Here is a 267,162-nt window from a genome sequence, read left to right on the forward strand (position 1 = left end):
GGAGAGTGAGTGGGCTGGTGGGTGAGTGAGCAGGAGAGTGAGCGGGCTGGTGAGTGAGTGAGCTTGAGAGTGAGCGGGCTGGCGAGCGTTAAAAGTGAGGGGGCTGGCGGACGAGTGGGAGCGTGAGTGGGCTGGTGAGCGGGAGAGTCAGTTGGTTCGCGGGCAAGCGAACGGGCGAGCGTGCGGGCGAGCGTGCGGGCGAGCGTGTGGGCGAGCGGGCGAGCGAATGTACCTGCGGCGCAGGTGGTCAGCGAGGTCTCCTCGCGGCAGCGCCGATCTGCCGCACTCAGCCGCGAAGGGGCACGCGACGGGCAGCTTGTCCAGCAGGCGCCGCACGAGCAGGCTGGCGGCACGGCACGCCTCCGGGCGGAGCGGGCGACGGTCGAGCGGGCAGAACGCGCCCAGGCCGCCCTTGCCGCTGCCATTGCCGCCGCCCGCTCCGGAGCTGCCACATCCACCGCTGTGCAGGAAAGAATTAAACGTGATTGATACATGAACGACGCACGAGTGCTTTCGTGATGATTGTTCTGCTTGTTTGCGCAGGGAAGCCTCGCCGGGTCTCAAACAAAAATGCTGTACTCTTTGGTTCAATTCGGTAAAGTCACGTAGGTAAAAAATAAAACAACAAAAATCACGACGTTTCGGCCACAACACAAGTGGCCTTCATCAGGTGAAGGGGACCGTGCTGTCACGAAGACAGCATTGTAATAAAGAAAGTCAAGCCAGGTCGCGTCCTTTAAGCTGTGTGGGAGGAAACCAAACGCTTTGACAAAGGAATTAGCCTAAAGTGCTGATGGAACACTTAAAGTGCTGATAGAACACTTAACACGGGGGAGGGGGGAGGGGAATTTGACAATGCAAACGTTGTCTTGAAGGAAAACAAGCTGCTGTGAAAGTTTGGTATATCACTACTTGGATAATATACTGTACCATTGAAATTAGTTTAATGTTTGGTATGATTTAAAACATCTTTCCAATGATTGCTTAATTTGAAACCATCTTCTCGGTTGAAATTGTGTCTGTGTTTGTAAATCTGAATTGCCTCGTGTACAAATCTCTGATGATAACCCGTGGGTTTGCAAAGGACCTGGGTATCGGAGAATACTATATCGTGATCACCCACAGCGTTGTAACAGTGGTCAGCCACGGCAGAAGAATTCGTTCTGCCGTGTTTCAAATCTGATTTGTGCTCGCGAATTCGGTCAGAGACATGTCGCTTCGTCTCCCCGATATAGCAATCACCACAAGTGCAGCTCAATTTGTAAACCCCGGGGTACTGTAAGTCCGGAATGACATCCTTCACGGATGGGATCAGGTCACGGATTTTGTGTACTGTATTGAACCGGACCAGGATCTTGTGTTTGTTTAGAATTTTGGAGATCGTTTTAGTAACGCCTGCTATATATGGTAGTGTGATGGTCTTGACCGGGGTATCAAGTGGTTGTTTCTGTATGGAGGGAGAAACAGCTTGGCGGATGGTACGGTCAGAGTATCCATTCCTCTTGAGGGCCAGATGTACATGTTTTAATTCACTGGTCAGGTGGTGGTGGTCCGAAATGCAATGAGCCCTGTGGTATAACGTTTTGATGAGATAATTATATTGAGCTGGGTGGTGGTGGGAATCCACATATCTCTTCCACAGGGAACGTCTGAGGGTGGAAGTCTGGATGGCGTCTGATTCAAATTTCTCCATGAAAACATTGGCTATCACTGGTGATAAGGGAGAACCCATGGGGGTACCATCATTTTGTTTGTAGAAGGTGCCATTCCAAGTAAAGTATGTATTGGTGAGGCAGTGTCTAAACAGCGCAGGTATCGGGGTCTAGTCCATGTAGTACCAAATTTTCAATTATTTCAATGGTATCAGGTACCGGGACCTTGGTGAACAGGGAGACCACATTGAAGCTGACAAGGATATCGTCAGGGGACAGTACAACGTCTTTGACCATGGAAACCGATTGGGCGGAGTTAAGTACTGCTGAGGAGGTCTTACCAGTGAAAGGTAGCAAGGTATCTGACAGAAAACGTGCTAGCTTATAGGTAGGGGAGTTGATCGTGGATACGATGGGTCATAGTGGAGTGCCTTCTTTATGAATCTTGGGGAGACCATAGAATCTAGGGGGTCTTGCAGCAGAAGGTTTTAGGGAGGGACGTTTAGTTGGTTCAATTAGGGAGGTCGAACTTGTGATGATCTTGTTGGTTTTTATAGTTAGGCTATTAGTAGGGTCATTTTTAATTTTTTAGTAACTTCCATCGTTGAGTAGGTTCTGGATTTTGTTGTTGTACGAATCTTTATCCATAATTACAGTAGCGTTGCCTTTGTCGGCTGAGAGGATGACTATATAACTTCTGTTTTTTTAAATTCACGAGTTCAGAGCGTTCATTTTTGCTTATGTTGCTAATGGGTTTCTTAGCATTCTTAAGAACAGTGGCTATTTCAGCTCTCGCAACGTCTGCTTGGATGTGTCCTATGCCTTTGAGGGCTACATCTACCTGAGAGATGATATCATCTACCGGAATATGTTTCGGGGTGACAGCAAAATTTAGCCCTCTGTGTTAACGAGTATCCTCCCAATTGAGTCATTTCCGTTGAATCTTTCAGCATATTTGCAGGTAATTTGGGGTGTTTCCCCAATATCGGTTAATGTTTGTTTAGTTATGGGAGGAAGCTAGAGAACCCGGAGAAAACCTACGTAGATGATGTTGAGAACTGAGCGGCGATGCTGCCGTGTACTGGTCAGCGCACTGGACTTGTCATCCAAGTGGTCGTCGGCTCGATTCGATCTTCAAGCAGGGCAGTGTAAAAACCATTGGACAAGTTTTTTAAATCTCCCATGCCCCCCCCCCCTCCTCCCCACCACTATCATACACTCTGTCAATCAAAAAGCACATTAATCAATATAACAATGTGGCACTGCAAGGAAAAGTAGATCATAGGTGACGTTTCCGGCAATGGTCCTTCTTCACGGCACATGATCAATCATATCACTCAGATTCTGGAAAAGGCTAATGGCATATCAAATACCATTAGGCCCTAGCCTCTGTAGACTATGAAAGGCGTTTGACTCAGCGTGAATGGGTGCACACATCCAGACGCTCAAAAGAACGGAGACCTCGATGAACGTATTCGGAAGGAAAGCATTTCTTTGAAAATGCATCCGCTACACTCGAGTACACAAAACGGAACTTCGACGGGGACACAGCCACATGAGGAGACTTTGCCTCGCCAGGGTTATTCCCAACGATGCCAGATGAACGTTTCCCAAAAGATTATATTGGGAGGCGTGAACACCGTACATGGGGACAATACGAACCATCTCAGATTTGCTGATGACATAGTCGTTGTTAGGAAGGAACAAAAATGGGGAATGAAGTGCTGGAGATTGTTGAAGACCTGGGTGAACAACGTCTTGTAAGTGACGAGAGAAACCCATCATCAGAGAAGTCGGCAAAGAAGGCTGCAGAGGTGGGCTAGAGGTAAATATGAGGAAAACAAAAGTAACGTACAACAAGTTCTCACGTGGTAGTAGCCTTTCACGACCAATATTACCCATAATAGTAGTTTTTTGGGTGAGATCGTGTAAATATAAATGTGTCGTTAAACTCTCCAACAATCTCAGATTGTAAACGTTGTGGGTTTACTCTCCAACACACCGCTGTGCTGTACCAGTAACGAATTGGCACGTTCTGTTTCCGTGACAAACCTTACTAATTGGCTGTGTCGGATGGTGGCGGCTTTAACGACACATTTATATTTTTACGCGATCTAACTCCCCCCAAAAAAACCTCTATGATGGAACGTACAACAAGTTGACAGGCGGAGTTTTACTTCTCATTACGGAATAGTGCATATAACACTTTTTAAAATCTTAATTGTAAATTATTGTAAATAAATTAATAATGGTGCCCAGTTTGGGGGGGGGCATGCGCCCCCCCCCCCCTGAAACTCCGCCCACGAGCAAGTTTACGAGTCGGCTGGTGATACCTGCCGGAGCGATGCAAGCGGATCGTCTGTGTGTCTGTACTGTGCTATAAATACACAGGAGTGCTCCCTTGAAGTAAACCAGTGAAGCAAAACTTTACCTATGATGATGATGATGACGATGATGATGTACAATGGACGAGGCTTTGCTTACGGACATAATGGTGGATATACTGAACATTCTGTCATTCAGGACCATTTTGCTAGATTGGCATTTAAAAATCAAACTACAACTATCCTTATGAGACAAGCAAATGAAATACGGCAGAGATAACCCAAAAACCCTGAATAAACTTAGTTAACTTAACACGTAGGTTTTCTCAGACAATATTGCATTTCATAATTGAGTTTTTAGGCCATTATGTGGCCTAAGACAAAGACACAATAATGAATAAAGCAAGTTGTTGCGAGTCTATTTCGGTTTCGATGTTTTCAACCTCCCCTTGTGTGTGCTGCGTGTGCGTCCTTGTGTTGGGAAACGCAACATCAGGATGACAATTTCCGTTCAGCCTGTGTAAGCGTCAAGCCTCTCCAGCAACATGACAAAAGTGGCATATGTGGGTCAAATTGTCGACGTTCGTTTCTTTTTCTCTCCCCATGTCCTCATTTAGCCAATTGAGGCCACTTTTTGGAAAACCCTTCCACGCGGCACATTATCACTGTCCCACCAAACAGCAGTGTGTTTGGCACAAACCTATGAAAGGATTTGGCTTTCAATTGAGCAAAAAAAAAAAGCTTGCCTTGACAGCCATTCAAGGAACAATTGATCCACACGTTTCGGATTTCATATTATTTTGGGTCGCAGATTTCGAATTGAAAGACATCGACGGAACGTTTTCTCTCCTCTGAATGAGAGCGTTGGAATGACAGCGAGAGCATCCATTGAAATTAAGCTGGACACTTTTAACGGTTAACCTTCCAATGAGTGATCGTGTTAGGCTTCCGAGCTCGAAGGGTGGCTCGCGATGCGAAGTAATGTACACATTCAGCTCCTTGTCATTCCATCCATTTGCCTCGCTGCCACCAAATGCCTCCGAGGTGCCGCTTATTCCTTCAGTCGTGCACGAACTCATGCTGCTGTGTGGACAGAGGTGGGGGAGGGGGGTGACTGCGTGAACTTGCCCCCATTGTCTTGACTGCAGCTCCCGGAGCCGGGTTCGAATCGCCAACCCGCAGATTGCAAGTGCGCTGACCATTTATGCGCCAACAGCTCCCGCATGCGTATTTGACCGTGCGCAGTTGAAATCGCTCTCCCCCCCCCACGTTTGCTTTCTGCTCCAGGAGCCGAGAGTTGGCTTAACCCTGTTTGACCACGAGATATTTTTGTTTGCACGCATTGATTGGTGCACAAATAATAATAATCAGAAGACAAACAAGCAACTGAAGGAGCATTCACACGCCGAAATGTCTGGGCGCGCGGAGGCAGGTGGGGGGTGTTTTAGTTTGAGAGGCTCCTGCACATAAACCGCAGGACACGTGCGCGAACAAATTGCAAGCAAATTCTCCGCTACAGGCCTCATTAAAATAACACTGAGCGGACACGAACGTTTCCGACGAGCGTGGTCGGAGATCGCGCGAGTCAAGCCTCGCTGACGGACCTGCGACGCTGGTGTTAATCACTCACCACGAACCCGCACGGGCCGTTATGTCCACCCCCTGCTGAATGAGGGCACTCCGACGCATTGCGGGACAGGAGGGATATTTTGTCCATACTTCACCACACTGCTGAGTGCGACTTGGTGGTGGAGGGTGTGGGGGTGGTGGCTACGGAAGATTAACATTTCCTGCACCGCTCTCTACCACCCACAGCACCTGTAGCACCTGTAGCACCTGTCGCTTGCGCGTGGCCGTCACCCACGCAGCGGCTCGACGCTGCTCATCTCGGCGATCTGACGCGATGTGGCGCAGCCCCGCGCTCCATAAACACAGAGTGTGCTTCGACATCGGGGGACGAATGAGCGTGTGAGCATCGACAGGAGCAATATTCCTCGTTTACAGCGCCATGTGAATCTGCTGCCGGAGGAACGCCCCTCCATGCCGTGCCGGTCATCGTCTGCTCTGGCCGCCTCTGAAATGCGTCCACGCTGTGCGTACGTCTGCCAAAAGACTGTTGTGATTCACCATCGCCATGGAAGTTCATAATAAGGCTCATACAGTAATTAGATATCTAAAAGAAAACGGTGCACACGTGACCCATGTCGCATCTTCAAACAGAAGAGTTTCAACAAATGTCTTCACTTTAATTACAATGGGGGGGGGGGGGGGTATAAAACAAAACAAGAAACACCAACCAAGGGGACGCGGACTCGCGAACGCTTCAGCCGACACGTCGGGCTACTAATGAAACGGCCCGAAACAATTTCTCCGTGAGAGTTTCACGCTGTCAGAAGATGCCTGCCGAGCAAACCCCCCCCCACCCCCACCCCGCCCCAGCATACCCATTAACTGCAATCATTTTGTGTGACATTTGCACCAGTAATTAGTTTATTTTCCCTCCGAGGCATGTTTTCCAAATGACGAAGATCGCTCCGGACCGTGGCGATGCGGCAATGCTTAATGTTGTTAGCACTCATTGCGCGCAAATTAATTGCGGGCAAGAAAAAATACAAGTGGGGGATTTTCTTTTCGTGCAAAAAGTGGCTCAAGTGGAGATTTTTTTTGATTGTTTATTATCGCATGCTTATTATTACTAATAATAACAAGCGAACGTAGGGAAAGAGAGCAAACGAGCGGCAGGCTCCGCGAGAGCCTTGGCTTTTTCCCCAGCAGCGTTGCGAGCAAAAGCGAGCGCGCGAATTTCCACGACAAAATAGGAAGCTGCGATATTTTGAGCCATTAACGATGAAAGCTGCTCATTTTAATTACCGCTCCACTTCGACAAGCAACGCATTCGGTGCGCATAACTCATTAATAATCAGCCGCTGCTTGCTCTTTTTTTTTACTACTTCACCAGTTTTCTCATCGTTTAGCCAGATGGTGGGACCCTCTTCTTGTTGCAGAATAAGCACCCAGCATTTTACCCCCAATTCACCGGCACTCGCATTCCTAGCGGCGAACAGCTGATGCGCAACAGACACGCGAGCACGCACGCAACGTTCAGAAGCAGAAAAAAAACTAATTTACGAAAAGTAAATTGGACGGCGGTGATTATTGTTGGTGGCGTTAACCTAAGGGAAACTTAAGTGAGATATGAAATTTTCTCACGCGAAGAAGAAATATGATTAGAGGGCTGAGTTATTATTATTATTTGTATGCTTATTATTTTTAAAAGAATGAATATGTCTAAGCATATTGGAGGTTTAGTGTTTTTTTTGCCTCCTGTGGCCAAAACACAATTGCTGCTCCAGTGATTTTCTGAACGAGCCTTAGCAGTTGAGTCTTTTTTTTTGTTATCACTCTTCTGCTTTGACTGCATAAAGGACATTCTTCTATGCCGGCCAATTTTCACCGGCTGTGTCAGTTAATGAATTACCTTAAGGCTAATCTGAGTGCGAGCACTGAACATAACGTCAACCTTGTACAATTTATTGGCTTGGAGAGGTGATCTAAAATGATTTGCGAAACGTTAGCGGAATGGAGTGGAGCTAGTGCAGCGGTAAGTGCGCTGCACTACGAACCCGCCCACCTAAGTTATAATCCTGCTCACGACCAATAACAGTGGCATATATTTGAACCGGTCCTGAGCCTTCCATAGGTCGACTTAGCCTCAAATGAGTACCTGGTGCTGTGTGTAAACATCAGCAGTGGGGAGACAAAGGCAGCTGGGCATGGTGCTACCCACCCCCTCGTGTGCCGTGCTGGCCCTTCATAGGTGCCCACGGATCGCACTTGCCCCAGCAATTTGTTAATAGCTATATGGGGCTATATTTGTCTATGTGCACGAGAGAATGCAGTGGTGTGTGATGAAGCACAGTCTCTAAGCAGATGGACACTTTCCCAAGCATTTTACTGAAACCTACGAAACTTCTCAAGAGCAGCATGCAGAAGCAGCAGGCACGTGGGTGCAATATTAAAAGATGAAAATGATAAAGGTGCAACCCTGCAATCGCTTGCTCACGCCACTGCTGGCAGAAGGGCCTCCAACTGGAGTGAAAGAACATTTTGGCCTACTCAACATTGACCAGACGCGTTGAAGGAGGCGGGAGTGCCCACCCTCTGTCCCAACACGTGCGACCCGGGCCGATCGACGAAGCGTACGTGCACGAACTCACGCTGCTGTGCGGACAGAGGTGGGGCAGGGGGGTGACTGCGTGAACCTGCCCCCATTGTCTTGACTGCAGCTCCCAGTAGCCGGGCCCGAATCGCCAACCCGCAGATTGCAAGTGCGCTGACCATTTACGCGCCAACAGCTCCCGGATGCGTATTTGAGCGTGCGCAGTTGCTATCGCTCTCCCCCACGCTTGTTTTCTGCTCCAGGAGCCGAGAGTTGGCTCTCGTAAGAAGCGCCGGCTTCACTCTATATCCATTCTCTCCCAGGGCTCATTAACATTGTGCCGGTGTTTGGTGTGGGCTTCTCATTGGCCACTGCGGCCTCTCGAGTCTCATTCCTGTCTTTGTGTCTCACTCCACTTTCCCCCTCCAGCTTTTGATTCACCACCTTCCGTTGCTGCTCGGCTCGCCTCTCTGCCCTTAAACTCCCACTGCTGCAGAGCCTCCCCCACTCGTAACCCAGTGTCCTCACCCCCCCTCCCCCCCCCCCCGCATGGCCCCCTACACCCCGCTCTTCCACCACTTTGCCCCCTATTCACTGTTAACAGATCAGAGGGGCTTTTCTGAAGGGGTTGAAGGAGAAAATGTGAAGGTGAGAAGATTTATATTAAAAAAAAATTTTTTAAGGCTAAGTCGAGGTTATTATTCCGTTTCCATTCCCTCCGGTTAAAAAAAAAATTCGCTCAGTGATCTTGTAGCCTGGATACTGACGTGGAAGGTCTCGGGGTTTTGTGTCACTCCCGGGGGGAGCCACCAACGGGACCATTTAGCGGCGGAGCTTCGTGGAGTGTCCCTGGGTTGTGAGAAAGGCCTCCGTGCGATTATCCTCCGACCGTTCCGCAGCACTAATGCAGCGGCGGATCTGATCATTGGCCCGCTTAATGGTCTAATTGTGCAGTATTGACAACGTTAATGGGATGGTGGGTTGGGGAGGTTTGAAACAATTGAGAACATTTTTTCTTCATTAGTTTAGAAACTAGGGGTGGAGTCAATTCACGCCCCCGCCCCCCCTCCACAGCAATGTTATAAATCGTCTCGATTACTGGGGAGTATTTTTACGTTGTACATAGCGGCGAATTGTACTGCCTCTCATGGCTGCAGAGGGGTGATGTTCACCTACATCCTCTATTTTTTGGGGGGGTTAGGTCGCGTAAATATAAATGTGTCGTTAAAGCCGCCACCACCCGACACAGCTAATTAGTAAGGTTTGTCACATAAACAGAACATGCCAATTCGTTAAAAGTACAGCACACCGGTGCATTGAAGAGAAAATCCACAACACGTTCTGTTTACGTGACAAACCTTACTAATTGGCTGTGTCGGGTGGTGGCGGGTTTAACGACACATTTATATTTATGCGACCTAACCCAAAACACCTATATTATGGATGATATTGGTCACGAAAGCCTACGTGTTAAACTGATGTCAACCTTCTTTGGTTCTTTCGGTAAAGTCACGTAGAATGAGAATAAAATAAAAAAAAATTGATAAAATAAAATAACACAATAAAATTCTCATGACGTTTCGGCCACAACACAAGCGGCCTTCATCAGGTGAAGGAAGGCCGCTTCATCAGGTGAAGGGAGGCCGCTTGTGTTGTGGCCGAAACGTCGTGAGAATTTTATTGTGTTGTTTTATTTTATAAATTTATTATTTTATTCTCATTCTACGTGACTTTACCAAAAGAACCAAAGAAGATGAATCCTTGCAGTCACGAACGCTTTAAATTGATGTCTACCTCTTACATACAACGTATCATGATCAGCAGTCATAGTCCATCCACTGCTGGATGAAGGCTTCCACCGTGCCTTCACCATCTCTCTCACGGCCTTGCAAAGTCACAATCCATCTCTCATTCTAGAATTAATTATTTGCACGCTTTAGAACATTCTGGAAGGTCGCTCCATGTAAATTGAATTGCATATATTTTTAATGGAAAATTTCCAGCGATCTGCATTTTTATTGCTCCTTAAATAAAATGCATTGTTTACTAATCCATTTATTTGTTGTTGTTTTTTATCCACGGAAATTAAATCTGTAAATGGATTCAATTATAAAACTAAACTAAAGCCATACATTTTTTAACACGTGATACATTTTTGATAATGTATAAACTAGAATAATGTATAAACCTTATGTGAATAACAAAGCATGAAGTATTATGCAATTCGATGCACGTGTTGTGTGCCAGCCGGCTCAGTTGAGGAGAGAACAGTTCGCAATCAGAAGGTTGGGAGTTCAAATCCTGGTTAGGCGTTGATTATCAGCTCATCATCTCTGCAGGGTTGATAAATTGATGACCACTTTGTGGGGAATTCAACAGTGGTTGTCCTGTGGACACACCCTACCCCGGCATAGGAATGTGGAATTTCAGCCACAAGGCTTAAGTCTCTGAATAGGAAATGAGCATCACCTCAATGCTCACCTAAGAATGAAATCACTTTCACTGTTTGATTATCGCGAGCTTAAGAATCGACACTGACGATTCGATGCATAGTTGTTCCACCCCCGAGTGGAGCCGTCCACTGCTTTGGAAGCTTTTCTCACGGTGGGAAATCACCATCATCATTACACCCTGTGAGACAATGCCATCTGCTCTGTGTTTCATATGTATGGGTCACGCAAGACGACATAAGTGGCATTGCTGCTTCGTGTATCAGCTCGGCTGTTGTGCCACGATCCTGGCAGACCAGGTTAGAGCCTTGACTCGCGGCACGCAGCCCTAATGACAACTGGAAACGTAGTTTGACTTTTGTCTGCGTCTCCCTTGGGCTTAAATGCAGCCTCAGTGGTGTAGACTACCTGTTGCGACGTGGTCACCATCGGCCCCGGGGAGGCGCTGCGAAGCTTGAGGTTCTAACGCGAATGGTATTTATTTGGAGATCGTTTTTTTACGTCTTAATTTTGTTCTTTGATTTTCATCAAAGAGGGACATGTTCCACTGATCAGTGCTTTGTGACATGTCCAGTTAAAAGGCTTTTTTTTCTTCAAGCGTTTGTCAATCCGTACGTACAGACATTTTAAGTGTTGGGAGAGCTTTCTCAACGACAACAGCAACAACAACGTAAGAGAGGGCTTTCTCTGGATGCTCACGTTTCCTGCCATGAAATCAAATTAGCGAACGTTCCACAATTTATAACCATCATGAAAAGCAATACCGGCTCTGAGTGAGCTGTTTCCTTCTGTTTGTTGTTGCACCGTCTCTTCCCTCCCATTTCATCCCAACCGCGCTATTGGCATCGCGTCACGAGATTCAGATCCACGTGGAACTCTCGCAGTCCTACTTGCCAATGTTGGCTACGTTCAAGTGCAAAAGAAGTTCAACATACATACATGCAGAAGCGGATACTACCAAACTACTTCTGAGATCCAGTCAAGTGGCCTATTATACACACTAAGAGGCAGCACTCACCCCCCCCCCCCTCTTTCTTAGTGATTAATGTTCATTTAATAACGATACAATATATTTTTTTTGGGGGGGGATTATCAGAGCTGGAAATTACATGAAAAACCAAATTTTAATATGATGTGGGGTGGGGGGGGGTTTGCCAGTCATTGATGCCTACGATAAAATCGAACAGCTCCGTGCTAACAGCTCGGGGCTCTGACCTCTTAGTGAGGTTGTATGGATTAATACATTATATTCTTGGTTCTTTCGGTAAAGTCACGTAGAAGGGAAACAATAAAATAATAAAAATTTAAAACAATAAAAATTCTCACGACGTTTCGACTGCAACACAAGCAATCATCATCAGGTGTGAAAACCACAGCAAAGATGAATACATTGTTTACAGTTTTATCGGTTTTTTTTAAATGGACAAGCTGCACCACTATTGTGCTTCGTGACTCTCAACGGTGTGGTCACCCAAACACTTTATATCACAAAATGAGAGACATTTGAATCGGCTCCACGTTGCATGGGATGAAATTCAGAAAGCAGCTAATGCAATTACAATACAACGTAGATTTGAACAGCATCGAAACGTGACGAGAGTCTGTGAGAGAAACAATGACGAAGATGCGTATTGTACAGTGCCGGCATAAGTATGAGAGGCAGTCATGGACCAAGGTTAAAAGGAAGCAGTGGCAGATCCCAGGAGGGAGATGCGGGGGGGTGATGGGGCAAGCCCCCCCCCCCTCCTCCCACTCTGAGACCCAAAACGTAATTTCATTTACATTTACCATTAACAAAAAATACTGTGAATGGTTTCATTATAAATACTGAGAACGTTCTGGTTCAGTCGAAAAGATTAACAGTTTGAGATCACCGAACCTTGGGAGGTTTATAAATCCGCCTCTGAAAGCGAAGGCTTCAGCCTGGACATGAGCAGTGGTGGGGGCAGGGAACCCGGCGGCACGGACGGCTGCGTGGGTGGGAAGTGAACTCCAAGCGGAATCAGAATATCTATTTACACTGGGGGGAATCCGACGAGCTATAAAGCTCTTTTCTACAGACGTTACGACCGCAGACAAAGCGCGACAGGAGAGGCAAACAAATCACCAAGGGGCCCGACCACTCGCCTGCTGGTGGCGAGCAGGAACCCTCGGAGGCAGCGGGCGCAGTACGTGTGTCCGCACGGCGTGTCGGTGGGCGACACGAGCGGCTGCAGGCAGATGTGGCACGTGAGGTCGTCGTCCACCTCCTGCCGGTAGTCGTACACGTGGCCCTCGGCCGCCGAGTGCAGCTGCCCGCAGTCGGGGCACAGCGCGAGCGGTGGCGGCGGCGGCGGCGGCGGGGGCGGCGTTGGCATGGCCGCGGTCGGCGGAGAGGTCGTGCCGAGCGACACTTCCCCCGCAGAGGGGATCGAACCGGAGGGCAGGATGTCGGCGTGCGATGCCGCGATCATCTTGGCTTTCTTTAGTGTGGCGCGTGTTTGCTCCCTCGCCTTGTTGTTGCTGCTGCCCGTCGTCAGTCGGCGACGTGCTTGTTTACGCGCTTAGTACAACGCACGGAGATGAGATTGTAAACTGGGGCGATGTGCGGGGCTTCTCCAGAACAGTTACGTCTCTAAGAGAGGGATCATTGCACGCGCATCTCCAACGTTGCCACGGTTGTTCGGGGGCCTCATATTGGGAAATCAATGCCGCTAAACCGGGTTCTCAAGAGTCGAGTGATATATGTACATTGGTGATGACAATGTTTTTTTTATATCTCACTGAAGATTATAAATAATGGTAGCTCATCAAAATGCATTTTGACGTCGAGCCCTTGCTGAAAATCCCGTGTTGTTTTGATCATAAATATATGACTTTGGGTCGCTACATAATGCAAACTTTTTGTTCGCATGTGCCGGATGCGTTACATTATTTATAAACTAATAGAGATTTGTGGCGCAGACAAAGCCACGAACGCACACATTCCCATGCTTGTGGGCAATTTTTCACGCACAGCTTCCGGATTAATTTGCCTTTATTCTGAATTATTTAATCACAATCCAGACCTGTGAAACAAAAAGCAGATAGTATGAATTTGTTTAAAATTGCTTTATTCATCTTCCATTATTTTTTCATATATATAAAAAAGACACTTCTATTCCACTTCCACGTGGTTACTATGCAGCGCTTTAATACAACAAGTTTCGTTAATGCACTGCGCGAGCCTTTAATATTTTAGTCGCATTCATTGTTTTGTATTCAGCACCAGTTAAAAAAAAAAAACTGAAAATAGTTACGCCAATGTTTAAACCTTGTCTCTTTCATGAAATTCTACAACGCGAAAATATACGTTTGCACCTTGGTGTTTTTAAACCAGTGGTCCGAATGACGCGTCATGATACAATGCATCGTTGACGTATATAATAATAATAATAACAGTAGGTGTTTCAATACCTAACAACAATATATATTTGCGAGAAAACATGCAATTTGTTTTTTTTTACGTAGCTGAAACGTGTTTCACATTAATTACAAGAAATGGCATGCAAATTGCCCCAAAAAAAAGCAGACGTGTGAATAGATTCAGCAAAACAGAATGCAAAGGGAAACAGAGCGGCGGCAGCGGCAGCAGCAGCAGCAGATGTTCTCGCTTCAAAGCCTCCGCCTGTGTGTGGCTATTAACTCGCCTGCCTGTAATTAAGAAAGATACAAACCGCAGAAAGTGAGCTGACGTTCCATCGCTCCAAAGCAAAACAAAAAAAATCACTCTGACAAATCTTTCAGCCACCCACTCAGCCCCACACAGCAACCTCGGCACGTGTCCCCACCTCCTCAACGTAACCGCTCCCCACTGTGAGTCCACCTCCACCACCACCTCCTCAACGTGACCGCTCCCCCCTGTGAGTCCACCTCCACCACCACCTCCACCACCACCTCCTCAACGTAATCGCTCCCCCCTGTGAGTCCACCTCCACCACCACCACCTCCTCAACGTAACCGCTCCCCCCTGTGAGTCCACCTCCACCACCACCTCCTCAACGTGACCGCTCCCCCCTGTGAGTCCACCTCCACCACCACCTCCTCAACGTGACCGCTCCCCCCTGTGAGTCCATCTCCACCACCACCTCCACCACCAGCTCCTCAACGTAACCGCTCCCCCCTGCGAGTCCACCTCCACCACCACCTCCTCAACGTGACCGCTCCCCCCTGTGAGTCCACCTCCACCACCACCTCCACCACCACCTCCTCAACGTAACCGCTCCCCCCTGCGAGTCCACCTCCACCACCACCTCCTCAACGTGACCGCTCCGCCCTGTGAGTCCACCTTCCACCACCACCTCTGCCACCACCTCCGCCCCCGACTTCGCCGTCCTCCACCGGAGCTCCCCCACTGCCCTGCTCTCTCTCCCTCTGTCCGTTCAGCCGATCCCTCCGTTTCGGCCATCACTCTGTCTTCCCAGCCACATCCCTTCCCCCCAAGCGCCAGCTCCGTTTGTTGAAGGCGCAAGCTCCCGTACGTGCGTCGCGGGAGTTGGATAAAACCGCAGGCTGGCAGATGGATTATAAGTGTGTGCGTGTGTGTGTTTGTGCACGCGTGTGTGTGGTGTGTGTGTCTTTTGTCTGTGTGTCACGCAGGTGCGATTTTTAGGGAACTTTTTCCTTTTTTTACTCACATTTTTTTCGACCAAAACGAGCACGCAAATGAAACGAGGGGTCCAATGGTCGCCGCGTCGGGTGAAGACGAATGGACCTAAAACAAATCCTGGCTGAAATCTAAAGCAGGGAAGAGGAGTGGAGCAAAGAGAGAGAATAGCAGAGAGAAAGAGGAGGGGGGGGGTGAGAGATTGAAGGGGAGAGAGTAGATAACTGGGGTAAGATGATCAAACCAATGCTGGACCCTAACGTTACCAATAGTCGGCAATCCCTGCAAGAGAGACCTAAGATGTTCAAGCACAGACACCTCGTGCATCACGTGCAGCCAATGTCCCAAAGTGAGAAGCTCACGAGCTCTCTAGTGTCTCAGTAATGGGTGTTAAGGGTTCTTAATGACAATGGCTCTAAACAAGTCACATCGTGCATCTGTGGTGCATCAATATCGGCCCCGGCGAATTGAAACATTTGGGTTTGCGGCATGCGATGGTGACGTGCCCAATACCGCTTGCCACGCAACCAATTTTTGCAAGCAAATTTGGCCAGCTCACCCCGAGCTCTCAAAAGCCTGATAGTAGCATTGTCTTTGTGCTGTTCACCTTTTGGCGTCCTCTGGTCTATCACTGTTTGAGACGAGGCTCTAAAGAAAGCTGTCTCTGGTGTAGACCAATCAGTTTCAAAGACAATGCATCATATACTACCAGACCATGTCCTTTTTTGTTTGCATGGTCACCACAAGCATGTGTGGTTAATGCAGACATGATTCCTTGTAAAATGTTTCAGTTTGGTGTTGTAACATCTCAACACCTGTTTTATTTTTTTATATTCTTGGTTATTTCGGTAAAGTCACGTTGAAGGGAAACAATAATAAATTTGGCCATTTCGGCACGGTTGTTTTTGCGCAGATTTCTATTTGCTTCATTGCTGTACATTTGTATTTTTTTGTTGCATGTTGGTGACAAAGGTCACTCCAGCAAAGCGGGCTCATCCTGGTCCCTTGAGTGCTCACCTGGTTACACAAAAACACTTGAACGTTGTTTTGCACTAAAACGTCACCAAGGAATGCAAACATATATCACTCGATGTTTGTACTGCATATGAGTGGGAAGTCAAAAAAAAATTTTCCCCTGACCACAGAGCCATCAGCAAAACTCAGCACAGATGTTTGTCCTTCCTATGTAGTTTCCAGCCAGTGTCACGCATTTCTGACAACAATGGCTTAATTTCCTGATGTCACTGGCTGCAAACCGTAGAGGAAGTCCAGCAAATCGTGGAAAACGTACATCTCCCCATCCTCAGGGATCTCAATAACATCCTTCTCCGCCAACGCTTGCAGCCGTGCAAGCCCTCTTGGACCCATGCGCTTAACTTTCAACAGTGCCACTTCAACACCGATGATGATGATGACGATGTTTGAAAAGCCGAATGGAGTTCCTAAGGAGTCACAGACACTGTAATACATCCCCTTGGATTTCGGCCCTTGGCGAAGCTTCTGGGCCACAACTCCAAACCGCATCCACTGCACAAACCATGGTAGCGGCTTTTGGCTGCTGGCCATCGAACAAAGGCGGTCACAGGATCACGTGCTTTCAGATGCGCTTTTGCGGCCGTCTGGAATTCTCCCCTTCCAATTTTAGGAAACCACTGGAGCTATGCACTTTTACATTTAGATTTAAAAACAACATTTATTTAGGACTGCTTTTTGAGTTGAGTTTGTTGTCCATCGCCCGCACCTCCGATTAGCACGGTTGGCTACGTACGGTGCGAAAGAACTTCAACATGCATGCATACTTACAAAAATCATGGCAGCAGATGCACACATTCAAAGTAAAATAAATGTTCCAGCGTGCGACTGTGGTCACCCAGAACAGACTGTGGAACGTACAACGACTCGATGCCCGATTCCCAAATAGCAAGGAGGCACCATCACAGCCATCCACTACGCTACTTCAGACACAACGATTCGCCTCAATTGCCTTTCTGTAAAATTGTAGATTTGTTTCTCGTAAACCAAAATCGGACAAAATAAGGAGGGAGGGAGGGAGGGAGCGGAGAGAGAGAGAGAGAGACGTGTTTCACCCAGAGCTCCTGGCCTTCGCTCTAAAAACTTAATTTTCCTCACCCTTTTTTCGGGATTTCTTTTCACCAACAGTGTCTCGCTTTATACACAATTTGTAATTACTTTGTTTGTTTATTTTAGACTTCCTTTGTCCTTATTTATTTGTTCTTTTCTATTGTTTTCACTGTTCAGGGCGCGGCTGCGCTATCTGCAGTGCGCAGGTGTCTTTGTTCTCCGCACAATCCTCCACTTTTATTTGATAATTGATTTCATAATCACGCTTTTCTTTGTTGCTATTTCGATTTTGAGTTCCTTTGTTCCGCAAGCAACTTTTGAATTTTGTGATTTTTTTCGTGTGTTTTTTTCTCGTTCCTTTTTCTCGTGTGCTTCCACGTGTTACACACACCACGTGTTGGCACTGAACCACACCGGCCCGTGTGAGTGCAGTGCGAACATCCACTTTCGACTCCTCTTGTTTTGTGCTGGGAGCGTGTTAACAGTATTTTTTATTGGTGGGATTTTTTTTCTACATTTTCGTTTTTTTTCTTCTCCTCTTGTAAAAAAAACCGAGGACTTTAAGTAATTTTACCCTCTCCAGGGGAGATTTGGGTGGACAGCAGTAATAGTAATTAAGAGGTGGTCAAATTTCGATTTAAAGCTTTCGTGACTGCAAGGATTCATCTTCTTTGGTTCTTTCGGTAAAGTCACGTAGAATGAGAATAACATAATAAATTAATAAAATAAAATAACACAATAAAATTTTCACGACGTTTCGGCCACAACACAAGCGGCCTTCTTCAGGTGAAAGGAACAGACCCGTCGGGACGACAGAGCTTTATTCTCATTCTACGTGACTTTACCGAAAGAACCAAAGAAGATAAGAAGGTGGTCATAACACAGTTTTGACCATCTTTATATAAAAAAAAATTCGTTTCTTGCTTTTTTGTTAATTTTTTTCCTGGCTTTAGCAAATAGAGAGGTTTGCTTTAGTAGTTGTGTGTGACATCTCACACGAGTGAAGATGTCCACCCGACCCGCAACGACGTACGCGAAAGCTACCGCGCCTATGCAAGGCCGGTCTCTGGGGCCTGCAAGGGGCCCACAGCAGCAGCAGCAGCAGCAGCTGGAGCCTCCACGCAAGGCCGGTCTCTGGGGCCTGCAAGGGGCCCACAGCAGCAGCAGCTGGAGCCTCCACGCAAGGCCGGTCTCTGGGGCCTGCAAGGGGCCCACAGCAGCAGCAGCAGCAGCTGGAGCCTCCACGCGAGGCTGGGATCCGCTGGCCGGCTTCCACCGATGTCCCACTCGAAGTCTACGTGGAAGCGCTGGGCGCCATCGTGCCTGGAGGCTCGATAAAGTACGCCTCCAAGGTGAGCGGAAGGGTTGGTTTTCTTCATGGAGTCCGAAAGGTGGCAAACGCCGCCATGGAGAAGGGGCTGCTGGTTGACAATTGGCACCTCACCTTGAAGCCACTGTCGTCGCCATCGGTACGTGTGATCGTATCCAATGTCCCCCCCTACATTCCCGATAAAGACATCCAAGATAACCTGGCTAAGTTGGGCACGCTGACTTCCAACCTACAGCGCGTGCCTTTGGGCCTCAAAAATCCCGCCTTGAGGCATGTCTTGTCTTTTAGAAGACAGGTCTACATGCTGGTGCCCAATGGGCAGCTTGAGGAGGGCTCCTTTGTGGTCATGCATGGAGGAAGGGCCCATAGGCTGTTTTACTGCAGGGACGTGCTAAAATGCAACCTATGCAAAGCAGAGGGGCATATTAAGAAACACTGCCCAAAGACAGCAAATACCCAATCCAACAGCGAGGCAACGGTGGAAAAGGGTGCTAAAGAAGCACCCCCAACAAGTGACTCAGGAGAGGGTCCCTCACCACGGAGATCACGCGAGATGGCGGTAGACCCCGCTCCAACACCAGCTACTGCCATGGAGACTGAGGCTCAGCCAGCCACCCGCCATCATTGACAGCCGGACCTCTGAAGAGGAAATTTATGGAGGATTCGACTTCGTTGTCTCCAGAGTCAAGTGGGGATGAGGTCAGTCCCTTTAAAGATCTCCCAGAGTTGGAGTCGGACATCGCACCAACGCCTGGGGGAGACGCAGAGAGCACTGGTGGCAAGGATGGGGTCTTCACCATCCCAGATGCCCCTAGAGGCGGGACACGCACAGGGAAGAAGCCCCGTGCAGGAACCAAGCTCAAGCGCAGGACACCTGAAGAAAATCTGGAGCCTGAAAGAGAAGTGGGGGAAAACGCAACCTGTGCAGTGATGGAGGAAACAAGTGAAGAGGGTCACGCTTCAGACCTCGACGACGAGCCTAGTGAGGCGGCCGAGGGCTCCCAGGAAACACGAGCGGCCAAGAGCACGGAGGAGCCCAAACAGGACCCAACTGACCAAACTACGCGGGGTGACCAGGACGAGGACGATGGAGGGCCATCAGTGGAGGGGCAAGTGGCATCACCCAATAAAGCATCGACGAAGGATACCACGACGACTGAAAAGCCTTAAAGCTTGGGGGCTGAGGGGGGAAGCCAAGAAGAGTAGTTGGAAGAAACCCTCAACACAGGACGTTCAGTGAACCCGACATCTGCTGAGCTGACTGAACGGGCATCAATATTCTCACAGTCAGAGCTGTGGACCTTTTTAGATGAAGTGCATGGCTCAGAAGAACGAGTGACTGCAGCTCTGTCAAGGTGGCGAAATGTGGAGGCAATTATAGCCTCCCTACTCCATGTTGAACAGGACTTCAAGAGACAGGGAAAGTCGTCATCTGGGAATAAAAGGAAGAGGATCAGGTATTTCCTGAGCCAAATAACTATGTGGAAAGAAAACACACCTGGCGACAACTCCACTGACACTTAATGCTGCGGATAGCTACAATTAATATAAATGGGTGTAGAGGTCCACTGAAGAGACACTTTGTGCATTCTCTCGCAAAAGAACACAAAGCCTCGGTGCTCTTTGTGCAGGAGACACATCTTACAACCAGCGAGGAGGATGAATGGGAAACAGAATGGAAAGGTGATTTGTTTTTCAGTCACCTTACTCATTCTTCTTCAGGAGTTGCAACGTTATTTGCACCGGGGTTTACACCCACTATAGTTAACCAGGTTGAGGTGGTACCGGGAAGAGCCCTCGACGTAACGATCAAACTTGATGACATTTCTGTCCACCTCATAAACATCTATACCCCCATCAATGATGCAGAAAATCTGAATTTTTTTCAATGAGTTACAGGACCATCTCAAAAACATCCCAAATGACGAGTGTCTGATTTTGGGAGGAGGTTTCAACTGCACACTCGATGTCCTCGACCGCACTGGCACCGAGCAGTCCAAAAGCGGTGTCCTGAACACCTTGCGGCACGTGCTCCGTACGGGCAGTCTTGTAGATGTGTGGCGAACGCAAAATCCAAAGCAGCAGGGTTTCACCTTTACGAGAACCCGAGCTGACAGAACACTGTCACAGTCAAGGATTGACCGGTTTTACATCTCAGAAGACCTTGAAAATAGTGCAGTGTCGTCCAGTATTCAGGCGGCACCACTGGCCGATCATCGCCTAATACTACTTGAAATGAAAATACAAGGAGTCCCAAGGGGATCGGCATACTGGCATTTCAATAATGCCCTTCTTCAAGACACCACCTTCACTGCTCTTTTTGGGGTCTTCTGGGTGGAGTGGCAGGGAAAGAAAGATTGGTTTAATAGCTTAGCACAATGGTGGAACATAGGGAAAGTACACATAAAAAAACTGTGATAGTTGTACGCCTGGGGAAACACAGCAAATATTGACCGAGAAATTTGTGAGCTGGAGAACAGGGTCCATATTTTAGAGCAAAGGCGGAAGATTGGGGACGATCCAGGCCTACTGCAGGGATATGTGGAGACCCTAGAATGTCTAAAAGGGTTGCAGAAAGAAAAGGCAAAAGGGGCATTTCTACGCTCTCGTGTTAAAGATGCCCTTGATATGGACTCTAACTCGACACTTTTCTTCTCATTATGGAAGCAGAATGGTAGATGCAAGGCCATGGAGCATTTATTTGATGACAAGGGGGTCCTTGTTTCCAACAATAATCAGATAGCTACAACAATAGCACAGTACTATGGAAATCTCTTCTCTCCAGAGCATATATTCACAGTGGCCCAGAATAAAATCTGGAAGGACCTGCCTACTTTGGGTGAAGAGGACAGGGACCTTCTAGAAGAAGAGGTCGTACAAAGCGACCTGGACATGGCAGTGAGTGCCCTGGCCAGGAACAAATCCCCAGGGATTGATGGGCTAACGGGGGAGTTTTATCACCATTTTTGGTACTCCATACGTAAAGACCACAAAGCCGTGCTGGATGAAACAGTGGAGACCAACATCATGCCTCAGTCCTGGAGGAGACCCGTTCTCACACTGATTCTGAAAAAGGGCAATCTCAGACACCTTAAAAATTGGCGTCCAGTCTCAGTGCTGAGCACAGACTATAAGATTCTCGCGAAAGCTGCATCTGCAAGGCTTAAGAGGGTGTTGGCTAAGGTTATTGCCGATGATCAGGCATACACTGTTCCAAGGAGGACCATCCATGATGGGATTTTCCTGGTCAGAGATTTGATCAGTCTGTCGGAGCATTGAACTTTCCACTTGCCTTTCTCTCCCTTGCTCAAGATAAAGCCTTTGACAGGGTTGATCACCGGTATCTTCTTGGCACTCTGAAAGCGTTTGGTTTTGGGACCCGCTTCATAGGATTGATTAGTCTGCTGTACAGCATGGCCCAGTGTCTGGCTAAAGTTAATGGCGGACTAATTGCTCCTATAGATTTCAGAAGAGGTATCAGGCAAGGCTGTCCTATGTCAGGACAGCTCTACACCCTCGTCGTGGAGCCTTTTCTGCATCTACTCCGACGCCGACTCACCGGATTAACTCTAAAAGAGCCCAGTATGAGAGTGACCCTCACACCGTATGCCAATGCCATCCTCCTCTTCTTACTGAATTTTGATGACATCGAGCGGCTGCATGAGTGCCAAGAGGTTTACTCCCCGCGTGCGTCCTCCTCCTCCTCCAGGATGATCTGAGAGAAGTGCACTGGGCTGCTTGTTGGGAGGTGGGACGAAGGCCAGTTCCCTGAGTTGGCCAAAACAATAACGTGGAGCAAAGAGCGTCTGCACCATCTCGGCGTGCTCCTGGGGCCTGGAGAAAATCCATTGCAGAAAAATTGGGATTTCCTGGAAGAGAAGGTGAGGAAACGACTGGAGCCGTGGGGGCACCTGCGCGTGTCTCTCACGTTTAGAGGGAAAACCCTCCCTGGTGGTGAACCAGTTGGTTGCATCCACCTTGTGGGACCGCTTCTTTTCCCTCGCTCCACCCGTATGCCTCATAGCACAACTTCAGAGACTGATAGCTGCCTTCTTCTGGTCGTAGAGGAAGCACCGTGTGGCTGCTGGTATCTTGGCCTTACCACTGCGGGAGGGCAGGCATGGTCTGGTGTGCGTACGGAGCCAGCTCTCTACATTTCGTCTACAAGCCGTACAGAGGTTTCTCTACACGGCCCCATCACCCGTGTGGTGCTCCACAGCATCTTTTTTTCTGAATAACCTCGGGGGCCTTCAGTGCAGCAAGCAGCTCTTCTTTATGGACATTAAAGGTATTCCACTTGCACAGATTCCCCACTTCTACAGGAGTATCCTACATACCTGGGGTTTCCTTGTCACTGCCCGACTGAATACACCCCAGTCAGCATCAGAATTCGCTCACGAGCCGCTGTTACGGAACCCCAAGATGGCACTACCCTCTCTCTTGTGGGCCCTGCCGTGGAGAAACGCGTGGTGGACGCACGTCTCACGAGGGTGGGCGATTTGGTGAAACCAGGCACGGAGGGGCAGTGGCTTCTCTCTGTCGAGATAACTGCGATGACCAAGATGCACTCGGTGAGACTCGCCGCAAAACTCGTGAATGATGTACGAAGGTCCTTCTCAACAGCAGTGGGGAGCGCGCCTGCTGTGAGTGCTGGTGACGAGTCAGCCGGCGGTGGCCCAGTGCCACCAACACTGAATGTCGTCCCAGCACGGGAGCACACTCAACTCTCTTCCTCACAGCAGCACGGGGGGCACACCTCGGGGAATGACCAGGAGGAGGGGTGCTTCTCAGGTGTAGACCTGAAAAAGCTGTACGCCCAAATGGTCGATTTCCACCACCAATAAATAATAACGTCACGTAAGGGCTACGTTTGGAGGGACACGATGCCCTGCAGTGATCGCTTGAGGCCTCATTGGGAGCTGTTTTACTCAAATCCATCGTACAAGCGCCACGGTGATCTGAGCTGGAGCATTGCCCATGGGACTGTGACCACGAACACATTTCTGGCACTTTTCACAGACACAAATCCTGAATGCAGATTCTGTGGTGAGCTCGAAACAGTGGCGCATCAATACGTACGATGCAAAAGCCTAAACTCACTCTATAAGCTGTTACACAATATTCTACTGAAATTCAATCTTCATTTCTCCCCCACAATTCTTATTTTTTAATATAGGGGGAACGAGGGTACCAAGGATATCGAGGGGTTGATTAACTTCATCATGAACAACGCCAAACTGGCCATCTATAGGGCCAGAAAATGCGCAATTGACGGGAGCGGCTTCCCCAGCCACTGCTGCATCTTCTAGGCCCTGGTTTCTGTCAGAATTTGGCTGGAATTTCGGTATGCTCAGTTGACGGGGGGTGTCGCGGCTTTCTCGATGCGTTGGGCTACCGAGGGCGCTTTGTGTAATGTGACGAAAGCAGGGGATCTGGTGATGGGTTTTTAAGGCTGAATTTTTTTGCTGGTGTTTATGAACACAGTAGCACACAATGGGATTTATGTTACATGGGAAAACCGTGTTATGTCTTTGATTTAAAAAGGGGGCACATAAGCAAACAAAAAAGATAAAAAAGACGACATGATGAGCGAAGCAATGTGCCGAAAGACCGAGCATCTTTCTGTTTCTTCTGATTGTTATACAAAGGAGGGAGGGAGACGACAAAGGAGACTGCTAGAGTACAGAAGTCATGTTTTTTTAGCTCTGAACCCAGGACTGGACAACAGTAATAACATCTTTGTAATTTCTAAACCTCTGTCTATGGAGTTGTTCACGTAATAAGGTGAGGGGCTGAGGAGGGGGGGGGGGCAGGGTGGTGATCCTAACCATAAACTGGACCGATTTATTCGTGGAATCTCTGTGGTTTATTGCCCTTCAAGCTCAGGAATTTGAAAATGCCCATATTTCCATCTCCACCTCACTGCACTTAATTACTGCAACTCCCTTGCAATGTATGGATACAGAGTTTTCCTCCCACACGAATATTTCAGAGCAGCTATGCCAGACATGTCATGCGATCATTCCCTCATGGCCGAAGTGAAAAGCTGTTTGACTTCCCCCTTCAATCCTCTGGATCCACCAATTTTTTTTAAATAAAAAAATGGTTAAACCTGCAGCACGCTTTAATTACATGTGTGTTCTTTAGCGCACCGCAGCACATCCAATTAAAGACTGCTTCCTGGATTCCGTCACGTGCGTTAAAACACACAACCGGAGAACAAAATCAATTATGCGGGGGTTACGAAGCCACGTGGCATTGACAAATTGTCCGGTGCAGAACGCGGTGGGCAGGAGTACAGTGTGTGGGCAGCACCGCCGGCTCACGAGCGCTCGCGGGCGCACTCCGCGGAGCGTAACGGGATGAGACGGTTCCCCGGCAACTGCCCCGGCGAGGAGATGCGCCGAAATTTGTCTTGGGCCATGGATAGCGGGCGGAGGCACCCACTCGTAAAATCGCGGTGCCACAAATCCCGCACATCACGGCCTAGGGGGGCTCAACTTATCGCTCGCTCGCTCGCTCCTTCGTTCGTTCGTTCGTTCAAACGAGCCCGTGTCCCATCTCAAATATGCATGGGGTACTTAATGTGGAGAGTGCCCTGGGTATAACGGATGCAGAGCAGCCGCTTTAGCACGGTGCGGTGCGCATATTTGTTGTTGGAGCACGAAGCGGCTCTTTGGAAATGCGTAAATAAAAAAAAATGTTGCATAAATAAATCCAATAGAAAACACAAAGGCTGAATTTATATTTACGGGAATACAACAGCTGTGGGTGTTTTCAGATGCCTCGCATGCGTGTGCAGAATGAGCAAAGGAATACCTTGAAACACATTGTGGATTCAAAGATGAGAGACGTGGGACCAATTGGGGGATAAGGCAGACACAGGACAGTGGATAATCTATGAAGGCCCATTCTCTTTACATTATCTAGTTTCTTACAGAGTAGCTCATAAATCTTGCACTGTTTTATATTTTTTTGGTTTGAGGTTTATTTTCCTATTTATGTATTTTTTGTGATACGTTGTATACATTACTTATATATCCTCATCCTTGCTCACTTGAATATTTTCAAAGATTGTAAAGTTTTCATCTAGCTGTTACGGACACAGCCTGCAGATATACCGCACAAGGGAAAAAACATTCGTAAAGTCACAATGCCTCCATTAATTAAAATATATTTTTATTTGGTCTTTCCCCAGAGATTATTCCAATAGTGCTATCAGCATTATATCACGGGACACACAATCCATTCATAATTCTAACAGATCGGTGCGCCCCATGCGTAAAACCGATTTTTCACAGGGCATCTCCCAAAGCCACCCTTCACGTGTCCAGTTTTACCGTTACACAGCTGGTGGCGCACTTACCCACACACTCTGCCGTGAGCTTGGCTGTGCCGTGACCATCAAACCAACATTTTATCAGAGCTGGAATTTAACCAATTTAGGTTCAATAACTCATTAAACGTAAGTTCGTTTTTTTTTTGCGCAGTCATTGGTGAGTGGACGGCACCATCCACCCGCTGCGTAAGCTGAGAACTTGCTTTCATGGCAGGCTGCCGCCGCCGCCGCTGCTGCTGCTGCCCACATTCGAACACAGGATCTCAGCGGCGCCGGATCAGCGCTCTGACCTCTGTACCACCCGGCCTCCTCACTGCTTCCATGGATTTCAAGGATAATTCCGAGGAGCCTGACGCTCGTTAACGTGTTTCGTCGTGAGTGGGTACGTTTGTTTTACTTTTTGGTGCAGGACCAAATATATGCAACTTACCCCCCCCGCCTCCCCCCCCCCCCCCCATGATGTACTGGTGGGATTTTATATAATTAGAGATTATTTGTGTTGCTGTTAAATAAATGTCGTGCTCAGCTTTGGGTGAACTAATCTTATATTCTGACCAAAATAAAGCAGTGCTCACTCCAAATCAAGTTAAAGGAGTGCTCGTTTAGGAATGTCAATTGCTCTCCTGTGCCTTGTCCCTGTCTGGAAAAGACCTCCGCGTGTAATGCCCAGACGATGAATGTGGATGATTCTATGATAGTGTCATGTCGTATCGATCGTGGTTAATATTGACCGCAGCAGCGTCCAGCCTTTTGACGCCAATCCTCTGCAAAATAGGTGCCTCTTCACGACATGTCCGTAATGGTGGGTTGGCTATACTTCACCGCATTGGGCAGTACGAGGTACAGCAGATCAATTCGGATATCTCTTGCCACTGTGATCTCAACCGTGGCCAGAAATCAAACTCTGGTTGGTGAGTTCACAGCACAGTGCACTAACCACCGTGTCACCACTCCCCCTCTATGGTACTTCCAGCAATAGCACTTAATATCCTGCACAGGAAACATTTCTCAAGATAAAGCTTTGTAGGAGCTTTTGACGAGCCCTTGCCATTTGGTGTAGGGAATATTGCTCAATGCCAGGCGGTTAGATTCGGTCGTCACATACAAACGGAGCTGCACGCAAACGCAACTATATTCTTGGTTCTTTCGGTAAAGTCACCACGTAGAAGGGAAACAATAAAATAATAGAAATATAAAACAATAAAATTCTCACGACGTTTCGACTGCAACACAAGCAATCATCATCAGGTGTGAAAACCACATCAAGAAAATTTCCAGTCTAAACGTCGTGATAATTGTATTGTTTTATATTTTTATTATTTTATTGTTTCCCTTCTACGCGATTTTACCGGAAGAACCAATAATATGAATCCCTGCAGTCACGAAAGCTTTAAATAAAAAATAAAACGCAACTGTGGATATTCTTAACGTGGGCAAAGCAAACGGACTGTGGTGCGTGTGCGTGCTTTTACTATCCTATGTCTGCAGCACATTATCAGCAGGACAGAGATTAGGGGTCAAACTTGTGAACCTTGGACGCGTGAGAGAGAGTGAGTGCGAGCTCCCCCCCCCCCCCAGGCAAGACCATTCCCTCGCCGCGCAAGTCGAATGTACAGCAAATCTTTCCGCAGCAAAATCAAAACAGATTAGCTTCAAGGAAATTAATCAGCGGCCTAAAAAAAAAAACAGAGCAGCGGCTGTGATCACAGAACCATGTCAGTGTTTTATTTTTGTTTGGGGGTTATGTTTTTTTTTATTTCTTTCTCCGCAGCACTTGGCAAAAAAATGAAGCGCTGGCGATTACTATCGCGAGGATAGATTGGTTGTATTTGCATAACGTATGAAACAATAAATATAAAATTTGGCAATTATGCATATTTTGAATTACAAAGGTTTGCAAGAGCAATTGAATGCATTTTAATCTGTAGCAGTAACAATAACGTTAGAACTCGGCTGAAAATAAACATAGTTTTTTTTCGTGATGCTGCATTGGTAAGTGGCGCATAAGTATAAATTACAAAAACACAGCCTTAAATGGGATAAAATAAGATAATAGGTGACATTTTGAGCAATGGATCGTCTTCATAGCACATAGACCAAAAAAAAGTTGTTTGAGGATGAAGATGTGTTAATAATTTGAAAGTTTCACCTGCGAATACATCTAAGTGGGCTATCAATGCCAATGAGAACTTGTCTATTTTTGCAATGTTTTTCTGTTGTCAACGCACTGCTGGTTCAGAGCCTCCCCAACACTTTGCCAGGTCACAACAGGGGCGATGTGGGGGGCGGGGGGTCATTATTGGACCATACTTCACAACCCTGGCGAGTACGGATTGGTGAATGTGGCAAGCAAAGGTGTGTATCCGTCGCCTCAGCCTCCTCCTCCGACCGCTGCCCTATGAACAGGCTTCGATTGACGCCGTCTCGAGATTCGTCGCCGCGCCTTTCAGGAACGCATCCCCGACATAAACCGGCGCATCGTCGCTGTGCGTCGCTCGCTGGCGGCGTTTCGAGAATCGTCGTGGCGCACGGCGATGACTTTGTGGATGCCCTCTCGGTGTGACCCTTGCCCTCAGTCACGCGAATCTCAGCCAGACCACCCGCCTCCTGACTCCTCTCCTCCTCGCTGCCCTTCCCTCCGCTGCCCCGTCCCCTTTGCAAACGTATCTTTGTAATTTGCGAGATAACGGCCTGGCAGGGAATGCGGCGGAGTACGCTCACGCGTCCGCCGATTTCGTGTTACCTGCGCACCCCACCTGCCTCTGTTGTCGTGCTTGAAAAACGTAAGTAAAAGAAAACAAATACATTGCAACCCCGTACATAACAGCGCAACCCTACATAGAAATCCGCAACATCAAGGGACGTGTCCACGTCACGTGACCAGATTTGACATATGACCCTTGACCTACCAAATTCAAGCACCGTGAGGAACGCCGTGCCCCGAGCAGAAATCGTTTTTATTTTTTTGGGCTGCACCCTTGCCTTGTTCTTCTCTCGTACGGACATGGATTGAGTAGTGGCTGTGAATCGTCACCCGAGTCGTGAATCCAGCTGGAGTAGTGATGATGATGATGTTTGGAATAATCATGGTTGCATATACAGGGCACTTAAATGCCTCAGTAACTCAAAGCGCCTTACATCATGGCTCATCCCAAAGTGGCAGCTAGTCCTGTGCGGTACAAGGTGACTCAGCGCTGGCCTGAAAGTGGGCATTTGAATGCCAGTGAGGGGGCGATTATTGCCATTTGTAACGTCATTTTCATAATTCGTGGGTGATGTGTTTTTGTTACCTGGCAGGCCTACTCTGTCGAATGACGTGATGGGATCTTCATCATCCATTGTGAAGTGGACGGCTCACGCATTGCAGTTAATGCAATCGCAGCTATTCAGCGTGCATTTTTAAACTGCCAGTGAGATAACAGAAAATGTGTAGAGCATAGAGATATCATTGTGTCACGGAAGAGATGCAGGCAACAGATAGGTAGTGAGATGATTACAAAGGATAAGAGGTGTAGACAAAGAAATATAGATGCACCGTCCAGATATCCAGGACTGCATAGATGTCAGTTTAACACGTAGGCTTTCGCGACCAATATTATCCATAATACAGGTGTTTTTTTTGGGTTAGATCACGTAAATATGTCGTTAAACCCGCCACCACCCGACACAGCTAATTAGTAAAGTTTGTCACGTAAACAGAACATGCCAATTCGTTACTAGTACAGCACACTGGAGTGTTGGAGAGTAAATCCACAACATGTACAATCTGAGTACGACGTTTCGCTCGTAATTACAAATGATAATTCTGGAATTGGAAGACCAATATCCACACTGCATTCGTACTGTGGTAACGGTTCGAGTACAGAGGGGAGGGGGAGAGGGGAGGGCTGCTTGGACAGGCTGTCACCCAGCAGCGCATTGACAAAAGGTGAGATTTTTTTTCGCTTCGGCTGAAATAAATTAACATGCGTTGGCACCAGTAAAGTTATATTTTTGTTTTGTTTCAACTGAACAATCAAACGATTACACTCCCCTTGATGCACTTTAATGAGTTTTCATTTACTGGCGCTTTTTTAATATATATCCCTAGAACGGCGCGCGAAGGGGCCGCTGTTTTTGTTTTTTTTATTTCAATGTGGTCCAGCGCGCGTACGCGGCGAGTGAAAGCCTCCATTGTGACCCACGCACCAGCAATTAATCTGCGTTCAACTTTGGCTACCGTCAAGAGCTTGGCAGATCCACCCATTCGCGTTATTCATAGATTCAGCCAATATGTGAAGAGGGGGGGGGGGTGTCCCTTTATTTCAATTTGTTTCTTTCTAAATAAAATATAAAAAACGACAACAATACAAATAATAATAATAATAATAAAATGTTAATATACAACTACCAAAATTGCTTGGAATTACGACGATGGCTGAAACTACAAGACGGTGGGATTACGAAATCCGGATTAGCATGAGCTTAGAGACCCCTCTTGTTGATTTTTCTATGTTCGTACATTGATGGGAAAAAAATACGTGCCAAGGACAGTTTTCAAATAGTCCAACCGCCCCCCCCCCCCCCATTACGTAACAACTCGCATTGTGCCTACAGAGCCCCTGCATCACGTGACGCCGTAAGGTGTTGTTTGACGCTGTAACTCGCTGACCCGCCCACACTGGACAACCGTGAAAAAGAGCTTCATAGCTCATCGGATTCCTCCTCCTCCAGTCCAAATACAATATTCTCATTCTGATGCTCTAACCTCTTTGACTCCATTCCATGCTCTATGAATATCTATGGACCTGATGCTCCTGCGGTGGTGGTGGGGAGAGGAAGGGGTACTTGACCCGCTCGCTCGCAGCCTTCGGTGCTTTTCATGAATTGTTTTGATTCAGGGCCATGATTTATTGAATAAATATGGACGATCACGTATTGGTTGGTGTCGTTTATGCCATATCGTTTGTTTTGTTTGTAATGTGTGTTGCATGGATGGATGTTCAACTTTTTTTTGCACCGTACGTAGCCAACCGCGCTAATCTCAGGTGCGGGGGAAGGAGAACAAACTAAACACAAAAAGCAGTTATCAAGAAATGATTCATAATAAAGGTTTTTGGGTTAGATCGCGTTATTTATAAATGTGTCGTAACCCTCCACCACCCGACACGGCCAATCAGCAAAAAAAGTGTCACGTTGACAAAAGACAAATAGTTCACTACTTTAGCTCACCGGTGTATTGAAGAGTGAATCCACAACATTTACAGTTTGAGTACGACGTTTCGCTGGTAAATACATCCAGCATCATCGGGCAATTCGCCAGAACCATTCATCATTGGGCAATTCGCCAGAACCATTCTGGCGAATTGCCCGATGATGCTGGATGTATTTACCAGCGAAACGTCGTATTCAAACTGTAAATGTTGTGGATTCACTCTTCAACACACCGGTGGGTTAAAGTAGTGAATTATTTGTCTTTTGTCAACATGACACTTTTTTTGCTGATTGGCCGTGTCGGGTGGTGGAGGGTTACGACACATTTATAAATAACGCGATCTAACCCAAAAACCTTTATTATGAATAATATTGGTCGCGAAAGCCTACGTGTTAAACTATCAAGAAATGAGTTTCAAAGTGCGTAGCGCCAGTGGCCTCCTAATATTGGAAGGAAGAGCGTTCCAGACGGTCGCAGAAGCGCACCTGAAAGTGCCACACGATGCGGTAACCGCCGTCTTTGTTCAATGGACGCGCCAAAAAGAATGATTCGATGGATCGATGCACCAAGTAATGAGTCCGGCGAAGTTGCTTCGTCTCATAGGGGATGAGAAGGTGCGATTATGCAGGGTGCACATGCTCTGCAGGGGTAGAGAGGGAGAGCCACATGGGGCTGCAGCCATAAATCAATCCGAAATGCAAATGTGAATACAACTTTAGCATTGCAGGTTATTTGGGGGAGTGGTGGCTTGATGGTCAGTGCGCCGGCGCTATGAACTTTCCTACCTGAGTTCGATTCCTGACCACAGGCAAAATCAGCGGCAAATGATTTCTGATCCGGTCCTGTGATCCTCTTCTTTGCCATTATGCACTGCATCGCTTGGTGAATAATTACAAACCCCACGGTTGACATGGCGTGGGGAGTACTTCATCCAGCAGTGGATTGACTAAGGGGCGTACATTATGGTTATTTTTATTAGTAATCCTTCGCGGGATTAGAGAGTTGCTGACGGCGCTGCATTTCAATGCGTAATATTTTTTTCCGGTTTTTCAATTTCATTTTATGTGCGTACGTGGTGGGTGGGTGCGTGGGTGGGTGGGTTCGTGCAATGGGTGGGTGGGTGCGTGGGTGGGTGTGTGGGTGTGTGAGTGTGTGGGTGGGTGCGTGCAATGGGTGGGTGCGTGGGTGGGTGTGTGGGTGGGTGCGTGCAATGGGTGGGTGGGTGCGTGGGTGTGTGGGTGGGTGCGTGCAATGGGTGGGTGGGTGCGTAGGTGGGTGGATGGGTGCGTGGGTGGGTGTGTGTGTGGGTTCGTGCAATGGGTGGGTGCGTGGGTGGGTGTGCGGGTGTGTGAGTGTGTGGCTGGGTGCGTGCAATGGGTGGGTTGGTGCGTGGGTGGGTGTGTGGGTTCGTGCAATGGGTGGGTGGGTGCGTGGGTGGGTGCGTGGGTGTGTGGGTTGGTGCGTGCAATGGGTGGGTGGGTGCGTGGGTGGGTGGGTTGGATGCAGTGGTGTGGTGGCGAATGGCGGTTGTTGTTGTTGTTGTGGTGGCGACAGTTATCAAAGCGGTACACTATAAACCTGGAAACCTGGGTTTGATTGTAGGCCAGGGCTAACATTGGTGGAGAGCGATATTTGAACCGGTGTTGGGCCTCCTTTATATCGACTCGGCCTTAAATTGTCCTGTCACGGTGTGTAATTATCAGCACTGGTGTCGTCTCTACGAATATCACTTTCCCCAACAGTCTGTAAAATAGTCTATGGAGAACCTTTGCCTATTTGCACTGGTTGGTTGTAGCTGATGAATTTAGCTAAACCCATTAAAATGTACACATCTTTTCCTGGTAATGCTTCTATTTATACAGTTTTTCCACATCGGTGATGCTAATAATTTAAAAAACAGATTTTTTTTTTCCCACACGTTCCCGATGGGTAATGAGACAAGGTTTTTAACACGAGGTATAGGAATCTGCTAACTTTCTTGCCCGGCCAGAAGACAGCCGCCCCATGCTGTCTCGACGCAACAAGGTAAACAATATTAAGCCGCGTGTGCTCCCTTCGGACATGCGTGTGGAGAAGTGGAGGTGGGGGGGGGGGGTTACGGCGTGAGTCCTTCTGGTGGCTGGGCTCGCCCTCGATTCACAGCCAGCAGCCAGACACTCGGCACAAGGCAGCCCCTTGCGCTACGAGTGATCGTCAGCATAATTACAGGCCACCGGGTGTGCTCCGTGTGGATTCTAACAGACGGGAGCGCCTCCACACACCGCTTCGTTTTCATGGAACCCACAACGCGACTGTAGCTATTAGGGGATGTAACCATTCACCGCCTCCGATATTTATTGAATTGTAAACAATTCGTGCTCGTGATACAATTCACTACGAATCTATCCTCGGTCTGCCCCTATGGCACAAGGTATAATCTGCAGCTGTACGGCTCGATTGACTCGACGGTGACACGAAACGTATAATAATATTGACACTTTACTTTGGCGTTGTCAGGTCGCTGCTGCACGAGGTCTCCCAATGCCGTGTAGGTCACGGGGGTTGACCCGACTGTACATCACCGTGCCAGCATTTTCAGATATCACTTGCCAATGATGTGAACCAGGGTCGGGAATTGAACTCGGGTCACAAGCATGTGCAGCTGCTGGCAAGGGCTAACGGGGCCTAGCGCATTTAAACCTGTATATCCCCAACGCAGCCAATACAGGAGACGGACTCTGCGAGAGAGCATAAGGCCTCCACTAGCAAAGCACGTGGCAAAGTGACACAATTGGGGAACCCACGCAGTTTAATGTTTTAATGGATTTGTCCGCTTTACGTCCAAACACGCATTCCCATGGCAAGAGCCATTCCCTCCATAGGATAGCGCTGTTCATTTCTCATAGAGTGGCACTCAATTTTAGAGTTCTTTGCCTTTGTATTCCAACATTTTCTCGCTTATTGATCTCTTTTGATAATATCTCTTCTCTTCATAATAATGTATTTTGTGGTTTCAGATATGTTCCTTGTTTTATTTCTCAACTTTCCTCCCCAGCTTCAATGCACTATCCATGACTCTACTATTTTATTGCATTTTTTTTTCGATTCAACACAGGATCACGAGGGTCTGGTGGCGCCGTTAAAAGGCCTTTATCCAGCAGCGGATTGATCATGGCCGATGCTGATGGTAGGAGTACTTTAACCACAACACCAACCGACGGCCCTATTTTACACGTAAAAATCATCTACTATTTAGAGGGAGTGCTCTCAACCACTAAACATCTGCTAAACCAGTAAGTAGTATTTGTTTAGCAAACCTGATCGTGCTGCTGAGATCCAGGTCAAAACCGGTGCACGGTTTGTTGGCTCACACAAATGCGGTTAGTTCATATGAATCTCAAAGGGCGACAGGTTGATAGGCTAAAGAGAATATATTTTTTTTAAAGTGAATGTACGGAGGGCCAATTGATTTATTAGTTTAATTAACCTTCACCGTTGGGCAGGCCTTGTCACAGCGCAATACTGTTTTCTAGATGTTGTTTTTGCCACACCACATCATATGATAATGCAATCCAATCAGAATGTATTATTAAAGATGCCACAGCCAGTGATAAATGAAATTAAATAAAAACAATTCCAGCCATTTTCGATCCATCAATGGATGAGGACCTCACCGTGCCATTCCAACGGTGGAGGTTGTTGTTGTTTTACCATACTTCACCATCGCTATTCGGTGCATAATGCTGAAGAGGAAGAGGCACGGTCATTTGTGGCATCAAATGCCGCCAATGTTAACCGTGCCTCGGAATCGAACTCGGGTATCCGCGGGTGGTGGTGGTGATGGCTCAGAGCGCAGCGCGCTAACCGCTACACCCACGTCTCCAGCACGCCGATTACGCGCTCGTATGATAATGGAGGTTTTTTTTTGCAATAAGCGCAGCAGCTTGGAAAACAGATTGATTTCATCAGCGTTGCACGAGCGTGTAAGCTGGTCAAACAGAGCAGCGATTACGCGGGGCAAACACGTCACAAGACCACGATCACAAAACCACCGCTGTACGGCCCTGGGCAGAGCGGTAATGGTCTCCCCAAGTTAATGGCAAAGCTGCAATGTGTAACTACGGAAAATGAATTGCGTTAAATGGCGTTTCTGTTCAAATTCAATTCAAATAATTCCACGACCGAATGTTCATTACCCCTTAAAACATCGACTGCAATTTGAAAACCCCCTTTGCACGGGGTACGCACACACCACTTGCGACGTTTATCGGCGCAATTAACATTATCGCGTTATTATTTTGGCAATCACCGTTTTCACCCACGCGAATGCAGTGCCCTTAAACACTTGCGGAGCGAAATAGTAATAATAAGAAGAAGAACAACAACAACAACCAAACAACACACATCGAGACGTTTGAGTCACTTAATAAAATGTGGTGTGCCGTTGTTTAATAAAGATTGTTTCTTCACTTTGTTGGGAGCGAATTGGTGACATGGATGGCAGTGAAATGCGCTCCGAACGCGACTGCAATCTCTATGTTAGCTGCCACGGAATAATCGTTCTGGCTGTTGGGGAGATTATGAGTTACAAAACAGATGTGTCTGCTTATCGATTGTGTTTCTTGTATTCTACACAGCAAAACAGGCGAGCAGCAGCCGATGTTTGCGATTTTATTACTCGTACAGCATTCTCCACAACGACTGCTTACGATGATTTTGAGCGATGTATTGCATGCACTCTGTATGTTCGTGTCAAACTAGGACCGCGTGTCGTTTAGAGGCAGGTCCATTGCCTGTTGCATCTGGCAGTTCACCAGCATTCATTCAAACAAGCCTGACTGCTGATGAAACGCAACGTTTGTTGAAACTGGTCCAGAGTTTGCGTGTACTGAATTCGTGCTGCTGAAATTATGCACTCCCTGTAGGCTGCGGGGGCACATGGGTTGTGTAAGGAATACTTTTATTTAATATTTATTTTAAAGTGGAGAGTCATATTCGTGAATGAGACATACTTTAATATTATGGATGATATTGGTCGCGAAAAGCCTACGTGTTAAACCAAAGGAGCCCTACTGTCCGCTTATCTGTTTTGTTACTATACCTGTGTTTGATTCCCAGCCACGGCTTACATCAGTGGCAAGGGGACGTCCATAAATGACGTCACGCGATTTTGGACGATTTTTGCCCCCCCCCCCCATCGTCACACGGCGTCACAAAAAGTCAGACCCCCCCTCAAATATGACGTCACAAAGCTCTGCCCCCCCCCCCAAAAAAAAAAAGCACGCTCCAAATCGCTTTAAGCTATTGTCATTGTAGTGCGTATTTAATGTGCCGCTGCACTCTGATGTTGTAGGAGAAGACATTTATTAAAAAGTCTAAAATTAAGTAGAACGTGTTGTCTATATTTATCTAAGGTTGCGCATTTTTGACGTGACGTCACATTTCTCAACCCCCCCTCCTCCTAGGTGCGTGACGTCATTTATGGACGGCCCCCAAGTGATATCTGTACTGCTCCTGGCCTCCCGCTTCACCACCACCCACACTCACCGGCGTGGTGAAGCATGTATGGTTAAACAACCCCCACGATCGACACGACTTCAACTAGCAGTACAATCACAAAGGATGCATTTTTTGACTATTAAATGAAACGTGTTTTTTTTTTCACTCTTGCTGCAGTATTTCTGTAAACGTCTGGAAAATAATAACTGTTATCCCTATTATACTCTGGACGTGTTTGTTAAAGCGTATTTTTCTATGGTTCGAGCTTTGGCTAAGAATTAGCATTGCCCTAACGTAAATGTCGTAGTGTTGTAGAGTTGGCCAGACCATCACAACTCAACCCAGTTCTTGTCGGGCTCAAATGCATTTACGTTAATAAAAGCACAACCTTTTAAAACTTAAACATCATCCATTCAGTACCAAGATGGAGTAATGTTTTCCTGCTTTTTGATTCCACCAAGAAGCAATCTAAATTTCCAATCATCAGCATCATCATAGATTATTCAGTAACAACCGAGTAAATCATCAACATCGAAGTCATGTTTGTGTGTGGCTGATGATGATTTAAAAGAGGATTTAAATGATGATTATGATAATGATTTGGAGGCAGCCTGTATCCAGCCGTGGGTCGATCATCGCTGATGATACATGCTGATAACACTGCAACGAAGATTTTCGGCATGTACCAATGCAACAACGGTTCATGAAGTTAAAATGTACGATTACGCTCAAGGGACTTGCTTTAAATCACGCATTGAATATTCATTGGGATAGCTACCAATTACGAGCACGTGGCATGCGAATGTCACGAGGCAATACTACAAAGGAGCTGGAAGAGAGGGGGCAAGATAGGCTTCAGTCTAATCACGATGTGCACTCACTGGGGGGTGCATCCTTCCAAGTATGGGTGTAACGATTCACCGATTCGTTGATTAACACATTCCTATTCGAGATTATGCACGGCACGGCGAGAAATAGGTTCAACATACACACATTGACCTTCCTTGGTTCTTTCGGTAAAGTCACTTAGGATGAGAATCCTTGCAGTCACGAAAGCTTTAAACCGAAATACGCACATTCATGAAGGTTACGTTGACTCGAAATCCATCACTCGCTGTAAATGCTCGCATAATCTCATCGTCTCCTTTGGAACAACGCAGGGCATCCGATAGTCAGGTGGGGCGTGGGAGCCACGGCGCACGGTGGCAGGGGGCGAGGGTCGGGCTCTCAACTCGACGGCCTCGATTGCCGGCCACGGCAAATATCTCTGAAATGGTCGCGCGGGCAACGTCTGCCCTCCTACACAAATCCGCGCCGACCAGCACGGTGCAGCACGGTCAAACTACCTCCGACAACCAACGCGGCGTGGGGAGGCCTTCATTCCGCGGTGGATTGGCAGACAACAACAACAACAAAAAAAGACATTCTTGCGTACGGCGATACGTTCGGGAGCTAAATGTCAACGTCAATCAACGTCTGCGAGCCACGAGAGGGCTTCGTGAGCGAGTTCGTGTCGTTGTGCCACTCTTATGTTGAAGGAACGCAGACCACAGCGGCGTCTCAGCCAGTTATGCGTTTTCGCGTTACCTCAAAGGCAACAAATACCGTCACCGAGGCGAAATAGTCGTCATTCACCTTAAAATCTAAACTTTACATTTTTAAAAGTATGTTCGAGGAACTCGCAACGCTTGCTACGTGTAGCACAGCAGGTTTAAGAGAGAGAGAGAATAATGTTCGCTGGCTTCGCCCCCGGTGGTGGCGACCCAAAAAAAAAAGCGTCGCAGAGTCTCGCAAAGGCGCTTCAAGGTCCGCCGTGACGCAGCCGTCGGGTGTTCACCGACGGGCACGAGAAGAGCGCGGAGAATCCTCCCGTCGCTTGCAGGGGGCTCCTCGCACAGTGTCTGATGTAGCGAAAGGCCCTTGCCCCCTTTCCCTGCCCTCCCCCATTCCCCCCCCAACCCCCGACGACGCCACTTTCACAAAAGCCCATTGGCATCGTGCGCGCTGATTTCATGGCCAACAGAATCGGCGACAAACGTTTCGCGCCGCGCACGAGGAAGGAAGCCCTTCAAGTTGAAGTGCGAGGATGCGAGGCGCTTCCCGTCACAGAAAATGTAGCGGTACCCCCGGATAAATAAATAAGCAATGGCCATTTTTCTAGGGGTATTTTATGGGACACGCTCAGTTGTCTGCTGTGAGAAATATAAAATGTCAAACCGGGGTATGTACAGAAATAGCACCGCACGCCCGTATAACTCCACCGCCAAGTCGTCCCGGGCTGTAAACATTTTTCAGCATTTGGTTTACGGCCTGCTTTTATTTGACTTACACAGTACGTGACAAGGCTGCGTTTGACCAACTGCGTGTATCATTTCCCGCCGGTGTCTTCTTACCACTGTGGGTTGCAGCAGTGCCCTCGACTGTTTACATTGGTTGGTACGGCCTTATGGATTTACCAGCAGGCATTGACATTGACACTGCGGTATTTACTGAGCCACGCGGTTGAATTCTCGTGAGATCCGCTAGCCAAACGGCCACGTTGTTCTGGATCAGAGATTGTTACGATTTCATTTTGTCAATATTAGAATGACTCAGTAAGTCAGTCTGCAGAGTCAGGAATATGATGAAGCCCACCGCCACACATACCCCATGGTTGTGCTGCAGAGATTATAAGATTAAACAATTGAGACTTAAGTCACATCAAAAGTGATTTCTTTCCCCCAAATGAGCAATGAGGTATGTGTGCTCATCTCCCGTTTACAGTCCTAAGAAAGCGATAGAAATCCCACATTCCTATGGCAGGGATGAGCTCGTGGACAGGACAACCAACTGTTGAGACTTCCCTACAAAGTGGTACTCACAATTTTCCCTCTGCATTCGCGAAGGGATATGTTCTGGTGATGCTCGTGAATAGCAAATTTCGCAGATAATGATATTTGCCTACGCGAACCTATTGTTTTCATTAATTACCGTTAAAAAAATACGTAAATAAATACGTAAATAAGCTATTAAATACATGAACATGATCTCATTAATGTATCTCATCGTTTTATCTTATCACTTTCTCTCTCATCACTTTCTCTCTCCCAATCTCTCTCGGCGCAGTCCTGTAGAGTTCCAGATGTGGTTCGCGGATGGCCAAAATCGCGGATAGCAAGTTCGTCAATAACGAGGGAATGCTGCACATCATCAACACCGAAGCGACGAATGGGACTGAGGCAACCAACCACACGCAAGGGCTCAACCGGAAACCGTTCCAATTGCGAATCTCGCGTTTTTTTTTCCTACCGCAGAGTAATCCCGCGGACAAACACTCCGGAGGACTTTACAACGATAGCGAGAGGGTTCAGAGAGAGAAAACACTTGGGGGTGCATTACACATTGGAATATGTGCTTATCATGTATCTGGAGAGAGAGAGAAAAAAAATGACATTAGGGCGATGTTAATAATAATTTTGCAATGTGTTTTGCAGTAAACTTTGGATTGGCGTTCACAACACGACGATGCATTTATCTGGTTCATGTGACCTCCATTATGAGCAATTATAGTTGAGGATTCTGCTTGCTAATGGATCATAAAACGCATTTTCAAGAGCGATCATAAACACCAGCATTTATCAAAGGCCGTTAACCCAGTGGTGGTGGTGAGGCTTATTTATAGCACCAACATGCGTGTGAAGTCATCTATCGCACACTTTTGGGAATAATTCCAAATAATTGTCCTTATTTTTGCGGGTGTACCGAACGCACGCAAGTCACCCCGATTCTACTTATTTAAATTGTAGCCTGGGGCTTATTGTCTTAAACACAGCATGGCTCCTTGTTACGCTGTTCATAACAAAAGGTGAACATGAAGGTTAATAATATGTTTGTTTACATTAATTTAAATGCCTTCTGTGAAGGTTTAATGTTCTGCAAGCAATATGTGTGTTCATTATATATTAACTTTGCGTGCCGATCACATTACACGAGGTTAAAAAATAACATTCATGTTTATTTTACCCATAACTATTTATCATTCCAATATTTTGTGTGCTATGCACAGTCATAAATACTGGACCAAAGGCTACGTTGCATGAATACTTTAAATTGGCATTAGATGAAATAAACTGGGACCTATTTCTTAAATAAAAGGAACCTTGTCCATAAACGTTGGGGAGTTCACTAGCATTGGTTCAAGCAAGCCTGGCACTGCTGATGAGACTTTGAATGCCAAAACCGGTCCTAAGTGTTTTGTGTTGAACGCGTGCTGCTTCTAAGAGGCACTCCCAAGAGGCTCTGCAGCTGATGGTTTGTTTACAACAAATATTTTACTTGGAAATACAGATGTGGGAAGTAATAAAGCATTACAATAATTTCAGAATCAACAACATATTCTTTCTGTTTTAGGCAGTCATAAATACTGGATCAGAAGCTGCATCGTTTTGAAAGCCTTACCACCAGCAGTAGATTGAGAATGCTATGTCTGTCACGATACCAGGGATCTACAAATAAACCCTGGCAAAAATACAAGTGCTTGTTGGCTTTGCGTTTGGCATTTGAATAGAGAGTCACGGCAAATATAAAGCAACTCACCGGCAGAAAGACAGAACAGTTAAAAATTAATAGCAGGTCTGTTTCCTCTTTCACTTCACAATGAATAAATAATAGCAGGGGCCAAGATATCTGCAATTGCTAAGCCGCTAGCTTTCGCAGCTCGAAAGGGGCATACTGACCATCTGTTATAAAAAAAAAAAATCTGCAGACACTTCCAAAGAGCGAATACGGCTAATGTGGTACACGCTAAAGTGCAGTCGGCATAACGTGTTTTGAGACATACCATGTTTTAACATTGCACATTAACTATAAAGTGGGAAGGTGGTGCAGAGTGGACTTGGTGACACCTAATTGTCACCGACACTAAATCCTGAAACATTGACTGCCAGCCAATGAATAACCGAGCCACGGATTTCTTTTTTTTCTTAGCGACATCATTTGTGTTGTCAATAAAATGTTTTTACGATGAATATCAAACGGTACGGTGGGAAAACTATGGGGGGGGGGGGGGAGGGGGATTGCACCCAGCCAGCCAAGCAGGAATCTTGACGCTCCCAATGTTGGGAAGACCGACATCTCGTGGGGGCCTCTACGTTTAATGGAGATAATATAATTATGTAATTATACAATCAAGTCAAGAAAGCTGTTGCGGCTTGGCTTCATAAGGATATCGCGACAGGAATTACATCTTCTTCCCCCCCCCTCTTGCTCAAGAGTGTGTGTGGAGAATCTGATTCCTGCCAGCGGGGGTTTCATCGGCAGACAAAACAAGAATTAGTATCGCCTGGCAGATTTCAGACCTCTCTCTCTCTCTCTTTCACAGTCATGCGGAATGAGAGCACATGGGAAGAGAGGTGCTGCCGTAACATTGGGCTCGCCCCTGTCAGCATGCCGACTCGTGAGCAAAATGCTTTGGAGTACTCGACAAAGGGGAAAAAAAATCAATATAATAGCGGGTGCTTAGTGGAATTTCCAAAAATACACCATCCACAACTTGGCATTCTTGCTGACAGTTGTGTGTTGTGGTTTCTGTAGGGGGGGTAAAGAAATGCAAGTCCAGAAGATCGCCACTGAAGATTTATGTTGCGAGAGTATTACGCGATTTATTTATTTTTTTACATGGCAATCTACGTGAAAATCCATCCAAACAGCGGCTTGATCGTAGCCTGCATTATCTCTGCTGCTCACTGTCCTCTCACAGCCGCTTAACTTGCTGCTGAGACTGTTAAGGTTGCACACGCACACACACAACAACAATTAAAGACCATCTCTAAAAGGAACTCACACGGTAGGAAATAGCTCACAGGCTGGGAAGCTAACACAAGTTACGTAACAGCAAAAAGCAACTCGGTACTGCGCTTATTACACTCGAAAGATTATGAATAATTTGTATTCATCACGAGCTTATTAATATCTGAAGCAGTCGGTCCTAGGCACCCTCTTACCAACCTGCACTGACCAGAGAGACGAAATAGTGTATATGGCTCAACTATCCCCAGTATTGCGATGGAGCAGTGACACTGCAGTGTTAGCTTGCTGCCCTGTGAACCCAGGAACCTGAGTTAGATTCCCAGCCAGGGATAACATCGCTGGCCCGGGGCGCATCACACTTAACACAACAGCATCGACCTGCATGGTGAAGTATGGTCAAACTGCCCCTTTCCCCATGACTGGCACAGGATGGGTGGGCCTTCATCCAGCAGTGGATTGACAAAGGACTGTATACTACATTTTGAATTATGAGTAGGTTTAAATGTCACGAGTTGGCATGCTGTCACATTCTTCAGCTAACCAAGCGGCGCTTATGCTCCTACTGTTAGATGTTTGCCATGTGCATGCATAGAGCGAGGCCAGCACACAACCCGAGTGAGTACGCAAATGCTCTTAGTAATGTACACAGCCACATTGGCAAAAGCTGTTCGGTTTACTTAATCGAGCCCAGATGTTCCTGCGTTTGATGGCAGCGCGGGTACATTGCCAAGCTGCACACTGTTCCTGCATGAGCAATATATCATAAAAATGTATTTGCAAAACAACAAAAAACTCAAACAGTTTATACGCTCGGACCGTCGTTTGTATTTGTAGGAATGCCGTTCATGTATTGTGACTCGCAATCATTTACTGGAAATAACTTATGGAAGGGTTAGGAGATATATATATAAATAGATTGCCTGTAAACTATTTTCAAGTAAGGGAAATATACTTGAAATCTGAGTAGGCATTCAAACAGCACTGAACATCAAAACACAGCTCACATTTCCGGCTTGGCTTTAATCTTATTTACAAATGGTATGGCAAGGGAGGGACACACGGGTCTGTAACATAGCAATGACTTTAATGTGGAGAAGGGGCTTTCGCCACCAAAATTATCCATAACAGAGGTTTACAATTCTGGTTGTCCGCCTGATGATGCTAGGTGTAATTACTTGCGAAACGTGGTGCTCCATTTTTAAATGTTGTGGGTTTACTCTCCAACACTCGGGTGTGCTGAAACTAGTAACGAATTTGTTTACGGAACAAACCTTACTAATTGGCTGTGTCGGGTGGTGGTGGGTTTAACGAAACGTTTATATTTGCGCGATATAACCCAAAAACCTCTATTATGGATAACATAGCAATGGTTATGCACAGCAACACGGGTACTGTAGCATATTCCTGAGATGCACGCTTTTCCACTGAACAATCCGCTCATAATCAGATTTCGGCCCCATCATTTTCTCACGGAGCGTATTATTACGCAAGAGTATGCTTCGTATATATTAAAATCCGTGACGTGTAATAAATTCGTGCATATTAAAGCAATGCAAGGAAAACTCACCCAGCGCGTCTTGACAGCAGCTTCATCCACCATGTAGTGATGGCAGCGTAAATAACGTATCCAGGGAGCGTGGTCCTAGTTTGTGTTTTTAAGTCTGTATGCGCGAATCATATTAATGGATGTTATAGACTGTCAAAGACCACAGATCCCCCCCACCCCACCCCATAGAGCCTTTATAGACCGTTGAGTTAAAGCGCTGTTAGCGAACACCTATTACGGCCCTGCAACACCACGCTCGCCCGGCCGCCTTTGTCTCCCCAGCGCTGATGTTCCACACACGCGCGCACCACACAAGACACTCAGTAAGTGACGAGTCGACCTAGACGTTCCGGCACCAGAGCAGGTTCGGATTGTGATCACGGGCTACTACTGTTGTTCATAGCCGCGGCCGGGAATCGAACTCGGGATGCGTGCTGGTTGACGGCGCGGTCCGCTCACCGCTTGCTCCGCAACGCAAAATCATGCGCAGAGATCCCCACGTTACAGCCTTAAATAGACTTGTTGGGGCAAGTGAGGCTAGCGAAGCGCCTGTATCAAGCACCGTTCCCTTCACAAGCAGAGACACAAACCCAGACAGACAGAGACACACGCGCTTGAGGCTGAGACAGCGAGAGAGAGAGAGACAGAGACACGGAGAGAAGAATGATCGCTGGGGAAAAAAGGCGCTTCCGAATCTCAGAGACAAGGCAAAGTGCTTCCTCCATTCAGCAGCAGCAGCACTCGGCTCGCGTCGCTACGGGAACGGATTTCAAGCTGAGCCACCCACCCCCTCCATCCTCATCTCCATCCTCCTCCCACGGTCCCCGCCTCCATCGCACCCCCAACCCCCCTGCGTGTCAGATCCGCCTTCTAGCCGAGGCAACTTAAAGGGCAGGGGCGTGTGGGGCGCACGTGTGTGAGCGTGTGTGAGAGTGTGAGCGAGTGTGTGTGTGAATGTGTGAGTGAGTGTGCGCGCGAGCGTGTGAGTGAGTGTGCGCGTGAGTGTGTGAGTGAGTGTGTGAGAGTGTTAGTGCGTGTGTGAGTGAGTGTGTGAGTGAGTGTGCGCGTGAGCGTGTGAGTGAGTGTGAGTGAGTGTGCGCGTGAGCGTGTGAGTGAGTGTGTGAGTGAGTGTGTGAGAGTGTTAGTGCGTGTGTGAGTGAGTGTGCGAGTGTGTGAGTGAGTGCCGGACTGGCAACTCTGTCGTGGACAGTGCTGTGGGGGGAGGTCCAATTCCGATTGGCTCCTCCCCTCATGGCGTCTGTAACCACCACAGGGGCTAAACGGGGGCTCTGGACGGGTGTGAGGGGCTGGTAACCCCTCCACCTTCAAAAAATTTACCACTAAACCACGTCTAAAATATCTAACTAATAAGCTTGTGCCGGAGGCCCCGGGGGGACAAGCGTCTATGACGTCTCCTGGACAAACCTCAATTGGTAGAGCCAGGAGATTGAATCTCTACCCTCGGGGCTCCTCCAGAAACAACGAAAAGCCACTACGTGTGGCCACGTGGAATGTTCGAACGCTCACTGCGGAGGAGAGGGTGTCACTCCTCTGTCAGGAGCTGGACCGGTACCGCCTGGATCTATGTGGCATTCAGGAGGTCCGGTGGACCGGTTCTGGCTCCTGCCACCATGAGGGGTGGACAGTCCTCTACTCGGGGCAGCAGACTGCCAAACAACAGGGTGTGGCTCTTCTTATGAACAAAAGAATGAAGGGGGCGTGGGAGCGTGGCGGTGAGGTGTGGGAAGCTGTAAGCCCCAGGCTACTTTGGGCTCGCCTTCCCATCAATCGGAGGCGAGGAGTGGTGGTCGTGGTTACTTATGCCCTCACCGAAGACGAACATTCGTGGAGGGATGCAGGCAAAGCCGATGAGTCAGATGCCTTCTATGACCTCCTGTAACAGGTGCTGGCTAAAGTGGCCCCTCGGGATTGAGTCATCATGTTGGGTGACTTCAATGCCTGAGTGTGTCATGATGCTGGCACCTGGTCTGGAGTGATTGGAGGGCATGGGCCAGATCAGCTCAATAACAACGGTAGGAGGCTGCTAGATTTTTGTGCAGCCCATAGGCTTGTAATTACCAACACGCTGTTCCGGCATCGGCGCATCCACAAAACATCATGGATGCATGCCGGGTCCAAGCAATAACATCTGCTGGACTACATAGTGACGGACCAGCGGATGCGAGCCCATGTCCTTGACACCAGGACCTACCGTGGAGCTGATCTGCCCTCTGACCATCGACTTGTCATCTGTAAGATGCGCCTGCCATTTTTCCGCTCCGGTGGTGGGTGTACACCCAGGACCCCATTCCAACCTAAAGTGGCCTGGTCTCAGTTATCTGATGAAAGTTGCAAGCGAGAATTTCATCATCGCCTGCGGCTGGGGTTGGCATCGTCCCCCACTCCTCCTGATGTCGAGGGTAAATGGGCGAGGTTTAGGACTGTCACTCATGCAGCTGCATTGGCTGCTTTGGGTACGCGGTCCAGACCTCCCCAGACACCCTAGCTGAGAGAGGAGGTGTTCAGGATAGTTGAGGAAGAGCGACAGGCCCACTGTCATCGGCTACAGAATCCCACGTCAGAGAATGAGGAAATTTGCTGAGCATTTCTGTGAGGTCCTGGGGGAGGGAAAATCCCTCAGCCAGGAAAACATCGTGGCACAAAGTGAGGATGACCCTGCTGAGGCTGCGGTGCCTCAAATATTGGAAGAAGTCAGTCTCTGTGAGTGGCTGGCTGAAGTGCCATCTGTTGAGGAATACTGAAGGAGATTTGGAGTCTGAGACCAGGAAAGGCAGCGGGCAGAGATGATCTCCCAAGCGAAATGCTGAGGGAGGGTAGCGTTTGTGCACAGACTGCCCTATATGACATCATAACAACAGTCTGGACCACTGGACGGGTTCTGCAGGATTGGAAGGATGCCTTGGTGGTCCCCCTCTTTAAGAAGGGGGACCGCACAGACTGTAACAACTACATGGGACATCTCACTCCTCAGTGTGCCGGGAAAGGTCCTGCCAAGGATTATTCAACATTGCCTTGCCAGGCACGCTGAGGAGAGGCTTGCGGAGCCCCAATGCGGTTTCAGGAAAGGGCGGTCCTGCACAGATGCCATATTTTCTGTCCGTCTGCTTCAGCAGAGGTGTAGGGAATTCCAGCAAGACCTACATCTCTGCTTTATTGACCTGGTCAAGGCCTATGATACTGTAGAGGTGTTAACTACGCGCTGTTGCGTAACCTGCATTGCCACCAGGGCAGTGCAGCATTACCCCTGGGTACAACGGTTGGGGTCAGTCGAGGTGAAACGGATCGTGGTCAGGGTTTGGTACGAACCAATCAGACGGTTCCACGTGGGAATGTATGATTGGTTCTACCTGGCCACGAAGGAGTATAAGACAGGTGACCCAACGGACCTCAGGGAGTTCTCTCCCTGCACGAAGATAGAAGACTGGGCTGAAGCCTAGCTAGTACCCTGGACCAGCCTTTCAGCCCTTCTAAGGGCTAAGGCTCGGCATACCCAGTGGTCAGGACCCACCGGGCCAGCGGTGGGTCAGATAGCCGCCCCTAGGTCCTAGCCGGAGGACTAGGATAGCGGTAGACGTGTGAGTCCCGCCAAGTCCAGAGGTTGTACCTCCTTAGGTATCAAGGAGGTTAGCGGTAGACGTGTGAGTCCCGCCAGGTCCGGAGGCTGTACCTCCCTAGGGTGTCGGGTGAGGGGACCGAATATCCCTCTGTGTGTGTTAAGCGTTGTATAAGGAAATAATACAATAAACAGAGTGTGCCTCCTAAAGAAGTCTGGTCGTCCTTACAACACTACAATACCATCAGTAGGCCTGGGCTCTGGGTTGTTCTTCGTGCTTTTGGAGTACCTGACCCTCTGCTCACGATCATTAAAGACCTTCATGATGGTGAGCGGGCCCAGGTAAAACTACGTGGCCGGGAGTCAGAGCAATTCCCTGTACACCTTGGGGTGCGACAGGGATGTCCTCTGGCTCCCACATTATTTAACATCTATTTTGACCACGTAGTTCGTGAAGCCTTCGATAGCTGTACCAGGGGAATCTCCATATGGTACAGATATAATGTGAGGCTGATCAATGCCCGGGTGCGGTCAAGGGATGGCTCCCTATTGCTCAACCACGTTATGTATGCCAATGATTTGGTAATAGCTGCTCATTCAGAGGAGGAGTTGGAGATGCTGCTGCTGAGACTGGAGCGTGTCACTAAGAGATGGGGCCTTACCATCAGCCCCAACAAAATTAAGCACCTACCTGGGTATTTTGTACCATCGGACACTCCACCCCCACAACTCCCAATCGGTGATGGGGCAGTTGTGGAGAGAGTGGAGAGTTTGCCATACCTGGGCAGTGTGCTTATGACCGGCTCCAGTTTAACAGCAGAGGTCTCACTCCGAATCAGTCGAGTGGCAATATCTTTTCATCGGTTGCATAACGCTGTGTGGAAGCAACCTGGTCTGTCGCTCCGCACTATGCTTCAGGTCTTCTCGGCCACGGTCATTCTCTCCCTTCTCTACACTTGCGAAACGTGGACCCCCCTAATGGAACATCTTCGCCAGTTAGAAACATTTAGGCTAGCCTGCCTACGATCCATCCTGGGTTTAACCAGGCTGGATTGTGTGAGGAGCTCACAAATCCTTGAAAGATCTGGGCAAGGTCCCATCGGTGAGCTCCTCCGGCAGGCAAGGCTGCGTTGGCTGGGTCATGTAGCCCGCATGCCCAGCCACCGCATGCCGAAACAGCTTTTGTTCGGCTGGATCGAGGGGGCTAAACGGGCGCGGCATGGGCTAGAGAAGAGATGGAGTGATGTTGTACAGGAGGATGTGGAGCTGAGTGGACTTGCCGATGACTGGTACCAGCGGTGTCAAGATCGGCCTCTGTGGAGGAGGCTCGTGAAGGACGCTACTGGGCAGTTGGAGGTAGTCGCCCTCCAACAACAACGGAGTGAGTGTGTGTCCGAGTGTGAGTGTGCGATTGAGTGTGTGAGAGTGTGAGTGTGTGAGTGAGTGTGAGTGTGCGAGTGTGCGATTCAGTGTGTGAGAGTGCGTGTGAGTGTGTGAGTGAGTGTGTGAGTGTGCGTGTGAGTGTGTGAGTGAGTGTGTGAGTGTGCGAGTGAGTGTGTGTGTGAGTGAGTGTGCGTGTGAGTATTTGAGTGAGTGTGTGAGTGTGCGAGTGAGTGTGTGAGTGAGTGTTTGAGAGTGTGAGTGTGTGAGTGAGTGTGTGAGTGAGTATGTGAGTGTGCGTGTGTGAGAGTGTGTGTGAGTGTGCGTTTGAGTGTGTGAGTGAGTGTGTGAGTGTGTGAGCGAGTGTGTGAGAGTGTGAGTGAGTGTGTGAGTGTGCGTGTGAGTGTGTGAGTGTGTGTGAGTGTGTGAGTGTACGTGTGAGTGTGTGAGAGTGTGAGTGAGTGTGTGAGAGTGTGAGTGAGTGAGTGTGTGAGTGAGTGTGTGAGAGTGTATGTGAGTGTGCGTCTGAGTGTGTGTGAGTGTTTGAGTGAGTGTGAGTGAGTGTGTGAGTGTGCGTGTGAGTGAGTGCGTGTGAGTGTGTGAGTGTGTGTGAGTGTGTGAGTGTACGTGTGAGTGTGTGAGAGTGTGAGTGTGTGAGAGTGTGAGTGAGTGAGTGTGTGAGAGTGTGAGTGAGTGTGTGAGAGTGTATGTGAGTGTGCGTCTGAGTGTGTGTGAGTGTGTGAGTGAGTGTGTGAGTGTGAGTGAGTGTGAGTGAGTGTGTGTGAGTGTGTGAGTGAGTGTGTGAGTGTACGTGTGTGTGAGTGTGTGAGTGAGTGTGTGAGTGTGTGAGTGAGTGTGTGAGTGTACGTGTGTGTGAGTGAGTGTGTGTGAGTGTGTGAGTGAGTGTGTGAGTGAGTGCGTGTGAGTGTGTGAGTGAGTGTGTGAGTGAGTGTGTGAGTGTACGTGTGTGTGAGTGAGTGCGTGTGAGTGTGTGAGTGAGTGAGTGTGTGAGTGAGTGTGTGAGTGTACGTGTGTGTGTGTGAGTAAGTGTGTGAGTGTGTGAGTGAGTGTGTGAGTGAGTGCGTGTGAGTGTGTGAGTGAGTGTGTGAGTGTGTGAGTGTACGTGTGTGTGAGTGAGTGTGTGAGTGAGTGTGTGTGTGAGTGTGAGTGAGTGTGTGAGTGTGTGAGTGTGTGTGTGAGTGTGAGTGAGTGTGTGAGTGTGTGAGTGAGTGTGTGAGTGAGTGTGTGTGAGTGAGTGAGTGTGTGAGTGAGTGTGTGAGTGTGTGAGTGTACGTGTGTGTGAGTGAGTGTGTGAGTGAGTGTGTGTGTGAGTGTGAGTGAGTGTGTGAGTGTGTGAGTGTGTGTGTGAGTGTGAGTGAGTGTGTGAGTGTGTGAGTGAGTGTGTGAGTGAGTGTGTGTGAGTGAGTGAGTGTGTGAGTGAGTGTGTGAGTGTGTGAGTGAGTGTGTGTGAGTGTGTGAGTGAGTGTGTGAGTGTGTGAGTGTACGTGTGTGTGAGTGAGTGTGTGAGTGAGTGTGTGAGTGAGTGTGTGTGAGTGAGTGTGTGTGAGTGTGTGAGTGAGTGTGTGTGAGTGAGTGTGTGAGTGTGTGAGTGTGTGTGAGTGTGTGAGTGTGTGTGTGAGTGTGAGTGAGTGTGTGAGTGTGTGAGTGAGTGTGTGAGTGAGTGTGTGTGAGTGAGTGAGTGTGTGAGTGAGTGTGTGAGTGTGTGAGTGAGTGTGTGTGAGTGTGTGAGTGAGTGTGTGAGTGTGTGAGTGTACGTGTGTGTGAGTGAGTGTGTGAGTGAGTGTGTGAGTGAGTGTGTGTGAGTGAGTGTGTGTGAGTGTGTGAGTGAGTGTGTGTGAGTGAGTGTGTGAGTGAGTGTGAGTGTGTGTGAGTGTGTGAGTGTGTGTGAGTGTGTGAGTGAGTGTGTGTGTGAGTGAGTGTGTGTGTGTGTGAGTGAGTGAGTGTGTGAGTGAGTGAGTGTGAGTGTGTGAGTGTGTGCGTATGGCGAGCGGTGGCGCAGTAGCCAGCGTTCTGCGCTACGAACCCGGCGAACCGAGTTCGATTCCCGCTCACGGACCAACACCGAGTGACGATTATCTCAACCGGTCCCGGGCCTCCTCTAGATAAACTCAGCCTCAAATGAGTACCTGGTGCGAAGTGTAATCATCGCCACTGGGAAGACAAAGGCGGCCGGACGTGGTGATAGTTACCCACCTCCTTGTGTCCCATGCCAGCTACTCGCTAACAGCACTTGCCCCTCTGTCAAGGCTGCACGGATAATCCTTGTTAATGTTGCTCGTAAAAGTGCATCGAACTCCCGTAGATTGCCGCTCACGGCCAACATCAGTGGCGACGATCTCAACCGGCCCTTGGCTTCTCCTAGGTCCACTCAGCCGTAAATACGTACGGTGCGGTGTGTAAACTTTCACACTGCTCTGCGTTCTACCTTAATGCGAAACTTACCGGCCTCAATAGGTGCACGCTCACAACATTTGTCCCAGCAATCTGCACGGCTATAGATGGGTGTGTGTGGAGGGCATCTTTACCCATACACCGATAGACTGTTGGGGCACGAGTTGTTAGCCAGCACCTTGAAAGGCGGCGACGATGCTCAAAGGATTGGTGTGGCCGGTAACCTTCGTCTCGGTGGTGATTAGCATCGTCTGTGTAGGTATGTGTGGACAATCGTTGTCTTTGTCTGTCCGTGTGTGTTTGTTCAGCGTTGTAGTGCTGATTATAATGCGCAATTACAAACCAACCTGGGTTCGAATCCCGACCACGCACACAATTCAGTGGAAATTTAGCGTCGGAACCTGTCCTGGGCTTCCTCTAAGTCGACTCAGTCTTAAATGAGCATCTGCTACAGCGGAGTATCAAAGCGATTTCCTTCTTCTTTCGTGTGGCATTGTGAAAAGCAACAGCTTTTTTTTTCCTTAACGATCGTCATGAATGAATGCAAATGTTCCTCATCCAGTCCAATGACGCAGTGTGCATTTCAGCAATACCGCCAGGATGTGCGTGGATGGAGCATTCATCGTTGATGTGCATGGATGGTTTAGACTTCTCCACAGTGGCAGTTGGGCGATTCTTTGATCTTCCATTTGTGGAACGTGTACGCGCATGTGCCGTGTTGAGTGATTTCCTGCTCAAAATGAACAGACAATCGAGGCGATAGACCATCTTACGTTTACAGCCCTAAGGCAGTGATGGATATTCCACATTTCTATGGCAAGTGGCAAGGTCTCTGTATAGGACAACCGCGGTTCACGCACCTAAAGCGGTACTCATTGCATATGCCCCCGGAGGCACTACGGGCTGAGACAACCACCAACCAGGATGTGAATTCGGAAAACTTCCAATTGCAAGCCGCTCGCTCTACCGCGAGACACTAAGATTGGTGTGGGGACATTACAACACCCTATCGTGTGACATGCTGACTCTAAAATAGGTGCTTGGTGACAGCATTTGCCCTGACAGTCTATAAAATTACGTGCGATTTGTATTATTTTTATTACTTTTTTTGCACATTTGCATTGCTGGAGGTCGATGATGATGACACGGAGTGAAAGATTGGCCACGAATCACAACGGAGTGATGGACACTTTACTGTTGGGAGGGGCAGTGATCATGATCATAGCACAGTTGTGATGAATAACAATGTTTATGGGCAAATGATTGGCTTCTGTGATTGTCAGCAGCCCGATGAAGATGATAATTCACCACGATGATGAATATGGTTAAAGATGAGGTTCGAGGTAATTATATTTAAAATATAAAATCGACGTGCCATTTAAATCTAGAGATGCTGGCGTGGTCTACACACTTGATTTGCAATCCAAAGGTTGCTGGTTCGATCTCGTGGCAGAGCAGCTGAAACAATGATGCAAGTTTCTTCCATTTTCCTGTCTTTGTCCAGCAGTATAAGTGAATGCATTACAGTCTCATCAGAGGTGCGGGGGAAGGACAACAAACTAAACACAAAAAGCAGTTCTAAAGAAATGAGTTTGTCAATCTAGATGATGATTGAAAAGTGGCTTCCTAACGTCGGAAGGAAGAGCGTTCCAGACGGCCGCGGAGACGCATCTGGAAGATGCCGCGTGATGCGGTGACCGACGGACGTCTTTGTTCGACGGTTCGAGGATGACCGGAGTATTGCGTAATGGTGCGGTGGGCCAAAGCGTGGGTACTCGCACCACTTCCGAGATGTCTGGCCGGCATTGGCAAAGTAAGCGAAGCGACATCTTGGCGGACTCTCCGAAGCTCCTTCGAGTAGAGACTCCAGCAGCAGCAGCGACGGCGGCTGCGGCGTATGAGCGAGCCATCGCGAGGTTGCACTTTCTCCTTCACCCCTTGACGCAAGCACATCGTCCACGGGCAGGTAATAGCGCATGCATAGCGTAGGCCAAAGGTTCACGTCCATATTCGGGGCGCGTCGCCACCCTTTGATTCCCCCACAAAAGGCAGCACTTTGCGCGCATTAGAAATGCCCTCAATATCAAATTGTGGCCATCAAAGCAACGCTGTGACAGGCCAAGCAAATGTCTTTCTCCGCAGCGCGGAGCGCTACTACGCCGCTCTTTGTTCATTAGTTGGACGCGATCAGTGGGGCTCTGTTTTTGACAGCCACTCGATTTCCCGTGGCACAATATCGTTAACTCCCTTGGTAGCGGATGCCACGAATTGACGTAAGTGATAATAAGCCCGGGTCTACTCGCACATACCAAATTACAGCGGTCTGTTTATAGCCTTTAACCCTCCGTTGCTCGTGCCATTGTTTTCGTCAAACTTGCTGCCACCACGCGCGAGAGACGGGGAGAGAAGGAGGGAGGGAGGGATGGAGAGAGAGAGAGAGAAAAGCCCTCTTGGTCAATGTCGCGGCTGTGATTTAGAGCCGGAGTCGTTGCGGCGCCAATATCCTGCGGAGGCCAAGCTTAGCGGCACCACGTCTCCGCGTCAAAGGTTTTCCATATCATCGTGCGGGCAGATGCAATGGGGACAAACGAGCGTTAAACGACCATATGTTGCACGGCTTACGTAAGTCCGCCAAAGAGTGGAGGTCGCGTTGCTCACAGAAGGCGCGGCTCGGCCGGGTTGCAGGCAGCCAAACGACCGCGGCTACGGCGGGCTCGTCGCTCGCTTGTTGACGGTCGCGGGGATAAGTGTCGGGGGAGTCGGACGCGACTTTAAATCGGCAAAACGTACCGCCGTGACACGCGAGCAGACAAAACGACGCATCCTCGCGCTCGATGCATCACCCGACACAGCCACAGCTTACTAATTGGCTGTGTCGGGTGATGGTGGGCTTAACGACACATTTGTATTTACGCGATTTAACGCCAACCCCCCCCCCCCCGTCGCCCCTTTATTATGACATCCTCTTCATTACGCAATTCCCCTCCCCACGTGCGTTCAGGATGTCGTACATGAAGCGGTTAAACGCTGCTGATATTGATCCAATGGTCTGGAAGTGTTTTTTTTTTGCCAAAATGCATTAATTGAGTGGGCTGCCATGGAGCTTAATAGTCAACACACGAGCCACTTGGACCGGATTTGCCCGCTGTTGGTGGACGCATCGCTGCGTGCGTCCACCCGGTGTTGCCGTGGGGCGTCACCAGAGCGGATCGTTTGTTCCAGAGTTGACGTCAAGAAACTTTGCGAAGTTATTTACGCCAGCTGAGCGGTTTTACATTTTTTTTTGTGCCAGGTTCGCTGCCGCGCTCGAAAGAGTTCTCCGCTAATTAGAACGACCACGTGTTTTATTTTTAAGTATTGCGTAAGAATGTGTTTTTTTTAATTTGTATACAACAAAAAACAATGAATGGTACCCTCAACTGATTATTAATAATAATTATTTCATATCTTTATCAATCCACGGCAAGGTTACACACACACACAGTGTGTCAGTCACCGTGGTTTTTTGGTAAAAGATGGTCAGTGCGGGTTCGTAAAGGTGGGTGAACGCAGGACTGGACCACACATCACCCACCACTGATGTGAACCTTGCACAAGAATTGAACCCCATGGAACCGTGTTCGTAGCGCAGCAGCAATAACCAACTCTGTGACCGGTCAAGCAACGGAATGTTACCGGGTTCCAAAAAAAAAACCCCATAAAACTCAATGAATGTGAATGGAATATTTGCTGTAAAATGTGTATACGCAAGTGACATCATGAATGAACAGTTTGTCTAATTACTGTATCGTCACCTTGCTGTGCTTGCACACAGAGCGCTGGTCTTGTCATTGGTTGCATCAGCTCGAACTGACACAAACAAGGATATATTTGAGTATACATTCACAAATGTTGGTCTGTTTGTTTGTTTGTTTTATCGTCTCCTCCAGCGATTGCGTCACAGCATAATCCCAGATTCCCCTGTGACGCAATCAACATCACACTGTCACTGCTTATTTTCTTATCGTCCTCACAATTGCTGTTGAGTTTTTAGTTTTTTGGAGGGATGTGGTATTCCTTAATTGGGGCTCAAAACGAGACTTGGTTAGAATAAGCCGATGTGGAATGAATCGGGGCAACTAAAATGTCCGCCCCCCCCCCCCCCCCCCCGGGTCACTGCCACTTAAAAATAATAATAATGGGCGTTATTATGGACGTTTGAAAAAAATGTGAATTAATATCAGTCATTTAAAACGGCACCGCTGAATTGGAGATTTCCAGCCTGCTCGCATGAGTCATTTCAATTAACAAAGGCGTAGTGAATCTTGTCAAGGATTTTTGTTCCAGAATTCATAATTTACGATGTTCGCCTCTGTCACAGAATGCGCCCGATTAAACGGCTGCCGCTGATACCCGTTTAGTCATCTGCATTAAATGTGTCTGGCTCAGTGGATAATTTGTTCTGCACCAAGGTTGACGGAAATCAAACAATCGTTAGCCCTTTCGCCAGCGCCGTATCTATGAATTATTTAGCCGGGGGTATACAATCAAGAACCACTTAATTGCGGAGGAGCTATCAATTTAACGTGAGCAGTCCTAATGCCATGCGGTGAGTAGCATTATTGTACAGTGCTGTGAACCCGGTCACCTGGGTTTGATGCCAGACAATCGCCTAACGCTGGCGAAGAGCAATACCCGAACCCGTCCTGTCCCCACCACCCACTCGAAGGAGGTTTGAGCCTGGATCGTGCAGAGATGGGTGACCGCCATTGCACAACGAGGTGCGTTATAGGGCTTGCAAAGGCTAATGTGGTGGTCAGCCGAGAGGAGGAGGGGAGGATGCAGCAATAACCATTGTTTGCCAGTGATTCGATGCTCCCACGTCAACGCTCACAGTCTTCACCAGCCCACGTTGACCAGCCGTGACGTATGCTCGGGCAAACCTCGTTGACAGACATGGCCTTTCGTCCAGCGGTGGATTAACAAAGGGCTGTAAATTATTATCGTTGCAGTACATCTAATGTTAAGGTCAAACATTTTTTTGACATCTCCAAAATATGTGCAAAACACACGCACGTGCACGCCAACACGCGCGTGTGTCCTCACAGGACAGGCGGCGTCGGTGTGCTTGTTGCAGGACGACAATTCCAGTGACCCACATTTTGATTTGGAACTGCGCGCACCGGCAGGCAGCACTTGGTGTCTACAACCTTCCTGGAGTGGACATCCCTGAGGTTGCACCGGGCTGCAGACGCAGGCCGCGAGACGAAGCACTGACCCCCCACGTTGTGTAGCACGGACACTCGCCAGTAAAACCAGACGGGCTCCCAACAGTATTATTGCACAACTGCGCCTTACCAAAGCCAGCCCTGAGGATTGAAACTCAAATTATATATGCATGTAGGCTGTTCGAAAATAAAACATCAGAGGCAATCTGTTTCATGTAGATATGGCGCTGATTATGGTATTTGTGCTGACGAATGTCACGCTACCTACGCGCTGGATTATTTCCGCGCGCATGATTTTTTTTGTTTTGCCGGGGCTGAGTGTTTTACAACGATAATTGTTTGCGGCTTCGGGCTCATTTGTCCGGCTTCGTGGCTACAGTGATCCTGCCCCAGCACCTGGTGGCGGCGGGGGTTTTGTTGTTGTTGTTGTTTTTGTTGTTGTTGTTGTTGCGAAGGAGGCGACCACGGCGTCGCCCCGAGGAGGGACTGAAATCCCCGTAAAGGGGGCCCACGGACCGAGGCACGACTCAATCGCGCATTCTGAAAAATCTCAAAATAAAATTGATGCAGTCAATCTCTTTTTTCTCTCTCTCTCTCTCTCGAGCTGAGCCCATTTGAGCAGAGCGGCGGCGGTGGGGGTGGGGGGGCTACATTGTGCCAGGGGTGGAGCGAGCGCCACTACTGCTGCTGCTCACTCTGCCCCGCGCCGGGCCCTGTTACTCACGCGTCCACGCGTGGCGCACGAAATCCAATTTCGTGGCGAAATTGGACGGACGATCGACTGCATGGAGCAGCGCGGTACCTCGGAAACTGCGCTTACATGTGTACACGGCGGGGCTTTTTTATGCTGATATTCTCTCCAAGAAGTAAATAATAGTAATAATGGGCCCTTGGCCAAATACAGACTTTGGATTTGCATCTGTGCCAGACATCTCATCGGGACAAAATGCGTTGCGAATTTCAATTGAAAGCGCGGATAAACTGAGGTGTTTTTTGGAGTTGAAAAAAAATACATTATCTCAGCATGCCAAGAGTGTCAGAGATGCTCATTAATACTGTGTAACGCTTTTTTTTACCAAGTTAAATGTAGTAATTATGTTAATTTAACGTTGATTAGTGCACAGTGTGCATTCATGAGAGTGCTTAATTCAACTAAATAGCTGCTTCTGTCCGAAATTAATTGCGCGTAATTATAGGGCACTTACGTTATTATGTGTGATAAATATGTTATTATGCATGCCATATAAAATCAACGTTGGTAATGTACCAGATGTATCCTGTCAACAGAGTTTAAAAGTCACCACTAATGCATGGTTTTCAAGTAATTTTTAATGGAAATGTAAATCAAGCAGCCGGAAATTATGGGACAATGTTTGTCAGAGTTCCGTGAATTTTGTGAAGTAACTTACCAGAAAAAAAGGACAATTTAATTACTTCAATTTAAAAATAAACTTAGCATTAATTGTAAACAACTCACGAGAACAATAATACACGTAAAACAACAAAGCAGAACGATCGTACAACAACAAAAAATCCCTTCTATTATTCCATCCCGCCAAAACTATTTGGTGGGCAATTGCTGTGCGATGCTGTCACCATCTAGAGGCTGCGGGGGACACGTGCAGCAGAAGCGAATTGCGCCTCCGTTGTAAGCGCCCCAATCCCAACGCGCACATTGACAGGGGGTGGTGGTGGTGGTGGCAGCAGCATCTCGTGACATTGGCTTCCAGCGATCTACAAAAACAATACCAGCCGCGCTCATGCAGAGCAACGTTTCATTTTCGTCTGACACTAAGATCATCACCCAGCTGGGAATGTTGTGACAATGAATTTCTCGACGTGTCGCGGCGTTTTTTCTTCATCGGTGGTAAACAATTTTAACTCAGCTTTCCGCCCACTCGCACTTTGTTCTAGTTTAATCGTCCAGGGAACGTGCTGATGTGAGTGGCCCCCATTTCAGCTTCACGCTGTGACCAATCGACTGTTTCATTGCATTCAGCAGAAAATGCTCGAGCGAGAGGACATTGAAGATGCTGTCATCGGGAGAGCAACGCAATTAAGCAATGTGCAAGTCTCACAGACAGCAAGGCAGTTTCTGCATAACGGCCGTTATGCCAATTTATGTTGCTTTATTTAAATCGCAGTCCTCTGAGCGGTTGTATGTGTGTGTATATGTGTATGTTTAATTTCTTTACCATCGCGTGTGGCCAACCGTGCTATATCGGAGATGCGCGAGAAGGACCACAAATTACATACGAGTTGCAAGTTTATAGATGCAATCGATTGACATCTTCTGGGTCACCATGTCTACGACATATATTATTGTACTTTAAATAATGACAACGATAGTACACATTTATCACAGAAATGGTCCTTTCTTATAAACGTTAGGCAATTTACCAGCACCGAACCGACAGTTGCTGATTGGAATTCCCAGCCATGGCTAACATTGGCAGTCAGTGATATCGTAATCGGTCCTGGGCGTTCCTAGAACCCTACATCTAGCAGTTGATTAACAAAGGCTGTATATTACAGTAGTATCATCATCAATATTAACCCATGATGAAGATTACTTTTATTGAATGTTTTATATTCAACTAAATTTGGTCACGCACATTTGAAAATCAAACGTAAACATTTGGTTAAGACTAATCCCGCCTTATGAACAACCCACGTGCTCCGTTCATCCTCTCTCCAAGTGTAATTGCAAGCGTGCACTTTTTCACGCTTTTTTTGCGCAACGTGTTAATTTTTTTTTTAGTAATTTCCTCTGCAAATGTCGCACATTTCTAACCCATGGCATAGCAGCGAATGCACCAGGCATTTCATAAAATCGCTGTATGGCGTTTCATGACTAAACTCAAGAGGGGAAGAGACTGAAAGGATAAGAAAGAGGAACAAATGGATTAGAGAACTCACAAAGTTTGAGAAATCGTGTTGACGTTTAAAAAATAATAAAGTATGTGGGCTTGGAACAGGACACGATGCTCGAAGGGGCGATGGCTAGCGGTCGAGCTTAACTGCTTAATTCTAGATTTGACGTTTTCGTGACTGCAAGGATCCATACTCTTTGGTTCTTTCGGTTATTTTCATTTTATTATTTTTTTTATTTTTCATCTACGTGACTTAACTGTTGACTTTTTTTTCCAGGTTAGGCACACTGAGCTATATAGATCTTTTTTCAGAAGCGACCTCGCCGTCACAAATGATAGCTCAACGAATTGGCTTATCTTGGGGAAATGTATAGCATCCAAATACTCTAAACGCGTAATGTTGATTCCATATGTGGAGGGAAAAACCGAAGGACCCGGAGAAAAATCCACGCAACCACGGGGAGAGAGAGACATGCAGACTGCAAATATATAACAGGCGTCAGGGTCGCGTTCGAACCCACCGCCTCAATGTATACCAGGCGATGTAGTTAACATCTCCTCACCACCGTAGCGACGCAGTGCCAGCCAGAGGAAAGAACTCGCCCGAGATGACGCGCCCATCCTCACGCAAGATTGTGAGAGATTCATAATAAAGGTTTTTGGGTTAGATCGCGTTATTTATAAATGTGTCGTAACCCTCCACCACCCGACACGGCCAATCAGCAAAAAAAAGTGTCACGTTGACAAAAGACAAATAATTCACTACTTTAGCCCACCGGTGTGTTGAAGAGTGAATCCACAACATTTACAGTTTGAGTACGACGTTTCGCTGGTAAATACATCCAGCATCATCAGGTAATTCGCTTGGGGAGGCCGTGGTCCAGCAATGGATAGGTCATTGCTGCTGCTAAAGAAGATGATGATGATGATGCATTAAAACTATCTCGATTATATTTGCTATATATATAAAAAGAATCGAGACATGTAAAAAAGAAGAATGGTCTTCACCCTTTCTGGGAAATAAAACAGGAGGTGTTAAGACGTTCAAACAACAAATGGATACCAATTGCAAGGCATTGCATCTGCATTAGCCACACATTATTGTGACAAAACATGAAAATAAACACGCTTTCTTCATATATGCATTGTCTTTGAAAATTATTGGCATACACCAGAGACAGCCGTCTTTCTCGTCTTGTCTCACTTAAAACGTCACGTAGATATAAGTGCTCAACCCGAGCTATCAATGTTTTGATACATGCACTCACTTTGTCCTGTTCACCTTTTGACGTTCTCTGGTCCAAGGTTCCATGGAGACGTCTGTAATTTTAAAACAAAGTTAAACATTCGCGTTTGAAAAGCATAAAAAAATGTGAATTGTTACATGTTGTGAATTCTTATGAGTACTCGTATTTTGACATTTAAAAGATGTAATTTCAACACGTGATGATGTATGTAACATACACACATTGCAAGATTATTTGTCAGTGGTTCCGCAGCCCTGTGAGCATATCACCAAAATGCGTTCGATGTTGTCAAATATCAGAAGCTAAGCAGATTCCTGCTTGAATGGGTGGCCACCATGCATAACAGGTGTTATAGGCAGCCATGGGATCAGGGGCTCAGCTACGATTGAGGGTATGCGGCAACATTATGCGGTGCATAGGGACCCAGCGGACCACAACGGGGCCCCGAATCAACGGATAAACAAGTAAAAAAAAAGAAAGGGGGAAAACCCTGTTATTAAAACACATTATTGAAAACATATTCGAACAGTGAACCGTACATTAAAAAAAAACATTGTTACAAACGAGACAAAAATTATATTTCCGAAAAATACACACAGCGTGAAACCGAGTAGCGCTACCGCTTGCGTTTGTTACTGAGCGCCATCAGGATTGTTTGCTAATTTACATGCGCATGAAAGACGCACGATAACTTAATTGTGAGTATTGTTACCTTTAAATCTTTGTATTAATACTGTCACTGGGAAACTGTCTTCCTCTAAACGCAATGCACAGTGAAACTAAAATAGTACGTAAAATACTCATCGGCTACATATTAGTAAAAGTGAGTCGGGAGAAAGGAGAAAGGTCCACAGTTGTATCTAACATACTCATCCCCCCACCCTGTTGAAATGGGTAGTTAAAATAGGTGGCAGTTGAAATGGGTAGTTAAAATAGATGGTAGTTGAAATGGGTAGTTGAAATAGGTGGTAGTTGAAATGGGTAGTTAAAATAGATGGTAGTTGAAATGGGTAGTTAAAATAGATGGTAGTTGAAATAGTTAGTTAAAATAGGTGGCATTTGAAATGGGTAGTTGAAATAGGTGGTAGTTGAAATAGTTAGTTAAAATAGGTGGCATTTGAAATGGGTAGTTAAAATAGATGGTAGTTGAAATGGGTAGTTAAAATAGATGGTAGTTGAATTGGGTAGTTGAAATAGGTGGCACATGAAATAGGTAGTTGAAATAGGTTGTTAGTTGACATAGGTAGTTGAAATAAGTGTTAGTTGAAATATGTAGCTGAAATAGGTTGTTAGTTGAAATATGTAGTTAAATAAGTATTGCGCTCCTACATGGGGCTGTTTCTTAGGCAGCAGAGGGGCAGCGCAACAACATCTATAGTTGTGCTGTACCCTAGGATCTTACTTCTATGCTCCCCACTTTCACCAACCAGAACTGACCAGCACGCTGAAGTATGGTTAAATAATCCCCAAATTAGAACTGCGGCAGTAGCTTGACAAAGGGCTGTACGTACCACGGGTGTGAACTGAATAAACTCAGAGCCTCGTCAAACTCCTGAAAGGGCTCGTTTACACAGACACACAGAGAAATTGGGAATTGACTTAAGTTTACACACGCACTTATAAACCAAGTTTAAACACACCTTTTAGAAATAAGTCGAACGCAGTATACATACAAACCACAACAATTGCCAATAGCACAAGCAATACAGAATCACCACAGGCTCCATTTGGTCTTCATCTGAAGCTGTTGATTATTTTCATGAGAATACATTTCAATTAATAGTTTTCATATGCAACATATATAAAAAGTTGTTAATATATAGTTGAACATAAACACACATTGCTATTATCTGATCTTTTTCAAACATATAATTCTGTTCACGTGTTTTGTAAATGTAATTACTACTTTTCCAGCCCTTTGTCAATGGATCAAACTCCCACCCCATCGGTCATAGGGGTTTGTTTGACCATACTTCACCACGCTGATGCAGGTTGTAGTGTACCCAGGACCCGTTTTGACAAGTATTACATTGCATCTTTCCCGCGTAGAATTTGGTTTGAGCAGTGAATTGGAATTTTCATACATTTGTAATGACTTGACACACTTGTTTTGAGATGGTTTCTTTATTGATGAGACACGTTCACTCGAACAGGCGGATGCCCCTCTGCAACAGCCCACGCATCCCACTTATATACGGACCGAGGCCACGCCCCCCTTCCCGAACCTTCTCGCTGGCTCTGGACTGCTAGTTCCAGCATGCAGACTCTACCGTCCCCTTCCGTCAGCTGACCATGCTCCTATTCTCGATCATTCCCGCAGCCACCAGTCCCTTTGTACTACAGGCTGACTCCCCTGTCATTACCTCCCGTGACCACAAGTCCCTTCGCACTGTAGGTTGACTCCCATGTCTTCCCCTCCCGTGGCAACTAGTCCGCTCACACTGCAGGCTGACTCCCCTGTCATTACCTCCCGTTGCCACTAGTCCACTCACACTGCAGGCTGACTCCCCTGTCATTACCTCCCGTTGCCACTAGTCCATTGGCACTGCAAGCTGACTCCCCTGTCATTACCTCCCGTTGCCACTAGTCTACTCACACTGCAAGCTGACTCCCCTGTCATTACCTCCCGTAGCTACCAGTCCACTCACACCGCAGGTAGACTCGACTGTCATTACACATTTAAATTTGCTCAAATTTAGATTCTAAATAATGCATGGGTTTTCAAACATGTGGTAGTAAACTAAACATCTATTTCGAGAATCATATATCTCTTTTGTTTACGTGAAAAAAAATCAAACGGCAACATTAATGATGCCTTGTACAGCGGGAAGCGAAAAAAACCTGACATCAAAAGTATGTAAGAGCCTATTAGGCAATGCGGCTCCGTATGGGAAGTGACGTGGCGATGCGAGATGGGCTATTTAGCCAGAGGGACAGACATTTACGACGTCCAGATTGACACATTGGCAAGACGAGCTGAGAAGCGACGGATTTACGTGAATGCAAAATGACAGCTGTGCCGGGATATTCCTTTGTGCTGCTGTTGTGCGCAGGCTTGTGTAAGAATGTGTATCCTACGTTATATTTCTGCTTCTTTAATATAATCCGTTGTAATGGGATACAAACTAAATATTTGCTTTTCATCTTGTCCTGCACTGTTAATTTTTATATTTATGTATGCTGCATTCGTTTTTTTTACATCTGTACACATTTTGATGCAGGGGGTTATTTAACATGGCACACTCGAATACGAATCCATTGTAAAGGTTCCACCATCAAGATGGCCAAGTTGAGTTTTTAAGAGAGGGGTCAGCGATGACCACGAGCTATAATAATTATAGTATCGTTAAATTTGTTCATGGTTCCAAATACTGAAATTGGCTACGTGTTGCTGTTGTTGCGACTGCGAAAGCGAGTGTGGTCCAATGAAGTTGAGTGCACGCCGTTCGGTTTCCAAGTGTCAACGTACACGTTTATGTTACTAACTTGAGTCCGCGAGATTTTACATATTTGACTAGAAACAAATAACATTTTGGTAGAGATCGCTTTACCTATTGCCCGTTTTGCTATACGTCGTAACAACAAATATTTTAAAGTTAACTGCAAGACATTGTTGGTGGCTTTGGCCAAGTGCAGCCTGATGAATATTCCCTCTGACATCTCCCGCCGCGTTTACCACTCGCCAATTCAAAGTCAGCCTCGATAGCATGGTGTACTTTCAATACAAAACAAAACCAAAAAACAAAAATTGCGTGTTTTACAGGTTCTGCAAAGTTTATGCATAGAGAAATTACGACGGTGTACGGCAACGAGAGAAAGTCAGTCACCATCCCGTGCATTTCCCCGGACAACGGCATGGAGCAAAGCCATCTGGTGCGGATCTTCTCCGACACGGAGCCAAACAGATCGCCGAACTTTCCTTACTCCATGAACGCCGATGAAGGCGCGAGGATAGAAAACCTCAGCATGGACATGGAAGGCAAGTACATGTGCATCGGATTCCTCGGCAAGAAGAAAGTCGAGTCGCAGATCTTTGAGCTGATTGTTGAGAAAGGTAAGGATTTTCCCTTCAGTTTTTTTGTATTCGCGTACTGAGTGAGCGGATGACACATTATTCTCTGTTCATGATACGCACGTTTTTTCTCTCTCTCTCTCTATGATTTTAAATAAGTGATGTTAAAAAAACACGCTTGTATTAAATGTACTAATAATGGCAGAACTCCACGACTCCAGGAAGTGGCCCCGAAGCTTGCCACGACGTAAGGGGGCCGTGGGCAATTACAGCCAACGTGAGTTGAGCGTGGACAATTAGACCCAAGGCGAAACATAACATATAAAAAATAATGTTTAAAAAATATATATATTTTTTATGATAGAATATAGTATTGTCATCAGTATGACATAAGTATAACCAAGTTTGCAGTCGATACCACATTGGGAAGTGGGTTAAAATTGAGTTACAAGATTTGAGGATAAAACAACGACAACAACAGAGTGAGTTAAAACAAAGCGTGTAATAATAATAGAAGTGGGTGTTGCGTCCTATAATTTGGTAGGTGTGTGTGTGTAGACATGTTTGACTTTATTGACACGATTGGGGTGCGTAATTACTTCACGGTTCATCTTAGAATCTGGCGAACACAGTCATAACAGGACGGATGTTTCTGCACTGAGCCCTGTCACAATGCGCGTGAATTTCAAGATTAAGTTATTTAAATTAGAAGCGTTTGCTTGCATCAACCATGACAGATATATCATTACCAAGCGGCCACATTGCTGATTCAAATGCAAACGTAGCCAGGGGAAGACCTCAGGCCACAGGGTGGTGAGAGACTGTCAGAGGCAGAAATTGGAGGGGCCCGTGTCTACCGCGCAGCAGCTGTGGGACCTGGCAGAAGATAGGACACATTTGGAGAGATGTGCTGACCATGGTGACTTCTTGATTTTTGCATCGTACGTTAAACTTCGGTCGCACCGTACATAGCCAACCGTGCTAATCGGAGGTCATTTACGATATATATTACCAGCTTATATATATAGCGCCGTGAGAACGATTGTTTAAGGGCGCTTTATACATTTACATTATTATCATGATATATTCTATTAGCCTATCAGAGGCTAAGTGTCTTTTTTTCAAGGGAGAGCCGAATTGTTGGAAGAAAATAATTGGCTTAATTTGTCTTTATTTTATTATAGCCACCGCAACAACGCATTCATAAACTGCATTTACGGTCTTATAATTTAATTAAAGAATGCCGATATAGCCATACCGTTTAAATTACACTTTGGACCAGAACCTCAAATTCAGTGGGCTGCCTCACCGTGTAAATAATAGTAATAATATCACACGCTGTTATACATCATATCCTAAGATTTTGGCAATGCCTCAACTGAGACACCACCAGACGGTGATGCAAATGGCAACATCAGCGCCGCGCAAGCTGGTGCAGTGGCGAACGTGACAGACGCTAAGTCAACCAGCTGCTCGTGAATTTTTTTTGTTTAAAGGACTGGCTCTCACCGGCTTACATGTAAACCGGCCAGGCGGCTCAGGCGGGAGAGTAAATCGCTCGAAGTCGAAAGGTCGTGAGGTTCAAATCCTGGTTCAGGCGTCGACTTTTCAAATGTTCAACGGGAAATTAAGTGCCGATGAAGAGTGAGCGAGTGAGCGCTTCTTGGAATTTTCCTTTGTAACAATGGAGCCTCGGAATCAGAATCATTCTTCAGTTATACTGGAGGGAATCCGATGAGCTATAAAAGCTATTTTTTCACAGATGTCCAGTAGGGGCGGGTCAGAATGTAACAACAAACATTTCAAAAACACAATAGGGGTGAAAAGTGTAGGAAAGGTAAGCAAATCAATACAAAATATATACAAATAAAACTTAGCTATTTTATTGTATCAGGTAAAGGCCACTGAGCTATTAGCTTCTTTTTCAGAAGCTACCTGGTCACAAATAATAACGTGTTCTTTGGTTCTTTCGGCAAAGTCACGTAGATAGACGATCCCTTGTGTTGTGATCGAAACGTCGTAGTTTTATTTTATCTACTTTTATTTTTTCTATCTACGTGACTTTACCGAAAGAACCAAAGAATATGAATTCCTGCAGTCACGAAAGTTGTACGTCAAAATTGAATAACAAAGTGGCTTATCGTGTGGAGATTTACAGTAGCCAAATTATCTAAATAATCTTAACCCATGTTTCTTCAAAGTGGAATACAACGTTACAGCGCATGTTGCCGTTGCTCTGGTTCTCTTTCCAGTCGACCACTTTCACAACGTGAAGCTCAATGCCTCCTGGGTGATGCTAAAACGAGGCGATATGTTTTCTGTCCTCTGCGAGGTCAATTCCGTCAGGCCAAGTCGGCCACTGAAGTGGACCGCCAGCTCTACAAATGTGAGGCATTACCCACTCATCAATTGCCTGCTTTTCAGCAAATCGTCATTATCTAGGCGAAGTCATCCCCATGGCCTGATCGCCCTTTGTGGGTTCTTGCAATGCCACGATCCGTCTCGCTGTAGCGCATGAGGCGATCTCCTCATCACTCCATCGCACATTGGTGTCATCCTCGAGGTTGTGTTTGTCACTATAAAGCCAGGCGTCTGTTACAAATGTCCTCATGGGAAAATAGTGCGTTGTTTGTTTTCAGACATGTATTTGAATGTTGTGTTTAGGTGTCGTACGGCATGAAACAATTTAACAGTGTAGATAATGGCTACTATCGGACGGAGTGCCTCTACATCACATCGGTGCACCCGGATGACGCCGGCAGCTATACTTGTTACAGCGTAATAAGAATGGAAGGAAGGAAATACAATTACAAAAATGCAACAGTCGAACTGGTCGTTGTAGGTAAGCTGTGAGAGTGTACATTATTATTGTTGTCAAGCTTTTGCACCGCTCCATCACCAGAGATTATATGAATTACGGATGAAAGACCATCTAAACGTAACACAATAACAATCATTCGCAGCATTGTGGAATATATAAATACAAAAATGTGGCTGAAGGGATGCGTAAAAGTACGTATATTCACAAAACAAATAAGCAGATGATACACCTTACCATGTCCGTCCCTCCACGTAAAAAATAAACCCATTGCTGCCGTAATACCCGTACACGCAACACCTACGCCACCAGCTTGAATGTACACGATATTGCGTTCTGCATGAGTGTTCATTGCGAGTGTTGGTCTGTTGCAGATGACGGCTTCATTAACGTAACAAAGCAAAGCTCCGATACCCACAAAATCTTGAAGGAGGGGGATTCTACAACCCTGGAAGTGGAAATGGTGGCCTATCCACCCATCACCCACTGGGCATGGTACCACGGCGAGGAGCTGGTCAATGAGACCGAGCATACTGAGAAGTCATCCGTCGACGACAGACACAGGTGCGTGCGTGCATGCGTGTGTATTTTCAACGAGAAGGAATTACGTAAAGGACTTGGCCATTGCTAATCCTAATTCGTTTGAGAGGTTTATCATTCCTGCTTGACCCAACACTCCATTCCACGTGCTTTCTAAGCTCGAATGAGCATGGGGTGGCACTAAATTTCCTGTTTGCAGCTCTGAGCCAGATATGAGCATTCCATATTTCTCTGGTGGGACTGAGTCTATCCAGAGGGTACCTGCCGTATCTGTGTTTGACTTACCGCATCATTTCCAGAAGCTTCATACAGAGCTGAGAGACGACACCATAGCAGGAGCTGAACTCACAACCGTTTGGCGGCAAGGACAGACATTCTCAACCGTTGTGCATCACCGCTGAATAACATTGTGGTCCTGTGTAATTATTACTGTGGCCATGTTTCACAATTATAAACATTGCATTGTTTACTCAGGAAAACTTTTTTTTCTAAAGAGGGCCCTACTCCGTTGTAATGTGTGTCCAATTCCGATGTTTATTATTTGGAATTAAGCCAGAGTACCTGGAGAAGACCCATCACACACATACGAGGGAGTGACACTCAGCAAGCACTGCCCTCTCCTCGCCTCATGCCTACAACATCTGCCAAACCCTGGGGGTCACCCATCCAAGCAAGGCGGGATGTGTGTAGGGTGATTTGGTCATATTTTAGCTGGTGCGAATTGCTGTCAAGTATCCAGGCCAAGCAACTGCACCGGGGCCCGTGGGCTGGAGGGACCCAGGCAGTGGGCCACAGAGAGGGAGTGGCTTTAGCCATTGTTAGGGGTAGGGTTTATTTCCTGCACAGTGGCCCATGCCAACATTGCTATGTTGCTCATTTGAGCAGTCGTGGTTGATTAGAGATAAACTTAGGGAGCTGCATTTTTTAGGCTTGCCCAAAGTTGCGCTATCAATCGTGGACATTAAACGCCATATTTAAGCACTTCTTGGACCATGTTCTCTTTTCACTAAACCCCACAGGTACAAGTTCGAGCTGAATCTGTTACGAGTCAAAGCCAATGAGAATGGGGAATACTCCTTCTTCGCTCAGAACGCCGACCGAAATATCTCAGTGCCCTTCTGGATCTCTGTTACAAGTATGCTAACTTCTACGATTTATTCTGAAGTTATTTACCGTTGATAATTTGAACTGCCCTACTACAATTTTCGATTTCTTCAAAGTGTTCATCTCTCTCTCTCTCGCTCTCCTTCTTCGTGCAGGCCAAATAATCCGCCCAAAAACGGTCCATGTGACCGACACATCGTCCATAACTGCTGTCATCGCGGTGACATGTGTGCTGCTTGTCGGATTCATTGTGCTTCTCTACAAATACAAAACTGTGAGTATTGGGGACTGCCACACAACGCAGCACAAGTTAGGATTTTTAACATCAGGCTTTCAAAGTGAACAGCAGGACGACCCTGAATTGCGGTACTTTGAATCCTGACAGCTGCCAACTGTTCCCCTTTCAGCGACCCAGGTACGAAATCCGCTGGAAGATGATTGAAGCAGTAAACAATGGAAACTCGTACATTTACATTGACCCAACGCAGCTACCGTACGACGACAAGTGGGAGTTTCCACGAAATAAGCTTGTCTTTGGTGAGCTTAAACAAATTGTATTGTAATTAAAGTACTTCTACGCCAATGTACAGGGTAGTCCAGGTGTCTTGCGACCACTCATTTAATTATCTAACACTTAAATGTTTTTAAAGAGAGGTTTTATTAAAAACAGAAATGACTTTGAAAATGAAAAAAATGTTAGGAGTCAATTTATTAATTGGAGTCACAAGACATCTGAACCATGCGACATTTTAATTTGTGGACTGCAGAATAAAACGGTTTGATAAATACCATAAAGTTCTGGCCCTGCTTACTCACACCACTACCGGCAGAAGGGCCTCCACTCGGCTGAACTCCAGAGGGTGGTGAGTTCCAGGCCGATGGACCGCTGACCACGAAGCTGCGATATATCCATCTCACTGCACTTGCCAGGAGCTAGTGCCCCAGGCTGCTCCCACTTCCATAGATATAATAATGCTGGTACTGAGTTGAAAAATAATTTTAGTTGTATATGCATCTACTGTCTGTTGAGTCGTAATTGTACTTCGCACCTCCGATTTCCTCGTGCCTCCGATGAGCACGATTGTCAACGTGCGGTGCGAAAGAAGTACAGCGTATACTTAAAATGCCCGGGAGTCGCAATGCTTTCGCGAGCCATGGTGTGGCCACGTCCGCCGTAGCATGTGGTCGCTGGTGGTTGGCACGTGCAATGCAGACGAGGCCTGAGCTCACCGTTTCTCGCAGGGAAACTACTGGGCTCCGGGGCCTTTGGCAAGGTCGTGAAGGCCGCAGCGCACGGCCTTCTCAATGAAGACACTTCCACCAACGTGGCTGTGAAGATGCTTAAACGTACGTAGACTGGCTGAGCCACCACCCTCCCCACGCGTCGCTTTGTCGAAAGGGAAACCTCGCTTCTTGAAGGAGCCACAGCAAGCGCACAATAACCGGTGGCACGTGCCGCGTGCATTTAACGTTCTGCAGAAACCATTTCTCGTAATTCGTGCAAGAAATAACGCGGTCCATCGCTCATTCGGTCACTTGAGTTCTCTACCTAAAGTTCCCTCCATCCTTGTGCCTCCCCATGCATTTCCCCATACGGCCTCACATTTCTTCGCATCACTGATCAATGCGTTCTTGTCTCTACGTCGTGGTAATTCCCCCTCCTACCTCCCCAAGCTTCGTTCAGCAAGTCTCGAACTGCAGTGCGGCCCAGATGTCTCTGTGATCCCCCAATTAATTGAACACTTTTTTCATTTGCATATCCATTCATGTTTTAATTAAACGTTACTTTAAAAATACTTAAGTTTTTAGAAAATTAAATGTGGGGGGGGGGGGGGGTCACAAGCCATTTGGACCACCATGTATATTAACAGTCCAAATCTTTTCCATCTGTGAATTGTTAGAGTTAGAGTTCAACTTCTTTCCTCCTGAACCCACTCTCACATCTGCGCTTTTCCCTTTTTTAATTCCATGCCAATGATGTTCTCCATTTGGTGCCGCATCCACACATCAAAGCTTTCCAGTCTTCTTATCGCATCTTCCTTCCTCAGCGTTCCCATCACCGCCAAATATAGAAAACCACGCTCCATGCTGGAGTCTTTACAAGTCTCTTCTGAGATGCCATGTTCATCCATCTTATTAGCAGTTCTTCTGTTCTTGCTGAATGCTGCTGCCGCTTTGGAAATTGGAGCTCTGGGCTTCTTGTAGCCTCTGCCATCTTCTCTCAAAACGCTTCCGAAGATCCAGCACTTGCACTGTCTCTCTCGCCTGTTCTCGCTGTTGTTTACCTATAATTACAACCTACTTCCACTTATCAAGTGGATTCTGGAGAGAGAGAGAGAAAAAAACGGCCAATATATCCATCCCCTTCAATTATGTTTCAACACCAATTCGCAGCAGTGAACATTCATTGGCTGTCGCTCAGGGAGAATAGTCGAGTTGTTTTGGCTTCTACGGCCTGATGTGGTTCAGGAGCCCAATGTCTGTGGCACACACTTGGCCACACACAGGGCATGTGAGGTCTGGGGTTGCTGCAGTTGGTTGTTGAGGGCAAGGACTTCGGTGTTCAGCTGCACATTCACATTCGGCTGTCCTGAGGTCTTTGCTCCCAATCGTCCATTGATTGAGACTAATTATACACGGGTCCTGGGTTTGACGTTAGACTGCACGCAGTGACGTTGTCACCTGAACGGCACTGGCAAGAAAGGGGATGGGAAAGAGGATCAAACTTTCTCTTATTACTGGCTCCAGAACCCGTGTGTTGAGCTTGGTGTTGCGAGGCAAAGACGGGGGTGTGGGATCAGATAGGATGGAGGAAATATGAGCCAGGGACCTCCTACCCCTGGGCAAGAAACTAAAAAGGAAGGAATAATTAAATATACATTAACTTCGCTTTTTTGGACAGATGGTAGTTTTTTTACTCACCTCAATCAAGAACAAGCCAGATATTTTGCAGTGCTGTTAAATCAGCTGTGGCTTTTGGGTGATCATACATTCGACTTCTATAGGACCTTTTTATCAGTATAAAAATAGTGAGGGGGAAAACAAGAATAGGGTTTACCCTATTTGGCAATAAAACAGGAGGTGTTAAGATGTTCAAACACCAAATGCCTATTGTAAGGCATCAAGTCTGCATTAACCACCAAACGTTTTATTCATAATATAATCAAATACTGAACACAAGTCTTGACCGGTCCATTCTTAAACATTTCTTGAAGAACCGTGTTGAATGGGTGCAACAAATTGACTCCACAGTATATGTACCGTAGTCCTGCGTGTGAGTCCAAATCCTGGTTGGTGGTTGACTCAGCCCATCGTCCCTCAATGGTCTTAGCACTCTGTGGAGAAATCTACAGTGGTTGTCCTAGAGACAGATTCACCCCCCCCACCACCACGGCGCCAAAGGAATGTGGAATTTCCACTCCTGACTCAGGGCTGGTCTGTAAATTGAAGATGAGCTCATTTGGGAAAAAAATCACTTTGACATAAAAAATATATATAGACATGAAGTAGGGTCACACAACCCACATGATGAACAGGGCATGGGAATACCTTCATACAACAAGTGCCGTAAATGTATCAAATTAATTATCTGTGTGTGGTTGGTTTGATTTCACCAGCCGGTGCTCACTCCAGTGAGAAAGAGGCCCTAATGTCGGAGCTGAAGATAATGAGCCACTTGGGTCATCATCTGAACATCGTTAATCTGCTGGGGGCTTGCACCGTTGAAGGTCAGCTCAGACGCCGCCGTTTAACACATTACTGCGGAGGGGGCTGGTAGGAACGTTGAGTGCTCGGTCAGTGGCCAGGGTCAATGGCGGCACGTGGTGTATTCCGCAAAAATGTCCAACTGTGAGGGGGGGCACCACGGGGTGAACAACCCCTCCCGAACCAGCCCCACCCCACCCAGCACAACCCCTCCCACCCCCCACCCAGCCCCACCCTCCCCACCCTCCTCACCCTCCCCTCCCCACCCAGCCCCTCCCTACCCTCCCCTCTCCACCCAGCCCCACCCCTCCCACGTGGACAGACATCCACAGACATACACAATTAATCCCCTGCCTACTGTGAATTAATCCCGGTTGGGCTTCCAGTCCACTACGTTTCCTACCAGTAATACCACGCCTGTAACGATATCCGATCAGGCAACTGATTACAATCTGCTGACGTGGTTGAGGTGGTGCTTCGTCTTCTTCTTAACGTACGGCTGATGTAGATGCAGAGCAATAACAACAGCAACAACAACAGTTTCACATCCAGGTGGTCAAGCCTGATAACTGTGTCAGGAGCAGCAGAGTGTATCCCTGTGATGTCTCCTTCGTGTTTTTGGATCGGGCATTGTGTCGTTATATTTGGTATGGTCTGCGCTGGATTATCAGTCGCACGCTGGAGATTTTTAAATACTGTATTCCATTTGTGCTCCAGGTATCCGCGGTGCAGTAGTTAACATGCTGCACTGTGAACGCGGCGAACCGAGTTCGATTCTTACCCAAGGCGAACATCAGTCAGTGCCCTGGGCAAACTTGGCAGCCCACATTTTGCGTGCTTTTTCGAGAGAACCTATCTCTGGCTTCATTGAGACACTTAACACTACAATATTGGTGTTATCTTCATTGTGTATTGTATCACCTCTCCACAGACGACTCTGTAACTCCCCTCAACAAAACCTGACTTTGTGGATGATGTCCTTTCTTGGGTCATCACATTATTTGTTGGATACCTCTCAAATATGAGCAGTTTGCATATATTCATTTGTTCTTTGATGCCCAATCTTGATGATGTTGTTGTAGGTCCGACTTTGGTCATCACTGAGTACTGCTGCTTTGGAGACCTCCTCAACTTTTTGCAGAAGAAGAAAAGTGACTTCAGCCTCGAGATTGTGAAGAATAAATTGTCTAACTACTCCAATATGCAGTCGATAAAGAACTTCCTAAAGTAAGGCACAGCAAAGCAATGGATCATCTACCACACACAAATGCGAAGAAATTTTAAGATAATTTGACTTTCGTGATTAAACCTGTGACTGGGATAGCGCAGTAATAGTGGTATCAGAACCGGTCCTACCATTTCCCCCCCTTCAGCAACCTATGCTGACGAGCATGGTGAAGTATAGTCAAAAACCCTCCATGACACGTGGCATGTGAAGGCCTTCACTCATTGATGGATTAAGAATTATTAGAATGTTTATTTTATTTTATGTCTGTTATTCGGTTAAACATACGCAGAGGTGCACGGCAATTCTGGGAGGTGCAGTTCTTCAACGCTAACGTAGGATGACTGATTTAATGTTACACGTGTTTGTTTCCAAGTCTGAGAGAGACCAAGGCAGAGAGCAATGACTACTGTCAGATGAATGCAAGTATGGCCCAAGTGGACTTCCCAGAACGTGCTGGTGCAAAGATGGACTATGTGGAATGCAAGAGCCTGGATGGTATGTACCGTGTATCATAACAGCAATAAGCATAGACTTACAAACAAATACCAGCCTAGACTTAAAAATCTGAGATTGCCTGGTGATTACATTTTAAAAAGAAATAATAATCAGTAGTGTGGCTTTTCTAAAAGCAGCACCTTCGATAAATTTATATCCAGCATTAAAAGCTGGCACATTTTTGGGATCAATAGATATTTGGGAGAATACAGCTGTCAACTTAAAATTTGATTCACATATTTCACGTGCTTTGAAAAACATAGCTTTTGGGTGAATTCTGTTTGGACATCTGTGTAACGGTGATTGCTTCCCTGTTTTTGACCTTATTGATTTTCCAACGCATAATGTTTCTCTGTGGTGTTGCGTTATTACAGATGGCAAAAATGCACTGCTGGCAGAGATGGAGGAAGCTGACAACCTCCCTTTGGACCTTCAAGATCTTCTCAGTTTTGCTCTCCATGTTGCCAAGGGAATGGCCTTCCTTTCCTCAAAGAATGTGAGCTAATATTTTGGGCAGAAATATATATATTTTTTCTCTCACAATAAATAGCTCCACTTCGTACATAAATGGAAAATCATTTGTAGTGACGGCTCTTTGGATCTATAGATTTACGCAGTTTTGTTCTATATTCACATTTATTCTCCAGTCCGTCAACACAAAATTGGAAGCAGAGAAAAAATATCAACACCGGTCAATGCTCTTCAATAATTCTTCAAACTCGTAATTTAAACCACCCACCCACATTAATGTTTTAACCCCGACTAATAATATTGTATGAATATATGTGTCTGTATGTATGTTGATTACTTTGCACCGTACATAGTCAACGACGCTAATCTTTGGGGCAGACAGAGGAAGAAGGTCTGAGAGGATAAGCTCTGAAGAAAGTCCTTTGCCCGGAAAGCCAGTCTATCCTCTATTTTCCCTTATAAGGCAGCATTAATAACGAATGTGGTGAGGTTATGTTTTTTCAGCTTTGCCTGCGCAGCAATGTCCGTTCAGTCCCTAATTTCCTTCTTCGTCTCATCACTTCTTTTATTCCTGTTCAGATGAGACATTTTGCAACCGACAATATTTATGTGCAAACGTATTGTGTCGAAGCAAACCGTCGCGATTCATTTGAGCTCACGGAAGTGGGTTTTTCCTTAAAAGTAACAACGTAAAAATGAAAACGTTTGTTTAACTTTGGCAATGTCGTCACACATTGCAACGTTATTCACTGGCACAGCGCTGACAATAAAGGGGAGGTCGTTGATTTGAAGATGCAAGGAAAAGCAGGTGAAGACGGTCTACTGTCGTGCCAACTAATGGGAGGCAGAGAGAGAACGCGGCGTTTGCACGTGGGATTTTGTGGCTGTGCTCCTTAGCTCTCCGATGTTTTTTTGGGTCATGCCGCACGTTGTTTGGCACGATGTCCGACGTTTCGCTCCACTTGCTAGGCGCTTCTATAGGAACTGGAGAGCTTTCTTCTTCAGTTTCTTCTTCAGTTCCTGAAGGAGCTCCCAGCACGCAGAGCGAAACGTTGAACATCATACCGAACAATACGTGGCAGTACAACTCCACGAAAATGCATCGGAGAGCTATTGCATCGCTCGCTGAAGCTAACGGAACGGAAGGCAATGGGCGACACTGATAGAGAGGGAGTAGAGGATTTTTTTTTAAATTACGACCAAGGTTTTTGCGGCCAGGTAAATGGGAACGTAGTCTACGGAATCTCTGTGGTGTTGTTTCGCACAGGTTTGCAGATGAATGTTTCGCCGAATTACAGCACATTGAGAAAACTATCATGTGCACGGAACACACACTTCCTTTTCCGAGAAGTCATTTTGTGATTGCGAAAGAACCAAGCATGTTGCAATTTCCCGTAGAAGGTAATGGTGGAGCGATTGTGGTCTGTCAGTGTTTGCAACTGTTCCAGACAACATATTCCCCATTGCCCAGCTGTAAAGACACTTTAAGAACGGGTTTATCCGATGAAGCCAGCCCTGGCAGAAGTTCTCATTTCCATTTACTGTCATCTAGAAATGTATCGATTCAACCTCCCCAGTCATTCACGTGCAAGATTACATTTTAAAATCAAATCTTTTTTTGTTTTTACCGTCGTATTTGCATTGTTTCTCGTATATTTTTCTCCGTATTATTTTTCAGCCTGTAACTTCCCACTGCTGGTCAAGGCTTCCCCCATCTCCTTCCCTTCCTTCCAAATGTATAACATAACGGGAGCGGTGGCACGGGTGGTTAGTTAGTGAGATGCGCTACGAACCTGACAAACTGAGGTAGATTCCCGGCCATGGCTAACATCAGTGTCGAGTGATATATGAACCGGTCCTGGGAATGCCCTTCACCAACCCGCACTGACCAGAGTGGTGAACTATGGTCAAATAACCCCCGTGACCCACACGAAGCGTTAATTAACAAACGGCTGTAAATTAACATATGACAATTTTATAATCTCTGAGTTTTGTCAACCATTTTAAAGCTGAATATGCCAATAAAATATATAGCCTCTGGCTCTGAAACTGTACAGTACCAATCCAAGCAGCTTTCACATATCGTGTTGTCTTGGACACCAAAATAATTTGACCTTATTGGACTGCATCGTAATTAACATGAGACTGAATATACATAACTGTGTGAGCTACTCTCAGTTCCGTGGCATTCTGCCTAATCTTTTGTTTCAGACGTTTCCTGGCCCCTCTGATGAGGCAAACTAAATGAACTAAATCCACGCATGAGGCATTTTCACACCACGGCAAATAATTATATCCACAGAGAGTGGGGGAAGGAACCGGCGTGAAGCTGTCACATTCTGAACGTGAACGCGCATGAGTTGTGATATTCGAGCACAGAACAATTTAAGAACTTGGGTGGATCAGAGTAACGTCAGGTTCGATCGTTGCCATCTTTCTCCGAGACAGCACAGACAACAACAAGGGGCCTGTCTTCAGCCAATCAGCGACTAAGTGACGCTCGCGTCATCTCCCATGCATGGGTTCTCACATTTCGTCTTGTTTCAGTATCGCGTGTTAGTAATACAGTCAACACATTGAGCCCGGTGTGATTTTTTCCACTTGCAGTAAAAGAGCGTGCCCAGTGAGAAACCTTCATGCCAGGATTGGAGTGACTATGGCAGCCAAGCGTTTTATTTATAGAGTAGGAAGAAAAAAAAGTCCCTGAATAATATACAAAAAATCCTCGAAGTAATTTTAGTAAAATATGCAGACCCCTGCTGCATCACCCACGCAAATGCATGCTGCACAACTCAAATGGAATTGTCGAGAGACATTTCAAAGTTATGTTATATCTTTTACGATCATTCTAAATTACCTTTATTTATCCAAGAATGCCTCGTGGAGCCTCTCGAAAGGGTCCTGCAATGATGGAATTGTGTCAATTATTCCGATGTGTTATGCAGAGTTGACGCATGGGACTGAAATGTCACGCACTCCTGTCTGTTCCAGTGCATCCATCGTGACCTGGCTGCTCGGAACGTCCTGATTACGAGCGGCCGCGTCGCCAAGATCTGCGACTTTGGCCTGGCTCGAGACATCGACAACGACTCCAACTACGTCATCCGTGGGAACGTGAGTCCATGGCTTGAGTCACGGCCTGTCTTTGGTCACAGCCCGTGTCGCACGGCCCACACGATTGTTTGATACTGCACAACCACAAGTGACTTATGAACTGTTAACTGAAGGATATTAATCTGGAAAGATTTTTGTACGAACATAATTTCTGGCAGGAGCTGACTGTGTATAGTCCAGCCTCCAACTATTAATCCTTCTCTCTGCTATGATGAAGAGCCATTGCCCAAAACGTCTATTTTTATATATAGTCCTCTTAATGGCAGTGCTATTGACCAATATGTTGAGTTTGTTTAAATACATTAAAGTCACACCCCTTATCCCTGTACACTTTAAAATAGGTGAGGGTTTTTTTAAAATCAAACTTTAAGGGGATTTTTTTTCATATATATAGAACGTTGTAAGAACCATCACACATTGTTATTATTGGTTCTTTCGGTAAAGTCACGTAGAAGGGAAATAATAAAATAATAAAAATAAAACATAATAAAATTCTCATGACGTTTCGGCCACAACGCAAGCAGCCGTCCTCAGGTGAAGAATCAGACCTGTCGGAAAGACAACGTCCTAATCGAAATTCATCACACATTGCTTCAGATTTTAAAAATATAATTTTACATAGTCAGCACGACATGTATGGAACATGGCACATGGCAATAATGTCACTTCAAATAGACCTATTTCTCCAAACACGAGACAGCGATCGATCGTGCTGTGTAAATAACGGTCTACCACCCGTCAATCATCCGGTGCACTCATAAATGTGAGCCCCTGGAAATAGGAGAGGCTCATTTATATGAAAAACACATTTCATGAGCATATTTTGACCTGCTGTCAGTGAGCGGGCTGAGACCATACAATGGCCACTGCCATTACATTTGAGAACACATTTAATCACGGGTGGCTGCCCAGAATTGAACACAGGATCTCAGCTCGGTACTCTCTCTTTGGTATTAGCCCCCCTGGGTGAGCCAGCTACCACATGTTTAAACGGCAACGCATATCAGACCTTTACCGGTGTCTAAAGGTTCTGAGAATCCTCGTCTCACTATTGTATTGCTTTAAATGAGAAGTAATAGAGTTGTGTTGAGGAGGAGGTAGGTTTACTTGGAACAATCACAGACGGTGAAGGATCTGGTTTGGTAATGTTGTCAGAGACAAATCTGGCTAAATGGAGATCTCGAAGATTGTTGCGGCAATGGACAAGGAGTAGATATAGCCAGGTGCTGCTTGATGAATTGAAAAAACGGGCACTTAAAACCAACAACCTGCCCCTTAGGCAGAGAACTCAAGGAGGAGGTTCTGACTGTCTCTGTGTCTGTGTGTGCTGTGTTCACACGTGGCAGGCTCGTCTTCCCGTCAAGTGGATGTCCCCGGAGAGCATCTTCCACTGCCTGTACACAGGCCAGAGCGACGTTTGGTCCTATGGCATCCTCCTGTGGGAAATCTTCTCTCTCGGTGACAGACAACAATCATTCCCACCTTCACAAGGAAATGATCATCTTAGGGAAAAAATGCCTTGCTGTGTGATGTGCATCAGCCTGACGAGACGGGGGTGCTATGTATGTATGTTGAACTTCTTTTGCAATATTATGTACTGGGGCCCCAAAGTTACCTCAACGCGGCTGGTAGAGCAGCTTGTAGGCTAATGGAAATTCTAAATCTGGAAAATTAAAATTAAAACTTAAAAAAAAAATGTGGCAATAATAGGGAGAGATGTATTTTCGCTTAAAGATGGAATTCATTAGCAAATTGTCAGACATTTTGAAGGACAGTTTCTAACATGCAAAAAGAACACTTAGAGCACTAAATTCTTGCCTGTAACATTTTGGCTGAGAACACATTTTTAAATAAAGCAATTTATCCATTTATAATAGTATGCAATTTGAAGTACATTACCATTTAGTCCATACAATACTACAAAGTATATAGTATTGGTTCTTTCGGTAAAGTCCAATAATATGAATCCCTGCAGTCACGAAAGCTTTAAATCAAAATTTTACAAAGTATATGTTTCGACCAGTGGTTTGTGTGTTGTGCTATGAACCCAGTCACCCGAGTTTGATTCCCAGCCATGACTAACATTAGTGGCAAGTGATCTCTTAACAGGGCCTAGCTCCATAGGTGTGTAAGTTATTACAAGAGAAGTCTTGTTATCTGCGGCCCTATTACCAGTGACTCCTATTATCTGTGGTAGCTGTAAAAATCTGATCAGCGGCCTTATTCATCCCGTTATCTGCGATTAATATTTTCCGATTCTGTATTACAGAATAGCTTCCTATTATTTTCAAGGTTTTCATGGATAAGAGGTGCGTGGAATAATTAATCCGATAACGCGCGAGTTACGAGCGTTTATTTCAAAACTCAGGAGCCGATATCAAAATATTCTACCTCAGTATCACCACAGATAAGAGGAGATCTACTCTGTTCATTATGTATAATTCTTAATGTTATATGTGTACCACTTGTCCAATGCCATGTGTTGGATTCTGATAGGTGAGACACCCTACAGTGGCATCAGAGTGGACTCCAGCTTCTACCAGATGATCCAAGAGGGATACAGATTGCCGCCACCAAGATTCAATACAACTGACATGTATGTCATTCATCAAGCGAACATGTACTTTGCTATTGTACTTTGACTGTGGTGGGGATACGCATCATCATTACTGTTACCAGACATTCTATTGCACTGCTAGATATAGATTTTTGTTTTATTTTCTGGCAGATACAAAATAGCACACGAGAAACACTTTAAAAAAATGATTACAGAAATAAATGTTAAATCCCATTCGCATGTATGCACGTATGCTGCAGTGGTGTAAATACTTAGCAATCCAGAGGTCGCCGGCATGGCACTTGAAGCAATGAGGAAGCTTCCTCAATCCTCCCGCCTCTGTCCACCCAGCAGTATAAATGGGGAGGCCACAGCTATTCGATCAGTAGGTCACATGTGGTGGGGTGAAGTGGGGCAAATTGCGGGTACCTGTACTCCCATCTGACCAGCACGAAAGAGTAACGGTTGCATGAGCAAGTAATTGCACGGCTACATCTCTACTTTTGCCCAAGTATAAACAAATGTATGTATGTACGTCGCCAAACGCACAAAACAGGGGTGCGATTAGCACGCATTAGATATTATTGTCAATCAGCTGGCAGAATTGTGAATGTATTTTGTTTACAAAAAGTGCAAAAATTATCGTGAAATAAAAAATAACTAAATATACTCTATACGTTATTTATCTACAGGTACGAACTGATGCTGGCTTGCTGGAATGCGGAACCGGTGGAGAGACCCACGTTTGATCAGCTGGTCGATTTAATTGAACGACAGTGGTCGTACAGGCACTCGTGCAAGGAAGAAACTCTTCAATAGCATCGTTCTCCGAGGGGCCAGTGGTAGAGCGAGCAGATCGAGATCTGAAGGTGGAGAATAAAAAAACATGGTCGGGGGTTGATGTGGCCCATCACACCTCAGGGGTTGTTAAAATCGGTGCCACTCTATGATCACGTGGCCCAGGGCTGTAAACGGGAGACGAACACCACTTCAATATTCATTTGAGTTAAAATCACTTCAACGTTGGAGTATTGCATCAGCATTACGTGTATTTAAACTTTACTGCACTTGAGCCGTAGTCCGCTGAATTCTAATTAATCTTCACATTCTCCACGGAGCCAGAGTCCAGTTCATTTAGAAAACACACTCATGCATTTTAATTTACTCGGTGAAGATTCATATCGGCAATAAATGGCTACATTCTGACGTCCAAATCCGCAAAAATAACATGTATTTATATTCTCAAGAGAATAGTGAATGTAGCAATTTCATTCATGCACTTCATATTTTCCTCATACGTGAGCTGCCAGATAATGTAATTAGCGTTATGTGCTGCTCTTACCGATGTGGGGGGGGGGGGGGGGCGGACACCAGTTTCAAAGGGGCCTGGGAAATATCGACCACAACAAATGTTGTCGATGAAAAATTATCGTCAGTAAGCCGACTTTGCATTGACCCATCGTGCCATCTGTACCGTTCTTTACAAGCAGCATCGCTCAAGCAGCGTTTACAACCCCGGTTCCTTTCGCACGTTAAGTGAAGCCAAATCGTGTCATTTACCAGACTTATGCACAACACGTCGATTTGTGTTCCCGACTTAACACCTCAACTCCGCTGCCTGGCTCCTCTCCACCCATCCACCCTTTCAATATCGTTCTGCTCTCTCTGCCTTTGGCCCTCTCTCTCTCTCTGAATGCCTACCCTCTATCTTTCTTGCTGTGCTCATTGACTCTCCGATCCTTTATTATCTCCGCACTGATATATCTAACAATACTGGAGTAGTCTAATTCCGCCACACTGCAACTGAATAGGGCATTACCCCTGGCAAATGAAACACATGGAACCGCCAGCGGGATTGGTCGTTTTCCACAGATATGAATTGCGAAAAAATTTAAGTTGCACTGCTTTAACCCAGGAACTCACTGCCTTTAACTGTGGTAATACATTTAATATACAAATAATAATAAAAAACTCATAATCCATCAGCCTTAATGCACGATATTGAGCATCGCAAAGAGACATCCCTCATGGATGGGAGACAGCCTCTGCTGTAGAATGTGCAAAGTATGAATTGCTTCCATATCCCATGTCCACTGTCTGTTTTTGGCTTAATTGCATCAGAACAGAGTGCTCTGTCAAGTTAAGTGGCTGTCTAGGCCAACAGGTGAATCAACACAGTATGGCACGTGACTCTTGTTTCAACTATGTACGGTTTTTTTTCATAACGTTTATGGTATAAATTGTTTCTTCAAACTTTCGTGACTGCAGGAATTCATATTTTTATTATTTTTCTATATACGTGACTTTACCGAAAGAACCAAAGAATGTGTATGGTATACTTTTGTTTTCATAGTAACAATATTAATGCACTTAATATATTTCGAAGATGACATTTGCACTGTGGTGATTTCATACATTAGTTACTAATTTTATTAACATACAATATAATCACTGATAGTTACTGTAATTTACGTGAAATTAAGATAACATAGATTCGTCAAATGGTATTTAAGCTAGTGGAAATACAAATTTGTACTGACATTTTATAGCTTGTCACAAAAGCATTACAGTATTCGCTAATGATGCATTACTGGTACAGTTTATGAGTAATGAATATCGATTTATATGATCACAACAAGCTTTACATGGTAATTTGTAAAGCATACTTTTGTAATGGAACATGATATATCTGAAACTAATGATGACAAACATCATTGGAGTAATACATCTCATGCTGTCGTAACGTGGTTTTAATGCAACTTTTGTCTTTGTTGTACAATGTTGTGTTAGATCCATAATTTGCTTTTCGTCTTCGGCAAAGTATTTCACTGATATATATTTTTTTAAACGTCTATTTTCTAAGCTTGTAACTGTAAGCTTGAATAGTGTCTGAGGTTTGTCAGTTTTTAATTATCACACGTTTTATAATTTCGTGTTTTTTTTACATTCGTGGATTATCAACACACCACCAGGATATTAATCAGATCACTTTGATTTTTAACACCGGGCTGTTGAGGGAATATAAGTGCTGGTCTAAGGTTAGGACGATTTAAAGATGTATCTCAAATGCTATGAATGGAAGTGTTATTTCAAAATAGATTTGTAGCTTAACTGACACCGACAATTAATGGCGAGTCCAGTACTGTAAACCTGTTTGGAGTAGAAATAGGTGTTTTAATACACCGATAACTTGATTTTTTCAAACTTTTAAATGTTTTACTGGACATATTGAACTCTTGTTTTAAAAATGAACTTAAGTCTTTTTTTCACACACTATCTTCGTTTTTCACCAAAAAAAATATAAAATGTATTTTTCAGTATTTTTTTTCTTTTTGTATCGTTAAATATCCAGTATTCATATTTTTACCCAAAAGTTGTACAATATTAAATAAACAGCAAAACATATTGTCAGCTCCGTTTACTTTTTATCTAAATTTCCCTTTCAAAAATAACATGTTCAATTCATGACTTCTTTGGTACCGTTTAGTCTTATTTATATATCCGACCTATTTCACATACAGTAATGTCTTTTATACAATCTCAATGCGATACATTGCTGCTTTGGCAAGGGAGACCTGGATCCAATTTACAGGTGTAATTATTTATCCCCTCGCGACTCAATTAACTGTCGTGACTGCATTATACTTTGATGTTTAAAAATCCATTATTTTTTTAAGTGTGGTAAAGTGGCATTCTGTGGTTGGATCACGCGCGCCCATGACATTTACGAATAAAAAAAAACACTTGAGTTCGGTCATGGCTAACATCAGCGGCGAGTGATATCTAAACCAGTTCTGATTTCTCCCTTCACCAGTCCGCATGGACCAGCGTGAAGTATGGTCAAACAACCTCCACCACTGACAGTTTGTGGAGGCCTTCATCCAACAGTAGATTGACGAAGTTCATATTCTTTGGTTCTTTTGGTAAAGGCACGTAGATAGAAAAATAATAAAAAATAAAGCATTTTTATTATTATAAAAATACAAATATTTTATTGTTTCCCTTCTACGTGACTTTACCGAAAGAACCAAGACTATGAAAGCTTTAAAAAAAATAAAGTAAGTAAAAATGAAAAAAATTCAATAAAAAAAATATAAAAATCATTCATGTAGACTGTAGCCTGGTTCTTAATAGGAGTGTACTGGCAGTCTATAATGTAGACTGTAGCAATTGTTATTACGCTGGGTGAACGTACTAGCGGTCTATAATGTAGACTTATTGTTGGTTCTTTTAGTAATAAAAAAACGACGTTTCGATCACGCCACAAGCGACCGTCTTCGGGAGGAAAGAGGGAGATGGTCACCTCAAGTAATCGTTTATGAAGGTTTCAAAAATGGGCGTGCCACAAGAGCAAAAGCTCCTGCAGTGCAACGAAGTGGGCGGGGCATATGTGCCCTGGGGTCAGAGAGCACCAATGTGAAGAACGGAATATGCAGTGTCACAAAGCGTCTCCGTGTCAGAACGAAGTGGGCGGGGCACATGTGCCCTGGGGCAAGACAACAAGAAAACGACACAAATCAAGTTATGACTTGACCTGTGCTCCCCCGACAAGAAAACACAAATCAAGTCACGACCCAAAGTGGTTGATGACATCTTTCCAATTGATTGCTGAGTTTATAACCATCCTTTCGGTTGAAATTGTGTCTGTCTGTATATATCAATGGCTTCATGAACGAATCTTTGTTGATAGCCAATGGGCTTGCAAAGTACCATCATCTTATAAAAATCGATTTCGTGTGAGCCAGCCGCATTAAAATAATGATCAGCCACGGCAAAAGTATTGGTCCTACCATGTTTCAAATCTTCCTTATGCTCACGAACACGGTCCAAGACATGTTGCTTAGTTTCTCCAATGTAACTGCTGCCACAGATACAGCTAAGTTGTAGACGCCGGGATATTGCATGTCAGGAATCTTATCCTTCACATATGGGATCAGATCACGAATTTTATGTAATGTGTTAAATCGTACCTGGATCTTGTGTTTGTTCATGATTTTAGAAATCTTTTTAGTTACCCCTGCTATGTATGGTAAGGTGATGGTTTTGATTGGATCCTCAGTTGACTCCTTCCTCACGGTTGGGGTGATGGCTTTGCGGATTGTGTAGTCAGAATATCCATTTGCCTTGAGAGCTTGGTGTACGTTTTGAGTTCACTGGTTAGGTGTTCATGGTCAGAGATACATTGCGCTCTATGGTGTAGCGTTTTGACGAGGGAATTCTTCCAGGATGGATGGTGGTGGGAATCAGATTTTAGGTAGGCGTCAGTATGGGTTACTTTCCTGTAGACAGAATGGCTCATTGAGCCATCTGGTCTCTTTTTGATTAGGACATCCAAGAAAGGTAGCAGACCATCCTCTTCTACCTCCATGGTGAAATTGATGGCTGGGTGTATGGAATTGATGTGGTTGAGGAATTGGTTCAGAGCCGGTCGGCCATGTGGCCAGATGGCAAACGTGTCATCCACGTACCTCTTCCACAAGGACGGGCGTAGAGTGGATGCCTGGATGGCGTCCGTCTCAAAATTGTCCATGAAAATATTGGCAACCGGAGATAATGGAGAACCCATTAGGGTACCTTCAGTTTGTTTGTAGAATGTTCCATTCAAGGTGAAGTATGTATTGGTGAGGCAATGTCTCACCAGGGCCAGTACATCAGCATTCAATAATTGTTGGACCAAATCTTCAATGATTGCAATGTTATCGGGCACAGGAACTTTGGTGAACAAATAAACTACATCGAAACTAACGAGCAAATCACCTGGGGACAGTGAGATACCAGGTGAGCCGAGTTAAGTACAGAAGAGGTGGTCTTACCAGCGAATGGCTGCAAGGTCTCAGACAGATATCGGGCCAGTTTGTAGGTGGATGAGCCAATGGTGGAGACGATGGGACGAGGGGTGTACCTTCTTTATAGATTTTTGGTAAGCCACATAATCTGGGTGGTCTAACAGCAGGTTTTAAGGAAAACCGTTTGGTCTGTTCAATTAATGAAGCTGAATCAGTTATAATACTGTTCGTTTTTGTAACGAGGCTGTTGGTGGGATCTCTTTGATTTTTGTGTTGCAACCATCATTAAGTAGGTCCTGAATTTTGTTACTGTATGTGGTTTTGTCCATGATAACCGTGACATTGCCCTTGTTCGCTGAGAGGATGGCGATATCATCCCTCTTTTTCAATTGAGAAAACACAAAACGCTCATTCTTACTGATGTTGCTGGCTGGTATCTTAGCGCTTCTGAGGGTTGCAGCGATTTCAGATCTTGTCACGTCTGCAGCGATGTGTCCCAAAACCTTAAGAGCTACATCGACCTGGGCAACAATGTCATCCACTGGTATGTTTGGGGGCGACTGCGAAGTCCAACCCTTTAGCCAAAACCTACTTTAGACCATCGGTAACTGGGCTATTATTCAGATTAATAACCTTGTCAACATCTAACTTTTTAATGTGTGGATATGGTTTATTCTTGGAAAGGAGGTTGAACTTGGAAATCAGTTTATCTTTACATTTAGCTGCCATTGTAGCGACTGATGAAGCAGTCATGTTATCTACATGTTCCCAATCAGATGTAGACATTTTTTCTGTTAATGTTAAGTGTGATTTCAAGGGTGTCTTGTCTACATGATCTAGTTCAGTACGGAGCAGTGTAATTCTCTCTGAGATCAGGGCCAAGCTAGCCCTGAACAAAATTCGTTTGGCATTGGAAGATGTGAAGCATCAGTGTAAATGCGATCGGTATTACCTTAGAGTGGCAGCATCTCTTCAGAAATGCGAGGAACTCGATCAGATGAGCTTTCGTGCCTCGGAGTTTGTTAAAAGATCTTATGGTTATGTGGAAACCCTCCCCGTGGAGGCGGTTAAATTTTGACTTAAAACTTTCGTGACTGCAGGAATTAATATTCTTTGGTTCTTTTGGTAAGGTCACGTAGATAGAAAAATAAAAAAGTGAATAAAAATAAAATAATAATAAACATTAATGTAGACTGTAGCCTGGTTCTTAATTAGAGTGAGTGTACTGGCAGTCTACAATGTAGACTGTAGCCTGGTCATTAAACACATATTGACGAAGTTATATAAAAGTACCGATGCATTATGGTACATCTGCATAGTTTATCCAATTGATATTGGCCTCTGTCATGGAAATGTGGAATTTCCACAATTAAGTGTTGTATGCATTGAATGGAGAATACACCTTCCTGATTAGATATAAAAAGCCACCCACCAGGCTCTGAAGTGTTACCCATGCTCTTTATGCCACCATAACAATTATTATGTATTCAAGTGCCAGTTTGTAGCAAGTCAGCATAGACTGTTCCATGGATTAACTTGTCTTGTCATAGGAAAGGAATTTCCACCAATCATTACTGCAAGCAGATCTCCACCTCATTAGGCAGGGAGACACTTTCACTGTTTGATCTCAATGCATAAGTGTTATAAAAATGTGTGGAATGTGTTTAATGTGTCATTGCCAGTACCACCCTCAGATATTTAAATAAATAACAATGGTCTATCATGTTTTGATTTAAAGCTTTCGTGACTGCAGGGATTCATATTCTTGGTTCTTTCGGTAAAGTCACGTAGAAGGGAAATAATAAAAATATAAAAAAATAAAATTCTCACGTTTCGACTGCAACACAAGCAATCACCATCAGGTGTGAAAACCACAGCAAGAAATTTAGAAAAAAAGTGGCGTTTTTTTACTGTTAGCACCACGGAGAGCGATTTGGGAGTTATTCAGATGGACGAGTCCATCTATGTTCGGAAAAGAGGGGGGGAGACAAAAATAATGGATGCGGTCTGAAAGCCACCGTAAGCGTGAACAATCAATTAAGACCCGAAATAGTTTATCAAATCCTTCCAATGATTGCTAAGCCAGAATCCATTTTCTCGGTTGAAATTGTCTGTTTGTATGTGGATAGCCTCATGAACGAATCTCTCATGGTAGCCAGATGGCTTGCAGAGAACCTGTCTTGGAGAAGTCAATGTCATGTGAGCCTACTGAATTATAAGTGATCTGCCACGGCTGAAGTTTCCATTGTTACATGTTACGTAATATCGTTTATTGTAAAATTTCAATCACAGTTCCTACGATCACTGTTGTAACATTGGTCCTACCGTGTTTAAGGTCTGCTTGGTGTTCACGAATGCGGTCCGAGACATGTCGTGTGGTTTCTCCAATGTAACTACTACCACTGAGGCAACTTAGTTTGTAGACGCCAGGGTACTGTATGTCCGGAATCACATCTTTTACAGACGGAACCAGATCACGGATTTTATGTAATGTGTTGAATCGGACATGGATCTTGTGTTTATTCAAGATTTGGGAGGTTTTTTGTGATCCCCGCAATGTAGGGTAAAGTGATGGTTTTGAATGGCTCAAGAGGGTCCTTCTTCATGGTTGGAGTGATAGCTTTGCAGATTGTGTAGTCAGAGTAACCATTAGCCTTAAGAGCTTGGTGTACGTGCTTGAGTTCATTGGCAATGTGTTCCTGGTCGGATATGCATTGGGCTCTATGGTGCAGAGTCTTGATGCGGAAATTCTTCTGGGATGGTGGTGGGAATCCGGTTTCAGGGAAGCATCCGTATGGGTAGCTTTCCTGTAGACAGTGGCTCATTGAACCATCAGGTCTCTTTTTATTAGGACATCCAAAAAAGGTAGCTTGCCATCTTTTTCGACTTCCATGGTAAATCTGATGGCTGGGTGTATGGAATTGATGTGGTCGAGGAATTGGTCTAGAGCAGGTCTAATAATTTTTTTTCAAATTTTCTTGCTGTGGTTTTCACACCTGATGATGATTGCTTGTGTTGCAATCGAAACGTCGTGAGAATTTTAATGTTTTATATTTTTATTATTGCCCTTCTACGTGTCTTTACCTAAAGAACCAAAAATATAGGTCTATCATGTGTTTACACATCTTTATTATCACAAAAACAATGATACGTAAAAAAAAAATGTATCGTGAAAAGTTAGCATTAATTGTCCTATAAATTAATGTAGCCCCTGCCACAGTAGAATTCCCATTACTCAGTGCTGAACACAATGAGCAAGAAGGCATTCTCACCTATGCACTTAAAAACAAGATATTACAAATACTGTATTAGAATTATTCCGTCATGCTGTGCCCACTCCTGCTCAGCCGAGCCAAGATACGTGGAATTTCCACCACTGAACTGTGCACACAGACACCCCGTTCCACCCACAGGGGATCCACCCTCACCTCAGCACCTGAAACACAAAAACAAATAATTGCACAATAAATCACAACCCCATTAATTCCGCATCACACCATCCCGCCACCCCCCCCCAACTTTACATTATTTTCCTCCACCACTCGCGTGCCGAAAGCTCAAACGCCCTACCAGCAGTAGCAGACTGCATTACACACGAGACAATGTAATAATAAACCATTATGACCTCACAATACACAAGTTAACTGTGTTATTCGCTCTCAACATTATTTGTCCTCATCAGCCCAATCATTGGAATTTCCACACCCATCTTCATCCAGCAGGACGCCATCCTCACCTCAGCACCTAAACAATATCAAATTGGTTCTTTCGGTAAAGTCACCACGTAGAAGGGAAACAATACAATAATAAAAATATTAAACAATACAATTCTCACGACGTTTCGACTGCAACACAAGCAATCATCGCCTGATGATGACTTTACCGAAAGAACCAAGAATATGAATCCCTACAGTCATGAAAGCTTTAAATAAAAATATCAAATTGTTATAGAAACTCACAACCAGGTCTAATAATTTATCTTCATCAGCCCAGTCATGGGAATGTGAAATTTCCACACCCATCTAAACAACATCAACAGCATTATAATGGAATGATTACACTATGTAACACGATTTTTGTCCCTGGGTAGTGTTATTTTTTTATTGCTTATGCCTAAAAAGTATAGAAAAAGGCTATTCCCCACAAACTTTGCTTTTGTGACCAGGACTTTATGTTAAGGAATGACACAAATGCACACCACGTTTTCTCATTGACAATAGGTAAATTTCAAAATATCACTGTCCTGGTCACAAAAGCAAAGTTTGTGTGGAATAATAGCCATTTTATGTACTTTTGAGGCATAAGAAATTAGGAAATAACACTTACTACCCAGGAAAAAAAATTGTGTTACAGTTGTTATATATAAACTCACAAGAACAACCAGGTTTAATTATCAGCACAGTGATGGGAACGTGGAATTTCCACACCCATCTTTTATCCCAGTGGGCAGCCACCCTCACCGTCAGCACCATCAGCAACAACATCAAATGATTACACCCCCACCCCCCCCCACCAAAAAAAAGAGAAAACTGAGCACAACAACCCAGAGAGTTTAACCGCTGTGTGTTATTGTTGTTGTTGTGTTTGGCTGTGTTGTTGTTGTTGTGTTTGGCTGTGTGGTTGTGCGCGCACCGCTCACAATCCTCACATCCTGCTCCCTCCACTCACAGCTGCCTCAAGCCCCGAGCCACAGCAGCAGCAGCGGCGGCGGCACGCGGGCGCTACCCACAAGGCAGTTCGCGCAAGTTTCCCTCGCAGCAAGCAGCAGCAGCAGCACCACCATCACCCTCACCACCACCACTCATGCGCCTCAACATCGCCTCCCGCTGCCTCCCCGCGACCAATGTGCCGCTGCCATGAGCGGCGGAGGGGGAGGAGGTGGCGCCGTCGCGAAACCACCGCCGCCGACGCCGCAGCAGCAGCAACAACAACAGCCGCCGCAGCCGCCCCAGCAGCAGCAGCTGCTGCCGGCCAAGCCTTGCCGCTACTACGCCAAGGACAGGACGTGCTTCTACGGCGACGACTGCCAATTCGTGCATGACGATCCGGACGCAGGCAAGCCCGCCGAGGCAGCAGCCGTTGTCGTCGCCGCCGCCGCCGCAGCCACAGCCGCCGCGCCCATGGAAGGCGGACACTTCTTGCAGAGTAAGCGACGGAGGGAGGATAGCGACTCCTCGTCGTAATGTCCGCACCCCCCTCCCCTCTCTCTCTCCCTCTCGTCTTCCCCCTCCACCATTGCCCCCCTCCCCCTCACCACTCCCCTCACCCCCCCCTCCCCCTCACCACCCCCGCCCCCCTACACCACAACATGGCGCCGGGCGACCCCCTTTAGATCTCGCAGCGCGGATGCGCGAAGGCGCCCCCCGCGATTGGTCGGACGGCCGCTCGGTGGCCAATGGGAGGGGAGCGCGCGAGGGGGTACGCGCGCCGCCGAGGCCAATGGGAGCGGCGGATCGGTCGCGGGGCTGCGCGTGCGGACAATGGTTTTCGACGCGGGGAGGGGCGGGGGGGGTGCGCGCGTGTTTTCCGCGTGTGTGTGTCTCTTGTTATTGTGTGTGGCTGTCATTTTACAACAAAAAAGCACAACGTCGTGCTCTTATTGAATATTGTTTCGGTGAAAAAATGTTTTTTTTCATGTGTCGCGGTTTAAATTGCACCTCATTGTGGATTGGCGCGCAGATGTGGCCCTCTCCTTCCCCCACCCCTTAATCCTAAGCGATACGATGTAGTGTTGTTGATAATGGTGGTGGTAGTAGTAATGGTGAATGGTTATGGCTGTGGGTTATTGAATATAGCAGGGCCTCGTCTGGGCCTTCTGTTGTCCAGCATGGCCGCACGCATGTAATGCTATCACTTGTTTACATTTTTTATTATCGCTATAAGTGTGAAGCCTTCTTGCACAAACGAGAAACTTGACGAGCCGTTGTAGGAAATAGCTCGTTTTTAGTTGGAAGTGACCATTCCTTGCACGTTGCAGATACTGTTGTTTGTGATTGCAATCGGTTATGCTAGACTGGGATGGAAACTATAATCCAAATATAATCGCAAAAATGTGTTCCCTTGCTGTACAAGCTGTTTTGTTGGCAATCCGGATCCCGTGGTGAAAATTCCACCTTCCTGTCACTCAAAGACTAGTCGGCCCATATGGAAACCATTGTTTTAAGGTGCACTTCCAAAACTGCCGTACTGTGGTAGGAGTTAAAATCTCCCAAATGTGCGTATTAAAAAAGAAACTAGTGTTAACCTTTCCGACAAACATTGTTCGGTGGTCCCGAGGCCTTGGTAAAAAAAAAATACCACTGTCCTTGGGACAGCCTAGTCTGTCTACGTGGGAATCGCTTTTATCATCAACAACCATTGCATATCCACTGCTGGATGAAATCCATTCCGCAGGGTAACACGCAGCCCACAATCCGTCGGCACTTCACACGAAGTGGTGTTTGTTGTCCACCTGAACGTGTTCTCTCTCCCTTGGCCGCATTCCGTGTTTACATCTGGCTCGCTCATCCGGCCATCCACCCATCACCTCTAGCCACCCCAGTGTCTCTCGCTTACGTCCATTTACTTTATTTCAGTAAGACGTTTCTGATTTGTATTTGTTTCACTTCATCCGTGCGTGTTTAATTTCCCTTTGTGTGTGTCTCGAATTCCAAGAATGCATCTCGCTGTGGTTCTTTGTACACTTTTTTGTTTGCAGCTTTTGTCTCATTTCCTTTGCCAGTGGTCCACGTTTCTGATCCAGTTTCGTAGCTGGAAGTGTGTACACACTGAAGCACTTTTAAAAGTTGTTGCTTTGGGCGTTCCTGAGCCATCGGTTTAAGTTGCGCGTTCATTCGGTGGGTCCAAGCTGCCCGGCTGACCGCCACGATTGTTTCTAAACAGTAAGAGTGATAGTGCGGAATATATTTTCATTGTTTTTGGGTGAATGCACTTCATGCCAACCCATTACAGTTCACACGGCACGGTCAGCAGTGTACATATGTGTACAACAGGAACGGAATCGACGTTGTCATCATGATCACTGATAACACACTCGTGACTGACATAAATCGGTCATGAACGTAAGTTTAGAACATTGACTTTCACGACGTACAGCTTGCACTGTATGCTGTGTTATTCAGGTTAACACGTAGGCTTTCACGATCCTATATCCGGAAGGTTTTTTTGAACTCCATAATCGAGGTGTTTAAGACCGAAACAGGAGGATTTCTCCACAACTCTGCTGCTGTCTGCCTGATAATGCTAGTTCTGATTACTGGCGAAATGGTGTGCTGTATTAGTAGAGAACCGGCATGTTTTGTTTACATGACAAACCTTACTTATTGGCGGGTTTAACGACAAATTTAATTTAACGCGATATAACCCGAAAACCTCTTATGTATTATTATTCAGTTACAATGCAGGATATATTAGTTTGGCATGTTTTCATTTACAAGCTATTGTTTAACGACAGCATTCGTAAAATGATGTCTGTGTCCGTGTTGCCAATACAGTCCCATATGTTTTGTGAACTGAGAAAGGAAGGACGTCATAAACATGTCCCCCCCCCCTCCCCTTCTGTAAATAATTTTTATGTTTTTTTTCCTTTACCACCAATTACAAAATAAATAACGCTTCACCATCTCCACTTGCCACGCAAAAATCCAAGAGTTGGCGTTAATATCTTGCTATTGTCACGCATCACACGACACTACGCACCTTTTTTGTCAACCTATTGCTGGTTGATGGCCTCCCCCACCACCATCGTGTCACGCACGGGCACGGCTGTTGTTGTTTCACCATACTTCACGCTGATCATCGTGGCTCGGTGAAGGCAGGTAGCTAGCAGCAGCATAGACGTGCAAGTATATCGATGCATCTTCTTCCACTCTGCGACTCGTGTTGGAGTGGACTGTTACAACCCTGCTGTTCATAGTGGCCACCAATCATGGGTTGCTTCGGATACTAGGCGTAACCATACTATCATATCACAATGTGTTCATTAATGACTACAATACACTGACTGGAAAATACTGGGCTAAATCATGGATGGGGTGCCTCGGTATTTCCATTTTATTGGCAAACACCATTTCTATGATAGAAATATAAAACAAAGGTGATTTTTTTTTTAAACTAAAAATTGGAAGCAAATTCAGGAATGCACAATCCAGTTCTCCATGAGATACTTTACAGAAGCAAGCGGGGACTGACTTGTGCGTGTCACGTTCCTGCGTAGCATTGAGATGCAGCTAACGACAAGTCGGCATTACTTTGCGTGATATTTCATTTTAGAGGTTTAGAGTGAGATTTTAAAATGTTCGCATTTTTTTTGTCGTAACATTGTTTTCCGGAAACCCCGTTGCATCCGGGACGTTGCATATCCGTCCACTATTTTGAGGATACGTTGTGAACATCTTTGCGGATATTGTCAATCATTTGCTTTTGCTTCAATCTGCCGTCATGTGCTTGTAATTTGCATGTTGGCATCACCATTATTGGCTACAATATTTTCAAGATGTGTGAACGTTTAGAAAATTGTGCAGCAAACATGAGAGATTTAATATTGATGCCATTGGAATTATTGTGCTACATTGTTCGTGTAGTAGCATTTGCGTAAATACTTACGTAATTTTCTACATTAAATATCACAGGGCTCTTTTTTATATCCTGCATTTGCTCGTAAATGAAAGTGCGTCAAGATGCTTAAAATGTGTTTACTTGTATATTTACAGATTGGCATATGGTGTTGGAATGCAAATTATTTGAAATATGCATTTTTTTTATTTATGACCAAATCACCCAGAAAAAAAATAAAATCACCCAGAATTTGCATGACCTTGCCAGATCTCAGAGTGAAGCCTGATAGAGCTTTGGATGGGTGAACATCACGCACAAACAGGTTGTCATGGGTGCTGCTGCAGGGCTGACATGGTGGACAGCAAAGAACAGTGCAGCAACATCTATACATCGACTAAATGTCTATGCTCTATGGCTATGCTCCCCACCTTCATCAAACTACACTGACCATCTTGGTGCAGTATGGTGAGCTAAAACCCACAACCCTGACAGGTGTGTCATTCCACTCAACAAATAGCGGAATTACAAAGGGCTACACATGTGTGAGTCGTGTTTGTAAAAGGGGTAATAGTCTAAATGTTTAGAATTAGTGGCAAGCAATGGCTTTATGTGCATTTAACTGACGTGAAGGTGCCAAGTGAAGTTTGTCACATCCATTGTTGGCCTGGCTGTGTGTGTTTTAGTCCCATTGCTGGAAGGTGGAGGAGTACCAGATGGGAATCTTCCCAATTCCTTCTTCAGCAGCAGTTTTATTGGCGTGAATGGTTTTGGCGGAGGAGGCAGCGGAGACGCCAAATTCCCCGTCATGGCGGTATCTGTTCTCTTTCTATTGCATCTCAACAACATCGAACCTCTGCTGATACACATTACAGTCCTTTTCAGCACTTACATTTTGTGAATGCTGTGATTTTTATTGGAACATGTTTTTGTGGCTGCTAGATTAAAGTTTGTTTTTGCAACCCAATGTTTATTTGTTTACCTTTGTATTAATATGTGCTTTTCTGGGTGCCTTTGCTCTATTGTGACTGTGAAACATTCATGTTCTGGCAAGGATATGTGTGTCAATACAAAATATTTTCGATTTCACTGACTTAAATGCAAATGTGCACTTTATACTTGGATAAACTTTAACCTGCAGTTTTGTCATGCTTTTAACTGGTGGAAAAGAAAGCAGAGATTTCTTTGGACTTTTAACGAATGTTTGGCTAATGAGCATTCATCATGACAGTGGGTGTCTGTTATTGTTCCCATGAAGTATAATTGGATAAAAAAAAAACATTGGCCGACTTGTATTCTTATTTCCCATCATGCTTGTACTGTAATTACTCTATACTTGTTAAGTGAAAATAGCTTCATTATAAGAGGTAAAGGAAAAGCTGCAGCCCTGCAATTTTTCGCTCATGCCACCGCTGGTGGAAGAGCCTCTCCGAGAGGGAGATCTATGGTCCCGTTTAGAGGGTATTTGGCAGCCTTTTCCACACTTGCCAGACTTTTCCACACTTTCCAGACTTCTTGGAAGCGATGGGAGTACCCATACTTCATGATAGTGAATACAAATGTACAAATTGAGGATAGCCACTGCTTGGTGTGTGCCTCCCTTGTTATGTTTTTTTTTAAAATAAGAGGCTCCACCAGCTCCTGTGTGCCAAGAAATTAGATTTCATTGTTTCCTCTGCAGAGAATGACAAACAGCAGTAGTTCTCCCAGCCTCACTGGAGACGGTGCCAAACTCTACTCGCCTTCAGGGCAAGGTACTGCACCAGTTTCCCATACCACAACATCAGTCCTTACCAGTGCTTAATTCACACTTTAATGAATTCGTCAAATGTGGGCTGCATGTGTTACATCTACTTGCGCTCAAGCATCGGTTATTTCATGCTATTTTGTGGTCGCAAATGATGGTGCCCTTATATATGTTAACCAGAACCTAACTTGTGTATTTATCGTCAATATTTAACGATGCAATAACATGCATCGATCAGTGCGTGTAAAAATAGCTTATTTTAGGTTTGTGTATGTTGTATGTAATTGGTTTATTTGAACACTGCGGCAACTAATTATTCTGCCTATCTCAGTGGGACAGAACTCATTGATTCTTGAATTCATGTGTGACTCAGAATTGTGATTGTATCAAATTGCGAGGGTTACAAAATTGTAAGTGCCTCATGCACGCATAACAATGTCTGATACATTTTACAGTGTCTTTTTTCATTTTTCTCAACAGATTCCATAAACTCTCCAAATTCATCCCTTTTTAGTGATTTCTCAAATCTCAACCTATCTGCGCAGCGGAGAAAGGTGCTTAGGACTCTTATTGACTGTGTTTTGAAAAATAATCTTCATGTTTTGCATTACTGCAACTGTAATACATTCTCACTAGGAGGAAAGTAATTTTCTTACTTTATTTCCAATTACACAATGTGTTCCATAACCTTTCTATTCCACCTCCCTCAGAAGGCCTCAGAAGGTCTGTTGCCTGAAGTGGCATAAACACTGCATCGCTTTGACCTTTTTTTTAGATTTTATTGACTTTAGAGTTACCAGTTTTTTTTTTATTCTAATTATTTGCTTTGAATGTGCAAAGCACACTTTGAAATGCACAGAAAAGCATGTAATTACAGTGAGGGAAAAAGTATTTGATCCCCTGCTGATTTTGTACTTTGCCCACTGACAAAGAAATGATCAGTCTATAATTTTAATGGTAGGTTTATTTGAATAGTGAGAGACAGAATAACAACAAAAAAATCCAGAAAAACGCATGTCAAAAATGTTATAAATTGATTTGCATTGTAATGAGGGAAATAAGTATTTGACCCCTCTGCAAAACATGACTTAGTACTTGGTGGCAAAACCCTTGTTGGCAATCACAGAAGTCAGACGTTTCTTGTAGTTGGCCACCGGTTTGCACACATCTCAGGAGGGATTTTGTCCCACTCCTCTTTGCAGATCTTCTCCAAGTCATTAAGGTTTCGAGGCTGACGTTTGGCAACTCGAACCATCAGCTCTCTCTACAGATTTTCTATGGGATTAAGGTCTGGAGACTGGCTAGGCCACTCCAGGACCTTAATGTGCTTCTTCTTGAGCCACTCCTTTGTTGCCTTGGCCGTGTGTTTTGGGTCATTGTCATGCTGTCACCCACGACCCATTTTCAATGCCCTGGCTGAGGGAAGGAGGTTCTTACCCAAGATTTGACGGTACCTGACCCTGTCCATCGTCCCTTTGATGCGGTGAAGTTGTCCTGTCCCCTTTGCAGAAAAACACCCCCAAAGCATAATGTTTCCACCTCCATGTTTGACGGTGGGGATGGTGTTCTTGGGGTCATAAGCAGCATTCCTCCTCCTCCAAACACGGCGAGTTGAGTTGATGCCAAAGAGCTCCATTTTGGTCTCATCTGACCACAACACTTTCACCCAGTTGTCCTCTGAATCATTCAGATGTTCATTGGCAAACTTCAGACGGGCATGTATATGTGCTTTCTTGAGCAGGGGGACCTTGCGGGCGCTGCAGGATTTCAGTCCTTCACGGCGTAGTGTGTTACCAATTGTTTTCTTGGTGACCATGGTCCCAGCTGCCTTGAGATCATTGACAAGATCCTCCCGTGTAGTTCTGGGCCGATTCCTCACCGTTCTCATGATCATTGCAACTCCACGAGGTGAGCTCTTGCATAGAGCCCCAGGCCGAGGGAGATTGACAGTTCGTTTGTGTTTCTTCCATTTGCGAATAATCGCACCAACTGTTGTCACCTTCTCACCAAGCTGCTTGGCAATGGTCTTGTAGCCCATTCCAGCCTTGTGTAGGTCTACAATCTTGTCCCTGACATCCTTGGAGAGCTCTTTGGTCTTGGCCATGGTGTAGAGTTTGGAATCTGATTGATTGCTTCTGTGGACAGATGCCTTTTATACAGGTAACAAGCTGAGATTAGGAGCACTCCCTTTAAAAGTGTGCTCCTAATCTCAGCTCGTTACCTGTATAAAATACACCTCGGAGCCAGAAATCTTTCTGATTGAGAGGGGGTCAAATACTTATTTCCCTCAATAAAATGCAAATCAATTTATAAAAAATTTTACACGCGTTTTTCTGGATTTTGTTGTTGTTATTCTGTCTCTCATTGTTCAAATAAACCTACCATTAAAATTATAGACTGATAATTTTTTTGTCAGTGGGCAAACGTACAAAATCAGCGGGGGATCAAATACTTTTTTCCCTCACTGTACATGGTCATGGTGTTCTTTAAAAGACTAAAACGATTCAGTCTGTTGTTTTGTTGATTGTGTAATATTACTGAAATGATTCATGCATGGCACATCCTTTTAGTTTGTATCTAATTAAAAAGTTATGCCTTTGTAAATGTTTACTGATATTTTCTACACTTATTCCACAGACGCCAAACCCAACAGCCTCTGAGTTTATCCCTAAGGCTGGATTGGGCGCAAGTCCAAGAATGAGCAGCGGAGTGGCCCAGTCGCCCATTGCAGGACCATTCTCTCCTGCAATCACCCTGACCCATGCCATGACAAGCCCTTCATCCCTTGCTCCAGGTAGGCGCTTTGTGCTGATTTTCACTGCCTTTGTTGATAGTCCTGAGCCATTTGTCAAAATTACTCTCTCGTTCTTTCGCACAGGTGCTACTATTCTGCTTGTATGACAGATCACATATTATATAAACATAAATAGTAATTTTGTCTGTGCATACTTTATCCAATATTTACGAGCTTAAGAGGCAATATATCTGGCTTTAGTTCAATTGGTTTGCCTGTAAGTGACCTCAAGACATTTTTTAATTGTGTGCTTTCTCTGTGGACACTTGTTTATTTTCTGGCTTGTCTTCCAATGACAGAGCGGAGACTAAGGGACTTGAGCACATCTCACTGTTCAGCCGATCCGGCAAAAGGTAAGCCCCTCGGGTTTTTTTTGTTATGCCGAGCTGTAAAGCATACCTTGTGCCTTTGTGTTTTTTGACACAGGGCTGTCTCTCTCAGCTGGATCCTCCCCGCTGCATTCGCCCAAGGTCACCCCGCACACCTCTCCGGCGGCACGGCGCCGCAGCCACACGCCCAATCACGTCGGCTTCTCCATCGGTGGCGGAGGAGGAGGCGGTCCCCATCACCACCATGGCCACGCCAACCCGCACGCGTTGACCCACGCGCACCAGCACCACGTGCACCAGCACGCTGCCCTCCCGCAGGGTCACGCGGCCCACGCGGCCCACGCTGGCCACGCTGGCCACGCTGGCCACGCGGCCCACGCGGCCCACGCGGCCCACGCTGGCCACGCTGGCCACGCTGGCCACGCGGGTCACGCGGGTCACGCGGCTGCTCACGCGGGCCACGCGGCTGCTCACGCGGCTGCTCACGCGGCTCATGTCCAGGGCCACGGCGGCCACGCTCCGCACGGTCACGCTGGCGCGGCCGCCCCCGTCCCGTCCACCCAGAGCTCGGCCGTGGCCGACCCCCTGGCTCAGGCAGCACTCGTGCAGAAGGAGACTGTTGGGGGCACCACCTACTTCTTCACCGACCCGGGACTCGGTCAGCACCCTGGCATGGTATTCCAATTCACTTTTGTTGTTATTGTTAATATTGCATGTATTGTTACAGTGCATAATAATCAACAACCGGGTGGCGCCTTGGTTTGTGTGTGCAACTTGCAGTTTGAAGGTTGCGGGGTCGACTTGGCTCTTCGTCTTTCCTAGATTTTTAAAATGAGTACTTTGTGTGAATTCAACAGTGAAACTTGTGCAGTAGGAATGTATAATTTCTACTACTGGCTCACGGTAATGAAGAGGGGATGAGCACTACCCCCTGCCCATTTTTAAGGAGAAAGCACTTAGACTGATATTCATCTTTCAAATGATTTAAGCAGTTTGTAAATCTTCTGGCATGATCGTAGCGTGTATGTGTTGGTTAAATTTTGATTTAAAGCTTTCGTGACTGCAGGTATTCATGTTCTTTGTTCTTTCGGTAAAGTCACGTAGAAAGAACCAAGAATATGTAATGGTTGTTCACCGATAATGTTTCTGTGAATTACCCGTAGCAGAGATCACCTCAACAATGTTTTTGTTGCTGTTTATTAGGGTAAACGTGATGTGTAGCGGCCAACACGAGAGTGATAGACAAATGAGATGATGCTATGGGGAACCATTTGGCTTTTTAAACACAATTGCAGCATGCTCGATTTAGAACCTGCAAGACAGTGGCTTGTAATTCACTACTCATTGCCTACCGAGAGCTACACTGTTTACTCTTTTAAGTGGCATTCCCTGGGTGGTTTACTTTTCTGCACAGACATTAATAAAATTAATTAAATTGCTTTATGTGCCACAGTTTTCCTTAGGGGCCAAGATTTACCTTCAACGTGGAAGAGAGTAATAACAAAGATAACGTTGTTGAAATTGGCCTCATAACTAGTCAGAGAGTGATAGTTTAATCTTTTAGTAACTATATTATTTGGTTAATCGCAGCCATGAATGAGATATCATGCAGTTTTGGTTATAACTGCAGGAACTTGATCAAATGTCATTTTGAAAGTGGCCTGACAATTGTGAAACATACTGGAATGTGCAATAGTGATACCACACTGTGTGTGCGTGCACTGTGGGGCCAGGCGTCTGGGTGTACTCCGATACTTCTCCTTGCCTTTGTTTACAAGTCTTAGTTTTTTTCATGTTCTTTAAGGGGCGACAATATAAACACGTAAGACACTGTTCCTGTCTAGACAAAGTTTCGTCACGCATGTGCATTAAACCCAACAAGCGGGGCTTTCTCCCAGGAGCTCACAAGTTGATGGGCACCGTATTTTCTTGTCGGGATTCAATGAGACGGTGCGCTCTACATTGCTGTACCCATATCTAAGGGACAACTTGTTGCACCGTGTTAGATATGTTTTTTTTTTAAGTGGTGGAATTTAACTTGCCAATGACCAAATCACCTGGAATGTACGCAATCTTATCAGATTTCGGAAGCCAAGTAGGATTGAACCGTAAACGACCAAGCACAAACCAGTTGTCATAAGGCTTGCAGGGCTACGTTGGTGGTCAGTTGAGGGCAGTGCAGCAAAGTCCATTGTTGGACTGTACCGAAAGAACCGAAGAAGATGTACTTTTGTGCTTCTGTGTCTATGCTCCCTACCTTCATCCCATACCAAAGAAGCGTAGTGAAATATGTCCAAATAACCCTCAGAACTTACACAAGCTTGACAAGGGAAGGCTCTCATTGAGCAATGGACTGACAAAAGGGCTGTGCATGTGACATGTACATTCAACAAAAATCGATGCTGGAAGCCTGTATTCTTCGTGGCACAGCTGTTTGTTATAATCTATACCTCGTGTATAATAATGTGTACACAGGATTAATATACTGTATACACATATGTGCTCTCTTTTAGTGCTGGTAAAGGTAGTTCTGATATTTACATGGCATTAATCATCATCTATAATGAATATTTAGAATTTCCTTTACCTTAATTTTGCCCACAAAACTCACTGAGTGCCAAGGCTCTTATTCAGGAGGGTCTTGCATTGGGATGTTTTACGATTTCTGTTCATGAGTGTTTTGACTTGTGGAAATAGACTGGATTATCTCTCACAAGCACTAGTACAGCTTGATTGAATGTTCACTCTCATTTAACATATGGATGTATTGGCGGTGCACCGGTGCAGCATAACACACCGGTCCTCATAAACTGTCTAAAATCTAAATTTTAACTTCTTCCGACTGGTAATAGGTTTTTACCCTTTTATCTGGCACCAAAACTGACACCTTTGTACAAGGGATCAGTCTTCCGACTGCTTCGACATCACGAGAACCGATTTTGACGCACCCCACAAGATTTTTTGACCGGGGTTGTGAATCGCAGGAACTTAATTATAGCTAAAATGTTGCTTTTTTTTATACCGTGCACCGGTGTACCGCCAATATGTTCATTTGCGTAACAGTGAATTGTTGTTGGCAGGTTTTCCCTTCCTATCATGTGTATCCTTCTCCCTCGGCACAAGTGGCATACATGCAGCCCAAGGCGAATGCCCCTTCTTTCTTCATGATGGACGAGCTGCGGCAGGTGTGCTTTCACTCTTCTCACACGATGGGACAAACCTCAACGTCGTCATCAGCATACCGCGATGGAAACTTTCAGCCATTTGAAAATATTTATAATACACGCACATTGTTATCATGAGTTTGTAACAAGAAAAAAAATCAGTTTTGCGATTGGATGACTCTCATTCAAGCACCGGTGGTGGTTTGTACTTTTTTTCCCACACGCCATGGATGGTAACTTTGCAGTAGATGATGGTTCTTTTATAAGCAACGGTGCACTATAGAAACTAGTTGCTTTAGCAGTATGTTACGCTGTATTGCTACTAATTTTAACAGTGCCCTTTAGAAACTGTTTGAGAGTTTTTGTGCTTAACTGGCCTCTTCCCTCAGGACATTTATGGAGGTCTAATTTCCCAATAAGTGTTGTTGATATTTAATAACCTTATGAAAACATGCGACATTGCCCTTCATATTCATTGCAAAAGGTGTTGGTTTGGCTTATAAAACTGCCAGCAACAGGCCTCGGGGGTAGTTACTTTAGAGCCATCACAATTTAAACATGAAACCCACTGCCTATAGTATCTCAGGAAGGCTTCTGCACGTCCAAATTTACTATGAGCCACTTTTTGTAATATGGGTGGGTGATTGTGGGTAGCCATGATAACATAGGTAAAACTATGCTCACTTAGTGTTCGCAAAAAAAATCAGTGCTTATGAATTTGCCAAATCATATTTGCACTCGCAGCGCAGTTCTCAAGAGAAAATTGTCCAATAGTTCAAACAGAATGTGTAAAAAAAAATGTAAAATAGGATTTTTATTTTTGGCAGGATCTAATCAACAGACATCTCTTAACCATGGCTCAGATAGACCAAGCTGAAAACCCGGGTAAGTGTTTTTTGTCACACAAATCCTTTGAATGTACTGTAGCACACGTAATATTTTCTTATCTTTATCCTTGCAGCATTCATGTTATTGGTTTTCATTGCTTCATGAGTGTACGTGTGTATGCCGTGAGGATGTCTGATTTTACTTGGTTCGTTGCAGTGTTAGTTGGTTTTCATTGCTTCATGAGTGTACGTGTGTATGCCGTAAGGATGTCTGACTTTTCTTGGTTCGTTGCAGTGTTAGTTGGTTTTCATTGCTTCATGAGTGTACGTGTGTATGCCGTGAGGATGTCTGATTTTACTTGGTTCGTTGCGTTGTTAGTTGGTTTGGAACACTGCACATCCTTTTTTGGCAGATGTGACCTTTTGGGTCAGTGACCGATGCCTGATTTTCATGTCCGCTAATGTGGTTACATTGGGCAAGCCTTCACGCATCAAAGCATAGTTATTGTATATAATTTCAAATTAAAGTGGCCTAGTTCCTAAAAATCAGTCTTGGTGTGGACCGTGATTTGTTTGCAAGAAAGTGTTATGTATATAAAGCAAATGTGTACAAAAAAATCACTTATGTTTTGTGTGCCCTTCTGCACTGTATTTAAGTTGAAGTCATGTTCAGATTGACATTTTAAAAATAAAAATGAACAACACACGATTGCTTAATCAAAGGACAATGCATGCTACTTTTGTGTCCAGTTTTATTACGTGGTGTACTTGCATATAATTCTGGAACCCATGGATATTTTGTATTCAAGAAATAGTACAATCTCTTTTTAAATAGCTTTGAAGTCACAGATTTGATTCTAATTCAAGTTTTAAAAAAATGGTGGTACTTTGTATAAACCGTCACATTTATTGCCCATAGTTGCACTTTAAAAGCTGATTTCACATTACAACATTATCAAGAGTTAGTCCTAACCTTTGAGTTTCAACACATCGTTGCACATATAATATCAGTTGAGCATGCCTCATTGTGTCGCAGCCTCCAGGTGAGAAGTTGCATATCAGACGTTATTGTTAAACAACCACGGGCTCCCACGTTTTCCATTTTCAGACATCCCAGCAGAGGTGGACAACTATCACAGTCTGTTTCCACTGGAGCCACCACAGACGAACCCAATGCAGAAGTCTGGCACCTTTGGCTACACCACCACCTGCTACAAGGCAGTCAGCAGCAAAGATGGCATGGCTTACTGCCTGCGTCGCATTCATGGTGAGACGTTTCAAGAGTTCCGCTGAAATCCATGCTCGGAGACAATTCTTTCGGAGGCAGAGATTTATTTTACCAGCTGTGGTGTAAGATTATGCATTGACAATATGCGTACACTCTAAAATACATGCTCGGATTCTAGTTTCCATCTTAATAAAAAATAGCCTCAAGCACATAAAGACTGTCGAGCTGAGATTGCATCGGTACTTAATTTTTTAGGTTTCCAGTTTTATATTTTATTCTGACAATTAAATATTGTGCATGTTATAATTACCTACAAATGGCCTGTTTTACAAACGTGTTCTTTTCTAAAGTTAGTGTATATTAGTGTATATTTTTGTAATAGCTTTGCTTTCCAATATTTAATTTATATCAGTAGATTATATTTAATATTAAACACTTGTGCTCTTGGATGATAAAGGTAATCCTTTTCACGGATGAACATAATAAGGGCAGAGATTGATGACAAACTTTCCGCACGTAAGACATGAGTCACCGAAAGCTGCGGGATGAGTGCTCTGCACAAATGACTGACACCTCCACATTTGTATGGCACCTGTTCATAACTTCTGCCTTTGGGTTGTGTGTAGGCTACCGTCTGACGAACACCAAGTGCATGATTCTCATCGACATGTGGAAAAAGCAACAGCACTCGAACATCGTGGCCTTGCGAGAGGTTTTCACCACCAAGGCATTCGGCGAGCATTGTAAGAGTCTTGCTGTGCTTTCCAGGAGAGAGAGACAAAAACATATTTGAAAACATATTGCCGAATATTTGCTCCTTTCTTTAAGATGACTCCTATAGTCTCTTGAATTGTGAAAATATGTTTTCACTTCATTGTCATTCATTTCCTAGCATGCATAAGAAGTGTTATTTTTTTTGGTCTGCTTAATCGGATTTTTTTTGTTGCATTGAATCAATAATGATTGTGGTTCAAGCTTCCTTGAATCTGTGTTGAAAAGGATTTCAGGTGGGCCCTAATTGCTGATTTTCAGCGTTAATGTCTCTTGAGGAAAATGGGTAACATCTGGCATTCTGCAATACAATATATGCCTTTACGTTTATGTAAGCGTTACTGTTTAAACAAAACACTAAGGATTTTGAAAAAAATATAAACACCATGTTCATTGTTGGAAGTGTTTACGATGATTTACTGTAGCCCCTAATTACTGGCTTTCAGCATCATTATAGTCCATGTAGAAATATAGGTACATCAGGCAATCTGCAGTAAATGCATTCGCTTTAATATGAACATTTAGTTTTTATTTACGAATACTGTGATTTTTTGCAAAAACAGACATACCACACTGTCGGAAGTGATTATGCTGCATAGTCATTGGTGTAAAAAAACGCAATGTTTTGCAGCCCTTGTGTTTGCGCACGACTTTCACGCGGGAGCTGAAACTCTCATGAGCAAGCACTTCAGTGACCCCAACGCAGACGCCTTCTTCAACAAGAGAAAGTGGGGTGAGAGCACGGAGCACACTTAGCCGATGTGCACATCGCAGAGACGCTTGTGCTAATTTCTCACAAACCATGAAGTTTACATCAGAGCAGTAGAAAAATGGTAGCCATATCTATTGAAAGCAGGGATCTGATTTCTGCTTAAGGTTAGAGTGGGCCAAGATGTCGTTCGATTCCATTCTTACATTTGGCAATATGCTCAGGAGCTAATTGCTTATGTCAAGATCTCCTGGCCACGAGGAGGCTTCAGGAGAGAGTTTGTGTAGTTTTGCTATTCCTCCATTGAAGGCGCATGGACTACGGTGGTTTCCTATATGGTCCATAGTTTGTGTTGTGTGGGCACAGTTGCACTGGCTTGTCTTTAATTTTTCATTGATGCAGGAGATGTAGACATTGGCCAAAACCAGGAGGTGCGATGTTTGGGTTTGAGATCCGCGTTGTTCCACTCTGTTCGCCAGCATTCTTTCGGATCTGGGTGACATTCTATGATGGTGACAGCAGCGCGATCCCAGAAGGGGGATCGGGACTTGAGTTGGTGGCAAGGTACATTGTTGTGGTCTTGGTTAATCAGTCAGCTGGCTTTGGAAAGAAAACGTATAAACTTGTAAATTTACATGTCTGCAGATAATTAATTGGTAGTAGAATATTCGTCCCAACCGGGAGCTAGGGGATTAGTTTTGGTTTCAGTGTTCCGGTTTTGATGCACATTGCATCATGTAATTGTGCATCTGGCAGTTTTATGTACAAGCTCCTGGACTAGGTTGGAGCACAATACTCAGTGGCAATACTCAATTCCACTGAGGAAATCGGTGCCATGGCGGCGGTTCTCAGCACATAAGCTTCAGGTCGTTCCTGCAAGTTTCTTTCGTTTTGCAAGTTTTTGCCTGGTGCAACAAGGGCCATGTCATTTGCATATATGGACTTGTGAGGTTATGTACTTGGGGAGGTCACTTTCATATGTTAAATAGTGATGGTGCTAGGATAGAGCCTTGAGGAAGGCCACTGTTTATCATTCTCTTGCGGTATTGTTGCAGAGCATCTCATCGATTGGGTGTACATTAGAACGGCGTCCGATGATTTAGGTTAACTTCAGCAGAAGGCCACGATGCCAAACAGTGTCATAGGCAGCAGAGAGGTCAGTTTTCTGTTGATTCTGGAAACCAGTTTCAATGAGGGTGGTGAAAGCAACGATCTGTTCACAGCAGCAGCAGCTACGGCCTGTTGGGAATCCGGCTTGTATGGGAGGCAGTTTGGGATCGATAATGGGGGAAAGTGTGGCAAGCGTGGCACGTTCCATCAGCCTGGTGGAGGTGGAGGACAAGAGCCATCATGGCCTGTAGCTGGAGGGCAAGTTGCTGTTTTCTAGGTCACAGTATGGCAATGACTTTGGCTTGCTTCCATTCTTTCGGGATTTTGCCTGTCCTGTGTTTGACAGTGAACGATGTCGTTAACGTCTCTGTTTTGACAACGTATGGCCGAGGTTTTTGTTAGGATGGTCTTGGCCGCACTCTGGGTAGTGTGTGACTTGATGGCGGAAGGGCTGTGGGTGGAAAATATATATCCGTATTGATATTTTTTGAGAATTTAGAAGCCACTGATTTTCTATATTTTTGAGTCTTAATGTAATGTAGGGCTCTGAATGTCACGTATTTGAAGTCTAACTTCCATGTGACTTGTCTTTGTGACTTGCTGCAAACATTTTGTGCATGTTACACACATGATTCGATGCGATACATCAGGGGTCACCAAAATTTTTTCACAGCGGGCCGGATAACTGATAGAATGATGAGCGCGGGCCGCAATAATCATTCTGTTCAATACTTGGGGGTGGGAAAGATGCGTATTTGTGTGTGTTGCCATGGAAACCATGGTAACGTCAGAGCGTAGGCGGAGCTACCACGAGCCGGGGAAGGACTTAGGATGGCGCGAAATAAGCAAACATTACAATAAACAAGAACATCTAGATACAATAATTTAAAATTGAAAATAGTAAATTTAAGGCACATAGCAGTAAGGAGGTCTTCGCACGCGTGAAGATCTCCTAGTATTCTAAACATTTAAATTTAAATTGTATCACAACGCCTCGTGTTCCATACGTTTTATCAACCAAATTCAAGTACCGTCGGCGGGCCTGATGGACTGACGTCGCGGGCCGGATCCGGCCCGCGGGCCGTAGTTTGGTGACCCCTGCGATACATGCATCGAATCATGTGTGTAAGAATCAATCTTTTCCAATAAATGTGCATTGTAATGCGTTCATGTGATCCCCTGGAACCACAGTGGCTGCTATATTCACCGCATGGTAAAAAAAAAAAATGTGTGTGTTGAATCACGACAATTCATCAAAATGTAAGGGTGGTGAACCATACCCCTACCATACAATCTGTGCCTTTTACAACCTTTGTTATTAACTCTAATCACATATTACATAGGAATAGGTTTTACCCTTTTAACTGGCACAAAAACTGACACCTTTATTCAAGGCATCATGTTTGCAATAACCACAACACAAGCAGTCAAAATGCAAACAAAAAAGACAACTCTGATAATAATATGCACTGTCCTTGAATTTGATTGGTCCACACCCGAGACAGCTTTTCTTAGAGCCTAGTCTCCATTGGTGTTGTTTTTTGTGCCAGTTAAAAGGGTAAAACCTATTCCTATATCTTGTTTCTGGCAAAGGAGGTCTCATAATGTAAACACATATTACATGTTTAAGCATTAGATGTGTTCTTCATTTGTGTACCCTGACATAGCTTATTTCTTTTGGCCCATGTTAAATATCAAAATGACATCTTTATTCAGAAGCATCATGCAAACTGCTTTTGTGGTTATTCTATTTTTTATACTTCTAACTAATAGTAATGTTGCCATTTGACAAAGTGGTTTATACTTGATGAAGAGGATGACACAATTCATATGCTGCTGAATGCTCAAATACCATAAGTTAGGAAGCGGTTAATTGTCTTCCTGTGCACTGTGGAAACAGCTTGCTGAAAGTTAGTCAACAGAAAACCTCAATCCTACATCACTTCCATATATTTTTCTTTGCATGAGTGGTTGGGCAACTGTTCCTATGAATATCTTCCCAACTGCATTTCTAAAATGTCCACATTGTTGGTTTAAAAAAATGCATTTCTACAATATTGTTTCAAGAAATCTTGATTTGAAGCTTTCGTGACTGCAGGAATCCATACTCTTTGGTTCTTTCGGTAAAGTCACGTAGGTAGAAAAATAATAAAATATGTTATTATCTTTCACGAAAGATTTATGGTTGATGTTGCCTTTCTGATTTATTTTTGTTCAATTTAACTTTAGGGGATGTGTTGAATCATGTTTTTTTTACAGTCTAGTGTTTAACAAAAAAAAACCTTCCCTGCTTTGTTCCACCTTGGTTCATGCATAGAAATATAGTCGGAACAAAAAAAATTGTTGTGGTTTTTATTTCCCTAAAATTGAACTCAATTCTCCATTCTTGTAATGTCCCCCTGCATGGTGTGGGGGCAGTACCGGGGTTGGGCATGCGACTTGCAGCCAATCAAAAGCGTTCTACAGGTCGATCGCTCACTGAGTCGTGCAATTCTCTCATGCATATATAAGAGCAATTTTGATTAAGCTACCCTTAATACAACTACTATACAATGCAATTTCGTGATGCTTCATTGACAGTGCTGCACAAGTACAGAAAGAACCCGTCAAGACATTCATCAATAGCATTGCATTAACAGAAAAAAAATCTGTAAAGACAATTTTTTTGGGTACATACATTTTTTTATGTGTTATTAAGAAGGGCCATTGCCTAAAGGATCGCTTTTATTTTATTTTAAGGCACTGTTATTGACGAATTTGAATAATGTTATACAGCATTCTCAGTAAGCATTTTACAATGGCAATATTCTCAAATTAGCATTTGCACTGTCCTGCTTTCGGAAATATTTGAGTTTCAGAAGGCCTCATTCTATACATCTTTGTTACTGATGTCTATGAAACTAGTATGCTATGTTCTGACCATATCCACCTTGTAAACAATCTTTAAAAATACATATCCAGCTATCTGAAGATATTAGTGGACTTGGCAGTCAGCGAGATTGTGGCTATAAAATCGCCTGTCATTGTTCACAAGAACAGGTCACTGTGTCCTGTTGCTTCATATTACATGTGGCATGAGAGTATTGTAGAAGTTAACAGTGGCCTTTTAAAAGCTAGAAAGAAGGCATAGAGATTGACTTACCTTTAGTTGGAAATCGCCTTTTACACTTGACTTTTTAACTTTGAATAATGTTGAATATACAAATAGTTTTAAATTGATGAATAATCAGTTTTCTGTTCACAAGTATGAGTATCAAACAATTTTACTAAACATCATTATTAAGACACCGCATTGTTAAGTTGAAATTCCGTCGATGTCCTTCTCTGCCCTCAATGTCAACTCGATGTATGACATACTCGAAAAGCAATGCCTCCTGTGTGTTGTTTTAATCCTTGTTATGTTATTTTCGAATATCACACTCGTACATGTTGAGTTACTTAAGACATTGAAAGGCCATATTGCCTATGCCTGCAGGTCAGGTGAATGGACCCCTCCCTCGGCAGCATGCCGGCTTACTGCCCGAGTCTCTCATCTGGGCATACGTGGTGCAGCTGAGCTCGGCCCTGCGCACCGTGCATTCGGCTGGCCTGGCCTGCCGCGTCATGCACCCCAGCAAGATCCTAGTTGGAGGGAAAACACGGTAGGGACTTTGCCACACTCTTGTCAAAGAATGCGATGCCGTTTATTAGCTGTATTGGTAAACCTGTCGCCCAACAGCTTCTAACCGCTTTCCAGCAGTCTTATCCCAGAATACATTTTGAAATTTTTGCCAAGCTCTTGCCTAAACAGGGTAACATTTACTTCAGACGAACAGCTAAAATAAAATCCAGGACAGTTCGGAAGTCACATCTGAGCAATAAGTCATTTTGGGTGACCCTTAACATGTATACATTTACATAATAGCTGTGTTAATAACCATGGGATATGAAATAAAACCATCACTTTTATTGGTTTTTATTTGATTGTCTTGGACTGATTGGCTCGGTTTGGTCTTTTGCTTAATTTAATGTATTAAAGAGGCACATTGAGCACAGTTTTCATTACTCGGTTGTGGCAATGAACGCACTGCACTGCAACATAATATTAGAGGTTATTCACTTGTGAATACAACGTGTAGTAAAGCTCGCATGCAAACACGACTCCACACTTTTTAAACATGGCATATTTGTTTCTGTGCTCGAGTTATTTAATATCAACATTTACATCTTCTTGCTTGTACACAGTTTTGCATGTTTATTCCAGAAGTAATTAATTTCTGACTTGGACCTGTTCTCAGAAATAAATGTACTCTCAATGGGCTCTTCCCTTTTTATAAATAAACTTTGAAAAATACATTTTCTGAGCACGTTGGCCACTTCTTGGGTTGAATCAGGGGGCATCGCCACACACTTCATTACCAACGTTGATCATCGGCTGTGCTAATTACCCCGCATCATCTCTGCATTCCCGATGGCAAATTAAACAGTTACGCTTGTACTCTCGTTGCATTAACAGGTTACGTGTGAACTGCGTGGGGATTTTCGACGTGCTCACTTTCGACGGCACCCAAGCTTCCCCGCTGGCACTAATCCCACAGTACCAGGTCGGTGCACAGTGTGCGCGTAAGACGTGCCTGTGTGGCGACGGCAGCTTTACGCTGGTGCTCTCTTTACCACTGGGAGCTCCAGTGATGGGCACTAAGCCATCGTGGCAAATGAGACATTTCCAGGATACAAATTCCAGTGGCACAATTCTGAAAGGTGCCGTGGTCGTGTGGCGACACCCAGCGTTTCAGACTTGCATGACTCTTGTCCTCCGCTGCCACACTGCGTCTTGTGGTTTTTATTCATGCCCAACTGAGCTCTCATTTATTCTTCACTGAAGTGACATTTCATTATTTGGACCTTTTTCCAGCTACTGAGCAGTTGGACAATTCATGTTTGCAATTAAACCTGCAGAATGTGTGGCTCACTAGGGCCGGAGGATAGCGCCTTTAGTTTATGACGTTATTATTTAAAGTAATGGGACCGTGTGTAATTTTCCGCAGGGATATTTAGATATGTTATAGTTTATATTCATACAAGTTATCTACTATAAATATAACATAAAGTAGTTTGATGTTATTTGCATGAATCTTATATTATTAGATATAAGCATGTATAAGCATAATAATCGAGTTTTATGCTTTGAATTTGTGCATATGCATACCTGTCAACCCCTTATCAGTGCCTACCTTATTACAGACCAATTCAGACCTTATTGGTCACCCCGTGCCCTTATAAATCTCAACGTTCACCCTACAAAGTCCCATCACAAGGGAGAGACACAAACAAAACCCATTTTTTGCCCGTATTGAAACGGCTGTACGCCGTATGGACCTGAAAGCTCAATTTCCCTGTACAAGAATACGGGTGGGTAAACCGTGTGGGTTGACACGGTATGCATATGCCTAGTCACATTATTATGGTTGCAGGAAGATGAAATTGGCTAAACAGTGTTATTTGTTTCATAAATGTTTCCGTATTCAAATCTAATTAGTCAAGTTACAATGTCCGTACATACACTATTACAATTATCTTTAGTCTACCTAAGTCTCCATGACTGGCTATTATCAACATCAGAATCGCTCTCATGAGCTTCACTGTCGGGCCATTCATCAGCAGATCACCGAGCGCTATCTGCAATTATAAAATGGTATGAGTTTAAGAGAGTACTTGGTTGCGGGGGAGAAGATAATAACAATAATAATGCATGCCCTTTGTTTATCTGTAAAAGCCACCTCCTCTTTTCCTTGGTCCATTATTCCATGTCCTCTTGACCCTTCTCAATAAAATCCTTGCTCTCCGTGCTTGCAGCAAGAGGATCTGACGACACTTGGCAAGATTGTGCTGTCTCTCTCGTGCAACTCCATGGTTGGGGTGCAGCGGGATAACATTTCCAAGGCGATGGAGCTCGTCACCCACAACTACTCCACAGACCTCAAGAACCTCATCATGTGAGAACCAACACTCTCAGACATTCCATCGATTGTATTTTTTTTCTGTTTGCTTTATTCTCCCGTTATGGTTTGGCAGCAGCATTCAGCATGCATGCATGCTGAATGCTGCTGGATAGAAGCACGCGCTTCCCGGTCCTCCTGTATTTACTCCGATGAGAGGTCTATTCGTTGTTTGTGGCTAGTCCTCGAAAGAAAGTAGAAGCAGCACAAGCTTTTTTACCAAAACAATATAAAAATTGTGTATGTTGGTCGTAGTGCTGTTGATTTAAAGTGTTCAAGTCCACGAAACAGAAATGTAAGGAGGAGAGAAAATGTCGCCAAGAAAAGCCGCTTGTCAAAAATAATTGCTAAAGACCGCCGGACCGATAGGGTTCTTGGCCGTCTTTTCCATTGCGCCTATGGCTTGGGCTTTTTGAAAACGTTTGCAAATTATCCAGGAGCCGTGTTGACAGAGAAATTGCTTCAAGGTTCAATGTACACACAGGCAAGTCAAGCTGCCGTTGTGAAGGTTATATAACTGCCGCAGTATAAATGCACACATACCTCCTTTGTGCACATTTATCACAATTCCATGCTGTTCATTTATACAGGGCTAACGGCTGTGCTTAAAACAGTCCAGGCGGAACATGCACACAAAGTCTTAAGGATTGTTTTGATGGACTTTTATACCCCAGGATGATTAGCCACTGAAAGTTTTTTTTTGCGTACGCTGCACGGTGGTTATTTTCACGGTACACCCTGCAGGCACCCGGGATAACGTCACTGTGGGTTTGAACTGCAAGAGCTCACGTTCCGCTCTTTACCTTTCATCCTCTCCGCTACCCCTGCAGTTACCTGCTGTCCAATCAGACGCGCCTCCGTAGCGTGAATGACATCATGCCAATGATCGGAGCGCGGTTTTACACGCAATTGGACGCGGCGCAGATGAGGAGCGACATCATTGAGGAAGAGCTTGCCAAGGTAATGTGTCCCCGGCGTCGTATTCTTGTACACCTCCTTTCTGCCGCTTATTAAGTTCTGGAAATGTGTTTTGTTTCCACCAGGGGGCATTACCAGCCTGCTTTATCCCACCATGCATGCAGCACTGCAGTTAAAAGTTCAAAGTCTGTTTTTAATGAATCGTGAGTTTGGCCAGCAGAGCATGCCAAACATAATCCCACACAATATATATGCAGTGCAATTTTATTTCTAAACGAAGTTATAAATTAACTAATAACGAATATGTATGTAAATAAAGTGTACATCATCTTAATTCATCACTATTATCATCAGCCATGATTAATTCACTGCTGGATGAAGACTTCCCTTGCAATCTCTAATGGTCCTACAATGCAACAATCCACGTAGCACCTACACACGAGCTGATTTCATCGCTCCATCCTTATTCTCACCCACCAGCCTCCATCCCTTCTAGAAACGTGTCCTACCCAAATTCGCTTAAGTTTCTTAACGTTTAAAACAATGTCTTTAACCAACGTATGTTTTCTAATTCATGTATGCCTCTTTCTGTCTCAGTGTAATTGCACCCATGTACCTCTTTGTTGCGTCCCATTTTAAGTTTTTGTTTATTTGATTAACACTGTTGAATGCCGTCGCCTCACTTTACATTTACTCTTGCGTGTATGCAGTACATGTGTTTGTATTTACGCTTTGCGGGAGCATTTGCCGTTATGTTTCGGAGCACAGGATGTGTTCAACAGATTTAGGAAGCAGCCCTTTGGTGGGCAGACAGAATCTTGCGCCGCGTGTCTCCCCGTGGCCAGCGGGTTTCTGAGCCAAGCTTTCCTGTTGTTGGCCATTGCAGGAAGTGCAGAACGGACGACTCTTCAGGCTGCTGTGTAAGCTCGGGACCATCAACGAGCGGCCTGAGTAAGACATGCCCCCTGCACCCATTGGGGACTTGCCCTCTCTCTGCGGTTTTTCCAGCTCGACTTTGTCTGGCAAGGCTCGCTCATAATAAATCTGCCCTCCTCAATGTCCCGTGAAGCGGGACTAAAAGGGCTGCTGTATGTTAGTTTCATGCATTCGCCACGTTAGATATGTGTTTTTTTTTGTTTCCCGCGGTACGGATCGGCATAGCTTGTTGATGCAATCGTGTTAAGCACCGTGTTGGAATCGGCACAAAGCAACCCACCTCTACAACAGTCCCCATTGACTAACGGGCACTAAAGAATAAAAGAGTTTGGCTCGATATAATGCATGTGCTTTGAACAACAAGGCAAGCATGTAGTTCAAGCTTGGGACAAGGTCCAGATACTCGCGTAATGAGCTTTTTATAACGTTAACCTTGAGCGTTGTTTACAATGCTAATCTATCCTCTCATGTACATGCAGTGGTGTGTACAGTATTAAGATTACATGTAGTGGACAAAAACTCACTACCGAAGTTTGTTACTTTTGTTTATGCTAATTAATTGTCCGACTTTGCAATAAAAGACACATTTGGTAGAGAAAAAAAATCCCAAAGCAAATTTACGCACCTTAAAAATAATTAGTCAGTTGCTGCATCCTTTACATTGGGATTTCCCGCATAAATGGAACAGCTTTTCCCCCAGATGTGTGTCGCTTCATGAACCTGAATGTGTGTGTTTTTACTCTGTTCATTGCGTGACATTATTTTTCATGTCCCGTGTGTCCAAGGTTCCAGAAGGACACCACCTGGTCAGAGACGGGCGATCGCTACCTCCTGAAGCTCTTCCGTGACCACTTATTCCACCAGGTGTCCGAGATGGGGGCTCCCTGGGTGGACATCGCTCACATAGTGCAGTGTGTCAACAAGGTGACTTCATCTGCACTCTGCCACGCATCAACATTCACGTCGCTGTTTCTGTGTCGGTCCATTGTTTCATTTTAGAGTATTCGGACAATTGTGTGAGGACATGTAGACTGAGAAGGAAAAATACAATTTTGCTTTCAAAGTTTTGGCTCGATGGCCTTCTTTATGGCTAATTCAGCTTAATATAGATCACCCTTAATTGCTGTAGTGTTTTTTGTAAAGCAGAAAAATATGCACCCTGAGTTTTTTTGTCTTGTGATGCTGGATTATGTTTTCAGACGTATTGAATTTAATCCGGTGAATATCCATTGTCAGCTGCTGAGTACAATTTCCTTGCAAGGTTGAAACAATTACAATTAAAGTTGAAAGCTCAAAGAATGTGAATAATACTAAAACATAAACCGCATTAAACTTTGCAACTTTTTTGGCAATGGAATTATTCGTGGAACAGTTTGGAAATTAGCACCGAGTGTGTGCGTCAGTTTAAGCTCATCCGATAGTTCATAGTGTTTCTTACCATTGTCGTGGCAAAACATAAGGATCCCACGACACTAACTTTTCCAGTCAAGTCAGCTGTTCCAAAAGCTTTCCTTAACTAAAACAGCATGTGTAACATATATTCCTTGGAAAATGGCCCTAGAAAACCCACATTTAAAAAAAAAATAAGACCAATTGTATAACATAGAGATCACTATTGAATTTACTTGGACATTAGACAGCACAACCTTTATTCATGAATGGAGCTTTGAAATTATAATTGTACATACTTTATAACGTGTCTTTCTCTTAAGGTATGTTTACAGTCGAAATTGATATATACAATTTTCTGCATTGGTAAATCAATGCACAAGTGCCTAAATTTAAATCGCTATCAGCGATAATTTGCAATTACGGGAACCACTTTACCGGTATTTTACGCATTGGGCGAGTGAGATACAATGGCTCTTTACTTGGAGCTACATGCCTCAACTGTGGGGGTCCCAGGTTGTCCAACACCACATCGAAGATTCATCAACGATCAACAATACTTTGAAGTTACTTTAAAAGTCATGGGATCACAAGATTGCCATAATGGCATGCCTGAATTCACCTTCAATTTTTTTTATTTTCGTGCATGAAGTTTCCGTGCACAAATGCCAAACTGTGTTTTTAATTAACACCACATATTGTCAGAACGCACCGACACATTCATTTGATGATTTTAATTTTCTATCAACTCAGGAAAGGTGCTCGCAATATATTCACATAAAAAGAAAACAGTTGTGAATTGTAAATGGTGTTGAACGTGCCAAATAGTCAAACCCATTCGTTTTCCCATTTAACAATATAATTTGATAATCTTGGTTCTTTCGGTACAGTCACGTAGAAGGGAAACAATAAAATAGTAAAAATATAAAACAATTTGAATTTGTTGATGCAAATAACAAATGTTAGCGTGGCTTAGATATATTAAGAAACCTCCCTGCTTGTTATTTTTTACAATAAACAGAATTACCCTTAATCTATGTAGCACACTTCACATCAATAAAGGTTATGCAGATTGCTTTAAATGAAGTAAAATGTGCATGGATACACAACACTGGGACGATGCATAATATATATTAGTTTAATAAATTAACAAAACAATGTACCTATCATGAAGACCAGCTACTAATGTCAGGGAATACGATGCCCGGCTCTTATTGTGTATTTGCATGACATTACAGATGCACTGAAGCTATGTTCGTTCTGGATTTGTTGCTGGAACAGCTGCTGGCCAGAAAATGTCGAGCACAAGCCGGCTTGCTCTTAAAATTAGTCATGCTTTGCCTCTCCGGTGAATTTCTGCCAAGGCCTTCAACTTGGCACATCACTGAATCATTACCAGCATTGCGACGTTTAGACAGACCCATTTGTTATAATTTGAATAAAATGTACGTGCTGTTAGTGGAAATCGTTTTGTTGTTTGCTAAGGAACACAGCTTTTTTTTTCGTCCTCTGATGCGTTTTTGGGTTGTGCCGCGCGTATTTTGTGCGGCATGATGTCCAACATTGTGCAGGGAGCTTCTTATTGATAGCAAACGGAAAAACGAAATGTGACCGTCAGCCATCGTTCTGAGCAATACACGACGCAACCTGAAACACATCGGAGATCTTTACGGCACAGCTGCAAACACCACTCCGTAGTACCGCTGTTGTTTCCTTCTCACACAACCCCCTTTTCCTGCGCCTTGTGACTCGAGTGATGCGCTTTAAACGGTGTGCCTAACCGTAATCACTTCAGAGGCGCGGGCACAACTCGGGATGCTGTGTGAAATAAATCGAGCTCAACTCTTGTAATTCCTGCTTGTCTTCTCTCTGGAGAGCTCATCCCAACAATGAGATCAGGCTGAATTCAGACAGCCTGCCAAAATTGGCAATTGCCCTGCTGTGTCTTGCAGAGTATCTGTTTTCCTTCATGCTGCTGTACGGGGGGGGGGGGGGGGGGGGGAAGTTAATTCTGTTTTTGTACCGTAGCGCAGGGAATAGTTTAATTTCTGATTAAAAGCATCAAGTAATCATATATACTTTTTTAGTGTCCATTTCACGTACCATACAAAACACAGAATTAGTAGTTTGGAATATTTCATTTTTTAATTCAACTGACCGTGGCTTTCATAAGATGACATTTGTTTTTAGTCATCCTGTTTCATAACACGCCACTTACAGAAGGAGTATTATTAACTAAGAAAATAATTGGAAAGTGAATAGTAAAATGCAGTGTGTGTACAAAACTCATTCCACTATTTATTCAGGCATGCTACTATTTTTTATCATGGTGATTTGAGATTAATGGCCATAGCTGCTGACATCTCAGTAAAATGCTTGCCATGGACTATTAACTGATTGACGTTACTTTCAATACACATTCATGGAATTACCATGGCATTGCATGGTGAAACGGTAGGCAGGGACTAAAAGCCAGACACAGTTGTGGGTGAGAAATACTTGACATTCTCGGGTTCCATTCTGAGAAGACTCCCACCACTGCTAGTAATGGGATGTTAGTACCTGTGGACATACGATAAACACTTGTCTTGGGGGCTCCTTTGCAATGTCTAAACACATAGTTCAACGCCCACATATTTGTTTGAACTAAACGTCACTAAGATATATCTCATTAATGTTCAGCCTCCTCGCCATGGCTCAGGCTATGAAAAGGAAGAGGCGTGATGTTAAAGTTCTTCGTTTGTTTCAGTGTTCAGCGATAAGTAAAGAGAACAGTTTGCCAAACTATATTATATTGAGATTTTCAATTGCATTTACATTTTGACGTGAAAATGAACACAGTTTGAACTGAACCAACTCAAACATCAACACTTGGCACGAAAAAAATGAATTATCATTGTACTTGCATGAGCACCATTTATCATTTGAGGTTTCGAAGAGAGGTAATGGTCTGATAAGGGGGTATTTATATTGCAGATGCTCGAGGCTAATGGAATGCCTTCTTGTGTGCTTTTTCCTTATCATTGCCCTGCCACTTGCCCCCCCCCCCCCCCCCCCGGTGCCGTCTGGGACATCAGCTCGACGCAGGGACTCCAGAGAAGCTGAGCTTGGTCTCCCGTGACGAGAAGAGTGTTTTGGTCGTCACCTACGCCGACTTGAAGCGCTGCTTTGATAACGCCTTCTCGGAACTGCTGGCTGCCTCTAATGGTCAGTTATAGCAGCAGCCCTGAGTCGGTTCTGGACCGCAAAGTGCGGCCAAGTCAACCGGGAAGAACCCAGATCCCACAAGGCTTTTCACGGCAGAACACTGTATGGCGATTGACGTTGCACTACAGCTTTTATTGGCTCTCGTGGTCTGTTTCTCCTCGCGTGATGAAGCCGACCGAAGCAAACCCGGAATAGACAGAGAAACGTAACTTTTTTTTTTACGTGAACTTTTCCACTTTTTTCCTACGACGGCACCTCTGCCACTGGCTTCACCCTCTTCTTGATGGACATTTTAAATTTTAGGTCGGGTATTTTGCAGCTTGCAGCTGCTTCGCAACAAACGAGTATTAGCTTTCAATTGTGAGACATCATCAAGGACAAGTGCATCATGGCACTACGTTGAATGTAGCCTGAGAACATGCTTTTATAGCAAGTGTCCAATTTCCTTGGGCTAGAAAACAAGACGACGTCTCAAAGTTTGAGTAGCGGCACTGATAATGCTACTTAATGAAGATTTCCAATATCCAGACGTTTTCAAAGTTGCGGTCAAAAATTATGGTCCTTGGTTTATTTTGTGGATTTGTAGGGGGAATGTTTAGAGGCACATGTTTTTGTTCATTGTTTGGGTCATGGGTTGGTTGTTGCGGGGGCGGGGGGTAGAATTTACATGCGGAGCAACTGTTGTAAGTTTCATGTTTTTATTGTCTTAAAAACAAACTTTGTATGAAGTCTTTGATAGCGTACACAGAAAGAAGTATTTTTCATCTTTGTTAAATTGTTTGAGAATTGGTAAAGCCGGCATCACTGTCCAACAAACTATGGCAGCTTTTAATGCAAATTCATTTCTGCGTGGTTGCTTTTGTCGAGTCCATAGGGACGTTTATAGTTTAGGCAATTTGCCATTAAGATTTTGACCATTACTTTTAAATGTTTGGACATGACCAATGGATTTCTGATTTTCATACCAGAATGGGCATTTGGTGACCGCTTGCATCATGCCGTGAAAAAAAGTTGTTTCAGCGCTGTTCATATCGTCTTGTAGCCATTTATGTTCAAGCATGCGGTGCCTTCTTAGCATCAACGATAAATGGAAATGACATCTCATATTTATCAATATTTACAAATCGCCAGTTTAAAAAAAGTAACAACAAAATAGTTGGGCTAAAGGCTGTGATCATGTTCACAGCTTTAAAAGTATTTTTTGAGTCATTTACCACAATTTCAGGTAAATGTGTTTTCAGAGGTGGTGAGGTTATTCCATTCGTTGTAGCGATGTGAAGGCTGAAACTTGCTTTGTGCCCTTGGTGAATACAGGAAAACTGCTATCAATAGTCACGAGAGTTTTTTTTTCCTTCGAAAATGACTGTGTGAGCCTTGGCAACCAAAGCTCACCCGACACAACATTTTCATCAGGTACAAGAAAGTTGCCTAGCGTAAATTAATTTAGCTTTCCCTTTGACTTTTCTGCCGACCCCGTTGCATGTTTTCTGCAAGGATAATGTTGATTTTACTGAAATGACTGGAGACTAAATGATCCACTCGGCTTAGAACTGTGCAAACGGGTTTACTTTATTGAACGAACTTCGAAGGTGAAACTTCGTATGATGCACACGGTGCAGTTTAAATGTGAACGGCAACACCTTGTTGGAGAATGCCCTACTACGGTCTGCAGTATTGTCCACATTTCCCAGAGGATGCCATTCACACATTCACATAACGGGTGAAATTAAGCTGCCATAACGTTGATATGATTCGTGCGTGGAAGTGCGCGAATGCTTCTTTTTAGATTGATTCCCTGGCTCCATTTAAACCATTCACGAGTGGAGAGGAAACGTTGTTTATTTGTTAAGATGGGCAATAATACAGAAGCCTTAAAGCGATGATACTGAAAAGCCCTTAATTTCTTAAAGCTTCTGCTTTGCCTATTATAAAAGCAAAAAAAAAACGAATTACCATGAAAAAAATATTGACAGAAAAGGCCCATTTTTGTACTCTGAAGGCATACAATAAGACGAGAGAATGGTGATCGCGATTAAAAAAAAAACATCTTTGGTGCGAGTTTTAGGCCAGGTGTGTGATGACCACTGGATTGCACCGTATGTTTGTGTTGCAAGTTTTTTTGTTTAAAGTGCCAGAGGGATTGCGATAGATTGGAAGTCAGAGGAATATTACATTTGGGGATATAAAATAAAAATGTTAAGCACTAACAAAAGCAAGATGTAAGAGTACATAAAACAAATATGAACGTCTCTGAAAAAAAGTGTTTTCTTGCGGCCTTAATGATATGCATTTTTATTGTACATTTCCAATGTAGTAGTCTGTTGTGAAACCTTTTGTGCGACGAAAACATGATGCCGTGTGCAGCCAACATTGAACATGTGCACCATCTTGTCAGAAGGAAGGAGCGACGAGCCGGTCTTTTCCGAGGGAGTACTGAAATGTATATTTTTTTGTTGCGTTCAAAATGTGGGGGATAATTGGAGGAGCTGTCCAACGTGTGTGCAACTTATCGCACAGCCGCCTGGCCTGCAATTTTTTGTTTGTCCCCCTCCACCCCGAGAGGGAAACATTTAGGATTTTTGCAGCCTCTTCAAATTTGTTTTGTAAGTTTTCATCTTCGAGAAGGGATAATTGTAAGTATTTTATAGATAAGGCTTAAAAAAAGAGAAAAAAACATTTTGGTATTCTGTGGTAATTGGGTTTTATTTCGTGTTATTTTTTTAAAATTGTGAACCATTTTGACTTGTCAATGGGATTTTTTAAGGGTTTAAAGGTTGGTCTAAGGCAGTGTTGGCTTGGCAGCCAAACATTTGGACATTTGTCAAATTTCTATTCTTTGCTTAAGACACTTGACATTGTCAGCATCCTGTTTGAGCTTGGGATGATTTGCCATTTTTGGGAACTATGCACAAAACATAGCTTTGGAACTTGTTTCACTACTTAACAGATAACTGTATTTTTTTAGTGTTGCCGTTTTTTCTAAACCCCCTATATGAGCCCCGAGATGGCACATTGTCCAATCTGCATTTGCTGGTATAGTCCGATTAACATGATGTTACAATTTAGTCAGGAAATAATAATAATACAAATCTACAAATTACCCTTTTTCTTTTAATCGACGTGGACAGAACGGACATCTCGCATACCTGTTGCAGTACTTCCCAGGGTCTGGTTTTGCCAAGTGCAAATACTGGTACTCTGTAGGTTAATGTAAAGTTTGGGTGTTGAATTTATCCTGGTTAGAGTTATTGGGGATGTTGCATGCATTGTGTTTGCAGTGGCTTGCCACCTACAAATGTTGCTGCTTTCATATTTGCCTCTATCCAGGGACATTGGAAATCTACGAAAGCGCTGCGTTCATGATAGGGTTTTGTTCATGTTTTTTAAGCAGGCTTGTAAATTAAGAAATTGGAAATGGCACAAACTGAACATCAACTAAAGATCCATTCATTGGTTTGTTCGGTAGTTACAGCACCAATGATAACTGCGAATGTTTTTTTCCGTGGATTTCTAATGTCATGTCCAGTCTTGTTTGGTCACCAAAGTCAGGTCTGGAGATAATGATATGCATTGCAATATTTAAATTTGCCATGTGGGATGGCGTGATCAATGAACCTCTCAAAATTTATAACATTTTAACATTTAAAATCCACCTACATGCAAACACAGTGTGCATGTGTTGTCTAAAGACTTGGGACAAATTGGTCAAACCAGTCAGATTCCACCGATATTACAGAAATCGCAGCAAACATGACCATTATGTTTTGTACTGTTGGAAATTATACAATGCGGGCCTCTGTATTTAATGTTATTTAAGGCCTGCTTTGATGGATGTTAATGTTTTCTTTGGGGATAATCAACAATGCATTGCATTTTCTCGATTCCTGCACCAGTCACTGCCTTGCCACTTGCAACCCTGATGTACAGTTTTGAGATGAAAACACTGTATTGCGCATCAGCAATATTTTAATAAAGAATACCTAGTGTGAAAATGTGTTTGCAGTGAGTGAATTTACATTAATACATTTCACTTGGATTATGCCAAAAAACACGAAGTAGTTTGAGATTTTACAAAGTCAGGTCTGGAGATAATATGCATTGGAATATTTTGGTGTCAAAGTACTTGGGACAAACTGGTCAAAGCAGTCCAGAGTTGTGCCGTATAGCGCTGCGATGGGGTTTAGGGTTGTACCGCTTGTTGTGCATGATGTTAGACATTTTGCCCCATGTGTTGTGAGCTTCTTCAGTTCCTGAATCATTTTGGCTTGTGGCTACAACCCAAAAACACATCTAAGAGGAACTTTCGATTTAAAGCTTTCGTGACTGCAAGGATTCATCTTCTTTGGTTCTTTCGGTAAATTCACATAGAATGAGAATAAAATAATAAATTGATAAAATAAAATAACACGATAAAACTCTCACGATGGTTCGGCCACAACACAAGCGGCCTTCATCAGGTGAAGGGACGAGACTGTCTGGAGGACAGCGCTGGAGCGAACACAGCCACGCTCAGATCGCGACCTTTAAGCTGTGTGAGAAGAAACAAAGCGCCTTGACAAAGGGATTAGCATAGAATTTAGCATTGAAACAGCTGAGTGATTAGCTTGTGACTGGTCACAGAAATTGCTATGTTAAAGTTAAAGCATACACTTCCACAGAGGCACCCCTTGACAAAGGAATTAGCATAGAATTTAGCATTGAAATAGCTGAGTGATAAGCTTGTGACTGGTAACAGAAATAGCTATGTTAAAGTCAGAGCATACACATTCACAGAGGCACCTAGTACAAATCAAACAGGAGAATTTAGCATTGAAATAACTAGGAGAATTTAGCATTGAAATAACTGAGTGATTAACTTGTGACTGGTCACAGAAATGTCTATGTTGAAGTCAAAGCCTACACATCTGAGCTATTCACAGTAACTGGGTATACACTACACTATATAATGAATACTATATAGTGAACCAATAAACTAAAATATAAATTACCTCAATGTTATCAATAAACTCTATATATTCTCCAATCAGCTAAGCTACCAACAATAAGTCGTTATATATCACAATGCTATATGGCGAAAAAATGGGTGGATTCTTACCTTCAACTTTAGCACCACGGATAGCTACGGGCCCCGTTTAGGCGGACGAGTTCATCCATGGTCGGAACGGAGGAGGGCGAGAGAGACAGCTGCGAGGCGCTGTTATACTCCATGTTGTAAACCATACCATTAACCGTGGTGTGAGAGGTATTAAGAGTCAATGCCAGCGAAAGAGCTGCGGTCTGAAGGTCATCGTAAAATACAATTAAGAACGGAAATGGTTTAAAACATCTTTCCAATGGTTACTAAGCCAGAATCCATCTTCTCGGTTGAAATTGTCTCTGCTTGTATATGTGAATGGCCTCATGAACGAATCTCTCATGGTAGCCGGTTGGTTTGCAAAGAACCTCCGTCTTGGAGAAGTCAATGTCATGTGAGCCCACTGAATTATAACAGTGATCTGCCACGGCAGAGGAGTTCGTTCTACCGTGCTTCAAGTCTGCTTTATGTTCGCGGATGCGGTCCGAGATATGTCGTTTGGTTTCTCCAATGTAGCTACTACCACAGAGGCACTTTAGTTTGTAAACGCCCGGGTACTGTATGTCTGGAACAGCATCTTTTACAGATGGAACCAGATCACGGATTTTATGTACTGTGTTGAATCGGACCTGGATCTTGTGTTTATTCAGGATTTTGGAGATCTTTTTAGTAACCCCTGCAATGTAGGGTAAGGTGATGGTTTTGAGTAGCTCCACAAGAGAATCCTTCATGACTGGAGTGATGGCTTTGCGGATTGTGTAGTCGGAGTAATCATTAGCCCTGAGAGCCTGGTGTACGTGCTTGAGTTCACTGGTAATGTGTTCCTGGTCGGAAATGCATTGGGCTCTATGGTATAGAGTCTTGATGAGGGAGTTCTTCTGGGATGGATGGTGGTGGTAATTTATATTTTAGTTTTTTATTGGTTCACTATATAGTATTCATTATATAGTGTAGTGTATACCCAGTTACTGTGAATAGCTCAGATGTGTAGGCTTTGACTTCAACATAGCCATTTCTGTGATGGGTCACAAGCTAATCACTCAGTTATTTTAATGCTAAATTCTCCTAGTTATTTCAATGCTAAATTCTCCTGTTTGATTTGTACTAGGTGCCTCTGTGAATGTGTATGCTGTGACTTTAACATAGTTATTTCTGTGACCGGTCACAAGCTTATCACTCAGCTATTTCAATGCTAAATTCTATGCTAATTCCTTTGTCAAGGGGTGCCTCTGTGGAGGTGTATACTTTAACATAGCCATTTCTATGACCAGTCACAAGCTAATCACTTAGCTATTTCAATGCTAAATTATATGTTAATTCCTTTGTCAAGGCGCTTTGTTTCTTCTCACACAGCTTAAAGGTCGCGATCTGAGCGTGGCTTTGTTCGCTCCAGCGCTGTCCTCCAGACAGTCTCGTCCCTTCACCTGATGAAGGCCGCTTGTGTTGTGGCCGAAACGTCGTGAGAATATTATTGTTATTTTATTTTATCAATTTATTATTTTATTCTCATTCTACGTGACTTTACCGAAATAACCAAATAAGATAAGAGGAACTTTACAATTTCGTTTGGCCACACCGCCGAACAGAGCTATCGTTTTTGCTGAACAGTGTGGTCGAATGATCATTTTACAAGATGCTGCAGAAGCGACATGAGAAATTAACCTTTGGAAATGAGCCACGTTCCCATGCTGCTCGCCGATGATTCCCCAGCGTTAACTGGAGCCTCATGGTGGGTCGTCTCCTCTGCACTTCCCTTGCTGACACTTCCAACAACAGGAAAAGCTCTGCGAGGGAAGCTGCCAACCACTGGGAGGCCCAGTTCATGGGTCAACGTGCACAGCACAACACACTTCCTACCTTTGTTTACCTTCATATTCTATTGTTAAGCCGCTCGCGAACGCGCGCGCACGCACGCGCACGCACGCACGTCTTTTTTTTCATTAAACAGTGTGATGACATTTTCCCAGCGTGATATGAGAGTTAAAAAAGAGCATTTAACTTTAAAGCATTAAAAAACCCCTTGAATAATGTTTTCTGCTTCGACGAATGTAGGTTTGGATCAGGGATAGGGCAAAATCTTGGAACATTCATGGAACATAGCCGTTCTTTTAATGTGGCAGTGTCGGGATCATGTCCCGTGGTGTCATGATTAGGAGCAATCTGTGACTTGCAAGCAAGAAGTCGACGGTTCGATCTCCTGATGCAGCAGTTGAACTGATATGGTATCTTACATTCCCCCACTAGTCCACCTCGCCGTATAGATTACTCCAGTTAGCAGGCGGTGTGGTAGGGTAAACTGTGGTTACCCGTACCTCTTCCAAGATATTGTTAGCTCTTTCGGTAAAGTCACGTTGAAGGGAAACAATAAAATAATAAAATATATATAAAACAATAAAAATTCTCACGACGTTTCGACCATAACACAAACGGTCATCATCAGGTGTGAAAAACCAACGGCAAGGATGATGACCGTTTGTGTTATGGTTGAAACGTCGTGAGAATTTTTATTGTTTTATATATATTTTATTATTTTATTATTTCCTTTCAACGTGACTTTCCCGAAAGAGCTAAGAATATGAATTACTGCAGTCACGAAAGCTTTAAATCAAAACTCTTCCAAGATGTTTGGCCAGTGTTGGAAGAGCAGAACAAAACTACCCTCGATGGGGTCTATAGAGCAGTGGTTCTTAACCTTTCCTGCAGCCTTGCACCCCTTTGATTCCCAATCGTTAAACAAATGTTAATACGTAAAGATGTTTGATGAAACAAAGTAGGTGTACTTACGTGCCTGTGCTTAATTCCTTTTCTATGTTTCGATTTAAAGCTTTCGTGACTGCAAGGATTCATCTTCTTTGGTTCTTTCGGTAAGGTCACGTAGAATGAGAATAAAATAATACATTAAAATAACACAATAAAATTCTCACGACGTTTCGGTCACAACACAAGTGGCCTTCATCAGGTGAAGGGACGAGACTGTACCTTCACCGTCGTGAGAATTTTATTGCGTTATTTTAAATTATTAATTTATTATTTTATTCTCATTCTACGTGACTTTACCGAAAGAACCAAAGAAGATTAATCCTTTTCTATGATTTACCTTCTAAACAAATCTGGCCATGTCCCCGCAGCCCAGGTTAAGAACCACTGCTCTCTCGAGCCGACCTGAGTGGAGCGCCTTTCTACCAGCGGTGGCGTGAGCAAGAAATTGCAGATCGATCTTTTAAATAAAAACATTGTGAATGGTAGCACTACGAGTGGCTGCGGGGATCGTGTGAACCGATAACATACAACATGGCTTGAAATGATCAATAATTTTCTTTGGTTATTTCGGTAAAGTCACGTAGAATGAGAATAAAATAATAAAATAATAAAAATAAATTAACACAATTCTCACGACGTTTCGGCGACAACACAAGCGGCCTGTGTTATTTTATTTATTATTTTATTATTTTATTCTCATTCTACGTGACTTTACCGAAAGAACCAAAGAAGATGAATCCTTGCAGTCACGAAAGCTTTGAATCGAAATGAGCAATAATTATTAGGCATGTGGATTCGATGCATTTGGCGTTTGCTAAAGAACCGATACCAAATGATACATCGTGACAAATCGACCATTCAGAAAAAGTTAGTAATTACCCACTAAAATCACCCAGAAATGTCTGTCCGTCCCGCGCGTGACGTCACTCCACATGAGGCCCACCCCCTCATTAATATTCACGAGTGGGTGGATTTTTACACGAACGCAGAGGAAGGTCGAGCTGAATTAAATAATGTATTACGCAAAGTCGCTTCAAATATGACGTTTCTTTACAGCAAGTGACGGTAAAAAAATAAATATACATAGCACAGTGCTACATCCGTGCGTGACGTCACTGCAAAAGAGCCCCACCCCCTTCATTAATATTCATGTCCGCAGTGGAAATTTACACGAACGCACAAGGTCACGCACTCCACATGCCGCACCCCTCCCCTCATGAATATTCATGAGTGGGTGACGTCACTCCACATGTCGCACCCCTCCCCGATAACTATTAGCGGGTGACGTCACTCCACATGGGGCACCCCCCCCCCCTCATTAATAATCATGAGCTGAACAATTCTATTGAATATTTCAGATTTACTGCAATATTTACGCAGGTCCTAGGACGGGCAAAAATAGCTCGTTTTAAAATAACATCGTAGGAAACACCAACTGGGATTTGTCTTGTATGCCTTTTGTGTATTCATCACCAAAGGCAAAACGAGAAAACATTACAGACGTTGCTGAATCTTCAGAAGCCATGCAATGCAAATCTTCGACCCATAAGAATAGGTTTTCCACCTTTTTTTCTGGCAACAAAACTGAAACCTTTTTTTTACTAGGAATGATGTCTGCAATTAACCACAATACTTGTGGTCAGAATGCAAACATAAAACGTATTCTGATAATATATTGGCATTGTCCTTGAAACTGATTGGTCCACACCAGAGACAGCTTTCTTTTTGAGCCTCGTCTCAAACGGTGTTAGCACCGCCGTAGATGCAAATACCAGACTGTTGGGGCATGCACCACATCACAGATGGTCGAGGTTGTGCTGTTTGGCGTGCCGATGTATTTACAGGCTCGACCTCGTGTGCAGTTCAGCAGTTTGGAATTCTGCACGACGTTTCGCTCCATATGCTCGGGAGCTTTTTCAGGAATTGCATTCCTCGGGTATCACCGCACCTCCGATTAGCACGGTTGGCTCCATGCGGTGCGAAAGAAGTTCAACGTACACATCACGCCGAACAACAGCACGCAAATGCTGCCTGAGAGTGCCTATGAAGGCTAGCAACGACACACACGCAACATCGACAATGGGTTTGAGAGAGAGACCAAAGTAAGAATGATACGTTTATTATTTTACAAGTTGTTAGTCCGCTCCGGAACGTACAAGTAAATAAACAGCACGATACTGGTAAGAACCTCCTGGTTACACCAGCCCACAGGGGATGGTTGTGTCCGTCCGTCCGTCGTGCATCCAAAAATGGGAGGGGTGGGGCTGGGTGGAGAGGGGAGGGTGGGGAGGGGCTGGGTGGGGAGGGTGGGGAGGGGCTGGGTGGGGAGGGTGGGGAGGGCCTGGGTGGGGCTGGGTGGGGGGTGGGAGGGGTGGGGCTGGGTGGGGAGGGGCTGGTCACCCCGTGGTGCCCTTATAAAACTCAACGTGTAACCTACTCACGCCGGCTTGTGCCCGCCCTCACAGTCGGGCATATTTGCGGAATACACCACGTGGTGCCGCATGTTGACCCTGGCCATTGACCGAGCAACCCAACGTTCCTACCAGCTCCCTCCGCAGGAATGTGTTAACAATGGCAGATCACATACACGGGTGTGTGTGTGTGATCTTCACTTGCTTGTGGAGGTGGCACATCGTAGTCAGTGCACATGTGGCGATTGTCACGAGACATTCATAAACTTACCATACTATATTCTAGAAACATGAAAAAACACTTCCTGTTTAGATGGAGGTGGTGTCCGACTTGTGCGTTTATACCGTAAATGTAATAGAAATAACTGGGGGAATAACCGCTGGTTGCATGTGTCATACATCTATGATTTAATATGCTCTCCAATGTTAAATTACCAATAAGGTAACTGCAATTGGCCTGACCAGCAAGCAAACAGAAGTCAATATATGGTAATAAAAGAACAGTGATAGCTCTTTAATTTTCTGCTAAATTCAAAGCACTTTCATCATTTCAAACATATCACCGTAGACTGTTTTAATTATATATATAAAACACTTAACATGTACATAACACTGCAGATATGGGCCGTCGAAAACGCTCCGTTTAACAATGTATCACCGTCGGTCATCACCTCTCCACTGGCCGGACAAAGGCCTCCTCCGCACGCTGTCATCACCATTCTCTCCGTGTCTTGCGAAACCACAATCCGTCTCACTCCTTACGGCGTGAGTTGATTTCATAGCTCCATCTCCCTGGTCGTTTATGCCTCGGCGGGACACATTCTCCTTTCCTTTGGCGAGGTTTAGTTGAAACGGCAAATATAAAAAATATATATATAACTCGATACGCGAAGCGCAGTCTAACAAAATGCTGGCAACAAAGCAAAAAGGCCTGACGATATAGGATTGATACAATAAGTTAAAAATGCGGCTTTAATATATCAAAATAGACAAGCAGACAATATGTCTCCTTCATATATTTGACGAATCATTACTTAAGTGGTATTTAAAAATAGCAGGTGTTTTTCACATAAGTGATTTTTTTTTTACATAAAAGAAATACAGTATGGTGTGTAAAACATTGTCATTCATTCACTCGTGGATACTCGCTGCATCCTTTGTAAACCTTTTTTTCATAGCAAGAAATCTTTCCCACCATTTTTTTTCCAGTTGAAAAAGAAATAATACAATCTAAATAAAATACGCTACGCAGATACCTTCGTAACACACACAACACAGTAGTAATAGTTAATGTAGTGTCTGCCTTCTTCCTCTTACCGTGTCTTTGGGGCTGCCCCAGGACATATCACGGGAACACCAGATCTCACAATACAGGAAGACGGGAGATCTACATGTAAATGCAACGTCTTGAGTGGTTTTTATGTGACACAACTGACAAAAATAAACCAGGAACATTAATGTCCCGCTAAGACATACAGATTTCGCGGGACAACCACCTAAAAAAATAGGACGATCCTGGGAAAACCTGCTTAGGTGGCAACACTGCCATCTCCAGACGTTGATTTTAAATCTACTCTTCTCGCGAACGGCAGGTTTTTCGTTTAGGAAGCCAACGCGGCTCTCTGCGGCTGGGTTTCCAGAGTCTTGGTGCCACTACGGCAAGATTCTCTCCTGGCAGAGGCCCCGCGGAGCCCTCGCCACGCATCTCCCGGCGAGGCGTCGGGAGCTCGCCCGCCACCAAGGGGGCCTGCCGCCGTGGCAGGAAGCGAGCGTCGCCGCTCACACGGGCGACACCGTGTAGCGCACGGACGCCCCGTAGGCCGGCGGCGGCGAGGAATTCGCGCGGCGGCCGATCGAGTGCCTCGGCTCGGTGGCCTGCAGCACGCGTCCTAGGTCCTCGTGCGAGAACAGGTTCTCCCCCTGCTGCTCGTCGCCCGGCTCATCCTCGAGGAGCCGCCGGCGGCGGTGGTGGTGGTGGTGGTGGTGGTGTTGTTGGGCCTCCTCCGCAGAGCGCCCCGGCCCCTCGGACAGCAGGGACTCCTTGCTTTTGCTGGAAGCGTTTTTGACGCTGCGTTTGGAAGGAAGGGTCGGGTGGATGGTGTTTGGTTTGGGAAATTTGTGGGGGGGTGGGGGGTGGGGGTGGTGTTTGCAATGAGAACACACGCACACACAAATTCCAATTAAAACAAAACGTGTGGCCTCGTCGGTTGAAGCAACAACAATCTCTTGACCGTTTTTTTATTTTTTGCGATACTCGTCTTAGGTCCATGTCCCCTGGCCAAAAACAATTATTTATCCGTTTTTATTTTTTCCAGGGAAGTACAGTGCCGGACGCTTTGTGCTCGTACCCGAAGGCTGCCGACGACCGCGAGCCAACCTCCAGCCTCTTGAACTCCTCCGAAGCCAGAATCATCCCACTGTCCGTCTGGTTCTCCTGCGAGAGCGGAAGCAAACACAACCGCTGTGAAAAAATCCGGCCGCTGTAAACGCCACGAGCACACGAAGGCCGTGCGCTCGTCACGGCTCTCGTGAACGGACTGCCGTCGATAACGTGGCCCCGGGAGGCAGCGTGTTACCGCTCGTTGCAGAGGTTCGCGGTTGAAGCTACGCGGCGGCCCTGGTGAATACTACGGTTTGTATTCATCGTAAACATTACGTGTCATCTGCCTCACATTGCCCCCCCCCCCCCCGCCCGTTGTGTGTGTGTGTGCTGGCGTCACGCTCCGAAATTTGCCGAATTTGAAAAATTATCTGCAAATTGCTCAATTGGGAAAACATTGTCCTGACTGCAACATTTTTCAAGAACCTCCTGAAAAGGCCTTGCGACTAAGAGAAGCTTCAGCAGATAAACAAAGGGAAATAATATTATTCTAAACCAAATTATGGCGATATAATCGCATTTCAATGGGACAATTCCGGGGAGCCCAGAAATATGACTCCTTGACAAACCATAAAAAAATGTTTTGGCTGAAAACTTTCGTCCGTGGGCTGCACTGCCAAACTCCCTGCTGCAAGGTAATTTCCATGAGAGAGTGAAATGAGCTGCGTGCCTTACATACGGTGTGGTCAATGGCTCGTGAACTAACAAAACATCTCGCTTGAGTTATGCACGATAGTGATGGCGCCCAGTGCGTGCCTATTGCCTTGATAGAGATAAAGTTTCACAATATTCACATTCCCATAACATTGGGAGGGTGGGGGGAGGGGGGGTTGCAGAGGGCTGAGTGCCCCACCCCCCACCCCGCCCCGCCCACGTTAAGCAAGGTAACGGTGCAGGGTTGCATATTTATGTACGGCGCGCGCTTCTGGCTGGGTGTTTGACGCGTGGCCTGGCTCCTACCTCTCTTGAAACCGGAGTCGTTTTCTCCAGCGGCACTTCGTCGAACGTCTTCACGCTCACGGGTCGGGCGCTCTTCCTGCCCGACGAGGAGTACCTGCGGCGAGGGGCGACACGTTCGTGCTCATGGAGCAACAAGCTCGTGTCACGGCGACCACCGGATCTTGAGAGTCGACCTTAGGGGAGGCCAATGACCGGTTGAGACAACCGTCACCGGGTGTTGGCCGTGAGGGAGATTCAAGCTCGGGTCGACGGGTTTCGCAGCGCAGCGCGCTAACCGCCGCGCTACCGCTTTGCCACGTGTACGCGCGTTGAACTTCTTCCGCGCCGTGCGTGGCCAACCGTGTCAATCGGAGGTGTGCGATGAACCCTTCTGAAACTGTCACAGAGCAGCGTGACCCTTCGTGTTCGAAAATGGTCTACGGAAGCAGACAACGCAGAGCTACCTCTGGTTTCTGACCAAGTGACCTGCGGTTAACACAGCAGGGGCAGCGCTGTCGCACCTTCACCGCCCCTGAGAGCAATGTTCGTCACATGACGGACGTAGCAATATGGTTTTTTTCGTTCTCAGAATTGGAATGCACCAAAATTGTGTGCGGAACCAAATTCAGTGTGGGATGGGTTTGTTGAGCGCAGTCATTGATGACCACGTTGAAACCTTCAAATCACGACACTTAAGAACCCGGTTTAACCACAAGCGGTTGTCTGGATTCAAACCCAGGATCTCAGCGGTGTCTGCTTAAGTACTCTAACTGCTGAGCCATACAGCCACCTCCCTGCAACCTGTTTGTATCTGACCTCCTCCCGGTGAACCCGTCCTAAAATCGCACTACGTTGACTGTAGTGCGGTGTAGTTGACATCGGCACTTAAAAGACAAAGGCGGTTGGGCATAACGCTTATTGCCATATCGGCCTGAACGGGTGATCGGCAGCAACACTTGCGCCAATAGCAAAAGTCTACAGAGCGCGTCTTCGCTTGTACACGTGCGTTTGCGCCGTGTGTAAACATCAGCACTGGGGAGACAAAGGCGGCGGGGCACAGTGCTGGCCACCCAATCCCACTCGTTCGCCGTGCCGACCTTCATCGGTGCTCACGAACAGCACTTTCCCCGACGGTCTTTACAAAAGGCTAGAATGGGGGTATCGTTGTCTTCGTCGGCGCAATGCCCAGCGATCGCTCGGCACCTGAAGGTGGCCACGTTGTCGTAGTTGAAGTTCGGGTCGTGTGGGTCGTCCGCCGCACAGGGACCCGGAGTGGTGAGCAAGGAGAATCCCGATTCATCGTCCAAAGCCACCAGGTAGTCCTTCCCTCCCTGCGCCGATGCACACGGGGGAGCCACGTCACATGGGGGTGCGAAGGGGACGCTCGTTATCGCGCCGGTAGCTGCGAGCGTGACTACTGGACATCTGTGAAAAAGAGCTTTATAGCTCATCGGATTCCTCCTAGTATAAATACATATTGTGTATGTACGCACACACGCGCACATCTCTTTCTCCCGATTGTATTCCGATTGCGCAATCAAGAGTGTGGCATGAGATGAATAATTTATCTACGTAAACACAATAACTCTAGCAGCGAGCGTCGAAGCATGGCTCTTCAAGATGAAGTTACAAAAGCTGCTTCTCAAGTCGCTTCAATCGGTCTCTCTTCTTCTTCGGGGGAATATGTTTATTACATCCATGCTCGTCGCACACACAGAGCGTTTGTCACACGTCAAGCTGATCTTTTTAGAAAAAAATTTTAACAGCTGGGAATTTGCCACATCAGGTGAAACGCAACATTTTGCGTGATGGGAGTCTCAACACAATCGCGAGGTCACTGGGCCGAGACCATCAACTCGCTACGTACGTGTGAACCCAGTTTAATCGAGCGTCACTCAACGCTGGCATTCGCAAAGCCAAGGCCCTCAGTGGTGCTGGCTCAGCCCCCCGGGCATGGCATGAGCCCCGAGCCTCCTCTCGGCCACAACTTGTTTGGCAAACATTATCCGTCGCTCGATGAGATGCACGAGGTCAGTGGTGGCGCTAGGCATAAGCAAACTAAGCACATCCTTAGGGTTGCCAAGAAGATCAAAAGGCTGCGGATGCATGAAAAGGAACAGGGGTGCATCGAATATCAATTCGAATTCAAAACCTACTGAACACAACGTAGCTAATTACCATTAAAACGCTCGTCGTTATCACTTGCCCCCGATTTTGTCTGTATCGCTCTTCTCTCATCCAACATACATTTTTGTCTCTTGTATATACATCTCCCTCGCTTTACTACATCGCGATCTCTTGTCTCTATCCGCACCAGTCCATTAAAAGATTGGGAGGGGGTGGCGGCTGCTTTCAATGTGTCAGGACCCCCACTACGTGAAGGCCCTGTGGCCGGTGGGTCTTGCTTGCCTGCTGCACGCTGGCTTGCAACAAGTCCCCCAGTCGCTCCACCAGCTCCGAGAAGGTTGGCCGGTCCAAGGCGTCCCCACACCAGCTGTCCAGCATGATCTGATAGCTGCCGGGAGCACAGACACAGGTAAAGATCCCTCATGTAGCCTCAACAGGCTGCCGGGGCAAGGCAGCTCCTTTGAAGGCCGTCACGATACGTGCAGGTGGCTGGGTGGCCAGCACCACGCTATCGGCACCGCCAGTTAAACTGAGGCAATGCCTACAGTAATGGTGACCAGCACAGTGATGGTGATTTAATGATTATGGAGACCGCATGTTGATCAGCACGATGGCTGCAAATTTCCCTCCATATCCGTCGATCGGCAGGTCACCTGTGGTGGGTTAAAGTGTGGGTACATCTGTGGTGGGTTAAAGTGTGGGTACACCTGTGTTGGGTTAAAGTGTTGGTACACCTGTGGTGGGTTAAAGTGTGGGTACACCTGTGGTGGATTAAAGTGTTGGTACACCTGTGGTGGGTTAAAGTGTGGGTACACCTGTGGTGGGTTAAAGTGTGGGTACACCTGTGGTGGGTTAAAGTGTTGGTACACCTGTGGTGGGTTAAAGTGTGGGTACACCTGTGGTGGGTTAAAGTGTGGGTACACCTGTGGTGGGTTAAAGTGTGGGTACACCTGTGGTGGGTTAAAGTGTGGGTACACCTGTGGTGGGTTAAAGTGTGGGTACATCTGTGGTGGGTTAAAGTGTGGGTACACCTGTGGTGGGTTAAAGTGTTGGTACACCTGTGGTGGGATAAAGTGTGGGTACACCTGTGGTGGGTTAAAGTGTGGGTACACCTGTGGTGGGTTAAAGTGTGGGTACACCTGTGGTGGGTTAAAGTGTGGGTACACCTGTGGTGGGTTAAAGTGTTGGTACACCTGTGGTGGGTTAAAGTGTGGGTACACCTGTGGTGGATTAAAGTGTTGGTACACCTGTGGTGGGTTAAAGTGTGGGTACACCTGTGGTGGGTTAAAGTGTGGGTACACCTGTGGTGGGTTAAAGTGTGGGTACACCTGTGGTGGGTTAAAGTGTGGGTACACCTGTGGTGGGTTAAAGTGTGGGTACACCTGTGGTGGGTTAAAGTGTTGGTACACCTGTGGTGGGTTAAAGTGTGGGTACACCTGTGGTGGATTAAAGTGTTGGTACACCTGTGGTGGGTTAAAGTGTGGGTACACCTGTGGTGGGTTAAAGTGTGGGTACACCTGTGGTGGGTTAAAGTGTGGGTACATCTGTGGTGGGTTAAAGTGTGGGTACACCTGTGGTGGGTTAAAGTGTGGGTACACCTGTGGTGGGTTAAAGTGTGGGTACATCTGTGGTGGGTTAAAGTGTTGGTACACCTGTGGTGGGTTAAAGTGTGGGTACATCTGTGGTGGGTTAAAGTGTGGGTACACCTGTGGTGGGTTAAAGTGTGGGTACACCTGTGGTGGGTTAAAGTGTGGGTACACCTGTGGTGGGTTAAAGTGTTGGTACACCTGTGGTGGGTTAAAGTGTGGGTACACCTGTGGTGGATTAAAGTGTGGGTACACCTGTGGTGGGTTAAAGTGTGGGTACATCTGTGGTGGGTTAAAGTGTTGGTACACCTGTGGTGGGTTAAAGTGTTGGTACACCTGTGGTGGGTTAAAGTGTGGGTACACCTGTGGTGGGTTAAAGTGTGGGTACATCTGTGGTGGGTTAAAGTGTGGGTACACCTGTGGTGGGTTAAAGTGTGGGTACACCTGTGGTGGGTTAAAGTGTGGGTACACCTGTGGTGGGTTAAAGTGTGGGTACATCTGTCGTGGGTTAAAGTGTGGGTACACCTGTGGTGGGTTAAAGTGTGGGTACACCTGTGGTGGGTTAAAGTGTTGGTACACCTGTGGTGGGTTAAAGTGTGGGTACACCTGTGGTGGGTTAAAGTGTGGGTACACCTGTGGTGGGTTAAAGTGTGGGTACACCTGTGGTGGGTTAAAGTGTGGGTACACCTGTGGTGGGTTAAAGTGTGGGTACACCTGTGGTGGGTTAAAGTGTGGGTGCATCTGCCCAGCGTGGAATAGAAGGCCAAATATGCTCGAGAGGGGCTCTCCAGAGCTCCCCCTGGTAAAGACACTTCCACCAGCAATGGTGCGAAACAGACATTGTAGGCCTGTACATGTACAATCCACTCGTCAATGGAGTTGGCTAAACACCCCAAATTATAGGGCCACAGAGCTGAAGGCAATCGTTAGCACGGGTTCTAGCTGTTATCCCGATTGCCTGCGGTTTCCCGCACCTCTGAATCGAAGGAAAATTGTGCACAATAACAAATTTGTGACGTTGACTTCAACAAAAAATCTTCACTCTTTAAAATTTCCATATTACTAACAATGGATAAATGCAAGCTCTGTTGGTCAGACAGAGGCGGTCCAACATTTTTTGTTGTCGACCACTCTCCGATAAAGTTGGACAAAGTCCATGACAAATATCTGCGAAGAGATTGAAATGGAAAGCTGAACAATGTCTCTGGCAGGGAGACCTGGAATTGTCCACTGAAAGTCCAGACGCCGGTCTCCATAATTCCGAGCACAGGCCACTTGAGCCAGGAAACACCTACTTAACTGTGTCAGCGCCTTGACCTCCCATGAGTGGGACGATGTTGAGGGCAACAGAGGACGGCGCAACAACATCCACTGTTGTACTGTACTTTATACGCTCCTGCGTTTTCCTTTCCCCGATGCCTTCACCAACCGTATGGTCAAATAACCCCCCATTTACCCGCATTGCTTGGGAAGAGTCTTGTCCAGCAGTGGTTTGACAAAGGCCTGCCTGTGTATGTACGTGGACAATATTGTTAACTGACTCTTGAGAGTGCACTGAGGGTGACACAGATACCCAGGTGAAAACCACCACAGTTCGTCGGTGAGTGGTGGTGATGTTTGATGCACGTGTGTAGAAAGTTTGAGTGTGTGTAAGGAGCGGTGGCGCAATGGTCAGCACACCGCGTTACGAGCCCGGCGACCCGAGTTCAATTCCCCAGCGTTGACAGCACGAGGCATTTCGGGGGTCATAATTCGATTCAGAAATCAAATTCTTCTTGTATCTCTTTAGGTGATCGGTTCTTACACGCAAGGTACGATGCATGCATTATGAGCACAGGAATCGTTTAATCGATGAGTCAAGCCATGGTTACATTCCAATGGATCTTAAATTGGCGTGGGACTCCCAAGGGCAACTCAACCAAAAATGAGTACCTGATAAGGATTGGGATCTCTCACAGGTCAGCACAACCACCCATGCCAATACCACTGACCGCACCACACCTTAATTTTCCATGCATGCCACAAATGCTATCAAAGGAACCTTTGACTTGTGTGTGTGTGTACTCTAGTGTATGTGTGTATGTATGACTAGGAGAAGCGGTGGCACGGTGGTTAGTGAACTGCGACTACACAAATTAAATTCCTGGCCACGTGCTAACATTCGTTGAGAGTTTTTTTTACCAGTCCTGGGTCTCCCCCCTAGGTCGACTCAGCCACGAACGAAGAGAAAAAGGCAGTGGGGGTGCGGAGTTCTCTTGGCCATGCCGCAACCGACGCACGCCGACCAGGTGGTCGCTAACGGCACTTGCCCCAACCTTTTGAACAGGCTACGTGGGGAGTCTTTGTCTTTGCTTCGTGCGTGTGTGTGTGCGTTGCCTCACGTGTCAGGTGTGCTGTACTCTGGTGGCCGCATGCGGGTTCCGTCCTTCAGTCGCCGGCAGAAGTCTTCATCGATCTGGACTCCGGGGTAAGGCGACGCGCCTGCAAAATTCCACACGGTCAACTTTTGTTTATTAAATTTTGACTTAAAACTTTCGCGACTGCAGGAATTCATATTCTTTGGTTCTTTCGGTAAAGTCACGTAGATAGAAAAAAAGAAAGTTAATAAAAAATCATAATAATAAAAACAACAAGCACTAATGTAGTCTGTAGCCTGGCTCTTAATCAGGGTGAGTGTACTGGCAGTCTATAATGTAGACTGTAGCCTGGTTTTAAGCTGGTGAACATATTGGCAGTCTATAATGCAGACTGTAGCCTGGTTCTTAATCAGGGTGAGTGTACTGGCAGTCTATAATGCAGACTGTAGCCTGGTTCTTAACCTGAGTCAGTGCACTGGCAGTCTATAAATAATGTAGACTTATTCTGGTTCTTTCAGTAATAAAAATCAAATAAGATTAAAAATAAAAAAACAAAAACCACGACGTTTCGATCGTAACACAAGCGGTCGTCATCAGGAAAAAGGGGGTTAGCCTCTATAGGCAAACTGTTTATAAAGGTTTAGAGATGGGCAGGGCAGCTAATGTTAATGTAGGAGAAAACCCCAACACCCTCAGTAGGTCTACACTAATCAAAGCATTGCACCTCGCTCCACACACCCACACTGCTGACAGTGGAGTTTGACAAGAAAACACAAATCAAGTCATGACCCAAAGTGGTTGATGACATATTTCCAATGATTGCTGAGCTTATAACCATCCTCTCGGTTGAAATTGTGTCTGTGTCCGTATATATGGATGGCTTCATGAACGAATCTTTGTTGATAGCCAGTAGGCTTGCAAAGTACCATCGTCTTAGATAAATAAATTTCGTCTGAGACAGCTGCATTAAAATAATAATGATCAGCCACGGCAGAAGTATTGGTCACTTTATTTTCTATTCTTATTTTTCTATATACATGACTTTACCGAAAGAACCAAAGAATTTTGTTTATGAAGAAACTAGAAAGAAAATGCCCGATTGTTACATTTTATAACCAACTACGATGCTGTACAGCTCTCCCATTTGTCTTCGGGTTGTACCGCGTGTCCCTCAGCACGATGTCCGACGTTTCGCTCCACGTGCTGGGAGCTTCTTCAGACGGTGCAACCCGAAAACACAGCAGGGAGCTACACAGTACAACCGTGGAAATCTACGCAGTGCAACTCGGGCACTGTCGTTTTTGGGACACCGTAAATGTTACCCTCCCATCGAGAAGTTTTCGTCTCAAAAAACAAATCTAAACCATCTTGCTTGAATTGTATTATGAGGAGGAAAATACAATAAATGTGCGTGTCAGCAGATCACGCAAATTGAGACGAATCGTCATTTCTGAGAACACTTTCAATGCATACAAAACGCTTGCAGTGAAGGGGTATGCATCATTTCAAACGTTTTAACTTGGAGCATCAAATATCTCGAGACACGAATTCCGTGACCGTAACGAGCCGATCGTAATTGTTGCAATAATTCAGAAGGATCCGTCCGGTGGACTCCGGTCGCGTCTCTCACGGATGCTGGGCAGGGGAAGCCCTGAAGAGGCATTAGCGGCAGGAAACCAGACAGACTGCGTTTCCATTAAGAAGCTCAGGAAATAACTCAGCTCCTCCGATTCGAATTTATATAAGTCGAGTAAGTTACCGTTTTGCACAACTGAATTTGTTTATCTTTAAAATCCACCACTGCTGGCGTTGCGCCATGAGATTAATGCGTCGTTTGTAAGTGAAGCGCCCCCATTATAGATGGTTAAATACATACATATCTGCGTGCTAAATTGAACGGTACCCATTACGTGTTTCTGATTTCAATGAAAAAAAACACTCGTTCACTGCATCCTATATGAATTTATTCGACAAAACCCAAAGCACGCGTCCCTTTTCATCATGTTCGCGAGCAGGATACGTTTTTTTTCTGTCGGACGGATGTAGCCATTTGTATTTGCCGCCCAATTTATTGAATCTATTTTCAATGGAATGAGCGGCACTTATTTGAAGTGAGGAAATGTGTCATTCGGAAACCCAGTCACAGAGGTGGAGGCTCTTGAGATGAAGGCGTCCGGGAACAGACTACCAATATGCTCACCAGCTTAACACCAGGCTACAGTTTACATTATAGACTGCCAGTACACTCATCGAGGTTAAGAACCAGGCTACAGTCTACATTATAGACTGCCAATACGCTCACCAAGCATAAAACCAGGCTACAGTCCACATTATAGATTGCCAATACGTCCGAGAGACGGCGGAGGCGTCCTGAGATTGGGAACGTAGTCAATTAAAAAGTGAGCAGGGAACTCAGATGCGTTGGTTTTTATTGCCACGCAATGTCCCCTGCCACCGATGCACGCTCCCGGTGTTACTGTTAGAACGCAAAGGGCTTCGCAGTAAGTCTAACGTTACGTCAGCGGAGCTATTTGTAAAGTAGTTTAATGTGTCAACAAAACCCATGACTGATGCAGCGTGAGACGAACTTCGCATGGCGGTGAATTGACACAGGACTGTAAATGATTCATATTCATAAATATAATTGCAATCATTCCGATAACATTTCTCCAGGGTTTTGGCATCGCTCCAAAAACAGGGTGAGGCCCTTATTGCGTCACTTTGGAGGCTATCCAGCCAGTAGATTTATTAACTGTGAACTCATGACACCGGCGCGTATGCTCAACACAGCTTGGCTCTTCGGAGTGATAAATGTATCTTTAAAAAAAAAGATATACACGTGAAAGGGAACGAAAAATACTTCACTCGTTACAAAAATGTCTCTACGGCTCGACTTTGGTTGCCACCTCTGAGGACAAATCAGAAGAGGGACGAAATGCATGTGAATACTCTTTGGTTCTTGCGGTAAAGTCACGTAGGTAGAACAATAAAACAAAACAAAAAATAATGTTTCGCGACGTTTCGATCGCAGCACCAGCGGTTGTCCTCGGGCGGAAAAAAAAAATCCAGCAGTGGAACTGCTGAACCAGCGAGAGAGCTGTTGCAACATGTGAATACCATGATAATGAGTGTTATAATATCCAAATATCGTCGTATACTCTTTGGTTCTATTCGGTAAAGTCACGTAGGTAAAAAATAAAATAAAACAACAAAAAATCACGACGTTTCGGCCACAACACAAGTGGCATTCATCAGGTGAAGGGACCGTACTGTCCAGAGGACATCGTTGGAGTGAAGACAGCCAAGCCCAGGTCGCGTCCTTTAAGCTGTGTGGCCAAAACGTCGTGATTTTTTGTTGTTTAATTTTATGTTTTACCTACGTGACTTCACCGAATAGAGCCAGAGAGTATGGATCCTTGCAGTCACGAAAGCTTCAAATCTAGTATCGTCATATACCTTTGACGCAAATGACTAAGAGACAGGACTTTGAATGTACTGGGAAGACTTCACAGAATTCCCAAGGTGGCGACCTAAAAGAAAGGGCGATTCTAGGAAAACCCAGGCCAGGTGGTGACTCTGGTTTGTACCTGCAGAAGTCTGAGCAAGCGGAAAAGATCGCTGGTTATTAGAACATGTCATTCTAAGTCGTGACATTGCTGAGCAGGTATTTTTACGTGCCCAATTAGAGGCTTATTATACAATTCGCTCCTTTTATATATTTTTTATTTTGATGCCTCGGCCCACAGTCACAATTTAATCCGCTTGCGCCGCTGTCACAGAGGGCTTTGCGCTCTCCGCGTATCTCTAAATCACTTAATGGCTTTGCACAAATGGCTCATCCATGAAGCCGTGTGTGCGGCTCATTCAATTATGTTCTGGCCCACGTGACAATTTCAAAGCATGTGATCGATTAGGTCACTGCAGAAGAATGAAAGAGCCTGCTCTGTGCGCCAACGGCATCATGCGGTTTTGTTATCGCGGAAATAAATAAAAACTTACAGTGCATCTCCTCTCTCGTACGTACGAACTAATCTGCGATTTCAGCCCTCATAAGAAACCGTCGGAGCACGTGGTTACGAACTCTGCCTTGGCCTCAATTCCCGCCAAGACAAAGGCAGGTGCAAATTAGCTCCGAATCTTAACATTGCGAAATTGTAAAAGCAGCTCCCACAGCACAGCTAAAAAAAAAACGGATTTCGCAAACCCTCCCGAAAAATCGAGACTTCGTTGAAAATATTTGGCAAACAAGAGAAAGGGTTAAGACATTTATGATAATGTATATCCCTTTTGTATATCAACTGCTGGATGAAGGCCTTTTCAATGCAGTGTTGGCCACGGGGGTTGTATGACCATACTTCACCACGCTGGTCACAGTGAGTTGTTTAAGCCGAAGAGAGAGGGCCCAGAATGGGTACAGATATATTTCGCCACTGATGTTAGCTGTGGATCGGTACATAATGCAGTGCGCTAATCACTATGGCACTACCCCCCCCCCACTTCCCTTACAAAAAAATATGTTATTTCAGTAAAAAAAAATACCCAACTTGTTAATATTCAATTTTGCGAAATTTACATTTGCAATTTTTTGTAGCTGTACTGTTATTTTAGGAAGTAAAACAAAATCCTGCTTATAATTCAACCCTGTTAAATTTTTATTCGCAATTTTCGTGCCAAATGTTCCCATTGCTTGCAACAAAATGATTGCTCAGTTGCCCCGACCTTTTTCCCCGACGTGCAATTACAATTCTACTTTTATATCTACAAAAAAAATCCTCCATATTACTTCAGTGTCATGTCATTAGACAACGTATTGGATTGGGATCTCTCACAGGGCAGCACAACCACCCATGTTAAGGGGTGACCCACTGACGCAGATATCACAGAGCTAGTGTATGAAATCCCTTCTAGCAAACCTCTGGCCCACACAGCAGTGGGAAGCACTTCCCCGCCCGCTCTGTGTACAAGAAGTGGGAAAGTGGTCAGAGCGCTGATCTGACACCACTGAGATCCTGGGTTGGAAAGCGGCTATCTGATTAAAGCAGGTTCTCAAGTGTAGTGAGTTGATGGTCTCACCCAGTTCATTAATGATTGCGCATTAAAAAAAAAACATCATATTAAATTTGGTTCTGCGCTTAATTTGGATAAACTCCAGCTCTAAAAATTAAAAATTTCAGACATTCCTAAAGAGTCAAGACGAGGTTGGGGGGGGGGGTCCTAGTCCCTGGGAATGCGATGGCTTCCCTCAGCACCGCGCTTAATTTCTCATGAAATATCCTTGCAGGTGACTGGTAGACTTGGAGTAGGTGACACGTGACTAGTACCTACAGCCATAGCGCAAGGTATACCCGATGTGGTATGCCAGATGTGGAAACATTGTCTGGGTTACTGTTAGACTGGAGGAGTAGGCACGCGAGTAGTAGCGCGGTTGTGCTGGATGTGCAAATATTTTTCTGGGCCGCTGACCCAGACAGACCCGGCTGACATTAAGGCCTCACTCACCCAGGGAAAATATTTCCCAGAGAAGCACTCCGAAGGACCACACGTCGCTCTGCGTGGTGTACAACTTGTCAAAAATCGACTCCGGGGCCATCCACTTCAGCGGCAGACGAGCCTGAAAATGTCAGTGACAGAGCAGACATCGTGCATTTCTGACCTGTTTCAGGAACGTAAGCTATGTTGGCAAAATGTACAGAACTGAAAATAAATACCAGCTATTAATAATCCACCAGGTGTCCCGAGTGCCATGTCAGTCACGAGGGGTTTTTTGTTACCACACTTCACCACGCTGGTCAGGGAAGGGTGGTGAAGCAGTGTGGGGTAGGGGCAAGACCATGTTAGACGTAGCCAGAACTCAAACTCGGGTTGCCGGGTTCACTGTACAACCGCTCTGCCCATAATGATATTTGCATATTTTTACTTCTGTAAAATTAAAGTTTAACAAACAAATAAAAAAAGAGTCTGCCAAAGAGGTTCTGGCTCGCCAGGCCCATATTTAAAGTAACAAAATGCAGAAAAAAACATAGCTGGGGAAAATGTAACAAATTTTTTAGGTCTAAATTTAAAGCACAGTGGCATTCCAGTGAAACGATGCTGTTCGTCTCGAGCGACACTCATACATACATCGGCCAAAACGTTCCCAGTTTTATCGCCAAACTTTCTGCGGGCATAACCGCATGCTCGTTGAGTTCACGCAGAGTTTGCAGATGGCTTTCATTAAGAATGTTAAACGGCGCTTTAAATGCTCATGTAGAGATTTGCCGCGTCTGCCCAACATCAGACCCCGAGCGGAGTTCCTCGAACCAAATGGTATTGGATTGAAATGAACACAGGTGATTTCCATCCCTAACTCTCAATTATTTACCAAAGTGGGGGGGGCGGGGGGGGGGTCTGCAATTGCCGGGGGGGGGGGGGGCTAGGGAAATGATGGCAAAAGTCTTTTGCAGCCTTTCAACACTTGCTTTCTTCAATAGGTTATCTTGTGCTGACAACTCCTGAGGAGTGTCTTCCGATCGTCCTGATCGCGAGGCTGTTGGCATCCGCGATAGGAATGCAAACCTGCGCAATATTTCAGTTTCAGTTTCATTTTTTTGGTATAGCCCCTGTGAGCCATTCGGCCCTTGAATCGGGTGCAACCGCAACAAACACAAAAACATTAACAAGAAAAACATCTTTAAGTGACTATGTGTGACTGTGCAAACAGAAAATCCATGAAAAAAAACCAGCAAAATATTCCTGAAAAAAGCACCGTACACCTACCTACGCTGTGTGCAAAAAATCCCAGTGGGATGCAAGTCAAACAACAACAACAACAACCACAAGACAACTTAGATTAAGGCCCATCAGTCTAACTCCGTAAACGCGGACGTAAATCTATTCCTATGGCCTCACGGGACACGTGCAGGGGCTTCTCACGCAGCGCCTTTCGGCTTGCTGGCCATCGAACAAAGGCGCGGTCACCGCATCGCGCGCCTTCAGTGGCCGTCTGGAGCGCTCTTCCTTTCGATAGTAGGAAGCCACCGGAGCTATGCACTTTTAACTCTAGATTAAAAACTAATTTCTTGAGAACTGCTTTACGTATTCTTAGTTTTTTCGGTAAAGTCACGTTGAAGGGAAACAACAAAATAATAAAAAAAACTAAGAATATGAATTACTGCAGTCACGAAAGCTTTAAATCAAAACTGCTTTGCGTGTTTTGTTTGTTGTACTTCTCTTCCCCCCCCCCCCCCGCCCACACCACACCTGCAATCAGCGCGGCCGGCTACGTACGGTGCGAAAGAAGTTCAACGTGCGTGCATACATACACGCGTCCATCACTCCCAGGATATTTCTACCTCCCTTTTCGTCAACCACCGCCTCCCCCCCCCCCCCCTCCCGGGCCGATTGAGCAGAACGTCGGACATCGTGCTGAACAACGCTCGGCACGGCTCGGAAACACGTGGGTGGGGGGGATGCGGGGGGGGGGGGGTAGCTGAGGAAGCGGCCGTCCCTCGCTGGGACGGCCGCTCCCATCGTGCCCGACTCACGTCTCCCTTGCGCACGTAGTCCGGGTCCTTGTAAATGTCGCGAGCGAGGCCAAAGTCGCAGATCTTCACCACGTTGTTGTCGCTCAGGAGGATGTTGCGGGCTGCCAGGTCCCGATGGATGCACTGTGATCACGGCCCCCGTGGATGGGGGGGGAGGGAGTTGACGGATCGGCGAGGTGGGAGATGAAGTGGGGGTGGGAGGGGTGAACGAAAATGTAAGATATAAATAAATTAAATGAATACCAAAAAAAAACCAGGGGCATAACTGTGGGACGGAGAGCAGAGATGCAGGAGGGAGGATGGCAACAACACAAATAACAGGACGTACATTGTGCGGAAAGACTGAATTTTGTAAAAAAAAAAAAAGTGTTTTACGGGAAATGAAATGTCACAAGAATGAAAGACAAACGTTTACGCTGTTTGTTATGGTTGTCTATTTATGCCGATGCAAATTCTACAACAAAGCTCCCTGTAGCAATTACGTAACGATCCCTTGTACTTTTGTATGCAATAAAGTTGTGCAGCCCGGCGCTGTAACGATGGAGTTTTAATGCCGTCCTGATCGTTCGTTTACAGGGATACTTATAGCATTGGGCTTGTGCATTACCCTGAGTTACTGGATAGCAACAGATGAGTACAATTATACACATTGGTAAAAAACCTGTGTTCACAGACCCCATGCATGAGGGTTATCAGAACAAAGATCTGCAAGGGGTTTAAGATGCACCGATCAGCGACGTCAATCAAATGTCGTTGTTGACGTTGCTCCGTTGGCTGTGGTGCACAAAGCGAAAAATAACAACAAGCCAAACGTGTCCCGTCAACAGCTCTGCCTCGAGAGGAAGGCCACCAAACGGGCGACGTTTCGGGCGATGGCGTCTCTACACGGCACGTCTCGGCACAGGATTGGGATTTTTTTTCGGACGAATCCAGCGAAGTCAGGAACAAAAACATCTCTCACGTCTCGGGATAAGGGGACTTTCACCGGCTCAGGCGGTGAAGGTGACTGGCAGCGCGCGGAAGGTGCGGAGTAAATGATAACTGACGCATCATGGGGCCTCCTTTGCCAGCGTCAAAATATAATAATCGGTTTTCCCCTTTTTATCTGGCAACAAAACAGCTGTGTTAAATGTTAAAACACCAAACTGAAACACCTTTTGCTAGGAATCATGTCTGCATTAACCACAGATGCTTGTGGTGAAAATACAAACAAAAAACATGCTCTGACAGTATACGCATTGTCCTGATAGTGGCATTGTCTTTGTGCTGTAGCCTTTTGGCGTCCTCTGGTCTAATACCGTTTTGAGACGAGGCTCTAAAGAAAGCCGTCTCTGGTGTGGACCAATCAGCTTCAAAGACGATGCATATACTGTCAGGGCATGTTTAGTGTTTGTATTTTCACCACAAATATGTGTGGTTAATGCAGACATGATTCCTTGCAAAAGGTTTCAGTTTGGTGTTTTAAAATCTTAACACCTGTTTTGTTTCCAGAAAAAAAGGGGGGGAAACCCTATTCCGATAACTGCCGAAGGCGAGCAGAGGGTGGAGCACCTTGCGGGAAGACAAGAACTCCATCCCACGAGCGACCTGGAAGCTGTAGCAGATGAGGTCCTTCATGGTCAGCGGTCGCTTGCAGGTCTCGTCGAACTCTGAGCATCAGACATCGGGCAGAGGACACGGGACGTGACGGCAATCACAGATGCCTCGAGTGGGTAGCAGCAAACAGCATCTAGGTCTGCAACGATGCATCGAATCGTTCAGTAACGATGATTTCGTGTATGTTGCAGAATGGACGCTGCTGCAGTGCAGTGGTTAGTGCACCGGACTTGCAATCCAGATGGTTACCGGTTCGATTCCATCTTCAAAAGAGCGGCAGAGTTGTTAATGTAAAAAGAGATGAAGTAGAAACGGGCAGGGCATGTCATGTCAGCAACTGACGAAAGGCGATGGGGGGGGGAAATGACTGTGTGGATCAGAGATGAAGGCAGCAAGAGAGACGGCGTCAGAGAGTTCTGAGGCCACTATCCGACAGGAACAACTCATTTCTTCAGAACTCCTCTCTTTGTTTAGTTTGTTGTCCCCCCCCGCACCTCCGATGAGCACGGTTGGCTACGTACGGTGCGAACGAAGTCCAACGTGTGTACGTGCAAAGGAAAAGGAATGGAATGAAATTGGGGACGCTTTCGACCAGCCGACAGCAGCAGCAACATTCACTCCGCTGTAGTCACCGTACTTCTGTCAACAATGCGGTCTGCTGAGACTTGTTGTGGGCAGCATGCTTCACTTCGCGAGCGAACGGGTGAGTGTGCCTCACTGCACGTACGCATACGCACTCATGCGTGAACGACATACCGAGGTGGTGTTCTTATCTATGCACACGGGCACACACGGGCACATAAAGGCAAAGATCCCCCGTATAGCCTGTAACAGACTCTTGGGGCAAAAGTGCTGTTCGTGAGCACTGACAAGAAGGCAAACACGGGGCGGTGAGGGTCCAGCGGTACGCTCGGCCGCCTTTGTCTCCGCAGTGCTGATGCTGACACACCGCACCAGGTACTCATTTGCGGCTGCCCGGGACCGGTTCAAATATCCACCACTGACGTTGATGGCCGTGAGCGGGAATCGAACTCGGGTGGCAAGGTCCGAGGCGAAGTGCGCTAACCGCTGCGCCACCGCTCGCTCGCACGCACGCCACCCAACCCCGCAGCAGAGCCTCTCGTCAGCCTGCAGCTCGAGAAGCGAAACGCTGGCACAACCACGGTCAATCATTTTTTTAGGCTTTGGCTTCAGGTCAAGTTCATTCTCTTTTGAGAGAGAGAGAGAGTGAAAGGATAAAAAAAAACCGTGGAAAGGTTTATTTTTCTGTCAACGTAAAGTGGCACTAAACACGTTACGAGGGCCGGCGCTCGCAAGGCCCCCGGTCGCTCAGCGCGTTAAGCGCAGCTGCAATGAACTAGACTGCGGAGCGTGACCTTGAGACAGCATAGACGTATGTATGTATGTATGATGTTGAACTTCTTTCGCACCGTACGAAGCCAATCGTGCCAATCGGAGGTGCGGAGAGGGAAGGACAACAAACTAAAAGCAAAAAGCAGTTCTGAAGAAATGAGTTTTCAATCTCGATATAAAAATGCGCAGCTTCCGTGGCCTCCTAATATCGGAAGGGAGTGCGTTCCAGACGGCCGCAGAAACACATCTGGAAGTGCACGATGCAGTGACTTTGTCTTTGCATAGACTCGTATACCGTACAAGTTCGTATAACCTCTCTCACTCCAAGAGGCGTGTTCACTCGAGTTTCGTACAACTTTAATCGTGCCGTTAGTTGTTGGCTTGCGTGATGGGCCTGTCCTCAAATAAATAAATGGGGACACATAAGCACTACCCCACATTACGCAGTAATTACACGGTAATTATAATATTATTGTATTATTGTATAATATTATAATTACACGGTAATTATTGTATTCATATTATGATTACCGTGTAATTATAATAATATATTATAATTACAGCACCGCACCAAAGTATTAAAAAAAATTCCTTGGAGGTGGGGGCGAGTAAAGTGGGAGGAGGTGGTGGGTGACAAACACCACATTCTGCCCTCTAGGTGGTAGATCCAAAGTTGAAGGGTTGGGGGATCGTGGTGAGATGGTGGGCCAATGCCAACCACCACCTTGGGAAGTGTACAGCGACCTTCCCGCCCGCTGGCGCGACGTCGCCCGCCCCTACCTTCGTCGGCCTCGCATTCCCGCAGCGTCTTGTCCTCGGCGAAGCCGGAGCTGTTGGAGCTCCGTGAGCTCGCCACGCTGTCCAGGCGCCGCGTCTTCTCGTCCCCGTTCTCCCGCGCGTCCGCCCGGTCCCCGCGCGTCTTGCCCGGCCTCTCCTGCGGCGAGCACGGTGGAAACTCAGCGCACGCCCGCGACACCGGCACGCCCGCACGCGCGAAGCCGTGCAGCCGTGGTATTGCCGCCACGGTGCCGTGCGCACGACGGGGAGAGCGGCTGGCAGTCGGGAGGTTGCGAGTTCAATTCCTTGGTAGGGGTGTACTCAGCCCATCATCATCCTCCCCCCCCCCCCACCCCGGTCGATAAAATTAGTACCACTTGCCCCCTGTCATAGCAATGTGCAATTTCCACCACTGGTTTAGGACTGTAAGCAGGAGCTGAGCATAACCTCGGTTGCTCATTTGAGCAGGGAATCACCAATTTTTAACGAGCGACCTCTCACCATTCCAACAAGACACTGCAGAAGGCAAGTGACCAGTAGCCACTGCCATAGCGAGAGGGATACCGGACGTGGTGCGCTGGGTGTGTAAACACTTTGTGGCTTGCTGACCCAGAGAGAGCCGGCTGAAATAAGCCGCTGTGGACAGACAGCCCTTTCAAGGGGTTTGCGAGTCGTGGGGGGATATTTTTCCAAACTTTGCCACGCTGGTCAGCGTGGGTTGGGTGAAGACGGGGAGCTTTGACGTCGCAGCGTAGAAACGCTACAATGGATGTTTTACTGCACTGACCTCTCCTGCCCATCACATACAGCCCACAGCCCCATGGACTGCCCGTTGGCGAAAGGTGGTCGCACGGCCAAGCACTGCCCGTGCACAGTTCCGCCGGGCTTCAGAGATCTGACGAGATCAGTCCCAGGTACCTTGTCGGTCACGAAGTCCTGTCTCTTGTTGCGGAGGTAGTTGGACAGGTTTCCGTACTTGCAATATTCCACCACCACCATCAGTGGCCCTGCGATTGGTTGAACAGGCGAGACGCACGGCAAGGAAGGGTCAGGGTCGGGGTGAGGCTTGTGAGCAACGCTGCGCAAACCTCCCACAGTGTGCAGAGTGGAAGGCACGTGGACATTGTCACGTTGGCAATACCAATCTGGTATGTGTGTGTGCCGCTACATTGTGGGTTCTGGTGCGGTGTGTGCGTGTGTGTGTGTGGTACATTGTGGGTGCTGGTGCGGTGTGTGAGTGCGCGTGCGCGTGCGGTACATTGTGGGTGCTGGTGCGGTGTGTGCGTGTGTGTGTGGTACGTTGTGGGTGCTGGTGCGGTGTGTGAGTGTGTGCGTGCGGTACGTTGTGGGTGCTGGTGCGGTGTGTGAGTGTGTGTGTGCCACTACGTTGTGGGTGCTGGTGCGGTGTGTGAGTGTGTGTGTGTGGTACGTTGTGGGTGCTGGTGCGGTGTGTGAGTGTGTGCGTGCGGTACGTTGTGGGTGCTGGTGCGGTGTGTGCGTGTGTGTGTGGTACGTTGTGGGTGCTGGTGCGGTGTGTGAGTGTGTGCGTGCGGTACGTTGTGGGTGCTGGTGCGGTGTGTGCGTGTGTGTGTGTGGTACATTGTGGGTGCTGGTGCGGTGTGTGAGTGCGCGTGCGCGTGCGGTACATTGTGGGTGCTGGTGCGGTGTGTGCGTGTGTGTGTGGTACGTTGTGGGTGCTGGTGCGGTGTGTGAGTGTGTGCGTGCGGTACGTTGTGGGTGCTGGTGCGGTGTGTGAGTGTGTGTGTGCCACTACGTTGTGGGTGCTGGTGCGGTGTGTGAGTGTGTGTGTGTGGTACGTTGTGGGTGCTGGTGCGGTGTGTGAGTGTGTGCGTGCGGTACGTTGTGGGTGCTGGTGCGGTGTGTGCGTGTGTGTGTGGTACGTTGTGGGTGCTGGTGCGGTGTGTGAGTGTGTGCGTGCGGTACGTTGTGGGTGCTGGTGCGGTGTGTGCGTGTGTGCGTGCGGTACGTTGTGGGTGCTGGTGCGGTGTTCACCTCCGGGTTTGGTGCACGCGCCCAGCAGGTTCACCACGTTGAGGTGGTTGCCGATGTGGATGAGGATCTTCAGCTCTGACATGAGGGCATGGTATTCACTGGTGGTCGCCCCCTCTGGTGGGAAGGACACATTCGCGCACGGACAAAACAGAGACCATTCATCTCTTGGCACTGAATTCCCAAAGAAGCTCCGAGGGACCAGGGGCGAAACGTCGGACATCATGCTGAACAATACAAGGTACAACAGGAAAGCACAGCCGCACAAACCGATGCAGTATCAAGATAGAAATCAGAATTCACCCATACAGCCGTTTTTTTTATAAATCGCTGAAGCCAAGAGCTGCTAGCGAGCATCTTCTATTAGTGCTGGCACGGTGCGGAAACGTGTGGGGGCAGCACCATGTCCTGTCTCCCCAGTGCTTATGTACACACACAATGTACCAGGTACTCATTTCAGGCTGAGTGGACCCAGGGGAAGCCCAAGACGGATTTAGATAACTGCCACCGATGTTAGCCGTTGCCAAGAATGAAATTCGGTTTTTGCCGGATTCTTAGCGTAATGCACTAATCACTAAGCTACCGTTTTCTCTCTCCAAATACAAAGATCCCGTATAGTCTTAGCAGACTTTTCGGGCAAGTGCTATTAACGAGCATCCTAAATACACACGCAAGAGACACACGAACAAAGGCTCCCCGTGTAGCCTGCACAGTCTGTTGCGGCAAGACAGCACGACGTGCCACATTACTCTCCCACATAGTCATCTGCAAGTACCGTACCATCATTTTAACCAGGGCCTGACGCGTGCATTCCGGGTGAGAGTGCCAACGCATCGTTAGCACTTTTATCGACTTACGAAAACAGTTATTATCGTGCGCCTGAAACAAACGGCCCTGTCTATAGCTCTAGACATCTCTATAGTACAGCCTTCACGTGCTATAAAAAATGGATATTATAGAAATGTTTTCAAGCCACAGTGTTATTGACCACTGTCCTGAGTGTTTTGTCAATTGTGCTTGTGGATCACTGCCCAACGCAGCCTTCATAGGTGCTCGCTAACAGCACTCACCCCAATAGTCTATTACAGGCTATACAGGGGATCTTTGAAGGCTGCACCAACAGCATCATCAAATAAGTCCCTTAAATTAGGGTCACAAAATAACCGGGCCACATGAGTTGGATTTCCAACCAAGGCTACCACCGTTGGGTGGGTGATATCTAACCAGTCTCTGGGTATCTCCTTCACCAATCCACACTGACCGGCGTGGTGAAGTATGGTCAAACAACCTCCATGACTTGCCCTTTATCCAGCAGTGGATTGACAAAGAGATGTAAATTGTTCTTGTTAAAAAAAAACCTATGTCTGGAGTTCTTACATCTATCAGCTGCCCAGGCTATCTGATCCAGCCTTGCTGGCAATAGACACCAGAATGAGTCCACGCTATTGGGAACGAAAATATGTTATTTGCTTATTTCGTTTTAATTCTCCACTCCTTTATTCGCTCTTTATTATTCCAATGATGATAAAGATATGGGCGGGACACATTCTCAACCGCTGCTTATTTTAATACCGGCTTTCGAGTCATGGTGATGTGAGAAGAGGAAATGACCGCATGCAATAAGCCACTGTTGAATTAATGATATTTCAAAAGTTCACTCAAGGATTAGGGCAACCACTTTAAAAACGAAGCGGCCCATTAGGCTGCGCGTGTTATTGTTTCAATGAACATTTCACTTCACACAGACGCTTAATTCTGCAAAAATAACAACTCCATGAGGAATAAGGTTCTCTCATTGGGAATAATGATTTTCCTTTACAGTAATAGGTGGTTAAACGCCCCAGCATCTCAAAGCGTCTTGCAGCACATCTCATCTTAATCATATCATTTACGACTAATGCTCCCCCCCCCAACCCCCACGCCAGTAATTATCAGGGCGGCCTCCCGGCCTCAAACCGCAAACCTCGGCAACTCGTGGCCAAAAAAACCAAAACGGCGCCGCTGCCGTTTGCCGTCTCACCTTTGAGCATCTTGACGGCCACGGTGCGGCAGGTGGACGATTTGTCGATCCCGAACGCGGCCGCTTCCATCACCCTCCCGAAAGCGCCGCGGCCCAGCGTCTTCCCTGCAAGTGGGAGGAGAGTCATCGCTCCTCGAGGTCGCGACGCCAATCCCTCACGACCCCCCGCCGCCCCCCCCCCAACTCTCACGCTAAAAATGCGTCCAAGCGGCACGCAAAATCCGAAAACCGCAAAGAGCTTTGTTCATAAGCGCCGCTCGCGACCCGCCGCTCTCCGCGTTTGCGTTCACGTAAGCGCGTGCCAAATCGAGACGTGCCAAGATCCTGTACGTCACATTACGTATGTGTGCAGAACTTGTTTCGTGACCGTGCGTAGCCGACCGTGCTAATCGGCGGTGTAGAGGTGCGGGCAACCACATGCGGTGGCTCAGCCACATTAGGCGGTTGAACACGTACGTAGATCCACAGAGGCTCACACAGTAAAAAGAAATATAGCTTAGTGAGGCTCTACACGCTGATACCGTGGTAGTATGAATTTCTAAAAAGTCACCTGCTCTTGATGATAGCACTAACTCATGCCACAACGGCAAACACGCCATAACTATAACAGTAATATATAATACTCTTCATCATTGTCAGCCACGGATAATCCACTGGTGGATGAAGGCCTTCCCAAGCCGCCATCACCTCACGATCCTGCGATGCAACGATCCACCATCTCCTCGGTGGGCGTCCTCTCAGATGGGTTCCATTCCTTGGCTGCCACTCCATCACCATTCTTGACCATCGGCCATCGTCCCTTCTAACCACGTGTCCTGCCCGAGTCACCTTACTTTCAGTTATAACTTGGTCTTTACCCTGTGTACATATTCTTTGGGTCTTTCGGTAAAGCCACGTAGATAGAAAAATCATAAATAATTAAAAAAATCAAACATTTCACCTGATGACGATTGCTTGTGTTGCCATCGAAACGTCGTGATATTTTTTATTATTTGTTCTATCTACGTGGCTTTCCCGAAAGACCCAAAGAATATGAATTCCTGCAGTCACGAAAGCTTTAAGTCCAGTGTACATTCTTGAATCCATGTGTCCCTTTGTCTATCTCTCGATGTAATTGCAAGCATGCACCTGCCCACGCATCTTCGCACACTTTTGCGTTTTTGTTCCGTTGTAGTTTTGTCAACGACTAATCTTCTGAACCACCCTTCATAGCATGAAGTACGCACTGATTAAACGCTTTCTTGTGGAGGCACATTGTTAAGTCACTCTTCATGATCAAGTTCTGCATTCCAGAAGCAAAGGGCAAATGTCTACATTGACGTGAAATCCCAAAACATGCAAGAGCTTTGCTTTAAATACACTCCGCTATTCAATGTGCTTAGCCTTGGGTTCACATTAGCACATTCAACTTAAGTCATGCCAAGATTTTTGGTGCCAGATGAGATGGTTCAGTGGTTACCATGATGATCAATCTCAACACACACACGTAGATTCACACACACACACAAACATGAGCACTTAATGGAATTCTAAACACCGATGCCACGTGGTATGAAGCACGGAAGTCATACGTGCTCGATAATCACAATAACTTCTACCAAAACAGCTCAGCATATTTTTTTTATTTAAAGCTTTCCTGACTGCGGGGATTCATATAGCTCAGCATATCTTAAACCAAGACAATACAACACTCTTTTATTCTTAGCTCTTTCGGTAAAGTCACGTTGAAGGGAAACAATAAAATTGTATTGTTATATATATTTTATTATTTTATTGTTTCCCTTCAACGTGACTTTACCGAAAGAGCTAAGAATATGAATTACTGCAGTCACGAAAGCTTTAAATAAAAAAAAATGCAACACTCTTTATTTACCCAGTAAAGCCTCACTGAGTTATAAGTCTTTATTCAGGAGGATCCTGAATTGCGATGTTTGGCCAATTTGATTGAGCAGTGTTTGTCTTCAAGTGGAATGAAATTAGGGTAATCAAACATACGAGGGGCTGACACTCAAATCCCCCGCACAGATGAATTCAATAATCCGTTCACATCCTGCGATGTTCTGGCCACCGTACAGCCCAAGCCTACAACACTTAGCAAATAACCGTTCCAATCCAAGTATTGCCCAGGCTAAAACCTGCCGAGCCTCAAATATCTCATGAGATTAAGCGCATGCAGGGGAGATTTGGTCGTAGGCAAATTCAGAGACAATTTTTTCTTAAATCTTTCAGATATTTTCAATTAAATGAGATCCTCCATAATCAATGTACCGGGCAAAGTTCTTTGTGACACGACGCTGGCCACTCGACAAATAAAGCTCACGGCATTTCGCTCCCAAAAAAACGAAAACAAACCTGCAATTTGGCGAGTACGAGAATCCGGCCGGGGGAAAATTCACAAGTCGCCGTTCTCTGGGACAATTAATGAGCAGCAGAGACGCGCGTGGCGCCCCTCCCCACCCCCGAAGCTAGCGAGGATTTTCGTTATCTTCACAACGCTCTGCGGATTGCGTGGGAGTTCGACCGTCAAGGACTAGGCCGGGCGTACGGACCCCGCAGGCGACACCGCGCGCCCACGTTGTACGTGTGTACACGTACGTTGAATGCTTTCGCACCGTACGTAGCCAACCATGCTAATCGGAGGTCCGGGGAAAAACAACAAACTAAACTAAAAGAGCAGTTCGTTAACTGATTTTTGTTAACGCAGAGGCACGAGTTTGCACACGTGCGTTCGTTCGCATGCACACCTGTAATCGCGGTCTAGAACGCGATGTTTCTTCCCCGACAGTTTTTTTGTGTGTGTGTGTGTGGTTCTGCCATCAGGAGACTGCAGGGCTTAATTTCCAGCTGATTATTCTTTTCTTTTTTGCTGGTCGTGGAGTAGGCACGTGACAAGTTGCCACAGCCACAGCCACAGCGAGAAATAAACTGGATGTGGTGTGCCGGGAGCGGGAATATATATTTTTTTTCAGGTCGCCGACGGCGGACAGATCAAGCCACCGAAATTCAGCCCTGAGTGACGGCATTCACTCCACAGGTAGCTGTGGCTGTTGGTCTCGCCACATCAGGCCATACACGAGCAACGCATTACTTCCTTGGTTCCACCTGATTTCATAGGCAAACAGACGACACGATAATTGAAATCTGTCAATGACGGAGAAAAGCCCATGGCAACGAAGACATTAGCGCAAGGTCAGAAAACGAATAGATCGAACAAAAACGCACTTAGTTGTGCAAGAATTACACGGTCTCAAGGACACTCAGTTCTTTCGAGCTGGGGGTCTTCGTGTGTTATTAAGTCTGACTTACACAACGTTGGTTTAAATTTCAAACTTTGCCGTTCGAATGTTACTATTTGTGCCCTTGTGTTGTCGTGGCGTCATATGGCAGCGTGTTGCAATTGCGCAATTACCAACGCACTAAGCGACGCTATTTTTAGACTCATCAAAGCTAAATAGAGGATCTGTGCGTTCCTCTGCATGCAGACTCGCGTACGTGCGCGCGTGTGCGTGTGTGGCAGCTGGGCGTGATTCCGGCCACACCATCCCTCAGGGTCTCCGTGTATTATGGATACATGGGTACACGTGGGAATGATTATCTGTGCATGAGTGTGTATGTGTACGCACGTGTGTGTGTGTGTGCATCGCCAGTCATCTCAGTCGATCAAACCATGGCACCTGGGTCTGTCCCGTGAGCTCCTGCCAGTTGCGAGCCTTCGACACTTCACGTGGCCTCAAGGTGCACCTAGCCTGGCGCAAGCGCCGTGGTTTGTGACTGGTCGACAAACTAACTGCAATTGATTCCGGATCATGACTCACGTCCGTGGCAAGATATATCTGAATAATTCAGAGCCTCCTTTAGATGTATTCAGACTTAGACGAGTGTCTGGTGTGGCATAAAAACAAGGACACAGCTGTCTTGATCGGAGCTCACTAAGAGCACTTTCCCGAAGTTACTGTTACGGGGGGGATCTTTGTCTACGTCTTTTATTTTCCTGCGTGCACCAAGCCTGGTATAAGCTCTACAGTGATGTCACCGCCACGTGGTGGGGGGTGGCGGCTATTACCTTTGTCGTTGTTGCTGTGTGCGTTTGTGCGAAAAGAGCCGGTCTTCATGGGTGCCCGCTAACAGCACTGGCCCCCAATAGTCTGTTAAGGTTTACCCGGGAGATCTTTGTCTTTGCCTAGCCTGCGGACCTCGTGGCCTGCCTGCGTGGGCACGTGGGCGCGTGCGATCACGCCTGAATATCTGCAAATTTGCATGTTTTCTCTCTCTCTCACTCCGTGGTCGTGTGGATTTTTCTCCGGGTCCTCCGTTTTTCCCCCCCCCCTCCAAGATTACAATCAACATCACTGCACGTTTAGAGTGCTTGGCTCCCGTAAATATCCACACGATTGTAAGCCACTTCGTTGAGCTGTCATTAGCGATAGCCAGGCCGCTTCTGAAAAAAAGAGCAACGCAGCTCAGTGGGCCTTACCTGGTTTCAAACAAATAAATAAATATAGTTTATAGATCGTACCCAGCTTGAGCCGGTCGCGCGGGAACTCCCACTTGCTGGCGTCGTAGGGAAGGCGCTGGCATTGCTCGTCGAGTGGAACCTCGCCAGGGTCCATGATGATGGAGAGGTAGCCCGTCTTGATGTCCGCACTGCTGGGCTGCGGTCGACACGACGGTCACGTTACCGCTAAACACGTGGCCTTACCCAACAGGCCACACCTGGGTCAGTCATTTATAATGAATAAATAAATAACGTTCATGATAAAGGTTTTTGGGTTAGATCGCGTTATTTGTAAATGTGTCGTAACCCTCCACCACCCGACACGGCCAATCAGCAAAAAAAGTGTCACGTTGACAAAAGACAACTAGTTCACTACTTTAGCCCACCGGTGTGTTGAAGAGTGAATCCACAACATTTACAGTTTGAGTACGACGTTTCGCTGGTAATTACATCCAGCATCATCGGGCAATTCGCCAGAATTGCCCGTGGTGGAGGGTTACGACACATTTATTAATAACGCGATCTAACCCAAAAACCTTTATTATGAATAATATTGGTCGCGAAAGCCTACGTGTTAAACAAAATAAATAACGGTTAAGAGACGGATTCACATTTTGCCAAAACGAACTATAATTTTGATCAACTGTACCATAATTGACGTATGAATGTATGGTGAACATCTTTCGCACCGTACGTAGCCAACCGTGCTAACCGGAGGTGCAGGATCTTGCACGTTACTTGATAGGATAGGCGCACGGCGACATTACCCCTTATTGGTGGACTGGTGCCCACTTGCTTCCCGGTTGCTTTCACCCGAAACAGTTTTAGAGCCACCGGAACATTTACTGGCATGACTGTTGGGCTCCTATGCGCACAAAAGCATGCATTTGACAGATGAAAATCATTGATGGCGAGGTGTTGTGACATCAGTGGCACTGGTCGGGATGACCTCCTCGTTTCGCCTTCTGTGCTGGCGGCGCTGTGAATGCGTCGTTGTGACCTACGACCTATTTCTGCCACAAAGGAAACGATGGGGTCCACAAATTTCACAGATAATCTCCCTCGACGGGGCTTGGAGAGGATGTGCACCGATCGCAATCGACCGGCGCGCCGTCATTTGTCGCGGTTTCAAACGAGGGTTGATAAGAACGTACGGAGGAAATAACCAAGGAGTTTTACATAACCGAGCGCTTACAGAGCGCTGTAATTATATCACAAAAGGAAAATCACCGTGTGGGTTTTGGCTCCGCGGCAGACGCGCCATGCGTGAAAGCGGCTGCCTGCAGCCAGGGTCACCCTCACGTGAAATTCGTTATGACAGCTTCAAACAACAGCATAATGCAGCGCGCATCGGGACATATCAGAGCCGCCCTTTGTGCCGCTGTAATAACGAAGCTCGCGGTGAAAAAAACCATTAATTAATTTCCCCAAGTGGAGCAGAAAGAATTTGCGGGCGATTTGTGTGTTCTTTCTTTCTTCTGCGATGTCTTCCTGGATGCTGGCTCTTGGTGGGAGCCACCGCGACTCACAGCTCCCATGCCCTGTTGCCCACGCGCCTATTCATCGCGCTTTATACGCCACTTCATTTTAAGTTTATTTGATTGGATTTCGGAGAGCACGGTTTATATCCGTATTAATTCGTCCCGTTTTATGACCTTGTAAAAAATGTTTATCCCGTCGGACCGCTTCTCCAACTGAGATGTACGTAACATTGCCACAAATCGCCAAACAAGAAATTTTGTTTGTCTTTGTTTACTTTCGGCTCTCACAAAAGCACGTTCGACCGTGTGCGTCAAACGGATAGCTTTTAATCGCTCTGCTCGCTCGTTTATTTTCAAGCCAAACATGGAGCGACTTTGTTCCTGCCACGGTTTGTTTGCCACCGAGTCTTGTCGCAAAATTGGGCAAAGCATAGATCAGCGGCAAGCGCTGAGAAACTTGTAACCTGGACGGAGAGTCTTTGTTGCCGAGGTAGCATTTGTCTCTCCGACTGTCCATCCGTCCGTCTGTCGGGTTGGCTTGGCAGGGGCTGGTGGTGTACATTCACCATGGCGCAAAGGGCTCTCATGCATTTTTGAATGCCACGTTCTTTGCCCAATTTTACAGCCCTTTGTCAATCCACGGATGTATGAGGGCCCTCCACACGCCATGTCAGTTGTGAATGTTCTTTACCATACTTCACCACCTTGGTCGGTGGCAGGTTCCTAAAAGTGAGAGCCCAGGACCGGTTCAGATATTACTCGCCACTGATGTTAGCCGTTGGCTGGGAATCGAACTCAGGTCACCTGGCTCACAGTACTAGCCACTGCTCCATCGCTCCACACTCCCCACCCCCCCCCCCCCCCCCCTTAGCTCAATATGCCTCTTCGAATAAATATCTAACTAAGGGGTGGAAATCAAGTTCACTCACGCGGCCTGCTCAGCTCATCATCCCACCGAGGTCAATAAAATAAGTACCACTCTTTGGAGAAGTCACCAGCAGTTATATTATGGAAAGACACGCTCTCGCCATAGGAATGAGGAATTTCCACCACTCGCTCAGTTATACACGGGGGGTGGGCACCGCCTCGATGTTCATTTGAGCAAGTGGCGGATTTTGACTTTGGCGCGTCACAGATGAAACACTTGGCTGTGCAAGCTCAAAGCGCTCGCGTGAAACAGCAAAGGAGTTTACGGCGGTGCTGATGATGAAGCGCAATCGAAGGTGAACTCGAGTTTTGGCCAGTGGAGCTGTATGGCCACGCTCGGCTTACCTGCCTGACCCTGCGGATGAAGAGGATCAGCAGCAGCCACAGCAGAATGCCGATCACGCCGGTGCACAGCAGGATTATGGTCATGTTCGACTGGTCGGACAAACCTGTGGGTCAAAAAAGAATAAAAGAGATAATTATTTTCCAAATGGCCAAGCACGCATTTGTCATAAATTGTCAGCTGATAAGGGAGGCAATAAGAAGTGGTTTGTTATATCATTGTGAAGGTCTTTCTCCGTGCTTTGTTTGGACTAACAAAGGCAGGAAAGGGCTTGTCCAGCTGTTGCAGAGTCAGGCAAACCTCGGATGAGAAAAACACCGGTTAGGAAGACGTGGATAGTGATGGTTGGGAAAGAGACATGTCCGTGATATAAATATTCATACTTTCAGGGTCAAGTGGTTATTGCGATGCCCCGTATTTCTTGCAGGTTATAAAATGTGAGAAGTGAATTGACTCACTGTCGGCGTGCATTTTATTTTGACATTAATTACAAGCTTACTGTGGCCAAACAGGTTTAATACCACACCATCATAAGCTGAATGATTGCATTGTGGGATAGAATGTGTAATTATTTCAAAGCTGTCAATGAAAGACTTGGACGGCACAGCACGAGTAAGTAAGTTTATCACCAACAAGGGCTTAATTTCTCACGGAATAATGTTCAGGTTGCAGGTTACATCACTTGATTATTAGCCATTGCCATGGCATGAGATATACTGGATGTGGTGTGCTGGGTGCGAAAATGTTTGATGGGTTGCCAAGCTGGACCGACCCGACTCAAACGAAGCTCTATCATCACCCATCTGTGCGGAGTTTTAAGTGTATATCACTCCAACAAGTGGCCAAACATCCCAGGCTAATATTCACTCTAATAATTATTATATGTTGTAGGGGATATTGCCTTGGTGTAACGGTCAGAAAACTGGACTTCAATCCAGAGGTCGCTGCTTTGTTTTCTCCGCCGGTTCAGGTGCCTCTATGGAATGGGAACGTTTCTTGAGTCCCTTCGCCTATTTCCACCCAGCAGTGTAAACGGACACAACACTGTTACTCGATTTGTAGATCGCGCCTGGTGGGGTAAAGGGTGGGTCGGCCAAAATAGCCACTCGATGAAGCTCTCCGGAAGGCTCTTTAGCGGAGGCCCTTTCGCCAGCAGTGGCGTGAGCGGGAATTTGCAGGACTTTAAACCACCTCTACCTCGTACAATGACGCATTGTGAATGGTTTGCGAAATATATGCGCGTGACGCGTGCGTGTGTCGTTCTGTCCGTGCACTGACCGTGCACGCTGACGATGGTGGAGGTGGATTTCTCTCCAAGGCGGTTGGAGGCGTAGCACATGTACACTCCCGAGTCCTCCTCCTTCACGCGGTCGATGCTGAGCACGCTCCCCGACTCGCTCAGCCTCACCGCTACGGGGGACACAAGGGGGGGGGGGAGCAATGGGGGACACAGGGGGCCACGAAGACAGGGAGAACACGAGAGGGCACGGGGGACACAGTGAGACACTTCGGGTTGTGACCGTGAGGGGAAACACCATTTGACAAGTTAGGGATGGGGGGCTGAATTATTCCATTGTGGGGGGTACGCGGGAGAAGAGGAGGGGAGGGCAGGAGAGGGGTGGGACGAAAGGGGATGGGGCCCAGGGTGGAGCTGACTCAATAACATGCATCATCTCTCTTTGATTGCAAGGCGGGCAGCATGAGCTGTAGCCGAGAGGATAGGATACCAGGCAGCTTCCTTGAATGTGCGGAGGTCATGAGCTCAGGTTATATTGTTCTTCCTTTTTCAAGTCATCCCTAGGCTAGCCGGCTGCAGCAACACTCCATTAAGCAACTCTGTCTTTTTCCGCTTACAGAGAGGGAAAAAAGTATTTGATCCCCTGCTGATTTTGTACGTTTGCCCACTGACAAAGAAAGTATCAGTCTATAATTTTAATGGTAGGTTTATTTGAACAGTGAGAGACAGAATAACAACAAAAAAATCCAGAAAAACGCATGTCAAAAATGTTATAAATTGATTTGCATTTTAATGAGGGAAACAAGTATTTGACCCCTCTGCAAAACATGACTTAGTACTTGGTGGCAAAACCCTTGTTGGCAATCACAGAGGTCAGACGTTTCTTGTAGTTGGCCACCAGGTTTGCACACATCTCAGGAGGGATTGTGTCCCACTCCTCTTTGCAGATCTTCTCCAAGTCATTAAGGTTTCGAGGCTGACGTTTGGCAACTCGAACCTTCAGCTCCCTCCACAGATTTTCTATGGTATTAAGGTCTGGAGACTGGCTAGGCCACTCCAGGACCTTAATGTGCTTCTTCCTCAGCCACTCCTTTGTTGCCTTGGCCGTGTGTTTTGGGTCATTGTCATGCTGGAATACCCATCCACGACCCATTTTCAATGCCCTGGCTGAGGGAAGGAGGTTCTCACCCAAGATTTGACGGTACATGGCCCCGTCCATCGTCCCTTTGATGCGGTGAAGCTGTCCTGTCCCCTTAGCAGAAAAACACCCCCAAAGCATAATGTTTCCACCTCCATGTTTGACGGTGGGGATGGTGTTCTTGGGGTCATAGGCAGCATTCCTCCTCCTCCAAACACGGCGAGTTGAGTTGATGCCAAAGAGCTCCATTTTGGTCTCATCTGACCACAACACTTTCACCCAGTTGTTCTCTGAATCATTTAGATGTTCATTGGCAAACTTCAGACGGGCATGTATATGTGCTTTCTTGAGCAGGGGGACCTTGCGGGCGCTGCAGGATTTCAGTCCTTCACGGCGTAATGTGTTACCAATTGTTTTCTTGGTGACTATGGTCCCAGCTGCCTTGAGATCATTGACAAGATCCTCCCGTGTAGTTCTGGGTTGATTCCTCACTGTTCTCATGATCATTACAACTCCACGACGTGAGATCTTGCATGGAGCCCCAGCCCGAGGGAGATTGACAGTTCTTTTGTGTTTCTTCCATTTGCGAATAATCGCACCAATCTGATTGATTGATTGCTTCTGTGGACAGGTGTCTTTTATATAGGTAACAAGCTGAGATTAGGAGCACTCCCTTTAAGAGTGTGCTCCTAATCTCAGCTCGTTACCTGTATAAAAGACACCTGGGAGCCAGAAATCTTTCTGATTGAGAGGGGGTCAAATACTTATTTCCCTCATTAAAATGCAAATCAATTTATAACATTTTTGACATGCGTTTTTCTGTATTTTTTTGTTGTTATTCTGTCTCTCACTGTTCAAATAAACCTACCATTAAAATTATTGACTGATCATTTCTTTGTCAGTGGGCAAACGTACAAAATCAGCAGGGGATCAAATACTTGTTTCCCTCACTGTACTTAATCCACGGTGAAGTATGGCTGCATGTGGGCAACGACATCATATTGCATGACCTGTGGCGACATGTTGCCTACCACTTCAAAACCGCCTGCAAACGATATTTATCCGTCGCTGCAATAGGGATCTTAGCCGCATTAATTGGGTCCTCGAGGGAAAGAGTTTTGGCCTGGCAACAAGGCTGTTTCTGATATTCCTACCGTGTGCGCGTTTACGTGTGGTGCCTGCCAAAGCGACGAGGCAGTGGCCATTCGCCGCTGAGTAAGGAAGAAGGCTCCGCGATCCAGGCCCCCTGCGATTTGCCGGGGCGGCGTCGCGCTCCGCCCTTACCGGTGCCCGGCGTGAGGGGGCGGCCGTCCTTGAACCAGGTGATGGTGGGACGCGGCCGGCCGGACGCACTGCACTCGAGACGCAGCGAGTCGCTCACGTTCAGCGCCATGGCCGACAGGTTGCGCAGGTTCACCGGCTCCTGGGCTGCGGCGCGCGGGGACAGGTCGCGGGCGCGCGCGCCAGGGACGTCGTGAGCGCTCGCTCGTTGGCGACCGGTCGAACGCACGTGGCAAGACGAGAGCGACAAAGGTGGCTTCGCCGCAACCCCCCCACCCACCCATCCACCCCCCCCCCCCCCCCGTACGCTGGGTTTTACGATGCGAATTTTTGCTGTGAACAATTCCGGTGGATTCCCTTCCCTTTTTTTTGCTGGGGGGTGGGATAATTATCTTTCTCTTACCGCTGGCTGCGGACGGCGAGACGAGAGCACACGTAGCCGCTGTGAGTCTCATACGGCTGGTATGCTGCCTCACCTGTTTCATTGAGCAATTTGATTTTTCTTTTTTAAATTTAAAAATACAGAGTTAAAAAATATTGATGTAAATACCTACAGACCTATGCAACTAAACAGTTTATTTTTAATTTTATTTTACCAGGTAAGGCCCCCTGAGCTACGTAGCTCTTTTTCAGAAGCCACCTGGCCACAAATGATGGCTCAACGAAGCGGTTTACAAATGGGAATTTATCGCAGCCAAATGTTCTAAACGAGTGTTCTAAACGTGGAGGAGAAAACCCAGAGAACCCGGATAAAAATCCACGCGACCACGGCGAGAACTTGCAAACTCCAAATATACAGGCATTCATGCATGCCAGCGAGGTAGTTACCATCTCGCCACCACGGCGGCCAATCTTAAATAGAATTGCAATTGTATTTTGCATGTTTTTCTCACTTTCAGTGCATTACCATCAAATACAAGTACAGTAAATAAGACATTACATTAATCCTCGTGGTGTCTATCAAACTGCTAACGAATTCAGTTGCAATGCGATCGCTGCAACCGAGTTTTGAAGACGCGAACCATAATCCTGCTGTGCACCGGCGCGATCGGCGTTTTGCCGTGGCCGCCGTTCTTCCTCTCCACGCGCAAGGTCGAGCGGGTAAGCCGGGTGTGCACGGGCGCGCAGCACGAACACACCTTGCAGCTCCACGGTGACGTTGCGGCGGTGCCAGCGGCCCGAGCGGCTCTGCGCCAGGCACGCGTAGTTCCCGGCGTGCGCCCGCAGGGCCCCGGGGATGGAGAGGCGCGCCAGGGTGCTGTACGTCCCGTCCGTCGCCTCGGCGGCGCGAGCGTACGCGCATCCCGCGCTCTCCGCCGCGCCCACCGGAGCCGCGGCCGGCAGGTTCCAGCCGGAGCCGTCGAGCGGCGGGAAGGGGGAAGGGGCCGGCGCCGGCGAGCCGACGCTCGGGCAGAGCCAGCCGACGTTGCCGTAGAGGAACTTGTTGGCGCGGCACTCCAGCGTCAGGTTGTCGCCCTCGATGGCGGAGCTGTCGGCGGAGAGGCGGGCTTCCAGGCCGCCCGGCACGTCTGCGTGGGGAAGAGTTTGCCGTGAGGAATGATTTGGTCGCGACACCGCGTGGGTTGTCTCGTGGTTTGAGCCGTGACAGCTCCGTCGGGGGGAGGGAGGGGGTCGCCGTTGACAAAAAGGGCTTCTCAGCTCCCCGCGCCTGACCACAAATAAACTGGCCGCTGTGTTTTTTCGGGTTGCGCCCCGAGACGTCTGAAGTTTCGCTCCCAGCGCAATGGAAGCGGAAATTTAATTTATTTAGGTCTCGAGAAAACCTCCCTCCCCCCCCCCCCCGTACGTGGAGTGCACAGCTAAGGCATCGCGCCGAAACAGATGGTGATACAACCCCAAAAACACATCGCAATTTGTACCGAGATTGCACTGACAATGGCTATAGAATTAGGAGTCCACTTAACCACGGATTATTTTTTACGTGCAAGAAATTATTTGTAGTCAAGCATGCCACGTAGAGCCCATCACCCTGATTATTATTATCATATAACCACTACTACATACTTTCACATAGGAATAAGAGCCAAAATTGTCTCGTTCAAAACCACTTTTCCAAAACAGACGTTTGTTATCGCGCGAGCTCAGCGGGATGATTGTTCAAAGGGAAAAGGTGCGGGGTGGTGGTGGTGAAACGACCGCTGGCTCCGAGTGCAACAGCAACAAAAACACACACACACACACCCTGCAGCCTCCCACACCGCAATTCCCTCCCCCGGCCCCCATCCGAAAAGATCATCATGAGTCATCGGTAATTGCCATTGCTTATGCACAGCATGCACATGGTCTCACAAGCTCGGCAGGGATGGAGACTGCCTGAGAATAGCGGGCGATGATGCTGTCAGGGCTTGGAGCCGCAATGCGGCCAGAAGGTGGCAGTGCAGCAATGGATTACTTGAATCTGGATGTGCGGAGTTTCGATTGTTGCCGCCTGAACTATGCGAGGGTATTCTCCGGGTTCTCTGGTTTACTGCCACATTGAGCCACTCAGGAACGGTGTTGGCGAAACACACCAATGCAGGACTCTCCTGCGATATAATCTTTGAGATTCTTTGATGCTTTTCCTGGGCAAATAATTAATTGTCATAATTATTTTGCGAATGGTGGCATTTTTCTGGATAATCGTTTTGGTTCCCCCACGTTAAACAAAACACTCCCTTCATATGGAATTTCCCAACCATCCCATTTCATAACCCTGCACAAACACGCGTCTTGAGACTCAGTGAGGCTTTCCTGGGTAAATAAAGGTCATTATAAGGGTTGCTATTAGTCATATCAATGACATCAAATTTAGGGCACAATGGCTGGAAGAGACACATGACTCATGCCGACGCCACTTCGGCTGCCCACTCGCGCCCGGCATTCACAATCGTCACGTTCCGGGTGACGACTCTCGCCACTCCTCGTGGGCAGTGGTTCTTGCGAAAACGTCTGTCGCCAACTGCACAGGAAGCTGGCAACTGTCTCCCCATTGTCCCCCGATCCCCAGCGGAGCAGGAAGAGGCCCGTTGAATAAATATGGCACGCGAAAGAGAAAAAAACCCAACAGAGGTCTGCTGTCGCGTCGGTCGTGAGCTGGGGTGGGCCGAGGGGGGGGGGCGGTGGCGACAGAGAAGTGGTGGGGGGGATTCAGCCTTCCTGTGTGCGGAAGAGAGGAGCACTAACAACTGCGGATGTCAGGCTTCGACATGGGCGCGGTTTCTGGCGCTGCGCTTCCTGACCTCCACGGACAGAGCGGGGAAACTTCGCGAATCTCTTACTCCGCGTCGGAGGGACCTTGCCGCTTGAATGAGACCGTCTCGCGATCACGAAACTGGTTGGCGCCCTTCGACCCGATGGATCTCTCGACAAAACGATAAAATTATGCAATGCCGTTCAGTGCGTTAAGCGTTGCTCCCTTCCTGTGTAGCGTGTAGACGTTCGTAATGCCCAGTAGGCTCGTGAAGCTGTCATGAATGCTTCGATAAATTGCTCGAGTTTGTGCGAGCAAAGTGATTCTGTGAGTAAACGGCAGGCAGATGTAAAAACATACAACAAAGGTGACGGGATAGAGACGTGAAACAGATATACTGCAGAGATTGAAAAATAAGAATAGGTTTTTTACCCTTTCTGGGAATAAAACAAACGTGTTAAGATTTCGACTTAAAGCTTTCGTGACTGCAGGAATTCATATTATTTGGGTCTTTCGGTAAAGCCACGTAGATAGAACAAATAATAAAAATATCACGACGTTTCGATCGCAACACAAGCAAGCGTCATCAGGTGAAAATATAGCGCTATATTTCTCACCTGATGACGCTTGCTTGTGTTGCGATCGAAACGTCGTGATATTGTTATTATTTTATTATTATTTGTTCCATCTACGTGGCTTTACCGAAAGACACAAAGAATAGGTGTTAAGATGTTCAAACGCCGAATAGAATCCTTTTTTCAAGGAATCAAGTCTGTATTAACCACACACCTGTGACGAAGAACGGGACGGTCCACTGGTCAGCTTTGAGGTCATTCACGGCCTCGCAGCGGTAGTGGCCCGACATGTTGGCTTGTCCAATCAGCAGCGAGCTCACCGTCTGGGCGGTTGGGGACAAAAAAGGGAAACAAAAATGGCAACGAAGGGGGGGAGGGGTGGTTGGAAGTCGCGCACACAGCCACAACGCATGCAGCGTGTTTGCATTGAGCTAGGCCTCAGCGTCGTCGTCGCCGCCACGATCCATGGGCAGACAGAGCCCATAGGTGTCCCACTGGCACGTTTCGTCACTTGTTCCCACTCTCCTTTGTCTTGCAGCGCCAATACTAAACTATCATAAAACTTTTTTTGTAACCAGGTAAGGCCCAATGAGCTATATAGCTCTTTTTTCAGAAGCGACCTGGCCTTCATAAATGATAGCTCAACGAAGTGGCTTACCACGTGGAAATCTAGAACAGCCAAAAATCCACGCGACCACGGGGAGAGAGACACGCAAACTCCAAATATACAGGAGTCGGGATAGAACCCACGACCAGGCGAGGTAGTCACCATCTCGCCACCGTGGCAGTCGCTCAAGTAGCAGCCACATCGCTCGGGCACGAATCTCTTGACGTCATTGTCGAGCCATTCTCTGTGAGGTCTTCCTCCCTTTCCGGTTCCTTCCATTTTTCCGAACATTAAACAAGTACTGGCAGAGAAATGTATTACAATCCTCTTTGGTTCTTTCGGTAAAGCCACGTAGGTATAAAATAAATAAAAAATCACGACGTTTCGGGCGCAACACAAGCGTCCGTCACGCTTTCCCACCTGATGACGAACGCTGGTGTTGCGCCCGAAACGTCGTGATTTTTTTTTATTTTTTACCTACGTGACTTTACCGAAAGAACAAAAGAGTATGGATTCCTGCAGTCACGAAAGCTTCAAATCAAGATTGTATTGTGGTAATCATTGTATTACAATCCTAGATTTGTAGCTTTCGTGACTGCAGGAATCTCATACTCTTTGGTTCTTTCGGTAAAGTCACGTAGGTATAAAAAATATTTTTATTTTATTTTTTTACCTCCGAGACATTACCGCAAAAACCAAAGAGTATGTATTACAATCGTCGGATAACGTTTTGGGTAAAACACCCTTCTTTAGATGAGCGAATATATTGCTGTTATGATACGGTACTGATCGCGACAATACTTTTGCTTTATTTGTGGTAATCAGTGAAAAAAAAGAACGCTTAAATTCAGAGGAATACAATGTAGCCTCCTGACATGAGGTGAATCATCATGTTCTGCGAGCATTTGACTCACCCATTGTAAAAGTAATAATGCCTGTTTAAAGAATGATTCATTATGAAGCTTGTTTACTGGCGCTGTGCATTATTTGCTATTTTCTTTTTAATAAATGTACGCCAGGCGGAGCGATATTGCAGATTTTCACTTCACTACACAACAACCGATTGGAATCTTCTTTGCAAATTCAAGATGTAACTTCATGAGCCAGGTTCAACATCCTCGTGGAAATGGCTGAAACACATTGCCTTGGAAATGTGTTCCAGAGGTGATAAATCACTGGCGAAATATTCATAAACTGGTACCGGGTTCGGTCATCCCGTAGGTCGACTCAGCCTAAAATGTGCTTGGTGCCTTTATAGGTGCACGCAAACGGCATCTGCCCCATCAATCTGTGAAAGGGAACCTTTGTATTATGTTTTGCTGTCTGAGATCGCGAAGGGAGAGTGGTGGTAGCCCCGCGCCGGACCCTCACCTTGTTCTTGCCGTTGAAGATCTTCATGCGAGTGTTGATGGTCACTCTGTTGGGGCCGTTGATGACGTGGAAATGCGAGGGCAACACCACCCAGTTCTGCTTACGGGGGTAGCACCTGCAGCACGGGCGGCGTACGTTACTTGAAACGCATGGGCAGCACAGGGCAGCATGGACCACATGGGCAGCATGAAGCACATGGTCTGTACAGGGCAGCATGGTCCACATGGGCAGCATGAAGCACATGGTCTGTATAGGGCAGCATGGACCACATGGGCAGCATGAAGCACATGGTCTGTACAGGGCAGCATGGTCCACATGGGCAGCATGAAGCACATGGTCTGTACAGGGCAGCATGGTCCACATGGGCAGCATGAAGCACATGGTCTGTACAGGGCAGCATGACGTACATGGGCAGCATGAAGCACATGGTCTGTACAGGGCAGCATGGACCACATGGGCAGCATGAAGCACATGGTCTGTACAGGGCAGCATGGTCCACATGGGCAGCATGAAGCACATGGTCTATACAGGGCAGCATGGTCCACATGGGCAGCATGAAGCACATGGTCTATACAGGGCAGCATGGACCACATGGGCAGTATGAAGCACAAGGTCTGTACAGGGCAGCATAACGTACATGGGCAGCATGAAGCACATGGTCTATACAGGGCAGCATGACGTACATGGGTAGCTCAGAGCAGTGTGAATCACGCAAAGACAGCATGAATCAAGCATGGGTATAGCACAAGGAAGCCTGAAGTGCAGCAGAGTAGAGTGACTGTGTAATTCGAGTTTTGTTATTTCAATGTGTCATTTATTCAATGAAACGTCATCAAAATATTCATCCGTTCATAGTCAGGATCATCAATGCATGTCTTTTGCCAAAAAAACATGTATTTGGGGGTGCAGTGAATGAGTTTTGAGTCAATGTAAGCTGCATGCGATGATCTCCGTCCAATCACGGCCAGTTATCGCAAAAACAAAATCCCGTAAAGTCAACGGTTACATCACAGTGCAGTGGCTCTTTAAGAGTAGCAAATCCGCCTCATAAAATAGTAAGTCACTTCACTTACATGAGAAAAAAAATTGTGTTCTCTAATAAGCCGGTGTGCACCTTAGTGTCACTGTATTACTTTGGTTTGTCACTGCGTCTGGCAAGAGGCGACAAGGTGCCATTGTGCCACAATGTAGGAGCGTAAACCAATGTCCAAACGTAAGCCCAAAAGGGACTTCTTGTTTAAACGAGCATTGAGGTGGCGATCAACTCCTGTTGTGCGTGTTGCGTTGCACTTCATTCGCACTTTATGGAGCCAGCCGTGTTAATCGGAGGTTCGGAGTGGTGGTTCGGCCCCCGAGCGTGTGGAGGGAATTTCCACTTTGCCATGGCAGGAGCAAATCTATCAAGTGAATTCCCCACCCGGTGGTACCTTATTTTATTGACCCCGGAAAGATGATGGGCCGAATCAACCCCCAACCAGGACGTGAACTCGCGACCTCTGAACTACGAGCTGCGAGCTCCACCGGTGAGCCACGCGGCCGGTGATGGAACCACGAGGATGGAATCACGAGGATGGAACCACGAGGATGGAATCACGAGGATGGAACCACGAGGATGGAATCACGAGCATGGAACCACGAGGATGGAACCACGCGAACACTCACGACGGGACCCGTGGAACGGCGGAGGCAACAGGAGCAGCCATTCAGATTCGCTGAGAGGAAGGTTGTGCTCGGCACAACGGGAAATCGTGTTAATAGACACGTGATAAGCAGGGAGATGAAGATTTGTATAAAGCGGGATTCACACCGGAGTGTATATAAACTAACAGCTAAGCATATTAGCTCGTTTTCACAGGCGACCTGGCTCATTGTAGTGGCTGGTATCATCACCACACGTGGGAATTCATTGCAGCAGCCAAATAATCTAAGTGCATCTTGTTTCTAAATGTGGAGGGAGGCTTTAAACCATAGCGACCGGGAGAAAAATCCACTCGACCACCACGGGGAGAACATGCAAACTCTAAATATATAACAGGCATCGTCAGGGTCCAGGATCAGGGATCGAACCCTCAACTTACTGCGTACCAGGCAAGGGAGATAAACTAACCAATTTTTTATTTTTTATTTTACCATATAAGAACCACTAAACTACATAGCTCTTTTTCAGAAGCGACCTTGCCACGAATTATAGCTCAACAAAGTGGCTTATGACGCGGACATTTATCGCAGCCAAACACTCTAAACGCGTGTGGATTATAAACGTGGAAGGAAAAACTGGAAGACCCGGAGAAAAATCCACGCGACCACGGGGAGAGAGACACGCAAACTCCAAATATACAGCAGGCATCAGGGTCGGGATCGAACCCACGACCTCCTGTGTACCAGGCAAGGTATTCAACATCTCGCCACCGCGAGCCCCGACATGCAGAGAGGTAAGGGCCCTGCGAGAGAGGCAGCCGCCGACTCTGCGCGATCTCCGCCCCCACCCCCCCCGCCCCCCGGGGGGCCGCGTCCGTGCCCTGGCGGAGACAGCGGCACTCACGGTGTCCCACAGAGACCGTCGCACCGTCGCTCGACTTGCGGCGGAAAAACGAGCGGCGGCTCCGGAAGCGAGATGTTTGGAGAACGATTTTAAAAGTGGGAAGTAGGGTGTGGGGGGGTGAGAGAGGAAAGGGGGTAGGGGGTGAGGAAAGAGTGGAAAGCCGGGCTGGGGGGGGGGGGATTTAGGGGGTGGGAAGTGGGGGGGTTGGTGGGGGGAGGGTCCCACCACGGAAGACCTCGATCCCGGTTCAATCCCACGAGATCATTGGGATCTCCTAGCGCTCGTTAAATCGGCGTGCCCTCGGAATGAATTTAGCCTTCTTCCTTTCGTCATCGGCTTTTTTTTTATTTTTAAACCGGAGTTAGACGTATACATCGATCTCGGGGCTGCCCGGACGGGACTCTGTCGCGCTACGCTCGACGTGGAGCGTCGTACCTAGCGCGAGATGTTAACTACCTCACCTGGTATGCGGGAGCACATGGGTTCGATCCCGACTCTGATGCATGCGGTATATTTGGAGTTGTTTTTATGTCTTTCTCTCTCTCCCCGTGGTCACGTGGAGTTGTCTCCGGGTCGTCCGATTTCTCCCTCCACATTGAGAATCGACATCGTGCACTTAGAGTATTTAGCTGCTATACGTTTTCACACCATAAGCCACCTCGGTAAATTATAATCTGTGGCCAGGTTGCTTCTGAAAAAGAGCAAAAAAATTCCCAGTGGGCTTTACCTGGTTAAAATTTAAATAGTCAAGTTTAGTTTTAGTTTAGCCATCACATTCACAGTCGGGCCGTTCACGCCCATGAGCCTAATCCAAGCGGGCGCGTTTTGGCAAAAGAACACCACGTGTCTTGAAGATAAGAAGGCAATTTAAGGGATGCAGTCACCGGCGATGTTTCGCTAATCCCCCGTCATTGTCGTGGGCTCGTGCCGGATCAGCGTTGAAATGCGGAGGCCTGTGGCTCAAAACCAGCTTGAAATCGAAGTAATATCATTCATACCACCAACTAGCCTGTTGCGTTCCGACTACTTAAATGGTTCAATCTTGATTTGAAGCTTTCGTCACTGCAGAAATCCATACTCTTCGGTTCTTTCGGTAAAGTCACGTAGTTAGAAATAAAATACAACAAAGCAAATCACGACGTTTTGATCGCAACACAAGTGGTCGTCATCAGGCAAAGCGGGGACCGCTTGTGTTGCGTTCGAAACGTCGTGATTTGTTTTATTTAATTTATGTCTAACTACGTGACTTTACCGAAAGAACCAAAGAGTACTAAAACGGTGTGACCATGCTGGCCGTGAGATTTATTGATTGCTATAAAATGAATGAAACGTACTTTCCTTATTTTCCTGGAAAAGCCTCAACAGAGTTTTAAGCATCTCCTGCAGGAAGGTCATATATTCCACCGCAGTCCATGTCTACAGTTCCCAACATGCAGTGGTGTGTCCCAAACTAAACAATGCAATTCTGCACTGGTAACAAAGAGCAGCATAAGTGTTGCGCTTTTCATTTGGAATAACCCACGTTGCAACCGCGAAGACGAGAGCGGAGGCATGATATCCCAAAGCCACTATGCATGCAACGCTCAATTAACCATTACGTTGTTTTGCCCATGTGTGTGATATAGGGCATGGAAGGCAAGGGTTGGTAGATCACGCAAGGCTTGGGGTTTTCCCTGGGTCCTCTGATTTTCACCAATAATGCCTAACAAGCATTCAAGATTGTTCAAAGGTGGCCCATCTTTCACACGGACCAAACCCAGCGACATTCATCATCTTACAGTCAACCTCGGCCCGTTATCAAAACAATACGATTCACTGTAATGACGTTCAACACAGCAGTACCGGCCACCACGAATCTCGGCACAAGTCAATTGCCGCGGCCCGGACACAGACGTCAATCCCTGGGCTGTCAGGTGGCAACGCCAACCTCAAGGCAGAACCCTCCTGGAACATTCTTGACACTAAGCAAGGCATTGATCATGTTGTATATGGTGGCTTCTATGTCTGGGTTTTATGGTTTCCTCCCGCGTGAAAAAAAAAACACCGCTCACAATGGAATTGACCAAACGTCCCAACGAATGGACCCCTCCTTAAAAATAAAGTGTCTTGAGACTCGGCGAGGCTTTTGTGAATAAATAGAATGCAGCATGACCCGCGAGCGACACCATACTGCAATGTACGTATGTTGAACTTCTTTCGCGCCGTACGTAGCCAACCGTGCTAATCGGAGGTACGGGAAGGGCCACAATTGCTAGCTCTCTCTTCCCTGCGAGGGAAAATTCCGTTGCTAGCCATAACGCCATTATTCGCGTTCGAATTTCTCAAAACAAAAGCGGCGGAGAATAAATAAACAGTTCCTCGGAGCGTCGGGCGAGCAAACATCCTCCCACAAAAGAGCCGCCACACCTTTCCTGCCTGCTGCCAGTTTTAGAATCTCCCCACCGAGAGACACTAATGCGGGCCCCCTTACAGATTAAATGCTCGTGTGTGTGTGTGTGCGCGCAACGCAGACGCGTGTGTGTGTGTGCGTACGTGTCCCACTCACAGTCAAGAAATGCGAATTATCAAAAGCGATGATCATCTGAATTGGTCCTGGGCCTGCCCTAGGTCGACTCAGCCTTAAATTAGAAACTGATGCAATGTGTAAAACGTCACAACTAAGGGAGACAAAGGCGGCCAGGCGTGGTGCCGGCCAACCACCCCCTCGTGTGCCGTGCCGGCCTTCATAGGTGCAAATCGCTAACAGCACTTGCCCCAACAGTCTGTTGAGGCTATGCGGCAGATCTTTGTCTTCGTCTTTGAGTAAAGAGCCAAGTCAGTGAGCAGCAAAAGTGCGAGCAAGCGAGCAGGCGAGTGAGCAAACAGATGAGCGGCCAAGCGAACGAGCGCTGAGTGAGTGAGTTGAATGCGGGTGTGGTTGTCCACCTCCTGGCGTTGTCATCGCAGGGCTGCCAGTACCAGTGGATGGCTGGTGGTGGCAACCCATACGCCGTGCATACCACACTCTGCTGGCTGTTGAGCGGGAACGTCACGTCGCTCTCTGCGGCCACGATCTTCTCGTGGATTTCCGAAGGCACTGGGGGGGGGGGGGGGGGGGGAGGGGGGTAGGAGGGAAACGGCAGCGGGGACGGGGAGGATGTCAAACCAGCGATCTGGCTGAACCGCCACTCCGAACACAAATCGGCGATCAAGCGTTCCCGAAGAAGACGGAGAAGCTTCGAGCACGTGAAACGTCGGACGAAGACACGGCACGTAATGGAAATAATAATAATATTATTAACAACGGCCGCGTCACGAGAGCCACTCGGGAGTCGGAGCAGGCGGGCGAGCGAGCGAGGGAGCGAGCGCTCCTCTCACCATTTACGACGAGCGTGAAGGAGACCCTCTTGAGCAGGTTGTGTTGCCTGAGCTCCAGCTGGAGAGTGTAGCTGCCCGCGTCCGCATCCGTCACCTCCTGCACTATGAGCATGAGGAACCACTCGGACTGCCGCTTCTCAAACTTGAATATGCGGTAGCGCGGCTGGCCTCGCACGATGGGAACGCCGTCCTTGAACCTATGTTAAACAGTTGTTATCATCATCATCATCGTAATCATTGTCACCATTGGTGTTAGCTTCAACATCATTGTCATCATAGCCGTTGTCCCCATCATCGTTGCCATCGTCGTCATCTTTGTCATTGTGATCATCGTCATCGTGATCATCGTCGTTATCTTCAGCATCATTATCGTCGTCGTTGTAATCATGGTAAATCGTCTGGTGACACAATTCTAGGTGTGCATTAAGTATCCCTGTGTCCGTTTGCTATGTTTAAGGCTTCGTTAAATTACTCGATTGGGATCATACGTCACAACTATCGCCCTCAACTGTGGAAACCTCGCAGGACCTTCCTGAAAAAGTCACGAGACTCAGTGAAGCTTCCCCGGGTAAACAAGCGTGGCACTAATCATCATGATAATAAAAAATAAATAGAGAGTAAATGACCGAAGTGACGGTTAAGACTCCTTCAGAATTGACTATCTAGCGTAGCGCTCTTCATTGCAAGGCCCGCGGGCCACTGGCAGCCCTTGGTGGCCTTTAGTGCAGACCCTGACGTGCGGTCCCCGACAACACACAACACGTGACAACAACCCATCGTGCCTGTCAAACCCCAACGGTTACAAATGTGTGGCAGCTCTCACGCTGATATCTTATCGTCGAAAGTTTCTCCCCGCCCCCCTGAAAATTAGTGAAGAACACTCACACAGCAACATCTGGGGAACTTTTGAGGTTCGTTTTGGTGACTTTCCTCTCCGAGGAGTTGGCGACACATACGTATACACGTGGAACTTCTTTCGCACCATTACGTAGGCAACCGTGCCCCGGGCGGTCTGGGCGCCAGGGCCACGAGTCTCACCAGTTGAACTTGGGCAGGGGGTAGGCCCTGATTCTCGCCTGCAGCGTGACAACGTCCTTCCCCACTTCAACCTCCACCAGGGGCCCATCGAAGGGTGCCGCCGAGATGAATGGCCGCTCTACGGAGAGGGTGGTGGTGGTGGTGGTGGGAGGGGAGGGAGTACCCGTGGGGGATTGGGGAGGGGGGACGATCAGAGAGGATGATATTTCAAGTGAATGAGAGGTCTGGAAGTGGCATTTTTGCATCATCCGGGGCACCGCGGTGGCAAGATGTTAACTCCTTCGCCTGGCATGCAGGAGGTCGTGGGTTCGATCCTGACCCTGACGCCTGCTGCTGCTGTATATTTTGAGTTTGCGTGTCTATCTATCGCCTGGAATTTTTCTCCGGGTCCTCCGGGTTTCGCCCCTCCACATTTAGAATCGACGCCACGTGTTTAGATTATTTGGCAGGCTATAAATTTCCACGTGATAAGCCGCTTCGTTGGGCTATCATTCGTGGCTAGGTTAGTTCTGAAAAAATCGCTATGTAGCTCTGTGGGCCTTACATGATAAAACATTTAAATAAAAAAAAGAGTTTAGTTTTAGTTTAATAACCTCTAGAGCTTTGCTCTCGTGGAAGGCCATCGTGGAGGCGCAGTTGTAGAGTAAATAGTGAACGGTTTGGAGGTGAAGGATGCGGGGAGGATGACGCGCTTCTCACCATATATGATGACGTGCGACAGGGAGGAGCAATGCTCTTGCATGTAGCTCACGGAGCAGAGGTAGTTGCCCGCGTCGCTCACAGTCACGTTCCTGAGCTCCAATTGTCTTGTGAATTGTTTCCCTTTATCATTCATGATGTCCACGAAGCTCTTGCAGTTCTCTTCTAGCGGGTGGTTCTGCAGCACAGGGAAGGAGAGACACAAAATTCAAATTAATTTGTGTATTGTCAACCACTTTGTTCCCGCCATCGGATCCTGCAGCCGCTTTACTCCAGCCAGCGATTCAAATGCTCTATTAAAAAAAACATATGAATACATAAAGGCAATCATACGAAAAGGAGATCGTTAATTAATCGAATTCATAACTTGGGACAATTTTAAAGTGCCCGGTTACAAGATCACAGACTACGAAACTATCCCTGCAGCGATCCAACGTATCGCTGACTGGCGAATGGCAGCAAAGTGGAATCTTTACTGACGTTGAGCGTGCATCCCACCGGCGCGGGAAGGTGCGGACGCTCTGATCCACTTGGCGAGGCACGAGAAGCCGTTGCGCGCGTTAACAATGAGGCTGCCTCCCAGCGATCAACCACAGAGACAAGTACAAAGATCCTCCGTGGAGCGACTCTCTGGGGGCCAAGTGCCGTTAGCGAGTATTATTCATTAAGGCCTGCCCAGCACACGATGGGGTGGGTGGCCAACACCACGCCCGTCCGCCTTTGTCTCCCCGGTGCTGATTTGTACACACAGGGGAGACCAAAGGACTGGTTCCAGTATTCGCCACCGTTTTCGGTCGCGAGTGGGAAGCGAACTCGGGTCACCGAGTTTGTAGCGCAGTGGCCCTTCAGCCACCACGCACGCACACACACGTGCTCACGCATGCGACACTGACCGGCCGATCCACATGAAGCCATTTCATCTCCAGTACCACGTTGAACTTGGTGGTGATGGAGCAGTTGAGTAAGAGCGTCTCGCCGACCATCAACTCGGTCGTGGTGTTGGGCCCGATGTTGAGGATGGCGTCTGCTCTCGCCACACATGGAACAAACGCACACTGCAGTGTAGCACGTGCGTGCGTGCGCGTGTGTGTTGAACTTTTTTCACACCACACGTAGCCAACCATGCAAATCGGCGGTTCCGAGACGGGAAAAAACGGTGCCGGTGATGAGACTGTGACGAGTGGCTCCTGAGGGATGTGTTGGCTTAGTGGCATGCCAGTGTGATGACGACGATGACGTCGATGATGACGACACTCTAAGATTTAGCATCAGAAGTTGGGTGTGTATATATGTTGTACTTCTTTTGCACCCTACGTAGAGGTGTGGGGGGAAAGGACAACAAACTAAACAAGTAAAGCAGTTAAATTTTGATTTAAAGCTTTCGTGACTGCAAGGATTCATATTCTTGGTTCTTTCGGTAAAGTCATGTAGAAGGGAGACAATAAAAATAATAAAAATATGAAACAATAAAATTATCACGACGTTTCGACTGCAACACAAGCAATCATCATCAGGTGTGAAAAACAAATTTTCTTGTTGTGGTTTTTACACCTGATGATGATTGCTTGTGTTGCAGTCGAAACGTCGTGAGAATTTTATTGTTTTATAAAAAAATTATTATTTTATTGTTTCCCTTCTACGTGACTTTACCGAAAGAACCAAGAATAAGTAAAGCAGTTCTAGAGAGACGGTGCATTGTCGCACTGACTGAGCAACTCCATAACAAGGTGCAAATAAGCCTGAGAGCAACTGAGTGTGATTGAGACTGACGTCAATTAATTTACCAAGGAAGCCTCACTGAGTATCGCAGACTATTTCACTGTCGGGACCTGCAATAGGACAGTTGACCAATGTCATTAATGAGCGTTAAGCTCTGTGTGGGGGGGAAACCGGAGGAGTCGGACCACCATACGGCACGTGATCTTGTCAGATCCTTGGTTAAATCCGGTCGACAATGAAATTGGGGACGGGAAATATCACGTGTTGTAGATTTGGGTTGCAAAGTGGGTAGGATATGGCAGTACGGTGATGAGTTATTGAATTTCAATGTGCAGAGCTTTGAGTGTTATCATATATCGGAACTACAGTTTCCTCTCACAAGCTAAACACCCATTACTGGAATTGGCCAACCAATCTCCATGCAGGATTCTCTTGAGAAAAAAATAGATTCCTTAGATTCAGTGACACTCTCTTGGACAAGTGAATGAAACTAATATATTACCTTTGATTAAATTGTCTCATGGCATTTGTTGGTTTGGCGGATAGAGACACCTGCTCACCTTTCACCACGATCTGTGGCATGAACCGGTCAGAGAGGTAGACCCTTTCCCGGATGTTGACCTCACAGAAATATTGAGCTGGCAGCTCCGTGTTGAGGCCCGGCATCACGGTAAAGCCTACTTTCGGGTCCCACAGCAGGTCCTTGTTATTTGGCTGGTACCGCTTGGAGGGTATGAACTGGTGAACGACACAGGCGCAGAGTTCATAGACATTGATGAGATCGAGTCAACCCTGGAGACCCTGGCATTCCCCTGGATTGATCCGAAAGGCCACAAAATGTCGGCACCGATAGGACATTTTGGATGGTCTACAAAAGGAAATGGCGACTCCAAAACAGGATGAGCGGCACAAAGCAGGCCCTGAAGCAGATTCTAGCACGTGGAGCGAAACGTCGGACAACGTAAACCAACGACATGGGCTGCAACCCGCAAGCGTAATGGAAAAGCGACGCGATTACATTGCAAAGTGGCTCTCAGAACGTCACGAGGTGCTCACCCTCTCCGGGAAGAGAACTTGCACAAGAATATTATATACACAGTATGTGCAAGTATCATCTATTCAGGGACGTGTCCGTGACTCTAGTAATCTCCGCCTCGAGGTTTGTCATTGCAGGTGACGCGTACACGTTTGTGCATGTACAGGCCTTTTGTAAGTCCACTACTGGATGAGGGCCTCCCTGCACGATGCCAAAAATTTGGGGTTGTGAGACTATACTTCACCACGTTGGAGCATAGTGAAGTGCAGCAATTAATTTTTGCTGCACTCTCGTCTGTTGACAACATGGCAGGTTACACAAGCAGGTGATACAATGTATTAATTAGCTACTTAATTCGTTATTTTTTTGGGAGTGCAAAAAGAACGTGGAGGCTATGATTAATCCACAAATGGATGCAGGCCTATCACCAGACCTGATTTTCCCAGGAGGCCACACAGATTCCTTCGCTGGGAAACCTGACACAGATTTTACCACCTCCTTGAACTGGGGCCTGCGACTCACCGCCGCACGCCGCGGAGAGACGTGCCCGCGACAAGGGGTGGGGAATGCGCGTTGGGCAGAGTGGCACGGGTTGGCATCGTCTAAAGCCTAAAGGCTCCGGTCTAGGCGGGCAGAGCCGGAGTTTTCGCATCGTCCTCAGTTCACACAGGGGTGGGAGGCAGCAGGTGCGATCCACATGCGTGGCATGTTGCAACTGAGCTCGATCCTACAGGAAGCTCCGTGAAAGCCACTGACTCAAATTTGTGAGAAAAAAATAGCAAGGAACAACTACTCGTCATTTCCAAGAAATGCTGGCAGCTGTCGGAGATGCTGCCCTGAGGGTACAAATCACTAATGTCCTTATTAGGGTTTTTTTTTTCTTCCATACAACCCGGCCTCTACCACACACTATAGGTGCACAGCCCCAGGTGCTGTGTTCTCAGATCGAGTGAATCAAGTGAAGCCGCATTGTCAAGTAGGAGGAGGACATGTGGGCTAATTCCGTGTCACAGCATTTTCTGAGATGCTGAGTTCGAATCCTGAACTCCTCAATTCCAGAGTTCAAATGATTCGACCGGGTAGTGAGCTCATGGTCACACCGTGATCACCAATGACCGCACACAAACAAAAACAACATTTGTTTAAAATTAAGATATTTAAATACGTTTGGAAAATTCCAGCATTGACGTTATGACGGACATTATTTGAGATGCATGATAAAGAGCATGTTGTTATCGCCAAGCTTTTCGCTAAACCCTTCAATCAATGTTCCCAGTTTTTGATCGGATGAGTCCGTAATAACGGCCGAGACGATAAACTAAGACAAGTTTAATATTTACATTGCATCATCTTTAACAAGAGCTATAGTGATCCCACTCTGCAAGACGGACGGACGGACAGAAGGAACTAATGCGATAAGATTTTCAGCCGTATACAGAATGGCGTTCAAAATCGCACTGTGGGGGGGATCCTCACCGATACGAACGTGACGTTCATGTCAGGAGCGGACACTCGGCAGGGCACGACGTACGGGCTGCCCTTGAACAGGTACACAACGTCGACTCCCTCGCGACTCATCTGCAGGAAGGGCCGACTGTAGTCTGAGAGCAAAAGAAACGAAAGGCACGCGGCACGTACACCCGCGTCAGCCGATCACATCACGCGAAGGCTGACAGCACACGCACGTGTGGTGAGTACGTCGGGGAAATAAACGAGCGGGCGGTGTGACTCCTTCGCATATCTGTCGCCGCGTGTTCAAAACAAAAGTAATGAAAGCATTTTATTATTCTTTTTATTGCATGTCCCCTCAACCACCTGGCCTTCTGTGAGTTATTATTTGAGCAGCGTTGGTTCACACAAGCAAACTGCACCGATTTTGCAATTCAGCCTCTCACCAGCAGTCAGGGTGGCCTGAAGCAATGCTGGTAAACTGCGAGATGTTAATCGGCAAGGGCACACTCCTAGTTCTATGCGAAATTACAGAATGTAAATATCATAAGCATCACTCAATGTAATAGTAAGTATTCAGAAGGGAAATGTTTTTGATTGAATTGTTCACTGACGTGAGCTCTGACCAGGAATCCAACTCAGGTGGCTGGGTTGATAGCCTGGTGCCATAACCAGTGCATTCCCACTACCCGCAAACGAAACACTAACAATAACATAACATAATTGGCACTTTAACGACATTGGTCCTGAGAAAGCCCGAAGGTCCAAACCCTTAACGTTACGACAGACTACACACACGGGAGAAATATATCGCGTGCAAAAATGTCCAACCACATATTTAAAACAAAACATCAAATTTCACGGTAAACTTCACGTTGATATGGCACTATAATACACAAGGGGAAAGGAATGTTCTCTTTTTGGAACGAGTCTTTTTTACGTATGAAAAATAATAATCTGTGAAATCACCAACTCTGAATGTGATTTCTTTGCCGCTCCCAGGAATATTTAGAAAAAGGCTGCCAAAGTTATGTTTGCCAATTTACATTGAACCAGTTGTCACTTCTCTGAGAATCTCCTCATGGAAGGAATGTTTGGCCATGTTTTGACAACGTCACACACGTGCTATAAATGTCGATGAACTTCCACGCCTTTCAAGACGATGTAATGCTTCTGCCATTGCACACTGCGACCATCGCCGGCTTGAAAGAGCGGTCCGCGAAACATTTCCCTGGCGCACCTGCTAGAGTCTTACGCAGCAGAGAAAACCGCACTCTGGGGGGGTGAAACAACCAAAAAAACGTGGCGACTCCATTGTCGTCTTGACGATTGATCATTTCTCATATGAATGTTTTTTGGTGCTATAAATAAATAAATAAATGGCTGCTTGCCAACAGGGACCCTGCCACATTCCATAATAATTTATCAAATTTGATTAAACCGATTCATCGTCGATATGGGAATGATGCCCAGTGCATGTACAGCGCACCCATCGCCCGTGTATTAGACGCGTCTGAAGAAAGGACCCAAACAATGGTAACCATTAGAATTGCTGGCGTAGACAGGGCTTGTATAATCTTTTCACGAAAACTTTTTTTTTATCTTTCTCTCTCTCTCTTTCTTTCGAGCCGGAGGGAATATTATAAGTAAATAATTAGGGCATGGGACGGGAAGTCGTTTAAAGGGTTTTGGAGTTCAGCGGGTTGAGGTTGACGACCAAGCGGCACTGTTTAATGCAGAGGTTGAATGTTCGTCCGTCATTTGCTCTTCCTTTATTTCGTTCCACCTCGGGGCCTCCACCCTGAACACCGCCCTTGATGACATTGCCCTCCTCCCGACGTCAGTCTGCTCATTAGGGCCCCCCCCCCCCCACGCACTCACTTAAAACCTGTGTCCTCATGAATGAGCCTTCTCTTCCCTCTCTCTAGGGAAATGAGCATCAGAGGGTAAACCGGTGGAAGAGGAGCCACCTCAAAATATAGCCAGATGCTTCAGGGAGCAGCTTTCCACGAAATCTACAAAAGGCAGCGCACTATTATTACTTATTACTCCTGCATTAGCGCACATCAGGAGCACTGCCGCCCAACCAACCGAGCTATATCCTGGCCCCAAATTACACTCGTGTAGGATTACTCGTGCGGAACGTATCGAGTTTAAAACAAAACAACAACACAAAATATGAGACGTGCTCCTTGGATCCTCGATGCTGATTACACAGAGCTAAGTCCCCGTCGGCGCCACCTGCACACATTTCGTTCGCATGGCTCCAACTTTTCCCAACAAACGCAGCGTTCCCCATGACCACTGGGAAGTACTCTGGCTTGGTGTGGGAACGGTCGCGATGATGCGACCTCAGAATTTTTTTTATTTTTTATTTTGCCAGGTAAGGCCCACTGAGCTGTATAGCTCTTTTTCAGAAGCGACCTGGTTATCGCAAATGATAGCTCAACGAAGTGGCTTATCACGTGGAAATTTCTAGAAACCAAATACTCTGAAAGCATGTTGATTCTAAATGTGGAGGGAAAAACCGGAGGACCCGGAGAAAAATCCACGTGACCACGGGGAGATTGACCACGCAAACTCCAAACATACAGGGGTCAGGGTCGGGGTCAAACCCACGACCTCCTGCATACTGGGCGAGGGAGTTTACATTTCGCCACCGTGACACCCCAGAACCAGCCGTTATGTCATAGGATCAATGACACGTGGTCAGTGGCCCCCTCGCTTACGTCCACTTAAGGGGCGAAACAATAAAAATAAGCTTCCCTAACTTGCGATAGCCTAAACTCGCCTAAGTTTACGTAAAAATAATTTCAACAATTTAACATTTTTCTCCCGAGATTCCTCAATCGCTCAACGACCGTCCACGGCCGATAGAGGAGAGCGCAGGGAGGACACGGCGAGAAGGAGCCGAGGCCACAAAGGGGTGCCTCGTGGCTCATAAAGTACGGGGACGCGGACCTGCACCGCAACGCGCCTGCGATCGTGGGAGCCTAAAGTGGGCAGCTCCCGGTGCCACCGTGTCCGCGGTGCCAGCGGCCGTGAAAAAGCCGTAACGCAGGTCGCTTAGAGCGACCGCCCCTGACTCACCTCTCACGAAGACGTACACCGAAGCGGAGTGGTCCGAGTTGTCCAGCCCTTCGATGTAGGGCGCGTACTTGCTGTAGAAGCAGCGGTAGCGGCCCGTGTCCTCGACGGCGGCCTTGGGCACGTGCAGGGTTGCGCAGAACCCCTGGCGGCCCCGGTGGGGGCACGGCGCTGCCACGAAGCTCTCGTTGCGTGGAGAGGCCCAGCTCACGGGGTCACTGCCACTGAAGCGGAGCACGACGGGGAGAGGGTTCAGTGTCACACGTTCAGTTTCGTACTAGTCATAATAATGATAGAGTCAGCGTGTCCACCCGCCTACCCCCCCCCCCCGTGGAATCTATCCGAGGGTCTATTCCTTTTCCTTAACGTGAACGCGGTGCCTCCAGTGGCTGCATGGGTCACAGTAGCCCATTACAGTAGTTATCACAACGTCCTGTCTAATTATTGTTATTCTATATGGAATCATATGGCCCTGTGTCAATCCACCGCTCGAGCAGCGGTTTCCAACCCGTGGTGATCGGATCATTGGTGGTCCGCAAAAGGCGACCACAAAGTGGTTCTACTTTCGATTTGGAGTCGTTTTGAAACAAAATCATCTGGCATTGACATACTGTGCTCCGTGAATGTTTTGTTTGTGGTTGACAGTGGTCGGCAGGTCGAGGAACGTTGGGTGGGATCCACTACTCGAGATGGGGCTGTTTAGAGTTCCTTCTCTAGAGTTCACTCTCTGGAGTTCACTCTCTAGAGTGAGTTCACTCTCTGGAGTTCACTCTCTGGAGTTCACTCTCTGGAGTTCACTCTCTGGAGTTCACTCTCTAAAGTTCACTCTCTGGAGTTCACTCTCTGGAGTTCACTCTCTAGAGTTCACTCTCTAAAGTTCACTCTCTGGAGTTCACTCTCTAGAGTGAGTTCACTCTCTGGAGTTCACTCTCTGGAGTTCACTCTCTGGAGTTCACTCTCTGGAGTTCCCTCTCTAGAGTTCACTCTCTGGAGTTCACTCTCTAGAGTGAATTCACTCTCTGGAGTTCACTCTCTGGAGTTCACTCTCTGGAGTTCACTCTCTGGAGTTCCCTCTCTAGAGTTCACTCACTGGAGTTCACTCTGTAGAGTTCACTCTCTGGAGTTCACTCTCTGGAGTTCACTCTCTAGAGTTCACTCTCTAGAGTGAGTTCACTCTCTAGAGTTCACTCTCTAGAGTGAGTTCACTCTGGAGTTCACTCTGTAGAGTGAGTTCACTCTCTGGAGTTCACTCTCTAGAGTTCACTCTCTAGAGTTCACTCTCTGGAGTTCACTCTCTGGAGTTCACTCTCTGGAGTGAGTTCATTCTCTGGAGTTCACTCTCGAGAGAGCTCCCTTTCGCGTGGATGCCTTTCATCAGAAGCAGTTTTTTTTTAGTTTTTGCGTGCAAGCAATTGCAGACGGCTCCGACTTCTTTATCGCGCGCGTCATGCGGTAAACTGGAAGACGCGAGGCGTTTCCGCTGAAGCTTCTTAATGCTGCCGCTCTCCCAGAAAGAGTGGGCACAGACGCGGTGGTGGTGGTGGTTGTGGAGGTGGTGGTGGTGGTTGTGGAGGTGGTGGTGGTTGTGGAGGTGGTGGTGGTGGTGGTTGTGGAGGTGGTGGTGGTGGTGGTGGTTGTGGAGGTGGTGGTGGTTGTGGTGGTGGTGGTGGTGGAGGTGGTGGTGGTGGAGGTGGAGGTGGTGGTGGTGGTGGTGGTGCTCACTCCGACGTGCGCTGCGTCGGCATCAGTGCGCGCTGGCCGGCGTGGTGCGGTCGGAGGTTAATGATGCAATCTGATGGAATGCGTGCTGGTTCACACATGGGTTTTATATATTTTTTAAAGAAAAATGAAAATACGGATCGCACGTGCACTCACGCTTCATTGGGGCATGTCTATCAAGACGCCAGCTCAACGTTTTTTTTATCTCAACGTGGCTGCGGCGTGTTCGAGTAAGCGCGAACATTTTGTTAAAACGATGAACTTTAACTATTTTGTTTTTATTTTACCAGCTAAGGCCCAATGAGCTATACAGCTCTTTTACTAGAAGCGACCTGGATACACAAATGATAGCTCCACGAAGTGGCTTATCACGTGGATATGCATCGCAGCAGCCAAATACTCTAAACGCACGTTTCTAAACGGCACAGCGAGCCTCTTTAAATCGAATGTAAAGCTTACAATAGGTAAATCTGAACTCCGCGTGCCATAACTCTACCGGCCCTAAGCGAAATGATGCATTGTCACGATTAAGGACACGTGAGTTCATGCAAGGATACTTAATTCTGTTTTCGTTTCATTTCTGCTACCTCGTTTGCATTTTTCTCGTTCGCATAGTCTTTGTGTCACTCCATTGGGTAACATTAGGCATGTACACGTGCATACATCTCAAACAATGCATTCTCACAGACAGGAGTGGTGTGAGCGAGACACTGCAGGGCTGCAACTCTACAATCAGAACGCCCCTTTTAGGCAGGGGAGCCTCGCTGAATCTTTAGAGACGTCTTCTTTCGAGGAGGCTTCTGCATTGGATGTTCGACCAACTCCAAAGCACCGTCCCACGAGGAGCTGGGTCACGTTTCAATGCTCCACCCAGATCAATTCAAGAATCGTGTACTCTAGGAGCGTCTCTCGACTAACTCGCAGCTCAAAGCCACAACACTTGATATACTCCCGCACCTTCGATTAGCACGGTTGGCTACGCACGGTGCGAAAGAAGTTCAACATACATACATGCGTACGTATTCCACAGCAATATACCTATTCAAGTACCGTTACTGGGCAGGCTTCAAATCCTGCTCAGCTTCGCTTTGCTTCCAAAGTGTGACGACACTGGGCAGATTGAGGGGTGATTTCTTTTGGTCTTAGGTGCACACAAAAAACACAAAAAAATTAAAGTTGCTGCCCAATACAAAGGAAAAATATTTGGGAATAACTCCCCCCACCCCCCCCCCCCCCCCCACCGTGCGTGAGCTGAGCAATATGAAACGGCGTCTCCTGGCGGCACCTTTGTTTACGGACACGCGGCAGACAAGGGGCGCGTGTTAGTGAGGCTGTGTTTAGTTGGCCCGGCCTTTATTTATTCTTGGGAAGCTGCCACTGCTGCTGCGTTGGCCCCTGGGGCGCGCGGTCGACGCGACCGCGTGGCCATTCAGGAGGCTGGGGCGCACGCGACGCGCGGTGTCTGCTGGGACAGAGAAGCCACCACGCTTCGTCCTCTTCTTCTTCGTCTTCTTCATCTTCTTCGTCTTCTTCATCTTCTTTGTCTTCTTTGTCTTCTTCTTCTTCATCTTCTTTGTCTTCTTCGTCTTCTTCTTCGTCTTCTTCTTCATCTTCTTTGTCTTCTTCTTCATCTCCTTCTTCGTCTTCATCTTCTTCGTCTTCTTCATCTTCTTCATCTTCTTGGTCTTCATCTTCTTTGTCTTTTTCTTCATCTCCTTCTTCGTCTTCATCTTCTTGGTCTTCATCTTTTTCTTCGTGTCTCACAGAGGAGTCCCAGTGTTGTCTGCGGTAGCTTCATCGTAGACCTGTACATGGTGTCGCTGTGTACGGCTTTACCCAAACAGGTTCTCTAAACAAAAAAAATTAATGTGGATAGCGACAACGGCACACGTGGCCGACTTACTTTTTAAAAAAATATATATACACAATGTCACTTGACGTTTTGTGGTTAACCAGGGCGACTCTCAGACTCGAACCGCGCACCTCTGCGGTGTCTGGTCAACACGAGATGCTTCCACGGCAGCTCGGTGGACCTGGACACTTTCGCCTTCCGGGACATTTCCAGAGAACTGCCCTCCGTGGTTCACGCAACACCACTCGTAGGCTAACGATGCGTTGCAGTTATTTGTTTTGGGCTTCGTTCTATACTTTTTTTGTGTTTCCTCCCTCCTGCCTGCCATCCCCTTCCACCCCCCCCCACCACCCCCCAGCGAAACCGAAAGACGAGAGGAAGGAAATCTCCAGTAGTGCACCCACCGGGGCATTGCTGCGATTAGCGGGAAACATTTTCAATCGGAATATTCTAATTTTGGGTCGGGTGCTCCGAGCCGGGTGGCTAGGCGGGAAGGCGGAGCGGGCTCACGGTCAGACGGATGCGAGTTCACGTCCTGGTTTTAGGGGTTTTTTTGGCTCGGTCCGTCGACCCAGTAGCACTCTTCGGAGAAGTCAACAGTGGTTGTTCTATGCTTAGACTCTGCGCATAGTGTATGTATGTCCCATGGGGCAATGCGGTGGCGGGATGTTTACTCCCTTGCCTGGTGTGCAGGAGATCGTAGATTCGATCCCAACCCTGACGCCTGCTGTACATTTAGAGTTTGCGTGTCTCTCTCGCCGTGGTCACGTGGATTTTTCTTCGGGTCCTCCGGTTTTCCCCTCCATATTTAGAATCAACATTATCTTTGAGTATTTAGCTGATATAAATGTCCACGTGATAAGCTATTTACTTAAGCTATCATTTGTGAACAGGTCGCTTCTGAAAAAGATAAAAAGAGCGTTATAGCTCAGTGGACCTTACCTGCTAAAATAAAAAAAGCTAAACGTTATCTAAACTCATCCAGTGCCGGATGAAGCTAGTGCGGGGCCTGTAGCATATGTTATAAAGGGGCTCTAAATATAAAAACACGTAAATATGAAAACACATACATTTTTCACTTGCATAGTAACGTAATTGTATTTTTTACTTTGTTATACAGCCAGATAATACGACAAATCGCTAACCTTAAACACCCAGTCGTTCATAAAAGTTGAAGGCAGTAAAGTACTCTAGTGATAGAGCAAGTGCTGAATCACTGAACACGAATTGATAGCTTGAAAGCATTTAGCGCGGGCCCCTTGGAAATGCGGGGCCCGTAGCTACTACACATAGTAGCTACTGTTATCCTTTGTCGTAGCTACTACATGTGTAGTAGTAGTAGCTACTGTTATCCTTTGTCGTAGCTACTACATGTGTAGTAGTAGCTACCATTATCCTTTGTCGTAGCTACTACATGTGTAGTAGTAGCTACCATTATCCTTTGTCGTAGCTACTACATGTGTAGTAGTAGCTACCATTATCCTTTGTCGTAGCTACTACGTGTGTAGTAGTAGCTACCATTATCCTTTGTCGTAGCTACTACATGTGTAGTAGTAGCTACCATTATCCTTTGTCGTAGCTACTACATGTGTAGTAGTAGCTACCATTATCCTTTGTCGTAGCTACTACATGTGTAGTAGTAGCTACCATTATCCTTTGTCGTAGCTACTACATGTGTAGTAGTAGCTACCATTATCCTTTGTCGTAGCTACTACATGTGTAGTAGTAGCTACCATTATCCTTTGTCGTAGCTACTACATGTGTAGTAGTAGCTACCATTATCCTTTGTCGTAGCTACTACATGTGTAGTAGTAGCTACCATTATCCTTTGTCGTAGCTACTACATGTGTAGTAGTAGCTACCATTATCCTTTGTCGTAGCTACTACATGTGTAGTAGTAGCTACCATTATCCTTTGTCGTAGCTACTACATGTGTAGTAGTAGCTACCATTATCCTTTGTCGTAGCTACTACATGTGTAGTAGTAGCTACCATTATCCTTTGTCGTAGCTACTACATGTGTAGTAGTAGCTACCATTATCCTTTGTCGTAGCTACTACATGTGTAGTAGTAGCTACCGTTATCCTTTGTCGTAGCTACTACATGTGTAGTAGTAGCTACTGTTATCCTTTGTCGTAGCTACTACATGTGTAGTAGTAGCTACTGTTATCCTTTGTCGTAGCTACTACATGTGTAGTAGTAGCTACTGTTATCCTTTGTCGTAGCTACTACATGTGTAGTAGTAGCTACTGTTATCCTTTGTCGTAGCTACTACATGTGTAGTAGTAGCTACTGTTATCCTTTGTCGTAGCTACTACATGTGTAGTAGTAGCTACTGTTATCCTTTGTCGTAGCTACTACATGTGTAGTAGTAGCTACTGTTATCCTTTGTCGTAGCTACTACATGTGTAGTAGTAGCTACCATTATCCTTTGTCGTAGCTACTACATGTGTAGTAGTAGCTACCATTATCCTTTGTCGTAGCTACTACATGTGTAGTAGTAGCTACCATTATCCTTTGTCGTAGCTACTACATGTGTAGTAGTAGCTACCATTATCCTTTGTCGTAGCTACTACATGTGTATTAGTAGCTACCATTATCCTTTGTCGTAGCTACTACATGTGTAGTAGTAGCTACGACAAAGGATAATTCGGCACTGGACTCACCCCCATCATATGAATGTGACATTTCCACAGCTGATTTAGGGCTGTAAACAGGAGACGAACCGCCACTTCAATGATCAAGGTTAGCAACAAATAATTCTGCCTTCGTGTGTGGGGCCGGGTTGCGGTTGGGGGAGGGACATCTGCGGGGGCGTTGGCGGCGTTCGGAGACGTTTCGGCGTAAGCCCTCTGCGACGCGACGGCCGATGAAGCCACGCTTCTCGCACGCATCCTCCGTGCGAGAAGCGACGGACATCTGCAGGCTTCGAATGGCCATCGTCCAACATTCTCGTGGGTGTGGAGAGCGGTGGAGTTGTGGGGTGTTGCGGTGACGCCCCCACATCGCCCCCCCCGCCCCGTGCCTGCGCTGCGTTATTGTTGACAGGCACAGGGGCCCAAATTATCAGGTGCTGCTGGCACCCTCCCGTGCGCGGAACGGTGGCGACTGGCGGCGATCCAAGCTCGGGGGGGGTGGGTAGGGGGGGGACAGCCGCGCTGTCCGCACTGCCACGCGCTGGTCTAGGGCCACCAACCACGCTTGCTTCATCGCACGCCTCGGTGGCTTGGGAATGAGTCAGGGTCACCTCTGGGCACACGCCGGGGGGAAACCCCCCACTGCCACCCCCACTCCCATCCCCGACCCTCCCCGTCACCCCCTCCCCCCCCCAGCTTCATTGAAATAATAGTACATTAATAATGCTTAATTAATAATGCTGCATTAATAATACTACATTCATAATACTGCGTTAATAATACTACATTCATAATACTACGTTAAAAATACTACATTCAAAATTATTCATGAATCATGCTACAATAATAATACGACATTAATAATGCTACATTAATATTACAACAACAATAATGATACATTAATAATACTACGTTAATACTACATTAATCATTCTTCATTAATAATGCTACATTAATAATACTACATTAATATTACAACAACAATAATGCTACATTAATAATACTACGTTAATACTACTACATTAATCATTCTTCATTAATAATGCTACATTAATAATACTACATTAATAATACCAGATTAATAATACTATTGCATTAAGGGACCGTGCACGTGTGTGTGTGTGTGTACAAGACGTGATTGAACCAACAAACAAAAATGAATGACATTTGTTACGAACGCCGCCTTACAATAGAGGAAAAGTGAGCTCAAATTTCAGGCACTTCTACAGAGCAGTGAGACGGAAGGTGTTGAAGGAGGGAAATTCATCACACACAGGAAGGGCCATTGCCTGAAATTGCATCCTTTTATATATTTTTTCTTTCTGGTATAACACAGTGAGGGTGTTGTCTTATATATATATTTGCAGCTTCATCCATTGGAGTCGTTTACTCTAAGAACAGGGTTCATGCACTCGTATGAGAAGTGTGGAAAGGCGTGGAGCATTTCAAGTCTAATGCTTGTGCAGGACAGATACTTGTGACTCTTTCGTTGCGGGTGAAATGCCAGCAAGGACTTAATCTGCTTCACAACTCAAGGAAGCAGACAACGAACATCCGAACCAAGGCTCCACATTCACGCGCGCGCGCGTTCTAACGTGAAACTATTACTGGCTGAAAATTCTACAATATTATTACTGCCTTATTTTCATAGCTGCCTCTGGGTTTTTTGAGATATTATTTTCCTTAATTTTTATGACCCCTCTAAACGGCCAACTCGCGGTAGAGGGAAAGTGATTCGATGCCCTCTGTTCACCCAAACACGTGTGCGAGCACATGCAAAACAAAGACAAAGGCCCCCGCATAGCCCGAGCAACTGCTGGGGCAAGTGCTGTCAGCGAGCACATGTAAAGGCGCGGCGCACGTGTGACGTGGTGTGGTTAGCACCACACGCCGGCCGCATTTGTACCCCCACTGCCGACCTTCACACGCTGCACACAGGTACTCATTTGAGGCCGAGTCGACCTTGGGGAGAGGCCCATTTCAAATATGTGCTGCTGAAGTTGAGTCGTGAGCGGCAATTGAACTCGGGTCGCCAGGTTCGAAGCACAGCAGCGCGCTAACCACCACGCTACTGCTCGACCAAAGCTCACAGCGTGCATGCATATACACTCCAGCTCCCCAAAGACAAAGTTCCCCCGTATAGCCTGAACAGACTGTTGGGGCAAGTGCTGTTAGCGAGCACCTATGAAGGCCGGCACGACACACGAAGAGTTGGGTGGCCAGCACCACGCCCGGCCGCCTTTGTATCCCCAGTGGCGATGTTTACACACCGCACCAGGTACTCATTTTTTAGGCTGAGTCGACCCAGGGGAGGCCCAGGACCGGTTCAGATAATCGTCACCGGTGTTGGCCGTGAGCGGGAATGGAACTCGGGTCGCCGGGGTCATAGCCCAGCGCGATCACCGCTACACTACCGCTACACACACGGACAGACGCACACACAGACACACACACAGACGCTGTTTATGAAGGACCCCCCCCCACTGGGGGATTGCTCTGCTCACACGTGCCAGGAGTGCGATTGTCGTGGAGAGAGCCCGCCGGGTATCTAATCCAATCTTAGCCATTGACCTCTTCCATCTGAACTTGCAAGGGGCGTGCTGTTTGCTCGCAGCCTCTCATCACCCCCCTCCCCGCCTCCCTCATCCCTTCCTGTTCCACCCCCCCCCCCCCCCAAACCACCCCAAGTAGCCCCGTCAACATCTCCAACACAAAGATTCATCCCGCCCCCGACTCGGTATAGCCTCAACAGACTGTTGGGGCAAGTGCTGTTAGCGAGTTGCCAACTACGAAGGCCGCCACTGTGACACACGACTTGCGGAGGGAGGGAGTGGGGGGGGGGGTATCGGTCCCACGCCCGGCCGCCTTTGTCTCCACCGCAGTGGCGATGTGCTCATTTCGAGTCTGCTGCATTCCCCTACTGCGGGGCGTTTGCCGCCGTTGCTCCATCAGGGACGACGGTGACCTCGGTTGGCGCTCCCCGTGCCGATGTGGCCATGTGCAGGTTGTGTGCAGATAGACGCAGGACTGCATGCGACGATGAACGGGAAGGGCGATGCTGATGCTGGTGGTGGCGATGATGTTGAACGCCGGTGGAGCGGTTAGCTACGAACCCGGCCAACTGAGTTCGACTCCCGCTCACGGCCACCAACACCAATGAGGATTACCTAAACCGGTCCCCCTAGGTCGACTCAGCCTCAAATGAGTACCTGGTTTCGAGGTGCAGTAAACATCGCCACTCGCGCGATAAAGGCGGCCGGGCGTGGTGCTGGCCACCCACCCCTTCGTGTGCCGTATCGGCCTTCACGGATGCAACTCGCAAACGGCACTTGCCTCGTAAGTTTGATGTCGAGGCGATACGGGGGGGTCGTTGTGTTTGTCATTAACGGGAAGGGGAACGCGACGGGGTTTTTTTTTTTTTACCTGCACGTGAGGTTGAGGGATTTCTTGACGTCGATCACAAGTTCTGGAGATGTCACGCTCAGAAGAATACAGTCCACCAGCGCTGCTGAGAGAGGGGCGCGAAAGAAGCGGAGATTAAAGGCGCGCATCTCGGGAGTGAATTAAGAACGGGTGAAATCGTTGGAAACGTTCCAACGAGGGCTCCAGCTTGTCGTACGTGGGGTTCGTGAGGTCAGGACCATTCTACCAACGCGAGCCATCACCCCAACCGCGGTTGTTTTAAAGCTCAACAAACCCTGTCCATCTCCTTCACGTTAACAAAAAAAAAACGCCGTCGTAAAAAAAAACTTGTTAACGCAACACTGCTGTGTTGTGTAAGCGCAGTGGCTCCCATGCTGCGTTAGGAACCCAACCACCTGAGTTCCATTGCCAGAGTTTGGTTAATCAAAACCAGTCCTGCACCCCCCCAACAACCAAGACTTGTTTTCAACCTTCAGCGACCAGCGTGGTGAAGTATGGTAAAAACAAAACCACGTCACAGGCATGGTGTGGGAATTACTTCTTCAAAGCTGTGGATTGGCAAGGGATTAACTTTTTATTATTATGCTGTTTTAAAACAGCATCTTGTTTAACGTGTTGCGCGACCGTTGGTTGTTCCCTTGTAGACGTCTCCCTTACAAATATGGGCCGATTATTTATCTAAATGGGCCTTCCCCTGGTTGTAGAGTAACGGGTCTCACGTGAACTGAAATGAGCGGCTCTCTCTGTGACTGCGCTCTGTTGAGTCCAGTCCTGCATTGCATTCACGTGGCCACGATGCCACACTCAATGGGATAACACTCAAAGCTCCGCACAGATTGATTCAAGAATCCATTACTGTAATGCAAAAAAAAGTGTAAGGTGGTAACAGAAGAACCAAGCAATTTTGTTTTCACTTATGTTGATAGATTCACTGCCATTGTCTAAATGTAAAACAATGACAGTCATGGGGAATGTTTGACCATACTTCCCCACACTGGTCAGTGTGAGTTGGTAGTAATGGGAACAGGACCCGTTTCAGATATCACACGCTACTGATGTTGGCCGTGGCTCACACACGACTAAGATGCATCTCTGCAGAAACACATGTACTAATTTAAAGTGTATACTGCATGACTCTGCATTGTTAAATCACGGTGTCGTTAGTAAAAAGGTGTGGCTGCTGGTGGTTTTATATGTTCATTGTTGAATGTCAATATGTATATGATTTATGCTGAAGTTTGGTTTTAGTTGGATCTCGCACGGTTTAAATAAAGGATATGTGCATATTCATATCGATGCCAAAATTCGTTTTTAATTCAATGTTAATAAACCAGTAGTAAAGCCAATAGAGGTGTGATAACCCAACACATCTATAAAAATAGGAACATTCCAGAACAAACGTTTCTCGCGTGTGTTTTATTTTTCCAAATTTGGTTGAGGGTAGGGCTTCATTTAATCTGAGTCTGCCTGGTTCAAGGACCCTGGAAATATGTCTCCTCCCAGCACACCACTTCCAGTACACGTCTAGCTGTGGCTGCGATTCTAAAACTATTTAATTTTAATTTTGCAAGGTGAGGCCCACTGAGCTATATAGCTCTATTTCAGGAGCGACCTGGCCACAAATGATAGCTCGACAAAGCAATCAAATACTTAAAACGCGTGACGTTGATTCTAAATGTGGAGGGGAAAACCGGAGGTACCCGAAGAAAAATCCGCACGACCACGGGGAGAGAGACACGCAAACTTCCAAATATACAGCAGCAGGCGTCAGGGTCGGGATCGAACCCACTAGCTCCTGCATACCAGGCGAGGTAGTTAACATTTCGATACCGTGTGGCTTTCTCCAGTCTACGAGATGACGTGGAAAAATATAACTCCATGAGAAATTATTAAATTGCAATATCAAGTTATATTTTATCAATTTACTTGACTTAAATAACTTACAATGGTATCTTGCTTTTATTATTATTATGGGAATTTAGAATCACGATTTCTAGGTGTTTTAAATCACATTGCGACGTTCGGCAACCCACGGCTGAAATGTCATACCTTCCTGTAGTTCAACTATGTCCTGAATCAACACGGAGGAACCTTGCCCCAGGGTTTCAACAACTTGTTCTCAATCTTTGGCACGAAAAGAAACACTTTCATAAATCGAGAACATCCCACGCCGTCTTTCGTGACAGGAAATTGTTATTTTTCTTACACAGGTGCCAAGGATACAAGCTCTTGTATAAGCCGCGTGAATGATGACCCATGCCACACATTAGCGGTGTAGCAATGCATTGATGAATCGGATTGAAATCGATTCTTAAGCTCACACGACATGCATCATTATCACCTGTGTAATAATTAGTTTTTTTTCCTATTAATGTATCTTGTGCTTTAATGGGTTTGCGTGAAATCCACTCCAGACAGTAAATGTTGCTCCATTCACCGCGATATGAATGAGTTCGTTTGTTTAAACATCCGAATCGCCGCTGGCAGTCGTGACAATGATTGAAACTTATCTGCAGGCAGGTAAGGAACGCGTGTAGGAAATGGCGCTCTTCTTTTGAACGTTAGGCATTTGAACTCACAAAAAACAACAGCCTGTACAACAGCCCGTCATTTTATATTTCACCAGGCGACTAGCCGTCTACATCGAGACACACAGTACCATCGTACAAGTAAAACAACCCAGTGGATTAGATGATTAAATACCGAACAGTGTAATAGAAAAAAAAACAATGAAAACGACACAAGACTACTCGGGATTTCAGCGACTGCATTGTATGTCCATGACGCACTTTAATCTCCGATTAAAGACACTCGAGTGGATCGGCAGCCGGTACGAGCTGACATCACGAAGTGATGAATCAGAAATGAAGAGGGAGATGAAGATGGCTACACCGTTCATTTGTGTCCGTGATCTCAAGGGATGGTGCCGTGGTGTAATGGTGAGCATGCTGGGTGTGGCACATTAGGAATGGACCACTCTTTGAATTAGTCCTGATGTGCTGTGCAGTACATCAATGCACGTGTGTACACCAGCATGTGATGACTGAGTTGGGCCTGTGGGGGGGGGGGTGGCAGGGTTAATGATTAACCGGACGTGTACACCAGTCACGTGGTTAACGGCGATTGCTGTGTGTGACACCACGTGCTGTTGCATCTTACAGATTAACCACAATAAATGTGTTTGCCCTCGATTTGGAGTACCTACCCACGTCCTTCATTTCGAGTGTGCAACATGGGCATGCAATCTAACTCAGACTCAACTAAACTTTTTTTATTTTACCAAGTAAGGCCCGCCGAGCTATGTTGCTCTTTTTTCTGAAGCTACCTGGCCACACATGATAGCCCAACGAAGCGGCTATTCACGTAGAAATGCATAGCAGCCAAATACTGTAAACGCATGATGTTGATTCAAAATGTGGAGGAAAAAACCTGAGGATCCGGAGAAAAATCCACTTGACCACGGGAAGAGAGACATGCAAACTCCAAATACTGTCGTTTGGGTCGAGATTGAACCCACGACCGCCTCTATACCAGGCGAGGTAGTTAACATATCTCCATCTCCAGGCGTGGCAGTTGAAAACGATAGGGCGGTTTCAACAATGGGGCAGTTGAAACAATGGGGCAAGTTGTTACATCCCCTCTCACCCGTCGCTCTACCGCCTCTATCCACCCAACAGTTTGCGTGGGGACTCCCCGACTGAGTTGATCGGGAGGTTGTGGTCGGTGGAGTAAAGTGTGGAAACTTCCACTTCTTCCAAAACATCTGACCAGTGAGGAAGATTAGGCCAAAATCCCCTCCTCTGGAGGAGCTTTCTGGTGGCATAGGCCCTTCTGGCAGCAGGGGCGTGAGCAAGCATTTACAGGGCTGCACCTTTATCTCTAGGTCTCTTGCTCACAAAGATTAGAAATAGTGTATGGCATTGCAGGCAAAGATTAACTTTCATTGTTAAATGTGTTTCACTTACTAGGAGTCAAAGACAAATCTAAGGGGGGGAATTTGTTACAGTTTATTCATGTTTTTATATATTTTTTTTTGCCGGGGAGTGAATTGTACTCTTTGGGATTTTGGCCACCCAAACAGGCTAGCGTTGTTTGTGTTTTATTTTTTCAAGGCAGAAAACGGTGGCGCAGTGGTTAGTGCACCGTGCTACTGAATCTCTCGCCCCCTCAGCTCGATTCCCAGCCACAGGGCGTGGTGCTAAAAACACGACCCCTCGTATGCCGTGCCAGCATTAGTAGGCGCTCGCTAACAGCACTCACTCCAACAGGCTGCATGGCTCTAGGAGGGAATCTCTGTGTCTTGTTTTTTTATTTTTATTACAACAATGATCCAGAAAGTTTAATGAGATTCAATTCGCCCTCGATTGTTTTTTTGGGCTGCAGCAGGTTTGGAATTGTTGCACATTGAGGCGTGGCCGGCTTCGTAGGAAGAGGAGCTGTGAGAATGGATCGCCGATGCAGAGTGGCTGCGTCCGTATGGGAACCGTAAATCCGTCCTTCGAGCCAAGCCCCTCACACCACAGCCCATGCATCTTCTGCGTCCTTTATCTGACATTCATTTTCCCCACGTGGCCTTTTTTTGTTTTCTTCCAGGAGGCACACACTAATGCACGCTTTGACGTGGTCCCACCATCTAAGAGAGAGCCCCCCCCCCCCCCCGTGAGTTTAGCCTGCGTAAGTTGAGCGATAGGAGCATGAACCGCGTCAGAGCGGCATCGCTTTAATTTATTTATTTTAACTCGCCTGATTTCACCCCACTCATCTCCATCTGTCAGGAGAGTTTACTTTACTTCCATATCGCTTGCCAGTGATTTAATCACACACGCACGCACGCACTCACTCTCTCTCTCTCGGCGCGACTGCTGTTAATGAGCACCTATTCAGACCGGAACAGCATTCAAAAGCATAGGGTGGCGTGACCATCACCATAGGGTGGCGTGACCATCACCATAGGGTGGCGTGATCATCACCATAGGGTGGCGTGACCATCACCATAGGGTGGCGTGACCATCACCATAGGGTGGCGTGACCATCACCATAGGGTGGCGTGACCATCACCACGCTTAACCTGGTCGCCTTTGTCACCCTAATTATTGTTTGACCGCACTTCAGGGAGTAATCAATTTAGGCCGATGAAACATAGAGGAGGGGTCGATTGCCAACTGGATGAGTATATTAACCGCCACGCCACCTTTCTGCAAGCTAACACCAAACACAAAGACCCCCCCATGTAACCTTAACAGACTGTTGGGGCAAGTGCTGTTAGCGAGTACCTAAAAAGGCCGGAATGGTACACGAAGGGGTGGGTGGCCAGTACCACGTCCGGCCGCCTTTGTCTCCCCAGTGGCGATGTTTACACACTGATCACATAACGCACAGATACACGCTCACGGTACACACTTTCGCCAACGTTGAATTATTCAACTTTTCTGATCTCCATCCCAGGTAAAAAAACCTCCACTGATGATGTGGAATAAACCATTATCTCAAGTAACTGTCCGCCAGCTACGAACTAACACTTGAGGTGATCATGATGAAGATTATTAGAGTAACGGTTACTTTCCAAGACACTTCAGAGCGAGCCGAATTCATGAACGCGGTGGCGGGGGGCGAAAGTGGGACCGGCCTAGCGTCCCACTTACTGTGAAAAGCATCGATCGCGTGCGAGACGACTGCCGATGCCACATGTGGCTCTGCGATGGCTTATCTCGGCCCTCCGCCATCGCCGCCACTTCAAACGCCCAATCCCCCCCCCGCCGCCCCGTGTAATTGGAATGCCCCGTGTAATTGGGAGTTTCTTTGCGTTGCCCCCACGACTGCTTCTTGTCGACCTCTGTCCATTTCCCTTCGGCAGCCCCGGAATGGTCCAACTACAAAGACCGAATTAGGGCCGGGAAGTAGGGGCTTGCGTTTGTGCCTGTTGCTCTCTCGTCTGATGCCATAATTTACAAATGCATTCGTTTTGTTGCTGCATCTACGGCGCACCAACGCGCCCACAACAGGTATTAATTTTTGTTTTAAGATACGTACGGTGTGAAAGATGTTCAACATACGTACAAAGGCTATTCACTGTTCGAAACGTGTGTTGTCAGCGAGCATCTATAAACGACCGAAGCTCTTGCACACAAGGGAATCAACGTGGCAAGCACCGACCATTGCCGACCACCTTTGTCTCTCCCACGGTGATATTGCCCGAAACGCAGCAGGTTCTCACTTTAAGCTGTGTCCTCAACGGAGGGACGCCCGGTGCACATTCAGAGGCCATTCGCCATCGCCTGTCAAGCATGACCAGGCACAAAACCTGAGCTGCAACTGAACGATTTTTTAATTTTTTTGCGGGTGAGGCCCACTGAGCTACGTAACTCTTGTTTCAGAAGAGACCTCAGCGAAGTGGCTTATCGTCGTGTGTAAATGTAAAGCAGCCAAATAGTGTTAAACGCACGTTGATTATAAATGTGGAGGGAAAAGCCAGAGGACTCGGAGGAAAATCCACGGTGAGAGAGACACGCAAACTCCAAATATACAGACGACAGGGCCGAGATAGGACCCACGACCTCCTCCTCCTCCTGTATACCAGGCGAGGTTGCTAACATCTCGCCACCGTGGAGCTCCTTGTTCACTGTCGTGGTGCTACGTGCTACCTCTTCCCACTGGGCATCAACGCACACAATGATCTCTTATTGAGGCACATAAGACGTGACAAGTACTGTTAGTGAGCCACACCACGCTGGCCTCAATAGATGCCTACTAGCATTTGCTTAATAACACGCACGTGCGTGCGCGCGCGCGTGCGTTCGTGCATACGGCCATCAGGCAGACGGCGCGCACACACCAAAACAATTAAACAGTTAACCTCTCGTTTCCAGGATCGGATGCCCTGGTGGAATATCCCAGGACACGCATCTTCCCAAGCGGAAAGATCCCTTTTAACCACTCCCAGCCACGCACTTGTCAGCTTCTATGATCCCCGCCATCAACAATCAACCGTGTGTGTACGCTCTTCGGAGCACGTAGGCCATATTCAAACACGAGGCAAGAGACACGTGGGCGTTCAGGTGATCAGACACGCGGCATCTCGGATCCTACGCAAATACTCTGTTCCAAATTACATAAGACGTCATGGGTGTCGAGTTTTAATTCACGATCAAAATGCCATTCACAGCTACTAGTTCGGGTCCATGCCACCACAAACCAGCCGTCACTTCCTTCCTTCTGCCGCATCTTATAATTGACGTGAAGTCGACTCCCGATTTCCGAGCCTCGATCTCATCGTGTCATCGTTAACACTGGGGTGTCGCAAAGTCAACACCTCCTTCAGGAGCCACTCTTCACAGTCTCATCACCGGCACGTTTTTGCCGTCTCGGCACCTCCGATTTGCGCGGTTAACTACGTGTACGGTGCGAAAAGAAATCAACTTACGCACGTACTTATGCCCTGCACTGCACACGTATTCCCACTGCAGAAGCCACCTTCTTCCAGAAAACCTCTAAACACTTTATTTGTCACGGTTTATTCCGAACATCCACATATATTTGTTTACCCTATCCTTCCACGAAATTCATAGAATCCCCTGCATGCACTTGTGGTAGGTGGGTTTGTTTTTCTGGTTTGCGATTTCGAAGATTTGATTCAGCATAACAAATCACCAAATCGGTCCCTTTTTGTGAGATTTAGGCACAATAATGCAACATTTGGCGACGATGATGAGTGCTATATCACTATACACAGGTTGATGAATAAAGATTCTGAGTTACTCACTTAACCTAGGTTAAGTTACTTACTTGACCTATCCGGGGCAATGGTTAGCGCACTGCGCTATGAACCCCGACGACCTGAGTGTGATTCCCACCCGCGGCTGAAACGAGTGACCAGCGATACACTGAACCGGTCCTGCCACATCCTTCACTGACCCGCAACTAACCAGTGACGTATGGACACAGCAACCCCAACGACGGCGTGGGGAGGCATTGATACAGCAGCGGAATGACAAAATGGGGCTCTGCAGCAATGTCTTGCAATTCCTATTGCGATATAACTTCAACACGTGGTCTGGGAAATGTCGGTGTCTGACCCTGATTAGAGTGTAGGCTGTGTGAGGATATTTGTGGTTTTCTCGCAGCGCTCTCTCCTATCACAACCGCACAGACGCACTCGCCTTGACCACATGCTGTGCAAGGGCTTGGATATCAAATTCAGCACGGGTGCGTAATCATGAATGCATCTGTTACTACAGGTCGAATCAAGCATGATGGTGCACGTGCCCAGCCACTACATGCCGCTACATTCGCCGTTTTGAGACGAGGCTCAAAAGAAAGCTGTCTCTGGTGTGGACCAATCAGTTTCAAAGACAATGCATATATTATCAGAGTATGCGTTTTATTTGCATTCAGACCACAATTATTGTGGTTAATGCAGACATGATTCCTTGTAAAAGGTTTCAGTTTGGTGTTTTAACATCCCAACACAGCTGTTTTGTTGCCAGAAAAAAGGAGAAAACCTATTCTCATTCACCATGGGGGGTTTTTTGTTGGAATTTTGAAGAATCGATTCTTGATTCTAATTGTGACCCAAAAATAGCGACAATGCATTACATTTCGAGGGGGCATGAATTTAAAAGTAATAAACAAATATAAATGTGTCTCCTTTTGTCAATATACCGCTGGATCAAGGCCTCTCTGTGCCGCGTGATTCAAAGGGATGTTCTGACCATACTTCACCACGCTGGTGAGTGCGGCTTAGTGAAGTGGGAGGCCCAGGACCGATTCACACATCGCTTGCCACAGATGGCAGAAGAAGCCGGGAATCGAACTCGGTTTGCGGGGTTCGTGGCACATTGCGCTACCCACTGCTCCACCGCTTCACTCCCCATCACACTCCGATTACTACGCGGTGTTTATCCCAGTAATGGAATCATTTGAGAGTTAGGGGCGGCTAATAGGTGAGCACATTTAACGCTGCGTACACACGCGGGAGCGCAGACGCGTGAAGATGAAGCAATGAAATCAGCGCGTGTGTAAGGAGCCCCAACAAGTGGATTACTAACGTCGCATTACGGCGATCAGGGGCGTGGCGGCTGCTCGTGGAAGGCTTTCATCCAGCAGTGGATTGACCACGGCTGACGATTCGAAACCAGCCCCTTACACTTGTCCTTTGCCTCTGAGCTCGACAGCGGCGCACGTGTCGATATAAGGTTCCGCTCGTTTGCTTTCCCTGACCTATGGTAGTTGCCTCCTCCTCCTCCTCCTTGTCCTCGTCGTCGTCCACCACCACAGCCGCCTCCTCTCGGAGTGCGCGCGGCTCATTTGTATTGTTGGCAGCGTTGACCTCCGAGGCTAAAAACTTTTTTTTAAAAAATCAAACGCCGGGATGAAAGCGCCGTGCACGCGCCGCTCCCTCAGCGCCGAGTGTTTTACTGCCACCATGCCGAATCATTTCAGTCCACGGCAGCACTCAGCCGCTCCTCATGAATCCATGCCCTCCGCTGTGCCCCCCCCCCCCCACTGCAAGGGAATCATCCTTTAGCACCACTACCGTAAATTCAGGGCTACGCCATTACCGTCCGTATCACCGCCGCTCAACTAATCCGTAAACAATGAACCCGGGCGCTCCTCTGCCTGCTCGGAATTGCGAGGCGCGTGTCAGCTCATCATCCGCAATGCGCGCCCGATTTTAGACAGATTTGGGAAGCCAAGCAGGGGTTTGAGCCTGGGTTGGATAGCGTTCGCGGTCGGTGACCTGCCTTATGCACAAGTTGTCATATAGGGGTTGCGAGGCCACGTTGTTGGGACGTGCAGCAAAAAAAAATCCCACTGTTGTACTGTACACATATGCTTCAACGGCGCTGCCTTCTCCCCATTGCTTGCCTTCGCAAACCCACGCCGATCAGTGCGGTGAAGTATGTTCAAATATCTCCAAAGGCCCGCTCAGCATGGTAGAGGGACAACGGGGGGAGGGGGGCAGGGTCTCATCCAGCAGTGGATTACCAAAAGGTCTGCGCTCACATTCGCGCGTGTACCTGGTCTACCCTTTGTCCCGTCTCTGTCGCGACTGAACGGGCGACTCGTGGTGCACGACGAGAGAGAGCAGGCCCACCCAAGCAGGCCGTCGACTTCATGCGGAATGATGACGCTTCTCTTCAAGTAAGCCAGCTCCGCCAATGGACGCTGACTACCGTGGTAAGGTATGGTCAAACAACACCCCCACACACACACACTATTACAGCAGTACCGGATTGTCCTAGTAGTAAAAGTAGCTTCTACATATATAGTAGCTACATGTGTAGTAGCTACGGGCCCCGAACTTTCAAGGGCCCCGCGCTCAAATGCTTTCAAGCTATCAATTCCGGTTAGGTGATTCTGCACTTGCTCTATTACTATAGTACTATACCGCCTTCAACTTTTATGAACGACTGGGTGTTTAAGGTGAGCGATTTGTCGTATTATCTGGCTGTACAGCAAATAAAAAAATACAATTACTTTACTATGTGAGTTAAAAATTTGTGCTTTAATATTTACGTGTTTTGTTTTTTTAGGACCCCTTTATAACAACAAATGCTCCAGGCCCCGCACTATCTTCATCCGGCACTGCATTACAGACACAGCGTGGCCCAGGGTTACATCCAGCAGTGCCTTGCCAAAGGAGGTGGTGGGGGTGGGGCTGCAATTATATATGTAAAAAAACTGCTCGACTGGATTGCGATGTGGTGATACACGAACTTATCGACCTTGGAAGCACGTACACCGTTCCCAGTCATACCTCTGTAAATGATTGGTCACCTAGGAAAATAAGGAACCTGATAGTCACAACAAAAGCGATGATTGTAGGATTCCAGCTGCACGGCAAAAGTGCAGCCCCCACCACCCTCCAAGATTGATTGTTCGTGCCACTGCTGTCGAAAGGGCCTCCACCAGAACGACCACCTTTGTCTCTCCCGCAGTGATATTGGCCGAAACGCAGCAGGTACTCATGTTAGTCCTCCTCTTTGGTGCACATTCAGAGACCATTCGCCATCGCCTGTTAAGCATGACCAGGAACGAGACCTGGGCTGCAACTGAACTATTTTTTATTTATTTTTGCGAATAAGGCCCACTGAGCTAAATAGCTATTTTTTTAAGAAGCGACCTGGCCATCACACATAGTAGCTCAACGAAGTGGTTTATCATGTGGACATTTATTGCAGCCAATAACTCTTAAACGCACGTTTCTAAATGTGTGTGGGGGTGAGGTGGGGGGGAGAAACCGAAGGACCCGGAGAAAAATCCACGCGACCACGAGGAGAACACGCAAACTCCAAATATACAGCAGGCGTCAGGGGTCGGGATCGAACCCATGACCCTCCCGTATATCCCGCGAAGTATTTGAGATTTCTCCACCACGGCGCTCCACGGTGGCGAGAGATGTTCTTTAACCCCACTGCACGTGACTTGCCGACCGGCTAACTGTGGAATAGCGAACACATTTGCACTGCTCCATGGCTCGACATAGCAGAGGCTCGGGGAGGACGGGATGGGCTCTGTGGGCGTGCAGGCGCGGGGCGTTTAAAGGCACTTGCCACATTGTTTCAACGTGCGTGCCGGGAGATGGCATCGAGCGGGCGAGCTCCGTTTGGTTTTGGCGGGGGGGGGGGGGAGCTGTGTGTTTAACCATCACAAGGCGTGCAGCATCCGACGCAGTCGTCACAACGAGTCCCTCTGCTCTGAGCCTCGACAACAGCTGGAGCGCGTGGTGCGTCACTCATTCGCGTCTCTCGCATAGGAGTCGCAAGGCGTCTGACGAGAGGCGCGCAAGGGAAGGGACACTTATGGGGGAAGTGTGGGGGTGGGGGGAATACATCCTTGTAATTGACACGGTATCTTGTGCGACAGTCGTCTGTCTGTGTGCACGCTGTGAGGTGCAATCCGACAGGCACGTATCACTGATGGCTGCCCGATATGCACAGGCGCTCATCAGAATATTTATTTATACCGCAGGAATCCGATAAGCTACAAAGCTCTTTTTTATATCACAGATGTCCAGTAGGGGCTGGTTAGAACGTTACAACAAACAATACAAGAAACGCGATAGCAGTGCAAAGTATAGGAAAAGTGATCACATCACTTTACAAATGTACAAAAACAACTAAACTATGTTTTCAGTTTAACACGTAGGCTTTCGCGACCAATATTATTCATAATAAAGGTTTTTGGGTTAGATCGCGTTTATTTATAAATGTGTCGTAACCCTCCACCACCCGACACGGCCAATCAGCAAAAAAAGTGTCACGTTGACAAAAGTAGTGAATTATTTGTCTTTTGTCAACGTGACACTTTTTTTGCTGATTGGCCGTGTCGGGTGGTGGAGGGTTACGACACATTTATAAATAAACGCGATCTAACCCAAAAACCTTTATTATGAATAAACTATGTTTTATAGAAGCAGGTCAAGCCTGCCGAGCCCTCAGCGTATTCCAGCACTCTGGAGGAACAAGCGGACGACTCCACACAGCTACTGCCTCGGATTCCGGGGAATAGCTCGCAACATTTGTCAACACAATTCGAGCCATGCTGCTTTCTCATTTCGAACGCCAGACAAAATAAAATAAAAACTGGCCTCTGTTGATGTGTTGCCTTGGATAGGTTCCACCGGCGAAGCGGTGGCGCAATGATCAGAGGACCGCGTTCACGTCACGGATTCCAGCGAAACTGAGTTTGATTCCCTCGCCACGGCTAACATCGGTGGTGAATGATATCTCAGCCCGTTCCGGCCTTCGAGAAGAAGTATACTGGAGCAAACCTCCATAACCCACGCGGCCGAGGGAGACACTTCGCCCGGCGGGGGATTGACAATGGGCTGTACATTTCGCGAGCTGAACGCGCCTCTCCCATAAGAAGCAGACGGCAAGGGCGAAAGCGCGAGGCTCAGCCTCGACGCTGCCCGGGTTGCGACGCTTTTCCCATTCAACGTGACGCCATCGCCTCCCGCCCACCAGCACCACCACCGCCTCGACACACGAGCGTTCGTGTTCATTTCACTCCCTATTAGGCCCCCCGGCCCAAAGTTATCATTTACGATTGGGTGGACCGCACCGTGTCACCAGGCTGCGAACGAGACGCGGTTCTTGTGCAAAAAAAAAAAAAGCTGCAACTCGTTCAGAACTCGGTTCTCTTTTCCGTTAAACTATTGCTCTGAAGAGGTGTATTGGTTCTCTTTCCCGTTAAACTATTGCTCCGAAGAGGTGTAGTGGCTCGCAATCACGGAACTTTGAGCGGCGGCTCTTAATCTGGGGTGCACACTGCACCCCCTGTGGGTGCGAGACGCGGCCAGGTTTGTTTAGAAGGGTAAATCATCGAGACTCAAATTAAGCACGGGGCATGTACGTACAACTACTTTGTTCAATCAAATCCCATGTGTTTATTAACATTGTCCATTTTTTGGTTTGTTTACGATTCAAAACCAAAGGGGTGCAAAGGCTGCAGCAAAGGTTAAGAACTCACTGTTCAAATAGTAGTAGAGTAATACTACTAATGATAGTAGAAGCTTTCAGATATGTGTCAATACACTGATGCAACGGACAAAATCCCCTTTCGGCGCCTTGTCGGTGGTCGTGGGGAGGGGTTGTGCGACCATACTTCACCACCAGTTGAAGGTGGGGTGAGCGGGAGCTCACACGCTTTGACTCGCCGCGTAATGCGTAAGCCCTGGCTGGGATTTGAACTCGTGCGCCTCGGTTCAGAACGCAGTGCGATCACCAATGGACCTCCGCTCTATACCCCCATGCTTGATATGATACAATAATTGCCAATGCCGTGATTTATCGACACGCAGCTACACGCGTTTCACTGACATCGCTGCTGATAACGATGTGTGCTTTGATGCAGCGCTCCATACACCAGAGCGCCGTACCATCACACGTCATCTCAAACCGATGTTACGTGTCGACGTAGCGGAGCCACGAACGCCGTGCGCGAAAACCATGACCGCGCTCTCACCCCGACCATCTGAGTTTGATTCTCGGCCACGGATAACGTCAGTGGCGAACAATCCCGACACGGAGGGGAGGGATGCCTTCAGGCAACAGTGGATTGACATACGGGCACTGAATGACTCTCATTAACACTCAATTTACATAACCGGTGTAAAATGAAAACCGCAGGCGAATTCCGCTAATTCCATGCACGAGCTATACAAGAATACGTAAATCACATCGCATCCATGAACACGGATTCGAAAGCTAACATTCGTCAGATACGTCACTCCAAGGGACATCGACAATCTCCATCGGTCTACGCTCGTGCTCGCCACGGCACCGTGACATTGACGTCTGTTTAAACCCCAGCGCGTGCGAACCAAGCCGTGCCGGCGAGGCCGCTGCCGCGGTGAGACCCCCACCCCCCACCCCCACCCCGATGGTGACCGACGCGACTCGCGACTGTTCCCATTCGCTCGAGCTCCGACCCACCGCTTGCTCGACACTCACCTGTTCCACACATCGCCAGCAGCGCCAAGGGCAGGAGCACCGCGCCAACGCCGGTGGCGCGGCTCGACTCCATCCTCGCTAGACGGTGGAGAGATGAGACAGAGAGAGACAGAGAGAGAGACAGAGAGAGACAGAGACAGAAAGATGAGACAGAGAGATGAGACAGAGAGATGAGACAGAGAGAGAGACAGCGAGAGAGATGAGACAGAGAGAGACAGAGAGAGACAGAGACAGAAAGAGACAGAGAGAGACAGAGAGAGACAGAGAAAGACAGAGACAGAGAGATGAGACAGAGAGATGAGACAGAGAGATGAGACAGAGAGAGACAGAGAGAGAGACAGAGAGAGATACAGAGAGAGACAGAGAGAGACAGAGACAGAGTGAGAGACAGAGAGAGAGACAGAGAGAGAGACAGAGAGAGAGACAGAGAGAGACAGAGAGAGACAGAGAGAGACAGAGAGAGAGAGACAGAGATGAGACAGAGAGAGAGACAGAGAGAGAGACAGAGAGAGACAGAGAGAGACAGAGATGAGACAGAGAGACGGACAGAGACAGACGGACGGCTCCGCGTGGCTCCTCCGCGAGAGCCGACCGCTGCCGCCGGTGGCTGAAACTTCTCTTGAGCTGATCGATGTTTTAGAGCGGCACGGGAGGACGATGGCGATACAAACACGCACAAGGCGGAGAAGACGAGGGAGGGAGGGGTATTGCGCTGGTTACACGCGCGGGGCTCGCAACGAGATGACAACGGGTGGCCAACAGGGCGCTGCCTCCCTCCACAGGTTCCCGTGCGGCGGTAGCAGCCGGAGGAAGCGGTGGTGGGGGGGGGTTAGTAGCGCAGCAAGTTCGGCTGGGTAGTGGAGGGTGGGGAGGGAGGAGGGGAGAGCGATGATCCCGGAGGGGTGGTGGATGCGAGGGCGTCCACCGAGCAATGCGCTCAGAGTCTCTCCGCCCGACGATTTTCACCGACACGCCGCTCCGCCTCCCCCCCTGCTGCGCACTGCGCTCAGCAACCAATGGAGCCTCCGCCGCGCTGCCAGAACGTCTCGGCACAGACCCCCCCCCCCCCCTTCCTCCTCCTCCTCCTCCCGTAGCGGAGAGCCAGAGAGCCCCCCCCCCCCCATACCCTCCCCCCCCCTCCGGGCACACCCAAGGCGCATACTCACTCACACAGCGCGATGTGTGATGCGTACATGATGCATGATTTGTGGTGGTGGTGGTGGTGGAGGAGGGATTGGTGGTGTCGATGATTGTGAGGCTTATAACGATGATAAGGAGGACAATGGTTCTGACTACGAGGAGGCGGAGGAGGAGGGGGGAGGGAGATGATGTTGCCGATGGCTGCTACAATGGGGATGACGAAAAGTCGTAAGTAGGGTAGTTATGATGAGGAGGAGTGTGATGAAGCATGCTGATGATGACGTGGACTTCAACAAGGTCAGGTGACATCGTTAATTGAATCGGCACAAGTGATATAACGGTTCCCTATCGATTGCAAACGTAGATTTCATTCTGGGTTATTGAGAAAGCAAATGCATTGGGGGAAATCGCCAACATTGCCACACACGGGATTACCGTGTACTTTTTTGCAGTATTTTGTTTTCTTGTTCACGATGTAGATTTGCACACAGGGAAGTGCTTACTTAAGTGAGACACTAGATTTCTAGGCTGCTCGAGAACTAACGTCGACCGAGCAAATGAAAGCGCGGCGCTGACGGTGACACAGTGGTAGCGGTCACTGAACACCACGTGCGTTCGATTCCTTACCAAAAACCGCCCCCTCCACATTAGCGCGGTTGTACTACGTACGGTGGTACGAAAGAAGTTGGACACGCGTACACAACCCACATCTGAAACGGTTCTGTGTCCCGCCTGCCCCTCCGACCTTTGCCCCCCCCCCCCATCCCCCCAACCTACATGTGACCAGCGTGGCGAAGTATGGACAAAACAAGCAACGCGAATGACACGGCTCCGTGAAGACCTTTAATTCAGCGCTGGATTGACAAAGTGCCTGACATTAACTTTGCACAGTTAACAAAGAGGGTGGACAGCTTGCACATTGCTACGCCTTGGTCGGGCGTAAGCCGAACAGGGGTTTTACCCGTTCTAGTATCAATACAAGGTCTGATCGCTCAGTGGCTTCGGACAGATTAAACATCTAAGCCGTGGGGTGGCTCTTAATGTCAATGTGCCTGGTGCGTCGGGTTGTACACATTGCGATCAGGCATGAAACCGCGTGTGGATCTGCCGCGGCTCCGCACGAAGATGACTTCAGAGATCCAGCGTCTCTGCAAGGAAGACCGATTTCAAGTTGTTTGTCATCAATCAGGGGTTCATTGTATATTCATAGTTTGTTTTCTTTGCAGAGATGGAACTGTGATGCATTTAAAAATTAATAAGGGGGTGGTGGGGTGGGGGGGGAACGATGTTCAAACAATTGTTTGTGCGAACGTGTTCTTATAATACAATAGTTATATTCGTAATGATTTATAGCCGTTTGTCAAGCCATGGCTGGATGAAGGCCTCCCCACGCCGCGTCGATCGTAGCGGTTTTTTGACCTCTCACCACGCTGGGTCGGTACGAGCCGGCCAAGGGCTGGGGAAGGGCAAGGATCCGGTTCAAATATCCACTGACAATTGATTTTCGCCATGGCCAGGTACGGAATCAAACTCCGCTCAAAATTCTGGATTCACGGCACGGGTGCGCTAACCACTGCGCCACCGCTCCACGGTTATGTTTAACCCGCATTCAAATACGAAATAAGTGTATCTTCGTAAACAGGGTGACGCTTAGAACAACAACAACAACAATAATAATACACATACATTGTTTGCTGCTAACTAAGGCTAAACCCCCAAAGCATGCAACGCTATTAAATCATGCTTTATAAATAGCCACTGTTTGGGAGGATGACATCTATCCTCAAGGGCGTCTTATGATATTTCACTGTTTACCGCACCGCCTCAACTCCTTTCAGAGTTGGGAGCGCCCACGCTTTACGCAATGGCAGACAATCCGCAGATGCCTTTACACTCGACAGCGCGTGGCTGAACGGATTCTGCATTGCTCAGCAAGGCTCAGGGGAGACACCATGGTAGATGCGGCGCATTTTTCCCGTGGGCGGTCAGGTGAGCGGGATTGGTGGCCAGAAAGCAAATCTGCCTCTTCGTCCCCGACTCTCTCGTCGGCCCCTGGAGACTCCAACTCCACAGGGCCCCACGATGCCGCGTTCCCACGATCGCAGTGGAGCTTGGCACAGACTCACAGCGGCAGCAGCAGCAGCCCTTACCGGGCCAATTCGATACCGGGGGGTGGAGGGGGCCGCGTGGCCTCCTCGGAAAGGGGTCGTGGATGCCACCGGACTCCGGCAGGGGCAAGAGGAGGAGGAGGGGGGGGGGGCAGGGGTGGATTGAGAGGTATGCCGTGACCGCAGTGCTTGCGCGAGCGCCACCCCCGTGTGTCGGAGCGTGATGGATCGGTGAGAGTCAATGAGGACAAGCGAGACGAAAGCGATAAATGGGCGCTTGAGACAGCGACACGACCCCGATTCATGGAGGCGCAGACAAATTGGAGGTCGCGGTTTCTCTCTCTCTCCCTCTCTCTTCAGTCTCTCCTCTCTAGTAAGTCCCTCCGAGGAGATGACAAAACGAGAGTCCTGCTGATGACCTATCGACTGATCTTTTCAGCGCTCTCTGTGTCGGTTTCTCGCAAAACAAAAGAGGGGTGGGGGGCAAATGAAATATTAAATAGATTGGAACGAAGCAGCGGCCAGGGTCTCCCTTTGTGCTCACAGCGGAACGCATCTCTGGCCGTGTTTAGAATTTAATAAAGGCTGACTTTTTTAAATATTCCATACACGTGTTTGTTTTTTCTCGATTGTTTTTTTTATATATGTCCAATATTTTGTACTACATACCTGCATATTTAATATGGCTACGTTGTTTTCTTCTTCTTCTTATACGCAGCAATATGGTCGTGAATACTGATAAATGTGTGACTGAGCAGTGATTTTGAGAATCACAGTCGCAGTGAAATAAGTGATTCGCACTTACACTATAATAAAACAAATACTTGCAGCCTCTGTCAAGCCACTGCTGGATGAAGACTTTCCCACTCCATGTTGCTGATGAGGATTGTTTGACCATACTTCACCATGCTGGTCAGTGCGGGTTAGTGAACAGAGAAGGAGGGGGTGGGGTGGGATGGAGCGCTAAGGGCCAATACTCGTTCAGATATCATTCGTCAGTGATGTTGGCCATGGTTAAGAATTGAAGTCGGTTAGCTTAGGTTCATAGCGCAACTGTACTAACCACTGCACCACCCACCGCTCCCCAGAATTCCACTATCCCGGAGTGCTGTTCTGAAATCATATCAAACGATTTGACAATTTTGTTCAATAAATTTATGTTTTTCCACGGTACACGGTGTTTGCTTTCGCTCTGTGGAACGCATAGTTTATTTTTACTTTATTTTTTTGTTATTTAAATGTTTGCGTTCTACTTTGCCTGCCGTGTTATTGAGCAGATTTACCAAAATGCGCCCTTCTTGTGCAAAAAATAACTGCCGCGGCCGAATCGAATTACACTTTGCAAAGCTATACATTCGACAAAAAACGCAGCAATATCGGCTTACCGCTCGCAAGCCTTCGTGTCGCAGGCAGAACATGACTGTGGTGGTCGAGGCGCTTCTTGACACGGGACTCCCCGTAAATGATCGTGCTGGTATGGGCAGTACACTTACCGTAATTCTCCTAATTATAAGACGCTCCGGAAAAACACACAAGACTTGTGCCGCGTGTCAACAGATGAACACGGATCTGGTGGCAGCAGCAGCAGCGGCAGCGGCACTCACTCAGCCCGACCGGATTAGGAGACCCAACCCAACCTTTGATTTAATTGACAGAGGAGGGTATGGGGGTGCGTCTTATAATCCGGAGAAAACAGACATTCGTTTCCCGTGGATTAGATATTCATTTCAGATCGAATCTGCCCGGGTGGACCACCCATCAAAATAATTCACTAATGGCTATGACTTAGAAGCCACGTGCACCTTGCTCCAGTTTAAAGAGTGCGAATGCGGAGTTTACAACCAGCTGACTCGGGACCGCGGGACGGCGAGAGAGGCCCGCGAGCGCAGCCCGTTCTGCTTGGTCTAATTACGGGCACACGAGCCCGACGGCTCTGGCCCTGGCACACTGACGATTTGAGCGATTGGTTGAAGTCGGCACAGAGAGAGGGGGGGGGGTAGGTTTGGCAGTGACGAGTACGCGGCTGATGATGTGCCCATCGCAAGGACCGGTGCATTAGAACAGGGGTCCCCAACCCCCGGACCGCGGTCCGGTACCGGTCCGTGGCCTGTTAGGAACCGGGCCGCACAGCAGCAGGAGGTGAGGGCGGTGAACCCGCGCGTGGCCCGCCAATTATTTTACTATTTACCACTTCCGTCCGCGCCTCTTTCCCGCGCTGCGCACTTGTCTCAGTCACAGTGTTGGTATAAAGCCCACAAGCTCTAACCCCTAGTAGCCACAATGAGTAAAAAACAAACGTCGCTGGAGAGATTCTTTGAAAAGAGGGAAAGACCCAATGATGAACCCCCCCCCACCGGTCCGTGAAACCGGTCCCTGATGCCAATCATGTTGGGGACCGGTGCATTAGCAGATGCCTGCGAACAACAAGAACAACAAGAGCAACAAGAGAAACTTCCTGCCTCGGTAGGTCTCTGTCGACTCTCTACTCAAGGCCGGCCGGTTGCGTTTGACTATACTCATCGACCAGTGGCATTTCACTGAAGCAGATTCAAGCGTTAATTTAATTATTCTACCAGCCCCCCTCCCCCGCCCCCCTATTTTTAATTTACAGATTGGACACTGCGATCATGGACATTCGATAATAATGACGACACACATCTGAGAGATGCCGGTGAAGTTGACGCGAGCGCCAACTGTGTGTGGGCCAGTGGACGTGTCCATGCACTAATTAGGCAAAGCCAAATGCAACCGGCAGTTGCGAGTTGACGTTCGAGTCTACGCGTGCTGACCTTCATAAGTCTCGTGTCAGCCTATACAGATGTCCTTGTCAATCAAACTGCTGCATAAGGAGTCTCCTACAAGCCGCGTTGGTCAAGGGGGGGGGGGGGGGGGGGGGTTGCTTGACCACACCTCACCAAGGTGGGCAGTGCGGGTGCGTGACGGGCGTGGAGCACAGACACTGGTGCATAGAAGTGCAGTACAACAATGGATGTTGCTGAACTCCTCTATGCTTCCCGCAGCAGTAGCACCCGCGGCCTGTCACCTGTGAGGCATTGACGGGTGGCCCGTCCATGGACTATCCGGACTCAATATTCTCCTCTTACATCTTCCGAGATCTCACGAGATCGGGCGCAATTGACACGGCTCGTGTAGGTGAACATGAAGGCAAACACTTGCAAACCGAGTCGTTATGAGCAGCCGTGAGCGTCCTTACATTACACGCTTTTGCGTGGTAGGGGTTTCTCTACTCTAAGCGGAGGCGGAGTGGTTAGTGCAACCGACCTCCCGAGTTCCATTCCTGGTCACTGCTGTTCTTTATGTATAATAATCGGCGAGTAATTTCCGAGCCGATCCTGGGTGTAACATCCATTTCACCCAAACCGCGCTGACCAGCACGGTGAAGTATGGTCAATGAACTTCCATGGCCGACACGGGAGCAGGGAGAGTCCTTCGTCCAGCAGTGGATTGACAACAGGCGATGAGTTATAGTATTTACATTTCGCATTTACTTCGCCATTGGTTGCACAGGGTGCCCGCAACGCCACCTCAAGAGGTCGCTGGTTGCCTGTCACTTCGTTAAACTCCTCCCGCTCGGCTCCCGTGGCAAATAGATTTTGGAGAACTATTCTTGTAAAACAAATCTGTGTGAGACAGTTACATACTTTTGTTGTATTCGAGCGCGTGCTGTTCGGCACGATCGATGACGTTCGACGTTTTGCTCCACGTGCTTCGAGCATTTTTATTTTTTTTATTTTCAACAACACCACCAGCAGCAGCAGCATCCGATGCTAGGAGCGTGTCAACTACTGGTGGTTCCATCTGTCAGCTTGGAGTCTACGGGTCGTCCCCTGTTATTGGTTGTATGTATGTTGAACTTCTTTCGCAGCGTACGTAGCCAAACCCAAAAAGCAGTTCGAAAGAAATGAGTTGTCAATCTAGATTATTTAAAAGGGCATAGCTCCAGTGGCTTCCTAATATCGGAAGGAAGAGCGTTTCAGACGGCCGCCAGAAGCGCATTTGAAAGCGCTCGATGCAGTGAGCGTCTTTGTTCGCTGGCGAGCAAAAATCTGCTGCGATGATGACCAGAGTTCGACTGACGCTTTACAAAGTCAATCAACGTTTTTTCTAACAATGGGCATTCCGGTCGAGCCAATTGCTAGTTACAGAGAGAGAGAGGGACACGTGGATTGGAGACCACGCGATGGATAAGCACGTCATTACAACCTTCAAACAAAGTGGGCTCGGGGCAAGAACACGTGTCGCTTGGAGGGATGAAGGTTGGCGATTTCAGAATAATGACGGTAGTGGAATCCCGCTGAATTAAACGCGTCCCAGAGAACGTTCACCGTTGGAGATGGAGCGGTAAAACGAGCTCGCGTGCAGGCGTAGTGTGGATTGTTGCATCGCTGGATTGTGATAGATGGCGACGGCATGGGATAGCCTTCATCCAGCAGTAGATTTGTCATGGCTTTCGAGAACGATGATGATGATGCTGTTGATGAATTCCCGTATTTGTAAAATCAAGTTGTTCCGCAGTGAATTTATTCACAAGGCGCAAAACGTATCCATTCACTCGTTACATATAATACAACGAGACCCATCCAGAAGTTGATCATTATTGATGATGGATGATGAAGACGACGACGAACGTTTGCGTTGTGTGTAAAGCAGCCACAATCTGAGTCGTGAGTTTGATAACGGAATCGCCGACAGTGAAGAGGATGATGGAGGGGGCGGGATGGTGGTGTAAGAGATGGCGGATGTGCTCGGAAAACAGCGTGGGTGTGAGCCGGTAGAGAGGAAGTCTGTTGTTTTTTTCCTGATTCTGTTCATCCCTCCACCAGCACCCCCACCCACCCCCGCACGCTAACAGTGACGCGACTATTTTTGTTTTATGTGGCTCACGACTCACGTCTCCCGGTGTATCTTTGTAAATGCCGTATTCTCCGGATTACAAGAGTCTCCGGAGAGTAAGACGCAAACCGAAAACTTGAGCCCCGTTGTCAGTTATCCACGTGTGGTCACGCGCCTACCGAAATATAAGACGCACCCCCAACTAATCCTTTAAAACGCACGGACAACTTGCGTCTTCTTGTTCACGTGGCCAGGAAAGCGCCACTGATTACGAAGATTCACTTTCAGCGCGAGGCCCTGGCACTGAGATGCTTGACCGACACCGTTTGCCGTGCACACATCGCCTGTTGTTCAAATAGAGAACGAAACAAATAGAACCCCAGGTTCGTCCCCTTCTTATTCTTCTTGTGATGATGTGCCCACGTGTTGCTTACTACTGCGTCCCATTCCCACGCCGCAGAATACAGACGGCGAAGCGGCGGGCTTGCTGTAGTCTACATTCCGGGCCTGCTCGTCAAATTCCGAGTTCGTTGCTCAGAGGACATGAGTGCGGCAGATGGCCTCGCTGCGGACGTATAATGCTGCTGTCCGGTGGACACATTTTTCAATTAGATACAAAAAATTTACCATGTCCAACGCGAGGAATTTGCAAGAAATCCGTCATGAGTTCCGAGCCCTCCTTATGCAACATGGGTCAAGGCTCCGAGAGAACGCCAAAGTCGTGACTCCCCTTTGTGATATTTCAGCGTGCACTGCGCGCATCGCACGTGGGTGGTGATGAAATATTCAAATGGTGCAAATTATTTATCATGAATCCATAAGCATCGCAACCGTCGTTACCGTTTATGGTAAATACTATCACTGCCACCAGAAGCTACTCAGATGTAAAGTATCATTCTAAATCATAATTTCCGTTGAATTATATTCTTGATACAAGCATTGCTAACCTCTGAATTGTATCTTCATTTTAAAAGGCTGATTATAATAAGCAATATCTCATTTATATAAACAAAAATATCTAAAACAAAACTTTTATTTATTTTACCAAGTGAGGCCCACTGAGCTATATAGTTTTTTCAGAAGCAACCTGGCCACAATTTATAGCGCAATTAAGTGGCTTATCACGTGAGAATCTATAGCAGCCAAATATTCTAAACGCATGTTGCTTCTAAATGTCGAGGGAAAACCGGAGGACCCAGAGAAAAATCCACACGACCATGGGGAGAACATGCAAATTCCAAATATACAGGCGTCAGGGTCCTGCATACCAGGAGAGGTAGTTAACATTATTTTGAATGGCAATACCTTGTGTCGCGAAATTTGCATGTTCAGCCTATTTTTAAATCCACTGTTGGATCAGGGAATCCCCATGCCCTGTGGATCGTGAAGATTATTTGACCGTACTTCACCATGCTGAATACGTAATTTTGACTAGGTTATTTTTTAAACAGCCATTGACTCAGCTGAAGTCATCAGAAACGTGCCCAACCTTTTCACATATCAGAAGCTAAGCTTGTTTGAGTCTGATTAGTGCCAGGGCTTCCCGGGTGTTGTAGGCGTGAGGCTGCGAGGTGTGGTCAGGAGATGGCAGTGCTGAGTGTTACCCCATCACGTGTGGTGGTTGGCTTTCTCCGAACTCGCTGGTTTCTCCCTCATCCGGAGTCAAACATCAATGGAATTGACCAAACATCCCAACGAAGAAGAATTAAAACCCTCCTGAATAAGAGACCCGTAACAGAGTGAGGCTTTCCTGGTTAAATAATTGGAATTATGATTAATGCGCTTGAGCTGGTTATTGCTTAAGATTAGGTTATACATGTGTTATTTATGTAATTTAATACACCTTTATGAGACCTAAGGTAGCTTTAAGCATACCTTCAGGAAATAGAGAACGCGTTTACATTAAACACATCCACACATGCTGCGCGTGCATTAAAAAAAAAATACTTCTTTTATCTCAATAAAAATCAGTGCTGCGGCGTAATTAGCGACAACTTTAGTTCCAGTAAATTCCGAGGCAACCATACACCGCGAGCGTGTCCGCTGTATCGTCGACTCTTGATTGCTGCACATGCACGGCACATTCCTTCGGTCATAAACGTAGCAGTCGCATTCCTGCCTGTCGAGAACAAAAGCGCTGCTGATTTGGCCGGGTACATTGTAATTCCTGAGGCCATCTGGCACAGCTACGTAAGGCTCCGCCATCCTGCGCCATCTCAACAAAACAGCCAAACATTGCACCGTGAAATTGTGCCGTTAGTAATGCGAATATTGTGTGATCGTCCTGGTACTCCTTCTCATTCGCATGTATGTAACGCACGTATGTTTACATTATCTGACAACTGTGCCTAGCCAACCGTGCCAATGGAAGGTGCGGGATAGATCATGTTCGGCCATGATTTATCCACTACGGGACGGAGCAATCCACAACAGCACCTACACACGGGCCCATCCCGTCTCTCCGTTTCCTCGGGGCGCGCAACTCTCGGACGCGTTTGCGTTATTGCCGCTGCCGCTGCACCCAAAATCCTTGACTCTCGGCCATCATCTCTTCGAGCGATGATGTGCCCTGCCCGAACTCTATTGATTTATTTATTCTTCCTCCCCCCCTCCCTCCTCCTCCTCTTCGTAGTCAAGATGATATCTCTTCATTTGCATTTGTCTCTGATCCATGCGTTTCTCTTTCTGTCTCTCGGTGTAGTTGTCAGCACGCATATCGTTACGCTTCTTTGCACACGATTCCGTGTTTGTGCCATTGGGTTGGTTTTTTTTTGTTGTCAAGAGGAGGCTACTTTCAAGAATAGAGTGTTTTTGGAAATTACATTTAAGGTTACAAGACTACCATAAGAATGCGCTAAGGAATAATGTGTTACGTCAGTTGCATATTGCCAGCCTAATATTTATCGAAAAACACAGCACCTTGTCAGTCCACTGCCAGAGGAAGGATTCTTCATGCTCTATTATAGCTCATGGGCTGTGTCTGACCATACTTCACCACGCTAGTCAGTCCAGCTTGGTGAGGTTATGGGTGGGGAATTAAAAACCTGTTCCGATATCACTCGCCACTGATGTTAGCGGTGATCGGGGATCAAACTTAGGTGGCCTCTGAATTCCTAGCGCAGGGCGCTAGCCATTACTCCATCCTGCAAATTGTTAGGTGGCTGGGGGGGGGGGGGGAACTGCAGTCGGTATGACCAACTTCACGACTGAATATAATAATGATGATGATGCTTACTATATTCTTGGTTCTTTCGGTAAAGTCACGTAGAAGGGAAACAATAAAATCATACAAATTTAAAACAATACAATTCTAACGACGTTTCGACTGCAACACAAGCAATCATCATCAGGCGTGAAAACCACAGCAAGAAAATTGTGACAATAATGTGTATCTTATCTTCTTATCTTATCCAGATTTATATAGCGGCTTAGTGGTTAAAATAAAGATTGGTGTTATTAAAAGTGGTGGTGTAGTTATGGTGATTGGACAGGTGGAAGTTGTTAAGGAGGGTTTGTGGTAGTGATAGGGGTAGCGATAGGGGTAGTCATAGGTGTAGAGGTAGTGATAGGGGGTAAGGGTAGTGATAGGGGTAGTGATAGGGGTAGTGATAGGGGTTGGAGTAGTGATAGGGTTAGTGATAGGTGTAGGGGTAGTGATAGGGGTAGTGATAGGGTAGTGATAGGGGTAGTGATAGTGATAGGGGTAGTGATAGGGTTAGTGATAGGGGTAGTGATAGGGGGTAGGGGTAGTCATAGGGGTAGTGATAAGGTAGGGGTAGTTTTAGGGGTAGTGATAGGGGTATGGGGAGGGAGAGGGGTAGTAATATGGGTAATGAGAGGGGTAGTGGTAGTGATATGGGTAGGGGTACGCCTGGTCGAAGCTGGGGAGTCAGGGCAGAGAGTCGCAGGAGGATTGGTGATGCAGGAGGGATGGGCTTTAAGGGAGAAACGGAAGCAGGCCAGCGAGAACGATTGTTGTGTGGGCAGTGGGAGTTTGTTCCAGTGAAGGCGAACGAGAATGGTAAACAAGGGCAAACAAAAGCATGACTGGGCGCAGGGCGCGTGCTTTTGTTCAACACGAAGTGTGTGCAGATGTGTTGGCTGCCGCGTTCACCTGGCTGGGGATGACGGCTTCGTACCATGCACCATGCGCAAGGCAAAAACACGCATTACCCTCCCACGCATGAATGAGCATCAAATCATGAATGAATGAGATAACTTCATATTTTTTTATCATCATCCCCACTCAATTATCTCCCTGGACTGCATGGCGGTGTGGACTGAAAATGTTTTTTTGTTTGTTTCTGTGTATATAGTGTGTGGGTTTTTTTTAAAATAATCATTATACAAGTACTCTGGGAAAGTTGTATGCCACAAAATGCCAGGAAATGAACTAGTCTTCACGTTCTTAGGATCGCAGGACCAGACACAGGACGTCTGCATGAATACTGTCCCACGTGAACATAACAAACGCGTCTTTATAGCTCGGAAATGTGCTTTATAAAACTCGACATCATCTCCCCCATAAAAAATAAACCAAACATTTCATAAAACAAGAATGGTATAAGTTTTCGTGCATTTTATTTGCAACACTTTTTCTCTATTACCGTCAAATTAATTTATGTTCCAACAAAGAGCATTTTTCTTCGCCCTCCGGTGTGTTTTCGGGTTGTACCGCTACGTGTTCATGGACACGATGTTCGACGTTTCGCTCCACGCGGTGGGTTAGGACCTCCTTCAGGAAAGTGAACGGAGCCGCTCTCGTTCTCCCCCCTGCTCCTAGATCATTGCCTCAAGAACCCGCAGCAGCAGCAGCAGCACTACCAGCAGCAGCAGGAGCAACACCACCAGCAACACCACCAGCACCACCAGCAACACCACCAGCAACACCACCAGCAACACCACCAGCACCACCACCACCAGCAGCAGCACCACCAGCACGACCACCAGCAACACCCCCACCAGCAACACCAGGACCACCACCACCAGCACCACCACCACCCCCACCAACACCACCAGCACCACCAGCAACACCACCAGCAACACCACCAGCAACACCACCAGCACCACCACCACCAGCAGCAGCACCACCAGCACGACCACCAGCAACACCCCCACAAGCAACACCTGGACCACCACCACCACCAGCACCAGCACCACCCCCACCAACACCACCAGCACCACCACCAGCACCACCACCAGCAACAACACCACCACCAGCACCACCACCACCAGCAACACCCCCACCAGCAACACACCCAGCACCAGCACCACCACCAGCAACACCCCCACCAGCAACACACCCACCACCAGCACCACCACCAGCACCACCACCACCAGCACCACCACCAGCAACACCCCCACCAGCACCACCACCACCAGCACCTCCACCAGCAACATCACCAACACCACCAACAACAACACCACCACCAGCAGCAACACCACCACCAGCACCACCACTACCAGCAACACCACCACCAGCAACACCACCACTAGCACCACCACCAGCAACACCACCACCAGCACCACCAGCAACACCACCAGCAGCAACACCACCACCAGCACCACCTGCACCACCACCAGCACCACCACCACAAGCACCACCACCAGCAACACCACCACCAGCACCACCACCAGCAACAACACCACCAGCACCACCAGCAACACCACGACCAGCACCACCACCACCAGCACCACCACCACCACCACCAGCACCACCACCACCACCAGCAACACCACCACCAGCACCACCACCACCAGCAACACCACCAGCACCACCACCAGCAACACCACCACCAGCACCACCACCACCTGCAACACCACCAGCAACACCACCAGCACCACCACCAGCAGTAACACCACCACCAGCGCCATCAGCACCACCACCAGCAACACCTACACCAGCACCACCACCAGCACCACCACCAGCACCACCACCACCAGCATCACCACCACCAGCAACACCACCAGCAACACCCCCACCAGCAACACCCCCACCAGCAACACCACCAGCAACACCACCAGCACCACCACCAGCAACACCACCAGCAACACCCCCACCAGCACCACCACCACCTGCACCACCACCAGCAACATCACCAGCAACACCACCCCCAGCACCACCAGCACCACCACCAACAACACCACCAGCACCACCAGCACCACCACCAGCAACACCACCAGCACCACCACCACCACCAGCAACACCACCAGCACCACCACCACCACCAGCACCACCACCACCAGCAGCAGCAACAGCACCACCAGCACCACCACCACCACCACCAGCACCACCACCAGCACCACCACCACCAGCAGCAGCAACAGCACCACCAGCACCACCACCACCAGCAACACCACCACCAGCAGGCGACGACGCGGCGTAACCAAGAGAGAAACCTGAGCCGCTCGCTGCAGTTTCGCGCAGACGCTCAAAGGGGGCACGCGCTGAAACGTCGGACATCGTGCCAGATGTGATGCGAGATCAAACCGCGAGCGTGCGTACGGTGACGCTCGGTCACGTGCACGGCTGTGATCTCCACTTGCTTCGCTGTGGACATCATTTCGAGTCAACTGGACAACTGTCACGGTCGACATTTGATTCAGTTCAAGTAAATTAACTTAATGGTGAACCGATTTTTGGTCACATTTTACAAAACATGTTTCGTTAAATTTTTGTTTCTGTGATGCAACTGTCGTGTAACAATACGTAAAATCGCCTCGTCGGATGGTCATCAGACGTATAAACGTTGAACTTCTTTCGCGTTCACCTGGCTGGGGATGACGGCTTCGTACCATGCACCATACGCAAGGCAAAAACACGCATTACCCTCCCACGCATGAATGAGCATCAAATCAAGAATTAATGAGATCACTTCATATTTTTTTTATCATCATCCCCACTCAATTATCTCCCTGGACTGCATGGCGGTGTGGACTGAAAATGTTTTTTGTTTGTTTCTGTGTATATAGTGTGTGGGGTTTTTTTTTTAAATAATCATTATACAAGTACTCTGGGAAAGTTGTATGCCACAAAATGCCAGGAAATGAACTAGTCTTCACGTTCTTAGGATCGCAGGACCAGACACAGGACGTCTGCATGAATACTTTCCCACGTGAACATAACAAACGCGTCTTTATAGCTCGGAAATGTGCTTTATAAAACTCGACATCATCTCCCCCATAAAAAATAAACCAAACATTTCATAAAACAAGAATGGTATAAGTTTTCGTGCATTTTATTTGCAACACTTTTTCTCTATTACCGTCAAATTAATTTATGTTCCAACAAAGAGCGTTTTTCTTCGCCCTCCGGTGTGTTTTCGGGTTGTACCGCTACGTGTTCATGGACACGATGTTCGACGTTTCGCTCCACGCGGTGGGTTAGGACCTCCTTCAGGAAAGTGAACGCAGCCGCTCTCGTTCTCCCCCCTGCTCCTAGATCATTGCCTCAAGAACCCGCAGCACCACCAGCAACACCACCAGCACCACCACCACCAGCACCAGCACCACCACCACCAGCACCAGCACCACCACCACCAGCAACACCACCAGCAACACCACCACCAGCACCACCACCATCAGCAACACTACCACCTGCACCACCACCACCACCAGCAACACCACCAGCAGCAACACCACCAGCAGCACCACCACCACCACCAGCACCACCATCAGCAACACCACCACCAGCACCACCACCACCAGCAACACCACCAGCAACACCACCAGCAACACCACCACCACCAGCAACACCACCACCAGCACCATCACCAGCAACACCACCAGCAACACCACCACCAGCACCACCACCAGCAACACCACCAGCAACACCCCCACCAGCACCACCACCAGCACCACCACCACCAGCAACACCACCACCACCACCAGCAACACCACCAGCAACACTACCCCCAGCACCACCGCCACCAGCACCACCACCACCAGCACCACCACCACCAGCAACACCACCACCAGCAACACCACCAGCAGCAGCAACAGCACCACCAGCACCACCACCACCACCAGCACCACCACCACCAGCAACACCACCACCAGCAACACCACCATCACCAGCAGCAGCAACAGCACCACCACCACCAGCAACACCACCACCACCAGCACCACCACCAGCACCACCACCAGCAGGCGACGACGCGGCGTAACCAAGAGAGAAACCTGAGCCGCTCGCTGCAGTTCCGCGCAGACGCTCAAAGGGGGCGCGCGCTGAAACGTCGGACATCGTGCCAGATGTGATGCGAGATCAAACCGCGAGCGTGCGTACGGTGACGCTCGGTCACGTGCACGGCTGTGATCTCCACTTGCTTCGCTGTGGGCATCATTTTGAGTCAACTGGACAACTGTCACGGTCGACATTTGATTCAGTTCAAGTAAATTAACTTAACGGTGAACCGATTTTTGGTCACATTTTACAAAACATGTTTCGTTACATTTTTGTTTCTGTGATGCAACTGTCGTGTGACAATACGTAAAATCGCCTCGTCTGATGGCCATCAGACGTATAAACGTTGAACTTCTTTCGCACCGTACGTAGCCAACCGCGCTAATCGGAGGCGCGGGACACGGAAGCTAGGCAGGCGTTGAGCCCGGATCGTGCTTGTATGGTTGACCACCGCGCATAGAGCAGGCGTCATGGGCTACTGTGGGGCTACGCGGTCAGCAAAGAGCAACGCAGAGATACCCACGCTGTGCTTCGACGTTCCCCGGCATCACCAACCGGCACGTGACCAGCGTGGTGAATAAACCCCCGCGGTCAGCACGGCATGGGATGGCTCTCATCCAGCAGTGGACTGACAGAGGCCTGCACGTGTGGACGTGACGGTTGACTGTAAATCCCAAGCTGTGACCTTCGATCTGCGTCACCCAACTTCGGCGACTCTTTTCTGGATGGATGCGAGTTATCATTTGGAACAATGCAGACAAATGTACTCTCGTAACAGAGCGCACCTAATAAACACATTAATACCACAGTACGCCGAAGAACTTATCATCATCAGCAGCAGCATGAGCTCTAGCCAATCCACTGCTGGATGAAGGCCTCCCCACACCACCGCCATCTCTCTCGGTCTTGCCATGCCACAAGTCGGCCGACCACGGCTGCAACGCTGCCGGTTGTTGCACGCGGGGGCTGTGGTGGTCGAGACGCCACCGCTGATCAGTCTGCCCAACTCGCGTCTCACCTGTTTCATTATGTATCGTGTCTAAATGCACTGCGTCTGTGTGTGTTTGTGTGGCCACCCTGTATAGAATCTTGAGATACTCAGTGGCGCCGCGGTGGCTAGGAGATGTTAACTACCTCGCCTGGTGGGCAGGAGGTCGTGGGTTCGATCCCGACCCTGACACCTGCTGCTGTATATTTGGAGTTTGTTTGGTCTATCTCCCCGTGGTTGCGTGCTATTTTTCCCCGGGTTCTCCGGTTTTTCTCTCCGCATTTATAAAAATGCGTTTCGGGTATTTGGCTGCTCTAAATGTCCACATGATGATGAGCCACTTCGTTGAGCTATCATCTGTGGCCAGGTCGCTTCTGAAAAAGAGGAAAAAGCAGCGCGCACACGAGAGAATACGTGGCCAGTACCACGCCCGGCCGCCTTTGTCTCGACGTCTACACACCGCATGGGGTACTCATTTGAGGCTGAGTCGACATAGGGGAGGCCCAAGACCGATTCAAATAATCGTCACTGGGTGCTGGTGGCCGTGAGCGGGATTGAAAGTCGTGTCACCTGGTTCGTAGTACATCGTGCTAAGCCTACAGTTTTTAAACTACTTTTTGTCTTTAGTTTGTTATCCTTCCCCCGCACCACCGATTAGCACGGTTGGTTACGTACGATGCGAAAGAAGTTCAACATACACTAACCCTCCCCTACACACACACCGTACCAAAAAGAAAACCGGAAAATCGCCATGCAGCATGGCACAAGCCATTAAGGAGCATCAAAGGTGTTGGGCATCACTGTTGTGGGGAGAACCATTACTCATAATGCCTCCATCCGCGCCTGCAAGTTGCTTCCCACTGACGTTAACCGAGCACAGCAGCGTGTGTACACAGGGCAGCACGGGCGTGGGACAGTGATCGATGGCGCGTTTTATTTTACCGCTAATCACCCTTTCCAGTTGCAATTGCTCCGGAGAAAAAGGTCTGCGCCGGGTCAGCCTTGGGGGGCGGGGGGGGAGACACCGAAACGTTTCATGGCGCTCGGTGTTCGCGCCTCGTCGATGTGCCGGCCTTAGGTGTCATCCGCGGTGTCATCCGCGGTGTCATCCGCGGTTCACCGTCCCAAACGAAAGCCAACCCCCGGCGACACGCAATTCCTCAACGTTTGGGTCGATTCAGAGCGGCAGACTTCGAGGCGTCTGCGGCATCGTCGCCCCCTCCACAGGGCCACGGTCTCCGCACGCCGCCGACATCTCTCGTGAGCCCGGGATGCGACAATCCACCCAGCGCCTCCGCGTGAGCCCACTCCATCGCTCCGTCTCCGCGTCGCGTGTCCACTTGGGCACCTTTACGTCCTTGTACGCGAGGCCTCGAGAGGGCATCCGCCGTGTTGTTTGGAGCGGACGCTCCATGGGTTGTTGCATCAAAAGACAATTGAAAGGTTGGTGGCGGTTTGTGGTTGCCTTCATCCAACAGTTGATAAGTCATAGCTGCTGAGGATGTTGATAACGAGAAGGATTATAGCCAGAGTCAACCTCTGGCTGGGATACGAACTCGCTAAAAAAAGTATTATTGTAAGTCAGTCGCGTTTTGCCATGGCGCCACCTGGCCGGATATTATTAAGTTAGTCATGGATTATGTTAAGCCGCGTGCTTCGGGGTCTCCTTTAAAATGCAATCCGCTTCAAAACGAGTGGCACGTGTTGGCAACGCCGCACAGTAACACCGAGCGGCTGCTGAAATCTAACTGTTGACCACTTAGCGAGCTGTTTCCTTATTCCCATACATGGGAATTTACATTTTTTTGAATGAAACGTATTCTTGGACAGGCTGTACTTAAAAAAAATATTTTCATAGGAAGCATCATCATCAGCGTTGTGATTATCTTCAGCCGTAACGGTAGTTAACAATTCACACGGTGGAGTGGTGGCGCAGTGGTTAGCGCACTGCACTTTGAACCCGGAGGCCTAAATTCGATTTCCTGCCGCGGTTATTATGAGTGGCGCGTGATATACCGAACGCCCCTACATCGTCAATCCATGCTAGCTAGCGTGGTGAGGTATGGTCACATCCCATGGCGCAAAGGCGTGGGAAGGCTTTAATCCAGCAGTGGATTGACACGTACATGTGTAGCCATTTTGTCAATCCAATGCTGGATGAGGGCCTTCCACACCTTGCGGGTCGTGGGGATTATTTGACCGCAATTCACCACGCTGGTCAGTGTCTGTTGGTGAAAGTGCGGAGCATAGATGTGCGAACAAAGTACAGGACAACAATGGATTTCGACGCGTTTCCCTCTTGTGTCCACATCCTAGTGGAATGACAAATGGCTATGAATAATTATTATTATTATTTAAAACATTCACACGGATTTGCCAACAATTTCCCAAGAGCAATTATCTACCCTCCTTTGAACGGACCACCGAGGATATGGCACGGTTGTGAAGATGAAAGGGGTAATTAAATAGCTTCGGTCGAGGGGCTCGTCTCAGAAGTCACAACGGCAAGGGCATTCGATCATCCGCTGTTCAAGGGGCACACACAACGCACCCTGGCACCGACCGCGCAGCAGAAGGCCCGTCTGGATAGCGCTTCAGCCTCTCTCTCCGTCCAGCTGGGAACGGCGCCAGAACCATAGTGGCAGGCGCAATGGGATACGGGCTGTGCCATCGCCAGGAATTCCCACATCATCGCCACCATCACCACCGGGCCGGATGAGTAGCCACCTGCCTCTTGATGTCCCCATGCCACCTGTGGAGCCGGCTTCATGAGGTCAGGTGTGATGCGTTGCGCTGTGCCAAGGAAAGGATTATGGCTGGAGTATCCGACGCAGTTCGCCGTGCAGCTGCGCGGTTGCTTTTTGAGATTCATGCAAAAAAAAATGTGTTAGATGGCCGCTCCTTCTGCGTTGTATTTATCTGTGTGGTAATACGCGTCTCTGTGTGAGCCTACAACTCTCAAACGCATCCGGCTGGCTTCATAATAAATATAATCTTCAATGAACTGCTGAATGAAGTTCTAGATTTGAAGCTTTCGTGACCGCAAGGATTCATACTCTTTGTTTTTTTCGGTAAAGTCACGTAGGTAAAAAATAAATAAAATAAAATAAATGGAAACAACTCAATTAAATCACGACGTTTCGGGTGCAAAACAAGCGTCCTTCTTCAACAGAGTAAGAGTAAGTAGTATTTATTGACTCTGTAGTTGTCGTCGACTATACATGACTGTATATATCTTAATGTGTTTATTCTACAAGCTGGCAAGTGCTCTGCAAGGCCTAGGTCAACTCCTGAGCAGGCGCTAATTCCACGAGGTACATTTATTTCCCAACAGAAGTCACCGTTGCCATAGAGTTTTACTCGCGACCCGAGCGATACAACAGAAGAAAAACAACAGCAGCGTAGTCAGGACGTTGGAGAGGGCGCGGGTGCGCATCCATGCGGTGGGAATTATGTTTCTGCAACCCTTTCACGCTTGGAATTATTTCCCGGATCACGAGACCTTCCGGAGAGGAAGACGGCTTAATTTGGCCGTACACGCACGCGCATTTGCCGGATTGTAAGACGCACCAACAACCGTTTTTATTAAAGCACAGAGAAAAAAAGTGAGCCTTAGAATCCGTAAAATTCAGTACTTCCCGAGACAGAAATATTAACACGTGGATTAGAAGAATATACTCAGGTTAATCACGAACTGCTGATAAAAGTAGGTGGCGATGAACAGGACAGGACGCGAGAAGAGGTGATGGCGGATGGTCAAGAGTAGTGATGGAGTGGCAGCCACGGAATGGAAAGCGTCCGGGAGGAAGTGCAACCGAGGAGATGGAGGGATGAAATTATCTCGTGTGGATGTGCTAGGTGGAGGATCGCGACTTGTGGAGGCCGTTAGCCAGCAGTGGAGCGATTTACGGCTCACGATGGCGGTTGCGTGTAGCGGCTTTCGTTCTTGTCGCGAATCGTTGCAAGTTGGAGCCGCAGTTGACTTGGGCCTCTGCGAATATTTCGCGTTCATCTGTATCGACACGAGGGCGATTTGGCCCTCCTCGCTTGAGCGCAAGCGCTGCTCTGCAGCGTTGCTTCAAGACATATTTTCCATTTCACACCCACACCCACCCACATTTGTTCCTTTCCTTTATACTCAAATTCTTGACACCCAAGTTAAGAGAACAAATCATATTCCTGGTGGTGGGAGAAAAGCCATCCGCGTGTAAGAGAAAAGAAGGGAAAGGAACTGGCGAGTTTATTTCCATCTCTCCAGCTCGCCCAGAGGAGGGCTCCGTTACAATGGGAACATCTTCTGCCATATATCAATTCTCCTCGTCAAACACCAGCATGTGTTCCCGCGGCCATAATTGCACGCGAATTGCGAATTGTAAACCGTGAGAGGGAGCCAGCAGTTCGAGTGCCTGTTGAGCAAGAGCCAACATCTGGCAGAATTTCACAATAACCAGGAGCAGCAACTGAACCATCAATTCGTGTAAGTCTTTGGCAGATCTTTTTTTGTTCTCTCCCCTTTTTGATTAATTAGAGACGAGTGAGTTAGTTTTTCTCTCTTTTCAAAAGCAAATCAACTGTAGAGTGAATCGTGGCACAAAAAATGATCGTCGTCGTCATCGTCGTCAGCCATGGAGAATCTGCGACGGAAGGCCTCCCCAATGCGCCCTTTTGCCTTACGTCGCTGCGATATAATAATCCACCTAGTAATTTGCACACCGTGTATGTTGAACTTCTTTCGCACCGTACGTAGCCAAACGCGCTAATCGGAGGTGCGGGGAAAGGACAAAAAACTATAAACACAAAAAAGCAGTTCTAAAGAATTGAGTTTTCAATCTCGATTTAAATGTGCATAGCTTCCAGCGGCTTCCTAATATACTGAAGCAAGAGCGTTCCAGACGGCCGCAGAAGCGCATCTGAAAGCACGCGATGCGGTGACCGCCGTCTTTGTTCGGTGGTTAGCCAAACGCCGCTGCCGCGAGGATGGACGGAGTTCGCGTGACGGTGTATGCCCCTTGACGAGATCAGCAAGATTTTGTGGTACATTTGTGGCAAGCACTTTGCGTGTAATGAGTGCGAGCTCATAATGCTGATTCCATCGCTCCGTCTGCTTCAGTGCACATCCTCTCACATTCCCTGCCTTTGGCTGCCGCTTCATTATTAACCTTATTCCATGATCACGAAATTATATTGTTCTCGTCGTTATGAATTGGACATGCGTGACAAAGGACGCGTTTTGCGGTCGTCAACTTCAACAGCAGTTAAGCCAAATGACAGCCGCCCAGTCTAAGGCAGCCCAGATAAGCAGTGTGCCTGCCTTAACGTGAGAAATAACTCAATTCATTCCAATCAAAAGCGTTTTGTTTTCATTGTAATTAGTTGAGAAAATTGCCGTCATCCAATATGGAATAGTTTCCCCTGAACAAACACGACCAGTGCTGTGCACCGTGATTGTATTTGTTGTGTTTAACGTAGCCGCCAGATTATTATGGATGGTAAAGCGGCTCCCCACTCGCGCCACTGCTGTTGGGGAGAGCATCTATCGCAGGGAGTTCAAGAGAGGGCCTCTCGCAGGGCGCCACGGTGGCGAGATGTTAACAACTTCGCCTGGTATGCAGGAGGTCGTGGGTTCGATCGCGACCCTGACGCCTGCTGCGGTATAGTTGACTTAAGAAGATGTATATTATAGTCTGCTTTGAAAACCCATCTCTTTAAAGTGGCCTTCCCTCTTTAGCTGGGTTGGTTGCCCTGGTTCTGTTTTTGTTTCCTGCTTTTCATGCACTGCGCGTTGGGATCCTAGGATGGAATGCGCTTATTACATTTGAATTATTATTATGGTTGGATTTTGCGTGTCTCTCATATCGTGGTCGCGTGGGTTTTTTTTAATCCGGGTCGTCTGGTTTTTCCCTCCACATTTAGAATTAACATGCATTTAGAGTATTTGGCTGCTGTACATTTCCACATGATAAGCCAATTCTTCGAGCTATCATTTGTGGCCAGGTCGCTTCTGAAAAAGAGCTATATAGCTCAGTGGGCCTTACTTGGTAAAAATAACATATAGTTAAATAAATATATATAGTTAACTAAATATATAGTTAACTTAAGATATAGCTAAATAATGCATAGTTAAATAAATAAATATATAGTTAAATAAATATATCGTTAAATAAATACTCATAGTCATGCTATGGTCAATCCCACTTGAGTGATTTGCGGTGTCATTTATAAAATTTGTTCAACTTGGACCGTTACGCCGCTACACGATGGGCTGCTCTTTCGAATGACGTCATGGGATCTTTAACGTTCACTGTGAAACAGACGGGGCTTAAAACAAATCACGGTTCATACTCACCGCGGTATTTAACCAGGGCGTCTGCCGAATTCGAACCGTGATGAACCACTGCAGGCCAATGTCCTCTCTCTCTAACTCTTCACACTCCAGCCAAATGTCCAGGAAAATGTGGGCGTGCCCACACCCTAAAATAATAGGTTTTCCCATTTTTCTGGCAACAAAACCTCTTGCAAGGAATCACGTCTGCATGAACCACAGATAATTCAGACGGAAAAAGGGGAAAACCGATTAATATATTTTGACACTGGAAAAGCAGGTCCCATGATGCCCACACCCTGTCCCATCCCACGCACCCTGTCCCATCACACGCACCCTGCCCCATCAACCAACTGTGGTGTAGTCATTCAGAGCGTCAGTAATGGCTGCCTATCGTATGGACGCGATTATCGACGTGTAGCCAGCTTAGATTGAAAACGTATATCGCTGCGGCCAAATGTCTTCATCCGACGAAATAATCAGGACGGATACATTGCCATCCCGTCTGAGAAGTGGATACTTTTTTTTGTATGTGGACGAACGTGTACATTCGCAGTCGTCCCATCGCTTGTCCAAACTCCTTTAGTTCAAGTGAACAACGCTCGTTCGAAGGTCCGACGAAGCGATTTGGATACGCAGGTACTTGATGGGCGCGCGTGGCCACCTCTGTGTGCCTGCGTGCGAGGGACATTTGCTTCCTCCACCTCGGTCACCCTCGTTGAACAGGAGACGCCCGTCTCTGCACGTGGAACTAATTCACGAAGTTTCAACGATGCGTTATTTTATTTATTGTTGGGTGCTCGTGCGAAGTGTTTTCTTAATTTAATTCGATGCCTCTCCGTCGGAGGGTCAGTTGACGGCGATGTAAACTGATCCTCCTTATTGCCAGAACCTTCATCCCGCGAAGCTGCGGGATGTGTGACGAGATTAAGCAACGCGTGGTTTTTGTTGTTGTTATTGTTGATGCAATGATTTCGCGAACATTAAGACTCCTCTCTCTCTCTCTCCGTGCGGTCGCCGCATGTCGAGGAGGGCAAAGCTTCGCAGAAAATAAGCGGTGACTCGAGTTTCGTGAGTTTCCTAGGCACGACCGAGACCATCAAACCTGCCGGTGAGTTACAGCGTTTAAAAGAAAATAGATCTCATCATCGCGAAAGGCCAATTATAGCCCATCGATAATGGCGAAAACTTGACTCTCCCCTCCACCCCGTCACGCTGTGGCATTCCCAACCAGGACATCGCTCAGAGGACTTCATTCGGCTGCGAGTAGCGCGTGCGTGCGCGTGCATAGCTCACCTGAAGGGCATTCTTGGATCGGAAAAGATTGACACACGAAGTTTTGGAAGTGGCTCTCGATGTAGTTTCTACCCCCCCCCCCCCCCACGTCTCTCTGCGTGTGTTGAGGGAACTCGCTCCGCGTTCGAGCACCGCCGTAACCTGAGCGCCGGAGAGCTACGGAACGCATTGCACTCCCCCGTGCGAATGAGCCGCGAGACAGCCTTTACTCAGATTTAGAGCAACGAGAAAACGAGCGAAGGGAGAGAGCAACCGCCATCTTCGGTGCTGCGATACGGCGGTGTTATTCTTTGCTGAGCTGGAATTTACGATTGGTGCAGCACCAATGACAGATTTATATCCAATTCCCAGGTCGTCTTTTGAGCAAGACGTATTGTACGTCAAGTGTCGTGTGATTCCAAATGAAAGGACTTTTTTTAAACATTTCGTCCTGAGTTATATACTTATAAATATTATGCACGCACAATACTACTGATTCACAGCACTTGGTGAAGACACTGCTGGATGAAGGACTCCCCCACACACCGTGGAGGGAGGCCCATGCAGGGCCGGTTGAACAGCCGCTTGCCGCTGGCGAGGGTCGCAGCACAGCGCGCTAACCACTGCACCACCGCTCCACTCCACCCATCGTATGCACATTACACATCGAATACAGATGATCGAGGCTGAGTGACTGACGTAAATACACAATCTCATGATTGATTTTTTTAAACAATCTTACTATCGAACACAGACACAGCCAAGTCTCTCGTCAAGAGCATGAACCATTACGCGAACTCCGTTCATCCTCGCAGCCGCGTTTGGCTGGCCATCGAACAATGACGGTCACTGTGACAAATATAGTCCCCTGCTCTTAACGAGAAATTATTAAAAACTAACAATGATAGTCCCCGATGTTCATTGGGTTCATCCATATGGCAGGGACAGCCGACAGTTCTACATTACTTTAAATCTAATTCTGCACACTTGATATTAATGATAATAATAATAATACCTGGACATGACCCACATCATCTGTCTTTGACGAGTGTGATGACAAAGCCGATAAAAAGCGGATGAAGCTGGTTCATGGTCACTACTGCATACGTAGGAATAAACCACAGGCCATGCCAATTCACTGCTGGATGATGAAGGCCTTTCCAAGTATTTCGGTCAATTGGGTGGTTTGACAATATGCTTCACTGTGCAGGTCAGTGTGGGTTAAGTGTTGGGTGATTCTGCCACGAATCATAAAATTACATGAGCCATGGTCAGGAATTGAACTCAGGTAGCCGGGTTAATGCAGGGCTGTAGTGCGCAAATGTCTCCACCGCCGATCAGCTGTAAACACTGTATACATACATATAGCAAACACCACCACCACCAGGAATCTCATAAATACTCCCACCCAGGGTGATATTTCCCACTGATAATTATTTGGATCGGTGGTAGGCAAGAGTAGGTGGCACGTACGTATATATGTAGAACTTCTTTCGCACCGTACGTAGCCAAACTTGCTAATCGGAGGGTCGTGACTCGTAGCCAAAGCCATAAAGAGAAGTATACTGGGTGTGTATCTCTGGGGCCTTATTGTCAGTATCAAAATGATGAAGACATAAGAATAGGCGTAACCCTTTCTGGTAATAAGGCACCTGTAAATAATATTCTTATTTTATTTTCATCACTATGGATGTGGTGTGGCGGTTGCTGAAACATTGTGTTACCGACCAAGGCAGACCGGAACTGAAATTAATCCCTGCTCCGAAAGAATTGATAGACTGCTGGGATAAGCACACCGAGTGGGTACCTATTAAACTATGATGATGATGCATGCTCACAAAGACAAATACTCCCCCATAGCCTGAACAGACTGTTGGGGCAAGTGCTGTTAGCGAGCACCTATGAAGGCCGGAACGGCACACGAGGGGGTGGGTGGCCAGCACCACGCCCGACCACCTTTGTCTCCCCAGTGGCAATGTTTACACACCGCACCAGGTACTCATTTGAGGCTGAGTCGACCTAGGGGAGGCCCGGGACCGGTTCAGACAATCGTCACTGGTGTTGGCCGTGAGCGGGAATCGAACCCGGGTCGCCAGGTTCATAGTGCAGCGCGCTAACCGCTGCACCACCGCTCCCCACATACACGTACACACACACACGTACACACACGTACACACACAGACACCGTACACAATGCGTTGACGGCTCAATTCAGGGAAACGACCACGCCTCGCCGGGCGGGCACGACAGCTCTCGTCGCAGCGAGCACGGCCGGGTCAAGAGGGTGGAGGGAGTGCTTGTTGTTGTGTTGTCGTTTTGTTGTTGCGTTGTTGTTGTTTTGAGTAAACAGGGGAGGGAGATCGTGACGCGGCGGGGCTAACGCGAGGCCCCCTCCGTGCGTGTGCGCGGTCGCAGCGCGAGTTGCTCCGGCGGCGGCGGTGGTGCCGTGGTGGTGCCGTGGTCGTGGTGGTGCCGTGGTGGTGGTGGTGGTGCCGTGGTGGTGGTGCCGTGGTGGTGGTGCCGTGGTGGTGGTGGTGTCGTGGTGGTGCTGTGGTCGTGGTGGTGCTGTGGTGGTGGTGTCGTGGTGGTGGTGCCATGGTGATGGTGCCGTGGTGATGGTGCCGTGGTGGTGCTGTGGTGGTGGTGCCGTGGTGATGGTGGCTCGCGGAGGATGGGCGGAGAGTGGCACAGTGGCAGGCCGCTCTACGTGGGCGCCAAGGAAGAGACGACGTGAGTCGGCGATGCTCTGGGGGGTGTGCGCGCGTGTGTGACACGATGTGACCACTCCTCCTGACGTAAGAAAACGTAAAAAAAAATCCCACTATCTCCAGTTATTTTTTTTTCGTCTTTCGCCCCCGCCCCAATTCTTTCGAGTTGTGCTGTCGGCTTGATCTCGTGAGATATTCCGTTCCGAACTCTCACAAATCGCATAGAGCAGCGGATCTCACAGAACGCTACTTCTGTATATAGTAGTTTAATAAAATGGCATTCGTGTGCAGTCATTGGCACATGGGCTGAGACCACCATCATCGCACAGCACTTGTGAAATGTTGTATATTTGCCTTTTTAAAAACAATTATTGTCTCTTTTAATATCACAGTTCCCTTGTACACATTTACGTGCGTTCATTGCGTTCCGAGAGTTGAAAAACCAGATGGGGGGGGGGGGGGGGGGAATGGAAACTTAATTTAGACCGCAGAAATCTGATGAGCCATGAAGCTTTATTTTTACAGACGTCCAGTAGTTGAATCCAGGCTGCCTGGATTCTGGGCCAGGATGGGTCCCAGCGGTGTCAGCTCAACATCTGAGCCACCTGCCCACTGCAAGGAAGCTCCCCACCTTTAAAGCACTCACACAACTGTTTATTTCATTTAAAAAATATCAACATCGGACGTGTCCACGTGTATAACTTTATATTTGTATCAAACCGTTGTTTGGCCTCATTCAGGTCATGGTGACTCGGGACATATCACCGCAATGTTATGCAGTTATGTAAACCAAAATGTTTTACTTCTTTAGAAAACCTACGTTTGTTCGTACGAAGAAAGACTTCGCTTCAGCAAAAAAAAAAAACACATAACGGGCGAGAAGACGTGACATGCCTTAGACAACAAAAAAAATGCTTTGTAGTTTTACGGCCGGTTCGTGCCCCTGCGTGTTTGCAGTGGATGAGCGGTCTCGTAAGAGACACCAAGGGCCACCTTCAAAATAAAAAAATATATATATAGCTCCGGCGCTGGGGGGGGGGGGCGCTGTGATGGGGTGGTGGGGCAAAGATACACTCGGAAGGGTCGGCAATGTCAAGAGGCGTCGTGCCCGTGGAAAGGTGATATGTAAAAACAAAAACAGGGGGGGGTAGGGGGGAACACAAAAATTAAGTGGCGGTGATCCTTGATGAGGGAGTAAAGAAGACATCCAGGCGAGGGCCAGGGCTCAGTCACAGATCGCTGAGCGCCTTGGTCGCGCTGCCTATGAAAGTGATAAAACAACTGCCCATCTTCGGTACCAGACTCCTTGACCTCCTTACTCACTTGGACGGACCGAGGTTGTCTCCGATACATAGCGCTGGGAGCTTTCTCTTGCCAGTACGAGCTACCTTTGATTTACCTTTTAGTTGCCTGTGGCACTTTTTCATAATATATCAAAGTAGGGGTGGTGCAGCGGTCAGCCCACAGCACTGTGAACCCGGTGACCTGAGCTCTTTTTTTTCCTGGCCACGGCTAATATCACTGCTGAGCGATATCTGAAGCGGCACTGGGTATCCACTCCACTTTCGCCAACCAGCACTGACCAGCGTGCTGAAGTACAACCATAGTTTATTCATCTAAACATCCGGAAAATAAATCCAGCCAAGTGAGTCTGAGTTTGAGTAAGCGGTTCGTAATCTGAAGGTCGCAAGTTCAAATCATCGTTAAGGGAATTTCAACAGTGGGTTGTTCTTTGGAAAGATTCGCACCAACCATAGGAATGTGGAATTCCAACCACAGGCTGACGGCTGTAAACTGGAGATGAACACTGCCTCCATGCTCATTTGAGGAAGGAATCACTTGACTTTTTTTGCAACTGGTAACGAATTGGCACGTTTTGTTTACGTGACAAACCGTACAAATCGGCTGTGTCAGGTGGTGGTGGGCTTAAAGACATTTACATTTACGTGATCTAACCCCAAAAAAAACTTTGCTACAGACAATACTTGTCCCAAAAGCCTGCAACGTGTTAAATTAACTTTTTAAAAGCCTCAAAAAGGTCGTAGATGAAATGTAAAACAAATTACTTCAGTGACAGCGGTGGACAGACCAAGTGAGAACAAGAAAATTGAGTGATACGTCTTCACAGGAGAGCAGTGCGTATTGTATCAGAGCGTGTTTGTTTGCATGTTTTACCACAAGCACGTGTTGTTAATGCAGACGTGATGCTTTGCAAAGTTATAAATTTTGTGTTTGAACATCGTAACACCTCATGATTTATTGCCGAAAAGGGTAGCGCCTAAATCTTGACTTAAAAGTTTCGTGACTGCAGGAATTCATAATCTTGGGTCTTTCGGTAAAATCACGTAGATATGTTCAAAGAAAATAACAAAAATCAGAAAAAAACGACGACGTTTAGATCGCAACACAAGCAATCATCATCAGGAGGAAAAAAGATGGGAAAAGCTGCCAAGGCAGGCTGTTTTAAAGGTTTTACATGGGTGTAGCCCAAGGGTCATAAGCGAAGTGGGCGGGGCTAGTGATGTTAATGTGAGACATTTTCATGTAAATGTAAGTCATATTCATATTCTTAGTTTTTTCGGTAAAGTCACGTTGAAGAGAAACAACAAAATAATAAAATATATAACGTGACTTTACCGAAAAAACTAAGAATATGAATTACTGCAGTCACGAAAGCTTTAAATCAAAATGTAAGTCATATTCTTTGTGTCTTTCGGTAAAGCCACGTAGATATAAAGAATACGTGGCTTTGCTGAAAGAGCCAAAGAATATAAATTCCTGCAGTCACGAAAGCTTTAAGTCAAGGACACGAGCGACATTAACAGGTTAAATGTCTCACACTAACACAGCCACCGTCGCTCGTGTCCTCGATGTGGCGGTGGCTCTGAGATCTTACATTGGCATGCTAATCTCTGATTTTACAATAACAGGTTAAATGTCTCACACTAACACAGCCACCGTCGCTCGTGTCCTCGATGTGGCGGCGGCTCTGAGATCTTACATTGACATGCTAATCTCTGATTTTACATTAACAGGTTAAATGTCTCACACTAACACAGACACCGTCGCTCGTGTCCTCGATGTGGTGGTGGCTCTGCGATCTTACATTGACATGCTAATCTCTCACAATACAATGGCCACCTCCGCGCCTTCGTCATCGTGGAGGTAGCTCTCCGACCTTACATTGACATGTAAATTTCTCACATTAACATCACTAGCCCCGCCCACTTCGTTTATGACCCTTGGGCTACACCCATTTAAAACCGTTAAAACAGCCTGCCTCAGCAGCTTTCCCGCTCTTTTTTTCTCATGATCACGATTGCTTGTGTTGCGATCGAAACGTCGTAGTTTTTTGTTATTTTTTATATTTTCTTGGAACATATCTACGTGACTTTACTGAAAAACCCATTAATAATAATAATGGGTTAGCGCCTATTCTTATTTTTCATCATTGTGGATACTGGCAAAAAGTCTGTCTCTCCACATACAACTAACATCGAATTCCAATAGACTACAGGCCTTCTGCCCCGACCTATTCTTTCAGTTGAACTTCTGAACTTATTTCCCACCGTACGTAGCCGACAAAAAAATGCTTCAGCAGTCATTTAATCATCAAACTCTGCACTGGTTTTGCCTTTCTGAATCTCATCAGCAAGAGATTGCCTGTTTTTTTTATTATCAGCGAGAGCCCTTCATCGACACCCCAGCAACCGTACAGAACAGTGAACTTGTGCTCAACAATATTTGGGGGGTTTGCTTGCTCTGCATTATTTTTTCGCGTAAAATGTTCATGCCAATCCAAACGCCGTTCGTATGAAGATGTTTTTAATAACATGTTCTGGCACCACAAAGTACACGACCACCTGCAGCTGTTGACCTTTCTAGGCCTCCATCTCTCTCTCTCTCTCTGCTCTGAAGAAGGGCAGCTGCCAGAGATGTCAACTTACTGCATAAAATATATTTCCCTTTTGCAATACTACTAACTCTTTATATCCTACTGCGTAAAATACATTTCTTGTTTGCAATACGACTGACTCTTTCAATCTACACGAATGCCAAACACCTTAATCACGACTTGAATGATATTCCCCGGCTTCCCCGATTCACCTGAACACAAAAACACACACACACACATCATTCCCGCGATTCTAACACTGCACACGTCTTACTGTTGTACACAGCGTCTCGCAGTGGTGGATATAGGAGAGAGAGCAGCAAATAAATCGGGGGTCTCAAAAAAGGTTGAGAGGGGCCGATCAAATCCCCTATGCCCCCCAACAATAACAACCGCCATTCGCCACTAAGTGGTGGTGGCGTCACCACGACGCTTGTGCCAGGCTATGTGCACCTTGAGGCCACGTGAAGTGTCGAACGCCCGCTGGCAGGAGGTCACGGGGCAGACCCAGGTGCCACGGGTCGACTGACTGAGACGACTGGCTGATGCACCACCTGTACCCCCTACTGTGCCAACCTGCTGTGCTTTAGCCACCCGGCGCTCCGCTCGTTGTTGTGAGCGTCGCTCCTCCGCCCTCTGTTGTTGTTGGAGGGCGACTGCCTCCAACTGCCCAGTAGCGTCCTTCACGAGCCTCCTCCACAGAGGCCGATCTTGACACCGCAAGTACCAGTCATCGGCAAGTCCACTCAGCTCCACGTCCTCCTGTACCACATCACTCCATCTCTTCTCTAGCCCGTGCCGCGCCCGTTTAGCCCCCTCGATCCGGCCGAACAAAAGCTGTTTCGGCATGCGGTGGCTGGGCATGCGGTGGCTGGGCATGCGGGCTACATGACCCAGCCAATGCAGCCTTGCCTGCCGGAAGAGTTCACCGATGGGACCTTGCCCAGATCTTTCAAAGATTTGTCAGCTCCTCACACAATCCAGCCTGGTTAAACCCAGGATGGATCGTAGGCAGGCTGGCCTAAATGTTTCTAACCGGCGAAGATATCCCATTAGGTGGGTACACGTTTCGCAAGCGTAGAGAAGGGAGGGAATGACCGTGGCCGAGAAAACCTGAAGCTTAGTGCGGAGCGACAGACCAGGTAGCTTCCACACACCGTTACGCAACCGATGAAAAGATATTGCCGCTCGACTGATTCGGAGTTTGACCTCTGCTGTTAAACTGGAGCCGGTCATGAGCACACTGCCCAGGTAAGGGAAACTCTCCACTCTCTCCACAACTGCCCCATCACCGATTGGGAGTTGTGGAGGTGGAGTGTCCGATGGTACAAAATACCCAGGCAGGTGCTTAGTTTTGGTGGGGCTGATGGTACGGCCCCCCTCCCCCACACACACACACCCCTCGAATGGTGTCTTGAGATTTAGATGCATTGTTAACGATGGGCGAGGTGAGTAGTTTTTCTTTAGCGTTTCAAGATCTCTCCGGGTGTGTCCGAGGTCTGGGATGCTGAGTGCAGAATAGAGTCGAGAGAGAGAGTGAAAGTGCGAGTCGATAGAGTGGGCAGTGTGAGCTCGTTCAATCACAGGTGTAGAGTGACATTCTGACATGGAGGGAAGTGGGGGCCACCCCTCAATCTTTGTCTCTGTCTCTCTCTCTCTCACGCGAAGGACGCTTCACAAAAACAGGATGCGTCAGCCCTGAAAACGCTTGCGAAGCAGAGATGCCAGGCTCAGCTGCGCACTCGCTCGGGGCAGCACCGGGAGACGGCAGCGAGCAGATGTTTGTGTGCGGATGCGGCGTGGGAGAGAAAGGAGGGCAGAGAGATTTCCAGCAGCATCAACAACAACACGAGCATGCAAGCGCCTATCGCCTCGGCACCCCACGCAATCCGTACAGCAGTAGCAGCAGTACGGAAGGTGACGGGGTGGATTGGGTTTGGGATGGAGCTGGCGAGCCAACCCAAGAATGAACCCATCCTGCTTCCTGTCAGATGGGCAAAGAGACGCAAAACAAAAGATCTTCATTATGGACATTTTATATTTCGGAAACGTTATTAGTTAACGAGTTAAACATACTGAATGAGCGTGCGGTTTTTTTGTTATTCTTGTTTTTGTTCTGTTCATATTTCATCGGGGAAGAATGACAGTTTCCTCTCTGAGATGCAGTGGAAGCTGCTGCACCCTTAAGTCGCACGCGGGCGGGACAATCCTAGGGGTGCATTTGAGGTCTTCTCAACTTCCGATCACCGTCCGTGATGCGTGGTCGTGGGCCAGCGGTGATTTAAAACTAGCGGACGTCGAGGCGTGTATGACAAGCCCTTCACACAATCGCGTGGAATGTAGCACGTTTACTGCCAATGCTCAGATACACCAGTGCCCCCACCAATTAAACATACTTTAGTGCTGGCCAATGCAAGCCAAATGTGCATTGCTGATACTAGTGGGGAGTCATTATAGAACGGTAAATGCGCAACCCTACAATTATTTGCTCACACCACTGCTGGCGAAAAGGCTTCAATTCGCGGATGTTTTGGCCTGCTCTTAAACACTGGCCAGACGTCTCGGAAGAAGTGGGAGTACCCACACTTTACCCCACCAAACGCGACCTACCGAACGACGGACTGGTGTAGCCATTGATACTGCTGGGTATATACAATAATAATAATAATAAGAAGAAGAATTTACATCTCTCACTCAATTCACTTTTGGAGGGAAGGCCTCCCGACACCATATTGGTCGTGCGAGGTTTTTTTTGCGTGACCATACTTCTCCATTCTGGTTACTGTGGGATGGCGAAGGGGGGTACCCAGGACCGGTTCAGGCATTGCTCGTCGCTGATGGTCATCATGGCTGGGACTCGAACTCAGGTCGCTGGGTCCGTAGTGCTGTGCACGAGCCAATATGCCACGGCTCCGTGCACCGCATTATTCAGATAATCTGATGCTGAATGCTGTCATAATTTAGTTTTTTTTGGGGTTAGATCGCGTAAATATAAATGTGTCCTTAAACCCGCCACCACCCGACATAACCAATTAGTAAGGTTTGTCACGTAAACAGAACGAAGATATCTGAAATACTACTCAACCCTGCCACCCCCCCCCCCCCCCCCCCATTTCAATTCATATTGAGCAGCATTGTAAAGTTCCTGCACTGTCAAACAACCCCGTCGACCGACACGGCATGAGGAGGCCTTCATCCTGAAGTTGACTGACCAAGGACTCTCAATTATTATCGTATCGACTACTGGGCGACTGGCATAGGCGTAATAACTAAACAGCAGCCACTCGAGTGTGTATTCCGGTTTTGTGCAAACATCAACAACAGCTGCCGCTAGCGCCCAAGAGGTGGTGACGTCACCACGGCGCTCGTGCCAGGCTAGGTGCACGTTGAGGCCACGTGAAGCGTCGAAGGCTCCCTGGCAGGAGGGTCACGGGACAGACCCGGCAGGTGCCGTGGGTCACGCGCACGCGCGATCAATGACGACCGCGTCGAGAAAACATTTTTGCTGGTTTTCACAAACTTTTGTGTTGCGCACAAGCGCACGCACATGCACGAACGTGTCGGGGCAAGGCAAATTACAATAACATGTTTTTGTTACTCGATCTTGATGAATGGACACGTACGCAGAAAAACAACGGTGAATGTACATCCGTGAGAGTGAACTTGCGCGTAATTGCGTCGCTTCCCACGCAGGATTCCTTGCGGTGACCTCGCGTCTGCCAGTGGATTGGGCACCACATATCGAGCCGGAATTAATGCTCCTTCATGTGTAAGCAAATGAGCTGCAAGAGGACGGCCGCAAGTTAATTAAACGGGTCATTTTTTTGGCTTTTTAAGCTTCGCTTAACAACAACAACAACAAAAACGCGCCGTTAAATGATTCCAGGCTCGGAGCCAACGTGCGAATGTGTGGAAATGTTACTTTGCAGCCTAATATTTCCACACGTTAGCAAACTGAACGTGTCTCTGGGTGGTCTAATGATTGCACGCAACGCCTCTGAGACCGAGGCCCGACTGGTTCAAGCCCACGTCTAGCCCCTGTCACTGAGGAGCGTTATACGAGCAAGATATGTGCGCGAAAACACCAAGGGCTCGCCGCCCCGTGAGTTCGCTCGTAGATGTCAACCAAAAAAAATAATCTCTCAATGCCTCCTCACAGGTCACGGGTCATTCTTTTCCAGCCAATTTTCTTGTTTTTTATTTCCTTGCGCTGCCAGAATTCTCTTGTAGATCTCTCACGGAAGCTGCCCAGTGTAAAAGATGTTCAGTAACTCGGTAAAATAAACATCACAGCCAGCGTGGGGCAACGGTAGGGAATAAATCAGACCGTTTTGGCTTCAACGGAACGCAACATATGGCACTTGCATCAAAGGAGCAGTAATGGGACTCCAAAATGAGCCTTTGTTATCAATCGAAACACGTATGTGTTTTGTCATTTTGATGTTTACATATTGCTACTTTTTGCGAAAGTAAACATTTACGAATGCCAACAGCCACCCAATGCTTGTGTCAATCATGCCTAACATTTTATGACCGGTGACGCGAAAGGTTATGGCTGGTATTTTTCTTATTTTTTTATGACTATAATTACTTGTCAACAAACATTTAAGTTGGAATATAAAAAAAACATTGCCGGCGTGAGCCACTCTTGAAGCTCGTAAAAGGATTTTAAAGAGAGAACTGAATTTCCAAAATTTATAGAATGGGCCCTTAAGAAAATCAACAACCTGAAAACGATTAAAAACTAACTAAGCATCAACGCAACTCTGAACGTGAATTCCTCCTCCAACACCCCCCCACCCCCCAATTCCAAAACCTTCCTGCTGGCTTATTTGCCACAAACTCTTAGCTCCGTGTAAAGGGATTCGTTAAAATCCATGTTCACACAATTCAGTGGTAGGCGTTGGCACGGAACGTCTGTGTCGTACAAACCCTTTGTCAGTCCGCTGCTGGATGAGTTGCCTCGGTACTCGTTGTGGGGGTTATTTCACCATACTTCACCACGCTGGTGGATGTGGACGCATTGCAGTGAGTGCAATCTATCTGCTCCACTGTCCCCCTGCAGCCCATCATTGTAGCCCTGCAGCAGCCTATAGCAACTTGGTAGGTATGGTGATCACCCATTCAAAAACTGCACTATGCACGCTCAAGCAAGTACCATGGGTAATAATACATTTTAGTTGATTTCATTAAAAGAAAAAAATAAATTCTGCGTAAGGTTTGGCCTAAACATTTACACTATCTTGTGGAGGAACAAAATCGCCCGTGGAATTCTGTTGTGTTTTGGCAAAGCTATGTGACTCAAGTCGAGAACGATGAGAAAACCGATCACAACAGGAATGCGCTGGCTGGAAACAAATAGATTTAACAAATGGATTTAACAAATAGATTTAACAAATAGATGCAACAACACAAAAAAAACGGTGCGCCGCTCACGGACGGAAGGCAAAAACTCCCTTCGTGCCTTGGATGCGAGTGATCACCCACATCACCCACATCGCACAGTGCAGTGCTTCTCAGCCTTCCACCAGCACAACGAGCTGAGCGCGTGGCTGTTGTTGTTGTTGTTTATGACACCCATACAGAGAGCTGGGAAATGCGGCCAACCCAACAGGGCAGCAGTGACAGCAAAGTGACAAGAGTCGATTAATTTCACCCTCCTTGGGACTCATCAGTACAGTGGAGTCGTCTCCGCTCTCACTGCTGCCATATTCCTCCGGGAGGCCCCGTGTATGGCGTTACGTGACCGTAGGTCAGTCGTGGCGAATTAGCCGCTCCTTTTCGCCGTCAGTTTCTGACCCTGCAGAGGAAGATTTAGACTTCCCGCGGTCCACGGGCGAACGGAGAAGGTTCGTGACTCGAGCACAAAGGCAGGAAGCGTCGGTCAGGAAAAGGGGAGCATCAAACGCAAATGATCCATCACACACAGCGTGCGCGTATGTGATGTGTGTGTGTGTGGTGTGTGTGTGGTGTGCATGTGGTGTGTGTGTGGTGTGTGTGTGTGGTGTGTGTGTGGTGTGCATGTGGTGTGCATGTGGTGTGTGTGTGTGTGGTGTGTGTGTGGTGTGTGTGTGGTGTGTGGTGTGTGTGTGGTGTGCATGTGGCGTGTGTGTGTGGTGTGTGTGTGGTGTGTGTGTGGTGTGTGTGTGGTGTGCGTGGTGTGTGTGGTGTTTGTGTGTGTGGTGTGTGTGGTGTGTGTGGTGTGTGTGGTGTGTGTGGTGTGTGTGTGGTGTGACAAGCGATTAGGTTGGCGCCCTGCGCTACGGGCTTGGCCACGAGAGTTCGATAATTACAGCTCACGAACAATAACAGTGGGGAATATCTAAACCGGTCCTGGGCCTCCCTTAGGTCGACTCAGCCTGAAAGAAAATAAAAAAATGAGTACCTGGTACGGTGTGTAAACAGTCGCCACTGGGGAGACAAAGGCGGTCGGGCTTGGTGCTGGCACACACCACCCAACCCTCGTGTGTCGTACCGGGGGGGGGGGGGGGGTCTTTGTTGTGGCATCCCCCCCAAGCCATTAAGCCGCCCAATCAGAAGTCAGAGGGCCCACCGCCGGCGCCGTGACTCCTTGCCACGGTGACGGCTTCGTCGTGAGACGGTCGGCCAGCGAGGCCGGGGAACATAGACAAATTGTTATAAACCAACCTCAGCAGTTGCCGCACCTGCTGATTTGTAAAGATTTGCAAACTTGCAAAACAAACCTCGAACGTGTGTGTGTGTGTGTTGGACTTCTTTCACGCCACCGTGCGAAGCCAAACCGCGCCAATCGGAGCTAGCTGTAATTGCTGGCGAAACATCGTACTCAGATTGTAAATCATGGGACCTCCTTTGCCGGTACCAAAATATGATCATGTGTTTTCCCCTTTTTTTCTGGCAACAAAACAGGTGTTAAGATGTTAAAACACCAAACTGCAACTTTTTACAAAGAATAATGTTACTGCATTAACCACAATGCCTGTGGTCAGAATGCAAACAAAAAAACATTATCTGATAATATGTGCATTGTCTTTGAAACTGATTGGTCCATACATAAAGAAAGCTGTCTCTGTTGTGGAGCAATCAGTTTCAGAGACAATGCATCATATTATCAGAGTATGTTTTTGTTTGCATTCTGACCACAAGCATTGTGGTTAATGCAGACATGATTCCTTGTTTAAAGGTTTCAGTTTGGTGTTTTAACATCTTAACACCTTTTTTTGGTTCTTTCGGTAAAGTCACGTAGGAGGGAAACAATAAAATAATAAAAATATAAAACAATAAAATTCTCACAAATTTGATATAAAACAATAAAATTCTCACAAATGTTATTTTTTATATTTAAATTATTTTATTGTTTCCCTTCTACGTGACTTTACAGAAAGAACCAATAATATCAATCCCTGCAGTCACGATAGCTTTAAATAAAAAAAAATCTTAACACCTGTTTTGTTATATATTCTTGGTTCTTTCGGTAAAGTCACGTTGAAGGGAAACAATAAAATAAAATATATATAAAACAATAAAATTCTCACGACGTTTCGACTGTAACACAAACAGTCATCATCAGTCCGTCGTTCGGTAATGGGAAAAACTTATTATCAGATTGTAAATGTTGTGGCTTGGCTATCCAACACACCGGTGTACTGTACTAGTGACGAATTGGCCACGTTCTGTCCACGTGACAACCCTTACTAGTTGGCTGCATCGGGTGGTGACGGGTTTAACGACACATTTATATATTTACGTGATATGACACAAAAAGGCCTCTATTATGGATGCTGTTGGTCGCGCAAAGCCTACTACGTGTTCAACTGTTCTAAAGAAATTAGAATGAAATGTGAACTGGTCCCAGCCACCGTCCCTTATTTAGCACCCCCCCCCCACCACCCCTGACCAGCCTGGTGAAGTATGGCCAAAATAATCCCCGTTACTAAGAGAGGATGAGGAGATCTTCATTTAGCAAAGGCTTTGATGCCACTGCGTCTCAACGTCGCCAAGGTTTCCTTCGTTAAAGCAGAAATTACAAAACGTTACAAATGGCAATTGTAAGCAAAGCTAATTTTACAATTCCAAACACAGGACATGCCAGGCCTTAGGCGGGGATATTGTGAGCTTGTTTGCTTCTTAAAACCTAATTAATATGTCCTTTCAAACTAAATACTGGTGTTCCAATTTGTATGTTTAAGACATAATGTCTTCACCAAAACGTTGCAGTAGTCATTTTTGTTTGAAATATTTTGGTAAAAATAACTTTTTTTTTTCGCTCAGGATTGGTTTATTCCATTGTTGGCTTAAATAAATCCATCCGTTCCATCGACTTGGCCCATATTTATGTTGTTTTCCAAATGATTTATTAAACAACGCAAAAAATAACCACGCAAAACAAAATAACCGCGACCCAGTTTTTGTTTTGGTTATTGTGACGCGGATCGGTCACAAGATGCTCGTTAAGGCAACGCCAAAACGCGTCGTCCTCACCCGATGCTTGAACCTCACGGCAGATTGTCTTCTACAGAGGTCATCGGAGACTTCGCGAGCTTTGCCCCTCTAAGCTCGGGCAGAGTGAAGCTGTTAGTGTTTGGCAGTAAAGAATTCCACCATCGTAGGCGGGGCGGTGGATTCCGTTTTGATGGTCGCACGGGGGGGGGGGGGGTGGTGCTGTAACCAGGCTGTGTGCTAGAGACTCACAGTGTTGTCTGGCTCTGGCCAGTTTGCCGAGGGGACGTGAGACTCAATATTCAGCATCGCTGTAATCCCCCGATGTGCGTGCAAATAAAGTGGCCTCGTTCCAGACGCTGGCGGCTTACGCGGAGACATCATTCTCGTCCGAGAGTGCGGCTCCGTGCGCTCCAGAAATGAAAACATGAGCCTTGCTATCGGCATGACGTACCCACGCAACAACAACAACAACAAAAAGCACAATGCTCGCCTCTAGGCAAGGGGACCGGAGGAAGCTTGCAAAGTTTGACCGTTTGAGTTATTGTGGCGATCGTTTTGTGAAGAATGTTCTTTCTTAGCGTGCACGGCGAGGTTGACCAGTGAGCATTGTCGCCATTCTTGGCTCCTCTCGGCCGGGTGGCTTTGTCTTTTTTGAACGCCGCCAGATGTGTAAAATGTCCCGAATGTCAAACGCTGTGTGTTGATGTTTTTTTGCACTTTACAATTTGTGTTTTAAGTCAAAATTTTCATCTTAAATGGCAACATTTTACGGATTTTATTTCCTCTGGCTATTATTTTTTGGGTGGGTGCGAAGGAGAGGGAGGGGAGGGAGGGAATGTACTTTATATAACAATATAATGTAATAATTTGTCATCGCCGTTGTCAATTCACTGTTGGGTCAGGGCCTCCCGTGTCAGTCACAGGGAGTTTTCACCCATGCTTCACCAAGCTGGTCAATGCGGGTTAGTGCAGGAGGCACGGGTAGAGTTGGCAGGACTATTTCTGTGTATGTACGTTGAACTTCTTTCACGTCGTACGTAGCCAACCGTGTTAATCGGAGAAGCGTGGGAAGAACAAAAAAAACTACACACACAAAAAAACTGTTGTAAATAAATGAGCTTTCAATCTAGATTTAAAAGTGCATAGCTCCAGTGGCTTCCTACTATCGTAAGGAGGAGCGTTCCAGACGGCCGCAGAAGCGCACGATGCTGTGACGTTTTTGTTCGATGTCGAGCCAAAAGGTGCTGCGAGGATGACCGCAGTTCGCGTGATGGTTCATGCTCCTTGATTGCTTCATAAACCACTGGCCACTGATGTGAGCCGTGGGGCCAGGAATGGAATTAATTGTGCCGGGTTCATCGCACGGTTGGCCCATCTGCCACACCAGTGCAGTGTGCATTCTATGCGCCGCACTTATACATTAAATTAAGCAAAAACAAAAAACAATACTAACATTTAAATTATCATAATTGCTTACATTGTACCTCGCATTATCATTACGATCGTCACCTCTGTCCAAATCATCAATGCCATCATCTGAAATGCAGCTGACCCCAAGGCAGCGGGAAGATCATGATTAAGTGAAGTACAGGAACCCATACTGCGCGGTGGCAGTGTTTGTCTTGGCCTGTTGCTTCGGCACTGATTTATGTGCGATTCGTGTGTGGGGCGGTTTGTGCTTGGGGCTTTCTGCCGGGAGGAATCGACGTGGAGCAGAGTGGGTTGGGGTTTTTTTTTTAGGGGGGGGGGGGGGGCGGGGGGCAGAGCATTTATCTCCAAACCCTGCTAAGTCAGATTGGCATCCCCGGTGTCCCAGCATGCCTGCGAAACAAAAAAACACTTTTAAGCCCGAGAAACTGCTGAGTAAAACAAGATCCAGATGTGATGGGAGCCGTGTTCACAGCAACGTGACTTGCGTGGTGAATCCATTGCAGTGCGCTCCGAATAAACAAAAAAAACAGAAAACATCGATGCCACCTCCTGCGCCCACGCAAAGCAAGTGCGTTTGTCGTTGGGGTTTTAGTTTTTACGCGAGAGGGAAGCAGAAAGTGAATGATCACAGCAGTTGTCGGCCGCGATGCCCATACGTTTGAGTGACGTTCGCTTACATCGCGATGCGTGTGATCGTCAAGTCATTTTAACGTAATGCGTTTGTGAAAATAAATGTAAGATATTATGTCTGCTTGTCAATCTATTGATGGGTCAGGGCCGTCTCTGCTTATCATGTTGGACTTTGGGCATTTGTTGAACCATACTTCACCGTGCTGGTCATTGCAGGGTGGGAACATCAGCAGACATCACTGACCACTTATGTGAACCATTGCCGGGAATCAACCTCAGGGTGCCCGGGTATAGTGCACGAAGCACTGCACCACCAAACTATATTGCGCGTTTTATCATTCATAAGAGTTTCCAAAATATATACTTTAAACGTTTGTTTCAATGTGGTAATGCGATCTCGCCACATCCAAAACTGCATCGTTGATCTGTTCGTGCATTAGCAGACCCAGATCAATTTGACATCAATAGTCAAAAGTTCAGCGTAACTGTGAAAATGAAATTTATAACAACAACAACAAAAAACATATACTTGGAAACAAAATGAACCTGCCCTTCCAGTTTTCCACGAGCAGCTTTTGCCTGCATTGGGGAACTTTTGAGCCGCGAATCCGATCGCGTGGCCTTGCTATCCGATGATATCATCGCCTCTCGCCGTCACGCTAAGCTGCCATCATGACTCACGCCTGTCCGTACCTAAGCACTTTAATACCGGGCGTCTCACGACAGTTGTTTATCAAACGGTTCCAATCTAACCCAGGGTTCTCGTAATATTTATATATATAAAGCAACGCGGGGAAAGGGCGGTGGGGGGAGGGGAGAGGTGTTCACAGCCGGTTCCTTTGGGGATTTTTTTTTAAGAAGATCGAAAAACTCATCGGCCTCAAAAAGTTGCCGGGCGTCCGCGCCGGGGAGCTGTGCCCACCCGGTGGGCTGCTGATCGTGTGCGGATTTGAGAATTTGATTATTGCGTTTCTGAAGCACCTGTGAAAACATACCACGGATGCATGTGGGCATTTCATAACTTCATTCCTATGACAGAAGTGATAGTTTCCACCACCCCCGCCCCCCCCCCCCAAAAAGATGATCTCGTTAAATATCGCACATACCGAAAGACATGCTTCTTGTGTTTCCAAAACAAGAGTAAAATTACTGCCCCCCCCCCATCTCCACCTCCCCGCCCCCACCTTCTAATTCCAAGAAGCAATGCTTCTTTTCACAATACGTGCATTTAATGTTAGACGTCACCTGAGGAGGAGAAGAAGAAGGGAAAAAAACCCCACATCGCTACTCAATGACCGCGAAGAAGGAGGCGAGTCAGAGGCGGATCCTGCAAAGCGCCGCCAACCCCTCGTGCCGAGCACGAGAGAGCGTTGTGAGCCAGAAGACCGCCTGCGAATAACAAAAACAACAACAACACCAACAACAACACGACCCCCTCCTCATAAGGGAAAACATTCCTCCAATAATTTTCAACACGTGCGCATGTCCTCGTTTGAATGCTGCAGTTTTCGACCGGACAGGTGTGAGCGATATACCTAACTTGGGGGGGGGGGGGGGGGTTCGAATTTCACCACATTTTTTTTAATCGAAAGGGTTGTGTTGCAATGTTCACGCGCTGATTTCTAGACCCGTAACTGTGCCGGGGAATGTTCGGGAAGACGCCGCACGATCCCAGCAGCGGTGCATTGGGGGGGTTATTCTTTTTTAGTTTTGTTATATCACGGGAACTTTTTTTTTGCCAGTATCAAAGCATGAAAAATAAGAATAGGTTTTACCCTTTCGGGCGCTGGTGAAGACTGGGCCATGAAGAAGGCTGTCTCTGGCGTAGGCCAATTGAGTTTCAAAGACAATGCGTATACAATTATCGGAGCGGGTTTTTGTTTGCATGTTCACCACAAGCACGCGCGGTTAACGCAGGCATGCTTCCTTGCAAACGTTATCTATTTGGTGTCCGAACATCTTAACACCTCCTGTTTTATTGGCAGAAAGGGGTAAAACCGATTCTAATTTGTCGTGCTTTGCTGTAGTTGGGAGGAGCGAGTCCAGAGGATGTCATTGAAGCTCACGGTAAGTTGAGAGGGCACATCAGCGGCCGTGAATCACGTGGAGGCGCACTGCAAGATTATCGGTGACTTACATCAGCGGCATTGCTGGATCACTGCCGACGATGCCTCAGCGGCTTTATTTACAAATACGCGAGGGAGCTGGGGAGTTGCGTGCGGCTAAACGTCTCCGAAATTCAACTCCACACTCCCAGTCACCCATTCTCCCCGTGTGGCTTACAGCAGATGCCAACGTGGCTACACCATGAACAGCCACGAACGCTACCAATGTGTATTCAACAACAACAACGCAAACAAAAAACATACTATGATAATATATACATTGTCCTTGAAACTGATTGGTCCACACCAAGGGACGGCTTTCTTTTGAGCCTCGACCCAATTGGTGCTCGACCAGATGACGCCAAAAAGCGTACAGCTCAAAGACAATGCACTATCAAAGTAATGAGGGCTCGGGGTGAGCATCTACATAATTAGACCTCCTTTGCCAGTACCAAAATGTAATAATAGGAGTTTTCCCCTTTTTTCTGGCAACAAAACTGAAACCTTTTTTACAAGTATTCATGTCTGCATTAACCACAATACCTGCAGTCAAAATGCAAACAAAAAACATACTATGATAATATATGCATTGTCCTTGAACCTGATTGGTTCACGCCAAGGGACGGCTTTCTTTTGAGCCTCGACCCAAGTGGTGCTCGACCAGATGACGCCAAAAAGCGTACAGCTCAAAGAAAATGCACTATCAAAGTAATGAGGGCTCGGGGTGAGCATCTACATCATTAGACCTCCTTTGCCAGTACCAAAATATAATAATAAGGTTTTTCCCATTTTTTCTGCCAACAAAACTGAAACCTTTTTTTTACAAGGATTCATGTCTGCATTAACCACAATACCTGCAGTCAAAATGCAAACAAATCTCCCCTAATTAGGCCCCCTGGGAGAGAGCAGGGGTGAGGAACGGGGGGGGGGAGAAGGGGAGATCAGGTTGTTCCTTCGCCTGTGGTTCAGACGAAGCAAACGGGCCAGGCCAAGGTCGCAACACTGCGTCGAGGTCGTTGGGCAGACGACCTTGCGTGACCCCGCGTTATCCCGCGGCTGAACTCTACCCTTCTACCTCCAACTCTCGCAAACATTCGGGTGAGAGGTCGCGAGGTGGGAAGGAGACACACATGTTGTCACAGCTGCCCGTTCGCTCACCCCCTCGAGGTGAACGCTTAAGAGATGTAGAGAAGAGGGAGGGCGGGGCCGGCTCACGAAGACGCAAATAATGTCACTGAAGCGAAGTGCCAAGACAAACAGCGACGCTTCCGCATGAGAGGTTTTGAGAGAGAAAGAATACCACAGTTTGGGCTCCTCTAAGTACGCCCAAGCACCTTATCGTCGGTGTTTCCCATCGATGTGGTCAATCGAATGATTTGCAGATGCTGCGATGACGGTGTGCACATCTATATACGTGTATGCATGCGTGCAAGTAGCCATTTGAGAGTTTGGTGGTGAATTCATTGCAAGATATAGAAGCCTCTCACCTCTTTATGAAATGCATAACCATCTATGTTAAAAAGTACAAAACTTTAACATTATATTATTAGTAGTGTGTGTACACCAGTGTGTGTATATGTGTGTTAGTATGGGGAGCGGTAGTGCAGCAGTTAGCGCTACGCTGTGCTACGAACCCACCGACCCGAGTTCGATCCCCGCTCACGGCCAACACCCAGTGACAAATATCTGACCCGATCCTGAGCCTTGCCTAGGTCGACTCAGCCTCAAATGAGTGCCTGGTGCGGTGTGCAAAACATCGCCACTAGGGAGACAAAGGCGGCCAGGCGTGGTTCTGGCCTCCCACCCCCTCATGTGCCGTGCCGGTCTTCATAGATGCTACTGGCTAACAGCGCTTGCCCCAAAAGTCTGTTAAGGCTATACAAGGGATCTTTGTCTTGTACTATAAATAAGACTAAATATATTATAACTGCATTATACTTTTAATTCTTTGTTTCAATCCACTGCTGGCCATGGAGGCTATTTGACCATACTTCGCCACTCTTCTCGTTGCAGGTTTGTGACGAGGAGAGTGTTCAATGATTTCAAATTGATCCAGAATGTTCGAACACAACTTCGCCACTGATGTTCGCCGTGGCCAGGAATTGAACTCAGACGAGGTCGATTTATTTTAGCGGTGCGCAAACCACAGCGTTCCGCAACAATTTCAACAAAAATGTAAACACATATTACGGAGATTACGGAGATGCTCTTATTTTAGTGGCATGCGGTTTAGAATCCTCGCAGGGAGTGGACTGACAAATCCTTTGTTCAGGTCCTAGAACAGGGGGTGAGCAACCTGCCGCTCTTTAAGGAACTGCTTCGTGACGCGTTATTTATGAAGGTTTTGTCACATATTATTTTACCGCGTTCGAACAAAAAACTGTCTCTGCTCGTTATTTTTTTGTTTGCCGAGCCCTGTCCTAGAAAAAGCCCCCTGTCTGGCGGTCAGCGGGAATGATTTTCTCCTTCAATGACGGCGCTAATGAGAGCGAAGGCCGCCCGGCTTAGGCCACGCGGTTCTGGCTCTGCGATGTCGGTACCTTGAGTGTGTCAAGTCACAGGGCTGTGAAATTTAAGAGGCTCTTAGGAGACAAAAATTGACCCCGACACGTTTAGACAGGCAGACGGCAGGGGGCGGGGGGTGCGGGCGGTTTTCCTCCTGGCCCTGGGAGCCAACTTAGTGCCTGAGACTAATCCCCGACCATGCCTGGTCGCCCTGCTCGCGCCTGCAATGAGCAATCGAGAAAGTAACGCGCTCAGTTGCCTTGAAACGATATTCACCTTTTTGTATTTTTACCAGGCGAAGCCCACTGAGCTGTGTAGCTCTTGCTGAGAAGCGAGCTGGCCACAAATGATAGCTCCACGAGGTGGCTTCTCGTGTGGACATTTATAGCAGCCACATACTCTAAGCGCGCGTTGATTTTAAATGTGGAAGGAAGATAATGAGAGGAAGCGGAGAAAGATCCACGCCACCACGGGGAGAGAGAGAGACCCGCAAACTCCAAATATACAGCAGCAGGCGTCAGGGTTGGCATTGAACCCACAACCTCCTGTATACCAGGCGAGATAGTTAACATCTCCTAGCCACCGTGATGATGATGATGATGAGAGAGATACACGCAAACTCCAAATCTACAGCAGCAGGCGTCAGGGTCGGCATTGAACCCACGACCTCCTGTATACCAGGCGAGGTAGTTAACATCTCCTAGCCACCGTGATGATGATGAGAGAGAGATACGCAAACTCCAAATATACAGCAGCAGGCGTTAGGGTCGGCATTGAACCCACGACCTCCTGTATACCAGGCGAGGTAGTTAACATATCACCACTGTGGCGCCCCTTATTTATTAATTGCTATTATTACGTATTTCTGTTATTTATTCATAACAGAAACAGCAGCAACACATGGGGTGTTAACAAAACAAAAACTCGTTGCCGTGCACGGTGATATAAAATTACAGTTGTTGCTCACCACCGACATCAGCCGGGAGGAGGAGAAAGAGGAGAAGATAACGGGATCTTTGTGTCCCAAATATCCCTCACAATAGAGTTTCATTTCCCCAAGGAGATCTCAAGCAGTGAAATCCTGGTCATCTCAGAGACAAACCATTACGTAGCAAGGAAAACAAGGGAACGGTGCAGCCCCGTGATCGCTCGCTCACGCCACTGCTGCCTGAGAGGCCTCCGCTAGAGAAAGAGGCCCCCTCGAGAGAGTATTTTGCCTTCTCTTCCATCATGCACCGCCAGATGCCCATGGCCCGTGGTGAGTGATCCCCGTTCTACTGCTGAGTAGCCGCAGGCGAAGCGACTTCAGCGGCCTGTAGCATGGTTCCAAATGCCGCGCCGAAAGCCTGAGCTGAAATGGCGATCTCTCTGGATTGCAAGTCCAGTCTGCTAACCATTACACCACATCAGCAACCCCAATGACATGACATTCAGCTTCATCGTTATTATATTTACTCATTTATAATGGTTCCTGAAAACACAAATATTGTGCATTAGAAAGCACCGCTTTCTGGCATAGCTTTGCGGAACAATTTATAACAATTTATTTAGCCGTTTAGGTCTAATTATGCGTGATATATTAAAAGGGTAAACAATGTATTCGGCGTATTTATCTCCCCTCGGAGTAATTACATAATGCTTAGTGGCAAAAATTATACGCAGTTGATAAAACAAAATCAAATATCACCGCATCTGATAAAAGCAGTAAGTGCACTCTAAGTGCCCCGATATCATTTTGAGACGATCAAATCGGTACAACATATCTTTTGTTAAATGCGACAATTTTCCTCCTCATTAAAATACGCACACTGTCGACCTACCGCCGGTGTTTTCGTTGCGTGGTCTTCGATTTCCGTTTGCTTATTTGCATTTTAGCGGCCTCGTGTGTGAAATATGTTCGGGACATTGTCGTTCTGATTCGCGAAGTCAGCAACTTGGTGCCAAGACCTAAAAGTAAATGTAACCTTGGTTTTTTATTTTTTTTGGGAGCGCTGGATGAATCGTAAATTTCCACAAATCTTGCAGGCTTTAAAAAAAAATATATAGAGATTCGGTGGGAGTTTAACACCACGTCTGGTCTGACTTGACGATTAAGTTTCTTCTCGGTATTGTTTTTATTTTCGTTGGCAGGTCACTCATTAAGCTCGCGTGGTGCCAAGGCTCCCTGCCAAAAACACCTCCACGATATCATCGCGGCGCGCGTGAGAGAGTGAGCGAGACATGTCGCACGTGAGCGGCCTCTACGCGGCACAATAACAATCGTGCCTCCCATGTTCGGACGTCTTGGGGCTTCTCTTGCATGGCTCGCCGTGTCTGTAGCAAGGTGCGCCCCCCACACACAATCGCCTCCCTCTCCACCGCCCCCCTCCATCACCCAGCCCCCTCGCCCCCCCCCCCCCCCCCCGCTTTGTACAAGCCCAAAGCTGCCTCCTGTCACTCTCTCCTTTCTTCAAGGGACGCCGTGGTGCCAATATGTTATCTCCTTCGCCTGGTGTGGTGCAGGAGGTCGTGGGTTCGATGCCGACCCTGACGCCTGCTGCTGCTGTATATTTGGAGTTTCCAAGTCTCTCTTCCCGCGGTCGCGTGGATTTTTCTCCGGATCCTCCGATGTTTCCCTCCATATGTATAAACATGCGTTTGGCGTATTTGGCCGCTATACATATCTACAGGATAAGCCACTTCGTTGAGCTATCATCTGTGGCCAGGTCACTTCTGAAAACGAGATAATAGCTCAGTGGGCTTTACCTGGTAATTAAAATAACGGTTTTAGTTGTTTTTTTTCCATTCTAATATCCTTGCACTTGACATGCATGCGAGTGCAATAGACGCTCAATATCTCTGTAATGTTTAATGTTTCCGTAGTTTAGTTTTGCAATTTGTGTTGTGATCAATCCCCGGGGGGGCAATCAACCCGAGCCGATTTGCGCTGCGGGGAATTTAACGTTAAACTTCGTTTTGCAATCTTTTAAGATTTCGTCACGTGATGCAGTGATTTCTTGCTTGTTTGTTCTGATTTATTTTCAATTGGAGTACTTCATTTTCAATGTTTTTGCTCTCGTCATTTGGGTGACCCAGGTCAGTCTTGGGGATGAGACTCCTGTTCCCGGTCTCTTGAGTTATCCTTTATCATATCATTCTATCCTCTGCTTCTCTTTCCTGCCAGCTTCTCCTTGAGATCCGCTCGTTCGTATACCGGTCCGGCCGATTCCTCCTGGCACCCTGGTCTTGTCTTCCAGGGCCTGCGTTGTTGTAAATATAAATGCGGTCTTAACGAATTAACGGGAACGGTCAAGACGGGCGATCGGCTACGGCCTCGACTTTCCGAGCCGCAACAGCCAAACGTTAATGACGTTAGCGGAGGGCTGCTTGTTTTCTTTCACGCCGCTTAGCATGAGGCATAACATTGTTAATACCACGATAATTTGATGTACGTTGACATAAATATATATACACACATACAGTTGCATTTGTGAACCATGTCCAACAAAATTTCGAAGTTATTTTCGGCTCTTATGAGCATTTTGAGGCCATCGGTGCTCATGTCCACGCAGACACAGCGGTGGAAATTCTACATTCCCATGGCGCAAATGTGGTACGGCGCTCATTTTGTTGACCACGGAGGGATGATGATCCCGCTGAGTCAACCCCCTCCGAAGGAGATTTGAACTCGCAACCTCCACCATTGTGAGCCGCTCTCTCTCGATCACCCAGCCACCTGGGTGCGCATTTAACCCACGTGGTTTTCATTTAATATATGCGCATGCGTCATTAATATCGAGTGTTTTTAACACCGCAATGCGTTGCATTTTGGCCCCGATGAAACGTGAGTATTAAATGCTGGGTCCATTACACTGACAGAAATTAAAGATGTATTAACAATACACCGGTGCGTTATACTTAATAATAATTAATCATCATAATTTACTGACCTTTTTTTGATTTACCATTGGAGGAATGCATCCCCACAGCGTGTCACTCATGGGTGCTGCTTGACCATACTTCCCCATGCTGGTCATTGCGGGTTGGTAAGGTGGGGTACGGGGGGCTCAGGACAGTTCAAATATCACTTGCAACGGATCTAAATTGTGGCACCAAAACAAAACTCAGGTGGCCCGGATTCACAGTCCGGCGTGCCAACCACGATGTCACCGCTTCACTCCACTACAGCGTTCTTCAATGCAAGGCCCCGCGGGCCAATGGCGAACCTTGGTGGCCTTTAGTGCGGCCCCGACAATAGACAAATGGTGAAAATACCCCCCTCCCCCCCCCATCATCATCATCATCGTGCTGCTGTCAAACCCCTCAATGGTTTCAAATGGCGTGGCGGCCTTCACACGCTGATGATGTCTTATTGGCGAAAGTGCCCCCCGCCCGCCCCTCTGAAAGTTAGTGAAGAACACTGCTCCTGTCCATTAGTACGCCTTTGCGTCTCTCCCCAACTAGACAGCCTGCGAACGAAGCCTCTCGGTGTTCATATGTCTAACACAACGGCACGCTACGCATGCCTATGGCCTGTGCTGTTGATTACCACAAGCGGAGGTGGGCGGCAGGGAAAATCCCTTTGCTTTATCTGCTTTTCAAGTTGCCGGTCAGCGACCGTGACCCGTACGACTCACTCTGACGCACAAGAATAAGTTGTCTTTACACCCAGAACAGCCGCACTGAATCATTGGATTATTTTTCACCAAGGTGCTGCAGTGGGTTTTTTTTATTTTAATAAAACATTTTCAGCCAATTTCGGTTCTTAATTAATTATTTTATGGTGACCTTCAGACCGCAGCTCTTTCGCTGGCATTGACTCTTAATACTTCTCACACCACGGTTAATGGTATGGTTTATAACATGATTATAACAGCGCCTCGCAGCTGTTTCTGTCCTCTGTTCCGACCATGATGGACTCGTCCGTCTGAACGGGGCTCGTAGCGGTCCGTGGTGCTGATGTGGAGGGTAAGAATCCACCCATTTTTTCGCCATATAGCATCGTGATATATAACGACTTATTGTTGGTAGCTCAGCTGATTGGAGAATATATAGAGTTTATTGATAACATTCAGGTAGTTTATATTTTAGTTTCTTATCTGTTTACTATATGGTATTCATTATATAGTGTAGTGTATACCCAGTTGCTGTTAATAGCTCTGCTTATTTAAGAATATATTGAGTACATTTATTATATTGATGTAATTTAGACTTAGGGTTTTTTCACATCGGTTTACTGTATGATAGTTGAGTTGTTGCAGCCCTTTGGCGTCCATGTACGAGGTGCCTCTGTGGATGTGTAGGCTTTGACTTAACAGAGCTATTTCTGTGACCAGTCACAAGCTAATACCTCAACTGTTTCAATGCTAAATTCTCCTGTTTGATATTTAAACCCCCTTTGTCAAGGTGCCTCACTTCTCTCAACCAGCTTAAAAGACGCTGCGAATCTTAGCAGCGTTCATAGTAGCTCTGTCGTCCCAACAGGTTTGTTCTTTTCACCTGAAGAAGGCCACTTGTGTTGTGGCCGAAACGTCGTGAGAATTTTATTGTTTTATTTTATTCTCAATCTACGTGACTTTACCGAAAGAACCAAAGAAAATTGATGAGTGGTTATATCTATGGGGCCTTTTTCGTAAAGGGCCATCAATTAATGACGCCACGCACCTAGGGGGCGGGGGTCAGATATTTGTGACGATGTGTGACGAGGGGGATGGGGGGTTGAGAAATGTGACGTCCCGTTAAAATGCGCAACTTTAAATAAATTTAGACAACACGTTCTACTTAATTGAATAGACTTTTAAATAAATGTTTTCTCCTACAACATCAGAGTGCAGTGCCACATTAAATACGCACTACCATGACAATAGTTTAAAGCGATTTGAAGCATGTTTCTTTTTTTTTTTGGGGGGGGGGGGGGTACAGAGCTTTGTGACGTCATATTTGAGGGGGGGGTCTGACTTTTTTGTGACGCCGTGTGCCGATGTGGGGGGTGGGGGGGAGAGTAAAAAATCGCCCAAAATCGCGTGACGCCATTTATGGACGGCCCCTTAATGCAGACTTGATTCCTTAAAAAAAATGTATTTGGTGTTTGAACATCTTAGCACCTTATTTTTATTACTTTGTTTCCATTCTACGTGACTTTACCGAAAGAACAAAGAAGATGAATCCCTGCAGTCACGAAAGCTTTATATCGGAATTTAAATCTTAGCACCTGTTTTATTGTCAGAAAAGTTAAAGCCTATTCTACTTCTTCTTCTCTTCATACGATGAGTGTTTATTATGCAAGTGGAAGGAAAACGGAGGGCGTGGAGAAACCCCACACACGCAAGGGAGGCAGCACTCCATCTCCCCGCACAGATGGAAACAGATGACGATCAGTCCACTTGCTGTCCTGACTTCTCCTGGCGAGCCAGAGTTTCACAAAATTTGCGGGATCCAACAAGCCTCGCCTCCACAGTCCGGGATCACAGGAGTCGTGTAGCCACCGCCGCTGTGACGCTCTAGCGGAGGGCAATTTAATTCCTGGGCACAGCGATGAGAGCCAAGGGGCACCGCGTGGCGAGATGTTAACTGCCTCGCCTGGGATACGGAAGGGAAGTCGTGAGTGTTACCTCCTGAGCCTGACGTCTGTACAGAGTGCTTCGGAAAAATGTTAATACTCACATGGGACTATCGTTTTTAACGGACAAAAAACGGATGATACACTGCAACATGATAACAAATGTACGTGACTAGCTTCAAAAAGTCAAAGAGTCTCCCACTTAAATTTTTATTGAAAGCTTTCGTAACTGCAGTGATTCATATTCTTGGTTCTTTCGGTAAAGTCACGTTGACAGAACCAAGAATATAGTCTCCCACTTGTTCGCCATCATTGTCAACAAATGCCTGGAATCTTCTCCAGGTGATCTCCAGAGGCACATTTATGTGGTGTTGTTGCAAATTCTCAGAAGTGTTAAAAAACATTTTGAAGCACCCTGTATATTTAGAGGTTGCAAGTTCTCCCCATGGTCGCGTGGATCAACGTCACGCATTCAGCGTATTTGGCTGCTCTAAATGTCCACGTGATAAGCCACTTCGTTGAGCTATCATTTGTGGCTCGGTCGCTTCTGAAAAGGAGTTACAAACCTCGGTGTGGAAGAGAAGCCCAATCACTCTCTAGAGAGGCTCTTTTCCAGTGGAGGTCCTTCTCCCAGCAGTGGAGTGAGTGAACAATGGCAGGGCTGTACATTTACCTTGTAATACATTTTATAAACTTTGTAGAGCCTCTGTCGGATAAAAAAAAAACAATATATCGCGGGCTGGCTGCGTCCACGTGTTTTTCATGTTAATTTAGCTGAAAAAAGAGTATATTTTTATTATATTGAACATTTAACGTTTATTGACAAACAAAGTGTTACGAGCAAAAAAAGAAATATAAATAAGCCACAGTGTCCTTTGAGCATCACTTTGCCGTGCGTTACGGATGAATCACGCCGTTTATGGCCTGCATCAGGCGGAGACCATTACATCGACTTTATTTGTGCGCGCACACAAAGGCTTTATTTTTTACATCCATGGACAGGAGATTACCCAGCACCTACTCATCTGAAGTTTACAACTGAATCCTAATGCTCAAGCCGTATCAGCCGCCCTCGCTCCTCGTGGGGGCTTACAGCACGAACCATGCTGTGGAAATTTGGCCGGGAGCCCATCGTCCATAATGAATCAAACAAGCGTGACTCTTATCTCGGCTTCATCTCACTTCGTACTCAGCACTGAGCTGGCCTCTTGGCACACGATTAATCACAATGTGCCTGAGTCACACAGACAAAGACAGAGATGCCCCGTGTAGGCTTAACATATTTTTGGGGCAAGTGCTGTTCGCGAGCAGCACCTATTGCTCACGCCACTGCTGGCGGAAGGGCCTCCATCAGATGGAACTCTAAAAAGTCCCTCTGCATGGTATTTGGTTTTATGTTTATGGACCCCCCGTGCACCAATAAAAAAAAACACTACTCACAATCTTAGTAGGACCACTTGTTGTGGACTTGCAGACTGCCGCTGGACCGAGGGCCATAGGTTGGAAACTATTAAACTATCGACTAAAACTATTAACTTTTTTATTTTGCCAGGTAAGGCTCGCTGAGTTATTTATAAATATATAAATGTGTCGTTAAAACCCGCCACCACCCGACACAGCCAACTAGTCAGGGTTGTAACGTAAACAGAACGTGGCCAATTCGTCACTAGTACAGCACTAGTGTGTAGTGTATAGTGTAGTATAGTGTATAATGTAGTGTATAGTGTAGTGTATAGTGTAGTGTATAGTGTAGTATACTAGTACAGCACACCGGTTATGTGTTGGAGAGCCAAGCCACAACATTTACAATCTGAGTACGACGTTTCGCCAGTAATTACAACAAGCTTCATCAGGCGACACCCAGATTTGTGACACATTTATATATTTACGCGATCTAACTCAAAAAAACCTCTATTATGGATGATATTGGTCGCGAAAAACTGCGTGTTAAGCAGCCAAATACTCTAAACGCGTGATGTTGATTCTAAATGTGGAGGGGAGGAAAACCGGAGGACCCGGAGAAAAATCCACGCGACCACTGGGAGAGAGAGACACGCAAACTCCAAATATACAGCAAGCGTCAGGTTTGACCACCTGTATAACAGGCAAGGGAGTTAACATCTTGCCACCGTGGCGCCCCTATTCCAGGGGGTATTTGGCCTACTTTTCCACACTGTCTAGATATCTCGGAAGAGGTGGGAGTACCCACACTTTACCCCACCACATGCGACGTGCCGATTAACTTACTGTGGCGCACCAAACCCACATACTCTATAACGCTGAGGCAGGACATTGAAGAGACGTAGTTTTTACTGCCGCGCCGGGAAAAAATACGAACCGGTGACCTCCATTGAAGCCTCCCTATGTCTACAAGTATAGAAAATACTTTAAGGAGAAAAAAAATAAAAATATAATGTAGTCACTCCTACTAAATGTGAAATACATGATTTCACTTTCCCTTGAGCCAACTAGGTACACATTCAGTAATGTTCACACATCAATCGCGGTGCAGATGGCTCGTCCTTAAATAACAATGGCAAGCACCACATTTCACATTATCGCAGATGTTTGTAAAGTCCTGCCCAAAATCTATACGTTCAGCCTTGAACTGTAACATGTGTTCTACGTATCGCAACAATCATAATCAAAAAATATTTTTACGCTTTAAAGTTGTACAATTACTCAAGGGAGGGGGATTTTTTTTGGTTAGTATAGTTTTCTCAGCCTTCTGGCCCACTGAAATAAAAAAGCCAGAACAAAAAAAAACAGCCTGGGTTCAAGCAAACTTTTTTTTAATATATATACTGTAGTTCCGTCCGGAGTCCTTGGGAAATATTGACCACGGCCCATTAATTCTGCTGAGCACCACTCTGTTTGCGTTGGCGGGGAGTCTCTGTGTGGCCAAGCCTGGCAGGGAACCAGGCCGGCAAGAGCAGGCCATCTCTCAGGGAGACCCTTCGCGTTCTTTCAATGCGGTGGAGTGGTGGGTGCAGCGTTAGTGCTCGCTCCACATTCCAATACGCTTCTCAGCGCGCTTCATCCAGCAGTGGATTGATCGTGTAGACAATGTCAGCATGTACATTAGCACTGAGTATTATTTTGTCACTATTTTTTTATTTTGCCTGGTAAGGCCCACTGAGCTATGTAGCTGTTTCATTAGAAGCGACCTGGCCACAAATGATAGCTCCACGAAGTGGTTTATCATGTGGAAATTCATAGCAGCCAAATACTCTAAGCACGTAATGCTAGATTTGAAGCTTTCGTGACTGCAAGGATTCATACTCTTTGGTTTTTTCGGTAAAGTCACGTAGGTAAAATAAACGTCGAGATTTAATATAGTTG

The 267,162-nt window shown here is 47.0% G+C and overlaps 3 protein-coding genes across 6 annotated transcripts; 2 read left to right on the forward strand and 1 right to left on the reverse strand.

The window, feature by feature from the left end:
* The first annotated feature begins 63,590 nt into the window (after positions 1–63,590).
* On the forward strand, positions 63,591–84,107 carry LOC116943571 (mast/stem cell growth factor receptor kita-like). The gene is made up of 17 exons (XM_032956512.2): positions 63,591–63,717; positions 64,422–64,712; positions 66,923–67,056; positions 67,335–67,512; positions 67,863–68,052; positions 69,048–69,163; positions 69,288–69,406; positions 69,540–69,669; positions 70,375–70,479; positions 72,750–72,860; positions 73,920–74,064; positions 74,439–74,560; positions 74,935–75,056; positions 78,023–78,145; positions 79,492–79,603; positions 80,642–80,741; positions 81,395–84,107. The coding sequence occupies exons 1-17, from the start codon at positions 63,666–63,668 to the stop codon at positions 81,519–81,521; spliced, it is 2,277 nt and encodes a 758-aa protein (XP_032812403.2). The 5' UTR covers positions 63,591–63,665; the 3' UTR covers positions 81,522–84,107.
* A 6,908-nt stretch (positions 84,108–91,015) lies between these two features.
* Positions 91,016–124,140, forward strand: PAN3 (poly(A) specific ribonuclease subunit PAN3). Of its 3 annotated transcripts, none has more exons than XM_032956513.2 (19): positions 91,016–91,633; positions 95,728–95,855; positions 96,723–96,795; positions 97,269–97,342; positions 99,426–99,582; positions 99,882–99,935; positions 100,024–100,586; positions 102,992–103,096; positions 103,903–103,960; positions 105,011–105,169; positions 105,757–105,873; positions 106,533–106,634; positions 111,196–111,361; positions 112,216–112,303; positions 113,556–113,695; positions 114,529–114,658; positions 115,503–115,567; positions 116,338–116,476; positions 120,019–124,140. In XM_032956513.2, exons 1-19 carry the CDS (start codon positions 91,345–91,347, stop codon positions 120,157–120,159), a joined length of 2,748 nt encoding a protein of 915 aa, XP_032812404.2. In that variant the 5' UTR covers positions 91,016–91,344; the 3' UTR covers positions 120,160–124,140. The 3 variants fall into 3 exon arrangements, with proteins under 3 accessions (XP_032812404.2, XP_032812405.2, XP_032812406.2); XM_032956515.2 differs by lacking the exon at positions 91,016–91,633 and adding an exon at positions 92,119–92,882; XM_032956514.2 differs by lacking the exon at positions 99,882–99,935 and having other exon boundaries at positions 100,009–100,586.
* A 5,945-nt stretch (positions 124,141–130,085) lies between these two features.
* FLT1 (fms related receptor tyrosine kinase 1) lies at positions 130,086–211,681 on the reverse strand. Of its 2 annotated transcripts, none has more exons than XM_032956517.2 (30): positions 210,719–211,681; positions 196,263–196,347; positions 186,637–186,857; positions 183,574–183,698; positions 181,622–181,799; positions 180,236–180,366; positions 179,343–179,520; positions 178,644–178,761; positions 177,606–177,802; positions 177,174–177,324; positions 171,707–171,821; positions 169,943–170,051; positions 167,103–167,492; positions 165,967–166,110; positions 163,586–163,717; positions 162,310–162,413; positions 159,578–159,713; positions 155,062–155,166; positions 153,045–153,158; positions 151,950–152,038; positions 151,035–151,188; positions 148,857–148,954; positions 147,306–147,428; positions 145,282–145,393; positions 139,807–139,906; positions 136,122–136,227; positions 134,916–135,043; positions 133,734–133,827; positions 132,742–132,827; positions 130,086–132,461 (listed from the first exon to the last, which is right to left on the reverse strand). In XM_032956517.2, the coding sequence occupies exons 1-30, from the start codon at positions 210,789–210,791 to the stop codon at positions 132,173–132,175; spliced, it is 4,185 nt and encodes a 1,394-aa protein (XP_032812408.2). In that variant the 5' UTR covers positions 210,792–211,681; the 3' UTR covers positions 130,086–132,172. The 2 variants fall into 2 exon arrangements, with proteins under 2 accessions (XP_032812408.2, XP_032812409.2); XM_032956518.2 differs by having other exon boundaries at positions 196,263–196,344; positions 210,719–211,547.
* Between the last annotated feature and the right edge of the window lie 55,481 nt (positions 211,682–267,162).

The sequence above is a fragment of the Petromyzon marinus genome, chromosome 18, assembly GCF_048934315.1.
Source record: "Petromyzon marinus isolate PM22_M1 ecotype Great Lakes invasive population chromosome 18, UKy_Petmar_22M1.pri1.0, whole genome shotgun sequence".
Lineage (NCBI taxonomy): Eukaryota > Metazoa > Chordata > Hyperoartia > Petromyzontiformes > Petromyzontidae > Petromyzon > Petromyzon marinus.

Coding starts and splice junctions, on each gene's coding strand:
- FLT1 (XM_032956517.2), bottom strand. CDS start 210,791: ATGGAGTCGAGCCGCGCCACCGGCGTTGGCGCGGTGCTCCTGCCCTTG. Junction 139,907..145,281: donor CTGGGAAATATTTTCCCTGG/GTGAGTGAGGCC, acceptor GGAATTTTGCAG/GCGCGTCGCCTTACCCCGGA. Junction 135,044..136,121: donor TGCAAGCCAGCGTGCAGCAG/GCAAGCAAGACC, acceptor GCATCGGCGCAG/GGAGGGAAGGACTACCTGGT.
- LOC116943571 (XM_032956512.2), top strand. CDS start 63,666: ATGACAGCTGTGCCGGGATATTCCTTTGTGCTGCTGTTGTGCGCAGGC. Junction 69,407..69,539: donor TTCTCTACAAATACAAAACT/GTGAGTATTGGG, acceptor TTCCCCTTTCAG/CGACCCAGGTACGAAATCCG. Junction 74,561..74,934: donor GGAATGCAAGAGCCTGGATG/GTATGTACCGTG, acceptor GCGTTATTACAG/ATGGCAAAAATGCACTGCTG.
- PAN3 (XM_032956513.2), top strand. CDS start 91,345: ATGAGCGGCGGAGGGGGAGGAGGTGGCGCCGTCGCGAAACCACCGCCG. Junction 96,796..97,268: donor CTACTCGCCTTCAGGGCAAG/GTACTGCACCAG, acceptor TTTTCTCAACAG/ATTCCATAAACTCTCCAAAT. Junction 100,587..102,991: donor TCGGTCAGCACCCTGGCATG/GTATTCCAATTC, acceptor TGTTGTTGGCAG/GTTTTCCCTTCCTATCATGT.